Genomic DNA, 215,851 nt, shown 5'->3' on the forward strand with positions numbered 1-215,851 from the left:
AAAGGAATGTAAATTTTGATTGCTAAAATCTTGCAAATTATATTGGGTTTTGCAGAGTAGAAATTTTTTTTTCTCAAGGATCATGTCCTAACCCTAAATCACTCTGGTTCTCATGGATTGACCAGCAATAGGTCTTAGGCCAAGCCCCATGTGGTTATTACTTGGGCCTTGATTTGGCTCCAAGTAAATATAAATAGCAATTGTTTCTGTTTTGGCCAGAAACCCTGAGGGTCTTCTCCTCCTAGATTTTTTTTTTAAACTAGGTAAAAGAGGCCATTTTTTGCCTCATTTCTTGCCTAGCCTTAAACACTGAATGGGCATTTTCCTCAGTCAAACTGTGACCTGGGAAAGACCTTAATGTAAAAAGGCCAAGGTCTTCCACTGCATCCAGGTCCATTTCCAGTCATCCTGATCTATATCTTGCCACTGAACCCAGATGGCTCTGGAGAAGAGTGAGGCTGGTGACTTTGCACAGTCCTGCCTCACTTAAATCCAATTCACTTTCAAGTCATGGCATCACCTTCCTGATGTCATGGTCCTCTTCGAGAATGAAGGACAAACAACAACAACCTCAAAAATAGATCAGTTCCCTTTAAGGGCAATGGGGGTTGATAGACAATTTAGAAGTGAGAAATGCTATTTGGCATTCTAATATTAACCCCTGGAAGGATGGGAAGTTAAAAAGACCTCAAAAGACCAAGCTGCATCTATTGATAAGGACACATGTTTAAAAATCCACAATGCAAGGAAAATAAAGGTGAAAATGTTTATTTCAAAGCAAAATTATTATAAAATGTTGCATCAATTGACACACCCTGTTCTTCTAGTATTAAGATTAAAGAAACATTGAAATTCTTCCTAGTCTATTAAAGTTTCTTCTCACAGAAAAGAATTCCTTAGGGGACTAATATACATATCCTCTCTCACCTAAAAGCAACCAAAAGTTTGTGATCCTTTCTCATAATTATATAAGTTGTAAAATTCTTCAGTCTTTTAAATGAAAATATTGTGTCACTATTAGAGAGAAAGCTTATGCCAAAAGAACAGAAGGAAAGAAAAAGAAATCTGTGTAATGAGCTAGAGCACACCTGTTGGAGAAGTTTTAGTAATAAAGGCATAGATTATTTCATCATTTTTTCATTGTTCATTATATTTCATTATTTCATTACATCCACTGAAATCAGTGTCATGCTAATAATAACTGATTTGTATAGGACTTTAAGATTTGTGAAACATTTTTCTCACAAGTTTGTGAGGTAGGTAGTATAAATAGATATGGTTTTAACTTTACAATTTTTAAAAATATATTGAATTGATGTATGTTTTCATATCTCCATAGTTTTCCCCGATATCCCTCCCCTTTCTGCTCCCAGAGAGCCATATCACATAACAAACAGTATTTTTTAAAGAAAGAGAAGAGGAAAAAAAACAGCGTAACTGCTTAATACATCAACAAAGTTGGAAAATATGTTTGATGTACTTTTCTGCAAAGGGAGTAGGGGTAGAATGGAAGTATCTTCTCATATCTCTTGTCTCAAGACATGCTTTTTCTTTATCATTCTTCAACTTCTGATTTCGTGTGTGTGTGTGTGTGTGTGTGTGTGTTTCTGGAAGCAAGCAGAGCCAAGAAAATCATATACACAATGACTACAATAAGGTAATGTAAATATTATTATCCCCATTTTTTATTAGACCTCTAATTTCATTGCTATATGTGGGTAATCAGATCCCCTTTACCAATGCACATCAGCATGTGCTAAGCAACTTATAGCCCTATTTGCTGGGGGGTCACTAAGTGACTTATCTGAGCTCATACAACCAGTACTTGCCCCAGGAAGAACTTGAATCAAAATCTTCCTAACTCCAAGGCAGGCTTTCCGTCCTCCAACCTGTGTTGCCTGTCCTTATTTTACAGATGAGGAAATTGAGACCTGTAAGGGTAATAGGATTTGCCCAGGTTAGTAAATATCTGAGGCAGGACTTGAACTCAGATCCTACTTCTCCATATCCTGGGTACATTCCGCTGTGCCATTCTGCTTCTCAGGATATAGCTTGTAATTGAGAGGTAGAAATTTGGTTCAAAGAGAAGAATCTGGAAAATCATTCCTAAAATGAACTTGAGCCAACAAATGTCAATGCTTCTTTGCGATTATGGCTAGGAGAAAATGTGCTTTAAGTAAAACCTGGGTACAACTTGAGCAAGTTAGATGGAGGGATATATTGCCTTCTTATTAAATTTGCAAGTGACACAAAACTAGTCAGGATAAACTAACATATTAAATGAGAAGTGTGCCTAGCTAAGCCCCCACTTCAAGCAACACAGTCCCATCTCTCAAGGACTTTACATTCTAAGGGGAGGGGGGTTGGGGGAACAATACATAAAGCGGAGCTAGAAAGGGGTAGGGAGAAATGGGCTATGCCCTGACACACGACATGGTATGGAGATGGCTGGGAGGTGGTATAGAGGAGGTCTGATTGCTAGCAAAGTGAGTCAATCCACCTATCAGAGTTATTTGAAGAAACATTCACACAAGGCATCATCTTCTCTTTCACCTCAGACCATCTCATGAAACCCAGACTGCCTTTCCACCTTGCTCACATATAAGTACTTTCCCAATCCTTCCCTCCGTTTTTGGCTCTTTTTTATGTGTTATCTTCCTCTCCTAGAATGTAAGCTCCTTGAAGGTAGAAACTAGCTTTCTTTTTTGCTTTTATTTGTATTTCCAGCCCTTAGCACAGTGCCTAACACAAAGTAAATATCTATCTACCTACCTGTCTGTCTATCTCTTTCTCTCTCTAGGAATTCTAACAGTTATTATTTCTTAAAAATGTCAACAAGCTTAAATGATGGGCCAAATCAACTGAACAAGAACAGTTATGGCTAGACATATGGGGGAAAAAAAAACTAGAGGTATTAGTGGACTGTATGTTCAATCTGAGTCAATAGCGTGATATGGCTGGGAAAAAAGCTCCAAAACCTAATGTGAATTTAGGCTTAAGTATAGGAACAAGGAAAGTATTAGTCCGTTTCTATTCTGCCAGACCAGATCTAGAATATGGTCTCAATTATGGACATCATATTTTAGGAAAGACATTGAGAAATCTGAATACATATAGAGAAGGGTGATCCAGAGGACATGTGAAGATTAGTTGAAGGAACTGGTTTTTAGTCTGGAGAAAAGAGAAAAAAAGGTTAGGGATGTCAATATGATAGTTCTTTTCCCACACACGTAAAGAGTGGCCTTTAAGAAGAAAGATCCATTTCGTTCTGCCTGATTCCAGAGGGCAGAGTTAGGAAAAATGAATGGGAGTTATAGAGAGGGAGAGTTAAGCATGATGTAAGGAAAAAGTTTCTAACAACTAGAGTTGTCTAAAAGTGAAATAGGTGAATTCGAGACTTGGCCACGGGCTTCTCTTCATTACAATCCTTCAAATGGTGGCTGGACAATCAACTGCTAGGGGTGTCATCAGATGTCTTGTCAAAGAATACCTATTCAAGTACATATAAGATGCTGGACTAAGTGACCTATTCCATATGCCTTTTTTTTAAACTCTAAGATTTGTGGAAGTTTCAGAAAAGAAGATCGCTTTAGCAGTGAAGGAAAATTACTAGAATGAGAAGAGGGCAAGACTGACAATGTCATGGCAAAATGATAGGACCATAATAGAAGTTGAACGGGATGTTGGCGATCATTCAGTCCAATTCCCTCCTGTTACAGATGAGGAAACTGTTACAGAAGTGTCAACAGAAGTTGACACTTGTCCAGGTCTCCTGAGGAAGTCAGGGAAGGTTCTTTTCCTTCTTTTATCCTTTAAATCTGGTTACAAAGATGCTAGTGATTATAGGCATCTAAGGATAAGAAACTATAAAATGCAAACTTGGGACCCTAAATCGGGTAAAATCCTCAAGATCAAAAGTTTACAAAATTATAGATTGAGAGTTTAGAGGGATTTTAGAGATTGTCTACTTCAATCCCTTCGTTTTACACATGAAGAAACCAAGACCAAGAAAAGTAAAGCAGCTTGTCCAAGCCAAACTCTTTTTACTACACCATTCTGATGTCATCAATACGTGCAGTTCAGGACAGTCACTCTGTTTTGATCTTTTTTTTTATTTTTATATTTTTAATTTATGGGATAAAGTAAGCATTTCTATAACATAGTATAATAAAAAAAAGATTGAGCATGAAACTGAAAATCTATTATGTACAACTTGCAATTCATTTACATATATAATAAATTATATATATATATATATGTTATTTATATATAATAAATTTCTTTTTTTTCTTTTTCTTTCTTTTTCTTTTTTCCTTCTCTCCCGCCCTCCACCTTGGAGATGGCTACCATTAGACACAAATAGGTATATATATGTAAAATTATTCTATACATACTTCTATTTATCAGTTCTTTCTCTGGATGCAGATAACTTCTTTCTTCATATGTCCTTTGTAGTTAATTTGGGTATTTGTGATAGCCAAAATGACTTATTCACGTAAAGTCTTTCTTAAAAAACAATATTCTCTTGGTTCTGCTCATTTTGTTCTTCATTATTTCACGCACATCTTTCCATGTTTTTTTAAAATCATTGAGCTCATCATTTCTTATAGCATAGTAGTATTCCATCACAATCATATACCACTACTTGTTCAGCCATGATCTTTTTTGTTTGTTTGTTTTAGTCTACATGAGCTGTCAGCTATTCAACATAGAGAACTCTTGGTATGGAAACTCCTTCCACAGATCCTGATGAGGGATTCATCCACAACCTAGTTGCCTCAACGTTGAAAGGTTATGTAATTCATCCTTGGTCCTGGAGTAAGTATTTGTCAGAAGCAAGTGAATGCTGGTCTTCCTGACTCTTGGACCAACTCTCTCTATGACAACATATTTACTTGGAACTTGGTCCTCCGTATTAGTACTTTGAGTGTCTCTATAAATACTCATTGATAAAGAGAGAGACAGGCAAAGTGTTGATATAGTGAATAATTAACATCTTATCACTAGTTTAGGTGTATCTTCAGACAGCTGCTTGTGGACATTTACAAATGAGTGAAACTTTTCTGTTAGTAGTAGCCTAACTGTGTTGTCTAATGATTAAACCAGCCTGTACCCCATTCTGCAGCTGCAACCCCAGCAGTTTAATGATTAGGTCAGAAGAAAAAGTCACAGTTAAAAACCGACCAATTAGCCCCTCAACACCATCTTCCCCAAGTAATTAATGAGCAGAGAAGCAAATTGACTCTTGTTGGAGACAAAAAACAGACACATTTACCTTCTCCACAAATGCCCTTAGCAATACACCACAGGAGGAAAAAAGGTACATGAAATGTAAATGAATTTTTATGCTTCCCTTGAATACAGTAGCAGAATTCAGTCAACTCAGCAAACAGAAAAATCAGCCTCACTCCACCCACTCTGAGGACCTAGCTAAAGGTCAATAGGTAAGCACAGTCCTTCCAGAGAGCACTTGGTCATCAGTGACCCATCACCCTCTCCATCGCTATTTTCATTCTGAGAACTACCATCCACAAGAATTGGCATTTTTAAGTGGCAGCAGATTGAGAGCTGGCCTGGCAACCAGGAAGACCTGGGTTCAAATCCAGCCTCTCCCACATACTGGCTATGTGATTTGGGCAACTGCTTGGTACTCTGGCCCACTAAGACTTAAGTGGCAGAAAAGGTTTCCTTTCCTGGGAGTTTCTGGGAGTTAAACCAACGAATTGTATGTCTAGTGTTTATTTCCTAACCTACCCTTCCCAAGGAGGAGTGAAATTCAGACTTATTCAGTTTACTAGCAAGGTACATTTCCCCATAGTTGTGTCAACATGGGTTGAAGAGAAGTGGAAAATAGAAATAGTTATCTAAATGAATTTAAATACTTACCTGAAATGGGGGGGGGCTAACAAATCCACTTAACTGAAATAGCCAAGTAATCCTATAATTACTTAGAAAGTATAATATTTTTATTAAATTATCTGGATAATGTTTTTCAGATATCAGTGGATAGTACCTTTTAAAAATGGAAACAAATGAGGCAGCTAGGACACTAGCCCTAGAGTCAGGAGGACCTGAGTTAAAATCCGGCCTCAGACACATAACACTCACTAGCTATGTGACTCTGGGCAAGTCACTTAACCCCAATTGCCTCACAAAAAAAAAAAATGGAAACAAAGTCAACAAATTTTTACTAAGCACCAACTGTGCAAAGAACCCTATCCTAAGCCAAAGGGAAGCTATAAGACAAGGGAAGCTAAGACATGGTCCTTCCTACCCTCCTGAAGCTTATAGTCTGGAAGGGGGAATTCCACAATAAGTGTTATACACAACATCACAAAAGCGAATTTGGAGAGGTTTTAAAGCATGCAGCTAAAAGTCACTAACTACAGAGGGATATCTGGCTGCATGAAGGATGAGGTGTTTGGGTTGGGTGTTAAGGATGGTCAGGAATTCAGCTGGTAAAAAGGGCAAGAAGGAAATTCTAGACATAGAGGGCAGGGAAGAGGAAAAGAACTGAGTTGGGAAAGTGCACTAGTGCTTTTAGAAGAGGATAGAAAATCCAAATTGGCTGGTTCATACAGTGCATGATTGGCAATATGCAAGAGAAGGTTGCAGAAGGGAAGGAAGGGATGGCACCAGCTTGTTGAAAGTTGAGTCCAGTGCCAAGTAAAGAAGTTTTTACTTTATTCTATACATAACTGGGAGCCATAGAAGATTTCTGAGCAAAGGATTAATAAAAAGAAGAAAAATCTAGCAGCTGTGTGAATAGATTGGAGAAGAGAAGGAAGGCAGGAAGACCTGATGGAGGCTTTTGCAGTAGTCCAGAGAAGCATGTTAGAGTGGTGGAGTGGTGTCAATGAGAATAGAAAGGAAAGATGCAGAGGTGCCTACCTACATCAGACACTAGGACTTGATGACCGATAGGATGTTAAAAAGGCGAGAGTAGAATTACAGATAATGTCGTTATTAAAAATTCTCTCAGGCTCATAGGACACAAGATTTATCTCCCTTAAAAATCACTGTGCTCCATCCTTCCTCTAGAAAGGTAAGGAGGAATGTCTCAGGGAGGGTTATGTGTTTGGGAGGCTTTAGCTCTCAGCGGGTTTTTTTTTTAAGTGACTCACCTCTTACAAATGTAAATGGATGAGTCCGTGGTAGGTCTTCTCCCCCACCCCTCCTTCTCATCCTAGGACCTAGCTCCTAGATCAGACAGTGCTCATTCCTGTCCCAGTTCGATTGTCTTGACCCCTTGGGCATCCCCAGGGCGCTCAAGCTGGATCTGAAACTGTGCACCAGGTAGTTGCAAAGTCCTAGTCCTCCCATCCCCCATCCTCACCCCTATAGCAGGGCGCACCTATAGCTGAAGTACCAACACCACAAAAGGGGGGAATACTCCAGCGTGGGAACACAACTAACCCTCCTGCTTCTCCAAAGACCTCAGCTACCCGCCAGCCCGCCCCCCACCCCCCACCTCCCACCTCCCACCGTGTGCGCATGAGCAAAGGCGCCTCCCTCTGTTCCTCCCTGGGCTAAACTTTCCAATTCCCTTCTTTGGGCTCCGGGGCTGGAAGGAGCTGGGAGAAGAAGCCTTTGAGTTTGGGGTAAGAAAGTTTCTGTGCTCTTTCTTTTTACTCCCTTTTCCTCCTCCTCCTCTCTTTTTTTCCCTCCCATTTCTTGGAAGCAGCGGGTAGGGGTAGGGGGAGGAAGAGCAGCCCCTTCCCCCCCACGCTAATCATTTAATTTGTCTTCTGCTTCCCCCCACTTCTGCAGAGAGAAAGCAAGCAGATCCACAAGCGGCTTTTTTTCTTTCTGTCTTCTGCAGTTCCCTCCAGCAGAAGGGAGGAGGAGATGGGATTACTCCAGGTGCACCTTTTCGGTTTCCTAGGTAATTCTGAGTGGTAGTACCTGGTGGTGTGGTCTTGGGTTTGGAGATGGGGGAGGGAGAGAGGGAGCGGAAAGGAAGGGAGAAAAACCCTTTCGCAAGCCCTTTGCTGGAAGTCGAAATGAATCAGAGGAGGAATTTGGGTTAGAAATTAAATTTTTGTTCTAAAATGCCATTCGCTCTGTCCTGGTTAAGGGAGCTGCCGCGAGGCGGCGGGACCTGGGTGTGGAGAGGTCGTGGCTATAGCCAGAGCTCTGGTTCTCTGGTCCTCGGTGCGTGTGTCTCTTCCTTTCACCTTTAAGCTCCTCACCTCTCCTAGATTTGCTCCCTTACCCTGCAGGAGCTAAGAAAGCCCAAGCCACCGAGGTCTGGTCCCAAGGTCGATCTCTCTGTCCTCCGCCTGTAATCTATTTCCCTGGGAAACTGCTTAGAATTGAGCGAAGAAGGCTTTATCCTGGGAATAGCGTGGCGCCCCGTATGACTTTAATTAGCGATTGATGTTCGGCTCTGGATAGTACCAAAAAGGCAACAGTAGACGTTTCCTTCTTCGGATTACGTCGAAATGTTAAGCAACCAGAAAGTTGCGAAGTTCATTCCCCCATTTTTCCCACCCCTTGGAAGTCGCACCCCTCTGGGTCAAAGGGAGGGAGCCGTGCCAGTGTGCACCCCGGGACATCTCTGGGAGACACACACACACACACACACACACACACACACACACACACACACACTTCCTTGCGTTTTGCAGTAAGCAAGCCGAACTAATGAGTTGCAATTAATATCCTTTCTGGTGGGAACTGGGACTCCCCAGGATCGGGCTTTTCCCCAGGGACTGGAAGATGGGGGTCAAAAGAGTGTGTGAATGGATGTTTGGGAGGTGGTGCTCAATGCTGATCTCTTGTTTTATTTTCACTCTATTATCTGTCTCAATGCCCCATCCGTCTGTCTGTCCTCTTCTGCTGCTCCTGGACCCCACCATTCCTAACCCCCTGCTCTCTCTCACCTCTCGCTTGTGCCCTCCCTGAATGCCGCTTCCCTTTCCGTATCTTCTTCCTTTCTCCATCTCTTGTCTTACTCTCTCGTGTGCCCCTCCTCCTCTCTACATTTATCACCTCTGCCTGCTTAACCTGGGCCTGACTCCCCACTCTCAGCTATATGGGGAGTCAGAGTGCACGCCCAAGAACCCGAGTACAGTTATGGCTGTGCGGAGGGCAGCTGCTATCCAGCCACGGGAGACCTGCTGATTGGCCGCGCCCAGAAACTCTCAGTGACCTCCACGTGCGGACTGCACAAACCTGAGCCCTACTGCATCGTCAGCCACCTCCAGGTGAGGCTGGGGATCTGCCAGGTGGCTCTGGCTGGGCTGGGCATCCCATAGTCGAAGGCACTGAAAGGGCCAGATTTCCTGCCCCTGCCAGTTACCTAAATAGGAAGCTGGAGGCCAGGGAGGCCTCCAGAGAGTATGACTGGAAGCCTTTCCTTTTGCCCCATCTCAATGTGTTTGCACAGTTGTATCCGCTTAATGTTTCCTGTCCCACTGGAAAGACAGCCTAACTTCGTGTTCCGTGCCTCCCTCCTTTTCTCTGAATTGGGAAACACTGAGAAACTTGAGTAAAAAAAAATTGTGGATTCAAGTAATTTCTTCCATCCTCCTTACCTCTGACTTGGGAGGGGAGAAGGAGCATAGTGACTACACTGATAGTTTCATTGGTACCACATCTCATAGAAGCTTTTTCCTTTCTTTGGGTGTATCACCAAAGAAGATAACCCACACTAGGATTCAACTCAGCCTGTATTTAGATGGTGACAAGGTAGTGATGACATGGGCTTTTGATGCCTCATTTTTTCTTCATATTCCCTCTACCCAAGTTAAATATTTCATCTTCACACCCCAGATCTTTTGCTTTTCCTACTATACCCTGACTGAAGACAAAAGGACCCCACTCTAACAAGGAATAAAAAAATGCAGCCAGGAATCTGCTTCTAAAGGAGCTCTCAAACTTTAAATTTCAAACTTCCAAATTTCTAAGTTAAGGAAATGTTTTATCTCTCTCCCACCTCTCTCTTCATCCTCTCCCACTGGAAAAGAAAAAAATATTATTGAAACAAACATGCATAATCAAGCAAAACAAATCCCTTCATTGGTTGTGTCCAAAAAAAAAGCCTTATTCTGTACCCTGAGTCCATCTGTTTATTGAATTTTCTGTCAAGGCGATGGGAAACATGCTTCTTCATCAGTAGAGGTCACATTTTTAGGTAAAATTTTTTAAAAGTTTAAAACTTTCAAAAAGCAAAAAAAAAACCCAATGTAATTGTTTTCATCATCTTTGAAGGGAAGGGAATGGAAGGTAACAGTAAGTAAATGATGCTTGTTCCAAATGTAGAATAAATTCAATCCTGAGCTATCACTACTAATTTTAGAAATCCACTCCCTTACCTACACATTATGTTAGCTCTTCAGTAGGACGAACAGATGCAACAGCTTTGGACTGAAGTCCAACCTTTTAAAGGAAGAAAAAACCCATTCCAAAGACCTGAAAGAATGTGGTAAAGTGGACTCCATTCACTGGCTTCCAGGTTTATACAGAGATGTCTAGACCACTTCCTGATTAGAAGTGAGGCTATAATTAACCCCTCCTTTTTTTAAAGTTCTGGTAATTGTTCTCCATTACTAATTTCCTTGACTGCATGGTAATGACTGTAACTGATGTTGACTTTTTTAAAATAGTATTCAAATTTGGGGTAAAAGTAAGTTTCCATGGGAGGTATCTCTTGTTTTATTATGATAAAGTAAACTAGCCTCTCCTAGGCTGCCTGTGAAAAATTCCCATCCCATTCTAAAACAAAAAGTAACCTTCTCCCTAAAGTTCTGCCATAGTCATTAGAGTCTGTGTTAAATGAGAGTCAGACTCTACATTTGACATGGTAAACCTTGAAATTGTGTGAATTTTTTGCTATTTTTAAAACCATTTCTACCATATGATTGCTGAAAGGCAGTTACTCTCAAGGAGATTACATTTGACCAAGGACAATATACAAAACATTTCCCTAACCTCACTTCTTTGTTCATACTCTTGATACTCTTGCCTCAGCTGCCCTGGTGACTAAACATCAAGGGGACCAGTGGTGCCCCACTCTAGAACATGGAATTAATTTCAATTCCAGTTCATGTCTGGGCCTTTCCAAGAATGAACCCCTTGGTAATAGTTATCTATGGATGGTAGATCCTTTCCAAGGTTACCTTAACCATTTCATCTATCTTTGAGTTTTAATTTCCTTCCCCTAATTCCTATAACTCTTTGTAATGGAGCAGAGCATTGTTTTTCTAAAGTTCCCAGCCTTATCAAAATAGCATCACATGAATGTAGATCTAGAACTCAGAAGGACCCCAGAGGCCATCTGTTCCAAATCCTTTATTTTTCACTTTTGAGGAAACCCTGAAAGATGAACTGACTTGTCTAAGGTCACATAGGTAATAAGTTTTAGAAGCAGATCCTCTGAATTTACAGGCAATGCTTTCTCATTCTTCTACTTTGCTTCCATATGGATTTAAGCTCAAGGAACCCAGTAAATTATTCCTATTATGCGTTTTTTAATTTAGTTGCTTTAGTATTTTATGTCTACATTGTTGTTCCGTCTTGTCCAGCTCTTCATGACCCCATTTTGGGGTTTTCTTGGCAAAGATACTGGATAGGTTTGTCATTTCCTTCTCCAGCTTATTTTATAGATGAGGAAACGGAGACAAACAGGGTTAAGAGACTTGCCCAGGGTTACATAGCTAGTAAGTGTCTTAGATGAGTCTCCCTGACTCCAGGACCAGAACTCTGCTCCACCACCTAGCTGCCCCCTGTGTTTACATACATATATGTGTGTATGTATATATACATGCAAATGTATATATAATTTTTAAAAATGTTTAATTGTTTATTGATATTTGTTTTATAACATCACTTACTAACAAATGTCTAATATGTTTATAAAATCTCTTTGTGAATTGTACTGCTGAGTAAGACTTCTTAGGTTATTTATTAGGTTTAAAATTTAAGCCAAGAAATTTATTTCTAATTAAATTAATAGTTTGTGGAAATTATGTCCTGTTCTACTTTTAAACTTTTATTTGCAAGGAAAGGAGGCCTTTTCAGCTGTTATTTAGAGTAAAAAATGCAGCAGCTATGAAAACACATGACTTTAAGGTGCAAAATAATATTGAATCATTCACTTTTGTTATTGCCTTTTTTAAAAGAATATTGAATTCTACCCAACTGTTGTGCCCACTTAACTTTTTTTCAGGAGGACAAGAAATGTTTCATATGCAATTCACAGGATCCTTACCATGAGACACTCAACCCTGATAGTCATCTCATTGAAAATGTGGTTACAACATTTGCTCCAAACCGCCTTAAGATTTGGTGGCAATCTGAGAATGGTATGTGGTTGATGTGGGAACAAGTTCCATAGAGAGAAATTGGTAACCTTTGGTTTGGATGGAAGGGCTCCTGTGTGTTCATAATTATTTGTTGGTTTCTCTGTCCTGTAATTATGGCCTTTAGCAGATTTATTGCCTTGAGTACTAACATGTCTTAGTAAAATCAGATTCCTCCGCCCTGGAGCCTTCATTTTCTTCAAGAAAGCTGTCTTTCATGATAGAGTAAACAAATTCATGCTATCTGCTGCCCTCAGTCTCACACAGAGCATTGCAATTTAAAATGGATAGAGTGACTTTGGGGGGAAGAGAGAAGGGAGGGGAAGAATAGAGAGAGATTGGCTGGAAGAAAAAGTTTTTTCTCTTTTCATTTAGAATTTTTAATACTGGAAAGCACTAGATAATTTTAATGATCTGTCTTCAGTGACGTTTACCCCTTTGGGGCATTTTAAACTTTAGTTTAAAAGCTAAATTTATTTTTTAGTCATCATAACAACAATAAAAATAATTTTCATTTAGATTAACAAAAAAAAGGTTTGCCTAGTATTTTATGTCTATTATCTCATTAGAGTTCTTAACTCTTTTGTGTATCATAGATGAAATGTATGAACCCCTTCTCAGAAGTGTTTTTAAATGCATAAAACAAAATTCATAGGATGACTAAGACAAACAGTTATATTGAAATTGTTAAATTAAAAAAAAGTATACAGATTTCAGGTTAGGAAGGAACCTAAAGTGAAGTATTGACCCCACTTTACAGACAAGGAAGCTGAAGCTTTTAGTGAGAGGCTTGCTCAAGGACAAATAGCTAGCAAGCCTCTGAAGGATTAGAACTCAGATCTTTGTGGCTCCTAATACTGCATTTTATTTGCTTCATCACACTAAAGAAGTATCGTTATTATGAAGAAAATACACTTTAATTTCAAACATGATAAAATGGATAATAGCAGTAAATGAGATAATAGTGGTACCTTTTTGATTTGGGGGGAGTTGTTTCTTGAAGAAAATCACATTAAACCTTAATAAATAAAGTGTTTAAGAAAGCTAATACATGGACAAGGTTTTCTGTGATCAAAAATGCTTCTGGGCTCTTCCTGATTTAACTGAGTGCCTGTGTTACAGCCCCCACACCTCAGAAACTGTGAGATCCAAATAGCCATTTATCATTATGGGAGAGAAGCTACTCCCTAAAGAAAAGAGCCTGTAGTTGAGTGTTATGTGACCCCTGTTTGCTAGAAGTCTGAGTTCCCAGGGCAAGAAAGCAATGTAGCGTAGTCAGAGCTTTAGATGAGAAGTAAGAAGACTTGGGTTCCACTCTGTCAATAACTTATCAGTTCCATATGACTTAGTATCCCCTTGGGACCCCAGTTTCCTCCTCTTGAAAATGAAAAGTTGAACTAGATGATTTCTGGCATGCCTTCTACCTCTTACATTCTTTCTTCTGTGATTGTAATTCTATCTGGAGAAGGAGGTGCATTTCGTCATCTATTATCTGGGATTGGGTTTGGTCTGTAGAGTTAATCTGCATTCCAGACTTTGGCTGCTTTTCATGTTGTTTTCATTTACATCTTTGTCATTGGGCCTATTGTTCTCTGATTTTCTTTATCCCAGTTCTTATCCTGATTCTCTCCGTATCAATTCATTACCGCCTGCTTCCCATGTTTCTCTCAATCCCTCAGGTTCCTTGTTTCTTATGGCACAGTAGTATTCCATTGCAGTCCTATGCCCCAATTTGTTTAGCCATTCTTCATTCGGTTGAGTCACCAAGGATCTGTTAAGTGCTTACTCTGTGCCAGCACTGGGAATACAGAGAAAGGCAAAAAGCCCCTGCCCTCCAGGAGCTCACCATCTAATGGAGGAGACAAGATAGAGATAGGATACATTGGAGATAAAATGTACCAAGTTTTTACTGCCTCAAAAAAAAAAGGCTACCATAAATATTTTGGTGTATATGGAGTCTTTTCTGTTTTTGTCTTACTTGGGATATATTCCCAGTAGTACAGTGCAGTACCCTCAATGTTTGTTCGTGAAATAAACAGTGAACTAGTTTGCCATTCTCTCTAGCCCTCTCACGAGAAAGTCTTGCTTATTTGCAGCTACATGTGAGAGGCAGCCAATGTTTGACGGTTTTTGCAAGTTATTAGGGCAAAGGGAAGCCCCTATAACAGGAGTAAAGGAGTATAGAATTGGCAGGGTTGGGTCACTATCACAGGAGATTAGATAAGAAAAACAAACAGCATTTGTTATTTCTACAGAAAGGTTTATTTTTTTTTACTAGTACCTGATTTTCTTCCATATAATTTGAGAGATTACATTTAAGGATCTTTGTGAACTTTATTTTTATTTCATTTCTCTTGTCTTGAGCAAACATTTTTCTTGTTTGTGATAAACTAAAGCTATTGTGGCCAGATGCTGAAAGTAGCTTTGAGTTATCCTGTGTAGTGGGCTATTTGCAGGTCTGGAGGAAGTTTTGAGAGCTATAGAAGACCAACTTTGTCTTTATTTCTCAGATGTTTCCCTGATTAAAAAAAAAGTTCTTTAGTCTTTTCTGGGGGGGAGGTTGGGAGGGAAGGAAGGGGAGAATGGGAAGGAGAATATTATAGCTCATGTACTTTACTGGTACTGTTTTGGTATCTCATGACTTTTAGCTAATGTTGAAGGTTTGGGGAAGCTAGCCACTCCTCCAATGTTGGATGTCTTGAACAAAGTGGTCCCATAATGCTTTTAACTAACACCTTGCCCAAGAAGTGAGTGTCTGGAATAAGTTTATATTAAGACACTTTTAATAAGTTAGATAAGGCTAGTTAGAAAGGATTAGAATGCTTTTCTTTGGCATTCCAACTAACTCATATCCGTTTCAATGACCGCTTCCCCCCCCTCCTTCTTTCAATAGACTTGGCAATTTCCCAATGCAGAAAGTTTATTCCAAAAGCTCCTAGTGATTTCCTGAAAACCAACCATGCTGTGACTTGATTCATTCTGACATGTTGAGATCTTCCTGCCTTTTGAGACTCCTTAGAAGTATTGAGTAGATCTCCAGGAGCACTAGTCAGATATAGGGTCTTTTCTTCCTCCTACATCTGGGGAGGCATGATTCTGTAGTATGTTCTCAAGGGAGACTCTCTACCTCTGGAATTCAGTGACCTTTCTAATGCATTAAAGCTGGAACTCGTTGACCTTTAGGGCATAGGGTAAAGGTCAATTTGTTCAGGCTGTGGTCTGAATGGGGATACTTTAGTATTTGTTCAGGATGGTTTTATTTATTTGGGTCTCTCTGATCCTTTGTTTAATTTGACTTTGGTTTTTAATTGTGGAAATGCACCCATAGCTTTTTCCAGTTTTGTAAACTAGAAGATAACTAACATGTGTGGTAGATTTTATTTATTTTCCTTGCTCTTGTCTACTAAAAGAGGGAACTATCTGTGTTTCTTTTCCAGTTGAGGGAGAATTATTATGTCTTGGTGCTCCAGCATGCAAGCTGACCACCTACAGTGGGCAGGAAAGAATTTTTCCCCTTTGTGAATATCTTGGCACAGATGGTTGGGAAGATGTTTCGATTTTCCTCCTAAGCAAACAATGACGGTCCTGGCAATTGCTAGAGACTGGATGCCAGACTTCTGTCAAGCAGTGATCTGATTCAGTATAGCCAACTGTAGAGTCAAAAGCGGAATGATGGCCCTGAAAACCAGAAGAGACAGAAGATTAGGGTTTTGCCACCTAGCAGCACCGTGTGGTTGTTAGGTTCCTTCCGTTATTGTTGCCAAGAGCAAGAGAACAGAAAAGAGCTAAATTGCTCTCAGACATTCCTGCTTACCTTTCCTTCTTCTTCTGTAGGTGTGGAGAATGTTACTATCCAGTTGGATTTGGAAGCTGAATTCCATTTCACTCATCTCATCATGACTTTCAAGGTAAGGAATCCATAGATTTCTTCCATGTGAAGAGAGGCCGTGATTTAATCCCCCTTTCCAAACTGATGGCCGCTCTGGGCTTACGTGTTACTGTTGCCGTACCTTGAAATGTCATTATAGCTTTTAAACCAAGGAATGTAAAAAGGAGGCTTAACAAATAACTTTCTGGTAGGCAGAGCAAACTACATTTTGAAGGTAATTCAGTCAAAACCTTTTAATTAGTTATCTCTATTTGCACATGGATAGAACCAGCTTTGACTCTGCCCCAAACCACAATAAAACATCTGGAGATGAAATCCCTGTTCCTGCTCTGTTTACATTTTAATGTTGGGTTTTCTAACAGAAAAGGATCTGTTGTCTTCTTTGATTCTCAAGATTCTGGAAGGTTTTGAGGAACATTTTAAAAATTCTTTTTAAGCAGATATGTGTGTGTTTAAAAATATAAATTCTCTCTTTACTTTCAGTTTGGAAATGTAAAAGTGACTCCACAAGTAGAGAATGTCTATATACAAAGTGCCTTTGTTTCTCCTTGAGCAGCTGTCTGGTAATGACAGATTTCAGCATGGCTTAAAAGTACATTTTGATGCACATGAAACCTATAATTTAATTATATCATAGATTGAAATCACTTTTGAGTTGTTTTCCTTTGGAATTAGGAGCCTTCACTCTACCTCAGGTGTATTGATTTTCTTCATGGGCCAGTAGCCGTAGACATCAGTCGTGTTCCCATGACCTGTGCCATTGCCTGGTGGCTGAGGGAGACTAAGGCCTAGAAGTGAAAGCCGTACCAGCTAGACCAGCAGACTGTGCCAGTTTTTTTTTTTTAGTCATAAGCTGTTATCATAGGTAGCCCCTCCTCTGACCTTTCCCCTTCCCTTACTCCCACCCTAATAAACGTCTGCTGTTGCTGGCAAGTCAGGAGGGGGCTGAATCATGGCATTGCTCACCAGTGTTTGTGACAGAATAGAGAGGTGTCATGGGATAGCCTCTCAGGGAAACTCTTCCATCTCTATCCCACCCCCATGCCTGCTCCCCGTCTCCCAGAAGCACCTGATCAGTTCTCCCCATCCCCCCACTTGCAAACGCATGTCCATACTGGGTGACTAGAAGTTAAATTTAAACTTGGGTCCCTGAATATTGATCTTTATGGCAAGTGAAGCATAGAAGGTGCTTTCATTAGTTCTGTTCTACAAAGGCTAGAAATGTTTTTATTACCATGGTGACCTTTTAGTTTGGCTTTTTGAGGGGAGGGAAAGAAAGTTTCCTGATTATAAATGCATCTCAGTCTGAGCTCATTTTTATTTAAAAGTCATCTGGGTGGACACTCATCCAGTTGTTCAGGTGCTACACACCTAGGTATGAAAAGTTAGGCAAACTGAAAAAATGATTTGGGAATATTAAAGTCCATTAAGGAGAATAGTATTTGACCAGGACATCAGCAGTAATAGCCGACACACCTTAGAGTTTACAAAGCACCTTACATCGATTATTTCATCTCTGCCTCACAACACTGTGAGGGATGTACCCTATGGCTATTAACCCCATTTAACAGATGAAGAAATTGAGGCTCAGAGAGGTTGAGTACTTTGCCTATGGCTCTAAAGCTATTAAATGTCACAGGAAAGATTCAAACACGGGTTTCTCCTGGCTGAAAGTCCAACACTGTAACCTTAATACCATGAGCCAACAGTTTTCTGTTGTAAATGACCTGCATAGGGTTGGTTCCCTGACCTTGAAATCTGAGAATTGTTTTTTTTTTTCAGGTAGAATGCATAGCATGGAACTAGGCAGCGAGTCATTTATGTTTAAAACTTCACAATTGAAAGTAACACATGAGGTGTCAGATTTTTAAGAAATGCTTTGAACAGAGACAGTAAAAGAAGGGAAGGAAAGTGGACTGGATTTTTTTCCTTGAAAAAAAAAACCGTAATTTAGTAAAAATCACTTTTGAGGTGGCAGTAGCTTCTAAAGTCCCTTGGAGAATTTCTAAGTTCTCAAACTTTTTGAAGTCAAGGCAGATTGAAGAATATTTATAGCACTTGCTACTTATCCACAAAAGCTTCTTAACGTTTTCCTTTGTTTTATACTTTAGAGAAATTAGTGGTTTATTTGTTCACACTTAATTCTCATTAAATAGCTTAGGGTTGGGTGATGGTTGTTTTTTTTTTTTCTGATAAGAAATGAGATTTTAAAACATCCAAAAATTGGTTCTCAATCAATCATATGATTCTAGGTTAAATTAACATATTATGTTTATTTACAGAAACTGTGTTAATTTTTTAAAGGAATTAACTGTGTTCAACTTAAACAAGAAATGGGTTGGTGAAGTACTTTTTTGCTCTACTTTCTTGGAACATCCTCGTGGCCCATCTGGTCGTGATTATGTAATATTTGTTGTCAAAGGGGAAATCTTATGAAAACGAAGCCATTTTCGAGAAAAAAATCATCTAGGGATTTAGTCAGTTATTTAAAGCTTTCTGTTTCTTTTTTTTGTTATTCTCACTGCTTATATTTTAGCTGTTTCATTGAATAGGTCAAAGCTAATGAGTATATAATGGGATCGTCATTTTATTGTATTTCAGTTACCCAGGTCTTAATTAGCATGGGAAATAAAAAATGAAATGTCTATCATTAAACTATGTCTGTTTAATTGCCGTTGATCATTTACAATAGTTTTTGAGTTGTCTTTTTTTTTCTGTTTGCAATACCGGATATGGGGTGTACAAGGGTGTGCTGGTTATATATATCTATGTGTGTACATACATGTATATGTATATATACACACATACACATAAGCTCACAAGGAAGGGGGAACATGTTTGGAAGGAAGGTAGGTTCATTCTTTTATTCCTCTGATCCACTTGAGTCTCATTCACATCCCAAGGGATTTCAGGCAATGGTGGACAGAGGGTCCTGGAAGAGGGAGCGATGGCAGATATCCTACCAGAGCTCTTATTTCACTAGTTTAACATTTTAATAATACCAAAACTAATTATACTAGCCAAAATTTAGATCTGCCAAGTGCTTTATATGTATTTTCTCATTTGAGCCTCAAAAACATTTTGTGACATACATACTTAGGGTTATTATCCTCTTGTTATAGATGAAGAAACTGAGTCTCGGATATCTCAACTGACCCACTGTCATGCAGCTAGTAAGTGTTGGAGGCAGGATTCAAACCCAGGCCTCTTGACATTAAGGCCAGCACCATGGCATGTCATGTAACAGGAACACTAGGCCTGGACTCAGAGACTCAATTCAAATCCTATCTGTGTGACCACGGGCAAGTCACTTAGCCTGGTTAGGTCTTAGTTTCCTCTTCTGTCCAATAAAGGGATTAGATTCAAGGTCTCCAAAGTCTGTATCTAAGATTCTCTGAACTAGACAGATCAAGCTCCTTCCTGAGGAATCCAGGGTTGTCTTCAAGGCAGGGTGAGCTTTCAGAATAGGTATCAGATTTAATGGAGTTTTCAAATCTTATTGCCCAATTATTCATTGTAAATGTTTTAAGAAGGCTCCGTGTTTAAACACACCCACCCATTTTAAAGAAAATATTTGTCATTTTTCAGTCATGTCTAATTCTTTGTGACCCCATTTGGAGTTTTCTTTTGGAGTCGCCATTTCCCTTTCTAGCTCATTTTACAGATGAGGAAACTGAGGCAAACAGGGTTAAGTGACTTGCCCAGGGTCACACAGCTAGTAAGTATCTGAGGCTGGATTTGAACTGACTCTAGGCTCAGCCTTCTATCCCCTACTCCACCTAGCTGCCCTAATTAAAGAGGATAAAGCTGAGGCAAATGACTGAAAAATTTTTTTATAGTAGACACTTGGAGATGGTTCCGGTTTCCAGCACTACATTACGCAAGAAAATTGACTTCTGAGCAAAAACAAGGAAAGAAGAAACAGTTGTGTTTAGCTGCAAAACTCTGCATTCCCTTCTCCCCCAATGACAAGTAGTCTCTCCGATTCCTTCTCCAAAAGACACAATGGAGAATTTTCTTAGCTTACTGGGCAAACCAGATGCTTTCCATTCAGGGTTTTGTTTCTTTGTTTTAATTGCCTGGCTACTGCTCTTACTAGTACAACCTAATATCTCAACCAGTATCAAGCTTAATTTGATGCAAAAGCCAGTGCTTCCATGTGTGAAGTAGCTTTATGATTCCTAGAGGACTCAACAGGTGAGTTTAAAAAAAAATACTGTTTTTAAAGGGCCATTGTCTAATAAATCTAAACAGGTGTTTTTTTAAGTATGTAAAAATAGCAGATAAAGGTGAAATAGTGTGTAAGATACAAAAAAAGGCATGGAGGTGGGATAATATTCAGCCCTCTGCATTTTGCTACCAGTGACTTCTCTTGTTGAAGAAGAGAAGATTAAAGAAGATTGAAAGAACATATAAGGAAAGGAAGGAAACAATGGTTATGTTGTCCCCCTTAGATTAATTTATATCATCTTGTCAACTTTTTGCCAAGTTTGTTATAATTAAGAAGTGAATATGTTTATTCACATTTTATTTACTGCATTTGCTTTATACGTTGTGTAAGATTGGAATTAAGAACTGGCCTTGGGATTTTATTGGTCTAAGGTACTTCCGGATGAGGAACCTCCCCCTACCAATACAGTCAGCCCCTTCTCCAAAACTGAGTCCTAGGGAGTTGTCTAGAGCACCAGGAGGTTCAATGATTCCCCCAGCCTCATAAGGCCAGTAGGTGTCAGAGATGAGACTTGAACCCTGGGCTTGCTGACTTCAAGGCCAGTTCCTTGGCCGTTATGCTTTGGAGCATCAGGCCAATCCATCTATACACCAAAGTCTCTCTACCTTGTGTATGTGTATGTGGCAACTCTTTGCAAATAAAAATTTCTTTAATGGAAAAGACTGCCTGTAATCATGGCTTCTCTAAAGAGAAACAGCTGGTTTATGTGGTAGGGCTCGGAACTACATGCTTTCGCTGCCCGGAAGAGGAGAATGTTTAAATTCTTGCCAGATAGCCTTGGTAAGTCATAACCACATGTAGAATTTGGGGGGCAGGGGAGATGGAGAAGAGGGAGTTGTGAAGCATTAGACTATTGAATTTGGGGCTATTTCAATCCAATATTTGACAGAGAGACTTAATATTTCCAACTTTTGAAACGACTTTTTTTTTTTTAATTCCTTTAGACATTTCGCCCAGCGGCAATGCTGATAGAAAGATCATCTGACTTTGGCAAAACCTGGGGAGTGTATAGATACTTTGCATATGACTGTGAGAGTTCATTCCCAGGTGTTTCAACTGGACCAATGAAAAAAGTGGATGATATAATCTGTGACTCCCGCTACTCTGACATCGAGCCCTCTACTGAAGGAGAGGTTGGCCCGTTGCTTTGGTTCCTATTTGGAGTGGGGAATTGGAGGAGGGGGACAGTTGTCTATTTCAGAAATGACCTTCAGAGTTTTATTATGCTAAGTATTTGGACAATTCTTACTATTTCACTCCTCACCTTTGCTTTTTTTAGGTGATATTCCGTGCTTTAGATCCTGCTTTCAAAATTGAAGATCCTTATAGTCCAAGGATCCAGAGTAAGTTTGTCTCAAAATAAAAGGCTTAGACTGGGAACACTGGGGGTGTAGGGAAAGTAATAAAGTATTTGCTTCTTAGTCCAACCTGATCACTTCCTTCCTCCTCCTTGAGTCCATTCAAATGGCCACCATGAACAAGCCTCCCATTGGTGGGGAAGAGTTCTTGTTAATGGAATGAGAAGGCTGGGTCATTCTGTAGAACTGGAGTGACCTGCTCCAGTATTGTTAGGAAAGACTTCAGGCCATTGTGTTACTGCAGGAAGTGGAAGAACCTGTACTTGGGTAACATCCCTGGAAATCTTGACTCCCCACCAGCTGCAACGTGGGTCTTAAAACATCTGTGTTTATCCAGGGAGCTGAGTCTCCTCCAGAAGCAAAGAGCACTGATGACAGCGGAGGGTGGGGAGCAGATATCCTCATTTATATGTAGATCTTTTTAAAACCATAGGTACCCCTAAAACATTTTGGAGTATAGAAGGGGAGAAATGGGCTGAAATCTAGAAAATATAAGTACAATTTGGCCATTTCTAATCTATATAGAACTGCCTCTGATTTCCTTTCATTCTCTCATTTATTCTTTGGATGAGTGTTTATTGAACATTTTCTGTGTAGCTGGCACTGAACTACAAAGCCCCCTAACATTTTGAAGCTTCTATGATCTGACTGTAGAGGATGATTATCTCACCCCACCCTATCCCCCCTCAAAAAAGAAAAACAACAACCCAAAACAAAACAAAAAGCATGCTGTGCTGCGTATTGGGCCAAGTTAGCACCTGGTCTTTGGAATGCATCTGAAGTAACTTAGGTAAATGGGTGATCTCTTATTTTCATGACAACTATAGAGTTTTATTATCACTTGTTGATCTGTATAAAAAAGGTTATTTAGTGTTAATCACAATTTTGAATGAAAACTTTTGACTTACTTTGTAATCAGGGGCTGAGCTTAACTTTTATGTTTCTCATTCTCATTGTGCTCATTCTTAACCAGTTAACAAACCCTTATAACAAGAGTCCACGAGGGAACATAGTGGAAAGGGCACTCACTGGATACAGAGTCAGGAAAGTCTGAATTTGAATCCTGCCTCACACCCTTTCTGTCTGTTTGACTCTGGACAAGTCTCTTAACATCCCTTAGCATCAATATCCTCATCTGTAAAACAAGGATGATAATACTAGCACTTACCTCACAAGGCTGTTGTTTGAGTCAAGTGAGATAAATTTACATAGCTCCCTCTACAAATCTTAAAGGGCTATATAAATGCTAGCTATTATTAAGTGTCTAGCATATGTGCCGAATACTTGGCTAGGGACTGGAGATACAAAGATAGAAATGAAAGTCACTGCCATCACAGTCCTTGCTTTCTGTGGGCTGGAGGTTATTAGTAACTGGGGTGACCAGGAAAGCCTTCCTATAGAAGATAGAGAGGAGAACCCCTAGGTGGAGGTTTGAGGGAAGGCAGGGGTTCTAAGAGGAATAGATAAGGAAGGTGAGCACAAGAGATAAGTAGCCTGTGCGTTGACAGAGCTGCAAAATAAGGGGTCCTGCAGGAGAAACAGCAAACAGCCAAGCTGGCTGGTTCAGAGAGCATAAAGGAAAATATTGTTTAATAAGGCTGGGAAGCTGGGTTGGAGCCTGGTTATAAAGGGCTTTACATGCAAAACAGACAAGTCTGGTCTTAATCCAAAAGGTAGTAGGAAGCCGCCTCTCAGATTTCTGAGTTATTTGGTCAGACCTTGTAATTTAGGCATATCACTTTGGTAGCTTTGTGGGAGATAAATTGGTTAGGGGAGAGCCTCAAGGCAGGGAGACCAATTAGGCTATTTCGATAGTCAGGGTGAGGGGTGGTGAGGGCTTGAACTAGGTGGTGGCTTTGTGAATAGATGGAGAGGGGACCACTGGGAAACATATTATGAAGACAATTCTCTAGACTGGGCAATATTTTTTTTAAGCTTAAAAAAAGCCATCTTTCCATTAATACTAGGGTCAAATGTGAATCTGTTTTCTAAATTTCATTAAACACAGGTGGGGAAGGAGGCAAGGGAAGCTCTCTTGGTCTCCTCAAGCGTTTCCACAAGGGTTAACTCTAGGGCCCCTCAAGCACTCAGCTGCTCTTCAAGTTTTTATACCATTCATTGTCCAGCATTTCCTCAATGGAAGCTTGTGTGTGCTCAGTTTTATGCGGGACAGTGTTTCTCCAGGTTGGTTTTTAGAAATTCCATTCAGTGGAGTAGTACCAATGTTTCTTTGTTTAGTTTTTGGATTTGCATAGCCCCATTCATACAAAGAGCTTAAGTTTGTCATATGCACTTTCTCCCTGAATCAGCAGCCAACTTCTCTACCATCTACATGGCAAACCATGCGTGCCTTTAAGGCACTTTTGTGTTTGGAAAATACCTTTTGTACTCACCCAAGAGTAAAAGTGACTCTTGTGTTCAGAATTATTACTCAAGGGCTCTAGCAGCGTCCAGATTGAAGCATAGAACCAATTTGAGGCCACAAAGCTAAGGGATAATGACAGGGCAGGTGGGCTAATCAGTCCTTTGGAATCCAGCTTGAGTACCAGTGAGTTATTAATTTATGAAAACTTTGATGGAGATGATTGAAGGTAGTGGTAGTTATTTTTAAGAGTTTTTGTAACAAGCAGTTAATATCATTGTCCTAATTAGCATGAGTGTATAAGCTTTAGAATTGGGTTTGTATATTGGGCCAATGTGGAGAATTAGGATAAAAGAAGTAGGAGTAAAAGCAAGTAAGAATTTAACAAAAATAGAGAATCTGCCCCTTTATAGTAATAACTGTGCCTCTTTAGCATTATGCTACATTAAACTCCTTGTGAATGAGCAGTATGGCATAGAAGATAAGGGCAGTGGACTTATAGTCAGAAGACCTGGGTTCAAATCTTATTTCAGACACTAGCCATGTTATCTTGGGCAAGTCATCTAACCTCTTGGGCCTCAGTTTCCTCGTTTGTAAAATGGAGAGTTGGGACTCAGTGACCTCTAAAGTTCCTTTCAGTTCTGAATCAATGATCTTAAGATTTTTTTATTCTTTGTACTGGTATCTCCAGTACCTATCATAGTGTCAATGCTTAATAAATACTACCCTTTGACTGACTGATTATACTGGTAAATGTGGGAAAAGCTAATGAAAATGTTAAAATCCAGTACAGAATATTTTTAAGCTGACCGCTTTCAAAAAAATCTCAGTATGCCAGTCTGGAATAATTTCTAGATAATTTCTTCTACTGTGCTATGAATCTGTTTTAAAAATACCTGAGTACTTCCAAAGAGCTAGGATGTTATCGGTGAAAGCACTCCCTCCACTGATTGTAACTTTCCACACCTCTAGTACATGGTGTTATGAGAGGCTGTGGCCAAAAATATATCACCTGGTAGCCAGGCTTGGTAACTGGCCTCCCCGAACTTAGACCAGTTCTAGATGACGAAGTTCATTGTCAGGCCTGTGCTCAGTAAAGTCTGCAGAGCTTACATACCATGCCCTGGTGAGTTGAAGGATAAAAATTCAGCAGAAAATTTTCATAACTCCTTTCATTTGATTATGGGATGGGATAGAAAATTTGCAAATTGTAGGTATCATGGACTTTCTTTTACGAAAGTAGGTTTAGAATTGTTTATTTTTTGTACTGCTGCAATAGCAGACCTGGATATGTTTATCTTACTACATACACATTCCAGCATGAATGAAGTTTTCTCTGGTGAGAATGGATGTTGTCTGCTTTGTGATGCCTATGTAGCATTAGGGCACTGGTTTAAATCATTTGTATGCTGTTCAGTGATGTGCATGTTAGGGTGTTTAGGACCTCATGTTACATTGCTGTGTATCTCAACCTTTGCCCCTCTTCTCTTTATACTTCTTTTTTCCCCCCATATCCATACATCATAGAACAGACATTTGGATTTAGTTGATAAAATGATAATCCCTCCTTTTGCCAGCCAATGAGAATTTATGTTATGCTTTTCTCACAGTGTACATATGAATTATGGGAGAAAACTTAAAAGTCTTAATAGCAGTTTTACCTTGCTTGTCTTTCTTTCCAGGTACAGGAAATTGGTAGCCAAAAATGTGGCGCGCCCCCCCCAAAGGATTCTTATTTCTTTTTCTCTTTCTAATTTTATGTCTTAACCAAATGAATAATGTATAAGATAATTTTGTAAATTATAAAAGTCATAAATGTCAGATTAATATATCACCATCAACCAAATCTTATGTGTTTTTTGTTGACATCACAGATCTCTTAAAAATCACCAACTTAAGAATCAAGTTTGTCAAATTGCATACTTTGGGAGACAACCTGTTGGATTCCAGAATGGAAATCAGAGAAAAGTACTATTATGCAGTTTATGACATGGTAGTACGTGGAAATTGCTTCTGTTATGGACATGCTAGTGAATGTGCCCCAGTAGATGGTCACAGTGAAGAAGTTGAAGGAATGGTAAGTGCATGTCTGCCATTTTAAAAAATTCAGTTTTAAATAGAAAATGGAAATACTCTTTTGTTTAAACCTTATTACAAGATGGGTTTTATTTACATCCTTTAACTAGAATTTAGCTTAAACTTTTATAGTGTTTTCCAAGCATTTTACTTTGTAGGTTTTAAATCTTACCTTTGGTCCCCTACAGCCAGATAGGGCTAGTGGTAGATGGTGTGTGTTTTATTTTTTAGCATTAGCTTTTTATTAGTGGATAAAAGCAAATTAACTTGTTGCTTCAGCCTACAGCAAAAGTAGACATTTTTAGTCAACAAAGATTAGAAAGATAGTGAAATTACAATAGTGTCTGCATCTATGTTAGGGAGGATTAAAAACCACAGGCATTCCAGTCTCATTGCTGGAGGCCATAAACTGATCATCCTTTGAAAGGGAAAGGACATTTAACCTACATGAAAATACTACAGAACTGGTACAATGGACTTCTTTCCCTCATCTTGGTTTCATCTTCTCCTTATTTTATTTTTTCTCTCTTTCCATGATATTTTAACATTATTTTCTGAATTGGCAGTTACTGAGGTTTTCCAAATTTTGATGGATAGAAAGTGTGGTGAGGAGATCGTGCACATAAGACTGTGTTGCTATGTGGTAATGTTTGGGTTTCAATTGTTATTTTTTAAAGAGGGTTGAATGAAGGGTCAAACATATATCAACTCTTTTCTGACTTAATGCCTTTCTCTTTAGTTCTATCATAACTATTATTTCAGAAATAAAGGTATAAAATATTTTTTGGAAATTCTGAACTTAACGAACACCCAAAAAAAAAAAAGAGCATTTCTATATGCAGAATAGAACGCATAAAGAAAATTGTGTATGAAATGGAGCCTCTATTTCATACCTCTTGCATTTTTAAAAAGTATATAATAAATTCCACCTTACTTTCAAAATTGCTTTACTTGTCTACACTTCCTTGTGCATTTAAAAAAAAATATTTCATTGGCCCTCCTTTTTTTTCTTAACTTTTTTTTTCTTGGCATTACCATTGCTACCCTCCTTTCACCTCTAATCCAAAATAGAAGAAAAGAAATGAAAGACTTGTAACAAATAAGCATAGTCAAGAAAAATAAATCCGAACAGGAGCCATTTCCAAAAGTTCATGTCTCCTGTACTTTGAGTACATCACCACCTCTCTATTGGGTGGTGGGTGATGTGCTTCATCATAGGTCCTCTCGAGCTGTGGCTGGTCATTGCTTTGATCAGAGTTCTCAAGTTTTACAATATTGTCATTGCAAAGTTCTTCTGATTCTGCTCACTTTAATCTTTGTCAATTACTACTTCCCAGGATTTTATGAAATCATCTCATTTCTTATGGAAAAATAATATTCCATTACATTTATACCGCAGTTTGTTTAGCTGTTTCCCAATTGTTCTGTCCTCCTCCCTTTGTTTTCAGTTCCTCTCTCTCTCTCTGCCTTTTAACTTTTAATTCATCCTTTGGAATCAGGAAGTTTATGAACATTCCCTCCCTAGTATTATTTTCCTTTTTTACCTATCCTCGTTCCCTTAACCTATTCCCAGCTGTTTGCCTGTTGAGTTTGATGTATTTCTACACCCAGACCCTGTGTGTTCAATCCTCCTTTGTCTATTTCATGTAAGAGAGAACTTCATGTGATGTTCACTCTCCCCTACCCCTTCCTCTATGTTTGTATACACTTCTTTTCACATATTCCAAGTTATAAGAAATAACAAGTTGTACTCCTTTCTTCACTAGTGTATTCTTATTATTTTCTCTTTAACTTACCATCTTAAAACCCTCGGAATAGAACCAGTCTATCCTCAGATCCTGTTTTTTTTTATTTAACACCCTAAGTACCCTTTGAAAATTTAAAATTTCTAAAGAGACATTTGTTTTTTTCCCCCACCAGAGTGTCATCCCATATTCACATACATTAGTCCCTTGCAACTGATAGAATAATTTTACCTTTCTAGATTTTTCTGGACCATCATATTTCAACTCTGGTCCTTTTGTCAGGAATGTACAAAAATACTCTATTCCATTAAAGGCCTATTTTTCTTCCCTACAGAATTATATTTAGCTTTGCAGGATAACTTATTCTTGGTTGTAAGCCTATAGCTTTGGCCTTTTGAAATGTATTCTAGGATCTCTTGTTTTTAGTGGAAACTGCCAGGCTTTGTGTGTGATCTTGACTATGGTTCTTTGACACTTGAACTCTTTCTTCTTGCTGCTTGAAGTCTTTTTTTTCTGGATGGTGGTTATGATATTCCTGGAAGATTTTCTTTTGGGATTTCTTTTAGGAAGTGTTGGATGAATTCTTTCTATTTTTCCTTTGCCCTCTGGTTCTAATAGACTGGGCAGCTTCATTTATGATTTCTTTAAATAGAGTGTCTAGGGTGTTTTTTTTTCTTAATTATGATTTTTCAGGAAGCCTGATGGTTGGATTTGGAACTTTCTCCTTGGTTGGATTTTGAGGTGTCTCTGGATCTATTATAGTTTTTTATTAGTAAGCCATGTCTTCTTGTGTTTACTTATCAGTTCCTGAATTGGGGTGCTTTGTTCCAGGGCCAGCTAGGCCTTGCCCCCTGCTGTTTTGGATGGGGTGATTGGTTCTGCTTTTTCTTAACCTCTGATCACCTGAGTTCCTCCTCCTGAGGTCGGGTCCCCCTGGATCTTTGAAATTAAGAGCACTGGATCTTCAGAGCCATCTATGGCATCTCAGAACAGAGTGCTAGGGACTCAGAACCCCTGAGCCTAAGGTGTCTAGATCTGGAACACTGCCATATCTGGACTGGTTACAACCATTTTGATCATTTCCAAAGATCCTACTGCTGGTATCCTGCTCTCTGGGGCTTTCTCAGGGGAACCCTATGCTCTTGCTGCCTTAGGGTACAAGAACCTTGCTGGCTCAAACTATCTCTGGGCAATGCCTATGGGGAGGCTTATAGGAGATCCCTTTCCTATTGTCTGTGGGGTCATGGCTGACTTTTGTGCAGTTTTAGGATGAAAGAATCACTAACTTTAGTTTCTTATTTGATTTCTTAATCACTATTCATTCTGATGTGATTTTTAGGTTTTTGCTGGAATAGATTTGTTAGCAACTATTCAAGCAGCCATTTTGTCCAGGATTTTAAAGTTGATGTCCTAAGACTAATGAGAGTTGTGGAATCTTTCCATTGCCATGTTCTTTAAATTGATGTTAGAGCAAAGGTCCTTAACCTGGGACCCATGTACTCCTAAGTGGTCCATGGAGAAATTTCAGGGGGTCCATAACATGGATGGGGGAAAAAAAATTACGTCTTTCACCAAGTTTTGGTTTCCTTTATAACCTAAGTATTTTACTTTATGCATTTAAAACATTTTTCTGAGAAAAGGTCCATAGGCTTCACCATATAGTCAAAAGAAATCCTTGACACAGAAAAGGCTAAAAAAAACCCTAGCGTTAAATAAACTCTATGTGTGTTCCTCTGTAGCAGATCTTGAGTCTGCTTGAAATTTCTGCAGAGAACGATCCATTTTATTAGGATACATCACAGAGTTTACTAATGTGATGCTTAACATATATTAAATACCTACTATGTGCCAGGCTTTGTGCTAAGCATTAGGGATACCAGTACAACAAAAGAAAGACAGTCCCTGCCCTCAAGGAGCTTACAGTCTAGTGGAAGAAGACAGCACCCAAAAGGAAAGTGGAAAGGAGATGAGGAGAAAGGTAGTATTAGAGAGATATAGTGGGGAGCAGCCTGGTGGGAAGTGAAGAGATAGCTGGCCTGTGTACCTCCACAAATGGGGGTTCTGAGAAGACGTCTTCCCAGTGCTCTCCAGTCAGAGGGTCAGAGGGTATTATTGATGAGGTGGGAGTACCAAGCCTGACTCAATCTGACCAGATCTTGTGGTTTCTACTATCGAGATTTCTGGGGGAATGGTGGAGAGCTCCAAAGAAATACATTTGAGTGTGAAATGCAGAGACCCATGAAGATACATGAGAGCCTTCCTATAGATGCGATCTTGTAATTGCCTGCACATATTAGGTCAAGCACTCTTCTGAATAGAGTCCAAGATGAACCTGCCCCCCCATCTTGAATTCGTAGTAACTTTTAGAGGCAACCCAGGTCCTGTGCATATAATACATGCTTTGTAGGTTGCACTCATATCTGTGGTTTAAAATGTGCCTTGCTGCATCATGATACTACAGCACAAGACTTCTCTCTTCATAAACAAAGTGAACTCCTTTATACTTTCCAAATGACTCGACTTTAGAGATTTTTGGGTCTCTTCACTGTACTTAAGATGAATTTCTTTTTCAACTACATAAACATGAAAATGGCAAGTGTATAATTTTAATCACAGGGGTTTAGAGAGTTTAAAAAAATATTCTCCACGTTAAAATTTCCATGGTATTGTGTGAGGCACAGTAGTAAGTCTAGAAATGTGAGAGCTCTAAGGAGAGTTTGAGGTGCCTATTCTACGGGATATAGATATACATATACATATACATATTTGAGCCCACGCACTTGTATCTTTTGGTTTTTCAATTCATTTTTGCCTGAGTTTGCTTCCATGTGTCAGAATGGAGAATAATTTGAGAAAGTAGCTATTGCTGTCATGACTTCTCATAAACACTGCCCTCTGAGGGATTCCACTGTAATGTTTTGGTTTTTCTCTCTCATTTTATTCCAGGTACATGGACACTGTATGTGCAGGCATAATACCAAAGGTTTAAACTGTGAATTGTGCATGGACTTCTATCATGATTTACCTTGGAGGCCAGCTGAAGGTCGCAACAGTAACGCATGCAAAAGTAAGTTCTGAAAAGAAGGGAGAAAGAATAGATGAAAGTTTTTGTTTTTATTTTTGTTTGTTAAATGATCTTTATTATAAGCTTCAGAGGTTCCCAGACTTATTTGGCCTACTACTCCCTTTTCAAAAAAAAAAAAAAGACTCAGCATATCCCGTGGAAATCTACTTTCTTTAACCCTTTAATGGTTTTTTAAAATTTCTATCACCTGAGGCTCTTACCAACCACTCCACCCCAGCACCCCCCAGGGGATGGTATCGCCCACTTTGAGAACCTATGCTTTAAACCAGGCCTGCACAACATTTATCCTGCAGGTCATAAGCAGCCCGCCAAAGATTTCAGATGGCCCACAAAAAATGTAGAGGATGTAAAACAGGCCTCAAAAAAAAAAAAGTCAAAAGATCCAAATGGAAACTGATATAATAATATAATCAGGACAATGACAATATAATAGAAATTTAATAAAAAATATTTTGACTAACATAACATCCCCTTTATGTTCCCTCTTGACTTTTGTCTTTGTGAAGCTATACGCTTACTTTTCTTTACATAACAATAATTATAATAATGATAATAGCTAACATTTATATAGCATCTATTATGTGTTAGGCCCTGTACGAAGCACTTTGTAATTATTATCTCTCACAACAACCCTAGGAGGTAGGTGCTATTATTATCCCTATTCTACAGATGAGGAAACTGAGGCAAAGAGAGGTTAAGTGACTTGTTCCCAGTCACACAGCTAGAGACCATATTTGAACTCTGGACTTTCTGACTGTGGGCCCAGCACTCTATCTACTCTATCACCCAATTGATATATATACTTTTCTGTTTCTATTTACTTTGTTCTTTCATATACATCTTTCCATTTTTATAATATATTATTCCATGATATTAATATGCTAATAGAAAGATAATGTCTATAATGGCTAGAGAACTGGCTGGGAGTCTGGAAGCCTTGGACTCCAGTTCTACTTCTGATGAATAATGGCTATATAAATTTATTTGACCTCCCTGTGCTGTAGGCCGGAGGGATAATATGAGAACAATCCCTGCTGAACTAGATTAAAATGTGATTGGGAAATGTTTAATAAAAATAAATAAAAGTACTGTACATTATAGACGATGTTACTCTGTGGTTTTCTAAGTCAAAATGCAGCCCATATGGTTTAGTGGCCCCATTTCTATTTGTGTTTGACCCCCACTGCTTAAGGTTGTAAGTTGCAGAGACAGTGCCAAACTTGTATTGGGAGAGGGAATCTCTTCATCTGGGAATTCCCTATATCATTAAAATCAGAGGTCCAATCCTTATCCCTTATTGAGAATGCAAGGCACTGTGTTAGATGCTGAAGGAGAAATAGAATTCCAGCATTGTGACTCCAAAGCCACACCCCTCAATGGAGTAGGCAACCTGACACTCACATGTCCTCTTTGTATAATTCTGCAAGGTGACTTTCTGATAGCTCCCTTCTCTCTCATCCAGGGGAAAAAAATGGAGCTGACTTTGTACTTTGTGTGAGAGTCAGTATAGTATAGTAGTTGGAGTCCTGGTCTCAGAGTAAGGAAGACCTGGATTCAAGCTGCTTCTCTAATGCATCCTGGCTCAATGAACCCTTTGGGGCCCCAGACAAAGACTGCAGTACTTCCAAACCATTCTTGGTCATCCACATTGGTAGAGAAAGTGTCCGTTCCAGAGAACTCCCTACACCAGTCAAACCACAGGTCCTAAACAAAACAAAACAGATTTTATGTTTTTTAAGCTTTTCCAAAGTAGTTTGATTTTTATTGTGTTTGAAAGAGAAACAACCATGTAGGAACTCAGTTTAACCGTTAGAATTTTAATAAACTCTTAGGTGGGTGCTTTTTTTTTTTGCCTCTATCTAATCCCCTATTTCAAACACAGCCCCTCTTGGTTGACAGGTAGGGAAGAGCTTCCCTCGGAATTTGACTTAAAACACATTGCTATGGAAGTGAAATCTTATCTTCTTATTGGTCTTGTTCTGCAGAGTGTAACTGCAATGAGCACTCTGGCTCGTGTCACTTTGATATGGCCGTTTACTTGGCAACTGGCAACACCAGTGGAGGAGTATGCGATGATTGCCAACATAACACAATGGGACGGAACTGTGAACAGTGCAAGCCTTTTTACTATCAGCATCCAGAGAGAGACATCCGAGACCCTAACATCTGTGAAGGTAAGTAGGGGAGTGTCAGTTCTCTGGGTTTATCTTCCAGGTGTTCTTTCCTTTTGAATAATCTGGAAGTCAGCAGTGGATTTAGCCCAAGGGAAAAGCATATTTCTGTGAGAGCCCTAGGATGAGTTCCAAATACTGCTTTGCTCCCCTTTTTCAATTGTTTTAAACCCTAGTGGCGAAATTCACACTTCAGGAATCCCTATTTTTAGGCCAATCGTTTGGAAGATTTGAAGAGGCAAAGGGGAAGTATGTATTTATACACAATTGGTACACAGGGTTTCCTGTAATTAATCATATTATCATGTTTTGGGGTTGTTGTTTTTTTTAGCATGTACCTGTGATCCAGCTGGTTCTCAGAATGGTGGAATTTGTGATCGCTACACTGACTTCTCTGCTGGCCTTATCGCTGGTCAGTGTCGGTGTAAATTATACACAGAAGGAGAGAAGTGTGACATTTGCAAAGAAGGGTTCTATGGATTAAGTACTGATGATCCATTTGGTTGTCAACGTAAGTACATTATGCAAAGGAAACAGAAGTTTCAGATTTGGAATAAATAACATTTGCTTAAAATATTCTTGTTCTTGGGCTACTAAAGTTCTAATTCATTCGTCTTATTGGTTTTATTTTGTTTTGTAAAGCCTGTGCTTGCAATCCTTTGGGAACTATTCCTGGAGGGAATCCTTGTGACTCTGAGACAGGATATTGCTACTGTAAACGTCTTGTGACAGGACAACATTGTGACCAGTGTCTGGTAGGTTTCTGCATTTTTAGGAAAAATGTAGCAAATTGTGCAATTTATGAATTTTAATTTGGAGCGTTTTCCCCCTAAAAAATCCACTGGCATCAAATGTTATACACATATAATCATAAGATTTAGAGCCAAAAGGGACTTTAGAGATCATGTCTGTTCACCTAATCTTACAGAAGAGGAAACTGAGGTTTACTTGGCCAAACATAGCAACATAGCACTTAAAGATTTGCAAAGCACTTCACAAATATCTCATTTTATCCTCACAAAAACAATGCTAGGGCATGGGTGCTATTATTATTCAAATTTTACAGATGAGGAAATTGAGGCAGATGGCAATTAAGTGATTTATGCCCAGGGTCTCACAGCTAGTAAGTTTCTGTGTCCAGATTTAAACCCAGATCTCCCTAACTCCAAATCCTGTGCTCTATTCACTGCACCACCTCTATGTTGTAATTGGTGGAATTACTAAACCAGGAAGGTAGCAGAGTCGGAGAAGGCAAAAAGGGAAGAAGCATACAGTGTAATGATAATAGAATTAGACTGCGAATCAGAAAACTTGGTTTCTCGACTCAGCTCTGCCCCTCATCATGTGACCTGAAACAAAGCACTTAACTTCTCTTAGACTCAGTTATTAACTCCTCTGCTGATTAAGGGTTTAGACTAGAAAACCTCAGAAGTCCCTTTCATCTCTATAATTCTGTGTTATCCATGTACCAAATGTGGTTTAGTCTAGTTTAGAACTGGGCTAAACCTTTCTTTAGAATCTGGAAGAAACTAAGAAACTGTTAATGAGCCCATTTGCCCTATTCACTAGGAAGGGAATCATTTTTTCCTTCCTAGGCTCAAAATTGCCTCTTTTCGTATCTGGATTTTATTGAATGATATCCTGCTTCTAAGAGGTGATGCAACTACTCTTTGTTTTAAAGCATGCCCCTTAAGAAACACCAAAAAGAAAATTTAACTCTGAGCCTTGGAGACAGTTCCTCTGTACTTGGGATAAAATTCAAGGTCATGAACAGCCCTCTCCTCAGCTTGAAATTAGGAGAACAAAGGAGCTACCTGCTGTGGTTTAGGAAGGACAGTTCTCTTCTATCTGAATTCAGGCTCCAGATGAACCGGTAGATTGATTCTTATGTGTCCTCCCTTCCCTTACCACATGTCTGCAAGTCAGTTGAGGTCAATGAACATTAAAAAACTTAATCAGTTCATCAAATTCTTACCAGCTTTTCCTTCTCCCTAAAAGGAAAACAAGTATAAATGAATGGAATTCACATCTTTATTGCTTCTTCAGATTAATTAGTTCATATCAGTCAGAAAAACCACTCGATATAATTATACAATTAGGCATAATCTGGAATTCATTGGTTGTTTTTCCCCTTAATGTTAACAATAAGTCATTATTTTTGTTGACTTCCCACTTTCACAGTGAAAATGAACTGGGAGGACAAGCAGAGCATATCATGACCTGTCTCTTGATGAGTCACTTGTGTGATTACAGAAACCCACCTTTAAGCCATATAATCCTTTTGTTCTACAGCAAGAACACTGGGGTTTAAGCAATGATCTGGATGGCTGTCGACCTTGTGACTGTGATGTAGGGGGATCATTAAACAATAAGTAAGTAAAATTTCATTTCTATTCCTGTAACCACCCGTAGAGAATTATTGTATGTCTCTATTTTTGTGGACCTTCGCAATAACAAGGGACCCATCACCTGATAGGAAAACATTTTAAAACTTTGAATCTATTAACCAACTATTAACTCCCATTAGACTACCAATTAACTTTTTGAAATCTTAAACAATATCCAGTTTTCTATAATTCCACGGGTACAGGGTGGACAGGGCTCATCTCAGGGTGCTGACATGGGGTAGAGGAAGGGCGTGGAGAAGGAATGCATCCTCCCCAGGAAGGTATGCTTCTGTGCTTCATCCACATACCTGTGGCCCTCATGGAGTCACAGAATTTTACAGTGGAAGTGACCTTAGTAGCTAGATAGTCTTACCCCTACTAGGAAAAGAACCCCCAATAGAACATCCATGGCAAGTGTTCATTTAGGAGTTGCTTAAGACCTCAATGAGGGAAGTCTCCACTAGTTCTCTTCCCAAGGCAACCCATTCCATTTTCTGTAGCTATAATTTTAAGAAATGGGTTTTTTTTTCTGTATCTCAACCTAAATTTGCCTCCTTTTTGCAGAGTTCTGCTTCCTAAAGCCAGACCAAAAAAAAAAATCTAATCTCCCATTTAACAGGTTTTGAAACACTTGAAAATAACTCTCACCTACTCTTACTGCCCCTGTGTCTTTTCTAAGATAAACACCCCCAATTCTTTTAACCCATCTTCATATAATGTGGACCTTTGCCATCCTGTGCCTCTAGAAGCCTGGGGAATAATGGGGGCTACCCCCGCAATGGAACTGTCCTCTTCATAATTATTGGACCTCACCCTGTCTCTGTGCTATACTCAGCCACCCCCTCAACTGAGTTTGCTCCAAGTACAATTAGTTTCAGCTCCGAATATGAAACCTAACCTTAAATATTTTTCTCTTAACTCTCCTTTGACAACCATTATCCCGTTGGTGAAAATTCCGTCCGGAATAATTCACAATAGCCCTGAATATTGATAAAATTGGGTGTGAACATGCGTAAGCATGTCTCTTTTAAATTTTAAATTACCCAAGATCTATAGCTGGTGAATTTGTTAGCTTTGTAGGAGTGGTATTAACTATTTCTGGGTCAGTTATCAACAGGGATTTTATGAAACAATACTGTGTCAGGCATTGGGCTAGGTTTGAGAATATTAAGACAAAAAAATGGAATAGTCCCTTTCCTTAAGGAACTCGCATATTACTGGGAGAAAATATGTACAAATATAAGTCTATACAGACTCTGTATAAGATAAATACAAGGAAAGATTATGATGTCCACAAAAGGAGAGATTTCCTCTTGGAAAAATCAGGGAAAGTGTCACATAGAAAGGGGTACCTGAACTGAGTTTTAAAAAAAAAAAAAACAAGGGGGTCTAAGAGTAAAAGGGAGTTTCCGTCTAGTCTGTGTCTTGCTGGAAAACACAGCAGAAGCATCTGGTAAAGATAGTGTAAGTGACTGATGAGAGAATAAACAGATGTGTATTCCCTGTTGCTCTGGAATCGTCTCCCAGGAGGCTTCTCTATTCATTGAGCAGGTTTGACTTACCCACAAAATCTGACTCTCCTTTGCAAGTTTATTTTTCAGGCTCATAGCAATCCAGTGGAAAGGGACGCACTTGTTCTATCTGGCTTCTTAATTAGGGCTTGCTCTATTATGGATGTGGAGTATTCCTGAGTACAGCGTGTAGCATCTGAAAGTCCAGTGTGAACTTCTGTTCTTCGAAAACCACAGAGGGAGAGAAAGAATGGAGTAATCATGTCCAAACAAAGAAGGGAGATCACAAACTTGTTAGTCTACTCAAAGGAGCATAGCAGCGTAGATTTTGGAACTGAAAGGGATCTTGGAGGTCATCTGGTCCAGTTTTCTTATTTTACAGATGTGGAAATTGAGACCCAGAAGGCTGAGTGCACTCCTTATCCAAGGTCATTTAAGGTAGCAAACTATCAAACTGGGATTTAAACTCAGCCTCTCACTCCAAAGCCAGTGGTCTTGCCACTTCTCTTCACACTGGATGCTTTCTCTGGCTTTCTTTCCTTTGAGACTCCCAGAACACATGTTCATTAATTTAGTAATTGATTGCCCAATATGAAACGGCTTTCTCATAAAAATCTTCCTACTTAAAGCACTATATAGAGATCTTTCAGAGTCTTTCATGACAACAATTTCTGTTATCATTTTATCCCAAATAGTTATTTTTCCCCTCACTGTCTCTCCTCTCCTCTTTTCTCCCTTCTTGCTTCTCCTCTCTCCAGTCTTCCACCTCCAAGCTCCAATCCCTTCTCCTCTGCCCTTTTCACACCCCAATTCTGTATCCATCCCCTGGTCTGTTCTCTCCAATGAAGAACGACACTTGATTAACAATGAAATTTGTTAACAAAGCAAAATTGTGAAAGAAGTCTTCCTGTAAAGATCCTGTAAAGCAAGGAAGAGTTTTAACTCTCTAATATGATTAAAATGAAACCCCACCTTTTAGGCAGATAGAAGACAGTTGTTGAATCCTTTCAGATTTTTTCCCAGCTATGTGATTCTGAAGTTTATCTTTATTGATGTTATCTGTTCCAGAACACAGTACTGATTCTTTTAGAATGAGGACTTTTTACTTGGTCTAGGAGCCAGGTGCCCCAATTTAAAAGAGATTCTTCCCAGACAGTCAATTAATACTGTTTAATCTACAGAATATCCTAGTGACATATGGCTTTTTTTTTTAACCAAGATTCTTTGAGAGAAAAATGGTATTGAGGAAGGGAAACACCCAGGATGGTGGTTTGTACATCCCATATATAATATGCAGGCTCTAAATAGAATCCCAGACTGCTGCTTGATAGTTTGATTTGGAAAAAAAAATTTTTAAATAGTTTAATGTACTGAGCTCATTGTGATTTTTCTATTATAATACAGTGAAAGCTCACTAGTTGTGGAGAAATTAGTCTCAATTATGGAACATTTTTAAAGGAATACAAATTTTTTTTTTAGGCAATTAGGGTTAAGTGACTTGCCCAGGGTCACACAGCTAGTAAGTGTCAAGTGTTTGGTCTGAGGCTGGATTTGAACTCAGGTACTCCTGACTTCAGGGCCGGTGCTGTATCCACTGCGCCACCTAGCTGTCCCAGGAGTGCAATTTTTTAAAAAATCTGAATAAATACTGTGCCTGAACTAGGCTCACAAAATTTTTCCTAGTACAACTTTAATGAATAAACAAGAATTACTGGAAATTAAGCTATTGATTGTTAGCATAGAAATAATGTTTCTTAAAATGCCTGGCAACTATTTAAGTAGTATAAATACCTTCCTTCTAAACTACTGAGGTCTAGACTTAATGAGGTATTTACTGTACTTTGATACTAGAGCCAGTATCAACACGTACTGTAATCAGTTAATATTTATTGAATGCTTACTACGTGTCCTTTGATAATGCCATACACTGTAGAGCAGAAGAGAGGAGTATTAAGACATGGTCTCTTCCTCCAAGGAGTTTTCAGTCTAATTGTTGTAAAATGGGTCAAAATGCAAAGTTACAAAGCAATAGAAAACAATGGATCACTCAACTGTGTGGCACTAATTCCAGGTCTGAAAAGGGAGAGATTTATGTTAGAGAAGCTGGAAGAAACTTTGTGGGATGAAGTGGAAACTGAGATAATAAAATGAGTATAATGAGCAGTGGAACTTAAAATGGGACAAGGTTATATAAGACCTTTGCTCTAGGTAGGAAGCTTGGACTGAATGCAATAGAAAATAGGGAAACAATGTGACTAATGTGAAAATATGTTTAACATGAATGTATATATGTAGAACCTTTATCAGATTGCACTTCTTGGGGTAGGGGGAAGGGAAAGAGGGGGAGAAAATTTGGAACTCAAAATCTCATGGAAGTGAATGTTGAAAACTAAAAATAGATTAATAATTTTTTTAAAAAGGGGAAAATAGGGAAACAACGAAGATTCTTAAGCAAGGTCCTAGCTTAATGAAAGTGATGTTTTAGGATGATTATTCTAGCAGTCATCTATCAGAACGATTTGAAAATAATGGTGAGATGGAATGGGATTTGTGGATGTGTGATTGCATGGACATAGGGAACTCTCAGTGACGAAACTCCCAACCAATACCTTCTTTGTAATTGATAATCTTAGAAATTTTCCTGATGCACCAAAAGGTTAAGAGACTTGCTCAGGATTACCCAGCCAATATGTGTTGAAGACAGAACTTGCACCCAGGTCTCCCTGATTCCAAAGCTGGCTCTCTCTCTGTTCTACCAAACTGTCTCTCTAATAATAATAGTTCACATTTATATGTTACTGTATAGTTTACAGAGACCTTTCCTCAAGACAGCCCTATTTCGTAGGTAGTATAATTGTTATTATCCCCATATTGCTGGTGATGAAGGTGAGCCTCCCAGAGGTACCTCTACAGTCACATAGCTAGTCATGGTCAGAGTCAAGATTCAAACTCAGGTTATCTGACTCTTAAGACTTGTGCTTTTTCCACTTAGAAAGCTGCTGGAATAATATGGTCATAAAATGAAAACAATTATGGTAGTGATAATGGAAAGGAAAGGATGAATCCAAGAGAAGTTTTGAAGGGACAGATAGAACTTGGTGATAGAGAGGTAGAGGCAGTTAGGTGACGCAGAGGAATCAGGAAAACTCGAGTCCCAATCTTGCCTATGAGACCCTGGACAAGTCACATAACCTCTCTTGAGACTCAATTTCCTCATCTGTAAAATGAGGGGGTTTGACTTTACTGGCTCTTCCAGCTTCAAATCTACAATCCTGTGAACCATATTAAGTGTTATCAATGCCAGAAAATGGCACTGTTGAGAAGGTTCAACCCATCTGGGATAGATAGGTAAGAATAAATTCTGTGTTGGGCCATCTGAGCTTGAGGTGACAGTAGAAAATCCAAGTGAAGATACTGGAAATAAAGAACTAGAGTTTACATAAGAGATTGTGGCTAGAGATGTCAATCCAGGGGTCATCTACATAGAGATTTAGCTAAAGTCATGAAACTGAGCTTGAGTTCACTCAGAAGTCTGTATTAGTTGACTTGAAAGTATGCCCTAATGGACAATGACTTAAGACTATTGATCCTTAGGAAATGGGAGACTACTAAGACACATGCAATTGATTTATCCAGTGAAGATTCCTTGGTTCTATCCTTGACCAGCCATCCTCGTCCACATAATCAAGTTCTCATGGCTTATGCCAGCAGTCAATCATTAGGGAAAAAAACAACCAGAGAATTCTCTTCCATATTAGGTAATTAAGTGGCACAGCGGATAGAGTGCTTGACTTAAGATCAGGAGCGCCTGTGTTCAAATCCTACGTCAGAAAGAAACTCACTAGTTGTATCACCCTGGTCAAGTCACTTAACCTCTAGCCTCAATTTCCTCATCTATAAAATGGGAATAATCATAGCACCTACCTCCCAGAGTTGTTGTGAGAATAAAATTAGATAATATTTGTAAAATGTTTTGCAGATTTCAAGGGACTACATAAGTGCTAGCTAATTATTATTGTTGTGCCTTTATTCTAATAATGTCTTTCCCTCTTGGTATTGCTTATGGAGGATTTAGTTGCTCTTTTCTTCTCTTGAATCCTTCTTTCTTTTTCATTTGCACCCTCTGTACACATCTGCTGGGAAGGGAAATAAGATTCTGTCTTGTACTTATGATGTAATGTCTAATGCCTGAACTGTTAGAAATGTCTTTTGTTGGGATGCTGTGCCAAAAGAGGCCCAGGTTCTAATTGGAACAAGCCTCCCTCTCCTGAGAATTGGTTAAGGGTTGTTAAGAACTTGTATCCCTTTAGGAAAACAGCCACCTACAGTAGTGCACAGGAATATGAGCACAGCTGGAATGTGGCAATGCTGTTTTGGGTCATTTTAAGGAACCACAGTTATAAGCCACCCCATGAGCAGGAACTTGTCCTAACTGCTTAGTCTAAAACATATCTTGAGAAAGGATCTTAAGGTTTTGCTTCTAACAGTTGACCTAAATTTTTAGATGGCATTTCCAAATTACATCTTTAATGGAGTTTTAAAAAAGAGAGAGATGCTGGTCACTGTGGCCAAAAGAATTATTCACATAATGACCAACTTTTTGGGTTGGAGAACAGACACGGCCTGTTACCAGAGCCTGGTGGAACCTGCCAGATCTTGCCCTCCATTGGCATAGACTTCAAAAACTCAGGGTCTTCTCAGCTCCATGGCAAGACATCAGAGTAGAATTTTTAGGTGGTGTGGAGGGGAGGAGGTAAAGAAAATGATCCAATTTTACTTTGTTCTTGGAGTAATAGGGATAAACGAAGGAGTATATAAATGAACAAGCAGAGGCAGAAACTGATGGAGCACCACTCATCCAGGAGCCTTACAAAACAAATTCTTAGAAAAATGGAAAGTTGGTGAATAGCTGGTATTTTTAAATGTGTCTTTTCCTACTTTTACTAGCTGTGTGACCCCAGGCAAGTCACTTAACCCCAATTGCCTCACCAAAAAGCTTTAAAAAGTCTTTTCCAATCAGTTTTACACTGGGCATCTCGGTGGTTTGGCGGATAGATAGAGCCTAATTAGAATCCCAGAAACCTGAGTTTGAATCTTTCCCTGGATACTTAGTATCCATATGGCCCTCACTTGTGCCTCAGTTTCCTCATATTTAAAATGGGGACAATAATCACACCCACTTCCCAGGGTAGATATGAAGATCTAATGAGAATAATTGTAAAAGCATTTAGCACAGTGCCTGGCACACAGTAAGTACTATATAAACATGTTAGCTCTTATTATTATTAACCTTTCTCTGCTTCCATTTCGTCATCTGCAAAATGGAGATAATAGCACCTACTTCATGGTTTTATTATGGGGATAACATACATAAAATATTTTGCAAACCTTAAAGCACTATGTAAATGCTAGCTATTATTATTGTTAATAAGAAATATAGAGCCGCTTTTAATGAACATATTTCACCATCTGAAAATCTGTAGGAATTATAGCTTTCTTTTTCTCTTTCAGCTGCTCAGCCGAATCAGGCCAGTGCCTATGTAGGCCCCATATGATCGGTCGACAGTGCAGTGAAGTGGAATCTGGTTATTACTTCACAACCCTGGATCATTACATTTACGAGGCAGAGGAAGCCCATTTTGGCCCCGTAAGTAGGAAAGTGCTCAACACATGGGGGAGAAGTCCATGGAGTCTCAGAGGGACCTTAGTGACCATCGAATATAACCCAGAGGGGATAGATCTGTGATTTCTTTGGTGCAGGAAACTTTCTGTACCAATGCAGGTTGGTACCTTCTCCACAAATGGTCTGCTTAGTTGCCCAGAACACTGAGACATTGAGAGACTTGCTCTTAATATCAGGAGGCATATTGGCAAAGCTGTAAATTTCAGAGGTGAGTCTCGAACCCTGGTTTTCTTAGATTTGAGGCAGGCTCTATCCACTACCCTCTCTACTTGTGTTGCAGAGCAATTGGTAACATAGCACCCCAGATTCTGGGACAGGAGAGTTGGCAGCAAAAGAGGCATGTATAATTGTGCAAAAATTACATTTGTGTTCATGGGTTTCCCATAAGTGTCGTAAGCAGGTTGTGTTAACCAGTGGCCAATTCTTCTGGTCCAGAACTTAAATTGTCACTGGGTTGAATGGAATCACATCACCCTGTTCCCACGCTGTCCTTGGAGAATTAAAGATGCCAGTCATGAAGCAAGATATAGCCTGACTCAGCATCAGTCTGGTCCAGTTGGAAATCAGACAAATGTCCAGTGACTCATAAAGTAGTTTATAGGGTAGGAGTAGGGACGGGGACTGTGATTACATTTCAATAGCAAACTCTTGGGTAAGTCTGCTCCCTCTGCTGATGCAGAGAAACTCCCTTCTCTGAAACTGAGGGACTTAATAGAGTCACCTAAAGCAGAAGTATAAAATATAAGGCCACACATGCAGCCCATGACGCTTTTCAGTGCAACCTGAACCAGATGAAAATGTAGTTCCTGTCTAATTTTAAGGTATTGATCTGTTAAAAAGAGAAAGATAGATAGAAAGAAGTGGGTGGTTTTCTAAGTCAGTATGTATTCCACAGGGAACTGTAGGTACTGTGTAATGGCCCCCGTTTTTACTTGAGTTTAATACCGCTGGCCTAGGACCCTGAGAATTCAAGTGACTTGCCCTGGGTCATACAGCCAACAGATGTCAGAAGCAAGAGTAGCTTATATTTTTCCGAATTCTTATTAGAGGAGACACATTGACCTCTTGAGTCTTCCTGGCAGCTGAGTTCTCCTTCTGTTCTTCCTTTAATTATATTATCCTATTTATATTATGGGAGATGTTGCCAAGCACCACCAAGTCCCTTAGAACCATTGTAACTACGGATTTAAGGACAAAATTTTTTTCATTACACAAGCTGTCCCAAAAGTCTCAGTGCTGTGTAAGCTTATTAAAGCTTTAAACTGCACTAAAACTTTTGGGACAGCCTGTATATGTAAAGGGTTTTTCCCCAGCCAAAAGGAATAAAAGACAATATCTGAATGGGAGGGGAGAAGTATAGAAAAAAACGTGGTTTAGTGACTTAAAACTTTTCTGCCCTCCTTCAATGTTTCAACTGTTACAGTTTCTGATAGAAAGTTATTCTTTATTTTTTCAGGGAGTCAGCATAGTGGAGAGACAGTATATTCAAGATCGCATACCCTCCTGGACTGGAGCTGGGTTTGTCAGAGTCCCTGAGGGAGCCTATTTGGAATTTTTCATCGACAACATTCCATATTCCATGGAGTACGACATCCTTATTCGCTATGAACCACAGGTAAAAGACTGGAAGTAAAGGGGGAGATACTATTAGATCTGCGAATTGTCCTTCTGCTTATAGAGTCATGGTGTTCCATTGGAATAAATGAAACTTACCGACTCCCCTGTAGGTGTCTAAAAATGTTTATCTTTCTTGATTTGGCAAATGATTGTTCAGAGCGTCCTATAAATAGCACTGGGCTCATGTGAGTGTTAAAAATTATTCCAGTTGCCAGATCACTGGGAAAAAGCTGTCATCACCGTCCAGCGTCCTGGAAGGATTCTCACGAGTAGCCGATGTGGTAACACCATTCCTGATGACGACAACCAGGTTGTGTCGCTGTCACCAGGATCCAGGTCGGTCTGACACTGCTGCCATTTTTTTTTCCCCATAGAATTGTAACATACTGGTGCATTTTCTCCCCCTAATTCCCTTGTGGTGGAGTCTGTCTGGTTATTATTTTCATAAGTAGATTGGAAGCTTATGGGTCGTTGTTTTAAATCCTGAAAAACTAACATTTGTTTTCTTCTTGGATAGATATGTGGTCCTTCCACGTCCTGTGTGCTTTGAGAAGGGGGTGAACTACACGGTGAGGTTGGAGTTACCTCAGTACACCTCCTCTGATAGCGGGGTAGAGAGCCCATACACCCTCATTGATTCGGTAAGTGAGAGGTTGTTGTTGGTTAGTCATTTACTTGTATCTTGGCAAAGATACTGGAGCGGTTTGCCAGGTCCTTCTCCAGCTCATTTTACAGATAAGCAAACTGAGGCAAACAAGGTTAAGTGACTTTCCCAGGGTCACACAGCCAGAAAGTGTCTAAGGCTGAATTTGAATTCAGGTCCTCCTAACCTCAGGGCTGGTGCTCTACCCCTGTGCCACCTACCTGCCCTAAGTGAAAGATATTTCTGGCAAATGGAAAGGAGGCAATACAACTTGTTTACTTCAGTTACAATAGAGTCATACAACTGACAACATTCTATGGAATTGTTGTTACTTTATATTTCCCTTTGCTTCAGAAATCCATTTGATTATTCATTCTAAAAAATCTTTCTATCTTATGGAAAGAAATGGCATGCCTCTTCCCTTGTGGGCCCCACACACCATCCTTTGTAACTTTCTGGACTAAAATACCTCTCACTGGCTCCTGGGCCACACTTTCCTTAATTATGTGGCTTCCCTTATTAGAATGTAAGCTCCTTGAGGTCAGGGAGATGATATTTGTATTCCTAGAGCTTCCTTTTGAATGGGTATTCCCTTGTCTTGGCACAGTATGTGACTTATCATAAATGCTTAATAAACAATAATAATAGGTAATACACAATACTTGCTGCGTGCCAGACACCATATTAAGTACTTTACAATTATTATCTCATTTAATCCTTGCAAAAACCCTGGGAAGTAGGTGCTATTATTATCATTTTACAAATGAGGAAATTGAAGCAGAGGTTCAGTGACTTGCCCAGGGTCACACAGGTAATACGTGTCTGAGGCTGGATTTGAACTCAAGTCTTCCTGACTCCAGGCCCAGCACTCTGTCCACTGAACCAACTAGCTTTTAGTCATTCTGATGCCCTAAGCATATTATAGTTAATTTCTGTGCAAACATGGGGCCCGTGAGAAAGATATTTCATAAGTATCTGCGATGTAGGGTCAACTAGGATTTCTGTAATATGACATTACATAAACTTTGTTTGCAGTGGTCTATTGCAATTATATAATATTGCATATTATAGATCTCAGTGTTAGACTGTAATATTCTAGAGGGCAGGACTAAGTATCTCATTGAACTTAATATCTCTCCTTGTGTCTAGCATAGCATAATACTTTGCACACGGGAGCACAATAAATGTAGTATTGCATTGGTAAAAGATATTTAAAATGAAACAGGAAGATTTTGTCATTGGCTGAAGCAAGATTTCTGTTTTTCTCTGCTGGAAAAGCAAAATCTTAGAAAACACTAATATCATGAGATAAGAAAGCCCTTCAAGTATTATTTTTCCCCCCACAGCTGGTTCTCATGCCATACTGTAAATCCCTGGATATATTCACTGTTGGAGGCTCAGGAGATGGTGTGGTCACTAACAGCGCTTGGGAGACCTTTCAAAGATACCGGTGTTTGGAGAATAGCCGAAGTGTTGTGAAAACCCCCATGACAGACGTATGCAGGAACATTATCTTTAGCATTTCTGCCCTACTACACCAGACAGGACTGGGTAGGTGCAAGTTGTTTCATTTGCTGAGCTAGCAGACACATTACTATTAGCTGAAAGGAAGTAGCTGCTGACCATGCTGCTGGTGAAAAGTACACTCAGCACAGTGAGGTCCCTACCAGGGAAACTGCAGCCCTCAGTCTCACAGGCTTAATGCTGCATCTGTCACTTGTTATCAGCACAAGTCACATATCAAATGCAAAGGTGATGGATTCTCGGGGCACCAGGGTGTTTTTCTATGTGTATCTTTTTCTTTCTTTTGGTTCTTCATGTCTTTCAGTGGTTTAGTACCATTGAAGAACTTTTCAGAAGTGAATTTTAATGGTGAATTCTCAAAGATTTAACTTAAGTCTACTGGGAAATGAGAGAAAAAGACAATAAGAGTTTGGGTAGGGTCAGAAGACCAACCAAAGACATGGAATCCATTTTTTTTAAATACAGGGTCAGAGTAGCAGATCATAAGGTTTTTGGCCCAGTGATCTATGGGCTAATCAATGACGTGTGTGTGAGCTTTATGCAGGATAAGGAAGAAGCAACCAGGGACCTGGAAATGCTGCCCTTATGGGGATTTTCCCAGAATACCTTGTATCGTTCAGCCCTGTTTCTCCATCCTCTTCATCAGGGAAGAGGTGATGTCATCAAATGTAGCATTCTAACAACACCAAAAAGGCAAAAGAAAATCAGGGCAACCTAATGAAGGGGAATGGTGTAGAAAGAAAGAATTTGCAACACAGTGTGCTGATTTCCTTGGTAGCGATTCATCTGTTTTATAGAGTCTTCCCTCTCTCTGCTTTTCAGCTTGTGAGTGTGATCCTCAGGGGTCCTTAAGTTCTGTCTGTGACCCCAACGGAGGTCAGTGCCAATGCCGTCCAAATGTTGTTGGAAGAACATGTGACAGATGTGCCCCTGGCACTTTTGGATTCGGCCCCAGTGGTTGCAAACGTAGGTTACTCGGGAAAGATTTAAATTTCTTTCTTAAATTCAGTAAGATTGAATGATGCCAGATATTGTTATCAGTGTATTTCCAAAAGGCCATTTTTCACTTCCCAAACAGGCTATTTGTTTCTATTTCCATTTAAATCCATATTCACAGCTTTTGGTAGAATCATAAAATAATTGGGAGGGACCACAGAGTCTAACCTCTGCCCAAAGCATGAATCTTCTCTACAAGATACTCAGAATTGATCATTTAGTATCCACTTAAAACCGTCCAGGGCCAAGGAATTTCCTAGGCCAGCAGACAGCTTATTTCATTTTTGGATAGCTCTAATTGTTAGGAACCTTTTTCCTTATGTGAAGCACAAATCTATGTGACTATAATTTCCGGTCATGGGGCTTAGCTCTATGTCCACATTTAGTAGAACATGTCTAATGACTGCTATGTGACAACCTTTAAAATATTTTCTCTTATTCAGCCCTCTCCAACTCCCCCAAGTTGTCTGTTTTCCACAGTAAAAATACCTTTGATTACTTTGAGGCTGATAGGTGACACAGTGGATAGAGTACTGGGCCTGGAGTCGGGAAGAACAGAGTTCAAATCTGGCCTCAGACACACACTAGACTTTACCGCTGTGTGCCTCAATTTCATCAACTATAAAATGAGGATAATAATAACATTTCCCTCAGAGGGCTGTTGTGAAGATCAAATGGAGTAACATTTGTAAAAGCATTTCGCACACTACTTGGCATGTAGTAGGTGCTTAATAAGTCCTTATTCTCTTCCCTTATTTTAATGCATCCTAGTATGGCATTCTAAGGACAGTGGTGATTGATTGGTAGCTTTTCTATCTGCTTTATTCTTTCTGGATTTTTTTGATTCTTCATTTTCTCAGCTTGTGACTGTCAAGTGCAAGGTTCCATCAATGCCTTCTGTGACCCAGTTACTGGCCAGTGTCACTGTTTCCAAGGGGTCTATGCCCGGCAGTGTGACCGATGCCTCCCTGGTTACTGGGGTTTCCCCGGCTGCCAACCTTGTCAGTGTAACGGGCACGCAGATGATTGTGATCCCATTTCGGGAGAATGTTTCGGCTGTCAGGACTACACTTCGGGTCATAACTGTGAAAGGTACATGAGAATTGCCTGTTGAACCAGCTTCAGGAATGATTAAATTTTACTGACATACTGATTAAATCCAACTTTCTGCAAATGGTGCCTCCCTGCAGATCACAGAATTGATTTTCTATTTTCTGTTTTATTGATTTCTGTTCTCTGTCTTTAACAAACCTTGGGAGAAATAATCCATTTGGAAAAAAAAAATTATTTCCAAGATTTTGGGCCTAGGAAGAGATAATAATAGTGATAGCTATAGCTAGCAGTTATATAGTGCTTGAAGGATTGCAAAATAATTTACGAAGATCTTGTTGTATCTTTACAACAGCCATAGGAGATAGGTACTGTTATTATACCCATTTTACAGATGAGGAAACTGAGGCAGGCAGAGATTAAGTGACTGAAGCAGGATTTGAACTCAGTTCTTCCTGAGTCCAGGTGGAGTCCACTGTACCTAGTAGAAACAACCTAGAGCTAAGGATGACCTCCTGCCTCCACTCTCAATGGTTAGTAAACTAGGTAAAAGATGACTTGGTATGACTCCTTACCACTGTGGAGTATGCGGAGGAAAGCCTAATGTATGTGCCTTTTGGTCTGTGCTTTTGGCTTTATATAGAAAAGGCATTGCTGATATTTGGCAGGACTACTTTCTGAGTAAAAATTTTAGTAGAAAGAAGTAAGAGCTCCCTGTGACCTTGGCATCTGGAGCTATTTTATAGGGGACCTAAGAGTCATATAAACTAGGGTAACAGAGTAGTGTGGTGATGTGGAATAGAGTTGGTCTCAGAGTCAGAAGGACCTGGGTTCAAGACCTGCTGCTGGCCTACCAGCCATGTGACCCCGGGACAGTGTTTAAGCTCTCGGTGTCCCAGGCATCTCTGTAAGAGTAAGTTGCTATAAGATGTTTTCACGGAAAGAGTTTCCTTCCTGTGAATTCCTGTATAGCAGTGCAATCATACCCATTTTTCAAAGCAAGTCATACAAGGAAATGGATCTTATTGTATCTTTCTTAAAATTATGTCAGAGTTGGCTTCTGACTTTGACCCTGAATTATTTTACTCTAGGATTTTTCGTTCAACTATAAAAGCATTGTTTTGTCTTGTGATTCATCATATTGTGGTAGGTGCTTCCTTGGACATAGCAGTGAAGTTCAATTTAAGAGCCCCAAGAACTGGTTCTCCCATTTACTGGCTATTTGATCTTGACAAGTCACTTAACTCATCTAGGCCTCAATTTTCTCATCTCTAAAATGGGAACAATAATCCTTCCTATACATATAGGGCTATTGTTACGATCAAATGAAATTATTTATGTTAAAATGCTTTTTGGGGAAATAGGAACTAGGGGAGCTCTGTGTGATTTTGTTGGTATAAAGAACTCCGGAAAGAAACTACCAATTCAAGTCAACTGCTGCTTACCTAGGGTATTAAAAGGTTAGATGATTCACCCAGAGTCACCCAGTCAGTATGTGTCAGAGACAGGACTTGAACCCACATCTTCCTGACTCTGAGGCAGCTCTCTGTCCAGTGAGCCATGTTGCCTCTCCTCTGGTGGCACAGTAGATAGAGCACTAGACTTGCAGTCAGGAAGACCTGAGTTCAAATCAAGTCTCAGACATTAGCCGTATGATCCTGGGCAAGTCACTTAACCTCTGCCTGCCTCAGTTTCCTTATATGAAAAATGGTGATAATAATAGCACCTAGCTCCTAGGGTTGTTGTGAGGATAAAATGAGATATTGTAAAGTGTTTTGCAAACCTTAAAGTGCTATGTAAATGCTAGTTATTATCATCAACATCATCATTATCATCACTATTCTATTCCCTCAAAAATGTGTACAAAAGCACACGTACACCTATAGCTAATTATTTCTCCATATCCATAGAGGGCCGGATGAGGAAAACTTCTGTTTTCCATAATTTCCTACATGTGTTTCTTTCATTGTTCCTATTTTATTGAGAGATGATGAAGAGCAGAGCATGATGGGGCAGATGGGAAAGGGGAGTCATGGGATACACAGAAAGGAAAAACAGCAATAACTTTTCCAAGTCCAGTTCAGAGCCAGTCACATTGTGAGCAACATATGAAAGGATATCCTGTGAGAATATTTGCAATATTGCTATTCGTGCTTGCCATTTTGTGTTTAAATAATGAAGGGTTTTATTTTGCCTAGGGGAGAATGGGAGTGGGTGTGAGAGGAGAGAAGATCTTAGCCTAGGCCTGGATAAAATATAATTTTAATAAATGTTTGGAATTCTGAGATCTAGTTTGAGCCAATTTCTCATTATTTTTTCCCTCATCTCCAAAGTAAATCAGAGTTCAAATCCTGTGAACTTGACAGGGAAGCTCTGATCTCAAATTTCCCTGTGGGGCTGCAGGGAATCCACCTTCTATTTCTGCCAGACTATTTGAATGGATTTCACTTAGGAAATCTTAGGAAACCCTCTTTAAAGTAGTTTTGAAGAATATAAAATTACAGTATCTGTGCAGATTTTCCTACCATATAACCCTGAGTGCCAAGGAAAATACCTTTACAATAGCACAATTCATGATCTTTTGGAACAACGCTTAATTTTATAGAATGTTTTTTATTCTTTGAACCAGCCTCCCATCCTCTTCTTTTTCTTGGATAGTTTGGGTAAAATATGCCTTTCTTTCAGAAAAAAACTGTACTGAGTATTGGCTAGTTCTTAACTAGTTGTTAACTATGAGAGCATTGGATCAAAGGATCTTAAAGGCCACTTCTTTCTCTCAATTTCTGTAATTCTATGTTAATTTTCCTAACTGGTTCATGCTTGGTTTAGGTGCTTGCCTGGCTATTACGGAGACCCTATCATTGGTTCAGGAGATCACTGTCGGCCCTGCCCGTGCCCAGATGGTCCAGAAAGTGGACGACAGTTTGCTAACACCTGTTATCAAGATCCTATTACTTTGCAGCTTGTGTGTGTTTGCAATCCTGGATACCTAGGTAAATGGTGGACATGTGTTTTTGTAGTTCAGAGAAGGTAAAGAGTGGGCAAAATGTTTGAGCATTGGATTATCTGTGAAATAACTCTCCAAAAAAAGCCATTTTCATGGATGACCAGACAGTTGCATTTTCATGGTCATTAAGTAAAAGTTAAGAGCATCTGAAGTTGTTACAGTGTTCTTCCACCATTTTTACATGTGGAAATACATCCAGTTCTTGATTGTACATGGTAATAATGGATAACAGAAAACAGGAGTGAGTCCCCACATCCATCCAATATTTTGCCATGGTTACTAAACAACAGGAGGATTTTACTTTCACTTCCTTTTCTTACCTCTATCCAACCTTTGGTAAAGGTAACAAGCAATGAAATGGTCACAGATATGCAACAGGAGGCAAGAAGAGGAAGAGTGAAAGACTGGGACCATTCACACTCATATTCACCCACAGTGGGTCACATATATTGCATTTTCTCATTGTTTTGGGACCTTTGTTTTATGTGTCTTGATGGAAAGAGCACAACTTCTGGAGGCAGAGGACTTGAGTTCAAATCTCACTTGGGATACTGCCTGGGTGACCTTGGGCAAATCACTTAACATTTCTGGGCCTTGATTTCATCTCCAAAATAAGGGGATTAGACAATATGGTATCAGAAGTCTTTTCTGGCTCTATATCTACGGTCCTTTGATCTTTACCCAATTTGTCTACCTTACTTAGAATAAGACCTATGCTTAGCTCACTCAGTGTGAAAATGCATCCTTCACTCCCCTCCTTTCCCCATTTTTCATTTTTATGGCTATTTTCACCCAGCAATTTTGTGCTTACACAGCCCTTGGCAAATATTTACACTAGTAGCTTCAAGATACCTGTGGGGAAACACTCAGCATCAATGTCACTTTTCCCTGTTAACACTCCTGAAGTTTTTATGCAGAAATAAGTTTTCCCAGTTACTTGGCAAGTCCATGGATTAGAATGTTGTCACACCTGATCCTACATCTTCTAACCTTTACCTAGTCCCCGTTGCATATTTGTTGAAAGAAATGCAACGGTCCAGCGTAGACAACACTACCCATAGCAGTAGAATGGTATGGTTAGGCCATATTTTTTCCCTTAACAATAAGAATATTATTAGACTCAATTGGAGGTCTTTCCCCCTCAAAGTATGATCAATCCAGGGTATTAAATATATGATCAGATTAAAAATATTAATTGAATAAATGATTCAATTAGTTATGGGGATATAAAAACCAAGATGACACTCATCCTGCCCTCAAAGAGCTTACACTCTTTCCAAGTTACAAGGCCCTCTCTATATCTAATTTCAATCCTCAGAACAGCCCTATTTTAAGTAATAAAGTACTAGAATTCAAAAATTTTTTTAAATGTTGAGTTGTTTTATGTGTAATTGGAAAAAATATTAAATATTATTTAAAATAAAAAGTATTAGATAGTTAGATGGTACAGCGAATAGAGTGCCAGGCTTGAAATAGGAAAGTCTTAAGTTCAGGTGCAGCCTAAGGCACCTACTATCTGTGTAAGCCTGGCAAGTCACTTAACCTCTCTCTGCCACAGTTTCCCCTTAGTAAAATGGGGATAATAGTCATATCTACCTCCCAGGGTGGTTATGGTAAGAATAAAATGAGATAATATTTATAAAAGTGTTTTGCAAACCTTCAAGCACTATATATATAAATGCTAGGTGTTATCTCCATTTTGCAGATAAGGAGACTGAGGCTCTGAGAAATGATGCAAGGTAACAGATATTAACCTAGTTCTTCCAACTAAGTTTTCCCATTATGCACATTCCTGCCATTTCTTTCCTCCAGTGTCTCACTGTGGTGTGAGTGACTGAATTCTCAAAGGCCGTAAGAGTAAAATGTACAATATGGCAGGTCTGAACGTAGTTCCCACGACAGACCCATGTGTCTGTTGGTCCAAGGACCAGATTTGCCATCTAGCCAGGTTAGTCATAAACTGACAGTTTTCAGCCATAACAGCTCTCATAAATCATCTAATTTGCAGAGAGGGTGAAATCAGTGTATAATAGGGTCATAGATTTAGAGCTGGAAGAGACCTTGTAAATCAACAAGTCCATACTTCTTCCCCTCATTTGACAGATCCAAGCCCCAATCTGCTAATTGACTTGCCCAAGGTGACTAGATACTAAGTGGCAGGAGCTAGGAGTCGAACCTAGGCCCTCTGACTTCAAATCCCCTGCTCGCTAAATTCACTTAACAGTGTTCTTACACTGCCTCCTGCCTTAGTGGAAGGGAATGTTCACAGTGACAGAGTGGAAGCTCCTCGAAGCGTGGAAGGAAGTATGCCTCTCAACCTTTGTTCGTATTTCATCATTGTACAATCCTGACCCCTGAACATTCGAGAGAACCAGCTAAAATGCCCTTGATTGTTTTCTCCAACAGGAGCCAGATGTGACGAATGTGCCTCAGGCTACTTTGGGAACCCTGGAGACGTTGGTGGGGTGTGCCAGCAATGCCAGTGCCATAACAACATCGACACGACTGACCCCGAAGCCTGTGAAAAAGGGACTGGAAGGTGCCTCAAGTGTTTGTATCACACCGAGGGTGAAAGCTGCCAGCTTTGTAGATTTGGGTATTACGGAGACGCACTTCAGCAGGATTGTAGAAGTAAGAGACCAGGGGACTGTGATCATCTCTGCTTTTATTAAAACAGTCACCAATGTGGCCTCGGGGATTGGGGCTGTCCAGTACTGATGGTCCTGATTCCATTCAGGGAATGTTTGCCCACGTGTACATCAATACCCCTCGTAGCTTCTCTTTTAAATGGGAAGGATCATGGGGCTCACATCTTGCTGTTTTTTCACCTTGATTTTCTGGTCTACCTCAAAGACTCCAGAATCAATCGGCCCATTGGCTGCGCTAGACTGCTTGAAGGAAGGCATCACCTATCCAGCTATCTAATATGGTGATAACCTATTCCTACAGTGCTTTAATTTTGAGTTATACCTATGAGATAATAGCTACTGATAGAAGTTTTTGGACTATAAATGTATGAGTAATCATGGACCGGCCATGAGACAAGAATGAGAGATAATTGATGGATAACATGAGGGTTCTAGTTGGTGATATGAACAGAAGGCTGGATACTCTTACTTGCTTTATGCAAAATGTGCATCGCTATGAATCAGTGAGTGAAAAAGCATTTATTAAGTGTGTACTATGTACAAGTAAGTATCAGACTTACAGGAAGACAGATAAAGTTTAAGGGCAGCTAGTTGGTGCAGTGCATAAAGCACCGGCTCTGGAGTCAGGAGGATCTGAGTTCAAATCCAGCCTCAGACACAGTGTGACTCTGGGCAAGTCACTTAACTCCAATTGCCTCACCAAAAAAAAAAAAAAGACATAGATAAAGTTTGTACAGGCTGGGCAGGAAGGAAGGGGTTGCAAGTTCTTGAAGTAAACAGTCATATGAATGACTAATAATAATAATTCCAGATTGGTTTGAGTGTTGGAGACGCAGAGCCACTGTTGATTGTCAGTCAGTATGAAGTGTTTACTATATGCCAGGCACTGTGTTAGGCACTGGATTGGTTAGGAGTTGGACAAATTAACCAAGTGGAAGAATTTTAAGTTTTCTGACATCTCATGATTTGGAATCTTTCAATTGAAAGGGCAAACCCCGACTGCCATCCACGAAGAGGATCAGGCTCTGTACCTCTTGGATCTCTTGGAATTTACTGTTTTCCTCGTATCAAGAGATTATCCATGGTCATTTCCTGTTGCTTTTAAACTCAAGCCCCTGAGGCCCTAGCTTTTAGACAAACATCTCTGGTATGTTAAGGAACAGCAGGACTGGATTCCTTGAAGATGTGGAGCAAAGCACACTTAAAAATGAAGTAACTTGAGAGGTTTCTATCTACCTCAACACACTCTCATTTTTATTCTTCCCTTCTCTACGTACAGCCAAGAATTCACAATTAATACATGTTTCAGAAGTCATTTTGCTTGTTTTTGATTTGTATCCTCCGTTCTTTGTCTCCTCTGCCACAATGCCTGGAACGTCATAAATACTTATTGACATATTGGTGATGGTGCAAAACCAGTTTCTCAAAACTGTATGCTTTGTTTATGGAAAAAGTGCATTGCATTGATGCCAGGCATAAATCTATCATGCCAACATCTTCACCCTATTGAGCAGCATGAGGACATCAGAAGGACTATAATGTTAAGAACAGTCTCTCTAATACCCTAGTCCTTGTCTTATTTCTAGGTATCTTTTATTTATTGTCTTTACTTCCCTCCCATCTCTTGTTACAAGTTAGGGGGAGCAGGACAGGAATTGGAGTACTGAAGTTCAGTACGCTTCCCCATTGCATTGCTCTTGCTATTCTTATCTTGCAGAGTGTGTTTGTAATTATCTGGGTACGGTGCAGGAGCACTGTGATGGCTCTGACTGTCAGTGTGACAAGATAACTGGGCAGTGCCTGTGCCTTCCAAATGTGATTGGGCAGAACTGTGATCACTGTGCACCAAACACCTGGAACCTGGCCAGTGGTACAGGGTGCGAGCCCTGCAGCTGTGATGTGGCCCATTCTTTTGACCCATCCTGCAATGAGGTAAGGAGGGAGAGGGTGTTGACCATTGCAGCTCAAAGGAAGGTGCCTGTTTGAGCCATCCTTGGGGTCTAAGTCACAATACCAGGGTGACTGCTGTGTATTGAAGAGCTAGGATGAAAGCTGCTCCTCATTTTGAGTGGAATAGAGCTGCTTTTTGATCCAAGGCAGGTGAATCAAATTTCCAGCACAGCTGGAAGGAGGACAAAACATCTGTATCCATTGTTATGCCAAGTGGTGTCATGTTTCCTGGAGACACACTGAAAATAAACTCTCTAAGTCAAATACAGTCAGAGGTGACCTTGAGTTCCAGCTTTGATTTATGAGGATAAAAGCATGGCAGAGAAAAGATGTAAACACAAGTGCAGCATGCCAGAGAAAGACTGGCTTGACCATTGAGATCCCATTTGGATTCCTCAACACTTACAGGAAAATAACCTTTTTTTTCTAGGCAGCTAAGCCCTTCTTAGGAGGAGAAAAGCATTCATGCTTTTGTATTTCATCAATAAATTAACAAGTATTTATTAAGCAACCATTATGCATCTAATGGAGAAGGCAATGGCAAACCACTCCAGTATCTTTGCCAACAAAACCCCAAATGGAGTCATGAAGATTTGGACACAGCTGAATTAACAAAAATTGCTTCTAATACTGTGTTAGGCATTGGGGATACAGGGGCCAAAAAAAAAGAGAAAAAGAAATAATCCCTACTCTCTGGGAGCATAAATTCTATCTTGGGAGATAATATGTTCATATATAAATGTGTTAGTGTAAGTATAATAAGTATTTAAAATGACATAAATAGTATAAATACTTGTAGGGTAAATAGAATGAAAAGTAAATTAAATATACTTAAATTAAAAATAAATAGCAAATTTATTAAATAGATGAAATAATATTTTATTAATTGATTTAATTTGTTAAATAATAAATTAAAATGCAAGATAGGTTGGAAGCAGAGCACTAGAAGGTGGAGAGATCAGGAAATGCTTCATAGAGAAGATGATGCTTGAGTTGCATCTTAAAAGAAATGAGGGATTCTGTGAGACAGAGATGAGGAGGAGAGTACTTTTGATGCATGGAGGGGTACCTGAGCATATCCAGAGATGGGAAATGGAGTGCTACATGTGAGGAACAGAGAAAATGGCAGTTTGACCAGACTGTAGAGTGTAGGAATGAGAGTAAAATATAAGGGGCTTAAAAGATAGGTTGTGGACAGAGGAATTTACATGGTGTCCTAGAATCAATAAGTGGCCACTGGAGTGAGGAAAGAGAAGTGTTATGGTCACTTTTGTTGTAGCTGTTCAGTCATTTTTCACTTGTGTCTGACTCTTCATGAGCCCATTAGGGTTTTGGTTTTTGTTGGGTTTTTTGTTTTTGTTTTGTTTTGTTTTGTTTTTGGCAAAAATACAGGAGTGGTTTACCACTCTCCAGCTCATTTTACAGATGGGGAAACTGAAGCAAACAAGGTTAAGTGACTTGCCAGGGTTACGCAGCTAGTAAGTATTTGAGGCTGGATTTGAACTTATGTCTGCATTTAAAGGAAAATGTTTTGGCAGCTGTGTGGAGCAATGGGTAGAATTTTGTTGAGGCAAATCTAGAAAACAAAACACAAAAACTTCTTACAATTAAGCCAGCCAAAAGTGAAACAGGCCACCTAGAGAGATGGTGGGTTCCTCCTCCTTTCAGGTCTTCAAGTAGAGACTAGATGACCATTTACTGGGGAGGTTATAGTGGAGTGTCTTTGTGTGGCAGGGTTGGACCAGATTGTTAGGATACCTTCAAATTCTCAAATTCTTTGATTCTATGGAAGACAGATTGTAGTGGAAAATGCAGAAAGCCAATTAGAGGGTCAATGCAATAGTCTAGGCAAGTGGTGATGAGGATCTCTATGAGGTGGTGGCTGTGTGAGGAGAAAGAAGAGGTTGAATGTAAGAAATATGGGAGTAGAAATGGCGAGATTTGGTAACTGGTGGGATATTATGGGGTGGGGGAGAATGAAGAGTCAAGGATAATATCAGCATTACAGACCTAGGAGACTGAAAAAATGGTGGTGCCTTTGATAGATAAAAAAAGAGTTTGCTGGATGGGTGGGTTTGGGGAAAGATAATGAGTTCTCTTTTGGCTGTGGTAAGTTTGAGATGTCTTTGGGATTTCCAGTTCAAAGGTGTCCAGCAGTTGATATGTGGGACTGAAGCTCTGGAGAGAGATTGGGCTAGGGCCATTTATTCATCAGTAAATTAACAAGATTTATTAAATGTTTGTTATGAATCTGTGAGTCATCTGCATAGAGATAATTAAGCTCAGAGGAGTGGATACAGTCACCAAGAGAATATGTAGAGACACCAGGGAAGGGGTTCCAGGACTGAGCTTTGGGGTACACCTATAGTTAGTGAGTATAACATGGTTGAATTGGCGAAGGAGGCTGAGAAGGAGCATAGATAATAGGAAAGTCAGGAAAGAGGTGGCAAGGGCGGGGGGGAACCAGATAAGACAGAATAGCCAGAAAGGAAGGGTAGTCAGTAGTGTCAAATGCAGGGAGAAAGTCAAGAAGGATGAGGATTCAGAGTAAGTTACCAGATTTAGCATTGAAGAGCTCATTGATAATTTTAAAGACAGCAGTTTCAGTTAAGTGAAGAGGTCAGGATGCACTTTGCAATATGTTGAGTAAATAAGAGGAAAGGAGGTAGAGACAACGTGAACAGCTTTTCATAGGACTTTGGCTGAGAAAGATAGGAGAGTTAGGTATAGGACAATAATTTGAGGGGATAGACTTGGGTGAGTTTAAAGGCAATAGGGAAGAGACCAGGAGATAAAGAGAGACTGAAGATTGAAGAGAGAGGGAGAATGATTGAGGCCTTCTTAAGGAGAGAAGACGGGAGGAAAGGGATTGGCCTTGGCAGGAAGGGTGACCTCATCTGAGACTGAAGGAAAGGAGGAAAAAATAGAAGAAGGGGAGATCTCCAGGGGTTTTGAGATGAGGAGAAATGGAGCTTGCAATTAGGGGCTTCAGTTTTCATAGTAAATTCAGAGGAAACATGCTCAGGTGAGAGGGTTGGGGCAGGGGAAAATTTGAAGAGAAGGTTTCAGAGAGAATTTGGAATAGCTTCTGTTGGGAATGAGATAGGGCATCAAGACTAAAAGGATTGCCTTGCAGTAGTGAGGGACAGGGCAGCTGGGTGGCACAGTGGATAGGGTGCTGGGCTTGGAGACAGGAAAATTCCTCTTCCCGAGTTCAAATGTGGCCTCAAACACTTCCTAGCTGTGTGACCCTGGGCAAGTCACATAATCCTGTTTGCCTTAGTCCCTCATCTGTAAAATGAATGGAGAAGGAAATGGCAAACCACTCCAGTATTGCTGCCAAGAGAACCCCAAATGGGGTCACAAAGGTTCAGACACAACTGAAACAACTGAAGAGTAAAAAGCAAGGGGCAAGTTGAAGTTAGATAACAGATCCGTAGTGGATCCAGTTAGCACAATTTTTGTGTGTAGACAGGTTAGTCCCCCTTCTCTCCTCACATATCTAACTCACAAAACTCAAAATCTAAAACATCCTTTTACAGTGAAGTCTAAATAAATCTTGTGTCCTTTTTTTTTTTGTGATTAACAGTTCACTGGGCAGTGTCAATGCATGCCTGGGTTTGGAGGTCGAACTTGTAATGAGTGCCAAGAGCTTTTCTGGGGAGATCCTAATGTGGAGTGCCGGGGTGAGTCCTCTTTCTTTTCCTTTGTGTTTATTGTGTTAACTGCCCAGTATTTGCCGCATTTTGTTTTCAGTGTTCATTGGTCTAATAAGGACACATTAAGTTGATATAAGATATCATATTATATCTGATTATTAAGACATAAAAGAGATTAGGGCGTTCTCCTAAGTAAAATGGGGTCATACTAGCACCTACCTCTCAGGGTTATTGTGAGGAGCAAATGAGATAATATTTGTAAAGCACCTAGCACAGTGCCTGGCACACAGTAAGTTCTATATAAATGTTAGCTATTATTATTATTATTCATTCAGATTTTGACACTTTCTTGTGTTATATGTATCTTGCATTATTGCTTGTTTCACTTTGCTCTTATTATTTTAACATTTTCTAATTATGAATGTTATGTGGCTCCATCAATCCACAAAAGCAGGGATTGTCTTTCCTAATTTTTTGTGTCTCCCATGGTGCTAAACATTTATTAATCACTTAATGAACATAAACATTTGTTGGATGGATTAGTTAATGAACTTCTCATCTCTGGCATTCAGTGCTTGAGCTGGAAAGAGGAGGAAGATTGATGAGTTAGACACCATCCTGTATTTATTGTTTAAAGGTCAGACTCCCTTGGCTTAACATTTATCTCTCTCCTTTACTCTTTTATGGCCTCCTCAACTCTTTCCTTGTCACTGAATTAGAGACTTGGTTGTATTGGTTTAGAGCTGCTATTGAGAGTAGAAAAGGATATTGGTTAAGACAGGAGCAGAGTAGTAGGGGTTTGTGCTCAAACCAAGTTTCTGTTTGTTTTTTACCCCTCGGGAACTTGTGTTTCTCCTACATGGAGAGTTTTTCTCATTATCTTGTGAATGAGTGAACTTTCCTAGAAGTGCATTGCAACCATGCAGTTTCTCATCAGTTTGCTAAATAGGGTCTTCAGAGAGTAGAGATCTGCCTACATGTGTCTGTCTATACAGGGGCAGATTATGGTGTATACAAAGAATACCGGTTACTATTTCCTGCCCTTTACTGAATGGAAATTTGTAATACTAGGGGCTAGTCTTAGCTCTGCTGTCAGCTAACTCTGTGATTCGGGGCCTCAGTTTCTTCATTAATCCAACTTTCTCAATTTACAAGATAATCATCAAGGTTGTTTCTAGTTGTGACATCCTTTCATTCTTTGGTTCAGATATTGCATGCTTTCAAATAAAAGGCCTTTTTGTTTTAGCCTGTGACTTTTGGCAACTGGTGTGTAGAGTATATTGTAAATTCAAATCTCCTGACCTGAATTGACTATCTCACCATTCCTAATCCCACCAGTCTTTGCCTGCTATGAGGACTGGCTAATAATATTGGGAGTTTTAGGCATCAAGAAGAAATATATGATGGAAACACCAGGTCTGTCAAATAGGAGTACAGCCTAGGCTTTTCTTTTGAAATTTCATTTATGGCACCATAAGGGAGATGGGAAAGAGAAAAGGGTAATAAGGAGATAGAGAAGAAGAAAGCAAAGAGAGAAAAGAGAAAGGGAGAGAAGAGAGAAAGGAGGGGGATACAGAGAGAGGCAGAAAGATGAGAAAAGAGAGAGAGAAAGGATGGATATATTTCATAACCAGAATGGCACTTTCTCAGGAATTAAACTTATTAAAGCCAAATGAATCACAATGGTTGCAACAGCATAAGTATTAAGCAATTTTATTTTGTTACCAGATTAATTTTCTATGATAATAGCTTTAAGGAGAAACATTTATGTTAAAGAATTAAAGTACTTGTAGAACTTCATTCTTAAGTAAAGTGTAAGTCAAAACTAGATATAGATATTTTCTTTAGTTTCTCATACTTTTGTTGCATTTTCTTCTGTTGACCTTTATTGGGAAAATGAGCTTTTGTTTTTGTTTTTTGGTTATGAGTGAAGAAAGAAAAAACACAGACTCATACTAGCAAAACATTTGTGATCCCTTACATAATGCCAAACTGTGATTAAGATGTGATGGTTAGAAATGTGGATACTCTGTGTTCTTTTGTTTTTTTAAACCTATCTCTTCATTAACAGCAGGACCTCTTCAAACAGTGAATGAGACCAGAACTTAACATCTGATATGTTTTAAAAATTGAGGCTTAGCCAAGGGTGTTTATAGCAACATCTTAGATTAGATTAAGGCTTTTTTTTTTAAGAGTGAAATGTGTTTTCTATGTCTTTAAACAAATCCCTTTTCATGAATCTCTCTCTTGTGGAAATGCTGGTGTGTTACTAGATAGAATCTCTCAAAAACCCAGTTACTACTTCCAATGGAAGGTTGGTTACAAATGGTACTAGTTTCTCCAAGAGGAGAGGAAAAAATCCAGCTTGCAATCTAGTTTTAAATGTTTGAACCTTTCAGTGCCCCCAAGGACATGCTTTTCTCCTGGCCCTTTCTCCATCACTACTTATTTCCAGATTCTATCGGCATGTGTCATTAGCAAAATTGGGTTCACTGCCAGAGTTTTCTGACCTTTTTTGCTCCAGGTCGACTTTTGTTGGAAAGCATGAAAACCCCATTACCCCAAGTCAGATTCAATCAGAGAATTGTTCATTTATTACTCAGAATTCTTTCCCTCTTTTATCTTTGCTTTAAACTTTCTGCTATAAATTCATCAGAAGGGTGACATTGTAAAGGAACACTGCCAACTTGTTTAGGTCAAAAATTATAGACCTTCTTTTAGGAACTTTGACTTAGGGGCAGATCTATGGTACCCATGTAGGCCTCTTTCTTTTACTTCTCTCAATCATTCATTCTTTCCATTTGGGAGAAAGGTCAATCCATTATGTAGAAACTGAAAATAAGGCTAAAAAAATCTGAAATCGTAGGAGATTAAAGCCGAAAGGGAATTTTGAGATCATGTGGTTCAACTTCTTCATGCTGCAGATGTAGAAACAGATAATATTGAAGCTCACACAGTTAGTTAATAAAGGAGCAGGAACTAGAATACAGGTCTACTGAATGCCTCAGCAGAGAGATCTTTTGTTCCATAGTGGCTCTCTTCTTGATTAATAAAACAATTAATGCATAAACCAGAGAAAGAGAAAAATAACCCACCAGTCTGTGGATCCAGGGAGTGCTTTGGCTTCTGCACGTTTAAGCTGAATCATGTGTACGCAATCACTTGATCACCTAGGGTGGTTTGTGATTTTGAAAGTCCAGTCTGGTTGAATTGCAGTGGGGTGGCAAGGGAATGGCAGCAACCCAGTAAGGCAGCTCACAGGGCTACCAGCAGATGCTGAGATCATTGTATATAAAATCAGTCAGCAAGAATTTATTAAGCACCTACTATATGTCTGGCACCATGCTAGGTGCTAGGCATACAAATAAAAAAGTCAGTCTCTGCCCCCAGGGAGCTTATATTCTGTTGGAGGAGGCAATTAGACATATTTAAAGATTATTAAGTCTGGGACATAAAAATAAAACAAAAGCAGGGGTGGTGGGTGGGTGGCTAACAGCGTGGGGAATCAAGAAGGGCCTCTGAAATGAGGTGGCGCTTGAGCCCCATGTTAAAGTGAAGAAGGGAGGCAGAGCTGGAGAGGAAAGTCAGTCTGGACACGGGACAGTCTGTGCCTAGGTACAGACAGGAGATGGAAAGGCTTATGTAAGGAATGGCAGGTGAACAGGTTCAGCTGAAACATAAAGTAGGAAGAGTAATGTGTAATCAGCTGACTAGAGCTAGGTTTAAGGGCTTTAAATGCCCCAAACAGGAGTTTAGATTGGATTCTAGAGGCATTTGGGAGCCATTGAAGCTTCCTGACCAGAGGAGTGACCTGGTCAGAATGATACTTTAGGAATATCACTTTGGCAACTATGTGAAAAAAACAGGTTTGAGATGGGGAAAACACATGAATGAAGCAAGCAGACTGGTTAAGAGGCAGGCAGAGTCGAGAGATGCTGTAGGCCTGAACTAGGTTGGTTGTGGTGTGAGTGGAGAGAAGGGGATGGATCTGAAGAAATGCTGTGGAGGTGGCATAGACAAGACTTGGTGACTGATTCAATATCAAGGATGAAGGATAGTAAAGAGCGGAAGGCAACTCAGATTTGGCACCTGGATGACTAGAAGAATGATGGTGCTGTCAACAGAAATAGGAGGGGGGACGTATGGCTTTCAGGGGGAAAGATAAGTTCTGTTTGGACATGTTGAGTTTAAACTGTCTATGGGACATCCAAGTGGAAGTGACCCATAGAAAGTTGGATATCTGTGCTGGATGTATAGATTTGGGACCCATATACCTAGAGGTGATTGGTATATCTGTGAGAGTTAATGAGATCACTAGGAGAGACAATAATAGAAATAAAAGAGGGCCCAGAGTACACCCACCCAAGATAGAGACATTGGGGTACACCCACATTTAGTGGGTCAAAGGAAAGTGATAATTCAGTAAGCAAAATCACAGAAACCCAAGTTGGAAAGTGTTTCTAGAAGGTGGATATGGCCAACATTATCAAAGACTGAGAGAGATCAAGAAGCATGATGCTTAAAATGAAAGGTCTTTGGATTTGTCAATAGAGAGATCATTGGTAATCTTAGAGAAAGCAACGTCACTTAAGTTTGGGGGATAGAAGCCAGACTGGAAGAGCTTCAGGAGTGAAATAGGGTGGTAAAAAAAATGGAGGCAAGGGATGGAAGTAGCATTTGACTAGAAGTTTGACTTTGAAAGGGAGGTAAGATGCAGGATGATAGCTTGAGCATATGGTAGGGTCAAGTGAAGGGAGCTATGAGTATGTCTAACGGCATCAGAGAAGGTGTCAGTGCTTAAGGAGAAGTTGAAAATGAGGGATAAAGAAGAGATGATCTAGGGCAGCTAGGTGGCGCAGCGGATAGAGAACCGGCCCTGGAGTCAGGAGGACCTGAGTTCAAATCCAGCTTCTGACACTTGACACTTACTAGCTGTGTGACCCTGGGCAAGTCACTTAACCCCATTGCCTAGCAAGAAGAAGAAGAAGAAGAAGAAGAAGAGAAGAAGAAGAAGAAGAAGAAGAGATGATCTCTGGGAAGTTTCTAGGGAAGACAGGAGGGAATGGGGTCAGTGGTTTACATAGAGGGTATGAAAATAGGATAGGACGGGGAATTATGTCAAGATCATTTGAAATGTAGAATCACAGACGAAAGGGAGATCCTGATGGGTGGCTTCAAATTTTTCTGTTAAGTATAACATGAGGTGGTGGTGTAGATGGCTTGAAAAAAAGACTTGAAACAACCACTTGGAAGAATGATAGTCAGGGAAGAATAAAAGAACTTTCATGTAGCAGCGAGGGTCCTTTTGAGGTTAGATAACAGAAATTTGCAGGGGACCCAGCCAGCTTGGTCGCATGTTTTCCTCTAGGAGTGTTCAGCACCAGATCAGAAATGAAGGCAAACCTGCAGAACCACACTGTCTCCCTTGCACATTCCCTTCATAAGATTTGAGCTCTTTCAAGGCAGGGACTGTCTTTTACAAACGGTGCCTGGCATGCAGTAGGTAATTAACAAATGCTTATTGACTGACCTTCAAGAATGACTTTCATGTTCATTTTAGCCAATTTGGGTGTTGAAGTGGGGAATCCATACCCACTGTGATCAGCTTTGATTGTATTCACCCTTGTGTTGGTCCTGGCTACCTTAACAATAATAAGGGGAACCTGGTATTTTCTATGGATAGAAATCCTCTAGATTAGGATGAGTTTGTGACTTTTGGTATAGTTATTCATACTTCCAAGAGCTCTTTAAAACAAATGGTCAAAACCTGCATTTCTAGGTGGCTCAGGAGTTAGGAAGATCTGAGTTCAAATTTGGCTTTAGACATGTAGTAGTGTGGGGCAAATCACCTAATCTCTTTCAGGCCCACTATCCTCATTTTTAAACTGAGGATAATAATAACACCAACCTCGGAGAGTTGTGAGGATCACTGAGATAATACATGTAAAGTGCCTTTGCAAATCTTAAAAAGTGGTATATAAATGGTAGCTATTATTGTTGTTGTTATCATTATTTCTAATTACTTCAAAAATTGGAATCCAGCTGGAAGTTTTTATGTTATTATCTTTTCCTGTATCATAGGGATGCCTCATCAAAGCCCGGGGTTTTGATTCAAGTATCAGGAGATTGCCAGTCATGACTTTCCCAATGGTGGAACAATACATAGACTAACTAACTAAATACATACATAAATACGTAGAGAGCTAACTAAAGCAGAATTTTGGTTTTGGGGTTTTTTCCCAAGATACACTTGAAGATGAACAGAAGTGAATATTTATATTTTCTGACTTACTTTAATGACTAGGCAGTCAGTCTTTTTCTAGAGAGAGAGAATGAAGAGAAGAATACTTTTTTCCTCTAAGTCTATCACAGGAAACCGAAGTCTAATATTTGAAGCAAGTGAAACTCATTAGTGAATGGTGTCAGATGAAGTGAATGAGATGCAACTGTTGGCAGTGACCAGGCGTCAAGCACAAAATAGAATTGGAAGTTAATGGAACTTTTTCTTTTCTATTAGATTACAGTGAGATTTGCCTGAAGATGGTAGACATTGTTGTAAGGGGACTTAGTGAAGCTTGACACCAAATCTATAGGTCTGGCCACTTAGATCAGCTTATATTTTGTTTGCTTTAAGCATGCCTAAATGGACCAAATGTAGAAGTGGCCTGATGATATAAGAAATTTCTATTTGTATATTTCTTTTTCTGGGCCTGTGCATGTGACTTGATGTGTCAAAGGGGACCCAGAGAAGTCTTAAGATTCCACATTCCAGGAAGAAGACATATGTATATATATAACTTTGGCCTTGATGCCTTCTTAGCCCAGTACTCTTGATCTTCTTAATCCTCATCCCACTCCTAGTTCCAAGGCCCGTGAGGCACTGTGGACCTCTCCAATGATACTAGCGTAGGCTAGAGAATATTTAGAGTTTGTCTTCCACTCTGAGAACACTCCCAGACATCCTGTCCAGGTTCTAAATGGGCTATGAGTCAAGAAAATCCTCTTCCTTCATACCTTAGAATTCAAAAAGCCCTTTCTCTTCTATAAAGTATGAGAATGAGGATGTACATAACTAGATCATTTAGGAGCTTCTGTGCTATAATGCTACTACTGATAATAATAACTAGTATTTATATAGCACTTTGAGATTTCCAAAGTGCTTTACAAATATGTTCACATTTTATCCTCAAAACAACACAGAGGTAGGTGCTATTATTATTTCCATTTCACTGATGAGAAAACTGAGGCAGACAGAGATTAAGTGATTTGCCCAAGATTGCACAACTAATAAGTATCTGAGACAATATTTGAGTTCAGGTCTTCCTGATTCTAGGACCAGCATTCATTGTGCCACTGAAATGATTCAGCCACTCTTTGTGACATTCCACCCTGCCTTTTAATGTCTGAATTAATACAGTATGGTAAGGGCGGGAGAGTGAGAACTAAGTCAGTGGGTTTCATTAACGGCTACTGCAAACAAATCTTTTCCTTATGATTAGATGGAATACAAAAGGAGAAAGAATAGTCCTAACTGGTCATGAAGAAAATGCAGAAGACCAGAGTGATCATGGCTTACAAGTCTCCACTGGTAGTTGGAATGTGACAATAGGAGAAGGGGAAAAGATAAGACCCTTAAGGGAATGGAAAAAAATGTTAAAGATCACAGATTGTTTGCCTAAGGAATGATTCCTGTCATAGACAAATTAAATAACAGTTTGAGGCAAGAGGGTGAAACAGGCGAAAACATAGGAGCAACACTTGTTCTTGAATTGTTGAATTCTATGATTAATTATGAAATTAAGCTCAACAGAGCTTTTACTAACGGCTACCTGTGCCAAGGCATTCTCACATATAATCCCCTGTTCTTAAATCTCAACCCCTAGTCTTTATTTCACCTTAAGTATTTAACATTCAAAACTTAAAACTTCTGATGCCACAGAGTTAACTTTATGTTTATAGAAGAATTTAAATCAATAGTTGATTATTCTCTTTTGGGGGTGGGGAACAGAGCATAGTTATTCAAAATGCAAATACGTTAGACCTTCAACTTAAAATTGCTGAATGGTATTATTGTATAAATGGTTTAGGATTTTTGGACAGTCGTGCCAAGTCTGAACAAAACTCATCTTGTGCTACAGTAGAGAGAATTTTATCCACCCACTATTCAATGTGCTAAAGAAAGAGCTTAGCTTAAGGCCTTTTACTTTATTCTGCCTTCTTAGGAGTCAAGTGATTAGATTAAATAATCCCTCCATGTGGATGAAGAGGTAGTAGAAGGAAGGCAGAGTTTAAAGTGCACCATCTAAAAAGTCTCACCATATGAGTAAGCTGATCTCATTTCATCATCTTCCCTCTTCTCCTCAGCCTTAGGCTTCTTCCAGACTTCCCAATTTCTGTTGAAGGCACCATTACCCTTGTCATCACTCAGGTGTGCAACTTTGATGCCATCTTTGATTTCTTCCCCCTACATACCCAGTCAGTTGCTGAAACTTGTCCTTTCTGCCTCCACAATATTTCTCTCATCTATCCTCCTCTCTCTGTTTGTACAATCACCACCCTAACACAGGTCTTTATCAATTCCTACCCAGACTTTTGCTATGGTCTTCTATTTCTCTCCCTTTCTCAGTCTTCTCCCCTCTCCAATACGTCTTCCACACAACTGCCCAAGTGACTTTCCCAAACTGCGAATCTGACCATGTTACTCCCCTACTCAGTAAACTTCAGTGGATCCCTGTTGACCTTAGAATCAATTGTTATTTTATCTTTTTTAAATTCTTATTTGTGATTATATTTTATAATGGATGTTACTATTAGTACAGCAATACTTGTACAAATAAGTTAAATATACAAATATTAAGGGAACACACTCAATTTTTAAAAATTATTGATGTGGTACATAATCAAAAAAGTTTGGAGAACAGTGGTCTGTATAGTTTGTCCCTAGACATTAGTTGGTTTTTTTTTTAATGGCCAGGTTAGGAATGATTTTGGCCACAGTGACCTATAAAACAGCCAAAAATATACAACGTGTGCCTTAGTCCTATTAATATCTTCAGTGATGGTCAAATGGCAGAAAAGTGGGTACAGAGAGTACTAAGAATCACAGAGAACTTAGACTGTCTATAAGCTTCATATTACTTTTAATATATGATCTTTGTTCCAACAACTGATGTGATAATCACCCTAGAGAAACTTAATCATAGTCAAAATTAAATTATTATTATTATTATTATTATTATTATTATATATGTACTATGTGCAAGACTCTGTGCTAGAAGTGAGATACTGTTTTTGTTGTTGTTCAGTCATTTCATCTGTGTCCTACTCTTTGTGACCTCTTTGGGGGTTCTCTTGGCAAAGATAATGGAATGGTTTGCCATTTCCTTCTCTAGAGTGTCCACATTTTACGTATGAGGAACTGAGGCAAATGGGAGTTGAGTGATTTGCCCAGGGTCATGTAGCTAGCAAGTGTCTGAAGCCAGATTTAAACTCAAATCTTTGTGACTTCAGACCACTACCCTACCTAGCTGCCCCCAGAATCGAGATATACAAAAACAAAAAATAGAAGAGTCCTTGCTTTCCAAAAGCTTACATTCTATTGATATATCCCAATCATGAAATCAGAAGACACAATGAATTATGGCTAAATAGAAGATGGCTTGAAGATTTCCAGGTAAGTAAATAAAGGAGCTAGTGGAATTTGCCTCACTGAATGTCCAAAGGCAAGAAGAAACTACCTTTCAGTGCTTATGATGACAGTAAGCTAGTAGACCATCATGGAAATAATTGCAGTTTATGTTCCAATGTCTGAAGAAAAAAACAAATCAAGAAATTTTATGAGTCAGTCAATAAACATTTATTAAGTCCCTTCTTATGCCAGGCACTGTGCTAAGCGCTGGAGATAAAAATATAAAAAAGAAATAGTCCCTGCCTTCAAGGAGCTTACAATCTAATAAGGGAAGACAATACTCAAAAGGAACCTGAAAAGAGAGGTGGAGTGGGGAAGGTAACTGTGATTCAGGAGCATGATGGAGAAATCTGGAGCGCAGCTGGTGTGAAATGAAGAAATGGCTGGCCTGGGCACCCTGCTGACATGGAAGTTTTGGCAGAGCCAAACTGTGCCCTCCAGTCAGAAGGACGGAGAATACTAATAAGGTGTGAGTACCAAGGCTGAGGTGATCTTGCAGGATGATGAGGTTCTCAGGGGTATGATGGCGAAGTCAACAGTCACAATGAATTCAAAAGGATACTCTAAACTAAATCAACATATACTTTGGTACTCAATGACCTTGATGCAAAAATAAAAATGGAAGAGGGCTATTTAAACTATGTTGGAAAATATAGTTTTGAATTAAGTCAATGAAGCCCATAGCATATATACATTATTTAGAAACCTTGCTCCTGTTCATCATGAATACTTTATTCGGAAAGAAAATCCAACTGAACGTGGCAAGCACCTAATGATATAATTAAAAGTGTGATTGTCTTGACAAGAAACAGGTAAAGAGATAGCAGTTATTACATAAATCAGCTTTCAGTGTGCAGTCATACTGCATGTACTATTTAGAGCAAAAGTCAAAATAAGCCCCAAATTAATAGAAAATACAAAAGTGAAAAGAGGTGAGTGCTTTTGATTATAACAGCTGTTGAAATGAGGTGTCACTTATGGAAAATGGACACAATTAAAGATGTCAACTACGATTTTCATTACTTCTTAGGGAAACTTAACCACAGCCCAAAAGGCCCCCAAAATGAGGCAGAAAGTGCTTTTTAAAAATTCCTTGGCCTCACATACTTAATCACCTTGCCAGAAAGAGAAAGATGGCAGGTAAAACAATACTTACTTATAGTACAAGTTCATTCATAAAACATTAACAGAGGATGAGAGAAGCTGTTCTCATTAGTGGTGGGGATGCCACAATGGAATGCTGTCATCTCAGTACCCCATGTACTCTATAAAGAAGGGGCACATAAGATGATGGAGTCAGGAAGGACAACTGGAGATAACCAAATAAGTCATTATGACAAAGAAATCTGCTAAAGGGAACACAGCACAAGGATTCATTTTCAATTTAACTCAAAGAGGAAAAGGTTTGAAAAGAATGAGAAAACTCATATGGTAATTTAATCGGTAAGTGGTAGCAAAGAAGACAGCGGCAATCCGTGCATTCAAATGTTGTAGTGGATGGAGTGCTAGACTTTTAGTCAGGAAGACCCAAGTTCAAATCCTGCCTCACACACTTACTATCTCTGTGATCCTGGGCAAATCGTTTAACTGATTTCAGCCTCAATTTGCTCATCTACAAAATGGTGATAAGGGCATTTCCTTCACATATAGAACATATAAAAGCCTTTGCAAACCTTAAATATTAGCTATTGTTATTATTATAAAAATTTGTATGGTAATGGTGTGCATAGTCATGGAGGGTTTCTTTGGTGAAAACATGAAAAGCAAACAGTTTTTTATAGTTAAATTTATTTCTGTGTCAAACAGCTCTTTTTTTGGAACAGAACTGACCAAGAGGTATAAAGAATATGAAATCCTGTTGTCTTTTTTTTTTCTAAACTATTGGTCTTATTAAACAAAATGTAACCCTGAACATTGTCTTCAGACAAGATGTCTTCTCTTCATTGCTGTTCAGTTGTGACCCCATTTGGGATTTTCTTGGCAGTGATACTGGAGTGGTTTGCCATTTCTTTCAGCTCATTTTAAGATGAGGAAACTGAAGCAAACAGGGTTAGGTTACTTGCCCAGGGTCACACACCTAGTAAGTGTCTGAGGCCAGATTTGAACTCAGGTCTTTTCTTACTCCAGGCCCAGGGTGCTATCCACTGTACAGGCCAGAGAAAAGAAGGGTTCCCCTTGGTGGATGGCAAAGTTCTCTAAATGTCTCAGATGACATTATACCATTTGAATTGTGCTCTGGGAATTCAAAGCCTTTGCAGTAAGAAGTGTAGAAGAGATTAGATGGTTAAACCATCTATACTCCCAACAAAAAAAAAATTAGACTTGAAACAGAATGTAATTGATTTCAAATCTGACAATGTGCAACAGTGGTTGAAATACTCAAAGCTATTTGATTTTGCCCTAGGTAATTTTGATATATCTACTGAAAAAATATCTGAAAAAAAAAGGCTCCAAAATATCTCAGAAATGGTCAAATGTCATATATGTCACCACACTTTTTATTAGTAAATGACTAACTGAATATGAACCAAGCAGGAATAGTAGATGACGTACTTTAAACAGGAGTTACCATTGGCTCTAAAACACAAACGCATTTTTATTGCTGTCAGTGAGCATTCTTCATGCCCAGTTGTGTATAACTTGATAAGATTACAGAACTGGAGGATTCAGGAAAGGTCCAACTAGTTATTGAACTAATTTTCTTTTTTCCTAAAGTTTCCCATGCCTTCCAGAAGGTAGGGGAAAGACATGAACAAGGCAAGACAGTAATTAATGTAGTTTAAGAGAAAAAATACACTTACGTTGACAAAAAAAAAAAAAGAAAGAAATTTAAACTTTTGGGATTTTTTTTGTTACTCTGTAGATCTCCAAAATGGCAAACATGGCTTGACTTGGGTGTGAGGGCTGGCGAAAGGTGGCAAACATATTTTATAATATATTGATTGTTGATTAAACATTACTGGGTAAGCTGTTTGACTTTTTTTGGCATTCCCCACCACCACCACTGCTCTCTGGCCTTGATTTCTTTATGTATTTCTTTTTTAAAAAGGTATAATAACCTCTGCTGATCCATGTCGCAGGGGTAACTTTTTTTTTTGGTGATTATGTTTGAATACCTGGAAATAACTAATCAGAAAATTGAAACCTTTTGAAAAATTTAAGAATATTATATGACATTTATTTTATTAATGAAATTAATTTTTGTATATTATATCTGAATAATTATGTTTATTTTTGTCAGGCCAAGATTATGTATAGGAATACATAGACCTGAGATAGACTGGATACAACCTCAAATACCCTGATTGAATTTCCAGATTCTTAGGCCAATATTTCCATGTCCTTTAAATATAATGACAACAGACTGAGTCCCTATGGTTTATTCATTTTGATACTTCTACACAGCCATCTTCCCTACTTGGAAATAGATATTCTGGCTTTGTGTTCTTACATCATTACATAAATGTCTCCCAACTCTCCTCTCCAGTGTCTTGCATTAACTCATTTGGTGAAACTAATTAGCTGACTACTGATCACCCTAGATGTGTCATGTGTAGAGCAAAACCTACATCAACTCAAGACACCTGATAACATACTGCTGACAAACATTTGTTACTATAACATAATGGATTGTAAGTTCCATAAGGACAGATAACCATATCTTACCTAAACTTTGTATCTCTCTCAGTACTTAGGACAGTGCTCTGCACACAATATGTTCTAATTAAACGTTTGTTGAATTAAATTTGTTGAATAACATAAAAACATAATCCTCTAACAAAAACAAAAGGAGACATGAGAGGCAGCATTGTAAGAACACTAGATTTAACAGTCAGATGACTTAGGTTCAAAATCTTAGCTCCATCATGTGTTACCTGTGTGACCCTGGAGAAAAATCACTTAAACCAGGCGTGGGGAACACTCGGCCTTGAAACTTCACATGAAGTTTGGATTCAGTCAAAGGGCCGCACTTGAGGGCCTAGAGGGCCACATGTGACCTTCAGACCACAGGTTCTCCACCTCTGATAAACTCTGAACCTCAATGTCATCATCTAAAAATGTGGGAGTCGGACAAAGATCTTATAATGGAGGACTAGTCTCTTCCCTTCCATCACCATTGGGCCAAGGTTATATCTTATTGAGCTTCCTTCCTACATGGCTGTAATCACTAGCATCTTTGTAATCAGTTTTAAAGATGAAAAGCAGAAAGACAGCATCTGCCCTGACTCCTTTGTAAAACTGGTCAGCATCTGGCATCATGATGTCAGTTTCTTCATCTATAAAATGAAGCCTATGATCTGACTTCCCTTTCGGGTGTAAATCTTTGGTCTGGAGAGACAGTCTTCCGACATTTATTAGCTGTGTGATGAAGGGCAAGCCCAGTATCTGTCTCAGTTTCCTCAGCTGTAAAATGGGAGTCATAATAAAACCCACATCCCAGGGCTGTGGTGAGGATCAAATGAAAAGCATTTACCACAGTGGTTGGCACATAACAGATGATTAAAAAACTTCCCTATTTCCTTTCTTCTTTTCTTCTTTCCTCCCTCCACTCTTTTCTTTTTTTTCTTCCTTCCCAGAAACACTTAGAGAAGGATTCAACACAGTTCCTCCTTATCTACTCATTATCACTGTACCCATTGTTTCCTCTTTTCTTTATAATAGTTACTCTTATAGCATCAATTTAATGCTAATAAGCAAACCCAAAACCTCTTAGTACACAAGGAACAACAAAAAAGAGAATTGTATATGGAACTCATCCCCATTAGTTTCCACCTAAACGCCTGTCCATCACATCTAAGTGGCCCTTTCTCAGGCAACCCATGGGCTATGCTCATATTATAACCACATTTTCCTTTTTTCAAAGTGAACAGATTTAATAATCCTTTCCCAAATAACCCCACTCTCTTAAAGCAAGCACCCTGCTGTGTATTAACTTACATTTATCCTGCCTTTACCCCTTTTGTGAACTCCAGAAACAGAAGAACATCACTTATGTCAATTATTCTACTTATGGCAGCCCATTTACAGCATTTAGAACCATTGCAGCAATATTTTCTGTATAATTTTAGCGTCTGTGGGGTATTTGAGCGCCAGCTATAAATTGAGTGTTCCACTTTAACTGCCTGAATATGGGATTTTCATTGAAAAGATCTTTGGTGTTCATTCCTCTTACAAAGACTACTTGCCCTCCCAAGTGACCTGATTGGAAAGGCATTTCTAGAAATGGGATAAACAAAGAAACACTTCTGTGTCTGTAATAGCTTTAGCAGCACCCTTGTCCCTCATGATATTAAAGTATGATACTTTTTAGGAGAGTCATTGGGTCACCTCTCAAACTAAGCCCAAAATCAGCTGTTAACATTAGTTGAACTGTGACCCAACCATCTGCAAAATATGACTCTTGCTTTTCAAGTGTGAAGTCCCAGGGAATTCAGCTGCCTCAAGAGGCTCTTAGTTCTGGCTTTCCTTTGGAATACTTGCCTAGACATATCTTCCTCAGCAGATGCTGCAATAGATCCTTGATGCTGGCAAGTGAGAGCGAACATGTTTCTCAACGGCATTTCATGGGAGGGAACCATTCTTGGCAAGTAATCCTTGTCTTTAAGTCCCATAACGTTGAACTGGTATTCTCCCACCAGAGATAGAATTACAGCTTCTAGAGAAGTTGACGGCATGGAAATGTGAAGCGATGTAGCAAAAAGAGTTCTTCTATGGGAAAATTCAAAAATAAAATCAACACACAGACAAACCCCATAGGCTAATATACAGTAAAAGGTTGGGGACAGGGACTAGATCTGTGATTTCATTGGTGTAAGGAATGGTTCCTATACCATTCCCAGATAAGGGAACTCCCTTTACCAACAAAGCATGTCCATGCCATCTCTGCCGCTTAGAATAAGAGAGATGCCTTAAGGCCCTGAAAAGTGTCTGAGTAAGTCACATGGCCAGCATGTATCAGAAGCCCAGGCTTCCTCTCTCAACATCTGTCTATTGATATCTACTCATTTGAATTCATAGGATCATAGATTTACATCTCTTGTACCCAAAGGTGTTAATTGACTTGCCTAAGGTTCACACAGTTCTTAAATGTCTGAAGTGAGATTCAAATTCAGCCCTTTCTGACTGCAGGTCCAGGGCTCCATCCACTGTGCTACTCTGCTTCCAGAGGTTACCAAATATATTTGGCCTACCACCTCCTTTCAAAAAAAAAAATTACTTAGCACCCACCCCGTAAATCTACTTTCTTTAACCCTTTAATTTTTTTTTTAATTTGCATCATTTCAAAAAAATACTGCCCCCCAGGATTGGTCTAGCATCCCCCAGGGGGCTGTATTGCCTATTTTGGGAACTTATATAACGACAGATCGTGTAAATTGGAATTTGTGACATTGATCAGGGAGTAAGCTTCCCAGAAGCTTAACTTTGCATTATCTGGGGAAAGAAAGAAAAAGAGGCTGTTTGCTGTGTAAATTAATAGTGTAAACAATTTATAGATGGAATAAATTATTTAAATTACTTGATCAAATTTCATAACCACTTTAGAAATCTTGATTCTATCGCTACTTAGATATATGTTATAAAAACCCTTTAACTTCATCTGTAAAATTGGAGTTTGAACTCAGTAATCAATAAAATTCCTTCCAACTCTAACATTCTGTGAGATGTCCATCTATTTTACATATTTGCCATTTAAATTATAATTATAAATTCTGATACGTTCATAAAGCTGATACCCTAAACATTTATATGAAACCAGACTTTGTTAACCTAGTTTTGGTTTCTGCATATGTCTGAAAGTAATAAAACTTATTACTGTGTCAGCTAGATGGATAGAGTGCTGGGCCTGGAGTCAGAAGACCTGAGTTTATGTCTAGCCTCAGAAATTTACTAGCTATGTGACCCTGGGCAAGTCATTTAACCTCTATTTACTTTAATCCACTGGAGAAGGAAATGGCAAACCATGCCAGTATCCTTGCCAAGGAAACCCAATGGACAGTACTGATGTGCTATGATCCATGGGGTCACAAAGAGTCAGACATAAATGAACAACTTAAAAGCAACAACAGATAAAACCATATTTCTTTAATATCATGCTCTAGAGATTTTTCACTAGTCAATAATTCTGTTCCTTGAAGCTGAGTTCAAATTCAGGCTCTGACACTTACTAGCTGTGTGATTATGGACAAATCATTTAACATCTCTCAGCTTTCATTTCCGCATCTGTAAAATGGAAGAATAGAGGAGTTGATAATAATAGCACAGCATAAAATGAGATAATATTTATAAATCACTTTCTAGACCTTAAAGTGTCACATAAATGCTAGCTACCATTATTGTTACTGTCATCAGTGAGGCTTTATTGTAGGTAGAAATGAGGAAAGCAACAGGACACTGGGGATAATGTTGTAATTGGTGTTAGATCCCATCACATTAGATGTTTGTAAAGTGCTTATCACAGTGCCAGCATGTAGTAGGCATCTAATAAATACTTGTTCTCATCTCTGTCTCACTAATTATATAATCTTGGACAAAGTACTTACCCTTCCTTTCTGAACCTCACTTTTCTCATCTTTAAAATGAGGGTTATTGTGTAAAGCTCAAAGGAGATAATGACCATGGTCCATAAAGATCTAGAGCTAAAAGAGATCTTTGAGTCTAGTCCATGTACAGATAAGGAAATTGAGGCCCAGGGAGGTCAAGGGTCAAGTTCATGTCAGAGATAGGATTTGAACCCCAGTCCTTTGACTGGGCCAGTCACTTTGAGGCAGTACTCTCCACTGTACCATGCAGTCTGTTATTAATGTATGGAAAACAGTTTGCAAATTTAAAGTTCTATATAAATATGAGCTGTTGTTTCATCATCGTCATTCTTCTTATTATCAGAGATTATTTTATTCTTTATACAAAGTAAATAAAGAAATAGGCCTTGACCTCCCCATTCCTCCAGGTACCGGTATGTCATTTTCATTATTCAGGTGTTTTTAATCAAACGCCAAGACCTTTGCACATTTCATTGCCTTTTCAATTCTCATATTTTAAAAAATCCTATCTAAGTACTGTCACACTTGAGAGGATGATTTCTTTCAAACTGCCAGGGTGATGTATTGAGTCATTCTCTCAAAGATGGGTTTCCTTTGGCAAGGGGGCTCCAGCATCCTAGATTCCTGCTTAATCACCAAAAGACTATCTATACCATGACTGAATTCTGTCATCCTCCTCCCCCAGTGAAGTATGACTAGGGGTCTCCTCATCTTCTCAACTGATTAAAAGTATCTTCCACTCATTCGCTTGACTTGTCCAAAAGAAAAAGGCCGTGTTTGCTGTGGACTGTGTAATCAGGTTTGAAATCTGTTCTTTAATCCACATTGGGAATGTCCATTCCCCAACACACACACACACACACACACACACACACACACACACACACGTGTTGCTTTTTGTTTTGTAGAGGGAAATATGTGACCTGAGAAAGCTGACAGGGAAAATTAACCTTAAAGAACCAGAAAAGTGAGAGGAGAAGAGCTTTTTAGTTAAAATCTGTCAGCTTAAGAAAAGTGATTTTCAAACCTTGAGGTTAGCTGACGTTATCCACCAAGATAGAGGTCTCATCATGTGCTTTACTCTTGGCAGAAGACTGGACTTTCCCAGGTTGCACATGTGTTTGTATTCATAGGTGCTTGCTAGGAATACAGAAGGATAAGCAAGGAAACATGGTGGCCTTGTTTCCTATATAGTAAGGCAAAAAAGCCCCTTTTCACTAACGTTGAAACTGACCTTTGACACAGATACTGGTCTTGATAAGGCAAGCATGTTAAAATGAGAAGTACTGATAAAAATATTTTGGTCACCTAAAACCTGGCTGCTTGGTATAGAGAGGGTGTTCTGTAGTTTAACGACTGATAATATCGTCTGCAGTATGTGTACACAGACCTTTGACTCACCCTGAATAATTTGATTCTTCAGAAGACAGCAACAATACTTGTCAAATGAGCAGATTAGATTAGATGGTCCCTAATGTCTCTTCTACCTCTTAAGTCTGTAGCTGTTCAGTGTCAAGGTTGGCTGCAAATTTAGACACAAATGGGGAAATGTAACCTTATCATGAACCAGTAAATCTAACACTTAAAAACCCTGTTACTTCATTTGTCTCCTTTTTTCCTATTAAATCAATCAGTAATTGCTTGTCTGGGGTCATAGGATAATAGGTATAGAGCTGGGGGTGGAACTTAGAGGTCACATAATCCAATCCCTGCATTTTACAGATAAGGAAACAGAACCAGAGAAGTCTTGACCAAGATCATGCTGTGATTATGAATCGGCAGGGCTGAAATGCATACTGTAGCCCTTCATCTCCTGCCCTATTTCTGTTATACCCTTTACAGCCGTACATATAGGATGGACACAAGGAGGGCTTTTTTAACCAAAATAAGGGTTAGGGCCTAAGAAAGGAGAGTCGGTGAACATTTTGTGGAATATGATTGAATTGCTCTGGGACCCTTTTGATCCAAATTCTCTGTGTGTGGTATCCTCTGCTACTGGCCAGGATTTTAATAGAGCCTTCTCAGTTTACTCATCTTCTCTGGAGGAAAAGGTGGGTTTAACCTGGCTGTCTGGCTCTCTAGAGTTTTCCTTCTACTTAGCTCTCCTAGAGCTGTTTGGGTATCTTTCTGTTAGGCTTAACATTTCCCAACAGCAAAGTATGCTGGGGGAAATCCATCTAGATTATCAGGTTGGCACTTCTAGTTGCCTTTTAATGCCCTAGGCAGCCCTTCAACCAGATATTCTATAGTCAGGTAAAGTAACATAGCTTTTCAGTGTTAATTTGTTAACATATATATAGAACTTCGTGTGTGCCAGGTACTGTGCAGCCCTTTATGATTTTTATCTCATTTGAACCTCACAACAATCCTGAGAGGCAGAGACTGTCATTCCCATTTTACAGGAGAGGAAATTGAGACAAAGAGAAGTTAAGTGACTTGCCCAGAGTCACATAGCTAGTAAGAAGAGTCTGAGGGCAGATTTGAACCCAGGTTTCCCTGATGCCAGGTTGGGTACTCTATACCCTGTGCCACCTAGCTGCCCTAACTGAAGTACTTTAATTTTGTTTTTTTACCTCAATCCTGTTGTTTAAAAAAAGCAAAACTCAAATCACTTTGCAAATATGAGTGTCCATCAATTTGAAGGCCACTTAAATTGGCAGTACAGGTGTTCACCTCTCAGTTGGTAATTAAAGGATGAGCAATATGGGTGAGAAGTTATATTGAGCATTGAAGAAGATATGGCTTCAGACTTCCCTGATTATGTTTTAGTTTGAGGGCATCAAGGGGAAGAGAGGTATGTCTCTTGACATGTCTGTCTAGGCAGGATTCATTTCCCCAAATCAGTTTGACCCATTTCTTCTTATGGCCCTACTCCTAGACCATCCCTCAAAAGAAAAGTAAAAGTAAAATCAGACCTCCTTACAGAGGAGGACTCAGAGGCTTCCTTGGTGGAAATTTACAAATGATTTGCCTAAGGAAAATTTATGAATAATCGACAGATTTGATGAGCAGAAAGCTTTCATCTGGGCAACAGCCATCTGGTTAAATAATCTTTAAAGGAAATGCTTGCTAGGCTGGGTCACCTGCCTTTTATTCTTAATGACCATCCTCTTAACTAAATGATTTCCCTTTAGACTTTTGTCTCTGCCTTCCCTTTTTCTTCTTAAAGAATGACTTGTGTGGGGGAATAGAAGGATCATTTTCCTGAGGTTGGTTTGTTCTTTTGAATAAGAGAGATCAATTGGAAAATAATAAAAGAGATGTATTGAAAAAAATCAGAAGCAAAAAAGGAAGGGGAGGGGGGCATTTTCCTCTTTTGCAAAAGGCTATCAGAGCTATCTGAAGACATTTTACTAACCAGTGGACTGCTTAGGAGAATTTGAAAGAAACTTGACTCCACCAGAAATCAGAGTAGTGCTCTCAGGATAGACTCTTTTTGTTGTTCAGTCTTTTTTCAACTGTGTCCAACTCTTCTTGACCCCATTTGGGGTTTACTTGGCAAAGATACTGGGAGTGGGTTGCCATTTCCTTCTCCAGTTCATTAAGTGTCTGGGGTAAGATTTGAACTGAGGAAGATGAATCTTCCTGACACGAGGCTTGGCACTCTATCCCTTCTGAGCCACCAGCTCATTTTACAAATGAGGAAACTGAGGCAAACAGGGTTAAATGACTTGCCCAGCATTATACAGCTAATAAATGTCTGAGGCCATATTTGAACTCAGGTCTTCCTGACTCCAGGCCCAGCGGTCAATCCACCGAGCTGCCCTATATAGCTCTTTATACCCACCCTAAGCCATTTCTTGACTTAGAAATACAAGTTGTTTTGTTTCTGTTTTAAGATTTTTGCAAAGCACTTTATGAATATCTCATTTTATCCTCATAACAACCCTAGAAAGTAAGTGCTATTAATATCCCCATTTTCCAGATCAGGATACTGAAGGGCAATATGCAAAATGAAGCCAAAAGGGAAGAGGAGGCAGGTGGGAAGATATTCAACACAGGCGTGATGAAGAAGGCCCAGAGTAGGGCAGCCAGATGAGAAATGAGGTGTTTGAGCTGAACTCCCCCTTAAATGGAGGTTTTGGAGCACCCTCCAATCACACAGGCAAAAGTAGTGGACCAAGGCTGATGGGATCCAGCTTTTCTCAATAGTGAACATGGTGGAGAAGTCCCAGTAACTGAAGTTCTGGTTACGAGGGGTAAGGATGGGAGAAATTCAGATACTTGCTGACTGGTTGGATCTAACTATCCTATGCATTTCTTGAGCAGAAGGCAAATGGTTTTACATAATGTTCTTTTAATATTGCAGTCAAGGAGAAAGGCAAGTCTTTGCAGTTTTTAATGTTCAAATAGTTTCCTTCATTCCAATACTAATATTATCCTCATATTCATAGTTCTGCAAGCATGCTACAGTAGAAGGAAGACCAGATTTGAAGTCAGAAGATTGGGCTTCAGATCTTGGCTCTCCCCTACTCCCAATGTGGCCTTGAGCAAGTAACTTAATCTCTTTGGGTCTCAGTTTCTTCATCTGTAAAATAAGTAGGTTGGACTCAGTGGCCTTCTTAGATCTTAGGTCCCTCGCAACTCTAAATCTTTATGATTCTCTGATCATAGAAGAATGCACTTAAAATGTTAAAAAAAAAACAAAACAAAGTACCCAAGTCCCCAGGGAAAGGATTTAACTTTCTCTCATGTCTCCTAATTAACTTCTAGTTTTTAAATTATTCCAGGAATCCTTTGTTGTTCATTATTCTTTATCTGGTCCTGCATCCAGCCGTTCCCTGTAAAGACTCTTCTTTCCTGTGGGGTTTCATGTGGTATGGAATTTCACTGTCGTACAGACCTAAATTTTGATACCTTTCTTTCCCTTTGTAGCTTGTGACTGTGACCCCAGAGGGATCGAGACAAGTCAGTGTGACCAATCCACAGGCCAGTGTGTTTGCATTGAGGGTGTGGAGGGGGCACGCTGCGACAAGTGCACCCGTGGGTATTCGGGCGTCTTCCCTGATTGCACTCCCTGCCACCAGTGCTTTGCATTGTGGGATGTCATCATCTCTGAGCTGACCAACAGGACCCACAAATTCCTGGAGAAAGCAAAGGCTTTGAAGATCAGTGGTGTGATTGGGCCTTACCGAGAGACAGTTGATTCTGTGGAAAGGAAAGTCAATGAAATAAAGAGTATACTTGCCCAAAGCCCAGCTGCAGAGCCCCTGAAGAACATTGGAAACCTCTTTGAGGAGGCAGAGTGAGTAGTTTATGAGTGGTGGGAACAGTTCATACCATTACTTCAATCTTAAAGACCAAAAATTTGCCAGGGTATTCCTTACCTTTTTTCTTTTTTTAAAGAATCACAGTTTTAATAGATGCCATTCTGTTAAATACATATTGTCTCCAAAGTACAGGAGTAAAAAGTTTTTAAAAATGGACTGACCTAGTAGAAGAGAACCAAATCATGTGGGAATGGGATAAAGTACATATTATCTCCATCATCCTGTCTGCTAACCCAAGATATTTTCAGATGAGATGACAACCTAAGATTTTTATTTAAATATTTAGATATTTATTTAAGCATCTACCATTTTTCCACCTGCTCAAAAGTCCACTGACCATTAAGTATAAAGGAAGAGGATGAGTGCTGTATCCTAGGGCCATTTCTATCTGTACTCCTAAACAACCATAAAGATTGAAATAATTCATCAATCAGTGAACAAGCATTTATTAAGTATTCATATGCCAGGTAATGGACAGTTCGTATTTATACAGAGCTTTTAAAATTTTTTTAATGTTTTTTGCGGATCTCATTTGAGCCTTACAATAACCTCATTTCCTTATCTATAAATTAAGTATATTGGACTCAGTGGCCTTCTTAGGTCCCTCCTATCTCTAAATCTTTATGATTCTCTGATCATAGAAGAATGCATTTATGAATTTTAAAAACCAAATACCCAAGTCCCTGGGGTAAGGATTCAACTTTATCTCATGTCTCTAAAAAGTTGTGCCAATTAACTTTTGGTGTTTAAATTATTACAGGCTGGATGCTATCATTATCTCCATTTTATATGTGAGGAAACTGAAGCTCACAGAGATTATGACTGCCCAAGATCACTTAGTTAAGGTAGTCTTCCCGACTTCAGGTGCTATACTCCATCCATCACACCAATCTGTCTCTTAGGTGATTAGCCTATGTGTACCGGCCAAGAAGTACAGAGATAGTTAAATGAAAATGACATCTTTTATTACTCATATGGCCACAGGCTTTACTCTGGATCCATAGGCAAAATACAGTTGATAGAACTGTGTAAAGCTGGAGCCTCATTATAAAATTCATCTCACCAAGAAAGTAAAACTGATTTATTAAAACCAAGTCTTTTTTATCCTGTTACAACTAAATCCCTAATTCTTCCCTGTAGTAATGTTAAGGCCCAAATATTTGTGTAACTGGTTTATTATCATTTCACTTCACATTCTTTCTTGGGTTCTTTGTGACCAGGCCATTTTCATGACCCAGTGAATGAGTGTCCCAAAGGAATAGTGCTATGTTAATTTGGTTACAACAAATACTGTACAAAAAAAATTCACGTGCAACACATGCTTTCTCCAGCCTCTGCCTGGGTATTTGTCTCTCTGATCATAGTGAATATATTCATAGGAACAAAGTGGAGAGAAAAGTTAAACTGAGTTATGTTGAGTATTGGCAGTGATGTTTTTCTTGCCATTAATTAAAAATTTTCACTTCTCCATAAACATCTCAACCACTGTCCCACGGAGATTTCTCCTAAAATCTTCTATAATTAACTATAAAAACACTTTAAAAAGCAAAGAAAACAAACAGAAAGTCCTTGAGCAAAGAGAAAATTGGGGGAAGATAAGGTAGATGTATGATACATCCTTCCCTTTCCATTTGGAGTTAAAGCATCTTATTTTCCTTGGCTAATTCACTACCAAGAGGTCAGTCTTCAGAACCATTCCATATCTGGATCATTATGACAAAATAATATCTCAGTAAAACCAAGTTGGATTTATGGGGAGTATATTATAATGGGATCTTACAATACCAGGGTCTCCAAGAAACTAGATGGGGATTTGTGCTTCCCGTCTGAGTCAGACAAAATTATCTCCAAGGCTCATTCCAACTCTGCTGTGCTTTGATTCTGTAACCTTTCATTCATCTTCATACAATGTCTATAAAGGAAAAAGGGAGTAAATTAAATATCTGTTTAATAAGAGAAGAAACTGAGGCACAAAGTGAACAAATGACATGTTAAAATATCATATGACATGCCAGAGACCCAGGAATAGAGCAGTGATCTCCCAGTTAATTGCCAGTTTAGAATTCTGTCCAAGGGGCCAATCAAGGGAATCATCAGATATTCTGTGTGTATTCTTAATGCATTTAACAGAGAAATTTACTTGAATGTGGCTCCTAAAGTGGGTTTTACCCTTTGGAACATAATAGTGAGAAGTTTTTCGAAAAGCAGCATTCCCATTGCCAGCCCATGAACTCAAAGATTCTTCAGTGATTTCTAATTTTCCTTTGGGAAAGAACAAAATCTGTTGTTCTTTGAGAGGATGCCAGGAGGTCTGTTACCAGACTACATTTTTCTAACAGCTATAATTCTACATGCTGTATTTGCCTAATTACTTATGGTCTGATCTTCTCAAGGAAAAAAAAAATTGCAGTGATGTGCTTCAATGCTAGACTGCCAAAGATGTATCTTTTGGGCACTAAGGCTAATTTTTCATTTAAAAATAATTAGTTCTCACAAAAACATGCTGCAAAGACTCATGAGGCCCCAAAAGGAATATATAAGCAGGCTTTTGGTAAAGGTAGCTTTCTGAATATATGTGCATACATACACACAGATAGATACATAGCTACCCTAGGCCTGGCCATTCCATTTCAAATTAAAATAACACATTGGGTTGTTGTTGTTTTGTTTTGTTTTTTTTTTAAGGAAGGATCTTGGTATTGTAATCTTTTCATCATCCTTTTTGCCATCCATATCTCAATATCTGAGAACACTACATTCTTTTCTATGTAAAGTCTCAGCATTCTTCTCTAAAAGGGCTATTTGTTTGGGGAGGAACAAAAGAAGTTATATGGGGCCCTGTTTGAAGGGAGGGAAAAAAAGGCCAGTCTTACTGGCACTTGCTGGTCTTCCTGGAGGTGGGATGTGTGGCTTCCTCCCCACATGCTCCATCTTGAAAGCACTGTTGGCAGAAAGGAGATCTCAGGGAGCTCTGAGAAGAATTTTTTTGGGGTGGGGGTAAGAGTCAACAATGGAGCCTATTATGTCCCTTGAGTTTGCAGCAATAAAAAAAAAATGCATTTGTAATTATGTGGGATGTGAAACAAATTATGTATGGTATTGGGTATTCCACACTCTGCCCTATGCTGTTGCTATGGTTTGAGAGTATGACAGTAGTATTTTGGAATTTGTCTTAAATAGTTAATCTTCCAGAAGGCAGCTGGGTGGATCTTTTTGTTTTGCTTTGTTTTTTCTTCAAAGAAATGGCATTTTTTTCTTGGAAGAAAATAAAACCATTGAAAGATTAAAACATAATCCTATATGATACCAAGGCAGGGTGGTATAGGGAGAGAGCCAGCCTCAGAATCTGGGATTGTTGGACAATATTTAGGGCTAGAAGGGAACGTGGACACCATGAAGTCCAACTCTCTCATTTTACAGATGAAGAAACTGAGGCACAGAGCGGTTAAGTGACTTACCTAAGGTCTTACCAATAGTAAGCATCAGATGTAGGATTTTAACTGAATTCTAACTCCCAAGTCTAGCACTCATCCAACTGTGCTATCTAGCTTCCTGACTTTTAAGTCCTGTTTCTGACCCACACTGGTTGTATGACTCAAAGCAAGTCCCTTAACCTATTAGTGTCCCCAGGCAATTCTCTAAAATGGTAAATATCACGGGGCAGCTTGGTGGCACAGTAGATAGAGTACTGGACCCGGACTCAGGAGGACCTGAGTTCAAATCCGACCTTAGACACAAAACACTCTCTAGCTGTGTGACCCTGGGCAAGTCACTTAACCCCATTGCCTAGCAATAAAACACACACACACACACACATACACACACACAAATAAAATTATAAATAGCAGAATAAGTTTGATCTTTGCATGTAAAGGAAGCTAGTCCTCACCAGAATTCCTTAGAGCAGAGGTGACAAAGACACCATCTACAACACTCACAAAAGAGGCCCAAACCAGATTAAGATGTAATTGGAAAATATTTAACAAAATAAATAAAGATACTATAAAATATAGATATAATTAATATGTGGTTTTCTAAGTCAGTATGTGGCCTGTAGAATACCTATGTATGGTTTAGTGGTCCTTGCTTCTATATGATTTTGACATCACTGCCTTAGATAAATGAAATTATAGACCTAGTCCAGAAACTAGAGAGAGAGAATATAAAACTGCTATTTACAGGAAGGAGACATTGTTTGCTGAGTTGGTTTTAATCCCTATCAAGTTGAAAGAGCGTCATCCCTAGGAAATACTAAAATGGTCATCAGAATTTTGGCAGGGCCATGATTACTCATCAGTGTGTATACCCTCTCTCCCAATGCAGACCACAGCCCCTGCTCATCCTGCATGACTCTTGGCCATGTTTTCTAAAAAAAAAAAAAAGCCTCCACTAAGAGAATCTACCACAAAAAAAATCAAATTACATCTATTTTGCTTGAGCAGACTTACCCTTCTGTCCACAGGAAGCTAACCAAAGATGTTACAGAAAAAATGTCGGAGGTTGAAGTGAAGTTATCTGACACGGCCTCACAAAGTAACAACACAGTTGGAGAGCTGGATTCCCTGCAGATGGATGCACAGAGCTTGGACAAAACAGTGAAAGAACTTGCTGAACAACTGGAGTTTATCAAAAACTCAGATATTCGGGGTAAGCATATGGTTTGTGGGGTATCAGGAAATTGTTATAAAGAATAATCCAGCTCAGAGAATTTGTTTAAATACCAAACTAATCTTTCTTTTCAGTGACTCACCTCCCCACCCCCCACCATAAAGAGCTTTCTGTTTTCTTAGCTCTTCTCATCAAGTTTATGGTTTAGATGAGGATGACAAATTCCATACGCCAAATGTGGGAACTGGGGCCCAGCAAGTCCAAATGATTTCTGAGGTCTCACAATGACTAAGTAGTGGCATAACTTCTGCAGTAAAACTTGCGTTTCCTGTTTTTCTGGTGAGTGGTTTTAGCTCACCCCTTAGCCCCCTCCCCCAGCTTCTCTTGGGTAGGTATCCTCTTGGATAGCTTTGGAATTAAGTTGATACTTCTACAAGTCACTTTAAATTTAAGATGTTGCTTAGTCAGGAATTTTTTTTTCCCCCAAATCCTTACCTTATTGACTTTTCAGGCCAGTTAAAGGAGCCAAAAACAGCAAAAGAAATCCCAGACTATGTTATATCACATTACCCATCACTGTTGAGTACACAATCAGCCTCTACAAATGTTAACTTTGGCCCTGTCTACCCTACGGCAGAACATCTGGATGAAAAGTGAAACGTTAAGTCAACCACCCGGATGTTTTATCTACATAATGCCAGTTCTCCAGATGCTTCCAAATGTTCAGTGTCTGGCATCATATAATAAAACTATTCCAGATAACTGACTTAATTTTTCACTTTTTATTCAGATGTTCATCATCATGTGAACCCAGCTTGAGAATTGTTTGGGGCAGGGATAGAATGGGATGAAAAAATAAATTATATTTGGGAAAGGGAAATTACATGGTCCTGTTTGCTCCTTGGGATTTTTTTTCTCTTCCTTTTTTTTTTTTGTGAGGCAATTGGGGTTAATTGACTTACCCGAGGTCACACAGCTACTAAGTGTTATGTGTCAGAGGTCAAATTTTAACTCGGGTCCTCCTAATTCCAGGACTGGTGCACTGTGCCGCCTAGCTGCCCTTTCTCTTCTTTTTTCAAATAGAATTTCATTTCTTTATAAGAAGTGTAGAGCAGGATAGTAAAAAAAATTATCTATTTGTTAGTAGAAGGGGAGTGGAAATCAGCATTAACTTTGAGTGTTTTCATCTAATATTGTAGGAGCCTTGGACAGTATTACCAAATACTTTCAGATGTCTCTTGAGGCAGAGGAAAGAGTGAATGCCTCCACCATTGATACCAATAGCACCGTAGAACAGTCAGCCCTTACTCGAAACAAAGTTGAAGACTTAATGATGGAAAGAGAGGCCCAGTTCAAGGAAAAACAGGAGGAACAATCCCGCCTTCTAGATGAGCTTGCGGGCAGATTACAGGGTTTGGATCTTTCTGCTGTAGCTGAACAGGTAAGCTTTGGCGGTTTGGATTTCATGGCTGTGGTGCTTAAGAAGAGGAATTCACATCAAGTCCACAGACAAGCGCCTCCTTGTGCCATGTTGTACTAGGTACTAGGGATAAGAAGATACAAAGAAGCTATATTCAATATGGCACCTTTCATGAATGAATGAGAGGCCTTGAATAAATTAGCTCCTAAATCGTTATAGCAACCACAAGGTAAACAGAGTAAAATCCCCTTCCTCACCTCCCTCCCCCACCCCACAGCATGAGGTGCTTAAGTGCCTTGGCCAGGGTCCCCTATGTCCATAACAAAGGGAGATGAAGGAACCAGGATTCTTACTTTCAGCCTCCTTTTTCTTCTAAACTAACCGCAATCACCCTCATGCTTCTTCTCTGAGGTATAATTCTCATTCCCTTGTTCTTATCGACTAATGACTGACTTTGGATTTAGATTCGATCCATTTTATTCATCAGCTTTTTCCATAGATATTGTTCACCAAGTAGTACAAGCCATCCAAAGGGAGGAAGTCTTTTCATTGCCAAAGGTGGTTCCCAAGAGAATTATAAAGGGATAGTTTTTCCTTCAGTGGTTCATTAACATGTTCTTTTCCAGGCAGTAATTTTACCTGGGTGACTATCTCATTTTAAATCTAAGAGCAGCCTGGAAAATTATCATATTCTCAGAACCTAAACAATATTATGTGCTTGAGGGCAGCTATGGAATGAGACTCTTGAAAATCGGGTAGCAGGCCTAAGAGCTCATACAAACCTTACTTCAGCATAACAGCACAAGCCACTGGAAGGTAAATGGACCCAAGTAAAAAAAAAATAATGGTTTTGCCTAGGGATAGACATATAAGTACAGATGAGATAGAAGATGAAATCCTCAAAAGATATATCCCTTTATCAAGTGCCTGTTTTGTGACAGCTGAGATAAAGATAAAAATGAAATAAGCAGTTTACATTGTTGGAAGAAGCAAACATGCATATACATGTGTATAAAAAAACTGTCGAATTTTGATGAGGAAAACATTAGCATCTGGGGACTCAGAAGAGGCTCCCTGTGGAAGGTGGTGTTGGAGCCAAGTTCTGAAGGAAGCTGGGGATTTTTAATAGATGGAGGTGAGGAAGGAATTCGTGTGAGAAATAGCAAGAATGGCTGTTGGGCCAGGTCATGGAGTATATAAAAGAGGGTAATGTGTGATCAGCCTGGAAAGGTCAGCTGGAGGCAGAAAGATTGTAAAGACTCTTAAAGCGGAGGAGTTTGCATTGCATCCTGGAGGTCATTAGTAGGGAGCCATTAAAGTCTATTGATCAGGGTCAGACCAGTGCTTTAGGAAGATTACTTTGGTAGCTGTGTGGAGGAGGAATGGGAGTGCTTAGAGACTTGAAGTGTGGAGACCAAATAGAGGGCTATTGCAGTAATCTAGGCAAGAAGTGATGAGAACTTCAACTACAGTAATTTGTTAGGAATAGACAGAACAGTACCAGTGTGAAAGAGAACGGCAGCAGAATCGACAAGATCTGGCAAGTGATTGGAAAAATGGGGTTAGGGGTAACATGTATGGTGGATAGCCTGCTAGATTTGGAGTCAGAAAGACTTGGGTTCAAATTCCAACACATTCACTCACTACCTTAGTGACCTCGAGGTCCTATCTGGACCTCAATTTGCTTATCTACAAAATGAGTCTGGACTGGCTGGCCTCTGAGATCCCTTCCAACCCTAGCCCTATGATCTTATGAGGTTCCTACCAGCTTTTAATCTATGATTTTGTGATCCAGAAGAGAGTAAACTGTCAAGGGTGACTCCTATGCTGAGAACATGGATGAGTGGAATGATGATAATGCCCTTGACAGAGATAGAGACATTAATAAGAAGGATGAGTTTGGGAAGAAAGGTAATGAGTTCTTTGGGGCATGTTGGGATACAGTACATCTAGTATGTGTAGAGCACTGTGCTAGGCACTGAGGATGCAAAGATGAAAATGAAAGCTCTCGTTCTGGTTTTTCCCCCCTGAGGATGTCCCCAAGCTCTACAAACATTAGTGCAACATCCAAGCGAAATAGACATCCTCGTTTCATAGACAGGAAAATTAAGACCTAGAGTATTTCTGTGAAAATTGCTGAACCCAATAGACTGGTTATGTTGTTCTATACTGCAACTGAATATCAGCTCCCTGTTTCCAGCATCTTTGTTGACATTTCAGTATTCAGGAAGAAGCTCCCTACGTCACTAGAATATGTTAAGGATAGGGACTGGACCTGTAACTTCACCTGTACAGGGAATTACTAGGTGGAAACTCCAAGCAACATAGATCCTTTGCATCACAGAGCTTCAGAGAGCTGACTAGAGTATTGAGAGAGGAAAACAATGTGCACAGGTTTACAGTAGATCTGTGTCAGAGGCAAAGTCTGACTTTGAGGCTGGCTCTCTACTGACTGTGCCATAACATGTTTAAAAGGAAAAAAGTCTGCTGATTAAAGTCATGAAGAGCTACAAAACATTTGGGGAATTTTTATTTTGACATGTATCATACAAGGTCTCTGGCTCTAGACTATATGTTATTTTCTGCTGCCTTTCCAATCTAGAAAGTGACGATGGAAACACCAGTGAGTGTTATCTCTACTTTAAAACTCCTTATGGGGTGTGACATTCCCCACTTAGAAATCTGGATTCCTAGGGCCTCTCATGGAACTCGGGAATATGTGTTCCTCTTGGTTTTCCAGGTACACCCTGTCCTTTATCTCTGCATATATTTAGCTAGAGCAGAGCCGTTCTGTTACTTTTTCTCCCCCTTACCCTTGTCTCACAGGGTCTCTTGAAACAAAACAGACCTCCTGGGTGAGCTCTTCAGCTGTCAGGCTGTTTTCCAATAAAGGATCCTGGTGCCCCTTTGCTCCTCCTGAATAAAGCTAATGTTTTGTGTAGTGTCCGGAATTGTACTACTCAAGCATTTCATGTGAAAAAAACCAAATGTATTTTAAGGCCATTTGTTCAGCTTGAATACAGGAAATAAAATATGCTTAGAAATTTCTCAAATTTAATTGATTGGAATGAAGAAAGAATAGTTCAATGGAGAAAGAAGAGTTCTGCATGCTTTTTTTTTGACGGAAATAGAATCTTCTATTACCTGTTTTCTATCATCTTCTTTTCAGTGTTTCCCATCTATCATCACTTTCTCTTTTCCTACTACTTATCCCCTCTACTCCTAATCCCCAAAAGAGTGAGCCCATATTATCTTTCAGAATCACACTTATATTAATAAAGTGGCTTAAGAAAGGTGATAGCACTAGAATAGTGCTTTCTCAATACATTCATTGCTGAATAGGAGTGGCAGTCAAGGTGAGCCTCATGGTCACTGCCCTTGATGGTGGCTGATATAGATGGGGGTAGGAATAAAAGCAGTCCTTTGAAAATAACATATTTGACTATATAGTGCTGTGGAAAGAGGACTGGCTTAGAATCCCAATTCTGTCACTATTTCTGTGACAATGGGCAATTTGTCTGGGTCTTAGTTTCCTCATCTGCAAAATGAGAGGGGTTGGACTAGATGACCTCTCTGTTCTCTTCCAGCTCTGAATCTATGACTACATTACCTATGAGCCATTGCTAATGTTATTTGCCACAACCTTCCCAACCCTACCCTGCCCCTTGCAGACAGTTGTGCCCACACCCTGGAATGACCTTCACCTAATCAAGTCCTACCTAGGCTCATAGTAAAATCTCACTTCTTCTGTGTAATCTCCCCCAAACTACAACAGTCTAAGTCAGGGGTGTTCTGTGAAGTTTGGATTCAGTCAAAGGGCTGCACTTGAGGACCCAGAGGGCCACATGTGGCCTCGAACCCCTGAAGTGTTCTCTCATTTCTCCAATCTCCATTGCATTTAAAAGTACCAAACGATGACATTGTCTACTCAATGGCTGGTTGAATGATTTATAGGGGTCCAGTTCTTTTTTCACTTAGCCATCATAGTGGGGAACCCTCAGTCACAGAATACAGATTGTTTGCTTCTGAGGTAAACACTTGTTTGGGTTCTAAAGTAATTTCTTTCCCTCCTCCCTCAGATTTTCTGAAAGTGCCTTTCTCATATCAGCAGTATACCTACTTGTTTATTAATTATATACCCCTACCAGATTGTAAGTTCCTTGAAGGGAGGGGCTGTCCTTTTTCATTTTTGTATTCCCAAGCTAATGTTTAAGTGGTAGGCATCTAGTCACTGTATATTGAATTCAATTGAATTTGTTTAGGGTGGTGTAAGATGGAATATGAATTGACAACAGGGCTAGAATGTGGGCCAGAGGAATTTCATTATCCTTCATTGGTGGATTTTAGGTTTACTTCTAGAATGTTTGAATATATCCTTTCCTTCTCCATCCTGTTAGCTATGTTTTTCTGTACACTATTGGATATAACCAGTGCTCTGAGGGAGCCACCCACGATTTACACAGCTGCTCTGCAGCAAAATCAGTATCTGAAGTATTCTACCTGACCTTGACTCACTGCAGACTTGTGGAACTCCTCCGGGGGCCTTGTGTGCCGAAACGCCATGTGGGGGGCCAAACTGCAGGACAGATGATGGGGCAAAGAAGTGTGGTGGACCTGGTTGTGATGGCTTAGTCACCGTGGCCCACAACGCCTGGCAGAAAGCCATGGACTTCGACAGAGACGTCCTCAGTGCGCTGGCTGAGGTGGAACAACTCTCACAGACGGTAATTTAGCATGAGCAGTTTCTTGCCATTGTTGTTGGAAACATGGGAAAAGATGGAGGCAAGGGAGAAATACTGTTTAAATGATGACTGATTAAAATAGGCATTTTTCAGCCATGTGCCAGGCTCAAAATGAGAGAGTGAATGTGGGACCTTTACTCAGACAGCTGAAGAAGCTTGTGTTTCTGGGCTCAAATGTTATTCTTAAGTGAACAGTGTTGATACCAGAACAGGCCAAATCTCAATTCTAATAATTTGAGGCAACCCATGTGATTTAGCATGGGCCCAGCATCCACCAAGATATTTAGCTAGGCCAAAAAGAAACTCAGTTTTTGCCCAGCTAATCCTTTTTATAAAGGAGATCATAGCTATACGTTAAACCAGACAATGTGGTACAGTGGAAATACACAGAGCAAGGAACTCAGGTCATAGGAGCCATAGCACACAAAAGTGAAATCTCTGTTCTACTACTACCTTCATGACATTGGGCTTAAACTTTCTGAGTCTCAGTTTCTTTATCTGAAAAATTAGGGAGTTGAACTCCCTCTAACATGTCTTCCATGTTCCTACGATGAAAGGCATCTAAGGAATGCCTTCTAGCTCTAAATGAACCAATGACTAGGTCACCTTTGATCTACTAATAATAATAATTCCTGTCACTTGAAGTACCATCTCCACAGAATTGGTATTTATCTGCAAGTTAGGCACCAATGTCTTCTGTTGCTAACTTAAAAGTTTTGTTGTTTTTTAGTAACTGAAAAAAACAGGTATTGAAGAGGGGCATAGAGTAGCTCCTTGATCATACAAAAACCTTTTAGAGAGTCAGGGAATATCTGTTTTAAATGGCCTGAGATTCTAGAAGCTGATATTGTAAGCATTATGTTTTGACCTTCCTTTCCAAACCCCACTGTAAATCACAAGGAGCAGCAATTCCAGAAAATATTTGTTGAATGACTGAATGAAAGGAACAATGAAGGAGTGATTTTTTTTAATTTTATGTCCCATATTTAGGTCTCTGAAGCTAAACTGAGGGCAGATGAAGCAAAACAAAGCGCCCAGGCAGTTCTGTTGAAAACTAATGCCACCAAAGAAAAAGTGGACAAGAGCAATGAGGATCTGAGGAATCTGATCAAGCAAATTCGAAACTTTCTGACTCGTAAGAAAAATGTTTTATTATTCCCTTGTTTCCATTTTGATGTTGAATAGGAAATGAGTGAGCCAATCCTAAAACAATAAATCAAAGAAATAGGACCTCATGATTGAGATGGAAGATAAACCTAAACCTGCATTTTTTTTTAGAAGAAATAGATTTCTGACAAGAGACTTTTTAGTTACAGAATAGTTTTTTTTCCCCTTTCTCTAAAATGTGTGATAAGATTCAGAAAGTTACTTAGCATTGATATACAGATGTGAGGCCTCATGATGTTAGGGAACCAACCTCAAGAGCAAAGGAGACCCATGTAACTGCAAGTCTTACCTCTGACTGGCTACGTGGGGTTAAGCCACTTAATGCCTCAGTGCCCTAGCTAATTCTCTTAAGTCTCCACAAGTTGCAGAAATGGTGGCAGTTGTGCATTAATAAAGGAAGCATTTTCATGGGGTTTCCTGTGCCAATGAAATACAGTCCAGCCCAAAGAAACATGCAAATATACAAAGGCAAACTTACTAATTGGGATAGTAAGCAAACTTTCTGTTCTGAAATATGCCTTTGTATATTGTCCTAGAAAAGGAAAGTGTGTACTAGACGAAAAACTAGAAGTCAAAATAAGGTTCTACAGATCACTCACTGTTAGAACTCTTCTCTCAGGGTTTTTACGGGGTCATTACAGCCTATCTGACAGAAAAGAGGTTTGATATGTAAGAATAGCTCCATCACTTAGCATAGTGCTCTGAGTAAACAGCATTTGTCCTGAAGGAAGCCTCAGGATATAGTGGGAAGAGCAGTGGAGTCACATGGTCTGGGTTTGAATCCGGCTGTTACTTGCTGCTTTCTCTGGGCCCTCAGTTTCCTCCTCTATAACATGAGGAATTGGACTAAATTATTTCCAAGGGCCTTTCCTAGATTCAAATTCTTGTCATTTTCCCTTCCCTTTGCCCTTAGGAAAAATATCTTTAGATCTTGTCTTTTATGTCACAATCTTCATTGGGTAAAAATTTTAATGCCAGACGGCCATTTCTAATGGAAATTAGATCACTCTTGGCTACTGATTCAATCCAAAGGCACTTACTTATACAGTACTATGTGCAAGACACTGATAGTGTTAGAGAAATCAAGAAAAATTGAAAAAATTCCTGCCTTTAAGGAGGTTACATTTTATTGACTATTAGTAGTTCCCAGGTTCTCCTCATTTCTTGCTAACTGAATTATTCAGGGTCCATTTTCTTAGATTCTTTGTTCTTAAATTTTAAGAACTAGAACCTGGGCCTCTTTTAACTCCCAGGTTAATGTTCTGTCCTTGTTCTTCAAGGCCCTCCACTATTTGGTCTCATCCTGGTCTTCCATTATCCTTCAGGGTGGGGAGGAGATGGCTAGAGAGAGAGATAGACACACTTTAGCTATGACAGTTACCCCAGACAACTCTTTGAAGTCTATCATTTGCAGAGTACTTGCTTATCAATATGGGTACAGGGAGTTCAGGGAAATCAGGTTTGGGGATATATGTAAGATGTTCACTCCAAGTCTAATGCTGTATCTACTGTATAGTAAAATTAAACAGGATCATAAAGTTAGAGGTGGAAGGGCACCTTAAAGTTTTAGTACTATCACATCACTTTATAGATGAGAAAACTGAGGCCCAAAGCAATAAAAATAACCAAAGCTACTTGCCTAGTCACTGGGCAGTGTGAAGCAGGATTTGAAACTTAATTTCATGGCCAGTTTTCTATCCACTATGCAACTAGTTGTCTTCTTGTAAGGCAGGAGTTCTTAATCTAGAGTCCACAGATCCCAGAGTTCCACGGTTAGACTTCAGGGGGTCCGTGAACTTGGACAGAAAAAATTATAATCACTTTCACAGACCTCTAACTGAAATCTAACATTTCTTTCAGTTATTTAAAAACATTCTGAGAAGAGGGTCTTATCACAAAAAAAGGTTAACTTCTCTACAACCCACATATTTAGAGAGTTGGCATTGGGCATTGAGGGGTTAAATAACCAGTTTGTGTCAGAGGTTGGATTTGAACCCTTGATTTCCTGACTTTGAAGCTATACCTCTCTTTATACTAGGCCACATGACCTTTCTAATTGCCATACAGTGCCATATAGTAGTACATATAGACTCACACACACATATACTCTATAAATACCGAATGAATGAACCTCATAGTCACATCTATTCCTGGTCCATCTTTCCTTTTCACAGAGGACAGTGCTGATCTGGATAGCATTGAGGCTGTTGCTAATGAAGTACTGAAGATGGAGATGCCAAGCACTCCCCAACAGTTGCAGAACCTAACCGAAGATATTCGGGAACGAGTAGAAAGTCTTTCCCAAGTAGAAGTTATTCTTCAGCAAAGTGCTAGTGACATTGCCAGAGCAGAAATGCTCTTAGATGAAGCAAAGAGAGCCAGGTAACTAGGGCTATTATGGCATCCAGTGGAGTGTTTGAATTTCTGGTATGACTACCATGGTGTAGCATAGTCTATAACCCATGGCATTTCTAATAACTTCTGGATTTCCCCTCCCCCACAAATGTATTTTCAAGCTATTGTTGAATATTTTCCATTTGTCCTGAGAAAAAAATACATATAAAGATCTGATATATTGACTTTTTGTTGTTTCAGCAAAAGTGCAACAGATGTTAAAGTCACTGCAGATATGGTAAAGGAAGCCCTGGAAGAAGCTGAAAAGGCTCAGATTGCAGCAGAAAGGGCAATTAAACAAGCAGATGAAGACATTCAAGGAACTCAAAACCTACTGACTTCAGTAAGAGAATGAATGCAATTGTCAGGGGTTTTATTTGGAGGGGGGAAAGCATTCATTCCATGAAGCAAGGGTTTTAGGTAGTGGGCAGGTCATTTTTTAATGCCTAAAATAGAAATAATACCATTTAACTGGGAGGCTGTCTGTGCCAACAGTGAACAAGTAAAACACTGTTAATATAACAGGTCTTTGGTGACAGTGGCATTGCTCTAACTTTTCAAGATACCAGAGCAGAGAATGTTTAGGTTGGCCCAGCCCCTTTTCTCTCAGGAAATTTTTTTTGAGATTAAGTTCAGGAATAGGAAATACCATACTTTCTTAAGAGCTAATTTCATAAAAGTAGGCTATGCAATGGCAGTGATAGGCCAAGGCACTAAAAATGCAACCCACAGGTTAAAAAAACATCCTCAGGTCACTTGTGAATGATTGATAAAGACCAAAATATCTCTCCACCAGTTTCTTAGGTCCCATCTTTGATGGACAAAATGTCTAGCCAGTAAGGTGCTTTTGTAAACAAGGATATAGCATCTGTTCCATTCATAAAACAGAAAATAAATGGATATTTCTTTAAGCATGAATTTTTAAAATAAAAAATATACTTTGATAGATAACTATGCTAGTGGGTATTAAAATTCCATAATAAAGCAGTTTTCACACAAGCTTAGCCTCTCAATCAGTTTTACAAAGTACATTCCAGAAGTGATGAATACCAGCATGAATCTACTTAATTGGGCTGTTACTTTATGAAGCAGTTCTGTAGAACCTTTTTTTCCTTCCAAGAGGGTGTTAAAAGCATGAATTGACAAAGTCCAACACCTAGTGGCCCTCATCTATGGAGGATGAGCCTCCTCAAATTCAAGTCTTCTGATGGTAGAACTTACTAATGTATGATACTCTGAAAGAATAATCTTTGAGAACCTAGCCTTAGGGTCCTTTCCATGATGTATTAAGCTGTCTAGAGGAACCAGAGTGGAGGACATAGAAACTGGCTGTCCCTCCACACCCCCAAGTGTTCACCTTCAAATCAACTAACGGCTCATAGGCTGCAAGGCACTACCAATCATCTCTGCCAGACATCTTTCCACCTATTTCATGAAAAGTCTCCAGAGATTTATGTATATTAATTTATATATTTATTGGATTTTCATAACTTATCCCATGATTTAGCAATCATAAGAATCTTCCTTCTGCCCTCAGTGGAAATGAGTAGGTCTCATTATCAACCATATTGTATTCTTCACATGCTTGTTTCTGTCCCAAGTTTCTGCCAACAGAGAATTGTCTTTACTTGTTTTGGTCACAGCAGGGCAATTAAAAAAATGTTTGGAAAAGCAAATTCTTGTTAATTGAATCAGATGGAAATGGATGGAATCTGTTGGGAGGAAGGGATTGTTCTAATATATGTGTATATATATTCTAATGTATGTGTGTGTGTGTATTTCTATAGTTCTACAAAGGGCCAGGATAGTTTTATAATAATGCTGTAGACTGAGAATCTGAAAACCTGAGTTCAGCACAGTTAAAACTTCTCTGAACCTTGGATTTCTTATTTTAATTTCATATGGTTACCAGGTACAATATGATTTGTAAATGGTAAAGCACTACAAGAATATTATCTATAGTAATGATACTGAGTGTCTAGCAGAAAGGAAGCAGTAGAGTCCAGAAGAAATCTGCCTTATATATGTTAAGAAATGAGCCAAAGAGAAAACCTGGTTTCACAATGATTTATTAAAATTTTGCTAAATTTTACATGTTTAATCACTTTAATGTGTATATCAGTGGATAGAGAGCTAGCCTCAAAAGTAAAAAAGTCCTGGTTTCAAATCCTTTCTCTAACATATTGGCCTCTAACCCCTCGGGTGGCCTCCCAGATGCTGATCTGCAGTAGAGGGAATGAAGGAGCCTCTCTGGGAGCTCTCCAATATCAATGAAAGCATAGGTCCAATTTTTTTTAAAAAATAGCATGTCTATAGGAAGCTTTGCGGCTATGATAACAACAGAATTTTGCCATTGAAAGAGAACATGCTGTGTATGTATGTGTGTGTGCTACTCAGTTTGTAAAAATGAAATATATTAGCAGTAACTAGCCAGAATACTTCAAGTTTTTATATCATATCCATACTGGCGAAATAACTAAGGATTTCAGTGCATATAATACTGGGACAGTATTTACTCTTTAGTTTTAATTGATTAGAAATCTCTAAGGAGTAGCCATCTAAAAAAAACTCTCACCCCCTTCCCCCCACTAAAATGAACAATGCAACAAACTTATCATTTAAATGATAATCCCAAGTTTGTAGGTGTTCTCAGTGTGGTTCTACCATACTGGGAATTTCAGACTCAACCATCAGAAGTCCCAAATAAATTAAAGCCATCCTTTAAAGATAAATAGAAAAGCACATTGAGAACTTTTTTGAATATGGAATTTAGTTTTAGTGGATAACTTTTACCCAACAAAGACCACATACTAATATCTGAAATCTACAAAATGGATTATTGGTGTCACTGACACTTAGAATTGGATAAACTCAGAAACCATTTAGTCTAACTGAAGTGCTAGGAAATTAAATGACTTGCCCAAGGTCACACTGTTAGCAAGGTGCAGAGCCTGGGATGTCAGCCTAGATCTTATTCCAAATCTAGCACTCTGTGTGTGTTAAGTTTAAAAATTATGTAAGAGATCGTGTTTATACTCCCTACCACTTATGTTGATGAATGATGAGTCTTAAACTATTATGTTTTCATTATTAGATTGAATCCGAAACTGCAGCATCTGAAGAAACCTTATACAATGCCTCTCAGCGCATAAATGAGCTAGAAAGGAATGTGGAAGAACTTAAGAGGAAGGCTGCCCAGAACACTGAGGAGGCAGGCTACATAGGGCAGGTAGTGGATATCGTAAAACAAAGTGCAGATGACGTTAAGAAGGTAAGTGAAGTTTTACATCTGCATAGCTTTGGTGACAATGAAGTAGCTATCACCCAGCAAGCCTTAATAAATAGAATCTAAAACTCAAGGCTATTTACTTAGCAGAACTCAACTTAATCCCTTTCCTACTTTAGCTATGTTTTTGCAACAACATGGTCAATGAAAGATTCTAACAATAAGGTTTAGATGCTGCCTTAGTTTTATGTTCAGCAAAGATAAGTAACTTTTTTCTAATATTTGAGGACATGTTTATCACCAGTAAGTCCTTAATTAAGGAAGGAAATTAGGTAATTACAAGAATCATAAGCACAATGTCATGCTGGAAAACAAATGTCTTTTCTAGTTGCTTTGTCTTAGGTTGTTTTTATTAGCAGTGTCACTGACATATAGAGGCTTCACATTTTGGGCTATCCCTAGACCTTTTGGAAAAACTAACACTATGGAAAAAAGCATAATCTGAAAGTTATCTTCTCCATTGTACTTAGTTTCCTGCCAGGTGCTGCTATGTTAAACATAACAGTCTGCTCAGACAGTATTTACGTAAGATGGTGAAGAACAAAGCCCCTTAAAATTAAATTTCCATATACCTAGCTATCGCTTGAATTATATTTCTCATAGGAGTAATTTGTAATTAAGTCATGTGTCCTTCTGACTCTTCAAATGTTGTGTTTCAGTCTTATCTGTGCCTTTCTATAAGTTTAGCATTAATGTGATGTTTGAATTAAAGAACCACTAACATGGAATTTGAGAAGCACCCATTGGTAAAGAGGCCCAATGACATAATGAGGATGATGTCTTGGCTTTCCTGTAAATTGGATTTAAGTCAGACAGAGCTGCCCAAAGTCATCAGCCTGACTCTCTTCTCCAGAGTAATCAAAGTCCAGTGGCAAGACAGAAGTTAAGATGACTAGCAATGGCCCAGGATGCGATAACCTTGCCCTTTTGAATAAAGGCTGGCTTATCTAATGTCTAAATCTAGAGAAGTCTGAAAATTGATGGCTTTCATGTTGGCTCTGACTCCCAAATTCACTACTTAAAATCATATGTAACATATATAGAGTTGGACTAGATCCAAACATCTTTGGTTTATAATACAGGATTTGGCCCCGACTTACTTTTACAGCTGAAAAAATTCAGGGCCAGAGAGGTTGAGTCAAAGGAGGCCATGAGCCCAGTTTTTCTAACTTCCAGTCCAATTCAATTTCCATATAATTACAAGTAATTCAAAATCATCAATTATTTTAATGTTCATTTCATAGTAATGTCACCTTTACACAGCATTTACATACATTAAGCCATTTGATTCACTAATGTCAGGGTGGCCAGCTAACTACTCATTTTATAGATGAGGAAATAGGTTCAAAAAGAGTAGAACCTCAGTTTTACCCTGATTCCTCCTACCCAAGAGAAATTTCAGTGTAAGCTGAATCCCCTTCTCTGCTCCTATCTGGGGCTTGTGTTTGTTGCATGACTTTGCAACTAACTACCATCTTGTGTCTAAACTTGGTACTGCAGGTCCTCGACAGTGAACTTAGTGGAAAGTATAAAAAAGTAGAAAACCTAATTGCCAAGAAAACTGAAGAGTCAGCTGATGCCAGAAAGAAAGCAGAAATGCTACAAAATGAAGCTAAAATGCTGCTTGCCCAAGCAAACAGTAAGCTCCAACTGCTAAAAGGTAAGTCTTGTTTCTAGAAAAATGGCTGTTTGGGACTATGGGAAGTATAATTATTTTTCCCTTTTGCTTAAAAATAATTAAATTAATATTCTGCTTTAGATATTAACAAATTAATACTCCATTTAAATACAAAATACTGTATTATTAAATTCAACATTTAGGGAAAATACCATTTTTTCTTTCATTTCTGCAGATTTAGAGCAAAAATATGAAGACAATCAAAAATATCTAGAAGATAAAGCTCAAGAACTAGCAAAACTAGAAGAAGAAGTCCGTTCACTTCTACAGGATATAAGCCAAAAAGTTGCTGTTTATAGCACTTGTTTGTAACAAAGCCAGAAGGGACAGCAATGGATGAGACCAAAGTATTAAATCAATTGCATTTTTTAAAATGTAGTTAATGCATAGATGTTAAAATGAAACAATGTCCACTTTTGCTTATTTAATTTTTTTTAATTACCAAATGTTTTTTAATGAAGTTACAAATAAAGTACAAATGCACTTTTTGTATAGAGGTGCATCTAGTTAGATCTGTTATTTGTTTTATAAAATTTACTACAACAATGAATGCTTCAATGATGGGAGCTTGGTTCCTTAATTCTTTTTCATTTTGTTATCTCCAGTTTCAAAGGAAAATAGCACTAAGAATTTCTGTGCTACAAAAAGGAAAGTCACACTGATCTTTCTTTCCACTCTATAAGGGGAGCAAAGGGAAAAGCAGATAAAGTATTAAAAAAAAAAACTACTGACTAACATCCAGGCTACATCAATGGATCTTGAGGATCAAAACTACCTTCTCGTACCAGAGACACCTCAAATAAGGCAGTGGCATTGAGGTATGAAGGTCCTGTCAGAAAAGGGAAGTCTTCCTATCCATTGCAACTGAATAAAACCACGACAAGAAAACAAAAATGTGCTAGATGTGGAGTCAAAGAACCTGGGTTCAAATCCAGACTCTTCAGTTTATCTGAATGGCCTTGGCCCCTATCAGTGATGTCAAACTCAAATAGATGTTAACCACAAATTGACATAGAAAACCACAAGTTAACATTATCTAGGTTATATTTTTGTTTTGTTAAACATTTGCCAATATCATTTTAATCCAGTTTGGGCCCAAGTTTGACACCTCTGATTTCCTTTTTCATGCCAACTCTCTTCCAAGTAACTAACTCCTTTTTCCCCATGGGTGTATCAATTTGGGGTTCAGATTTGATTTGGTGATGTTACAGTAATAGACAATAATTAAATCTGAAATTAAGTCCAATACTCTTTACGTGGCTGAAAGTTTAGTAACCCTTGGTATATTGCTAAAAGGACAAGGAGTAAATCCTTAATAATTATGACATCTTACCTCTTCATGTCACCAAATAAAATCAAGAATTCCAGAGGCACCAACTCTGCTGAACAACTAAATGAGCTAAGCCACAAAAATTTAAGAGTTAAACCCACCCTGAGTACTTATATTTGAGTGATGGCATATGCAAATAATCTAGTATCTTAAACATTTTTATATTTCTTTTAAAAATAATGTGTATGTATATTCATTCTGACTGCATTTAGTAAGAATTTCTGAGCCTCCACTACAAATTTTTTCCCCTTTAGGAATTTAATTAGCTTTCTTAACCGAATATACCCCAAAGTTAATAAATGCCTACTGAACCATCCCATAGTAATTTATCTCCTTTAGTACTCAATATATAACAATGCATAATTTTAAGAGTAACCATTACAAGAGGAAAATGGTCATTCTATTTTCATTAACAAATATAATTTTATAGCATTTTTAGAAACAATTCACATATTATTAGAAAAACACTTTATCTGCCTATTTCCTGGATACACTGGAGAATGAATGAAATAACTAAATAAGAGAACAGGCAAGTTCAGAGTTTCGCTAATGTCGTGGCTTTCTCCAATGCATTGTCTACTTTCAGATCTGTTCACAGAACATATATCCATGTATCTAAAACGGCTTGCCATTTTCCCAAAACATAGAAAATACTGAAGATACGACCCATTTTGATTTGAAAATTGTTCTTTTTCAAGACTGAACTGGAAAATCTTAGACCTTATAAAAATTACATTCCAGAGATAGTCATACCCCATTTTAGTGAATAGCAAAGTCCCAAATGCACGATATTAGATTGTAGCAGTGTCACCTGAATGTACTTAATACCTCTCACTCATTTACAATGCTATGACCTTAGAAATTCCATCACCCCCCCCAAAAACATTTCTATCTCTGGATTGTAAAAACTCAATGGTTAAGTAAAAATTAAATGATTAACATTTATTTCCTATATTTACACTATTCTATTATACACTTCTGAACTTTTTATTCATTTTAATTACTTGTTTCCAATATGAAAACCAAGTATAAATCACTAGATCCACCTATCTTCAAATGTAACTCACTTCATATGCTGTAGTCCAGGTACACCAATGTAAGTACATTCAACTTGACTGAATCAGGGAAAGAAATAAGTGTTTTGGGGTAGAAACTAGTAAAGTATAACAGTTGAGCAGTTCTTATAATGCTACAGAATCTAGCTTATGTAATTCTTACCAAATCTGTAGATTCGTAGTTACCTGCTATCCTTTAAGTTTTACTTCTGCAGTACTCAATGCACAGAAAATGAATGATTGTTAAATTTATTTAATATATAGCTGCTGGATCATTCGGCTTCATCCAAACTTGTTTATTAAATATTTGCTGTCTGAACAAAAACATTACTTAATTCAGTCTTAGAGTCTCAGAGCTGTGAGCCTTTCACATTAGAAGCCCTCCACAAAAATCTCTCAGATATTTCAGAAGAAAAGTATATAATATTATTTCATTTTAAAAGTTGATTGCTTTGCCAAAAGATGCAGCCAGGTTGGCTTCCCTGAAAGCTTCTGATACAGTCTGTAAGGAGACAAAAAATATCCAAGTAAGACACATTGGTAGCAGAAAAAAAGTTCTAGAAATACATTCTATGTCGAAAATAGTTACCGGATGGGCATGACAAACTCTTGCAACATCTTCACAGGATGCTCCATACTCCAAGGCAAGGGCAGCTTCATTTACCATTTCTCCAGCACCCTTTAAAGTAATAAGCCATCCTGTAATTCTATTTCTATGGCAGTAATACATATGCAAACACGTGTGTGTGTGTGTGTGTATATATATATATATATTCTAATTTTTTTGTTTCCTATTAAATCCACTGGTAACTTATTTTATTTGATCTTTTTACCAATATCCTCTGAGCTCACAGAGAATTATCAGTCTTAGGAGCCTTGGTACCTATCTATCCACTAGCTGGATTTTAAGCATCTTGAGGGCAGGGCAGAGACCATATTTTAAACAAGCCTATGTCCCTAAAAGTGATTACAGCACATAGTAGGTGTTTAATATGTTCACAGAATCACACATTTAGAGCTCATTAAGTACAACCCCCCTTTTCATAGATGAGGAAACTGAAGCACTGAGCAGCTGACTTGCCTAAAGCCATACAGGAATGAAACAAGAATTCAGACTCAGGTCCTTTGATCTCAAATTATGCTGTTAAATAATGAATCCTGTTACAAATAAGATAACATCCTATAATCAGTGTTTATAAAGTCTGTATTTTTATATTCAGTTTAGAAAAAAAAATTTATACCTGAAGGGTATAAAATAAGAAATACAGAAACATAAGAAAGAGCAATCTTCCCAATTATGGTAAGCTGTACATCTGTCAACTTACTTTATGTATGCTATAAAAACTATTACCTGCTAAAACTTTTGAAGAAAAAGTTCAATGTCAATATTGTTTTCTTAAACCAAAACACTGAGTTACATTATTTCAACTGAACCATCTTTCCTAAAACCGATTCCCTTTGAATTATAGAATTTGAGAGGTCAAGGGAACCTCAGCAGCCATCTAGTCTAACACACACAGACAGAACTCTTGTATTCCTTTAGGGTTTATACAGCAATAAAGGTGAGAAAAAAAGAAAATATTACGATGCAACAGTTGCTTAGTGAATGTATTCACTAAAAGCGCTGGATCTGAATTCGACCTGCAGGACTTTGGGCACATCTCTGAGCTTCAGTTTCCATATCTGTAAAATGAACCAAGTTGAACCAGAGGACCTCTGAGGTTTCCAGATTTGAAGCTATGACCCTCTGCAATACATTCTGGCATTTAGTTTCTGCAAGGAGGGAATAAGAAAAGGGGAGTGCAAAAGCAATGGAAATCAAGGCCCATTGTTTGCAGGCTTAGTTCAACCTCTGCTCACTTTCACTAGTAGTTTACAACAATTCTGGTTAGTTTTTCAAAGCCACAGAACAATTTCTCCATCTAAAAGTGTATATATTGTCTCTGACTTTTTACTAACTCATAAAAACTGAACTGCAAAAAAATAACTTCAAAATCTTGGGTTTTAAGTTAGCTCTGCTAGGCAAATGTCAAATAAAGTAAATAGGACAGAGAATGTTTCTATGGTCCCTATAATACCTTATCTTTCCCCCAAACCCTTTGCTCTTAGGAATTTCCCTATTGCTACTGGGGGGTACCATAATATTCCCAGTCATCCAGGCTTATAACTTGGTGTCATCCTCAACTTACTCAAGCTTACAACTTTCTCATGCTCACCCTTCCATGAAGCCAATCTACTGCCAAGTCTTACTGTTTTTACCTTCATAACAACTCACATACATCTTGTCTCCTCTGACACTGCCACCAGCCTCACCACTTCACACCTGGACTATTGCACATCACTCTTTTCACGTACTCTATGGCTGAATCCAACTGGACTTCTGGTTCCTGTATATAACATTCCCTCTTCCACCTCTATACCTTTGCACAGGCTGACCTCTATGCCTGAAATATTCATCTTCTTCACTGCTCTCTGGAACCTCTACTCCACTCCCTTCAATAGTTAATCCAAATGCTAACTTCTTCGAGGTCTTTCCCAATTTCCACTATTAGTTCAACTTGCAGGGAATGTCTCAGTTTTTAACTTTTTATTTATAACATCTAGTCAAATGCCTGGTACATGGTAGACACTTTAAAATGTTTCCAAATTGACTGAAAAATTAAACTGCAATGAGGCTATGCTTTGCAAACAACTGGAATTTCTCTGGTTTCACAATACTCACGGCTCCTAGAATATGTGCTCCCAGTATTCTGTCTGTCGATTTCTGACCAAGGATCTTCACCATGCCATCTGTGTCAGCATTAGTCTTAGCTCTGCTATTGGCAGCAAAAGGAAACTTTCCAACTTTGTACTCAATGCCCTGTGAAAAACAGATAGTGAGTAATGCATATATAAGCATTATAAAACCTCAATCCATTTGGTGGAACATCTACTAGTTGGTTCAATATATTGCTCGCAGAGAATATTTATTCACAAATGACTTTTTAAAAAGAAACAAACTATCAGTAGAAAAAGTGAGTGTGACTATAAACATAATCACAGAACAATAGATCTGGAATCAATCTTAATAAACATCTATCTAAACTAACATTTTACAGAATGGAAAACTCAGGTCCAAGTGACCGCACCATGGTCACACAGCAAGTAAAGCGCCAGAACCAGAACTTCCTTCCCATCTAGCACCTCTCCCTCCCTTTCCCTGCCCCTCCCTCATCCACTGGGCCAGTGCTTCTTCCACTATTGCTCTGTATTGTGTTCTACACTCTGACGCTCACTAGGTAAACACAAGTATAAATGACATTTGGATAATTTAGTGTTTTATACTATGTGAAGTAAATTAAAAACCTACTGGTAATAATTTTTAAAATGCTGAAAAAACAATTACAGACCAAACTTTAACAATTTTAATAAAATTACTCAAAGGTGACACCCATAAATAAGGTAGATAACCATAGCTGCTGCTTCTAAACAACAGCTATCTAACCCAAGTATTGTGATTTTAGTTTAGTTTATACATGTGGCCCAGAGGACCTAAGTTAAATTCTCATTACCTCCTCTTTCAATTGCTCCTCTGATTTACCAACCCATGCAACTTCAGGATGTGTATAGATCACTGAAGGCACACAATTGTAGTCGATATGTACAGCGCCCCCGGCCATCCCTTCAACACAGATAATACCTTCATCTTCTGCTTTGTGAGCTAACATGGGGCCAGCAATTACATCTCCAATAGCAAAGATACTGTATCACAAAATAACAAGAAAAACAGTGCTCAGTGAAATCTTAGGCACTAAATACCCAAACAATAAAAGCAAATCATACCAATTTTTAAAAATCTACAGGTTAAGTCTCTAACTCCCAAATCTCACAAAATCGATAAACCCACATCCCAGAACTTTAAAGTTTCATATATTCACCCACAGTTGACTCCCCCCATAACCCATTACAATTTTCTGTATATTATAAATCTCACTTTCAAAATAGGAATATCTGAAATAAAATCTAAAAAGTTTATTTAAAATGTTTACAATTATCTGACTTACTTTGGAATTTTGGTTTGGAATCTGGAATTGACTGGGATTCTACCTTTGGGATCCAGCTCAATTCCAAGTTCTTCCAGTCCCAAATTTTTGGTGAAGGGTCGTCGGCCAACACAAACCAAGAGTACATCACAAGTGAGAACTTCAGCTTTTCCACCAGAAGCAGCTTCCACTCTAAGCAAAAGACAATACAAAGTCTTGGTAAATATGAGCCAAAATATACTTGAAAGTAAAGACATTAACTAAAACGTTACTAATGCCCAGAGATTAGTTTTTTTTTAAGTTCTGTGACAACAAAGACATTTCCAAGAATAAGAAAATTAAGTAGTATTGAAATGCTTTCACAAGTTTAGAATACAGTTCACAATCTGCTCATAACTCAATCACAGAAAGCTGACTGAAAGGGGCAGGCAGGTGGCACAGTGCATAGAGCTCCAGCCTTGGAGTCAGGAGGACCTGAGTTCAAATCTGCCCTCAGACACTTGACACTTAACTAGCTGTGTGACCCTGGTCAAAGTCACTTAACCCCAGATGCCTCACCAAAAAGCAAAAAAAAAAAAAAAAGCTGACTGAGGCTCACAAAGGTTGAGTAAGAGCAAAACTTGAATGCAGGTCTTCTTCCTAATTTCAAATTCAGCATTTTATCCATTATGCTAGACTGTTTTTCTCTTCACATATCAGAGCAGTTAATGTGAGATGATCAAAAATGAAATTCTTGCTCAAAGTTATCTACTACAGATCTACCACTAAGAATTCCTGGGCACACACACACAAAAATTGGTTTATTTTCCCTCACACCTCATTTAGACATTTTGAGGGTTTTTGTTGTTGGGTTTTTTGTTTTGCTTTTTGGTGAGGCAACTGGGGTTAAGTGACTTGCCCAGGGTCACAGAGCTAGTAAGTGCCAAGTGTCTGAGTCTGGATTTGAACTCAGGTCCTTCTGACTCTAAGACTGGAGCTCTATCCACAGCACCACCTAGCTGCCCCTCATTTTGAGGTTTTAACTTTCTAAAACAGAATGGTTCAAAGTAAATTATTTTCTATAGTTCAATATAAGTTACAAATTTATTAGTTTCTAGTGAATTTTACAAATACTTCAACTATTTAACTATCTCCTAATTTCATTTAGTTTCTCTTTTTAAAAATCTAACGCCTTAATTGCATATCAAAATCTACAAATACAAAACAAATTTTGTCTTGTTATTAAAACACTAAAGTACAAAGTTCTTTTAGGAGATAAAATAATCTTTAGTTGGAGTTCAAATCAACACTTACTAAAATGCCTTTAAAATCTCAATGTCTGACGTATACACAAAAATCTTCGTAAAAGGATAATACACATAAAAATAAATGCACCACACTTACGCAACATCAATTTTTCCATCTGGTTTCTTGGTAGCCCCAGTAACTTTGGTATTTAGTTTAAACTTAAATCCCTGTTTCTGAAGGATTCGCTGAAAATTTTTAGAAATCTCCATGTCAATTCCCATACCACCAACATGACCTAAGAATTCGATTGCTGTAACATCTGCACCAAGTCGTTGCCATACTGAACCCTGCAAGTAACACATCATGAACACAACTATGAAACTAAAAAAATCTACATATTTCAAAGGTAAAATAAATTATAAAATAATGCACTGTGCTGTTTAAGAAGCCCAAGCAGTCTTAATTTAGCATCTTATTTTTTGATCCTATGCAGCATTTCTAGTTGATAGTACACTACCAAAGTGAAATTATACCTGACAAAGTAGCCTATGATACAGCATGTTTATTTCCTCAATGAAGACTGTTCTAGAAAATATACATCTTCCACTCAAAATCAGTTCCCAAAGCTAACTGTTTATGTTCAATTTAACTTAGGAATACAGTACAATTTTTTAAATTATGCTCATCTTTTTTTTTTAAAAGAAAGATTCCCCCCACACACTTTTAATAAGGAATAGTTATAATGGATAGAAATTATATTTTAAAACAATTTCACCCAGAAATGTGAACAAATGTGTAAGAAATTATACATAAGAAATAAGAGGAACATAATTCCTTATAGCATAAGTAAACAATTAGAATAACAGGAACAAATATTTTGAATTCATTATTATCCTCTAACAATCCAAAAATAAACTGCAAGATAAATAAGTTTTATTTTTCAATTAAATTAAAGAAAAATATTTGTTTAAGTGTGTCAATTTATGGAAGTATTTATAAATGTTACAGAATGTGATCAAAGATTTTACTAATGGAATAGTAATAAGAAAATATCAGCTTCGTACAGATTTCATTACTAGTGGTAGAGACTTCAGGTCTTAGAAGACTCTTTTTACCCTCTTCCATAGTGAAAACACCCAATTCAGCTTATATGAACCAACAGATCTTCCTATCTTCATGACTAGCATTTTCTTTTATTTCAAATTGACAAATATTGTTGACCATTATATGTTAATAGTTAAGGTTCATATGAATTCACATATCAAATTATTAAACTCTAATTCCTAAGAATACTGATATACACATACACACACACAAAAAAACTTCAACATTCATAAAAAATTTCCCTAAGAAAAATACTATGAATGATACTTTCGCAAACTCATATTATAAAACTGACCTAGCATCAAGCAGTCAAAAAGGATTTCAATAATCTATTTTTTTTTGGAAGTCTCATTCTGCTAAAGACAGAATCATTTGAAAAATTGTCATGCCCTATTTTAACAACTCCATTACTCAGAAGGTAACTGAAACAAGGGAGCCAATCATTCCCTCAGTCAGACTTAGTTCTCACCACCACCACCAACAAAAAAGAACTGGCTGGGGATGTGAAAGCGACAGGAAACTTGAGATAAGTGGCCATATCATATTAGAATTCAAAAGAGCTGAGTGGAACACTAAGCTTAGTCAAATATGTATCTAAATTATAATTAAGACAGTATGTATTTTACATAAACATTCTATCACCTGCTAAAAGAAATAGATTTATATATCTTCATAAATCAAACTATATTTCTCAATAATACAACTATACATATAAATGTGAGCATGAATATTTCTAGTCATAAATAACACTGCAGTAATTACACACATCAAGCCCCAGAAAACTACAGTATCTATACTGATATCTACCCTAACTATGCATACCTGAATGAAAAACAAAATGCATGAAAAAAATCATTAATGCCCAGTTATAAAATGCAGCTCAATTGGTAGAGACCCTGAGGGGTGTGTGGATGTGGGTATATTGAAATATGCACAGGTGCACTCAGGCCCTTAAGACGAGAAAACTAAACAGTACTTTTCAAAGATCTCAAACTTCTCAATGTCACCAAAGATCAAATCTTTAACAGTGACCAAATATTCTTCTTGAGACATTACACAGCTATCAATCAGAAATACGACAATCTACGAAAACTCAAAATCAGAGGTGATCTAAATGGAAAATTTAAATTTAAATATGTAAAATGTAAATATGATGTAGGATACTGACAATAATGTCTTGCGTATATAATCACATATACACATAAATATATGATTAATGTTTACATATAAGAAGAGTTGGAAGAAATAACAACGGTCATCCAGTTTAACTCCCAAGCAAGATCAAGAATCTTCTTTACAATACAATATAGATGTGTCGTGTGTACTTGCACGCTTGCATGCAGACACCCCCTTTCCCCCACTTACCAATTCCACACCTATTACTCCTGCACCAATGACAACCATCTTTTCTGGAACTTTTTTTAAGCATAAAGCACCTGTAGATGATACAATTGATTCTTCATCAATCTATAAAATCAAGCAAAAAAAGATACTGAATTAAAAACAACCTGTGAAAAATTAGTGGGGTTCTATAAACTGTAGCTACCACTTAACACCATCACTAAAATGTCTTTTTTTCTGAAACCTTACCTACACTGTCAAATTTTACTGAAATATATTAGAAAAAGCTCATTTGAAAATTTGTATCAGCTATCATGTTTGGAAACAAAATGATAAGTTTAATCTTAAGATGAAGCTAAAACATTTTATGGATCAAATTTGTTGAAAATAAAAGAGAATAATTTATGAAAACATTTCTAATAAAAGTAACCAGTAATAGTTATAAATTATACCGTGATTCCAGGGAAGGGAGTAACTTCTGAACCTGTGGCTATGAGAATGTTCTTTGTATTGATAACCTGAGAGCTGCCATCAGATTTTGCTGCTGTGACCTGATTTTTGCCTGTTATCTTTCCATATCCTTCCACACGGGTGACCTTTGGAAAAGGATAACATTTACAGAAGAGTAAACAAACTTAACATGAAGATACACTCAGTAGAAAATAATAATGAAATAACATAATGCTAGCTGAGACTTATTATACATAGTGATTTAAGATTTGTAAAGTACTTTACAAAATTATCTCATTTTATCCTCATAACAAACCTAGGACACAGGTAATTTATGATCTCCAGTTTACAGATGAGGAAACGATAGCTTGGAGAAGGTAAGTGACCTGCCTAGGGTCACACAGCAGTCTGTGGTGGTATCTGGATGCTGGTCTTCCTCACGCCAAGCCCAGCACTCTAACTACTGTATGACACTATATACTTATCAAGTATGAAATTCTGAAACAGTGTTTTTTTCATTAAACCAGCTTTACTAACTTTGCAAAGATTTCAGAGGAATCACTTTGAAGCTAGATTAAATATTCCCTAAAATGGAAAATTATGCTCTCATATATCCTATGTTCCAAATAAACTGTACTACTCTTTATTCCCAATATGGAAACTAGGCTTTCTCACCCCTGTGCCTGGAACACCTACTCCTTGACTTGACATCTAGGAATCTTTCAAGATCCAGCTCAAATGACACCTCTTCTAATAAAGCTTCCCCTAATTCCCCTCATCTGGAAGTGTTTTCTCCCGTCATATGATAACAACACTTTTACTTATCCATGTTTAGGTCTATCACTCCTACTAGACTGTAAAGACCTTAGGAACAGAGACTATGATTTATAGTATCTGTCCTAATGCCTAACACATAGTAGACTACATACACTAGATACTTGAAAATTTTTGAATCCGTGAGTTAAAATTCCAACATACTATTTGATGCCATGTTTTATGAAAAACTAAACTACTGTCAGAAAAAATATTTTACATGAAATTTAAAAAAACTTGCATATAAAACAAACCTTATTTTGCTTAAATAAGTGAGCAATTCCACCAGTTAAAGACTTTACCGCAGAATTCTTTTGCTCCATCATCTTCTCTAAATTCAAGTGGATTTCTGAAACTGTAAGTTGTTAAATGGATACTTAGATGAGTCTTTTAGTCATATTTAAAGACAAATGTTAAAATAATAATTCCTTTTCCTAAAACCATGTTTCCACTTATCAGACTTCTAGAATAAGTCAGATCACAGAACACTATTTTTCAGCTATGCACCATATTACAACTACCTAGAGAACACTACGCATCCAGAAGTCAGCCTATTAATGACTTTCTCGAAAGCTATGTCCCTCTGGTAATCTCCTAATTTCTCTTCCCACTTGATGGGGAATGAACAAAATAAAGATTTGAAATCCTAAAAAAAATTAGCTCACTGAGGTAAAAAACATTTTAAAAAGGCAAAACTGAAAAGCTCCAAAATATAGTAAAGATTTATATAAGTGTGATCAATTATGTTTTAATCACCACTCACATGAGACTCTGGGACCCATATATGAAAAAGGCAAAAAAGAGAATTGCTTAAACCTAGAGGAATTTTTAGCTGTATGGTATATAACGAGGAAAGAGCACTGGATTTGGAGTCTGAAGACTCTTGTTTGAATATGGACTCTCTCATTTACAAGCCGTATGACTTTAAGCAACTTAGTTCACCTCCCGGCTCTCACTGCAACTATAAAATGAGAGGGACAGGCTTAGTCTCTTAAGTTTCCTTCAGTTCTAAATTCCTAGTATCCTAAGGTACTTGCCCCAGGTCACATGCTGAGGCATCGATGTAGAGCTGGATAAAGCACTGAACTTCAAAGTCAGAAAGACCTAGGTCAGCATCCTGCCTCAGACATTTTGTAGCTGTGTTACAAATCATTTAACTTTAGCTGCTGCTGTTTAGTCATTTCAGCATGTCTGACTCTTTGTGACCCCATTGGGAGTTTTCTTGGCAAAAATACTGGAGTGGTTTGCCATTTCCTTCTCCAGCTCGTTTGACAGATAAGGAGACTGAGGCAAACTGAGTTAAGTTACTTACTCAGAGTCACACAGCTAGTGATAGAGGCTACACATGAACTCAGGCCTTCCTGACTCCAGGTCCAGCACTCAATCCACTGTAGCACCTAGTTGCCCAATCACTTAACCTACTGGCCATCAAATCTCTTATCTTTAAAATAAGAGTTGGACTCAATGACCTAAAGACCCTTCCAGCTCTAAAACTTCTATGTTACTATGCTACTTATTCGCTATATAATCACAAGCAAGTCACTGAAGCCCTGAGTCGTTTCTTCTATTAAATGGAGATAATATTCATACTATCTGTTTCACGTGGTTTACTCAAGAAACCTTATGGTATCGTATAAATGTTAAATTATATTTACTATATTCATACTTGAGAGTCACGACCTAACCTAAGGTCTCCTAACTCCATGCTAAATGCTCTTTCTGCTACAGTATGTTCACGTTTAATCATGTTGTAGGTGAAATTTGCCTCCATCCTTACAATTCTCCACCACCATGGTTTGCCTAGATTGTAGCCTTTTCTTCTGGAAGACTACTGTGATTAACAGACAAATGGAAGCAAGACAGTAGGGGGCTAGTTGGTTTTTCCCTCTGGGAGACACACTCCTCCTATGTAACAGTCTTGTCAACAACACTAGCTAGAGAGAAAGAATGGTGAAGACAAAGATGAAGAGAGAAAACTTGATGAAAACGTCATTCCTCCGTATAGGAAAACCACTCCCTGCTCCTCTTCACGGTCGATGCATTACCTGAGGTTCCTTGTTTGTCTACATTTTACTTTCGAGTCCTCAAGGCCTAATCTACTCTGGTTGCTGCTACAAGAGAAGCAGCACAGCCTATACCAGAGGTCTCTACTCAGATGTCAGAACCTGGCCTAGTAGACTCCACACTGTTTGTCTTTCTACAATACTATCTCTCTAATACGTGTCTGAATTCCCAGGCATCAGTGCTCCCTCCCCATGCTGCTTGGTGACTTTATTGTTAACATCCATTCGCCTCTCTAGAGCTTAAGATTTTAGGAAATGAAAACCAGTTTCTCCTCAAAAAAAAGCTGTGGAACCCTGGACTAAGTTTCTAAATTTCTCCATCTACCCTTTCCTAATTCAATGCTCCCTTTCACAAAGATCCTATTATCATCTAGACAGTCTCTCACCATTTGCCTAGTGCTATGGAGATAGTGCAGGAAAAGACAATGGCAAAGGAAAGAAGGACTCCTGAAGGCCACTGTTCTTTCCAAGCCAAAATTTCCCCATATTTTCTTTAATTCTTAACTTTCTCTATTATAGAAACATGTTTTTTTAGAAAAGTTTGTCAAACTGTGTCAACTTTTAACTATGAATTGTATACTTACTTTCAATTCCTCTAGAGGCAAAATCTTTATGAGCCAAATGATAAAAATGTGAGTTATTCAATAAAGCCTGAAAAGAAAAAAAGAAAAAGAAAAAAGAACAACTCAAAAATCACAGCACTTATAAACAAAGGTGAGGATAGAAAGCAATTATGGATGTCTTTATCCATAACTGTGCTCAACGCACTTATCTTATTTTATCTTATGTTATTTTAATAACAGCTTTCTGAATAGACTTATTACTTGGTCATAGGAAACAGAGTGTAAAAAGAGAAAAGACTCAGAAAGGGAAGTTGGATTCAATTACTCAGTCAATTCAAATTCATTTAGTACATTATTATAGATACTTTGGAGAACACAAAGTGAATAAAAACACTGTCCACGGCTTCAAGGAGCTTACCAAAAACTAATTGTTGGAGGAGATATGGGAAGACAGAACTGACAGGGTTGTGCTGATTAACTCATTCTGCATAAATTTGGAATTATAACAAGGAAAGTTATTAAAATTTAAATATCCAATGACTTGAAATTTCATTACTAGGACTGTATTTTCTAAGGAGGCTGAAAGCAAGAGAAGTCCCATCTATCTATCTATCCATAAATTAGATAGATAGATAGATAGATAGATAGATAGATAGATAGATAGATAGACAGCAGCACTATTTGTGGTTTAAAAAAAATACTTCAAAATGAAGTATGTACCCAACAACTGGAAAATGGTTGCAGAAACTGTGGCATTTGAATACAACATAATATTACTGCATATTAAGAAATGAGAACTATAAAAGAATTCAGAGGTAGATTTGCAGTTAGTGATAAAAAGTGAAAAAAGCAGAGCCAAAAGAATACACAATGATAACGACAACGTGAATCAATTCAATGCCATACTGGTAAAAATCTACTTTTTTTAAAAAGTCAGACTCTTCAGTTTTCCCAGCAATTTCTGTCAAATAGTGTTTCCTAAACCCGAGACTGCCATTTATGTTTTTCTATGTGCTGGTTATCTAGACCATTCCACTGATTTCCTTTTCAGTTTTTACCTAGTACCACATGGTCTAAACAACTCCTCCTCTGTAATACCATTTGTAAACTGGTTATGGTAAGTCCTTCCCTCTTCCTTACTTCTTTTCATATATACCTTAATATTCCTAATCCTTATGAAGTTAAGAAAGCTATAAATTGCCTCAATGAAATTTTTGATACTGATTCCACAGGACAGTTCACTCACCCAATTAGTAAAAAAATTTTAAGCATGCACTGTCAATATGTACACGTATTTATAAACTATGTGAATGTACTACTATACCAATATTCATGTGCATAAGAACATATAAAAACAAATTTTAAAGGATGAGACAGATTAAAGACATTTTAAATTTAAATTTTTTGCTTTATTAAAAGAGCTTTGTTATTATTATTAATATTTTTAGCAAGAACAACATAATTGAATATGTTTTTTTCTAAATCTTGGGTTTTAACACTTTGTGCTACACTGATTCATAGGTCTTTTTATTTTCCCCAATAAGTGGTCTTAATGGCTTTCACAGCTGGAAAAATATCTCACAACTAATCACAGTTCCAAGTGGAAGAAGTATATCTCTAGCAGTACATACTAAATCACGGTCTTTTTTCATCCCATCTGACGATTATGCAAAGGTTTTTCGCTGAAATTCAGCAAATTACTATTCCCTTCTTTCTCGCTATTAATTGGTTTTAAAAATCACAATGAAAGACTTTGAACAGGTTAGAAAATCGAAGTTTCCTCATCTGTAAAATGAAATGGACAAGATCAATTCTAAGGTTCTTTCTAGCTCTAACACGTTTATATTATGATTATGGGTGAAAAGTAAGTCAAAAAGATAACTAAAGAATGCCTTCGAAATGGACTTAAGTTTCTGCCTCTTGGTAACTGGACTAACTTAGTCAAGTTTTTGAAGTAAGGATTCAATGAAAACTAAACAATGGGGATCAAAGTGAAAGAATAATACTCCAGAGCAGATTGGTGAATTTGGCAGGTGGAATAAAACACAAAAGTGGATTCAAGGGGGGTTAGTCGACACTTCAAAAGTAGATTACCACTTCTGATAATTAAAGTTATTAATGGAAGCAAACAATATGAACTATTTAAATATAGTTTCAATGCCTAAAACTCAGCCACAGGCATCTATATGTATCATTCTTCTTGATTAGGTACCCACAACTTACTTGTCACGTAGCCCTAAATGCCTATTCTTCCCAAGGTTCTGAGTTGTTACCCCAAACCGCAGGCAGTGCCAATTTCCCTTTTCTTCCAGAAAATATCTCACCACCTCAAAGAGCAAGGGGCATTTGAGTTAAGTGAACATCCTGGCCCCTATTCTGATCAATCTGATTCAACCTGTTTCTTTAGTAGTGGCTTTACTTAATTTGTGGCTTAGGCTGTATCTTCTGAAAGCAGAGCTTTAAAAGCACAATCATCATATTAAGATTTAAGTTCAATACATTTGGGGGAAGAGAAAAATAATAAACCCTTTAGCTTAAAACAATATTTTCATTTCCTGCCAGCAATTAGAAATTTTAATGTGAAGTTCATACAATAATTTTTTTAAAAATTAGCTCAATTATTCTGTCTCAGTACACTATTCCAGAGATTAAGGAATTTACTGTATTGTACATAATTTATACTCACCTTAGAAGGAATACAGCCAACATTTAAACAGGTTCCACCAAGTGTTTCATTTTTTTCAACACAGACTGTCTACAAAGAAAGAAAACAAACCATTCATGATTACAATTATAATATACAATTCATATTACTAAAATACTAACTACATAAACTACTCTGGAAAATCAGATTTTCATTCTGTATATCACATATAGTGAAACATAATCCTTATCTTGAATATGTAAGTTTTTTTACATAAAGAACTAAAACTGATCATTAAATTTTAAATTATCATCTAACAACTCAGTACTTCTCAAACAAATTAATTTGAGAGAATAAAGAGGACCTGTGACTTCATCACATGGAGATGGTAAACTCCCACTGTGAAAATTTCCTCTGCAAACACAGAGTGGCTACTCATCTATAACTTTTATTCTTAAAAGAGCTGACTTGGGCAATGAGAAGTAAAATGACTTGTCCATGGTGACAGAACTAGCAAGAGTCAAAGGCAGGACCTGAAAGAACCTAGGTCTTCTCAACTTCAAAGCTATTTATTTATCAACTATGACGTGGTCTGAAACTGTTTCAACAAATTAGCCCTTGCCCTTTTTTAGTTAACTATTCCGTGAACTCTATACCCTTGTGATCTAATCTACGTACAAATTTTAAGTTTCATATTACCCTTCAACATCATAGTCATAAGCCTACACGAAAAATGTTCTGTCAAGTCTATGAAACATTTATGATATTAACTTGGAAAGGGCAGAAAAGAGAATGTCTTTACTTTATCATTTCCCTAGCATATAAACTTTATTTTTAGGAGCATCACCTCAAAACCTCCAATTTACTTCATAAGAATAAAGATGTTATTTATCACAATGTCAATTTCAAAGCTTTTTATCACACTAACAATTATTACTAAAGCTGAATTGGCACTTGACATGAACCTGAGCCTTACTTACCTTAAAGCCCAGCTGAGCAGCTTTAATAGCAGCAACATATCCTCCAGGACCAGAACCTACGACTGTTACATCAGCATCAACTACAATAAGACCAAATGGATATAAAAAATTGAGGATTGTGTTTTCTTTATTTAACACCATAAGTAAACATTCACCTAACTCTTTTTTAACCAGACAAAGTACTTTCATGGGGGTAAGAAGCTCCTGCTGAGGAAATTTCTAACAATGCAGGTTAGCATCTGCTCAGCAACTTCCATCCTTCTGAGAGTTGCTTGAGGCACCCTGGGTTCATAGGCTGAAAAGGCAGGACCTTCTGCTTATCTAGGATTACTATTGACAGCTGGTCTTCATAATGCCATTAAAGCTCTATAAAAACTCAAACTGCTTTAGAGAAATTTTATATTCACCATATATATGTATTATATTCTGATTCTCTGAAAACTGGTAATTTATGTCTGGCATAAAAATTTCAATAGACCAAAACACTCAAATAACAAGAATATTCTATTCAATTCAATAGCCATTTATTAAACACCTACTTGCCTCAGACACTTACTAGCTATGTGACCCTGAGCAAGTCGCACAACTTGTTTGCCTCAGTTTCCTCATCTGTAAAATGAGCTGGAGAAGGAAATGGCAAACCACTGTAGTATCTTTGCTAAGAAGACCCAAAGGGGGTGGAAAAGAGTCCAACACAACTAAAAAGGACTGAACAACAAATGTGCCAAGCATTCTAGATTAAGAGGGATTTGTTATGTGAAGTTTTATATAGACCACAAATTAGAAACTGTTTATTTTTAAGATTCATGGTAATCAATTAATTAAAAGCTATTTGGTTAAGCTCCTTCAGTAGTCCTCCCTTACCTGCAGTCTTACTTTTCCAGGTTTCAGTTAACCACCCTCAACTGCAAATGGTTAAGAGGGAGGCACGAAGAGGGCCACATGTATGTGGAAGGAGGGGAATGGCACACAGTTTAAAGGCATGTAGAGGCCAGGGACAGAAATTCAGGACCCAAGCATCACTGGAAGGAAAGAGACACCCAGGAGCTGGATAGGCAGGTGGACAGAGCAAGGCAAAAGTGTCCTCTCTCAGTACCAGAGGTTTTGAGCCAACCCCCCCCCCACCCCCCATCTGGAGCAGATCTGTTCTTCTGCTTTCATTTGAAGGGTTTAAGTTTTTTTTAGGTTGGGGGTTTTTGGGGGGTTTTTTGGTGGGAGGTGTGGTAGGCCATGGATCGCCACACTGAGGAGCAGGAACAGAGATGGAGAACACAGTACTATACAGTCAAGTTGACCTAAGTGTTAAAAGTTAAAGGTAAAGGTATTACTTGAGGTTTCGGGTATCCAATGGAGATCTTAGAACATATCCACCTCAGATATAGGGAAATTATTGTATTATGTACCAGGTACTGGAGATATAAATACAAAAAAAAAATCAAACAATTCTTACCCAAGGAGCACATATCAATGCAAAATATTCCCATTCTCTTCCTCCAAAATGGACAAAAATACAATCTCTGAAGCTGGAGAGAAGATGACTCAGTACTTCACCTCACAAGTCTCTTTATAATTCTTTTTAGGGGGGAAAGAGTCATTCTGTTAACCCTGTGCAAGTCTCTAAAATAGGGGCTCTTAGTCTTTTTTGGGTCACAGACCCTCCCTTGGCAGTATGGTGAAGCCTATGGACTCATTCTCAGCATAATGTTTTTAAGTATATAAAATAAACTACTTAGGATTAACCAAGAAAACTATAATGAAAGAATTATATTGAAGTAGCTATTAAAATATAAAAGAAAAAAATCCATGCACTCCAGATTAAGAATCCTTAGTGGATTTCCTCTACATATTAAATGCTGCCTGACTGCTGACCTACAGATGATCATTTAATTTGCCAGAAATGCTAATAAAGCATTTCACTCAAGTGAAAATAGTTCTATATTCCAAAAACTTATGTAGTAAATGAAAGCAACTAATTTCTCCCATTATACACAACACCATAAAAAAAAACCCAACAACTAGAAATCACATCATGGTATCATAGAAAGTTTGGCTAAAAGAGATGCTAGAGATCATCTAGTCCCATCTTTTTATTTTAAAGATGAGAAAAATAAGGCCTTGATATGATACTTATCCAAAATCAGTTCCAGGAATCAAACCAATGGTCTTCTGACTCCAAGCTCAATGCTTCTTCTACCATACCAAACTGCCTCCCCCCTTCCATGAATATAAGAAAAATGAAATAAACAATATACCCTGGGGATGAAGAGAGAGTTAGGGAATCCTAGACCTGTGATTTCATCCTTACACAGAACTCCCAGAGTTAACCACAGCTTCTACAATTACATTTTTGGTCTGTACAACAACCTGTGAGGTTGTTCAGTTAGGTATTATTCTCACATTAAAAATGAGAAAATTGAGGGTTGGAAAGGTTAAGTAATTTGCTGAGGCTTACAGAGTCACATGTTGAAGACATGTGACTAGGATCTATGTTGATTCCCTATCAGTCTTCAATCTTTTCACTGAAATGGGTACATATAGTTTCATTTGCAATCAAATAACTGAAAGCTCTGAAAAATATCTTCCTATTGAGAGAAAACATGTCCTAGTGTATAAAGTACTTGACTAGCAACAGACTCATAGGTTTATAAAACTAGTTAGAAGAGACCTAAGAGAACATTTAATTCAACCTCTCTCATTTTGTAGATAAGGAAATTGAGGCCTGGGAAGAATATAATTTACCCAAGGTCACACAAAACTAGATAGCAGCAGAACCAAGAATAGAACTCATAACCTCTCCTGATTCCTATCCAGGGCTCTTTGAACTCTTCAATACTGGTATACCAGGTCACCATAGCTGTATGACTTACTAGTTGATTTTGGATATACTATTTGAATTTTCTGAACTTTATAAATTCTTTTTTAAATAAAGTTCCCACTGTCATTGGGAAACACATGACATACCATCCACTGCCACACTGATATTCCAGAAAGCATAAAGACAGAAACTGAAGACAAAAAAGGAATCTTTAGATAACTGACTTGTCAACTACAAAGGACACAAGAGAACATGATTCCTCTGCCCAGTATCAGTCCTTCTTGAAAGATGTGTCTAGCCTATTCCTATCTACAGCCTGATATAAGATCTCAAATCCCCTATCCTTCCCTAGTAATTTTTAACATTTTCCCAATTAAAACTCAACGATATTGAAAAGGAAGAGATTAGAATGAAATTCATTTTATTTTAGCAATGTGTGAGGAACTCATCACCCAAGTTTAATACTATCCTCAACTTTTCAGACTAGATCTACGATAAAGGAAAAAAATACACAAAATATTGATAGCATGAGAAAAATAATGTTCAAGGTAGCAAACATTACAGGATTAAATGAGGTAATGCACACTTTGTGCCTTGAACTTAGATATCATGAACGATTTATTATTTCACCTGTATAAGCAGATAATCCTTTCATCAATAAAAACCATGAGCCTGCCACAAGTGCTCATAAGACTCTTAAGCTGTACCATAAATCCTCCATAGGATGTACCTAACATTCCAAAGGCCTTTTTCTTGTTCTTTTGGTAACCTAAGGACACAGTGTTATCACCTGAGTTGTCCATCTATCCATTTTCTCTCATCCTCAATACATGACCATGTCTTGTATGCACGTCTCTTTGGTAACACACTGTACCCTGATTCCACCCACCAGGAATCTTTTCACTGTCCTTTGAGTTGTATGTCTTGTTAATTACATCAGAAGAACACTCATCTTAAATACTGCAGCATCAAGCAGTTTGAGAGCACTTCACATTTTCCCAAATGAAATCTAACCCAATTAATTCAACAGGTTATCTGGCCAGCTCTTTATCACAATCTATGAAGTGCATGTTTTTCATCTACTTTGTTTTCCCAGGCTAGATAAAAATCATCTCTTTTCCATCAATATGAACTAAACAGATTTTGGAATGTTCAATTCAAATTAATATAATGTTATCTATGACTAAGAGCATTTAGGGAAACCCAAGTCCTACAATATAACTATGTAAATTTAAACTTTAAGTTTCAGATGGCAATGAGCCAACAGAAGAAGCTACTGAAATAAAATATGCAAGCAAAAAAAAAAGGTGGGGTAGGAGGGGGAGGAATATTTTAAAGCCCTGGGGATAAAACTGAGAATGATCCCCTCAAATGTGGCAACTAAAGCCACGAAAATAAATAGAATCCATGAGAGGAAGCAAATAAGAGTTAAAGAAAGTATACACATTGTTCTCAGTAACTGTGCCATTGAAAAAGTTTGTTCACTAACATTACATTGAAACAGACAGCTTAGCAAAAAGTAAACCAATAGATCCAGATGACAGCCAACATTATACAGGTATCCTTCAATGACAATTTTCTGGCATTTAAAGAATCTCAAAGGGACAGGAAGCTATTCTAGCAACTAAATCAAAATCTATTTACTGAACATCTAGGAAATAAAAATTCAAAAAAGGAAAGAAACATACAGTCTTAAGAGATGGTACCTGACTTAAAGGAATTTACAATCTGACTAAGGGGAAACAGAAAATACATGAAAAGTTAAGTAGCAAATCATGTATCCATACTTTTCTAAGTTGATTTACTTCCTCTGCTGATACAAATCACAACTAAACAATGAACCTCTCCAAAATTAGGAGATACTTGGACAACAGACATAGTCCATTATCAAGCCAGTACAATACAAAATGTAAATAACACTGCAAAACAGCAATAGATGTCAGAAAGGTATATGTGACTTCTGACAAATAAACAGGACAGTAAGTGCTACTGGAATCTGGACAAAGAAGTTTCCCAATTCCAAAGGCAAATCAAGAAAAACAAAACAGTAAGGTTTAACACAGGGACAAATAAATTTAAATCTGGCATGTATTTCCATTCATATCTTAGAAAAAGTAACCTAGTACACTCAATTTGTACCAAACCCAGCGCATTCAGTTTGATATAACCTATGAATGGTTACGTACATAGATGATCTCTAAGCTATATGACCAACTCTAACATTCTAATCTATAAAATTCAGTAAAAGAGCAATTTTTCATTGCTCAACTCACAAAACTGCTTTACATTACATTGAAATTAAATGAGATCCAAGGCTATAAAGCTAAAGACAGAGTTGTTAATCTGTAACAGTTGAAGGAGTCCATATACCTAGATTTCCCTATGAAATCATATGTCTGGTCCTATACACATACGCAAAATCCCTTTATTTAAAATAATGCATTCATCTCACTTTTTATATTTAAGCTCTAATTTATCACTCACCTAAATAGGTCTATAATGTGCTCCTAACCCTTGTGCTTGTAACTTTTCTCCCTAATATGTCATCCATATATAATCCGCAAATATCTGCACATATATACACACGTCTATAGATATACACACACACACACACATATTTATCAGTTTATTAACCTTAATATACTAGGTAAATATCAGTTATTACTATTATCATATATTTCCATTATATATTATGCAAGGTACATTGAGAAAGAATCAATAATATCCCACCTTAAAGTCAAACAAACCAATCACCCTCTAAAAACCCGGCCCCAAAATTATTCTGATGTATATACAACTATGCTCTATCTTTCTTATAATATCCATTTCTGTATCACCTGCTTAAAGTTCAGTATGTGTTTAATAATTTAATTTCGATATCCTGAAAACTATGAAATAGCCAACTCTATACCACAGAATGATTCCTTTGTTAATAATCATATATCATTTCTTGTTTTTTATTTTTAGAACACACGGACACTATCAATTAATCTGACATGAAATGAATTTACCAGAAAAAGCACTTACTTGGTTGATCTGCATAAGTCCTCAAAGGAACTGCAGAAATACCCTGTAGACCATGAGGCATTCGACTGAAATGGCCTCTCTTGTAGACAAAAAAAAAAAGCAAAAATGAATTTCACAATATGTAAATAGTTATCTCGAACACAGTTCAAAGTTGGTAAGATTACTTACACGATAAACTTATCAATCACTAGTTGCTAATATATTTCCAACTACATTGTAATATAATTTCCATTGTAATGTAAAAGAAAAACAGGGCTCTCAAAATTTTTAAAAGGAAAAAATGCTCATTGAAGTATTTCTTTTAAATGTTCAGAAAAGAATAGCTGAGAAGTTCAGTAGGAAACATAGACAAGCCAAATAGCTTTGAAAAACACTATATATAATGCATAGTCACATACCAAAAAAGGTGAGAACATATTTAGTGATATATTCTAGATTTGAAGTATTGTTCCATTTTAAACAGTAAACCATTTATAAACTGTAAAAATAATACATTTTCCTTCCTGTCACCTTTTTCAGCTTCCAAGTTAAATTAAAATTAAACTTTAAATTTCTCCAAAAAAAAAAAGACTATCACACCAACAGTTTATTTGCATTAACATCTGGCTTCAAAGTTTCTGAAAGTCTGTCATCCTGTTTCTCATTTTTATTATGAAGGGCTGACACAGACTCCACATAATGCTATCAAAGAAATACATGGTTTCTCAAATGAGAGTTTTAATTAGTTTGTATTTACTCTGTATAGATCTATATCTGTGCATGTTGTCTTCCTCAATAGAATATAATCCTTAAATGTAAGAATATGTTTACCTTTGTATTCCCAGTACCTAGCACAGTTCCTTGGCACATAGTAGGTACTTACTTGCTTAGTGACTGGCAAAATTTCAGAAAATACAACTAAAGGTCCTTTTAATGCAATTATTTAAAATAATGCATTTATTTAATTTTTAATATTTTAAGCTCTAATTTATCACTTACCTCAATAATTCAATAACATGACCCTAACCCTTTTGTATTTGTGACTTTTCTCCCTAAATGTTATTGATATACAATCTGCAAATATTTGCTAAGAATATAACACGAAGATATGTCTTGGTTGACTGGCTTGAAACAAACATTAAGTTCAAATTTTGTGCAAAGCACTATACTAAACCCCAGGGGAAATTTCAATAAAATATGGTTCCTACCTTCATGGAGCTTTCAGTCTAGTTTAGGTTAAGACACACAACTATAATACCATGTTACTTTTAACAGGCCATTAAAGAGTGGCAAAACAAAGAGGTATGTGAATTAGGAGGAGAATCTATAGTAGAGGAGAAAGGATTCAGGATCTATCTATCAGTCAATCAATTAAGTACTCAGCAGTGTCTAGTATGTCAAGTACAGTATTGGGTGTTAGGGATATAAATACAACACATTAAACAATCCCTGCTTCAGAGGGCTAATGGAGAAGGACTGGTAATAAATTTAACCTATAAAGAGAAAGGACATTTCAAATATAAGGAATGTAGTTAAACATGTAAAAGGAGTATGAAAATAGTGTAAGATGAAGAAAAAGAAGCGTGAAGTGGAAGGGGGAGGGTTGTAATACAGTTTGGAGGAAGCATAAAAAATGTGGAGGACAGTAATGAAATAAGGTTGTATTTATCTGAAATAACCTAAGAAAAAATAAGTTAAATAGTTAAATTTTACATTTCTAGGACAATTCTTCAGAAGAGTACAGCATTGACAAACTGTATTATAACTTTCAAAACATTCTGTCAAAATGTGTTAGCTAGTATTTTATGAATGCGGACACTGAGGCACAAGAACATCAAGCTAGTGAGAGTTAGAAGCAAAACAAAAATTTTAACAATAACCTCTCTACCCAAAAGATTACTTATGATAAGGGAAAGCAACTAGTGAAAAGAGTAATAATGACTTTCCCAGGAATCTGAGAAAAAACACAACCTCTCCGGACCTCACTTTCTTTACCTGGAAGATAGAGTGTAAAGAAATTTAAGTCCCTCAAGCAAGGGTAAGAGGATGTCTATTTGTTGAGATTGTCGTGGAGTGGATTTCAGTCGGGCTAGATATCTGAGATGCCAACCAATAGTGAGACTCTGGGATCTCTAAAGTTACCTCCAGTTCTAAAACTATACCTAAGATTAATATGATCCAGTTTAATAATTCTACCAGTTCAATTCAATAAACGTTTATTAAGCGCCTACTATGTGCCAGGCACTGTACAAAGCGCTGAGGATACAAAAAGAGCAACGGCGTCCCTAGCCTCAAGGAGCTTACAAACTAGCATGCAACTTGTGTATACCCGGGGACGGGGCATGAGTCTTGAGAATGATGGGCAAAGGAAGCAAACTGAGGCTGGTTCTGGTTCCTGAGGTACAGGTAGCAGGTAGAGAAACATAAATGTAAGAACTCGACTTGGAGTGGAGCAAATCCTATCCGGCTGCAAATCCTCTAATTTCAATTCCCTAAGCCGCCTCAGTTTCCACATGTGTAAAATCGGCATAATGGTGCCTCTTCTGCCGTGAAGAGTGTTTTGTCGATAGTTTAAGGGAGCTGTGGTGAAGAGGGTTTCCCAAGTCTTCCAAAGGAGCCTCTTCCAGCCTAAGAAAGGCTGCTCCGGGCCACCTGTCCCGGCTCGCCAAGCCCAAAGCAGGAGGCGAGCAGCAGGATCCGTTCCGGGTTCCTCCGACACGCGTGACATTTAAGAGAGGAGGAGAGAGGTGGTGACCCGCGTGGTGGGGGTCCCAGGCGCAAGGACTGAGGATCTTGGCGGCGCGTGGGAGGGAGAGTGATGGTGACTCTGAGTAAGCTGGGAGCCGGGCCCAGGACAACTAGGCCGAAGACAAGCTTTCTTCCCCCCCAGACTAGGCTAAGCAGGGCCGGGTGAGAGACCAGCCAGGCCGCGGTCCTGCCCCTTCGGGCTTGGGGCCTAGTCCCGTTAGCTGGCTGGCCTCTCCCCCCGCCCTCACCTCCTTCCTGACAACCCCCCACCCCGAACGCCCGGGCTGCCCCTCACCTTGGCCAGGGCGCAGGACACCCTGCTCCAGCTCTGCATTTTTTTCTTGGATGACCCCGCTGCCGGGAGCTTTCACCTCCACCGAAAGCTTCCCCCACAGCACCAAGGACTCGGGGCGCTGCGCCTGCGCAGCCGGCACCTATTCCCCACGGCCCGCTGCGAGCTCTCGGATTGGCTGAGACGCCCGGGGCCTCGCAGGCGTGAGGGGGTGGGGCTAAGAGTCCTTAAATGAGCCACTCACTCTTCCCGACTAGGCTGGGCTCTTAAAGGGGCACCTCAGCGCTTACTCCTTAACTTCTTCTCTATCCAGCTAATTCCCTTTCTAAGGGAGGGATAGAGTGCCGCACCTGGAGTCAGGAAGACATCACCTTGAGTTCCAGTCTGGCCTCACACCCTTACTAGCTGTGTGATCCTGGGCGAGTCACTTAACCCTGCTTGCCTCAGTTTCCTCATCTGTAAGAAAAGCCCAAATGGGGTCACAAAGAATGGGACACGACTGAAAAACGATTAAAAACAACCGAAACAAAGAAGGGATTAGTACGAAATGGGAAGCGTGAATCTCTTGTTTGGGAACATTGATTTTTTTTTACATACTGTTTAATTCAGGGAAGTAATAAATGGCTTTAAACTCCCTGAAATTACAGTTTTTTAAGACAGCGGTTCCCAAAGAGTTGTAGACCTTTTACAATCCTTTGACCCAGGAGATCCAAACAATAGTGAAAATAATATGATGTTTTAATTTCTAATACTGTAAATATCACTAGTCATAACCCACATAATCAAATAAAGTACAGGGCCTAGCACATAGTATGCACTATATAAATGTTTATTCCCTACACTCTCTTCCCTAAACAAAAGCTCTTTTGGGTTCTCAATAATTACAAATTTGACAACAGGAGAAAAGAAAGGAAAAATCAGATCTCTGCTTTACAGATTTCACTGCCTTCTCATTCACTTGATATGCAGGGACTGTAATGGATAGAGAGCTCATCCCCAGCCAGTAAGACCTGAGTTCACAGTCCTATATCAGACGAGTACTGGATGTGTGACCCTGGGCAAGTCACTAATCTCAGGCCCCCAAGAAAACTCTGAGACCTATAAGTTGCAGAGAAGATGATGACCTGCACTGGTAGAGGGAGATTCTACCTAAGAAATTTTAAAACAATTATAAGTTCAGTCCAAAAAAAATTAATTCACCTTTTCACCTTACCACACATCCTTCTCCAACCCTATGGCACACTCTTCTCAATTCCCAGTTCGGAATCTCTAGTTTCTTTCTAGGCTCACTTCTAATGAGGATAGATAGATAGATAGATAGATAGATAGATAGATAGATAGATAGATAGATAGATAGATAGATAGATAGACAGACAGATATACAGACATATATACAAAACAATGGAACATTTATTAAGCAACAGTTCCTTAAGATATGTCTGACATATCACATGCACACACATATACACACATATACACACTCTCTCAATAAACTGCCATGACTCCTATTACCTCCAGGATCAGAAAGAAAATCCTCTGTTGGGCTTTTAAAACCCATCCCCATTGAAGTATGGTGAACTCCTTTTTAGGTGTACTAAATAGAAGAAACAAATTGTAATTGTGAAAATAAACCCTTGCAAATGACACGTTTCCTTAGCTGGATGAGAGTGTGATTTGGAAGTAAGATGACATGATGTTCTTTAGTTATGTGGGAAGCTAATTGGCAGAGAGCCATAAATGTCAATATTAGGTCCTTTCCTGTGATTCGGACACAACTCAGACAGTATGCAGAGGTATGAAGGATTGCAACTGATCAAAAATTCAATTGACATTAATTAGGTACCAGGAAATTTCTATTTATTGGTCCATTAATTCTCCTAAGTGAAAGAAAGGGCAGTGAAGTCTCTGCAAATCAAGAGGTCTGATCTCCTTTCCTTTCTCCAACATTGTTTATTCTCTTTAAAAGAAATTGGGGTGAGGTGTTTTGTTTTATTTTAATTAAGGTCCTATCGATACAAATCTGAACAGAACAAGTCAGTTAGATTAAGTCCATACCCCCAAGATAGCCTAGCACATTTATTCCTAGCTTGATCCCAATATCATGGATTCAAAACGTGGCTCGAGTACTCACTAGTTGTGTGATGGCAGGCCAGTCTATAGCAGGCATAAATTACAATGGTAGGAAGACTCCTAAGAGCATTAGTTTCCTCACCTGTAAAACGGAACTAATAATACTTGTGCTAATTATCCCAAGGTTGTTATGAGAAAAACACTCTATAACTCTGAGCCACTCTTATTAAAAAAACATTGCTTGGGACTGCCAGGCTTAATGGAGCCTTCCCAGACTCTTTTGACTCTGCTATTCATCATCTAGATAAGCTTTAGGGCTAAGGGGGCCATGTTAATTATTTCCTCTGCAACCCTTCTTGATGTCAAGTGTCTAACTACAATAAATATCAAATGGCTGGTAAATAGAAAAGCCTTTGGCCTCTTTTTTATATCATCACAAACCATATTTCCTCTTTAATTTTCATCATCTTGCCCTGTGCTTACTTTAGAATTAAAGTACTGAGTGTCAAAGGATAGACTGGCTTAATTTGAAGAGTCTTGCTAAGTTCTTCATGGAATTTCTCCATCTCCTCATCCCCTGCAACAAAATGAACAAATGAATGGGAAAAATGGGAAATGGGAATGGGAAAATGAGAAATGGAAAAAGGGAAGGGAAAAAAATGAGAAAATGAGAAATGGGAAAATGGGAATGGGGAAAATGGGAAAATGGGGAAAATGGGAATGGGAAAAATGGGAGGGGGGGAGAATCTGTTAAGCAACTTTCTATGCAGAGGGCTGTGCTGAACACTGGAAATACAAATAGAAAATGCTACCTGGTTCCTGCTCTAAAGGAACTCACTCTCACTACAGTAGATATAAAACATCAAAGAAAGATCAGCTGCCAGGTCAATTGCAAGGCTGTACACCTGATGAGTAGCAAGGCCCAGGACTCCTTAGGTTATATCAGAGGGTCAGATAACAGTGCCCGAGTAGAAGAAGAGCCAGGGCAGATAGAGAGCTCTAGAGGAACTTAGAAAGCAGAATCAAGGCAGATGGTCCTCCATTTCAGCAGAAGGAATAGAGTTGATGATTCCCATCTCATCCATGTTTATCCACATGCAAGCATCTTAGATGGGTTCTGGGTGGCCCTGACCAAGGGTGGATCTTGGTCCACCACAAGAAAAGGCAAGAGGTAGGTTTCTCCCAGCTCCCACAGTGAAGAGTCTTCCTGCTGCCTGGCCTTCCTAAATGCATTGTGGGACAAGACTGGGTTAGGTTAGGAAAGGGAGCAAGGGGGTTAGGCAAAAGGGGGAAGGTCAGTCCCTGGGACAGTGAAATGAAAATAGATGAGGAGGTGCCAAATATAAATGTCACCTAGATTTCAATTTTTGCCTAGGGTCAGCTCTGGCTTTACACGTACATAAGATGAATAGTACCTGATATAAAGATATCTCAGCTATTCTGCCCCAGTTTACAGGGGCTAGCATCTTCCATCTTTGAATGAATTAATTAAAAAACATTTTTTTAATTTTATATATTTATTTTTTAAAGGCCAACACATATTTAGACAACTTAAATACAGTTCCAACAGAAACACTCCGACAAAAGCAGCAATGGTCTCACAATGTGTTCTCACATTCAGACGCTCGCTGGGATCATCCGAGTTCTTTGATTTGAAAAAAAAAACCTTTAATGGTACACGTCTTTCTTATCTGCAATGTAATCTACAATCTCTTGTGGACACATTAACTTTTCAGCATCTATGTCAGGAATTTCAAACCCGAATTCATCTTCCATGGCCATCATAATTTCTACTTGGTCTAAACTATCCAAGCCCAGATCTTTCATGAAGTGGGAAGATACTGAAAGCTTTTCTGGATCAATCTTATCATATAGTTTCAAGACATAGAGGACACGGTCCTTAATGCTCTCCAGTGTCAGAGGGGGCAAGTCACTACATTGGCGGCTCAGCTGTAGGAATATCCCTGAAACCTGCATGTGCGCAGCGGCTTGAAGCGCCGCTGCCGCCCCGCCACTCTCCTTCTCAGCCCCGCCACCAGCGCAGGGACCGAGCCGAAGCGGCTAGAGCAGGGCGAGTGAGCGAAGGGGGGGAGGGGGCGCGCGGGGGCGGGGGGGCGGGGGGCCGGGGCCTGGACGGCAGCGCCAAGGCCGCGGGCGGGCGGACAGAAAAAACATTTATTAAGGTCTGCGCTAGACACTGAGGATAAAAATACAGCTCCCAAAAAGGCTTTTACTTTATTTTCATTTCTTATTTTTGCATGAGAATTTCTTGGGAAAATTAGATAACCGTATCTAGATAAGTGGTTATTGATTTCAATTTCCTCCACCAAGGTATATCACAACCAGTGTATATACTGGTTAGTAACAGCGTGCTGTGCTGGCCATAGGACCCTGTCACTAAAGATAAGCCAATTATTCCTGACCAAAGTGGCCTCCAACCTGTCCCCAAATGGCAAAATTGAAATCAGGGTAAGACTTTTGCCCCTACTGCTGAGCAGCTGCATCTTTATGAATATGACTGCCCACATCAGGTGTCCAGCTCCCAGAAGCTATAGTTGTGACAAATCAATGCTACGCTGGAAAGGAGAAGAATTCTCTTGTCCAGTGGTTTCTCGGATCCAGTTTTCAGGAATACATCCGATAAGAATGAACCATTTTTGGAAATAGTTCTAGCTGATCCTCTCCTAACTTCAAAGGCCTTGCCCCTTCAGACTGCTCCATATACCCTAGAAAAGTAGCTCAGGTCTCCATCAATTGGCAGACTTCCTTTTCTTTGGGATAGTTTAGGAAGTTCTTCCCAGAAAATGGTACTATTGGCGTGTCTTGCTTTCTACAAGCATGAGGGAAATGAAATTGTTGCTATATCATTGTGGTGGATGTATACTTACCGGGAAAAAAGGGGATCCCTTTGTTGACTTGGTGGTAATTCTGACTCACAGGATGAGCTTGAGAGTCCTTATTCAGCTTCCATGGAAGAAAAGGGCAGCACCTCCAAGAAAGCCTCTAAGACACGCAAAGATCTGTATCATTCCCCTGATGTAGATTGCATCCATGTATCAAGCCCATTCAAAATTTCTTAGAAGATATAAACAAAACAGATAATCTTATTCAGTGAGCCTCTGATAATAAACAACAGTCAAAGAACATATCAGGTAGATGTTACATTTTCCAAAGGTATTTGCTACTGTGATTGAAGAGTGCAGAATCCAGGTGAGAAAGAGATTTACTGAATTTCAACATACATTTAAATGAACACCCTAAAGTACAATTGTGTGTGTGTGTGTGTGTGTGTGTGTGTGTATAATACCTAGGACAGAGTTGTTGTTGGCCTTTTCAAGCTAAGGTCTTTCCCAGGTCTCAGTTTGTCTCAGGTAATGCCCATTCAGTGACTAAGGCTAGGTAAGAAATGAGGCAAAAAATGGTCCCTTTTATCTAATTTTAAAAAATCAGCCTGGCAGGGGAAGACCCTCAAGGTTTCTGGTCAAAACAGAAACAATTACTTTTTACATTACTCTGAGCCAAGGGGGTGGGGGTGGGGAAGCCAAAACAATGACCACTAAGTGGTGCTTGGGCTGAGACCCATTGTTGGCCAATTAATGAGAACCTAAGCGAATTGGGTTTAAAAGTATGGTGCTTAAGAAAGAAATCTAGATCATAAACCCCAAAATATCTTGGGAGGTTTCAGAGATCAAAATTTATATTCCTTTAGGCAGAGCACCTGCAGGTAAGAGGAGAGGAGCTGTGTTGCTCTCTGGAACTTGTCAGTTGGGTCCCCAGTGGTACAGCTTGTACTACTCACAGGTACTCACAAATTGTTGTTTGTCCTTCATTCTTGAAGACATCAGGAATGACTTACAAATGGCTGTGCAAAGTTACCAGCCTCACTTTCTCCTCTGGAGCCATCTGGCTCCAGTGGCAAGACATAGATCAGGAAAACTGGATGTAGTGGGAGACCTTGGCATTTTATCAGCCCAGAGCTGAGCAGGAGAAGGAAAGTGAGTTGGATTACTTTCAGGAATTGCAAAGCTCATTTACTGATCCCAGGCTTCCCATAAAAACAAAGGCTCTTCCCTCCCCCTTCTTCTCCCCCCCCACAACTACTAACATTTTACTAGTGCTAATATATGGTAGTGAGACATGAAACACTACTCCCTATCAAAAACTAAAAATGAGTACCACACAGAGGGCAATGAAAAGACACAAGGTGGATGTGAACAGGCTACTACATGTAACCAATGAGAAATTCCAAAAAGCAGAAATAAAGAAAGGAGTTGCTTGCCAGCAAGAAGATGGGCTGGTCATATGACAAGAGGGAGGGAATGACAGGTGGACAACCAGAACGCTCACTTGGTACCTTACAATGTCAGAAGAAAGGGAGGAAAGCTATCAACATGTTGGGCAGACCTCCTGTGGTGATCTTTTGGGAGGAGAAGAGTCACACAGGATAGGGCAAGAATGAATGAATTATAGACTGCATTGCTGACTTCTTAATTAATAAGATCAGAGATTCATTTGATTATCTGAGTTTTAAGGCTTACAAAGTGCTCTATACATATTGTCTAATTTGAACCCAAACATGAAGACAATCCCGTGACATATACATATTATTATTATCATTTAATAGATGAAGAAACTGAAATACAAAAATATAAAGTGATTTGCCCATGGTACGTAGGTAAGAGGGAAGGAGGAGAAGAGAGAAGGAGAAGAGAGAAGGAGGAAAGGAGATATGGAAGAGAGGGAGTAAATGAGGGAAGGAAGAGAGAGAGGAGGGAAAGAAGAAAAGAAAGAAGTGAAGGAAAGGAAAGAGGGAGGAGAAAAGGAGGAAAGGGAAAGAAGGAAGGGAGGGAGGAAGGGAAGAAGGAAAGGAAGAGAGAAGGAAGAGAAGAAAGTAGGGAAGGGAGGAAGGAAACAAAGGAGGGAAGAAGGGAGGGAAGGGAAAAAGGGGGAAGAAGAGAGAAAGGAAAGAAAGGAGGGAAAGAGGGAGAGAGGAAAAGATGGAGGGAAGAAGGGAAATAGGGAGAGAGGGAAAAAGGAGGAATGGAAAGAGGGAGAGATCAAAAGAGGGAAGAAGGAAAAGAGGGAGACACAGAATCAGGGAGGGAGAAAGGAGAAGGGAAAAAGGGAGGAGGGAAAAAATAAGCATTTATTAAGCACCTACTATGTGCCAAGCCTTGTGCTAAGCACTTTACAAATATCTAATTTACAAATTTAATTTAATTTATAAATACAAATATTCATTTGGTCCTTAGAAGAGCCCTCGGTAGTAGGCACTGTTATCATCCCCATTTTACAGATAAAGGGGGACTATTTGCTTGATGTGATGCAGCATAACAATTCAGCTAAGGTCCCAAACCACAAATTGCTTCACTTAAAATCAGATGAAAACAAGTGTGTTTGGCAAACCTCACAGTGCAAATACCTGGCACAGAACTGTATCTGTTGCTTCAGAGGTTTGAAGTAGAACCAGGAATACCTTGAATTATTCTGAGTCCACATCTATCAAGGAATTTTTCCTTAGAATGCTCCTGTAAAATCAATGTGGATTGGATTTAGGATCATAGACCTAGATGTGGAAGAGATCTTTTTTTTTTTAGGCAATTGGGGTTAAGTGACTTGCCCAGGGTCACACAACTAGTAAGTATCAAGCATTTGGTCTGAGACCAGATTTGAACTCAGGTCCTCCTGACTTCAGGGCCGGTGTTCTATCCATTGCACCACCTAGCTGCCCCCAGAAGAGATTTCAAAGGCCATCTAGTTCACATGTAATAGGGGGCAGGGGGACTGGACAATGAGAACCCAGTCTTTTGAGCATGCCCAAACTGCTCTGCTCAGAACCAAACCATGGGGATGCTTGGGAACTTGTTTCTGGTAACCCACTTTTTCAGAGAAGAGAACAAGCAGCTGCGGTCCTTAGAATCTGTGAAGAGAGTCCAGGAAATGGATGCACAGACCATCGCAGACTTAGAGCAAGCTTTGTTTGAAGTGTCTGGCACAGGGGAAAATGAGAAAGGTAAAGACAATAGAGGGGCAAGAGGGTCTAAGAAATAATGTGCATGTCTGATCATGTGAAGTGGAGGGGGCTTCTCCCTGATTCAGAATTTGTATCCTTTAACTCTTCTGTCCACTTAATGTGAGGTGAAGAAAAGGGCTTAATTGGTTGCTGAGCCAGACCTGAGTATGCGTACAAAGGGTTTCAACAGGTGAACTCAATCTTTCTCTTTTCCCTATTAATGAGTAGGAAGAATTGCTGCAAGCCTGCAGGTGGGGAGAAGAGATGCACTATCTGTTGACACGGGGACCATGAATTTGTGCTAGGACCGTCTCTTCCGTCTCTGTTATGTTTATTATTTCCTCATCTTAAATGAAGAAGTAATGGAGATAGTATTACCTCATGAGCTTTGTGTGAGGCAATCATGGGTGAAGTGCTGAGAAGGAATACAAGGGCCCACAGGATCACAAGTCTAGAATTGTATTAACTATACCCATACAAGTATGCATCTCCCTAGATCAGGAGTGGGGGATCCTTTGGCCTCAAGGCCACATGTGGCCCTCTAGGTCCTCAAGGGCAGCCCTTTCACTGAATCCAAACTTCACAGAACAAATCCCCTTAATAAAAGGATTTGTTCTGCAAAACTTGGACTTAGTCAAAAGGCCTCACCCGAGACCTAGAAGGTCCTGCCCTAGACCTTTGCTTCCACAGGCAAGCACAAAGTCATAGTTGTATGGTGGGATACATGCCCCAATTGAGAGCCTAGAACACTGGGTCTTCGTACTTACGTCTAATTGTCATTGTTGGGCAGATTCACAAAGAATAATAATAATAACAGTTGCATTTACATAGCACCTTCTATGTGCCAGGCACCGTGCTGAGCACTTTACAGTTATTATCTCAATTGTCCCTTACAACAACCCTGGGAGGTAAGTACTCTTATTATGCCCATTTTAAAGATGAGGAAACTGAGCCAGATAGATATTAAGTAATTTTCCCAAGCTAGTAAATGTCTGAGTTTGAACTCAGGTCTTCCTAACACCAGGCTTAGAATTCTATCCACAGTATTACCTTGCTGCTCAATTGGGAATGGGAAAGGGACCTTGGGGGTTGGGGGGGGTGTTAATCAGTGGGTAGTCCAGACTGCAACCTATTGGGTTACCTATTGATCTTCCTACCTATTGATCATGAGGGTATTATGATTAGGAAGGTTTATTAACCTTGCATACCTGGCTTAACAAGGTTTGCTAAACAAATTATGATAAGGAAAGCCTTTCATTTCTTGCCTAAACGAAACTTACTAAACCAATTATTGGGTCCACAGGAACTTCCCAGTGCTTAGATGCCTGCCTGTGTCAGAAGCACAGAACAATTAACAGGGCCTGAGATGAAATACCCTTCAGGGGAAAAAGGCCTGGGTTCAATCATCGTCTGTGTGAAGATGACTCTCAGAACTACACATTCAGTCCCAATCCCACTCCCGAGCTTCAATCCTACATCATCAGCTGTAGATTGAACATCTCAAACTGAATGTCTCACAGGCATCTCAAACTCAACCTGTTCAACAACTCATTAACTTTCCCCTAAAAGCATCCTTCTGCCAAATTTCTCAAATACTTTCCCTGCCTGACCTCTTTTAGAAACCCAGGCTTCCTTCGAGGGTCAGCTCAAGGCCATCCTCAGAAGAAGGCCTTTTTCAGTATTCCAGCTACTAGGGACTTCCCCTCCGAGACTACCTTACATCTATTCTGTGTGTCTTGTTCATATTATCTTATATGCACACTTTCTCGTTGGAGTGTAAGCTTCTCAAGAGCAAGGCCTACTTTTGCCTTTCTTTGTATCCCCAGCACTTATCACAGTGCCTGGCATATAGTAAGTACTTCATAAATACATGTTGATTAGTTGATTGATGTGAGTAGAGAGAGTAAAACCACTATGACAGGTAAAGCCAGAATTTGCCTGACTACCAAATTCAAAAAGCAAGATGGAAGGTAGAAATAGACTTTAAAGTAGCCGTAGTCTAAAGTGGAAGACAGAAATCAACCAACAAGCATTTATTAAGCACCTACTATGTGGCAGACACTGCACAAAGGGATACAAAGAAAAGCAACAGCAGGGAGACCATCCTATGAAGATGAGTAGGAGGTGCCAGGGAATTGATGGTTTTTCTCATGCAACTTGTTCAAGTTGAAGATTTTTGTTTTTTTGCAGTAGCATCCTAGCTACATCCCTTCCTCACTCTGCTTATGCCAGGTTGCTGGGTCATTGTCAGTTGTCTTGACACAGGACTCTAGTGACTCTGAAGGAGAAAGTGAGGCTGATGACCTTGCACAGCTCTGCCTCACTTAAAACTGATTCGCTTTCAAGTTAAGACATCAGGATCATGCTGTCATTGGTCCTCTTCAAGAACAAAAGACTTGGGGTAGCTCTGTGGCACAGTGAATAGAGCGCCTGTCCTAGAGTCAGGAGGACCTGAATTCAAATGTGACCTCAGACATTTAACACCTACTAGCTGTGTGACCTGGGCAAGTCACTTAACCTGTTGCCTAGAAGAAGAAGAAGAAGAAGAAGAAGAAGAAGAAGAAGAAGAAGAAGAAGAAGAAGAAGAAGAAGAAGAAGAAGAAAAGACATATAACAACAACACATCAGGACTGCTGTGGTCCCAAACATTATCCTTTCCTTCTTGGTCACCTCCTGAACAAGGGTAGATGTCACTACACTAAAGAAGCCAGATTGGTTGAGCTGTAGAACAGGCATACAGCAAATGTGGGCAGTTGCTCTGAGGATTGTATCAGCTTCTCCTCCAGTTGGAGGCTGCCTTCAAATAGAAGATAATAGGAGCCACAAATGTAACTTTGAACTGGTATTTGTCGAGGGGCTCATTCTATTGCTATAACCCACATGTTTTTCTTGGCGGGAGGGAAAAAAAAATCCCAGCTTTGGAAGTCTCTTGTCCCTTAGTGGTTTTCCCTGAGTCTTTCTTTCTTCCTCTGTGCTGTGTTCGACCTGGGAGAAGACTTTGTGTACTGGGCCATGCTATGAACTGCCTGAGGCCTTGGACATAGAGAACCAAAAGTGTTTGGGGCAGCATTGACTCTGTCATAATACCAGCTCCTTCCATTATGTAATCTGACCCTTTCTGTATTCTTTTTGTGTGCCAGTATCACAGGACTGGGGATAGAATTAGGAAGACCTGAGTTCAAATATGACCTCAGTATACTTATTAACTGTGTGAACTTGGGCATGTCACCTAACGTCTGTCTGCCTCACTTTCCTCATCTGTAAAATAGAAATAATAATAGTACCTGCCTCCCAGGGCTATTTTAAGAATCAAATAAGATAATTGTAAAGCACTTAGCATGGTGCCTGGTATATAGTAAGCACCATATAAATTTTAGCTATTTTTTAGAAAATTATTATTATCATTAGCAGTCACTAGCTTTGGCAGGTGATGTGACCTGACATGTGCTAACCTTATTTAGAGTCTTTTCAATATCAGAATCAATTATATGCCACCAGACATAACTTATACTCAATGTTTTCATCCATCAAAGATATAACAAATGCCTTCTATAATAACAATGCAATTTTTCTATAAAAAGCATAATATAACTAATGCTGATGGATTATGAATGATTTGAAATCATTACATAGTTTGCCCACTGCAGGGGTCTTTAATCTTTTTTGGTGTCATGATTAGTAGGTTAGTGAAATCTATGGAATAGTAGAATAATCAGAATACAAACGCATAAAACAAAATACCTAGGATTACAAAGGAAACTAATTATACTGAAACATAGTTTAAAACATTTTTAAACAAGTTCAAAGATCCCAGAGCAAAAACCACTGGTACTGGGCATTCTCTCCACATCTAGTTCAAGACGAGGGTCATTCTGGGATTCCGAAATGAGATAGTGTACGTCAAGTGCTTTGTGAACATTAGAACACTATATAAATATTGCCTATTGCTACTATGAGTAATAGTATCAACTATTTAATTTGATCAACTTAAAAAAGATGTCAGGGAAGTTCTTTTAATGAAGTATTGTAAACAAAATTAAAAATCAATGAAAATGATTATTCTTGCTTTGCAACTATTTCCATATAATTAAACAAATTTCAATGCATAAAATACCATAACAACTTGTCAATCACTCTCTTTAAGGCTCCATCATGTTCTTTGCTCATTCATTTCTATTTATCTTTCCTAGTTTAAAATTAAATTTTATTGTTTCAATTGTCAAGGATTTATTTTTTTCTCCCTTCCTCTCACTGGAAAAAGGAAAACAATAACAAAAACCAAAAACAAAACCTTTGCAGTAAATAAACACAGTTAAACAAAACAAATTCCCACATTGGCCATGTCCAAAAATGTCTGTCTTATTCTAAGGAAACATTTATTTCTTATCTCCCTATTAAAATGTAAGCAATTCATCCTCATCAATTCCCTTTCAATTATATAAATGCATACCTTCCTATGTTTCTCTTGGTATTTGCTTTTTCATTTCCAGATTTTTATTCAGTTATTGTATTTTCATCATGAATGCTTGAAAATTCTCTATTCCATTAAAGATTAATTTTTTCTACTTTAGGATTATACTTAATTTCACCAGATAGGTAATCCTTGGCTGTAAACTTTTATCTCTTGTCTTTCAGGATATCATATTCCAAGCAATATTTTTTTTAAATTGTGGTAGTTACTAAGCATTAAGTAATATTTACTGGGGCTCCTTAATTTTTTGAACTCTTTCTTTTTTGCTTCTTGTAGTATTTTTTCTTTGACCAGGAAGCTCTGGAGTTTAGCTATGATGTTATTGAGAGTTTTAATTTGGGAGTTTTCTTAGATTCTTTTCTTTTCTTTTTTCAGAGGCAATTGGGGTTAAGTGACTTGCCCAGGGTCACACTGCTAGTAAGTGTCAAGCGTCTGAGGCCAGATTTGAACTCAGGTCCTCCTGACACTAGGGCCAGTGCTCTATCCACTAAGCCACCTAGCTCCCCCAATTTGGGGATTTTTCAGAAGATGATTGTTAGATTCTTTCTATGTTCATAGTGCCTTCTGGTTCAAAGAAGTTTGGGCAATTTTCATTTATAATTTCCTGACATATAGTATCCAGACTTTTTTTCTGATCATAATTTTCAGATAATCTGATAATTCTTAAATTGTTTCTCCTTGACCTGTTTTCCAGGTCAGTTTTTGGTTTTTGATTTTATATTTTCTTCTATTTTTTTCAACTTGGGGATTTTGTTTTGATATTTCTTTTTATTTTGTTGTGTTATTGTTTTCTGTCTAGACCACTCTAATTTTCAGGACATTCAGTCTCCTCCCTCCCCATTCCATTCTATATCTACTTTCCTACCTCTAGGTACTCTTGCAGTCCCACTGGCCAAAACATTTTTTTTTCCTCTGAAGCTTTATCTGGATTTGTTATTACCTTTGTGAGGTCACTATCCCTTTCTGGGGGTCTATCCCTTGGATAAATCAAATCACAATCTCTCCTCAGTCACATAAGTTTTCCTTGGTTTGTTCAATTGGCTAACATTAGGTCCCTGGCATTGTTTGTGCCCTGATTGATTTTTTTTTTTTTTGGACTAAGTTAAGGAGGCCATTCTTTGCCTCATTTTTTTTACCCATTCTTAATCACTAAATGGGCTTTGCGTCAGTCAAACTGAGACCTGCTAAAGACCTTAGCTTTAAAAGGCCAAGCTCCTGGGGTAGCTAGATGGTGAAGTGGATAAAGCACCAGCCCTGGAGTCAGGGGGACCTGAGTTCAAATCCGTTCTCAGACCGAAACTTGACACATACTAGCTGTGTGACCCAGGGCAAATCACTTAACCCTATTGCCTAGCCTCCCCCTCCCCCCCAAAAAAAGGCCAAAGTCTTCTACCACATCTGGGGTCATCTCCTAAACACTGAACCCAGATGACTCTGGAGGAGAAAGTAAGGCTGGTGATTTTGCTCAGCACTCCCTCACTTAAATCCAATTCACTTGCATGTCATGGCATTACTTCCATGATGTCATGGTATTCCTCTAGAGTGAAGTTCAAATAACAAATGGAGTAGGGATTGAGCTTTAGTTAAGCTCTGCAACTGAACTGCCTAGTGCTGAGTAGAGTAGACCTGACTGGGGCCCTCCTTTAAGAGACTCTGAGGCTGAGAGGTCCCTCTGTTTCACAGAGCTGCATATCTTTTTTTCTTCCTGTTGTAGGTTCCACCTATGGTCTCTCCCTCCTGCTGCTGGGCTCCTACAGGTTTCAAGAACTGCTAGGGATGGATTTTGTCTAGGGTCATTCTCTTGGGCCCACTGGTGCCTTTCTGGATCTTTCCCAGAAAGCAAAAAGGCTGCTCTTTGATGGGTTTTGAGAAATGCTGATACTAAGTTAGCACCAGGGTATGTTTCACAGAATGTTTCGGTAAACTTACCTGTATGTGGGATGATCCCAGAATGCCTTAAAGTCACTCTCAACAGCCACAGGCCTTAGAGACTGAGCTCAGGCACTACTGAGCTCAGGGAAGGAGGGCTGGAATTATCCTCTGAAGCTCCAAGGACCTTCTTGAGCTCAGTGCTTCAGACCTTCACCTGACCTGGCCTGTCTATACCAACATCTCTGTAGAATTGAACTCTGGAGTTCCCTCTATGGATTCCTTTATTGAGTGGGGTGCAGAGAGAGGGTGATTCTTTTTATTGCTTAACAGGGTGGCGCATCTGTGGGCCTGATGCCATGTTTGTGAGGCATCTAATATTTTCTGTATCCCAGAGTGAAGACATCTTCCCATCTCATTCTGCATATCAGTTCATCACTTCTCTCTCTAAGGGTGGGTAGCCTTCTTCATCTTTGGTCCTCTGATTTGGTCCTGTGGTCCATGGTCGATCATTGGGCTGATCATAACTCTTAGCCTTTCAAAACTATTCATTTTTACAAAGTTGATGTTGTAGTATAAACTGTTCTCCCATTTCTGCTCGCTTCATTGTGCATAAGTTTATACCAGTTACTTTTACTTTCATATGTTCAGTTAATATGTATAATAATAATAATAATATATATAATAATAATAATAATAATAATATGTATAATAATAATAATAGCTAACCTTTGTATAGCACTCACCATGTGCCAGCCACTGTGCTAAGCATTTTATAATCATTATCTCATTTGATCTGTTATGATTTTGTTTTTTATTATCCTTTGCATTGTTCTATAAAGGTCTCCGAGATTTTTTTCTCATATTTATCAATCTTAAATCTATGGACTTAATTTATTCTGTTATTTTCTGCTTCCACTGATATTATTAGTTTTGAAATTTTACTTTTTGGAATGTTAATTTGGCAGCGGGAAGAAGGACTAGAGATAGAATATATTGGAAATAATAAGGAGGCTATTATACAGTTGAATTTTTCCTTGCTATTACTTCCATCCTGTCCATTGATATTTGAACTTACATTTCTAGAGAAATTTTATTCTTTGGGTCATTCATGTTTCCTTATTGTGTCCCAATATTCATCTTCCTTCAGCATGAGAATGATAGAAGAGGCAGATGTTTCATGAGCTGGTGATGCTGTGGGGCTGAAATAGATAGATAAGCAGGTGTATGCGAGACTAAGGGGGAGAAAGTAATACTTGCTAATCAGCAGGCCTGTTTAAAAACAAATAAGGAACCCCAAAACTATTTTTTGGTCATTGTAACCAATCAACAACATTTATTAAGTGCCTGCTATGTGCCAGGGACCGTGTTGGGTGCGAGGGACACAAATACAAAAAAATCAAATCAAATCCCTACTCTCAAGGAACTGATATCCTATCAAGGAAGACAACACATACATATATAAGCACATACAGTATAAATAGCGAATAAATAAATACAAAGTAGGTCAGGAGGGAGGGCACTAGAAGTTGGAGAGATCTAGAAGAGTTTTGTGTAAAAGGTAACATCTGAGCTGCATCTTGCAAGAAGAGAGGGATTCTATGAGGTGGAGGGGAGGAGCGAGTGCACTCCAGGCATGGGAGGGGCCTTTAGAAAATGTCCTGGGAGAGTAAGAAGCCAAGAGGTAACTTGCTATGATAGAGTTCTGATTGGAATGAGAGAATGTAGAAAGATACTTGGCTTAAGGGAACGTAGAGAGACACTTGGGTTAAGGGGAATGTAGAGTGAAGGTTGACTGAGAAAAGTTGGCATGAGTAAGAGTACATTGGTTGCTTAACAAGTTTGAGAGCAATGTGGAGTGGGGGCTCATGGGAAATTGAAGATGCATATTTATACTTAGAATCTTGAAAGCTTCATACAACAGGGGTTGTATTGGGGTGAGTAATTGAGTCAGTAAGCCTGGGAGAGCCAGAGCAAGTGAGGAACCCAAGCAGGAGAGCCTTCAGGTGCAGAGCGAGCCTGAGTTTAAGAGCAGTCAATACTAGGGGACAGAGCAGATCTGAGTTCTGATAACTCTCCTCCCTCCAGTTAGTATAAATACTGGTGTAACCAGCAGGTGTTGTTGCGAAAGGGAATATCTTTTTGCTTTTGGCTGCTTATGCCAGCAAAATGTGATCTGTTACAAAAGGCTGCCAGATGATACAACCAATCTGAATTATAGCTCTCTGAGCTCTTACTAGGTCTATTTCTGTAAAAGGCTGGTGGGGAGGGGGTGGGACAGGGTGATCCAGGGTGCTCAGAATTAAAAGAAGGAGGATACCGAGATGGTTCAGACCATCAGCCTGCAAGACTGCTCTCCAGGCTTACGGACAAGTCACAAGTACATAATGACTTAAATTAAAGATGTAGCCTTCTCCTTCTACAGCCAGATTGTAAAGACACGAGAATATAGGTGGCTGTGGAGATTCCTGATATCTGTGAGAGCAGCAAGGGCTTCTTCATTATTGTGTATGGTTCTGTCCTGTACATGGTTCTGTTCTTGCATGGTAAGTGGCTGGTGCCTCTCTCTACCATCTATCATTTCTGACTTCTAGCTCTAACTATACCACATTGTGTCCCCCCAGAATGACTGAGATAATCTCTAGGTTCCCTTCTAATCCTTGGTCCTCTGGTTCTTAGTGACTATTTACTCAGAGTCACACAGGTAAGTAAGGAGGAGAGTCATTGTATCAGATGTACATATAGCACTAAGGCTATCTAGCTGCATTTTCAAGAAACCCAACTAGGCAACCACTTCATTTTACAGATGAGGAATTTAAAGCCCAGAGAAATCATGACTTGTTCAAGATTACAACAGGAAGTAAGGGGCAGAGCTGTGAATTGAACCCAGGTCCTTTGATACCAAAGTCTATGTCCTTTCCACTGTGCCATGCTGTTTCCCTGGTGTGCTTTTTGAGACATCATATGCTCAGAGATCTAGAATGGGAAAGGACTTCAAAAACCATCCCATATAGCCTTCTCATTTTATAGAAGAAGAAACTGAGGCCTGGGGAAGTTAAAGCCATACAGGTAGTGATGGAGGCAGCTAGGTGGCTCAGTGAATAGAATGTGGGCCTAGAGTCAGGAAGACCTGAGTTCAAATTTGGCCTCAGACTAGCTGTGTGATCCTGGGGAAGTCACTTACCCTTGTTTGCCTCAGTTTCCTCACCTGTAAAATGAGCAGGAGAAAGAAATGGCAAACCACTCCAGTATCTTTGCCAAGAAAACTCCATGGACAGTATGGTTCATGAGGTCACAAAGAAATGGCTAAGACTGAACAACAGCACAGATAGTAAGCAGAGGAAGGATTTGAACCCTTTTCTTCTGATTCCAGAATCAGTACTCTTTCCATTGGACCATGCTCTCTACCTGGCATGCTCTTTGAATAATTTTTGTTGGATTCATTTGCACTAAGCTATTCAGATTTCTTTTTCTTCCTCTCCTCTCTAATTTATCAAAGATAGCTAGGTGGCTCAGTGGTTGGAGGGCTGGACCTGGAGTCAGGAAGACCTGAGTTAGAATCTTGCATTAGACAGTTACTAGCTATGTGGCTCTGGGCAAGTCAATGAACTGCTGTCTGAATCAGTGTTCTTATCTGTAAAATAAGGATAATAGTAACATCTACCTCCCAGAGTTGATGTAAGGGTAAAATAAGATGATATTTTAAAGCATTTTGCAAATCTAAAGCACTCTATAAATGCTATCTATCTATCTACCTATCATCATCATCATCATCATTATTAATTGCAACATATAAGAAGGCAATAAATAGGCCAGGATCTGCTATCACATGGTGCTAAAAAATAAAAAGAGGCAATAATTGAAGTTTTGATCTTTGTTTGGATGGTTAGCTTGGCATAGAGAAACTGTTCCATAGTTATAAATCAGACTGCTACCCCTAGGAAGGCAGAAAAATGACACCATTTCAGCTATTTTATATAAAGGTTAATTCCTGGTTTATTTGCATATTCTTCTTTATAAATTGTAATCAAATTTTACATGACCTCTTTGTATAACAAACTAAGTATATTCAAGCAGATTAGTTACAAATAATTTCTAAGAAACAATATAGTCACTTGGTTGGTGTTACAGTGAGTATCCTAGTGAGTCATCCTTTCCAGGTAATTATTTGAGTGATTATGAAATAAAGTTCTCTAAAGCAGTGATGTCAAACTCAGACAAAAACTGAGGCCACTAATCCACATCTAAGGATCCTTGCAAGCCATGTATTGACTTAGTTTTAAAATGAACTGTTATCTATGGTTATTTTATTTTTATTTATTCTGTTAAGTATTTCCCATTTACATTTTAATCTGGTTTGGAGAGCACTGGAGAGCAGCCACTAGCAGCAAATATGACACCTCTGGTCTAAAAGATAGGCAGATATGATTTATTACTAGTGGATTTGTACCATAAACTTAATACAGTGGAAAAAACTCTGGTTTGGGTGAAGGACTTGGGCTCAAATTCCATTTCGGACATGGGTTTGACCTTGGGCCAAGTCACTTAAACTTGCAGAGACTCAATTTCCTGATCAAACAGAGAGAGAGAGAGAGAAAGGAATGAGGTCGAATCAGATGGCCTTATCTATGATGCTACAATTCTAATACATCATTTCAATGGTATGCAGTTACTAGCATAATTGGGGAGGTTTTTTTTCAACCTAATGCTAGGCTGACCATGTTAATATCATCACTCAATTCTGAAATCTCCAGTAAGATATTTCTACAGTTTATCATAAAGCTTTCCTCCTCTGAATCTCTGAACACAAAATTAAAATTTCATCACGAAAACATGATGGTTAAGATTTTAAGTATGTGGGAGGCAGAGGGAAACAGACCTTTCCAGATTTCATTTAATAGTCATCAAGCTGAAGGAATTCATCCTACCCACTTTGAATTAGAAAGACAAAAGATAAAAATGTTCCAACCACATCTAGAACATGGATATATACCATTTTCACTCTTTTGTTTACTGATTATTCTTTTATGTGTTCTGGTTTGGGGTGGAAGTATGCTACCTGTTTTAAAGGGTAATGAAGAGGAGGCAGCAAAGTGCCACAGAGGAAAGAGGGCTGAACTTGGAGTCATGAAACTCTGAGTCCAAATCCTGCCTCAGATACTTCTGGTTATATGAATGTGGACAAGTCATTTAACTTCTCTGAATCTCAGTTTCCTCCTCTGTAAAATAGGTTGGACTTGCTGACTTCCAAGATCCCTTCTGTTTCTAAACCTACACTCCTATGATAATATGAGACAAAGAAATGGAGTCAAATGACTAGCTTTGGGCAGAGCTAACAGCAAAGGATAGTAAGCAGGTTTCTAAATGAGCCAAGGACTAAAAGAAGGAAGAGATTCAGAGGAAGAGAATGGTTATGGTTTGGGAAGACCACAGCAAGATAATAAAAATGTTCATTAGCATTAAGCAGAGCTTAATGTAAGCAAAAGCATAATCACAGGCTTTAGAGTGCACCGAAAAGAAAAGAGGCCCTAGAGTCATCATCCTGGGTTCCAATCCAGCCTATTCAAATCCTGTATATCCACCCTATTTGTATGCCTTTAGTCAAATCATTGAATCTCCCTGGCTTTCAGTTTCTTCACCTGTAAAATGAAAGGGTTGGTCTCTATGATCTCTTCCAGCCCCATACCCCATGATCCTATGAACTATGGTCTTTTGAACATAGATGAATAATTTCTTTGTTCTTTTTCCTAGGTGGCTAATGGAAATATATAAAGAGATAATCTGTGCCTTCTTTCTTCCCCTGAACTCTTTCAGGTTTATGCTGATATTATTATAGATCATAGGATTTTAGTTCTAGAGTTATAAGGTACTTTAGAGGCAAATTAGTCTAATCCCTTCATTTTACTGATGAGGAAACAGAGTCCCAGTGAAGTGACTTGCCTAGGATCACAAAGCTCATAAATGTCTGAAGAAAGATTTGAACCCAGGTCTTCCTGATTGCAGGCAGCTTGGAATCCCAGCTTCAGACACTTCCTAGCTGTGTGACCCTGGGCCTGGGCAAGTCACTTAACCCTGTTTGCCTCAGTCTTGTCATCTGCAAAATGAGCTGGAGAAGGAAATGGCAAACCACTCCAGTATCTTTACCAAGAAAATCCCAAATGGGGTCACAAGGAGTCAGACACAAGTGAAATGACTCAACAACTCCCTGATCTCAAGTCCTGTGCCCTGTCTATTGTACCATCTATATGCTCCCAAGCTATTGTTTGATTATTAGAATAACTCTTTGCTTGTTTATCTAAAACTTGTGCCCTTCTAAGTCTTCTATGGGAATATCAATCAATCGATAAACATTTATTAAGCACCTACTATGCACCAGAACTGGAGATACAAAAAAAAAAGGCAGAAGACAATCTCTGCCCTCAAGGAGCTCACAATCTAATGGAGACAACATGCAAACAAATATATACAAAGCAAACTACATACAGCATTAAGATTAAGAGGGGTTGGGAAAGGATACTGGTAAAAGACAGGATTTTACTTGGGACTTAAAGGACGTTATATCAATTGATTAACAAACTTAATTGATTATTAAGTGCCTACAATGTGTCATATACTGTGCTAAAAAAAAAAATGAAACAGACCCTGCTCTTAAGGAATTTACATTACATCTGGGAAATCAACACATATCAACATGTATACATATAAGCAATATAAAACGTGGATAGTACAAACTAAATAGAAGTTAGTTACCAGGGAGGGGTAGCAGCAGAAAGGAACAAGAAAGTACTCATGTTGGAGGAGACACTTGAGCAGAGGTTTGATGGAAAGTAGGAATTGTAAGGCAAAGGTAGGGAGGGAGTCCATTCCAGTCAGTCATGGAGAGCGGGGTCGGGGGGCACAGCCTGGGCAAGGGCACAGAGGTAGGAGATGAAATGTTCAGTATGAAGAACCACAGATTGAATAGTTTGACTAGAACATAAAGTGTATAAAGAGGAGCAATATGTTATGAGCCTAGAAGGTAGGGGGGAAGCCAAATTGTGAAGGACTTTCAAACCCAAACCTGTAATTTTATTTTATCCTAGAAGTAACAGAGTGTCACCAGAGCTTTTTGAGGAGGGGAATGATATGGTCACATCTCTGTTTCAGGGATGTCACATTGACAGCTAAAAATGGACTGCAGAAGGGACACGAGGCAGAACAATTAAATTATTGCAATAATTTAGATGACGAGGCCCTGAACTAGGGTGGTGGTCATGTAGATGGGGAGAAAGAGACAGATTTATATGCTCCTGTACAGAAAAATATTGACAAGATATGACAACTGATTGGATTTGTTAATGCAATCTTTTTTTTTTTTTTTGGCTAGGCAATGGGGTTAAGTGACTTGCCCAGGGTCACACAGCTAGTAAGTGTTATGTGTCTAGGGCCGGATTTGAACTCAGGTTCTCCTGAATCCAGGGCCCATGCTCTATCCGCTGTGCCACCTAGCTGCCCGTTGTTAATACAATCTTAAAAAGAATTTGTGTATGTATGTATGTTTCCTATGGAAATGCTATTATGCATATTGCATGTCCTGTGACAACAATCAATTAGAAGGTATATGTCCCATATAAAGGCAGCTAGTCTAGTAGATAGAATGCTCCATCTGGAGTCAGGGAAGACTTGAATTTAAATACCACATCTCACACTTACTAGCTGCATGACTGTGGACATGTCAACTAAAAAAAAAACTAAGCCTTTTATTTGTTAAAGCAGGAGTTTTTAACATTTTGTTTCATGGACACTTGGCAATCTGGTGAAGCCTATGGACCCTTTTTAGAATAACATTTTTAAATAACTGAAGGAAATACTAAATTTCTATTAGAATTCAGCGAAAATAAAGACGCAATTTTTTTCCCATCCAAAATTACAGACCTTTTGAAATCTATCCCTGTATCCCTTTGGGGAACATATACCCCTCTTAAAGTTATAGACTAAGGTTGGTATAGATTTAGGTGGAGTGAATTCCAGTACCAGGAATTCTCCAGATAAACAAAATTATTTGTCTTTTTCTTTTTTTAATATTGTTTTTTGTTATATTTTAAGTTTTAAAGTGTCTCCCTCTCTCCCCACCCCACACTAAAGAAGGCCACCATTTGACACAGATACAGATATATGTTAAAAACCATACTACATATACTTCTATTTATCAGTTCTTTCTCTGGAGGTAGATGGCATCTTCCCTCATAGGTCCTTTATTGTTGATCTGAATATTTATAATACTCAGAACAGCTTGGTCATTTACAGTTGTGTTTTTCAAACAATATTGCTGTTACTGTATAAAATATTCCCTTAGTTCTTCTCATTTCACTCTTTGTTATTTCATGCAAGTCTTTCCATGTTTTTCTAAAATCAACTTACTCATTATTTCTCATAACATAGTAGTATTCCACCACAATCATATACCACAACTTATTCAGCCATTCCCTGATTGACGGGCATCCCCTCAATTTCTAATTCTTTACTACCACAAAAAGAGTTGCTATAAACTTTTTAGAACATATAGGTTCTTTTCCTTTTTCCCTGGGCACCTTGGGAAATGGTGGTATTGCTGGGTCAAAGGGTATACATAGTTTTATAACTCTTTGCGTATAATTCCAGATTGCTCTGCAAAATGGTTGGATCAGTTCACAGCTCCACTAATAATATATTAGAATCCCAAGTTTTCCACATCCCTTCCAACATTTGTCATTTCCCCCTTCTATCATTTTAGCCAATCTGACAGGTGTGAGATATCTCAAAGTTGTTTTCATTTGCATTTCCCTAATTAATAATGATTTAGAGAATTTTTTCACATAACTACACATAGCTTTTATTCCTCAACACAAAATTTCCCATTCATGTCTTCTGACCATTTATCCATTGGAGAATGATTCATATTCTTACAAATTTGATATGAGACCTTTATTTGAGAAACTCTCTATAAAAAAATTCTTCCCCTATTTTCTACTTTCCTTCTACTCTTGGCTACATTGGTTTTCTTTTTACAAGACCTTTTTAATTTAATGTAACAAATGAACAAAATTAAAGACCCTTTAGGTATTTACATAGCTGCTCAGCACTATGCTGGACAGTATGGAATATAAGGAAGTGTAAGATAAAGTCCTTACCACATGAAATCATTAGAGAATAATTTGGGATAACCTACATGATATTGAATTTAAATTCAGGGAAGGGAGAGATCAATGTAGGTTTCATTTCAAGAATCCACAAGACAGATTTTTTTTTTCAACTGCAGAGGGAAAAGATCTCCATTGTGACTGACAAAAGGGTCTCATGATGTCACTCCCTCCCTCAAGAATCTTCAGTGGCTTCTTATCATCTCAGATAAATATAAATTCCTAAACTTGACGCTTAAGGACCTTTATAATCTGGCTCTAACCTACCTCTCTAGACTTATTTCGCATTATGCCCTTTTGTGCACTCTATTTAAGATTTCCTGAACTATCTATTCCATCTCCTTCCAACTTTGTACGTGATGTCCCTCACACCTTGAACATACTCTCTCTTCACCTATGCTGATACTTTCTGCTATGGGAAATCTTTTATGATCCTCCTAGTTGTAAATTCACTTTCCTCAGATTATCTTCTATTTACCTATTTGTGTACATGATGTATCCTGTCTGCCTAGGAGACCATAAATTCTTTGAGGATTCAGAATTTGTCTTGGAATTCTAAGTACTTTATATGTATGCTTGTTGCATTTTATTGGATCCCAAAGAACACTCCCAGGAAAAATACCATGCCTTACTAAACCTTCATTTTCTTATCTGTCGAAGTAGAGGGTTGTACAGAATGATCACCAAGTTTTCTTCCAGCTCTAGAACTATAATCCATCTTAGCTCTGAGAAATTAAAACCTATTTTTCTGCGATATATAATGTGACCACTAGGTGACAGCAATATGCCAACAATACCAAGTAATGAAACATTGTATACATACCAAGCACGTTGGAATTCATACTTATGATTCAAGACATTAGTGGACCCTTGATCTCATTGACTTCCAACTCTCTCTAGTGGTACAGATCCCAACCTATCATTGTCTTTCCAGCTGTATCACAAATTGTCTGGACTACCGCAATACATTCCTAATTGGACGACTTCATGTTTCTGTCCATTCCAAATTATCCTTCACACAGATACTAAAGTGATTTTTCCTAAAACACAAGCCTGATCATGTCACTGCTCCCCTCAATAAACTCTAACGATTCCCTGTTACCTCTAGGATCCAATATAACATCCACCCCCACACACACACACACACCTTGGAGACATTAATAGTTCTTTGCAACTTGGCCCCTTCCTATCTTTCCAGTCTTCTGGAAAACTTCTATAGCCCAGGTATGAACAATAGGTGGTGCTGTGGATACCTTTCCAAGCCTAGAGTCAGGAAGACCCGAGTTCAAATCCAGCCTCAGACACTTACTGGTTGTGTGACCCTAATCAAATCACTTAACCCTGTTTGCCTCAGTTTCCTCATCTGTTCAATGAGCTGGAAAAGGAAACGGCAAACCACCCCAGTATCTTTACCAAGAAAACCCCAGTTGTTCAGTCAGATACTACTGAACAACAACATAGTCCAGTCATACTGGACTTGCTGCTCCTCACATAAGACACTTTATCTCCTATCTCTGTGGCTTGACAATAGCTATTCCCCATTTCTCGAACTCTCTCCTCTTCATTTCTGTCTCTTAGAATCTCTGACTTCCTTCAAAACCCAACTCAAAAGCTACAGAAGTAGAAAACCTTTCCCAGTCCTCCTAACTGCTGTAGCTTTCTCCTCCAAAGTTACTGCATATCTACTCTGTATGTAACTCATTTATGCTATTTATGTCATGTTGTCTGCCCATTAGAATGTAAGCTGCTTGGGGGCATGGACTGTTTCCTTTTTCTTTGCCTCTTTAGTGCTTAGCAAAATGCTTGGTACATAGTCAATATTTAATAAATACTTGTTGATTGATTTATGTCCTTCCATGAATCGTCTGTTAAGGATCTATCCAATCCAATAGAGTCCTTCTTCCAGAGCTCTTGACATCCCGTGAATGTATAGCACTCTGACTAATCATTCCCACACCTGCTAATTGACTAGCTTACAACCTATTCCAACCACACATCTTCCAGATGGTATTTTCTGTTTATACCCACCATGTAATTCTTCACGACCCTTTATGTCAATCTCAATTTTAACTCTTTAGAAATTAGAGGGTTCCATGATTCATAGTCATATAGTGTCTCTAAAAAAAATAAGAGATAAGGACTGGACCTGTGATTGCACTGATAAAGGGAACTAACTCCCAGGTGAGGAAGCTTCCTGTACAGAAGCTTCAGTACCTGCTCAGTAACTTATAATCTTAGAGAGTTATGTGGGGCTCTGAGGGGTCAAACAACTTGCCCAAAGTCACACAGTCAGTATGAGTCACAGACAGGACTTCAACCCAAGTATTCCTGGCTCTGTGACCACTTCTCTATCTATTAGACCACACTGCCTCTGGACTAAAAGAATCTGGGTGATTAAAAAAAAAAAAAGGTGGGATGTCAGGGAGAAGCTCAAACTCAATAATTTCCCAAATGTAAAAGGACCTCTTGCTCTAGCTGAGTTCTAACCCAGTTCTTTGTTCATTTTCAAGGCCTGCTCTAGATACATGTCCTGATGGACTAACCCAGTGGACAATAGTCATCCTTTTTCCTGTATAGATTGTAAGACTAACCTTAAGTACAAGTTGTTGTGGATACCTTTTAAGAAGCTCTAGAGCAAGAGTTCTTAACCTAGGGTCCATGGACCCCATGGACAGATTTCAAGGAGTCTATGAACTTGGATGGGGGAAAAAAATTACATCTTTATTTTCACTTATCTCTAACATCTATTTTCACTTACCTCTTATCTTATTTCTGATTTATTTTTTATTTTCTTTGATTATAAATGTAAACAACAAATATTCTCAGAAAGCGCCTATGGACTTCACCAAACTGTTAGAGGTCCCTGATACCTGATTTCCTCTAGAGCATTTAGGGCAGGGGTGGGGAATCTGTAGCCTTAAAGGCCCTCAAGTGTGGCCCTTTGATTGAATCCAAGCTTCACAGAACAAATCCCCTTAATAAAAAGATTTGTTCTATAAAACTTGGACTCAGTTAAAAGGCCTCACCCAAAGACACATGTGGCCACACGTGGCCTCGAGACTGCAGGTTCCCCACCCCTGATTTAGGGCCTCTGTGTGATCAGCATAATATTATCTGCTTACAGGAGCACCTGGAGGAACCTACATCTATACAGAAATCCTGTTCTGATTGAACTCTATACAGACAACGGCACGCACCACTGGCTAATACTCCCTTATTATGCCTTGTTTGAGGCTGATATTTAGAGGATCTTTGAACCACATTATTTTTGTGTTTGCAACTAGGAAGGAATTTTCATAGGAGTGAGGATTCAGAACTGCAGGGGGTTTCAGAGGTCACCTAGTTCAACCTCCTCATTTTACAAATGATTAAACTGAGGCCCAGAAAGCTTCAGGAGCTTCCCAGGGTCTGACAGTGGTAGAGCTGGGATCCTAACTCAGGTCCTTTGACTTCAGATCTAGTACTTTTTCTACTGCACCACTAAGAGCATCACATACAGAGACAGAAAGAGACTCCAGAGGTCATTAATAAGAGTTAGGCTCTGGTCTCATAACATAGGTGTGGGAGACACCTTGTTGGAGGAAATATTCAAGGTTGCATTTTACCCTTTGAGCCAAATTTTCTTTTAAAATCTATCATCATGGTGGAATACTACTATGCTGTAGGAAATGATGAGCTGATAGATTTTAGATAAACACGGAAAGACACATGAAATGATGAAAAGTAAAATAAGCAGAACAAAGAGAGCATTATATACAATAAGTGCAATATTATTCAAAGAACAACTGTGAATGATTAAGTTATTCTATTCCAAATACTCAAGTCAATTACAAAGGACACTTGAAGGAAGATGCTATCCACCTCCACAGAAAGAACTGAGAAATACAAGTATGCATGGTATGGTTTTACATATGTGTGTGTGTGTGTGTGTGTGTGTGTGTGTGTGTGTGTGTGTGTGTGAGTGAAATGGCGGCCTTCTCTAGCATGGCTGGGGAAAACAGTTTGGAACTTAAAATGTAACCAAAAGATAAATAAAAAATTTTTTTTAAAAATAATACAGAAAAAATAAAATCAAATCATCAATAAACTATAAACGCAGTAGAAGTTAGTTGTTAGTTGTGTGAGGGCAACAATTAGGTCTTCTATAGAATGCAAAAGTCTGTTCCCTTCTCATATTTCCACCAAGGATCTCATCAGTATGCATGTTGATGATTCTCAAGAAGATTTTGAAGAGATGAAAAAACACACATATAGATAAATAATTATTGCTGTCCTTGCTCATCTTTTGGGGGTTATATCTTCTGTGATTTTCTCCAATTGCTTATTTAGTATCTTGCTCTCTTTCATATACCTTAAAAATTAACACTTTCTATAACGGGTCATCTTTCTTCTGGATGTAACTCTTGTGTTGAGAGTTACCTTCCTGACACGAGGAACGAAAATATACTTTAAAGACTTCTCGGTTATCTGGCTCACTGTCTTCACCCATTTGGAAGTCAGGAACTTCAGTATATGACATTACCACAAATCAGCTCCCCTTCTAAGTAATCAAATGGTGTTGTTTTTGTTCAGTCATTTCAGTTGTGTCTAACTCTTTGAAACCCTATTCAGGGTTTTCTTGGCAAAGATAGTGGAGTGGTCAGCCATTTCCTTCTCCAGCTCATTTTATAGATGAGGAACTGAGGCAAATAGGGTTATTAAGTGTCTTGCCCAGAGTCACACAGCTAGTAAGTGTCCGAGGCCAGATTTGAACACACAAAGATAAGTCTTCTGACTTCAGGCCTGCCGTCTATCTACCATGCCACCTACCTGCCCAAGTAATCAGGCTTACAAGGGTTTTAAAATATAGAATGGCTTCATTTATAAAGTAAGGATCAAGAAAGGAAATGGCTTTCCCATTGAAAGTCAAGAGATCTCTCTCCCTCTTCTAGTGGGCCACCCTCCTCTAGAGTTCTGTAGAGTCCCTAAAACATACAATATTGCCCTACATAGGGCCCCTGCAAGAAGAAGACCTATATTGCTCATGTACTACAAGCTTCCCTCCAAGGCTCTGGGTAGATTCTATACCCCATTAACATTCCATTGTTTCTTATTCCTCTCCTATCAGCTCCCCTCCAGTGCCTTTCATTGCATCACTCTCCTCATCTCTGGATCATCTGCCAGGAACAGTTAGGCCAGGCTGTTCTTTTACCACCTTGTTGCTTCTCAGAAGATTCCCCAAAATGGGAAGTGAAGGTCAGAGCTATCTCCTGCACAAACAGGACCAGTACTGAAGGAGAAAGGCCTGCACCGTGAGGCATTTTTGTAGTCTCTGAGTCTATTTGGATAAATCAGCGGCTCTTCTTGTCTTTGTCTTTATAGTTGCCTTCCACATTCATGCCTTTTAGCACATGAGGCACTGAGCTTTTTGAGCTCAAGTGTGATGGCTCTACCATCATCAATGATTGTTTTTGCAATGACATAGGTTAGTTGGGTCTCATACCAAGCAGACTCATTTTCCCCTCCACAGTTCTTCACTGTTTAGTGATGTGATACTGCTCATAATCTACCATCCTTATTTGTAACATTTTGTGGATAAGTTTATATTCAAAACTAGTGCTATCCTGAGCTGATAATCCTCATTACTTGTCAAAGAACTCAAAGATTTGCTGTCTGAGGCAATTTCTGAGGGATTTTAGCTCGCTCCTTATGGCAACTGCTTCACATTGGCTAAACCTTGTGCAGGAAATGGGCAACTTCTGTGTCAGTATCTTTTCCTTTACCCATTTTCCTCTTTTTGATGTTCATTTGATGTTCATAAGTCAGGTTGGAGCTATTATGATTGTATGAAAGGTCTTCTCATTTTTATCCTTTCTTTGAATTTGCTATTGATTCTGACATTTCTTCTAATGAATTGATAGTCTGGCTGCTTACAGAGAATTCATTTTGAAATTACCCCCCTGTTAGTAGTCATGTTTCCTGTCTGTTAATATATAATCAGTTTCGATTTTTGTGATGTTGTTCAACACTTGCTATGTTCAGTGCCTTTTGAGTCTTCTTTAAGAAAGTATTTATGATAAGCATGGAGTTTATGAGTGGTCTACAAACCTCTTTCTTTTCTCATTCTTTAACCATATTTTCCAACATATGTTTTTTCATCCTTCCCGGTACACAATGAAATCACTGAGTACCACTGAGCATGTTGTTTCGGATTGTGGGGTCTCATCAACTTCTTCATAGAATTTCTTTCCTTCTTCATCCTCTGCAACAGATGTCGGTAATTTGTTCACAGAAGAGTGAAAAATGCAAATACTGATTGTATAACTGGGTTTCTAAGGGAGATTGAAAGAAAACCAGAACACTTTAATCATATAAATTAACCATAATTAAAAAGCCATATGTTGAATTAAACTCCTTTCATTGAAATTAAATAAAAATTCAAATAACAAAGGAAGCAACTTGGTACTTCTATTTAAATAGGTCCCATTTCCATTATATCAAATGAAAAAAATAAAAGTTTATTAAAGCTGTATGCTGACTTCATCACTTTCTCCTCTTCTTTCTCATTTATTAATCTATCAGCCATAAACATTTATTAAGGGCTCACTGTGTAGAAAGAAATACTGTATGAGGGACAATGAGAACAGTGGTAAGAAATGCAAAATGGATTCCCTATCCTCAGGACTTTATAATTTCATTAGGAGTCAAACCTGAAGTAACTTTTTTTTGTCGTTCATTTTTCAGTCATGTCCAACTCTTTATGACCCCATTTGGGGTTTTCTTAGCAAATATACTGGAGTGCTTTGCCATTTCCTTCTCCAGCTCATTTTTATAGATAAGGAAACTGAAGCAAATAGGGTTAAAAGATTTGCCCAGGTTCACATAGCTAGTAAGGGTCTGAGGTCACATTTGAACTCAAGAAGATGAGCCTTCTTGACTCCAAGCACACTCTATCCAGTACACTACACAGCTACCCCTTTAAATAACTTTAGAGCAATTAATTATAGGCTTATGGTAACCAAATCTCCAATAGATTAAGTGACTTGCCTCAGGTCACACAGCCAGCTAAATAGCAGAAGTGGGATTCAAACCCAGGTTTTCTGACTCCAAAACCAGTGTTCTGTCCATGACACCATAACACTTCTCAGTCTATCAACTAATATTTATGAAGAGACTATGTCTTTACACTGTGCTAGTAATAAGGGATAGAAAAGTAATCTGATATGTTGAAGAGACATCATAACATAGTCAAAGGGAACCAAGTAATGAACATTCATGTATTCATTCAGAGAGACAGAATCATATAGGAATGGAAAGAGTGCTGGAAAATCCTCATTCAGTTACTTCCTAACCCTGTGACCTTAAGTATGTCACTTAAAACTCTGAGCCTCAATTTTCTCACTGGTAAAATGGGAGAATAACATATGCTCTGCCTACCTCACAAGGATTGTTTGAGGATCAAATGAGATAATGTATGGGAAGACATTTTTAAAATTATGAAGTAGTATGCAAAAATAAGATTTTATTTATAATTAGCAAACATTTATTGAGCATTTACTACATGCTGGAGAGGAGGGAAACAAGGAAGAGGGGAAGAAAGGGACACCAAGATGAATCAGATTCAACTCTTGCCCTTCAAAAAAAAAATTGTAGAGTGATAGTACTCAGACAAGGATCTGGAAGGTACAGTGGAAAGAACATTGAATTTGGCATTAAAGGTCCTGAGTTCAACTTCTGACTCTGCCTATAGACTGCATGACCTTGGATAAGTCATTTCCCTTCCCTGGGTCTCCCTCAGTCTCCTTTATCTATAAAATGAGAGGGTTAGATTAAATGACTTCTTAAGGCCTTTGACCTCTGAATCTATGATTGTATGATCTAATGCTGAGCGCTTCTTGCCTCTGTGGCAGGGAATAAAATGGAAGACGGAATAGTTATTGTTGGTTAGGAAAAAAGTGGTATCATTAAAAGGAATCAAGTCTTTTATTAAGACAAGGAGGCAGAACTCCCTTCTTTTCCTATCTCTTCACCTAAAAGTATCTTTGCCTTTTTACCCATTCTTTCATCCTTCCCTCCCTTCTTTCTAAGATTAATGCTATGGTCTGGATGAAATCCCTTCCATGTTCCTCTAACATGTTTATTTCTCAACTATCACCTCTTTTCCCAAGATCCTCAATCTCTTTCTCTTTGCTAATTCATTTCTTTCTGTAATCAAATACATACAGGTTTCCTTTTTCTTGAAAAATATTTCATTTGGCTCTATTTCCCCCCCAAATTGCCATTCAATTCTTCTCTTTCCTTTCACCATCAAATTTCTTATGAATGACTTATGCCCACTATATCTATTTCAGAATATAATCTATCTATACCTTGTCCTCTGGAAAAATGGCTAGTGACATGACCTGTTGGGAGCTGTAGTGATTTATAGGTAAAACAACATAAGAGGGATGGAGATCTTCAAGTATCAATGGCTCCCTTTCAGCATAGTTGCTGCAGGAGTCATAATGGGTGCCATCTTCCAGAAACTGTGAAGAACTGCAGTGGATGCCATGCATTGAGGACAAGAGGCAGTGTGGCCTGCTGGGCGCCCTGACTACTGCACGACTGTAAGTGGCTACAGGTAGATGGGTCTCTGAGGAAGGGCTTCTCGTCATGTATTGCTATTTTTTCCATGAGTTCTGATAAGAGCTCAATTTGTTTCCTTTGACCTGTAAATATTTTTTTCTTTTCTTCTCTTTTCTTTCTTTTTTTTTTTTTTAGCATTGTAATCTGTGTGCATCTAAGCACCATAGGTTTTGTCATCCTGTCATAATTGGGTGGTGTTGTAGAGTAAAGTTTCCAGATTTTCTGTATGGGAACAAGTCAGAAATGTAAGAAATCACCCTAAGAATACCTGGGAACCTTTGACATAAAGGTTATTTACCTTTATAATAATGGCAACTAAAATTGGTCTTGGGACCCATTCCTGGGTGGTTCCTGTTGTTGACAAAGAGAAGTGCCACTATAACCCTACCTTTAATTTGTTTGGTTTTTTAATCTTTATTATGAACTTTATCACCAATAGGCATTTTAATATACTAAGGATAGCAACAACAACAAAAAACATTGCATATGAAACTATAAACTTCTTTTATAGAGTCTTTTTTTAAAAATATAGATCAAATTTAACAAAGTACTAATAAGATTGCCCTGTTTGTGTCTCTTTCTGAACTTTTGCTTTCTTCTGTGAATTTTAAAAATATTTTGTTGATGCTATTTTTTCTTTTTTCTTTTTCTTTTGCATCTAAGTCACTCTTTGTCTAATAGAAGTCTTCCTTTGCAACAAATAAGGTTTTTGTTTGTTTGGTTTTTTGCTTTTTGGTGAGGCAGTTGGGGTTAAAGGACTAGCCCATGGTTATACAGCTAGGGTCAAATGTCTGAAGCTGGATTTGAACTCAGGTCCTCCAGACTCCAAGGCTGGAACTCTATCCACTGTGCCACCTAGCTGCCCCAACAAATAAGTTTTTTAAAAAATCAACTTTGGCCATGTCTAAAAGTGTGTGTCTCCTATCATTAATTTTCTTTCTTTAAAAAAAAATATTTATTAAGAAGGTATTGTTACAGCAGTCATATCCCACTCTCTGTGACACCATTTGGGGTCTATCATTAATTATCTATCTCTAAGTCCAGGGAAATATCCCAATCTTGTGTTAATTTTTTATTTTGACAAAAATTAGGTGTTTAAGAACCATGTATGATATCCAAGTGAGAAATTTGATTTTACTTCTGAATTACCCCCTGCCTCTCTCCCCACATTCTGGAGTACTTAACTTTCACTGCAATGGTTAATTACTCTTCTAGCATTTTCTTTATTTTTGATATGATTGCTTTGAGATTTCTGGTTAATGAGACTTCTAGAAAACGGTCTGGTTCACAGTCTAGTGGTACAGAAGGATCCAAACTATGAAAAAGCTGTGAAGAAATGAGTGCTTCATATACATTGTATAAGTTTAAGTCTTTTGAACGATTCTGAGCTGCTTGAAGTAGCTGATACTGCGATTCTCCCTGACTTCTAGTGGGTGTTAAAGCAAGCCCAAATGTGTATTTTTTGTTACAGAGCTGTGCTTTATAACTTTGTAATAAAGTTTAAATATGATTGAAAATAATATATATATATTTATAAAATATAAATAAATATATATATATATATATATATATATATATATATATATATATATATATACACAGAGAGAGAGAGAGAGAGAGAGAGAGGAGAGAGAGAGAGAGAGAGAGAGAGAGAGGGAGGGAGGGAGGGAGACAGTGAGTGAGTTTGGTTAAAGTACTATAATGATGGGGCTGAAGTTAAGTGTTTGATTTCCCATTCAAGTTAGCTAGTTATGCTGGTTTTTGCTCATGACTATTGACAGAGACCCAGTCCTGCTCACTGGTCTCACAAGTACTAGTCAGTAGTTTCAAGGGGAACTGAGAAAATAATTCAAAGCACATGCCTTAATAATAGTGATAAGTATACTCTCTGATAAAACATTTCTCCTTTTCCTCAGTAACTCAAGCGCTTATGACTCCTTCCCCCACCAAAAAAAAAAAAACAAAACAGGTTCTTTGGCATAAAAACTATTTGATGCCTTTTGGAAAGTGTCAATCAAGTATACCTAGTTCTTCCTTATACATATATCTATTTGCTTCTTTAAAGAACTCCAATGGCCAAGAAGACTAACTAACATAGCTTCTCTTTATAAAAACCATGTTGTCCACCCCTGAGTAGATTACATTTATGTATGTGTTCCGTACATAATTTTACCATTTTGTTGCAGATTCTGCATTGTCCACAGAATATATACTGCTGCCTTTAATCAATCCCTGATTCCTTTTTCTCCAAGTATATTACATGCTGGCTGCCAGCTCAGTCCAGGAACCCAAGCTATCAACCTTATTGAATAAGAAGATTTTCTTCCCTTTATTGTTCTGCTAGGTATACTACTGCATTCTAAATACTCAAATGATCTGTGAATCCATTGATATGGCTTTTTTAGTGAATGGCTGAACAAATCATAGTATATGAATGTAGTGGAATACCATTGTGCTATAAGAAATGAAAAGATGGTTTCAGAGAGACCTAGGAAGACTTGTATGAACTGATTCAGAGTGAAGTGAGTAGAATCAGGACAATACTTTATAAAACTGTACATCAGTGTTATGAAAATGAATAATTCTGAAAGATTTAAGAACTCAGATCAATGAAATAATCAACCATGATTCCAGAGGACTAATAAAAAGAACATTGGCTACCTCATAATAGACAGACAATAGACTAATATGGAGAACGAGAAATGCGGGGGGGTTTTGGATGTGGCCAACACAGGGACTTGTTTTATGTGACTATGCTCATTTGATTCAAGGGTTCTATATTTCTTTCTTCCTTTTTCAGTGGGTGGGGGGAGGTGGGAGAGAAGAAAATAAATGTTTGATAACTGAAAAAATTAACATTTAAAAAAAAGTTGACCAAAGGCCCCAAGCACAATGAATGGACCCCCTTCCTTACTTTCTCTTGACATCAGGGGGATATGGAAAAGCACATAAGCTGTCCGTTGTTTACCGCATCCCCTCACCATGTGAATTTTTTTGATCGTCTATTTCTTTGATGATATTCTTTATTCTGGTTCTTCTTTATAGTTCCTTACTTGTTATACTGTTGCATAATACCTGCTATGCACCTCCCATAGTCACTTTTAATTCTTTGTAGATTATAGTGTTTCATGACTCATAGATACACAACAGTAGTAGAATTATAGGTATTAAAAAGATAAGTCCTTGTCTCTGAGATATATTGAAGGTCATTAAAGGAACTTTGTGATTTTTCCAAAGGCAATCCAATCTGTTCTCCTTTCTGATTCTGGGTCTAACTTACCCATTTGCAGTGTTTATCTAAAATCTGTCTGTCATGCATGAGTATCATAGGTTGTCCACTTAACTCCATGTCATAATTTTGAAAATGGGTATTCTTCATCCGTCTGGTTTTTCTTAATATGGATGGTTAAGCTAAACTCTTGAGTAATTATGGTTCTCATCTGTGAGTCTTTGTGTTGGTATGGTGCTTGATGAAAACAGCAGAATTTCAGCAGCCATGAGCAAGCAGAAGTTTCCAGAGGACCTTACCAGCTATTAGAAATTCTTCTTAAATTTGGACTGTGCTCTGAATTTGCTCCATCTTAGTTACCATCAATTTTGGCAAACATGCATCTTTCTGTTCTAATGCCTCATTTAATATTAAAATTCCAAGAATCATTGAGCAAGATTACTTTTATTAAGGAATCTTGAATAATTTTAATATTTGCATGAGTGACACCTTGTTGGAAGAGAGCCTTTAAGGTAACCTTTGGCTTTATTAAATCAAAAGCTTATTTATGCTCAATAAACAATAAGCACGGGGGACTTTGTATTCTAAATATCTTGTAGCCAATTCCGTAACAGTAAATATATGTTCTGCTATGGGCTATAACTTATGAGAGCCTGTCTATTCTTAACTAACATTCTCATCAAAGATGCCCTTGATTAGTATGTATATTACTTTATAAAACTTTTATATAGACTGAAAAACACACAAATTGGTTGGTAGTAATTGATGCATCTTAAGAAGAATACAAAATTTGAGGTTTTCCATAACCTGGCTTCAGTTCACCTTTATAGTTTTGTGTCATGTTACCTTTTCTCATGTGGTCCACATCATAGTGGAACCCAAGTCCAACGACAGCCAAACTCACAATTTCTCAAATTCACCTTTTCTCACATCTATTCCTTTGTTCATGCTGTCCTCTATCCCTGGAATGTCCCCTTTAAACTTGTTGAAGTCTACCCTAGCCTTTAAGCCTCAGTGCCACGAAGTTTTCACTGATTCCCTATCCTAATCCAGGAATAATCTCTCTCTCATCAGCTCTCTTAAGACTAAAGAAGACTAAAGACTAAAAAGCATCATTTGAGCACCTGTCTTATCTCCCATACCAAATTCTACATTCCTTAAGTTGGGGGCCATATCTTATTCATCTGTGCCTCTACACCTCCCCTCCACCCCCCCCATGCAAATGGTAGGTATTTAATATTTATTAAACTTTAATCTGTCAAAATAGTAAATCCCAAATTTCAGAAATGAGAAAAGCTATTTAATTTAGTTTTCATTAACTGTCTAGTTCATCTTGTTTTTCCTTAATAGGGTCTATTCTACCTGCTGAACTGCTGTGTGTATTCTGGAGTTTTCTCAACCTTTATCCTTCATTAAAGTCCTTCCCCAAAGGCTCACTGAAGAGAACTGAGATGTTTAAAGGCCATGACGATAGAGCAGAAGCTTTGGCACCTGTAGGAAATCTATCATCTCTAAAAAGCAGCTCATTTGCACTTTCAGACTATTCAATTATGAGGAAGTTTTTTCCAACATCAGGCCTAAATTTCTTTCTTTGCAATTTCCACCTGTTGCTTCTGGTTCTAACCTCTGGGAACAAACTGAACAAGCCGTGTCCCCCTTCCATATGACAGCCCTTCAAATGACTGAAGGCAGATATCACTTCCCCTCTTCTATAAAGTCTTCTTCTCTATGCTAAATATGCCTACTTTCTTCAATATGGCCCATATGGCATAGTCCTTCAAGAGTTGCTGCTATAGTATCGTCTTAAGGCCCTGCATCATTCTGGTTGCCTTCTTCTGCATGTTTTCCAGATTATCAATTCCCTTTCTAAAACTGGAGTACCACAGAGCAAGGGAATGAGGTCTGATGAGGGCAGTGTACAACTGGACCTTCCTGTTCCTATAAGCTGTGGCCCTCTTAATTCAGCCCAGGATCACACTGCCTTTTCTTTTTTTTTGGCTGCTATATCACACTACTAACTCAGATTGATTTTTGTAGTCCACTAAGATCCCTAGATCTTTTTCAGAGTAAATGCCATCTCTCTATCTATGCTTCCCCCATTTTATACTTGTGGAGTTGATTTTTTTTTTTTGTATTCAAGTGTACGATTTTACATTTATCCCCACTGCATTTCATGTTCTTAGATTCAGCTTGGTGCTCTAGTATGTCAAGATCCTGAGGATACCTCCTAAATCTTTATCTAAGACATCGATGAACATGGTAAATAGCATAGAGCCAAGCACTGATCCCTGGAGCACTCCACTGAAAATCTGCCATAGCGAACTATTGAATCATTAGACTATTACCAATAACTCTTTGAACCCAGCCATCCACCCAGTTCTGAATCCACCTGATTGTATTGTTGTCTAATTCATATCTTCCATCTTTTTCTTTCTTTCTTTCTTTCTTTTTTTTTAGGCAATTGGGGTTAAGTGACTTGCCCACGGTCACATGGCTAGTAAGTGTCAAGTGTTTGGTCTGAGGCCAGATTTGAACTCAGGTCCTCCTGACTTCAGGGCTGGTGCTCTATCCACTGTGCCACCTAGCTGCCCCATATCTTCTATCTTTTTCACGAGAATAGTATGGCAGCTAAGTGGTAAACTGGATAGAGTGCTGGGCCTGGAGTCAGTTCAAATCCAGCCTCAGATATTTACTGGCTGTGTGACCCTGGGCAAGTCACTTCACCCTGTTTACCTCAGTTTCCTCATCTGTAAAATGATCTAGAGAAGGAAATGGCAAACCATTCCAGTATATTTGCCAAGAAAACTCCAAATGTGGTCATGAAGAGTTGGATGTGACTGAAACAATGAGAACCAACAAGAATGTGACACTTTAGATAAAGTTATACTTTATGTAATTCATCAGAATTGCTACATTATTCATTCAGCTGTAGCTAGTGCCATCATTTAAAATTCAAAGCACCCTAACAAAAGTTTCAGAAAGGATCTGTGATATCAGTACTATAGGGAAACACCTAGAATAGGAACTCCTCGGCAGATCTCAACTCATCTGTGACTTAGTAGGTTAAGTCTAAGGAATCACTTAAGGAAATTAAGCAACTTACCTAGGATCACACAGACGACTCAGAGGCAAGATTTGAGCCTAGGTTATCCTGACTCTAAACCCAGTACACTATCCTCTACATCATGCTGCTTCTAGAAAGATGTACTCTACCATTTAAAAGTTAGTAAATAAAAAGATCTTGAGGAAAGGAACTTGCTCCTTTCAGGAAATATGGGCAAGTTAGGGATTACATCGGCAGGATTGAAACCTATAATACATATAGGTACACTGAAAGTATTTATTGTTGTTCAGGTGTTGAAGTTGCATCTGACTCTTTGTAACCCCATTTGGGGTTTTCTTGGCAGAGACACTAGAGTGTTTTGCCATTTCTTCTCCTGCTCATTTTACAGATGAGTAACTGAGTCAAACAGGGTTAAGTGACTTGCCCAGGGTCACACAGTTAGGAAATGTCTGAGGCCAGATTTGAACTCAGGGAAAAATGGGTCTCCCCAACTGCAGGCTCAGTGCTCTATACTGCACGACATAGCTGCCCTACACTGAAAGCATGTACCCCAGTAAACAAAATTCAATAGCTCTGTTGTGTTGTTACTTGTTTTTGCCATATATACACATATTCCTGGCCCTGATTATAGTAGTAATGATAATGATAATAGTAATGATGGCTAATATTTATATAATTTGTATTTGCAAAATTCTTTATGTATGCTTTTTTTATTTACTCCTCACAACAAACCTACAAAATAGGTACTATTAATCCCATTTTATGGAAGAGAAAACTACGCCTGAGAGAGGTTAAGTGATTTGCCCAAGGTTACACAGCTAGTAAGTGTTCAAGGCAGTATTGTAACTCAGGTCTTCCTAGCTCCAAAATTCAGGTTCTCTATCCATTGTGCTGTTGCCAAACCATGCAAAGTAGAAGAGCAGGGGAGAAATGCCATGCCAGACTGGTGTGAGAGCTAAAGGCTTAGCAGGATGTAGGCCTGGATTTCCTAACAGCAAATTACTTTTTGCTCAAAGCGAATTAAAGCTCTTAAATCTTCTTCCCTCCCAATACTTTATCAAATGACCATTTCAAACTCTTAACTCACTTCTTTTAAATTGTTCAAAGGTATTTGTGATTTGCAGATGTATTTTATACATCTTTGCATATGTATCACTAAGTGACTTATCTAAGAACCCAACCCTTTCCGGTACTTTCCAAAAGTTTCCTCTTAAGCTTTCTAGGTTCTGGAATCTAACATTTGTCCCCATGTCCATACATTGGCAAGTCAAAGTCCTAGAAATGGGAACCAGCATCTTCTTTTAAATTATTATTTAATAGTATTTATTCTTTTCCAATTACACTTAAAGACAATTTTCAACGTTCATTATTTGAAAGATTTTGAGTTCCAAATTTTTCTCCTTCCTCCCTGCCCCTCCCCAAGACAGCAAGCAATCTGATATAGGTTATGCATATGCAATCATGTAAAATATAATTTCATATTAGGCATGTTGTAAAAAAAGAAACAGACAAGTTCTTTTTTCTTATAACAAAGATATTTGTTTCCAGATTTATCCCTATTCTTTACTGAAGGAACTGAATCCAAGGAGAACAACAAATACTCTCAGGATCTGTAATCATTCACAGCTCCATAATGTTGCATCTTTTATTTTGTCTCCAATTTGCTTCTCTGTCCTTTTTCCCTGGAAATTTTTTTAAAATGAGATTAGTCCATAATGATTTAAGAAAGGAGAAAGAAGGCCTAGGTACATTAGTAAGCCCCTTGTATGTGTGATTCTACTGAATTTGCTTATGGAGGTGAGGGGCAAAAGGGGGTGGAGCCTTTTAGTTTATGCTGAAAGAGCAAAAATCAAGTCACCAAAGGGCCAAAGATTATGTTATAGAAAGAGCAGCACTAAGTAGTCACGTGTTAACCTCAGGGCTGACCTTCTGTATAATTTTATTTTACTTAAAATAGGATCAATAAACATGCAAAAAAAATTCATTTGTTATTGTACTACACACCTACATACGCCCTGAAAAGTCACAAAAGTTTATTATTGTTCACATATTAACAAAGTTAAAATAAAGCAGGAATCTTAGGGAGGTTGTTTTTTTTTTCTTTATGAATCTATCTTAGTCAAAGTTGAAGATAAGCATTACCCATTTTTTTTTTGATCAGCCGATCGGAGTCAAGCAACTCTCCCAGGGTCACACAGCTAATAAGTGTCATGTGTCTGAGGCCAGATCTGAACTCAGGTCCCCCCCCCCACCTCCAAGGCCGGTGCTCCACCCACTGAGCCACCCAGCTGCCCCCTAGCATTACCCATTCTTGATCTATGGAAGGCTTGATGTTTAGGGAGTAGGTAGGATCATCCCGGTACCAGGACCTTAAGTCCTTCAGTCTTAGAGGAATGCTAAATTGCCTTCTTTTTGAGAAGTTAGAAAATGTTACAATCCTTATTGCTTAACAGGAGAGAAAGAAACTAGCATAAGCACCCAGGGACAGAGTCTAAACTCCATTGTTTAGCCTAAAAAAAAAAATCAGGCTGTAGACAAGTCAAAAATCCTTTGCAAAACGGAAAAATGCAGTTGATAGCAGGTATCATATTTGTCAAGGTTAAAGCAGTTCATTGTCATCAAAGGCATCATTCGTAAGACTTTAGTAAATGTAGAATAAATTAAAACAAATGAAATCCCAGGTCCAGTCCCTTTCCCTATGACTGGGAATATGGTACCATCCACAGAAATAGAGAAGTTGACAGAGGAGAGACTCATTGGAGGGAGGGGGAGGGAGGAAGAGAGTAAAGGATGATGAAAAGAAAATGTTCAAATTAAAATATATTGACAAATCAAAACCCTAGAAATGAGGACTAAGTTCTTTTTTTTTCTTATGACAAAGATATTTGTTTCCGAAGGAACTGATTCCAAAGAAAACAAACTCATATAAATTTCAGGAATCCTAATCATTTATGTCTCCAAAATGTTGTGTCCATTTTATTTTGTCTTCTGGAACAACATAAATTCACAGAGCAGGACTTAGAAGTGTATAGGGGGCTGGACAAACAATGTCAATGAATGTAAGAATTTACGCCTCTGGGACAAATTTGATTGAGCTGGAATAGGAGAGAATGAAGATGTAATCTGAAGAATGGATGTGCCATTCCTATACAGAGTTGAAGTAGAGTGAAGACAGGTGTCATTGGAATTGAGAAGGCTGAGGAACTATAAGCCAGGATGCTATTGGGGGTGGGGGTGGGGGGGAAGAGTTAGAATGGAGAAGACCGTGAGCTAGGTACTGAACTTGGTAAGGAGGGAGATTCACTTGGAGATCTATAGATAACACCAACAAGGACCAATTGATCATTAAGTATTATGCACCTACTATATAGCAGGCACCATGCTAGACTCTGGGGACACAACTACAAAGAATGAAATGACTGATACTCACAAGGAACTTGCATTCTAATGGGAGGGACCAGTAAATAACTAAGATTATACAGAATATATATAAAGAGAATACACATCAGTAAATACAAGGTAGTTGGGAATGGAAGACGCTAGAGGTTAGGGAGAGCGGGAAAGACTTTCAAAGATCTGGACAGGGGTGGGGGGAGAGGCAAGTAGGTGGCAAGTAGGTGGCAACTAGGTGGCGTAGTAGATAGAACACTGGCCCTAGAGTTAGGAGGACCTGAGTTCAAATCTGACCTCAGACACATAACACTTACTAGCTGTGTGACTCTGGGCAAGTAACCCCACTTGCCTCACCAAAAAAAAGACAAAACCAAAAACAAAGATCTGGACAGGCTGTAGTGAGCTTTAAGGGAGAGGTAATTTCTGAGTGATGAATCTGGAAGTGACAATGGAGAGCAGAGAGTATGCCAACTCCTCTTGGCAGAGCTGGAACATGCAAAGGGCTGTATCCCATATGTCAATACCGAGATTCCTCTGTGCAATTCCCTACCCTTCTCCCCTCCACCCCTTCATGATTCAACAACTGGTACAATGGATCTGGAGAAGGAAATGGCACACCTCTCCAATATCTCTGCCAAGAAAACCCCAAAGGGGGTCACATAGAGACAGGCACTGAACAGATCAAACAATAACAACAATGGATCCCTCAGAACCCAAATGTTCAAACAATCAATCCATTTAATAAAAACATATTCAAATACCCTTAGGTAAAAGCAGTTCCCAAGCCAGTTAAGACACTTCACAGGAAGTTCAAAGCTGCTGGCAAGGAGATTAAAATCCATAAACAAGGAAGTTCACTGATGTCTTAAGAACTCACAACTAGAGTCTCTCAGCTGACTTTATATTGTCCTTGCCAGAAAGACCCACAGCAAGATTCTGTATCAATCCACCTAGGCGAAAAGCTATCAAAAACCGTCCCAAGTCGTCTCCATAATTTCTTTGTCTACTTTAGCCTTGGCTGGTGCTGTGGAAATGTTCTGTTAGTACCCTGGCCCACAACATGACCCTCACTCCACCCCCTTCCGGCATTAGCCACCTAACAATCCTCCTTCCCTTGCCCATGAGGTTGCTATTTTACCCACGGTGGGCATGATATTGCCACAGGATTAGCTACTGTGATTACCAGCTAGGGGAGTTCCTGGTTTGCCAAACCTGCTGCTACCTTCCTCTCTCCCCCATAGAAAACACAGTTCTACCCCTCCCCTAGTCACCATCTTCCTGTATCCTCCCTTTCTACTGTACCCTCCTCAACAGTGGAAAGCCTGTTGAAGTTAGAGTCAGAGATCCCAAGTTGGGGTGTTGGCTCCATCATGTTCAGCAATTCATTCCACCTCTTTGGGCTTCCACTTCCTCATGTATAAAGTGGGGAGTGGGAGTGGGGCAGGCTAACTGGGTGAATTTCAAGTTTTCTTCCAGTTCTAAATTTGAGATCCTATGATCATTATCTCTTCCTCCATCTCCTGGTACTCATTGAACCTTAACTTTCTCTCAAATCTTCATCACATTTCTTGTCATGTACTGGGAGTTGTGCTGCTCCTTTTCTAACAGTCCTGGACACCCAGGGCCAGGAGAAGGAGTTGGCATATTCCTTGTTCTCCATGGCCACTTTCAGACCCTTCACTCAGTGACTACTTCTCTTCCTTTAACGTTCATTACACTCTGTTTGGATCCATGTTGCTATTATCCATGGCCCTCCAGAGCCCTCTTTCTGTTCACCAATAAGTTTGGTACCTAGATCACAGTCTTCTCTACCCACCTCAAACAACCTGGCCTTCTGGGTCCTCACTCAGCCTCTTCAACTCCTGTGACTTTGGTCTCCAGTCTACTTCAACCAAGCACAGGAATGGCCATGCTTTAGACTCTCTTCTCATTTCCCCTAAACTAGTTCAACTGATGGAAGGGAGGGAGGGAGGGAAGGAGGGAGGAAGAGAAAGAAGGAAGGAAAGGAAGGAAGGAAGGAAGGAAGGAAGGAAGGAAGGAAGGAAGGAAGGAAGGAAGGCAGGAAGGAAGGAACGAAGGAAGGGAGGGAGGGAAAGAAAGAAAGAAAGTAAAAGAGAGAAAGGGAGAAAGAAAGAACTGATAGGCTATTCAGTTTCCTACATTTGTTTCCAGGACCTGTGTTAGTACAAATCTAGGAGAAAAGTTGCTTTTTGACACAAAGCTTGACATTGTCTGACGTACCAAAAGTGGAGATTGATTTGCTCTGTGTAGACAGATAACCTGGATAATTCAGGCCACAAGATCCATGATTCAGGGCATAAATTATCCAGATTTAATGTTGACACCATCAAATTTTAACTTAAATTTCCAAGTCTTTGATGACTTTATGTTGCATGCACAACAAGTACCCAAAGTCATAATATATCAGTCCCCCAAATTAATCAATCAATAAAAATTTATTAAGCACTTATGGTGCTACAATGAAAGGATGTTGATTTGGTTTCCAAAATAAAGGTCACAGAAAGGAATCTATCACGATGAGATCCCTCTGGTGAAGTTCACTGGATTGTCATATGTCTGATTTTTTTTTTTAGTTTAGAGATGAATAACAATATGATAAGCAGTTAGAAATATAGTATCCTCTAGATTGCAGGGCAATAAATAATTATTTTTTAAATTCCATTCTTCATATTTTGCTGTGACTTTAATTTCCCCTTCTTATATCTTTCATACATTTTATATCTTATATCTTTCTGGTATCTCTCTGAACTTGGCTAAGGCCTCTCCCAATACAAACCATATATGCTCTATCATGGAGTTCTATGGTCTATTAACATTTCCAATCCTTCAGTCCTATCATTTTGATCCCTAAAGAAGGCCACCATTTTTTTTCCAGCCCATACCACTCTTTCTCAGTAAATAAAATTCTCAGTTCAGAGGATAAAAAGGAGTCTCTTTTATGGAGTGTTCTGTTCCTGGGACTGTTCAAAAGATTTGAGGGCTTTGTTTTGTTTAAAAACAAGTAATGACCCTTTTCCAAGCACATATCCCTAGGCTTTCAAGAGAAATTTGGCAAGAAGTCAGGCCTGTGAAACAAAATGGATGGATTATGTTAGGTCAACTCTGTAATTTTGTTTTCCAATTTTCTTCCTTGTTTTGTATTTTTGAGATTTCTTTTTGCCACGAGCCTCTTGGTTTAACAACAAGGCTGCAGTCAGAAGTTACAAAAGTCTAGAGGCAGAGATAGTTCGGAACAATCTTTTAAAGGTAGCAAGTCTTCATTTATACTCATTCATTGGTGAGCCAGAGTGAGAGGAAGGAGTGGTGACCACTCTTCAAGCTAAGAGGCCGCCGTAGTAAAGCTTGGTTAAAGCCTATTGGGATGTATGGTGGCAGAATCAGGGCTGAGGAGGCCCAGAGGAATATCTCCCAGAGTCTGGACAGTGACAGTGAAGAAAAAGGAAGGGGATGGGAGTGGTGCAGCTGAGAGCCTCAGGTCTGCTTACTTTTCCATCCTTTGCTCATCACAGTATTTTAGAATTCAAAGAGGCCTCAGGAACTATCTCCAACCTATAGAAAGGGAATGGCCACTCCAAGATACCTGAAAAGGAGTGATCCAGACTCTTTGGGAAGACCTCCAAGGAGGTAGAATCCACCACCTGCCCAGGCTGCCCAATCTACTTTAAGATGACTCGAATAGTTAGAAAGTTTTTCGTGGCTCAATTAAGTCTAAATTTTCCTCTTTGCACCTTTCACCCATTGGTCCTGATTCTGACCTCTGGAACCAAAGAGAACAGAACTTAATTCCCTCCTTCACATGGTAGCCCTTCAAATACCTGAAGACAGTGATCATGCCCACCCTGTCCTCCCTTTCCCCCAAGCCTTCTCTTGGGGAATATGCCTACTTCCTCCAACTGATCCTCCCAAGTCATGGACTGAAGGCCCTGTACCATTCTGGTTGCTGTCTTTGCACACCCTCCAACTTATCAATATCCTTTTTAAGTTATAATGCCAGGGGAAGCTAGGTGGCTCAGTGGATAGAGCACTGGCCCTAGAGTCAGGAAGACCTGAGTTCACATATGGCTTTAGACACTTACTAACTGTGGGCAAGTCATTTAAACCCAATGCCTCAAAAACAAAAACAAAAACAAAAACCAATGATGTCCAGAACTGAACACAATTCTCCAGATGAGATCTAATAAAGGCAGAGTAAGGTTGGGATATTGCCTCCCTATTCCTGGAGGCTACACCCCAAATTCCCAAATTGCAACTTTTTTTTCATTCAAAAGCTACATTTTTTAGAATAATTTATTCAGGAAAGCTGCAACTGCACATAGGAAGAGACTGCATTCATAGTGTTGAAACCTAGAAAGGTACGTTCCTACAGAATTGGAAATAACAGAAATGCTCAATTCGTGGCATAAGTTCACAAGTTGTTATTTAAAATTGCACCTGCATTCAACGTGAAACGTATATTTTGTTAAGAATTACATTAAGGTATCATTATATTCTGGTCTTAATATATAATGAGTAGTTTTTTGGTTGATTAGAGTCTTAGACTAGCTGATGACTAACAATTTTATATATCATTTTACTTTGAGATTCACCATTTTATAATGGATGTTAACAATAAATGCCATAATCATACTGCTAAGAAGACAAAAATATATTCAACATACTCTGCCCTGGGATCCCTGCTCCTTCCTAGACTCCCAGGCCCCAGTTTATACTAGCTTCTTCTCCCCACATCAGCCAGCCTTGTAGTCCACTAACTTTCCTAGATATTTTTCAGAGAGATAATCATTTTTACCCCTGTGAAAGCCACAACCTACCTCTCTCTCATTTGGCCTAGTGAATTTCTGTTAATCAATTGCATTTATTAATCAAAAGCATTTATTAAGCACCCACTGTATGTCAGGTCCTATGCTAGGTGCTTAGGCTAAGAAGAAAAGAATTGAACAGTTTCTACAATCTTGCATACGATGAGTATCTAAAGCCAAACTTAGCCAACTAGATAAAAAAGGATGACCCTTATCCAGTAAATATCCACCCATCCCGGGCAGTTCTATCATTATAGCTTCATTCTTCTGGATCTTAGTTTTTCCAGCCTTTAAAAGTTCACTTTTAAAAAGCAAACACCCTTGGGAAAGATCAGACTTTAAATTTACCAGTTAATTATTAATTTAATTAAATTTTTAAAAGTGTATTAAGTTCTACTATGGGCAAAACACTAGGTTAAGCTCTGGGGACACAGAGCCTAAACCAGGGGTGGAGAACCTGAAACCTTGAGGCTACATGTGGCCTTCTGGGTCCTCCTGTGGCCTTCAGTCAAAGTGCCTCAAGGCTGAAGGTTCCCCACTCCTGGAAACAGTCACTCCCTTCATTCTAATGAGGGAATACAACATGTAGACCAGTCATCAAAATATGATAATTTTAAGTGGAGGAGAGCACTAGCAAACACTTTGTACAGAAAGTTACGATTAGATAAATCTTGACGGAAGCTAAGGATTCAAAGAGGTGGTGATGAAAAGAGAGTATATTCTAGACATGGGAGTAAGCTTGGAGGAAGACAAAGTTGGAGCTGCCAATAACAGACCAACTGTGATCAAACCGGGAGAAGGAGAATGAGGAAAAAGCAATGTCACAGAACCCAAGGAAGGAGAATGTATTCAGGAAAAGGATATGATTGCCAAAGTAAAAAACTGCAGAGAAGTAGAAGGAGGACTGAGATAGAAAATAGGTTGTTGCAATGAGGAGATCCTTGGAGACCCTTAAAGAGAAGAGTTTCATTTGGATCTTGGGATCAAAATCCAGATTGCAAGAGACTGAGTGGTAGGAATTAGAGACTGCAAGTACAATAACTTTCTCTTAGAGACTGGCTATGAAGGGAGAAGGGATAGAGGATCAGGGCTTGAAGGGACAGCAGTGTCAAGAGGTTTTTAAGGATGGGTAAACACGCATGTAAATATGTCTGTAGGACACGACAAAAAAGCCAGTAGATAGGAAATTACAAAAATGTTTCTAGTTAATACCTCATTGGGGATTACTATCTTCTTAGCTCCTGCTCTATAACATACCTGGGGTATTGAGAGGTTGAGGCTTACCCAGGGTTATGTAGCCAGTGTGTTTAAAAGAAGGGACTTGAACCCAGGTCTTCTTAAGACCAGCTCCCTATGCATCATACTATCTGCCTCTCACACGTATCCTGAACTCACTTATGTTCTAATATGGTTATCTTCCTCGCAGATGAGCTGGATGAGGGCAGGGACAATTCTTTGCTTTGTTCCCTCTGCTTCCTTCGTTCTTTAACACCTAGCACAGTGCCTTGCACACAACAGCCAATAAGTGTTTGTCAGATTGGATTGAAACGATACGCTAGATTGATGCTTAGCGGCAGGGAGTTTAGGGCAACAGATTTCACAAGCGGTCATGCCACGCAGGGGAAGCTAGGTGGCGCAGTGGATAGAATGCCAGGCCTGGAGTCAGAAGGCTCATCTTCCTAAGTTCAACTCCAGCCCCAGACACTTATTAGCTATGTGACCCTGGGCAAGTCACTTAACCCTGTTTGCCTCAGTTTCCTCATCTGTAATATGAGCTGGGGAAGGAAACTGCAAACTATTCCAGTATCTTTGCCAAGAAAAAACCCCAAATGAGGTTACAAAGAGTCAGACAGGACCGAAACAACTGAATAACAACAACAACAACGACATGCAACATCATCCCTGGAGCCATCCTTGCCATGGATACATAGTCTGCCAACTTCTGATGCAAAAGCTGGTTAGCCTCTGACCTTTGAGCTTGAATTACTCGCACTCTATGGTAAAAATATGTTAAAATACTAATAGCTATACCCTTATCAGAAAAATAGCTCCTTCCCATCTTGGCAGATGTTAACTCAACTTTAGCTTCTGTAGAGTTTTGTTTTATTGTTTTTCTTCCTTTTTCCAATTATTACTTCCCTGAATTTATGCCATAGTTTATACACTAATTTTGACTTTCTCAGACTGATGGAGATCACAGAGAGATGTTTTGAGTTCCAAAGCTGTAAAGTGTCCTTACAGGATAAAACAAGAGACAGTGTAGTCCAGTGGAAAGAGCGCTAGAAATCTGTGAACTCCAGTCTCAGTTTTGCCACTACCTGACGATATGACCTTGGGCAAGTCTCTACCTGTCTAGGCCCAAATCCCTCATCTGCAAAATGGCAGCACAGATGATCCCTGACTTCCCTTTTAGTTTGAGGTTCTATAATTTGATGTCTGTCCTTCAGTTAAGAGAAATAAAATACACTACACAGTTACCTTTTTTTTTTTTAAACATCCACCCAAGGCTATTTACTGGCAATTCTGGCGCTTGAGGTAGATTTGTTGTTGCTGTGCCTGAATTGTTTTAGTCGTGGCCAAGTCTTTGTGACCCATTTTGGGGTTTTCTTGGCAAAGATACTGGATAGGTTTGCCATTTCCTTCTCCAGATTATTTTACAGATGAGGAAACTGAGGCAAACAGGGTTAAGTGATATATGCCCAGGATCACACACCCAGTAAGTGTCTGAGGCCAGATTTGAACTCCGGTCCTCCTGACTCCAGGCCTGTCATTCTATCCATTGCACCACCTATCTGCCTGGGGTAGACACCCTCCAAAAAGCTATGGGTCAAGGAGCAAGAAAGGCACCCACAAAACAACTGACAGCTACCAAATCATCATTTCCCGTTTCAGCTAATTATTCTAACTAAACAGGTTTCAGGTTCAGGTTTGGTTGGTTGTCGTTTTTGAATCTATAGAAGGGTACCCTTTAAATATCAAAATGCTAAGATAAATTTCAGATTCTCTTCACCCCTAGTTAAAGCGTTGGACCCGAGTTAGATTCTTAGCTATGCAGCCATCTTTTCTGAACAGGTTCTTTCTTCAGCTCTAGAGAAATCAGGCTCTTTACCTGTCTAATACATAACCACCCACCTGCCACAGGTTCAAGGCGGTGGTGGGGCAGCAGTATAGCTATTTCTCACAATACTTGCTAGGGAAGAAGGCTACTTGCTAGCAGGGGATAACTGTAGTTTCTCAGGCATTGAGTAAATACTGAGCTGGACATTGCCAATATTTATTAGGGGTGTTAATGCTTCAGTGAATGCTATGAGATTAGGATTACCACCTCCATACTCTCCTGGGAGTTCTCCAGAGTTCTAGATCTCTACTCTGGACTTTAATTCATGCACCTATCTCTGCAACCCAAGCCTGAAAAGGAAGCACTTTGCAGATACCCAGAGGCAAGAGGTACCAATTGGCTGTTACAGCTGTATGTATCACTGGCAATGGCAGGTATGTAGGCACGGCTCTTTGTTGACCCTGGACACCATTTCTCCATCTCTCTCTTTTAAACTCCTTGGGCAATGATATTAAGGCTTCTTAAATCATGTCTACGAATCAGTCCAATCCAAGTTAGGGAAGGGAATAAGCACTTAATCAGGGGTGGGGAACTTTTGGCCTCGAGGCCACATGTGGCTTTAAAAGGATTTGTTCTGTGGAGTTTGGATTCAGTCAAAGGGCCACATTTGAGGACCTAGAGGGCCACGTGTGGCCTCGAGGCTGCAGGTTCCCCATCCCTGATTTAAATAATTCCCCACTAAGTGACAGAGAGCAAGACCAATTGAAAATTATCTTAGTCTTACCCCTACGGAAACACTTTTCCCAAGAGACAATCTTTCCTATCCTTAAATAGAATTACCTAAGTTTATTTCTTATATTTATCATAATCATTGGATTATTCCCCAATCCTCAATTGATGTGTTACACCAGTCAACTAATAAACAGTTATTAAGTACCAACTACATACTGAGGGGCAGCTAGGTAGAGCAGTGGATAGAGAGCTGGGCCTGAAGTCAAGAAAACTCATCTTCCTGCCAGACACTTACTAGCTGTGTGACCCTGGGCAATTCACTTAACCCCACTGCCTCAGTTTCCTTATCTGTAAAATGAGTTGGAAAAGCAAATGGAAAAGCAAATGGCAAACCACTCCAGGATCTCTGCCAAGAAAACTCCAAATGAGGTCACAAAGAGTCAGACACAACTGAAAACCAATGAACAAAAACAAAACTATGTGCCAGGCACTGTACTAAGCACTAGATATATTCATATTATAACAGTTTAAAATTTACAAATCAGTTTCCTTATAAGAAGTCTGAAACAGGGAAGGCAAATATTATTAGCTTCATTTTATAATTGAAGAAACTGAAGCTCAGAGAGGTTAAGACACTTAACATAGATCACATAAGCAGAAGGCATCAAAGACAGCTTTTCTGACTTCAAGATGGGTGATCTATCCACCACACCTTGCAAAGAGCATCCTGTGAGATAGCATTCATTCTTTTATTCAACAAATATTCATGAAGTACCTACTAGTCCCAGGAGATACAATGAAAACTGTAATCCATCCTCTGCTCTTAAGGTACTTAGAAATTTTTCAAAGCCAGCTAGGCAAATATGGCTAAATTGGAGACCAATTAATTAGAACAGTCATGGTTATATAATCAATGATCAGAGTCTGGTGGAGAAAGTTGCTCCTCCTTTGGGCTTCTTGACAGTAGAGACTATTTCATTCTTTTTATTTGTGACTCCGGTGCCTAGCATACAATAGGCACTTAATAAATGCATGTGGATTGATTGTTGATTCCACATTCCTTTTGATTAAGTCTCTCTCTCTCTCTCTCTCTCTCTCTCTCTCTCTCTCTCTCTCTCTCTCTCTCTCTCACTGTCTCTCTATGTCTTTTTCATTCTCTCTCTCTCTCTCTCTGTCTTTCTGTCTCTGTCTGTCTGTATGTCTTCCTCTCTCTCCCCTCTGGTAGTTGTGTCCATACTCTTTTAACATTTCAGATCTCAAGATCATAGGTTCATAGATCTTCAGCTAAAAAGGGATCTCAGAAGCCATATAGACCAACCCCCTCATTTGACAGATGAGGAAACTGAGGCTCAGAGGGGCTAAGCAATTTGCCCATGTGCCAGTAGACAGACTAGGGGCCTCTTTGCTAAAGACCTCCAAAAAACTGTAATGTAATCTGAGTCCCAGGTACCCTGGCTTCTCAGGGCTTCCATGACAGATTGGCTGGTTGTACCATTCTGCCTACAATCCTGGCTCAGATGTTGCCATGGCTCTAATGATCACTTTGGGCACTTGAGATTGAGAACAAACAATACAGGCCAGAAACAAAAGTCCCCAGACCCATTCCTTGGAGCCAGGGTCAAAGAGAGGGAGCAGCAGAAAGATGCTTCTCCCCCTCTCACTGGTTTAGTTTATGGTGGCCACACTGGGTGCACCAGAAAAGATTTGCAAAAAGAATACAGCTGAAAAAAATGATGGAAAAGAGTGAACAGCTAAGCCTCACCAGTTTTAAAGATTCAGGCAGCCAATCAAAGGAGGCTACCCCTACTCATGTGGTAGGGAATGCAGTGAGTTTGATGTTAGGCAACTGAAGATGCTCAAAAAAGTCCAGGTTACAGTATATTTCTATTACTGGGACTTGAGAGGAAAACATATTCAGCTAGGTGAATAGAGTGTTGGACTTGAAATTAGGAAGATCTGAGTTTAAATTCAATCTCAGAAGTGACTTAATTTCTCTCAGGCTCATTTTCCTCATCTATAAAATGAGACTAACACCAACCTCACAGGGTTGGCTTGAGGGTCAAATGAGGCGACTTACATAAAGCCTTGCTAAGGCACGCCAAGCACATTGCTGAATACAAAAAAGGCCAAAACAATCCCTGCCTTCAGGAATTCCCATTTTAATGAGGGAAACAACATGCAAACAACCATGTACATATGTACAGGGTAAACTAGAGGTTGGCTCAGATGCAAGGCCCTAGCATTGAGAAAGACCTGCAAACCTTAAAATGCTATCATCATCATGATTACTTATTTGGATTCTTCTTACAAACAGATTCTACATGGAGTCATTACTCAAACTCCAGGCTTTGCCTAGATATGTTTAAATCTTTGGTTAAGTTTTTCTTTAGTTCCTTCCTAGTCAACTCCAATGCCACCTAACAATTACTCTAAGCCAGTAACACAACGTCCCTGGAAGGCCTCAGATAGATTCAAATGAACCCTTGTCAGTCTTTCCACAGGGTCCTACTTGCCTAGCGAGCTGGAGAGGATGGGGTTTTGAAGGAGAACTGTAATTTGAAAAGGTACAGAATGAGGCAAATCACATAATCTTCTATGAAGTATTTAAGGAGTCCAAGAAAGAAATGAACATAATAGCAAATTACCCTACTATGACACACACAGAAGTAGCTCCTGTGTAGCAAAAACAGGAAGTCTTCTGAATTAGTCTTTATTTCCAGTTATTGCCACAAAATACCTTTGATTCTACTGTGCCTACAACTCAATGAGTAGTTATGGGTCTGTCATCTGTGAGTTCTGTACCCACTAGGGACACACAATACATACCTAAGGGATGTTGGAGCACTGACAGATTTTTAGTCTCAAATAATTCCACATCTCTTAGAACCATATGCCTGTGGCCGCTAGGTGGCGCAGTGGATGGAGCACCAGCCCTGAAATCAGGACGACCTGAGTTCAAATTGGGCCTCTGACCAAACACTTGATGCTTACTAGCTGTGTGACCCTGGGCAAGTCACTTAACCCCAATTGCCTAAAAAAAAAAAGAAAAGAAAGAAAGAAAGAAAGAAAAGAAAGAAAGAAAGAAAGAAAGAAAGAAAGAAAAGAAAGAAAGAAAGAAAGAAAGAAAGAAGAAAGAAAGAAAGAAAGAAAGAAAGAAAAGAAAGAAAGAAAGAAAGAAAGAAAGAAAGAAAGAAAGAAAGAAAGAAAGAAAGAAAGAGAAAGAAAGAAAGAAAGAAAGAAAAATATATGCCTGTGAAATACCATCTATTAACTTTTGAGTGGATTGTCTTGGACAATTTGGCACGGAGAATCATGATGCTATTAAAATCTTGTTAGGTTAGTCTATTAGAGCACTGTAATTATTTTACTCTACTGATAAAGCCAATAGGATCATAGATTCTTTGCTCTCTCCTATGGCCAAACGTATTCTCTTTAACCAATTGCATCCATCCTGTTGATCACAACTGGGAATGGGTGAAAGTAGAGGGAGATAAGTAGAATAATGATGATGATGAGGATGATGATGATGATGATGATGATGATGATGATAGCTGGAATTTATATAGCACTTATTTAAAAAGCACTTAACAAATATCTCATTTTATTCTCACAACAACCCTTGGAGGTAGGTGCTATCATTATCCCCATTTTACAGATGAGGAAACCGAGTCAGGGGTTAAATGACTTGCCCAGGGTCACACGGCTAGTAAGTGTCTGAGGCACATTTGAACCAAGGATATGCCTTGATGCAGCCACCTCTATGTACTGTGTCACCTAGCTATCACTGAAAAAGCAATTGAAGGGGCACTTAGGTGACACAGTAGATAGAGTACTAGCCCTGGAGTCAGGAGGACCTGAGTTCAAATGTAGCCTCAGATACTTACTAGTGGTGTGACCCTGGGAAAGTCCCTTAACCTTGTGTGTCCCAGTTTCCTCATCTGTAAAATGAGCTGGAGAAAGACATAGCAAACTACTCTTGTACCTTTGTCAAAAAACAAACCAAATGGGCTCATGAAGAGTCAGACATGACTAAAAAGGACTGAACAGCTTCCTTACTCCAGGTCCAAAGTTCTATCCAGTGGCCAGTGCTGCTTCAGAGGGACTTGGTGGTGTCAAGGATAGAGGGGAAAAAACTCCCTAAAGGGAGTTTTCCTGATTAGGAGTTTCCTATATCATTGAAACCAGGTCTGGTCCAATATTTATCCACTTATCCCCCTCACATACAACCTTCATTTATCGTTATTAATGAATAGTAGTGATTCTATAAGAGCCTAAAGTTGACAAAGTGCTCTCTTCACAGTACCCTGTGAATTGAGTAGAGCCAGGTTTATTATTCCTCATTTTTCAGAAGAGGAAACTGAGACTCAGAGAGGTTATAAGTGGTCTTCTGAGCCAGGACTTAAAACCAGAGCTTCCAACTACAAGTTCTGTGGATCTTTTTGGTGCCTGGAAAAGGATGTGTGTTGGAGGGGAACAAAGTATGTGTCTCAGGGGGAAGCTGATGTTTCTTTTAGGCCTATTAAATACAGTGATCGACCATCATTCTAATAATAGCTCGTATTTATATAGCACACAAAGGCATGCAAGATATTTGTATTGGGCCTAAAAGGAAGAGATGTGACCCCACCTGTAGCAAGTGGCGAAGAATGCACACACATCACACACGTAGCAAGGTTATAGAGTGCTGGCTTCGACCACACTCACTTGTAAGTCTTCCAGTTTCAGCTTGCCATTTCACTTGGTACTCTATAATTAATTTTTACCATCCCAAGTTCCATATCAAATCTAGGAATATGTTTGGATGATTATTTTTTTCTCATTAGCAGACTTGTAATCTCTTTCTCATTTAGGTGATTCACCAGTTTGAACCCCCAATACAGCCTAGGGAAAACCTTTCTCAATAGTACTCTTATTTTTTATATTTAAATAAATATTAAAGAGACTGAATGTATATGTAATTCATTAACAAATAAAATAGATAATAAACATAGACATGTATACATACACACAAAAATCTGAAACTATTTACAATTCTTTTTGAGGCACTCAGAATTAAGTGACTTGCTCAGGGTCACAGAGCTAGTAAGTATCTGAGGTCACATTTGAACTCAGGTCCTTCTGACTCAAGGCCTGGCACTCTATCTACTGTACCACCTAGCTGCCCAACTATTTACAATTCTTTAGCCATGTCCAGTGTCACAGCTCAAGTCACCTGGAAAATCTGAAATCATTCAGCTCACTCCAGATAATGATTAAAGAATCTTAAAGCATCTTCTTTGTGTTTTCTTCTCAGCATTAATCCTTTCCTTCTTTGTAGTCTCTTTGGGCATCATAGGAAGCAATGTTTCATATTCTCTCAAAATCTTCATAGAATTCTCACTATAAACTTTGCTTTGTAGGATTTCCTCATAAACTAACACTTAAGCCAGTTCTCCTAAGAAAGAAATTTATCATCACCTTCTTTTTCTCTGTCATGTAAATTTTTATTTTTAGCTTTTACTTAGTATTTTACTTTTCCCCAGTTACACATAAAAAAAAATTAACATTCATTTTTAAAATTTTGGGTTCCAAATTCTCTCCCTTCCTCCCTCTCCCCCCCCCCCGCCCATTGAGAAGGCAAGCAATTCACTATAGGTTATACATGTGTCACATAGATTCTTCATAAATCCACAAATGAAGCACACACGTAGCTTGTCCTTGACTTCATAAGAAGGGGGATTTCACATTAAGCCACTTTCTCATCTGAATGCATAAGACATTTGACAACTAATTTTTTAAAATGTCAGCACAAAACTACTTTTTTCCCCAACAGCCTATCTTAGCTCTCTTCTTAGACTATATAGTAACGGTAACTGCAACATCTTTGAGATAGACATTAGAAACAAGGGTTATGCATATGTTATCTAATTTGAGCCTCAAAATAATCCTGTGAGGTAGGTACTGTTATTAGTTTTATTAGTTTAATATTAAAAATGAAGAAAGCAAGTCTTGGAGACATTAAGTGAATTGCCCAAGATCACACATTAAATAAAGTGTCTGTTGTAGAATTAAAAACCCAGGTCTTCCTGACTCCTACTTCAGCCCTCTGTGGAGTTATATCATGCTGCTTGGAATGTTTATGTAAATGCATGTCCACACAGCACAAAATTCAAGCTGAGGTCAGAATATTAGCCGAATAATTTGGCCAAAATGGGCGATTAGACCCAGAATATATTTTAAGACCTCAGAAACATCAAACCAGAGAAATCTGAGTCGTGTTACTGAGGGAAATGACCGAATGCCAAAATACCCGTCTAAAGGCTATCCTCAGTCTAGGGGAAACCAGAAAGACCAGGTAAATTCAAAGGCTGTCTAAAATCCACTGTCTCCTGAACAGAGAATGAAAATGTATATACAGACTCTATAGGCTGATAATTCCATATTTCCAAGGTGATCCTGTTTAGTACAGGACCTTGGATATAACAACAACAACGATGGTAATAACTCAAGTTTATATAGTGCAAGTTTACAAAGCATTTAAAAAAATTTTTTTGGAGGCGATCAGAGTTAAGTGACTTACCCAGGATCACATAGCTAGGAAGTGACTGTGGCTAGATTTGAACTCAAGTACTCCTGACTCCAGGGCTAGTCTGCTATCTACTGCATCACCTAGCTGCCTCTTGAAGTTTACAAAGCACAAATATTATCTAACTTTATTCTCACAACAGCCCTGGGAGATAAGTGCTTATTGTTATCCTCATTTTATCTTTGAGGAAACTGAGGCAAAAAGAGATCAGAGGACCAAGGCTGGGCTTTGCCCAGCATGACTAAGGCTAGATTGGAATTCAGTTCTTTCCAACTCCAGGTCCAGTGCTTTATCCACTGCAACACTTAGCTGACTCCAGAACTGACCCAGACCGTGGCATCACTCAAAATGGGGATGACCCTTGGCCAAACTGTATTCAAGGGCCCATATAAGCCAGGGCAAAAATAGGCTTTCTGGAGCCATTTGCCACCCAAGTTATTTGCTTCCTGGTATTCATCACTGTGACGGTTGATATTCCAATACTTCAGTTGAAGCTATGATCTCATTGGAGCAGGTATGGCCTCCTCCAGTACTGCTTATAACCAAACCACACTCTTTTCATACACTGAAATTCTCATTCAAGTCTTTCCATAAATCTTCCACTGAGGAGCTACCCAATGTGTTGGAGGACTATACCTTGTAAACAGTTGATGGGTACAAATGCAGCCCCATCTCCTTTTCTGGCTAAATGTTCTTTTCATTTTTTTAAAAAATCTTATTTTTATTTATACTTTTTTGTTTTTATATGATCTTCATTTCCAAAAACATCTTTCCCCTCCCTATTAATTTATCCCTTATAACAAAGATTTTAAAGAGCAGTTCAGAAAAACCAACCAACACATCAACAGTGTCCAATAGTATGTTAAACTATTTCATATCCACAGCACAGAAAAGGGAGAGAATTGTAAGTTACTGCATAGCATTTTTACACAAACTGCTAAGAAAATGGGTAAAGTCCCCATGCGCAGTATTGCGTTGCATGCCAAGGGTACAGGAATCAAAGGAAAGCCCACACAATGCAACCTCCCTCCTCAAATCTTCCTGTTTTTCTATGTTACTGCACTTGTTAACATATACTACATTTATGTAACTCCAGTTCCAAAGCCCAAGGATATGATGCTCTCCCTTTACTGGTGGAGATCAGTGCTCCAGAGTTACTCATATTTAGGATGTCTAGGAAGGACTCAGGGGAGCTAGGTGGCATTGTGGATACAGAGCTGGGCCTGGAGACAGGGAAGACTCATGTTCCTGAGTTCAGATCTGGCCTCAGTCACTAGCAGTGTGACCCTGGACAAGTCATTTAACCCTGTTTACCTCAGTTCCTCATGTGTAAAAAGAACTAGAGAAGAAAATGGCAAAGCACTCCAGTACCTTTGCCAAGAAAAACCCAAAGGCGGTCACAAAGAGTCCAACACAACTGAAAACGATTAAGCAACACCAAGAAAAAGGGAGAATTCAGATTTGAAGATAAATCACCCTCTCTGGTCTTCATTTCTCTTGCTTATAATCTAGGACTGCTTTATTTATTTATTTTTGGGTTAGGCAATGGGCTTAAGTGACTTGCCCAGGGTCACACAGCTAGTAAGTGTTATGTGTCTGAGGCTGGATTTGAACTCAGGTCCTCCTGAATCCAGAGCCAGTGCTCTATCCACTGTGCCACCTAGCTGTCCCCTAGGACTGATTTAGGAGGCTGTTTTAGCCAGCCCTAAGGGTTTGGTGAGTTCCCAGGGGGAGCTGGTTATCTGATCTCCTGCCCTAGACCAATTCCCACACTGAGCCAAATGGATGCTCTATTAAATTTATTCCAGTCCAGCTCAACCTCCGTCATTCTAGTCCTCGCCAAATAATCACATGACCAAGGCTAGCTCTCAAAAAAAGTTTTATGTATGAGGGAGAACAAATCAGAACAGAAAGAAGAAAGCAAACAACACTCAGTGCAAAGGGAAGTTGATCAATGCAGTGAAATTGTGACATCCAGAGACTTTCTGCTTCAGGGAGTAGGAAGAGCTTCTTACTTAGATACCAGTTCATCAACGTCTTCCCCTCCACTCGGAGCTTCACAGAAATGGAAATGTCTGATGGAATTATCCTATCCAAACTTGCTTCAGTCTACAGCACAAGGACCCTCCTTCCCACTGCTGGCCCTTTGCTATCAGGGTTCTAATAGTCCTGGATGCATGCATTGAGGATAGAACAAGTACATGTATGGGGAGGTAGGAGTGGAGAGATATATATGGTACCAAGGTGGTCTCACATGTTTTTTTTTTCCCCTGCAGATTGAGAATATGCGTAGTCTTCCCAAATTTGATGCCTCTTTTATCTTCTGCCTGTTTCCCTGAATTTCAGGAAATTATACACATGGCCTCAGAGACATTAACTTCAAAACATTAGTACTATGCATTCTGAGATTGCTATGCCTCTAAAGGAAGGACTCCAAAAAGAAAAATAAATTCTTAATTCATTCTTAATAACCCCAGGTCTACCCAGTTATTATGAAAGAAAGATGAACCTCCTTCCACAACTATGACATATTTAGTTCCTGAATGTGATTAATATGGCCACAAGAACATAGCCATTTGCGGTAGAATTTTGTAGATAAATTTGACTAATATTATACTCAGAAAATACTAAGCTTCATGGGTAAATTTAGTATTTACTGGGGGCAATGGGAAAACTGAATTAGCTGTGACTAATTTGATACCAACTGAAGCAGTAGTTTGATTGTCTGTACAATTAGTCAAGTTTACAAACTTTTATTAAGCCCCTCCTACTTGCTAGGTACTGTACTAAGCCCCAAGGTCACAGAGAAGAGCAAAACATAGTCCCAGCTCCCAAGGAATTCAGTTTAGTGGAGGAGATGACTTGCAAACAACTGTGTACAAACAAAATATACTGGGTGGGTGGGGAGAGGAGGGAGCCAAGATGGTGGAGAAAACGCAGCAAGCTGCTTGAGCTCTCCCCAAAACCCCTCTGAACACTTTTAAATAATGCCATAAAACAATTCCTGGAGTATCAGAACCCACAAAAGGATGAGGTGAAATAATTTTCCAGCCAGACAACTTAGAAGGTCAGTAGGAAAGGTCTGTCACATCTGGGTGAGAATGGAGCACAGTCCATCACAGGCCGTACCAGCACAGACCAGGAACAGTCCTTGGAAGCTACTGAATCAGCAGTGGCAGCAGCCGCTTCCAGAGTGCTCAGCCCACAGATGGTAGGAGGTTGAACAACTGGTCAGAAGGAGATTATAGGGGTCTCTTTGCTAGCACTGATGCAGGATTCTGTTGCTTTGCCCATACTCCGATCCAGGTCACAGTCCTGGGTGGCAGTCCCAGGGTGAGGAGAAGCACTAACACACCAGAGTTTGTAGGCCAGAGTGGAGCAGGGACTCTGATCACAGTTCTAGAGTTGAAAAGAGTGCCTGTGGTTGCTTATAGACCAGAGCACAAGCCAGGAGTAGCAAACATACCTCTTCTTAGATCATACCACCTTGGAAGAAGTATCTCTGAAAACAGCTGCACAAAACCCCTGAAGCTAGGGACGGTGCACCCTCCACCCTGGAAGAAAAGCCCTACTTTAACAAAGAGTTAAAAGTCAAGAAATAGGCTGGGAAAATGAGCAAACAACAGAAAAAAAATTCTGACCATAGAAAGTTATTAAGGTGACAAGGAAGATCAAAACACACACTCAGAAGAAGATAACGCAGTCAAAGCTCCTATATCCAAAGCCTCCAAGAAAAATGTGCATTGGTCTCAGGCTGTGGAAGAGCTCAAAAAGGATTTTGAAAAATCAAGTAAGAGACATAGAAGAAAAATTGGGAAGAGAAAAGAGAATGATGCAAGAAAATCTTTAAAAAAAAGAATTCAAGAGCTTGGTAAAGGAGACACACAAAAAATACTGAAGATGAGAGAAGGGGAGGGGGGTGATAGAAGGGAAGGCAGATTTGGGGAGGAGGTAGTCAGAAGCAAAACACTTTTGAGGAGGAGTAGGGTGAAAGTAGAGAGAATAGAATAAATGGGGAAGGGAGAAATAGAATGGAGGAAAATACCGTTAGCAATAGTAACTGTGGAAAAAAAATTTGAAGCAAGTTTCTCTGATAAAGGCCTCATTTCTCAAACATATAAAGAACTGAGTTAAACTTATAAAAGTAAGAGCCATTCCCCAATTGATAAATCATCATAGGATAAGAACAGTTTTCAGATGAAGTAATTAAAGCTATCTATAGCCATATAAAAATGCTCTAACTCATTACTGAGTGGAGAAATGCAAATTAAAACAATTTTGAGGTACTACCTCATACCTATTAGATTGGCTAATAAGACAGAAAAGGGAAATGACAAGTGTTGGAGGGGATGTGGGAAAAATGCATTGTTGGTGGAGTTGTGAACTGATTCAACCATTCTGTAGAGAAACTTGGAACTATGCCCCAAGAGCTATAAAACCATACCCTTTGACCTAGCAATACCACTACTAGGTCTGTATCCCAAAAGAAATAGAAAGGGAGCTATATGTACAAAAATATTCATAGCAATTCTTTTCTTGTGGCAAAGAATTGGAAATTGAGGGGATGCCCATCTATTGGGGAATGGCTGAATAAATTGTGGTGTGTGGTTATGATGAATACTATTGTGCAATAAGAAATGATGAGCAGGATGCTGTTATAAAAACCTGGAAAGACTTACATGAGCTGATGCAAAGTGAAATGTACTGTGTACAAAGTAAAAGCAATAATAAAAGATGATAAGCTGTGAATGACTCAGCTATTCTCAGCAATACAATGATCCAAGACAACTCTGATGGTAAAAAATGCTATCCATCCCCAGACAAAGACTGATGGTGTCTGAATACAGATTGAAGCATCCTTTTTTCACTTCTTTCATTTTGTTTTGTTTTGTTGGTCTGTGTTTTCTTTCACAACATGGCTAATATGGAAATATTTTGCATGACTACACATGTATAACCTATATCAAATTGCTTGCCTTCTCAATAGGGGGAGGAAGTGGGGAGGCAAGAAGGGAGAGAATTTGGAATTCAAAGTTTAAAAAAAGTTAAAAAATTGTTTTTACATGTAACTGGGGACAAATAAATACTAAATAAAAAAATTTTAAAGATATACACAGGACAAATTGGAGATAATCTCAGCTGGAAGGCCCTTCTTTCAAAGGGAACCAGGAGAGGCTTATTGGAGAAGCTGGGATTTTAGCTGAGACTTAGAGGAAGCCAGAGAAGCCAGGAGACAGAAACAAGGAAAGAGTACATGCCAGGCAAGGGGGAGAGCCAATCAAAATGCACAAAGTAGGCAAATGGTTTGTCAGGTGTGAGGAGTAGCAAGGAAGCCAGTGCCATTGAATTCTAGAGTACATGGAGAGGAATGAGGTATAAGAATCCCAAAAAGGTAGGAAGAAGCCAGTTTGTGAAGCACTTTAAAAAGCAAACAAAGGAGCTTATATTTGATTCTGGAAGTAATAGGGAGCCACTGGAGATTACTGAATGAGACAAGGAGGGGTTGACACGATTAGACAACTAGCTGGATTACCTTTTCAGCAACTTGATTCAAACCTAGGGCTACAACAGGAGAAATAACTGTAGTGTGATGGACAGCTCAGCATAATTACAGTTAGGGGACCCAGGTTTGAATCCTGACTGCTGACCTTGGGCAAGTCATTTTACTTTTGTGGGCCTCAGTTTCCTCATCTGTAGAATTAGATGGCCTCCAAGATCCCTTCCAACTTTAAATTTATGCTCTGTAGTCTATGTTTATGGTTGATAGATATATATCTATACACACATATATACATGTTATATAACACATATATACAAATATAAATATATATATATATATACACACACACACACAAAAGGATATAAATATATGCACACATACATGGTAAAACGGTGTGGGTGATGTCTTTTGATTCGTGTGTAAATTGGATTTAAGTGAGGTAGAGCTGCACAAAGTCATCAGCCTCACTCTCACTTCCAGAGTCATCACAATCCAGTGGCAAGACAGAATCAAGATGACTGGTGATGGCCCAAGATGCAGTAGATGACCTTGGCATCTTCCATGTCTAATCAAGCTCTAAGCGCCCCACAGTGCCTGCTTCAGCTGACTTCATGGCTGTTGGGACAAGTAGTTCTCATCTGCCCATTCCACTAGGGAAAGTTTTCAGGTGTTTGGGGTACATACCCCCCTAACTCACCAATGGGTTGGAGACCCCTCGATTACCCTCAACCTCAAGTTTATCAGGGTATGGCCACTGTGCATACTACAGCTTCTTGGAGTCATAGATGAGAGTTAGGTGGCTCACGTGGACACCAAACGTGGAAAGCAGCCCTAAAAGGGCTGGGCAGCCCTTATACCAGAGGATTAGTCTTCCCTGAATGCACACACACAACACACACACATATATACATATATTGCCAACACAAATTATGCAAAAGGATACACTATGAAGAAACTGCCTTCTCTGCTATAAAAGGACTTCTAAGGTTAAGTCCTTGGGGTTTGGGTGGAACTGAGATACCTGTTGTACACCAGAACATAATGGTGATTTGGTTATGTTTACAGTACTATTGCTTGGTGTAATTTTTCAACACTAAAATCATATACCATTCAAAATATGGGAGTATTGCATCTGAAAGATAAAGTAGGCAAAACCTTCCTAGAGCTGGTGACTGATTAATAAGTTAAATTCTCTTCCTAATAAAAGAAGCAATTAGGACAAGCAATAACTCTACTTAAAGCAGAGCTTGGGAGTCATATATTGATTCCTTCTCTGGTTATTACAGTCAGAAGTCTAACGTCTAGGCTTATATATTAACTAAAAGGTGGTTTTTCCTCCATCAAAGGCTGTATTTATACAGGCCACCAAATTTATTGGTTCAGTTTTCTTTGGCTATATTAAGTCAATTTTCATATAATAACAAGATTTATATAGAACTTTGAGTTTTAGAAACCAATATACATATATTATCTTATTGATCCTCTGAACAACCCTGTGAGGTAGCTGCTATTATTAAACACACTTTACTGATGAGGAACCAGGTGCCAAGAGAGGCTAAATGTCCTATTCAGGATAACTCAGCTAGCAAGTATCCAAGAGTCAGGATTCAAACTCAGGTCTTCCTGACTTCAAGTCCAGCATTCTACTACCCATCTGCCTCTGCCACATAATTCATTAGATTAACAACACAGTTTTAATTTCAGTCTGCTAAAAGCACAGCGTCAACCAGATCAACAGCCTGTGGTTTTTTTTCTATAGCTGAGCAGAGTGAGTTTCTTGATTGACTATTGTGATAATATAGAGTATGGTAATAACCTGGTGAGTCAGGAGACTTGGGTTCTAGTCCCAGCTTTGTGACTTATTAACTGCTTGGCCTTGGGCAAATCACTTCTTTTGGCTTCAATAATTTAATCTGTTAAAGGACTATAGTAATATTTGCGCCAACTTCTTCACAGAGTTGTAATGAGTCAAGTCCTCTATGTAACTAGATCTTGGAACGGGGGAACAAAATTCAGCTTTCCCTATTCATTCCTGTAAAACTTGACTCACATGTAACTAGAAGACAAGTAATTTTAGATTTGTCCTTTCTCCTGAAGGAGCAAAGGATCAAAAGGGAGAAAGTAGAAGAAGCCAGCAAGAGAGAATGTGAGAGGATTGGCAATTAGTGGACAAGAATAGTGAGTCGGAAGTCAAATTAAGAGGAAAGGGAGGGGTTTGTAAAAAATGAGGCTGGTCCCACCTCCAGCATAAGGCAAGAAGTCAGCAGAACTTCAGCCTGCTGGACAACCCCAGAGTGGGATTCTTATGGGAATGGCATTGGTGTTGGGTGTTGGAAATAGAGGGAAACAAGGAAGTCCCTGCATCCCTGGTCTAGACAAAGGATTTCTAGTAGCATTCCCTCCTAGCAGTGAGGTAAAGCTATACCAGAGTGAATGCAGTACAGTTTTTTTTTTGGTTTTGGTTTTGTTTTGTGTTTTGGCAAACAGCAATGGGAGAATACAATGGGAATCCTAGCAGGGGTACTGAGACCCATTTCCAAAATCAATTATGAACAAGGAGATGATGATACTGGCCGCCATCTGCTGGGAACTGACAAAAGTTGCAGGCCAAGAGAGAAGATGAACCCATATAGTTATTATCATATGTCAATACATTAAGGATCTGTAATTTCATCAATGGGGGAATTCTTTCCTCCAACCTAGGTTGCCATTGGTTCTAATTTAATAATAAATTAGAGCTGCCTGAGGCTCAAGGAAGTTAAATGATTTCACTATGGTCACACAGTAAGTATTAATGTCAGGATTTAAACATCTTTTTGACTTCAGAAGTCCAGCATCCACAATGCCATGATGCCTCTGTGATTATTCTTGTAGTGACCACAAAACTAACACATCATAATCAAAGCTATGTTGCTCTGCTTAAGAAAAGCTGAACAATGGGGCAGCTAGGTGGCGCAGTGGATAGAGCACCAGCCCTGGATTCAGGAGGACCTGAGTTCGAATATGACCTCAGACAACATAACACTTACTAGCTGTGTGACCCTGGGCAAGTCACTTAACCCCATTGCCTAGCTAAAAAAATTAAAAAGCTGAACCATCAAAATCTCCAGTTATAAAACAGATACCTCAGGGTATAATTACTCAATTATTCACATTTAAAATAAGTATTATTTTACTTCAATAACATCTCACATTTATATATTACATTGTCATTTACATTACCCATGTATCAGGGGATCCTAAGCATACTTTGTGAAACTTCTCACTTCCCAGTCTTCTTTCACCACCCAGACAACCTGTGAAGTTCAATATTTGAGACGATCATTTCTACCTCTCTAGAGCTATAGTAACCAAATCCCCTTACAAAAATGCAGAATCAGGGGCAGCTAGGTGGTGCTGTAAATAGAGCTCTGGCCTTGGAGTCAGGAGGACCTGAGTTCAAATCCAGCCTCAGACATTTAACACTTAACTAGCTATGTGACCCTGGACAAGTCACTTGATGCCACCCCCAAAAAAAAGAAAGAAAGAAAAAAGAATGCAGAATCATACACTTAAAACATGAAAAGGTTTATTTAAAAGTTGAGAAACTCTAATAGAACTCATATTATACACTGTAGAAAATAACAATACCTGCCAATTAGGATACCTTTCCCAAAGATCTACTCAGTCAGTTAGACTGAGTCTGACTCCAACTTTAAATCCATTTGGAGTTTTTCCACTGGAATGTAGTTTACTTGTTCCTAGTGATTTGAACTCCTCATGGCAGCCAAATATTCTCTTAGGTTCTTGCTACATATCTGCAGAAGTAACTGCTTTTTGCCATTTTTGTTCTGCTCTTTCTAGGCCAAAGATCATTCTCCTTGGTAAGGAAAACTAAGGCAAAATGAGAGGTAGACAACAATTCTTTCTCTCTGTCACTTGCTCTCATTACTCTACCCCACCCCCATCATCAGTCCTATGCCTTGTATTTCCCTTCATCCCCTATCTCCATGTAGCTAATTTAAAAACTCTTTTTGTTGTCCTAATTTTTGTTCAACTCATTCTGAGCTTTAGCCTTCTCAACACTATTCTTACACGACCTTAATACACTTTTGTAGTAATCTTTTTTTTTTTTTGGTGAGGCAGTTGGGGTTAAGTGACTTGCCCAGGGTCACACAGCTCGTAAGTGTCTGAGGCTGTATTTGAACTCAGGTCTTCCTGACTCCAGGGCCAGCGCTGTATCCACTGCGCCACCTCGCTGCCCCGCTTTCGTAGTAATCTTTTATTGCCTTTCCTGGTTTCCATCTTCCTTACATGTTTCTTTAAAATATGAGCTCATCAACGAGACCCCTAGATATTCTTTAAACATTCCCCCTTTCCCTGCTCAGGATTATGTCCTTATGTCTTCAGCAATTCATTCTTAAGGGCTCTCAATCGCCCCATGGCTGACTTCCCCTATAGGATTTTGGTCCATGGCATTCTACTCATCCTTTCTCTGAACCTTCTGAAATATGCTTTCCCAAGTTTTAGGGTGCATATCAAACTCTGCCCAGTTTTCTTCTCCTCTATCACAGATTTTAAGATGGAACGGTTATTGCCCCTCAAGGTTCCCATTATTTGATTTCAAAAAGCATTTCCTTTTCTGTGTCATCAGATCCAGAAGAAAAATTTCTCTTATTGTTTCCTATATCTTTCAAAGGATAAAATTACTGTTGACATGTCAATAGTAGGTGCTTTGCTTTAGGCAAAGAGAGTACTTCAGCAAATATTCAGGTAATACCACTACTATCTATTGCTTCCATGGCAGGCTTTCCCAAATTCTTTCTACATAGCCTATAGCAAAATCCAATGATATTGTTTCTTTTTCTGCCTTCATTTGTCTTCAACCTATTAGAGTTGCTCTCACCTGGGATCTATACCTTTCAATGAGATTCTTGAGCTAAAGAAATGACATTCAGAGAACAGAATTTTAAGCATCATCAAGGAAATGAAGAGGCATTTGGAGAATTGCGCAATTTGGGTTAGACTGGTTCAGTTCTCTCAGAGAAAGACAAGGCAGGTAAATAGACAACTAATACAGCTGATAACTATCTATGAGTGTAGACCCTGGTGCCAAGAGAATTCTACCAATCTCTGTGTTTAGCTTCATTTCACCTACTGATGATCAGTGGACTAATGGTACCGGAGGTCTATGTACTTCATGTTGATGCACTGGAGTGAAGCTCCAGCTCCTTTTGTCTACATCAGTATGAAACCACATATTCCCTAACCACTACAGACCTTTCATAACCAGTCTTTTAACCCTAACCTTAGCTAGTTATATGTGTGCAGAGTTGTAACCATGGTGGAGCGACTTAAAAATCCTTAAAAGGATTTCCCCAAACACCAAAAATTGAGAGGGCACAAAAACTTTAAATAATGATTTTTAAAGACTATGCAATTTTTAGATTTGTTACACTTACTTTTAACATCACGTTCTCTCCTTCAGAGGCAAAGAAATGAAGTCTGAAGAATAAGTGGTTGAACTAGAAAGCTACCAGATATTACACTTTCTCCCTCTCTAATCTAACATCCAAAGGCCACAAGCCACATGAGCTCGTCCCCAGGTGGTGGCCTTCCCTGTAGCAGCCTCAAAGGTATCGCAGAATCTCTGTCTCTTCTCCCCTCACAGTTGATTTGACAGCATGTGTTTCTTGCCCTGGGCGCCAAAATTGCTAGTTACAGTTTTGCATATATTAATTTCCTCGAGCCAAGTCAAAGCTTGTCTTGCATCCTCAAGTGGCTGAGTATGTCCACTAAATTGGCTGGCATATTATGGCATATGTCAAACCAAGTTGGTTTGCATATTATCAATAAACTCCATAATTAGATAAACGGAGAGTTTCTCTTCCTTGAAATCCTTGACTTGACTAGTATAGTTCTGAGTTCATAGGATAATATATTAGGTCTAGAAGGGAACTTAGAGGTCCCTTATTTTTACAGTTAAGGAGCTGAGCAAAGAAGTTAAGTGATTTGCTCAATTTTTCACACATGGTAAATAACAGAATTGGGACTGGAACCTAGGATCACTGATTTCTTCTTACTCCAAATACAATGCTGCCTCCTTCTCCAAAATCATACCAATAACTAGTCTCCTACAGCAACTACAAATAAGACCAGTCCTAGGCTTTGTCAACAAAAGCCTTCATGACCTATACAATTAATTTGTGTTATGTGGCTAATCATAGACCGAACCTCACAGAGGTCTTAAAAGGATAAAATAAAATCACATAAATGAAAATGCTTTCCATTTCCAGGAGAGGTGCTATAAATATCCAATTATTTTTCATCATTCTCCCTCTTAGTTCTAATAATAACCCTCTTGAAGCTCCCAAGGGGAGAAAATTCCCCTGTAATATTCCTTAGAAATTCTTAGTTCACATCAGGTACTCACTATAGTAACATTCTGGATCCAAGACTACCCTTCCAAACATATGACTCCCCTTTAAGTATTACAGTCAATCAAACTGGCATTTGGTCACCTGTCTCTGTACTTTTGCCCAGGCTGCCTCCCATACCAGGAATGCCTTCCCTTCTCATTTCTACCTCCCCTAAATGTCCTTCAAAGCTCTGCTCAAGTACCACTTTCTACGTTCTTCAGGTGTGACCCCACATCACACACACACACATACATTAACACACACACACTATCCTATATTTATGTACTTTGTATGTATTTTACATTTTATATTTATTTCTCTGCATATATTTTGTTTCCCCCATAAGAGATAAGCTTCATGAGGGCAAGGACTTTTGCATTTTTGTCTTTTTGTCTTCAGTACCTAATATAGCATCTAGAACATAGGAGTCAATGAATGAATGAAAAAAAGCATTGATTAAGTACTTATTATGTGTATTAAATGCTGGATATAAAAGTAGAAACACGTCTTAATTAAATGATCGAATGGTGGCTTCAGCTGCCCCAAATTAATACCCACTTCTAAGTGGCCTTGAAGATGCTTTGGGAATTTGTTTGAATTCTCTCCTCCATGGGCAGAATTTGCGTTGCAGTTTAGTTTCTGTCTTGCCCTTCATGAGAAGACATTGTTCCTGACCTCTCTGACTCCCCATGTTTACTTGTCCTATGTGTCATACCTCAGGGCTTGTCTCTTCTTAAAGCTGCTAATCTGTTAAATTAATCTGAGAGAATGTGTCAGTGAGTGCTAATGGTTTTAGGTGCTGGCTTTCCTGGGTCATAGTTTGCTTATTCACACGAGTTTTCTGGACACAGTGTCTTAACCTAAATGACAGTATGAATTTCAAACAGTCAGTAGGGGAACTGTTTTTGACAGGGAGACTTTTGGTGCCTCTCGAATAAATTTACATTCCTACATATGCTAGTAAAGCCAAATGTACAGTCTGGCAATAGAAAAATGCCCTGGAGAATACTGTATATGTTTCCCACTGGCTCATACCCACCTTCAACCATACTCCCAAATGCCATGGCCTGGAACGCGTGCACCTCTATTTTATTATGTTATATTAACATTACATGGGAACACAAAAGAAATTTTCCCCTTAAAGTGAATCCTGAGAAACTTCTCTCCACAGACTGATAAATACTCAGTCTCTATCCTATAGGTCAGAAAATCAAGTATATCATTATTATCGTTACAGACGCAAAGATAACTAGAATTGACCTTACAACTCTGTATAACATTGACCTCTGTGCCGTGTCAACCTTTCTCTTTCCCTTCAATATTTTCTTCTCCTTTCTCCTATGTTTATAGCTCAACTTTCAATGATAGATTAAGGACCTGTGATTTCACTGGTGTGGGAACTCCCACCATAGACAATTGGTTGGTCTCAGAGAGGTTAAGTGACTTGCTTGTGATCGCATGGCTAGTAAGCATTAAAAGTGGGGTCATATATTTGGAGAATAAAATTAAGGGGTGAGAGAGGATTATGCTGGGAGAAGGTGAAAGGGAGAAGTAGAATGGGGTAAATTACCTCACATAAAACAGACAAGAAAAGGCTTTTACAGTGGAGGGGAAACGGGGGAAGGTGAGAGGGAATAAGTGAATGTTATTCTCATCGGATTTGTCTTAAGGAGGGAATAACATACACTCAGTTGGGTATGGAAATCTATCTTACCCTACAGGAAAATGGAGGGGGGGAGGAACAAGAAAGCAGGGAGATGATAGAGGGGAGGACATATTTGGGAGGGGGTAATCAGAATCAAACACTTCTAAGGAGGGACAGGGTCAAAAGAGAGAATAGAATAAATGGGGGGTGGGATAGGAGTAAGGGAAATATAGTTAGCTTTTCACAACATAACCACTATGGAAGTGTTTTGCATGACTACACATGTATAACCTGTATTGAGTTGTTTGCCTTCTCAGTGAGGGTGGGTGGGGAGGGAGGAAAGGAGAAAATTTGGAACCCAAAGTTTCAAAAACAAATGTTTAAAAAAATTGAAAAAAAAGTGGGGTCACAAATATATACTCAATAACTTAATCATTGATTCGGAAGGTACCCAAAGAAGCTCTTTTCAAGATACAAAATGAGTAGAAGTAGAATGAAGTGTGTTTATCTATATTTCTGTATGATGTTTTGACTTTTAAAAAATGCATCTCATTTTTTTTTTCATTTGTATGATTCCTTTTACTAACAGACAGTTTTGGGTTATGTAATATAATATGAAAATTTAGATCTCATGTTAAAACAAAAAAGTAGGGTCACAGATTTAGAGGTGGAAGGAACCTCAGAAACCATGTAGTCCAACCTTTTCATTTTAAATGGAACAGGGGACTGGCCAATGAGGAAAATGCAGTCATGGAAGCAGGCGACCCACAAGGATGGTTGGTAACCCTCCTTCTGGAAGTATGTGGTGATGCAGAATGGAGAAGCCTGGCTCTCCTCCTCAGAGCTTGTGTGGGTACCCTGTGACTGTTTCCTGCATGCTAACTGCACAAAAGGCACTAACCAACCAAATCTCCTCTTTCTCCCTGGCAGTCTGAGTGAAGACGAAGACACGTTGTGAGCCTCTGGGGTGCCCTTCTCCCACCCAGTCATCATGTAGCCTCACAACCACACAGCACCTCTGTTGATTCTGCCCCGGTCATGTTTACTCTTTCTTGCTCCTAGATGAAGGAGCACTGGAGGCAGACTGACCTTGTGAGATGGAAAAGTTAAGAGAAGACTCTGCAGGTCCAGCGCCGGGAGTCTATGCCAGAGACCTCTGCTGCCACACCCTTAATACAAGGATCTGTTGTGTAAAACTTGGACTCAGTCGAAAAGCTACACCCAAGGACCTAGAAGGCCACGAGTAGCCTCTCAGGGAGTATGCCTATAATTCTGAGGGGGGATATGTAGCTGCCCTTGAAGGATTCAATGGTAGAAGTGGGAGTCACATGCTCTAAAAGGGTCTCTCAGTTCTTTGTCATCATGCACTGCTAAAAACAGGCTCAACAAATATCCACAGGGGCTCCTCTGTGCACACCCCCAGGACTAGGCCCTCAACCAGGCCAGTTACATTACAGATGCAAAAACTGAGGCCCAGAGAGGTTAAGGAACTTGCCCAAGGTCACACAGGTGGTGATAACACAGGAGAAATTCGAACACAGGTCCCTTGACTATATCAGACCACCTCTTTCAGCTCAATCTTTCCTAACTCTTAAGTATGCCAAGGTGCCCCTTAGGCCTCATCCCAGATGCCAATGGATCTATTTGGCTGTGGTATGGGTGGTGTGGGCATTTTGTTAGGAACGATACAAATTACTTTCATGTGTGTTATATATTGACATCAAATAGCACTTTTACAATTACAAATCCGTTAACATAAATTATCTAATTTGATGATAAGCAGCCAAGTTTTATTCTACAGATAAGGAAGCTGAGGAGGGAAGAGGTTAAGAAATTCTAATAAGTTCAATAAAGCTAGTAAATGGCAGGTCTGGGACTATAACTAGCTTCTTATAGTTAGTTCCAAGGTTCCATTTGTTACATTCTTGGCCAGTTCTATTAGCACCTTGGAGGGAGTATACTTGACATAGATTCAGGTATTTCACTTTTCTCTCATAACTTCACTAAACAGGTAAGAACAAATTTCACCTAGGTTAATTAATAGATGGATTGATAAGTGAACAAATGAATAAACAAGCACATAAAACTGCTCTGTTAGTAGTTTGCATAAAAAGGGGAAAATTCTTTTTTGTGTCTAAAATCAATTTCTGTTACAGTATCAAAAGGTTTGTCCTTTGGTGAGATTTTTAAAATCTGTCTCTAAGTAAATAATGATTTTAGATGTTTCAAAAAGTAAATGTGGAAGATATTCCTTGAAAATATCTATTAGACAACAAATCCCAGATTAGGATAAAATATCATATTAGGGAAAAGAATGAATTTCTATAGTGTTATTGTTCTTTGATATTGTGATTTAATTTAAAATATCAGTTTGGTGTAGTTTCAAAAGTGCTGTTAATCACTGGTCCATGAATCTCTCTATATTTTTAAAAATTCCACATTTAAGGAGATTTACATTTTATATGGGGAATCTAGGTGACAAAGTGAACCAGGCCAGGAGTCAGGAAGACTTATCTTTCTGAGTTCAAATCCAGCCTCAGACACTTACCAGCTGTGGGACCCTGGGCAACTCACTCAACCCTTTTTGCCTCAGTGTCTTCATCTGTAAAATGAGGTAGAGAAGGAAATGGCAAATCACTACAATATCTTTACAAGAAAACCCCAAATGCGGTCATGAAGGATCCGACATGACTGAAAAATTACACAACCACAACGACAATATATTTTATACAGTAAAACTGAGTGCTACAAGACCTTACCCTCTTGAAACCCTGTCCACAGATGTCTGTCTTTAGTGTTCTCCCTCTGTGGTCTGGCATTGTGAAGGCAGTCAATCAAGCAAGCAGCAATGAAGCACTTACTATATACCAGGCAAGAGGTAGTGTGCGGGAGTAGATTGAGAACGGATGAGCAGGAAGACCCAGGTTCAAACCTTGCCTCTGACACATACTAGTTGTGCATCCTGGACAAGTGGCTTAAGCTTTCAGTGTCTCCAAGCAAATCTCTAATAAAACTACAAGTTGCATAGAAGTTGCTGACAGTTTTTTGGTACAGGAAATTCCTCTCCTATGGGTTCCTACACCTTTGAAATCATAGGTCTAGCCCCTATCTCTACCTTATTTGTCAAGCATTAGGGATAAAAAGAAAAAGCAAAAATAGCTCCTGCCCTCAAGGAGCTTGCATTCTAATGGAGGAGACCACAAAACATAAATAATTACATTCAAGATACCTACAGAATAAGTGGAAGGTAATCTTAGGAACTAGTGATCAAGGATAATAATAACAATGCATATTTACAAAGTATTTTAAAATTTGCAAAGCACTGTCTTCACAATAACCAGTGAAAGCAGGCAATTCAAGATCCTTATTTCTCCTTCTACAAATGAAGATACTGAGACACAAAGAAGTGATTGGCCTCTGGTCACCCAGTTATTGAAGTGTTAAAGTGGAGACTAGAATTCAGGCCTTTGGATGCCAAGACCAAAAATCTTTCCATCAAACTCTGAAGGATGGATAAGGTGGCTTATTTGGCCTGGATTTATGTACTGAGAATGACCTGTTGGTAGAAATCTACCATTCTCCACTTGTAGAAAGAGCACTTATGGTTCAGGTTCTCTGGCCATTAAACTAGAAAGTTCCTGCCACGTAGGTAACCTTTTCCCTAAAAAAGCAATTAAACCACCCTAGAGACTTAATTTATCTAGGAAACTGAGGCTCAAACTACTGAGAAAGCTTCCTCATAGCCTAATGTATAACACTCTAATGCCCAGAGTGTTATGCATTACATAACCTCAGGCTTGCTCTCACTGTCATTTTCAGTCAACAAACCCTTCTGATATGGTATTGTTGCTGTTCAGTCACTCCAACCCTTCATGACCCCATTTGGGGTTTTCTTGGCAAAGATACTGGAGTGGTCTGCCATTTCCTTCCCCAGCTCATTTTACAGATGAGGAAACTGAGGCAAACAGGGTGAAGTGACTGGTCCAGGGTTATACAGCTAGTGAGCACCCGAGGCCAGACTTGAACTCAGGAAGATGAGTACTCCTGATTCCAGGCCTGGGACTCTAGCCACTGGACCATCCCGCTGCTCAAAGCAGATAGGATATGCACTACACCAACGATGAAAAACTGAGGGATATCGGATAGAGGTGGTGATTTTCCCAGGCTCACACCTTAGGGGGCTTGGACCCAGGTCCTCCAACTTAAAATCCAGAATGCCTCTGCAACCTTCCCTGCACTTCCCCTCCCCTCCCCCCACCATAAGATCTATGGCAAGATTCCTTACACCTCTTAGCCAACTCAACCTTTCACAAAGAAGGTGACTAGATCAGATATTCAGTAATAATGTTTATTGAGTAGTTCAAAGCTGGCTAATTTGTGACCAGGAAAGAGATAAAAGGACTATTTTAGTATAGGGTAAAACACTTAGAAAGATATTCATATCCTTATCAAGTTAACATGACTTGAGGCATTAATGCATCTATGATTAAGCTCATTCTCTCCCAAACACTGCAGAAAGTGTTTCCTAGCTCCAAAGAAGAAAAGACTTCTTCTGGAGCAGAAATTCTTAATTTGTGTTCATTGACCCCTTCAGCAGTCCAGTGAAGCCTGTGGACCCCTTCTCAGAATAACGTTTTTAAATATATAAAATAAAATACATAGGACCAAAAAGGAAACCAATTATATTGAAATATAATTTTCAAAATATCCTCCTCTACCCTCCCACCAAAAAAAAGACAACCTCATGGTCTCTGGGTTAAGAAACTCTGTTCTAGATTCTCTCCTTTCAGTATTTACTCCCAAAACTCAGCTGTATAGTTCAAATGACTCTCAACCCGTGAAACTGGCGACTACCAAAGTTTTCTACCAGTAGTACAAAGAAAGCAACCCAAGATAATGTTGGAAGGGAGAGCTGGGAACTCAGAAGGGTACAAGGGTATAAAGAGCTGAACAGTCTAGTGGACTAGGATGTATAAGGCTGCCCTGCTCTGAGGGTGAGGGAAAAAAATTCTCCCAACCCCTGTGTGACAAGCCCAAGGTCATCTTTCCTCCAGGGATTTATGAGCCCATGGTCCAACCTCTGAACTTTTAATAATTAATTGAGTTGAATTACTTTGGGGATAGGGGCTGAACATGTGATTTCATTGATGTAAAGAACTACCAGGTGAGGGAACTCCTACCAACGCAAGTTGGCATCATCTTAGCAACATACAGTCATAGAGGGTTACCTAGAATAGTAGGGTCAAAGTCAAATAGAAACAAGGCCACCAATCTTAACATAAGAGTCCTACAGATCCCATAGTGACTTAGTTTTAAAATATTATATATATAAATATATAATATAAAATATAATAATTAACTATGTTTTATTGCATTTTGTTAAATATTTCCTAATTACAATTTAATCTAGTTTAAGGAGCACAGGGCCTCATTGACACCTCTGGCCCTAGGGTACTAGGAAACAAAGTGACTCAGCCAGGATAACACAAACCAGTATGTGTCTAAGGCCAGACTTGAACCTAGGTCTTCCTGGTTCTGGGACCAGATCTCTATGCATTGTATCCTCACTGCTTCTCATAAAATTATGAAGGCTAATAATTTTTAAAAATAATATGTATCTAGCTGAGAAGGAATCTTATATGTATACATCAATCAGTCAGTCAAAAAAGCCCTTTTTAAGTGCCTGTTATGTGCCAGGCCCTGAGAAAACAGACATAACTGACATAGCTTTTGCCTGTACAGTCCTTTCATTTCAGAACCTAACTTTTCCGCTTCCCCTACAATCACAGCACAAAAACACAACCTCCTTAGGGATGCAAAGTTTTGCCAGAGTCCTGTGTAACATATCAAAGCCAAGAGGTTTTGTTAGTATTAAATTAAACTTCTGATCTCTCCTGGATTTCTCTTGGGATGTTGTTTTAATCAACACCCCTCCTCAGATTCCCAATCTAAGTGCCAAAAGGCACTGATCTTTTGAAACTATTTCAAAGTTAACCATTAAATCATTAGGCCGTTCAGAGCCACTCCTAGGATTGTTTTGGAGAAAAGAAGCAGACTACATACACACAATCTTCTTTCAAAATGGTGCTCCATATCAGGGCCCCAAGGAATGATAAGATGACATTATTTAGGCAGAGTAACCAGGAGGTTTACATGCTGTTGGTGGCATCATCCGATCAATGTACCCCTCCCCAGGCACATGTTATATAGGGCTCTGATCCAGCCTATTAAAGATAAAGTAAATCCATCAACAACAAGCTGTTATTAAGCACCTACTAGTACTGTGCCAGGCAAGAGGACTGCAAAGACAAAACTAAAACAATCCCCACCTTCAAGGAGTTTAATGAAGATTTCTTTTCTCCTTTTATTTTTTTCTTCCCTCCTCTATCTCTCCCTCTTTTCTTTTGATTTGCCCCCTTTTCTCCTTTCCTCTCGCCTTTATCCTTCTCCTCTGGCCCATGCCTTAGGTCCTCAGTAACAGGCAGGAACACTGCTTTGTTGTTATTCAGTCATGTCAGACTCTTCATGACCCCATTTAAGATTTTCTTGGTAAAGATACTGCAGTGGTTCACCATTTCCTTCTCTAGCTCATTTTATAGATGAGAAAACAGAAACAAACAGGGTTCAGTGACTTGCCCAAAGTCACACAGCTAGTAAGTATCTAAGGAAGGATTTGAACTCAGGTCTTCCTGACTCTAGGCCTAGCCTTCTATCCACTTCACCACTTAGCTGCCCCTGCAGCACTGAGGGATAAAGAAGCAATTGACTCCTGTTCTGATACAGGAGGTACATCAGTTTAACTACGACCCTGGACTCCAACATGAGAGACATACTTTCTCCTCAGCTGAAGCAGCCCCTGTACCTTACCTAACAATGCTTCACTGGCCTCTGCTACTTTGTTAGTGTGATTGCACTCAAGGCTACCACCCTGATTCCAAATGCCATGGCACCCCTTTCTTCTTCCCTTGCCATCTTCCCCAACCGGTTCCTCTGAGATTTTGAATCCCTCTGTCCTCTGAACCACTGCCACAACTCCATCACTAAATTTGCCCCAAGTACCAGGATTCCTAGTTATGGTTCTCATCTCAGGTAGGAAATCTGACCAGAAGTCTTTTAGTAACTACAAAGAAGGGAAGGACTAACCTCAGGCAGCATCTAAATCTCTGTGAAACAAACCAGTGTAAACACAGTTATAACAAGGTTGACGTTGTTGTTGTTTAGTTGTGTCCAACTCTCCATGATCTCATAGACCATTACACGCCATCCTGTCCATGGGTTTTTCTTGGCAAGGATACTGGAGTGGTCTACTATTTCCTTTTCTAGTGGATCAAGGCAAAAAGAAGTTAAGTGACTGCTAGTAAGTGTCTGTGGCCATATCTGAATTTTGGTCTTTCTGACTCCAGGCCTAGCACTCCATCCACTGAGCCAGCTAGTTGCCTATAACAAAGTAACTCTTCTCTACTTCTAGATGATGCAGTAGATTGAGTATTGGAATTGGAGACAGGAGGACCTGGGTTCAAATCCTTCCTTAGATACCTCATCTACTTTCTATGTGACCCTAGACAAGTCTTATAACCTGTATCCATTTGTTTCCCCATCCGTAAAACTTTGCCTTCCAGGTTGTTAAATGAGATAGCATATGTAGAATGCTTCACAAACCTCAAAGTAAATGCTATCACTCTTATCATTTTTATTCTCAATTGCTATACTATAGCTTGCTTGAGTGAATAACCAATTCAAGTAAGTTATTAACCAGGCTGGAATAATGAATGGGATGTCATAGAATTTTGATTTTTCTCAGATTGGATCTCATAATTTGGCAACTGATACGCTAGCCAAACTTTCCTCCATCTTGGCCCTGTCCTCATTCAAAACCCTAAACAGTAAGCGGGTAGCAACAAAGGTGGGCAGCTAGGTGGTACAGTGGATAGAGCGCCAGGCCCACAGTCAGGAAGACCCGAGTTCAAATGTGGGCTCAGACACTTACTAGCTGTAGGACTCTAGGTAAGTCATTTAACCCTCATTGCCTCAATTTCTTCATCTGTAAAATGAGCTGGAGAAGGAAATGGCAAACCACTCCAGTATCTTGGCCAAGAAAACCTCAAATGGGGTCACAGGCCTCAACAACAACAACCACAAAGCAACAAAGGTGTAGCAATGTTCCCGAGCAGCCTTTATTTGGTATGGAAACCCAGAGGCTGAAGGACACTCCAAGAGACAGGTCCAGTTATCTGGAGCCTCTTCAACAAACAAAATGAACAGAATGTTATCAGTGATGCCTAAAGCTCCATAAAACACTGGGTTTACATAAAATACTCATTTCAGCTAAGCCTTCTAAAAGTATGGGAATTACTCAATGATTAAAAGTCAAAGGCTCAGCATTTTGAAGGTCGATGATTCATGTAGTTGTGGTCTGCATGGAGAAAGTGCCAAAACACCTGAAGAACAAGACAGAGTCATATCAAGGAGAATAGTATCTGCCAGCTACCTTGTTTTTCTCCAAAGGAAACCTGAGGCAAGTAACCACTGCATTTCAGCTGAAGAGCTATGTATTCTGCTATTCACAAAGGGTAATGGGAAATTTCTGAAACTTTTGCTTTAGGGTCCAAGACGCCAAACTATAAGAATGAATAGCTCCATTATTAAATGTCCATTTTACTATTTTAACAATCTTCCTAGCTGGAAGAAATTACACACAGATATCTCACATCAGAACTAAATTACCCATGGAGAATCCAATTCAATTCAATTCAACAATCATTTATAATTTGCTATAGGAGCAAGGCACCCTTCCAGGCCCTGGGGAGATAAGGTAGAAAAATGATACAACCTTTACCCTTGAGGAATTTACAGTCTACTAGGGAGGCTGTAACATGTATTCCCAAAGAGCAAAAGAGAGATATAACCAAAGTGCTCCAGAAAAAATTGGAGAAAGATTATTCTTACCTTATCGCCTCTATTCGAATGTATGCTCCTTGAGGCCAGGGACCAGATTTTTTCCTTTCTTTATTTCCAGCACTTGGCAATGTACCTGGTACATAGTAAGTACCTAATAAATGCTTGTTGACTGACTGACCTGGGGAATAGAGAAGGACTGACTCACAGAGGCAGTGACACCTGAACTGGGCTTTGAAGAAAAAGAACAATTCCAATAGGTATGGATAAGAACATAGTGTGTTCTATGTATAGGGGACAGGCTGGATGAATGCACAAAGGTAGGACAATGCAGGGGAAAGAACAAGGAAAAATCAGTTCAGTTTGGCTCTATACACAAAGGGAAATATGGAAATCACAACGAAATAAGTCTGGAAAGTTAGCTTAGAACTACATTTTGGAGGATTTTAAACGGCAAACAAAAGTATTGGTGCCTTACCCAAAAGGCAGTAAGCAATTCCTGAAGGCTTTTCAGTAGGGAGACTAACATAATCTGCCTTGTACATTAGATTATTTTGGCTTAAAGGATATACCAGAAAGGCAAAAGTAATAAGTATCTAAACTAGGATCATGGTGGTATAAGTGGAGAGGAAGGAATGGATTCAAGAAACATTATAGAATAGAAAGGACAGGACCTCAAGGACTGGATATGGAGTGAGTGAAAGGAAAGTTAGATACAGCTCTAAGGTTCTGAGCCTGGGGTACTGGAAAACTGTGGTACTGTCCCCTCAAAATCAGTGAGTCTGGGAGAAAGATGGGTTTGGAGGTGGAAAGATACCAAATTCAGTCTTGGACATTCTAAGTACACAGTGCCAGGAGACATTAGATGCAAATATCTCATAGGCAAAGGGACTAAATGTCAAAAGAAAGATGAAGGCTAGATACAAAGAGTCAGGAGGCCTCTGCCCAGAGGCAGTAACTTAAGCCATGGTAACAATGAGATCACCAAGAAAAAGGGCATAGATGAAAAAGAAAAGAAGGGCTAGGACAGAGCCTTGGAGAACATGGACATTGAGAATGGAAGGAAGATGATGAGCCACACACACATTATGCCTATGTGAGAGGCTCCAAGATTAAGTGAATAGAGAGCCAACCACAGAATCAGGAAGATGTGGATTTAAGTCCCCTACAACCGAGTCCCTTGTGTCCCTGGGCAAATTATTTAACCCCTCAGTGCCCTGGGCAACCTTCTAAGACTACGAGGTGCAGAACTGTTGGGTATATGCTTTGATAGGAGCTTTCTTACCAGAAGGTCCCTACACCAGGAAAATCATAGGTCTCAACCAAAAAATTTTTTTTTAAAAGTCTAGCACAGTGCTAGGTACTGGGGTTGCAAAGATGAAAAATGAAACAATTCTTGACCTCAAGAAACTTACATTCTATTGGAGGAAATAAAATGGGTGCATATAAGTAAATATAATATATAATGCAATGGGGGGGTGTCAATCAGAAAGGTCCTCCCCTCCAAAAAAAATGTGCTCTAGCTAGAACACAACCCATGGAACATGTGTGGCGCTAAGCCGGGCTCTCTTGATCACTTCCAAGTTCATACACTCGGCAATGAAGGACTTTGGGATGATTCAGCAATCCCTTAATCCTACAACGATAGTGGGGGTCCAAGAAAAGATAATATGTCAAAGAGAATCAGCCACTGAGCCAGGAACATGCAGCCTACTCAATAGACTTTAAAGCATTGACCCAACCAGCTAGACTCTAGAGCTTTTACTCTCTCTCTCTCTACTGTGAGGGAAGGAAGTGCCCCAGAAACTATAGGTGACCCAATAGCAGACTGAGAAGGATACTTCCAGCCTTGGATGTAATCTTGTGAGTTTGAGAGGTGATAAACTCCCGGGTCCTTCTGTCACTGTCGGCTGCATCCTGGGAGAGGTTCCCTGCAGGTACTGCAATGCTTCACTGAAGAGATTATTACTACTAGGACCTGGTCCTTAAGGAAATTGATCAGAAAGTATGGAATCCAGTTAGCAGGGGAAATGGCTATTCAGCAGACCCACAAAATACCTCATGAGTTAGTATTTGAAGAATCAACCTCTTGGGAAAGTAAATTATAAGTTATCTGTTATTGTTTTCTGTTTTTAAGTCTTTGTCAATGAATGTTTATGAGTCCTTTGTATTTTAGACATTTCCTTTGTGTATAGGAAATACATAGTACTCTCTCATATCTGACATACATTGCACACTGAGTACATTTCAACTCACTTTTGGGAAGACTTTAGACATGAGCCAACCTAAGCTTTAAGTGATTTTCTCTGGGACTCTGGGGTATAAGCATAAAAAACCATAGACGCCCCCCCCCCAAAAAAAAGATAAAAAAAAAGAACCTGACCCTTCATGGGACAGCCAGCAGGATATGTTGTTACATATAAAGTAATTTGGGGGAGGGGAGGGTAAAGAGTTCTAACATCAAGGATGATGCTTGAGCTGAGTTTTAAGGGGAGCTAGAGGGTCAAAGGCAAGGGTAAGGGAGAGTACTCTAGACATAAAGCACAGCTTATGAAAAGGCAAATTAGAGGCAGCATACAGAATGCAGTCTGGACAACAATAAGTGGTGCAGTTTGACTGGAACTAAAAGTGAATGAGAAGTCATGAGAATAATCTGGAAAGATAGGTTGAAGCCAGATTGTGAAGAGCTTTAAATGATAGAGATGTTTAATCTTATTCTAGGAACAATGGGGAGTCTTTGAAGTTTCTTGAGCAGAGGAATGATATGGTTAGACTTGTGCTTTTGAAATATCAGGTTAGCTGCTGTATGGATTAGAGAGGGGAGAGATAGGAGGTAAGGACATTAATTAGTAAACTATTACAATAGTTCAGGTGAGAAGTGATAACATACTAACTAGGATGATGGCCCTGTGAGTGAAAAGAAGGGGATGGATGCAAGATATGTTGTGGTCATAGAAATGACAAGACTTGGCAAATGAGTGAATTTGTACAGAAAGAAAGAGTGAAGAGTAGAGGATAACTCCAAAGTGTCTAGAGTGACTGGAAAGACGGTGCCCTGGACAGAGATTAGCAAGGTAAGAATCAGCTCGGTTTCAGGGGAAAGATGAGTTCCAAAATGGGTACCAAGGTTCTAATTAGGACTAATTAGAATGTGTGTGCCAGAATAAGAAAAATATAGGTACCCCAAAAGCAGACTGGAAGTGAAATGTTATAGTATTAGAAAACAGATACTACCACTGTATTCAATTTAGTCACCATTTAATTAAATATATGGTCAGGCAGCTAGATGGATAGTGAATCCCCATGGACCCCAGGACCTGAGTTCAAATCCAGCCTCAAACACTCAAACTGGGTGACCCTGGGCAAGTCACCTAAACTCTAGCTGCCTCATTTTTCTCATCATAAAATGGGAATAATAAAACCTAAATTCCAAGATTGTGGCAAAAATAAAATAATATTTCAGAAGTGCTTAAAGTACTATATAAATGCTAGGTTTCATCATTATGAAGTACTGTGTTGGGCACTAGGAGAGATATTAAGTTTATGCAAGGCAGAATCTCTACCTTCACGAAGTTTGTAGTCTAGTAGGAGACATACATAAATCTCTCTAATATCTATAGTGGCTTTATTTTTATTTCATTTTATTTTCAGTAGCTAAATAATTGGAAACATGGAATATTCTGCTGCATAAATTGGTTAGTTTATTATCTCACATGATGGCCAGGGAAGAACCAATTCAAGAGATTATGGAGGTCTTGCAGAGTTACAGCTAGGGTAGGACATTTTAAAGGAAACTGACAGGACATATACTCCTTTTGTATGAGGCACACACGAGTACAGCACCTTAAATAAATAAAATAAATAAAATTGGAAGTTATTTGATCTTGGAAGTTTCCCATCCCACACCTGATGGAAGTTTCCCAAATGAGTCCTTTCCTACCAGTCTCTTACCACCACTAATCTAGTGCTGACCTGGGCTCTTTATTCCTACCTCACATGTTTTTGTTCTCCACTCAACAGGATAGCGTCCCATATTAGATAAGTCACTGAATTTGGAGTCAGAAAGAACTATGCTCAAATTCTGCCTCAGACACTTACTAGCTGGAAAACCCTGGGCAAGTCATTTAACCTTTACCAGTCTCAGTTTTCTCCTCTATAAAATAAGGGGGTTGGACTTGGTGACCTTGGAGAGCTCTTGTAGCTCTAAATTTACAATTTTGTGTTTCTGTGATCCTGAGGTGTGAGATTTCTCCTTGAAATCTCTTCACTTCTTGGAGTAGGTGAGAAAAAGGTTGGAAAGGAAGGGTGGTGACAGATGTGTGTGTGTGTGTGTGTGTGTGTGTGTGTGTGTGTGTGTGTGTGTGTGTGTGTGTGTGTGTTGGAGGGGAGGGGTCAATGTGTCCAAATGAAGTTTGAACTTTACTCAGTGGAAAAACAGAATCTTTAAAAGATTGTGAGCAGAGGACAGAAATGGCCAGACCTGTGCATAAGGAAGAACAATTTGGGGCAGTGATTTTAAAGATGGCTCGGAGGTAGGAGAGTGGAAGGGGGAAAGAACTATTAGAAAGCTATAGTAAAAGTCCAGGCAAATGATAATGAGGACACTTATCTGTACTAGAATGGTGGCAAGAGATATGCAGAAGTAGAATTGACAGAAGTTGGTAACTGGATATGAGAAGTGAAGGGAAGGAATATTCAAAGATAATACCAAGATTTCCAACATGGGAGACTGTGTATGAAGGAAGGCATAACTAGCACAAATCAAAATCAGAAGGAAGAGCAGGGCTTGAGGGAAAGAGAATAAACTCTCAGCTCAGTTGAGAACATGTGGAGTTTGGGGTGCGTGTAGGTGGAGAAATGCTTGCTATATGCAGTTGGTGATGTGTTTCTGGGAAATTCATAGAAAATAGAGAAAGTCTGGGCTGCATCTGGAGACAACAGACCCAAGCTCACATCACAGCTCTACCACAAGCTGAATGACTTTAAATAGGCTATTTACCTTCTCAAGAACTCAGTTACCTTGCCTGTAAAATGAGGCAGATGATATTTAAAGTTCAGCTTTAGCAGGCCAAATGTCTATGAAATGATCATTGAGGCCAAGAAATGAGGTGAGATTGACAAAGGAAAAAGGAAAAAAAAGAAGAAAGTCAAGTTCAGAACCTAGAGGGATGCAAAAATTTATGGTATTAGAAAGAAGAGTAGCTAGTAAGGGAAAGAGTAAAGGAATTAGCAAAGAGGTAAAAAGGAGAACTAGAATAAGATGGTGTCTCAGAAGGAAAGGAGAAAATATCCCATTGGCTCTGGAGGCAGAAAACCTGGGTACCCATACTGCCTCTGATACTTATTGTCTGTGGAACCTTGAGTAAGTCTCTTAGCCCATGCGGGCCTCAGTTTCCTCATTTTTAAAATAAGGAGGTTAGACTAGATGGCCTCTTTGGAGTCTTCATTTATAATTTGTAGCTCTACATTTATAATTTGTAAGGAATAAAGAGAAATAGGATGGTAGTTGGATGGGGTAGATGAGTCAAGAGAAGGTTTTTTCTTCTTTTTAAGGACTGATCATATTTGTAGGTAGATAGAAAAGATATTGAAGATTTATGAGACAGAGGGAATGATTGTTGCAGTAAAATACTAGAGGAGGAGGAAGGGGATGGGACAAAGACTCTAGTAAAGGGGTTTGCCTCTTTACTAGAGACAGGAGAGAATGGATGAAGATGCTGAGGAGTTTTAAAGATCAGAGTTGAGTATGCTGCTCTTTTGTGGTATCAGACTTCTCAGTGAAGTAGAAAGCTAAGTGATCTGTTGTAAATATGGAGTCTGTAAACTGTGGAATTGAAGAGGGAACATGGCAAGGTTTAAAACAGACATTGTGGGAATGAGATAAAGAGTCAATAAGAATGGGCTTTTAAGGGGATTATTAACCTTTAAAGTCAATGATACCAGATACCACTGTTAGCACATAGATTTGTAAGTTTTAAACAGTAGGGAGACAAATCTCAGAATAATATCTTTGAGAACACTGACAAATGTACTGTGCCCAGAAGTTTTGTTGTTGTTGCTGTTGTTTGTTTGTTTGTTTGTTTTTCAAATTACCACTTCATGAAGCTTGTAGTCTAGTAGGAGACATACACAAATCACTCTAAGACCTGTAGTGGCTTTATGGAATTTCAGTAGCTAAGTAATTGGAAATATATGAAATAATCTGCTGTACAAATTGGTTAGTTTACTATCACAAGTGATACCTAGGAAAGAAACAGTTCAAGAAATCATCCTCAAGTCGACTCCAGTCTTGAAACTAGTGATTTAACAGAAAAATAAGATAGTCAATTTTATAATAACTTAGGGTTGGTGTTTTTCTTATTGTAGCTGAGGCTGGAATAAGTTTACAGGAGCCAATCCAGGAAACATGTCCCATGAAACCCAAAGTTCCCAGGGACTCTCTAGTGCATGATCCCTAGGAAAGCCCCATAGGCCCATTCCTGCATATATTCTTGCCCCCAGTACAGTATTATTTTCTTCCTACTCCCAAATTAACATGAGTCTCTCAACAGAAAAAAAAAATGAAGTTGCTATTTAGCCAGACAGTTCCCTGCTACACGATGCCTAGAATTCAAAGTCATGAAAACCATTTACTGTACTATTCTCATTAGATGACAGAAAGACAACAGTCTTCTGATAGTGCAAACTCCTTTCAAAAGCCTTCACAGTCAAGCTATTTCACGAAGATTAAAATAGGAGTAGACAAGGAGCGTTCTTGTTAAATGTACTTTCTTCATATTAATGAGATAGGTCTCATGCTCATTCCACAAATGTCCTACTTGGATGTTTCACTGTAGTATGTATATATCCTTAGGTCCTTGAAGTCCATGCCCGTGGAACATAAGCTCTGCCAGCTTCGCTCATGCTAGAAAAAGCTTCAAGCATGGTCCCAGCAACAGACTGTGCCCCCTATCTGAAAACCAGACCAGCTCAATAACTAGAGGCTCATCAGCCAGTTGACCACTAGTTGCTGAATTCTTTGACCATGACAATCTAGGACACAAAGACAAAACTTACATGGCCCTCAGTTCAATGTGTGTCCTTTGCTTTTGTAGTAAATGCGGCAGAAAAAAATCAGAAGGTGCTACGAGTCACGTAACTTTTCGACCACCCCTAAGCATCAAATTGGCCTGCTAAATCAATGAGACCTTTGTCCAACAACTGAGTTGATACAGAAGAGGAACTAGGCCACTTCAATATGACATTATTACTATATATTGAACAAGCAATCATATAGAAGTTGCAGCTAAATGGTTGGACAGCTTTCATTAGAGAAGTAGATAAAACAGTTGACAAAGCTCATTTCATCATGTGCCCAAAGGCAACAAGAAGTATGTGGAATACTTGTTTATCAATCTTGATTGGCATCTCACTCATGATGAGCTTGAGCCATCAAGATAATGGTAACTAATGCACCAAATCTGGAAGTAGAAAAATTCTATGGAAAATTTTACAACAATCCTACTTAAAAAACAAGCCAGCATTACACATTGACAGTTGGAGACTTTGATGCAGACATAGTCACAAAAAAAGGATGGAGAAAAATCTGTTGGAAACCACAATTTAGGATTATGAAATGGAAAAAAGCCAAAGGCACATAAACTATTCAAAGCCTCATTTTTATGTAGGATGAATCCTTTCTCCAAAAAGACAGTTGGAAGGTGCTGGATGGAAGTGATGAGCACCAAATATCATCATAAAAAATGGAATTTAACAACAGAAAATTACTAATGTGGGAGTCAACTGAGAATCACATTCTATGCACATTCAATCCATCTAGTAGTCACAGCAAAAGTCAAGATGAGTCCCAAGTCTGGGAAAATTATAAAAGTAAGATGATATTGTGTATAATTACAACAGGGCCATCCCAACCTTCTTAAACAAGCTATTGAACCTAACGAATTGAGATCATAAGATCATTGGTTTACAGCTAGAAGGGATCTCAGTCCAACTGAGGACCATCTAGTCCAGCTACTCATTTTACAGATAAGAGAACATCTGTAGGGGAAGCAAAACTATACCCAAGGTAACAAATCTAATAAGTGGTGGCGCTGACATTTTAATATAGATCTTTACATTCCAAATCCAGTGTTCTTTGTAATAAATATTAACCAACTTACTTCCAAAAAAAAAGACAAAAACACAGACTATCCCTATTTCTCAAAGCAATTTATCTTCCTCTAT

General features: G+C 38.9%; 3 protein-coding genes and 1 long non-coding RNA gene across 4 annotated transcripts; 1 reads left to right on the forward strand and 3 right to left on the reverse strand.

Moving 5' to 3' along the window:
* The first annotated feature begins 7,495 nt into the window (after positions 1–7,495).
* Positions 7,496–102,201, forward strand: LAMB1 (laminin subunit beta 1). Its single transcript, XM_020984595.2, has 34 exons — positions 7,496–7,601; positions 7,771–7,885; positions 9,034–9,209; positions 12,173–12,308; positions 16,140–16,213; positions 21,370–21,558; positions 21,705–21,768; positions 26,020–26,222; positions 30,913–31,033; positions 33,037–33,225; positions 33,554–33,733; positions 33,865–33,977; positions 35,515–35,594; positions 42,632–42,767; positions 44,260–44,418; positions 44,629–44,756; positions 44,938–45,061; positions 46,410–46,614; positions 47,410–47,553; positions 48,444–48,675; positions 51,463–51,626; positions 54,047–54,271; positions 56,006–56,220; positions 59,828–59,924; positions 82,002–82,371; positions 86,859–87,043; positions 88,204–88,445; positions 92,945–93,148; positions 94,157–94,301; positions 96,508–96,715; positions 96,929–97,070; positions 99,822–99,998; positions 101,514–101,673; positions 101,867–102,201. Exons 2-34 carry the CDS (start codon positions 7,849–7,851, stop codon positions 102,001–102,003), a joined length of 5,361 nt encoding a protein of 1,786 aa, XP_020840254.1. The 5' UTR covers positions 7,496–7,601; positions 7,771–7,848; the 3' UTR covers positions 102,004–102,201.
* LOC110207018 (uncharacterized) lies at positions 69,730–86,934 on the reverse strand. Its single transcript, XR_002324053.2, has 4 exons — positions 86,845–86,934; positions 84,177–84,308; positions 76,752–76,806; positions 69,730–75,294 (listed from the first exon to the last, which is right to left on the reverse strand). It is a non-coding gene; the product is annotated as an uncharacterized LOC110207018 (long non-coding RNA).
* Positions 102,202–104,309: 2,108 nt separating the features above from the next.
* DLD (dihydrolipoamide dehydrogenase) lies at positions 104,310–128,275 on the reverse strand. Its single transcript, XM_020984597.1, has 14 exons — positions 128,148–128,275; positions 125,126–125,204; positions 119,284–119,363; positions 118,346–118,414; positions 115,681–115,747; positions 113,288–113,388; positions 112,223–112,366; positions 111,795–111,896; positions 109,482–109,672; positions 108,120–108,290; positions 107,628–107,817; positions 106,799–106,936; positions 104,666–104,755; positions 104,310–104,578 (listed from the first exon to the last, which is right to left on the reverse strand). The coding sequence occupies exons 1-14, from the start codon at positions 128,184–128,186 to the stop codon at positions 104,513–104,515; spliced, it is 1,527 nt and encodes a 508-aa protein (XP_020840256.1). The 5' UTR covers positions 128,187–128,275; the 3' UTR covers positions 104,310–104,512.
* Positions 128,276–131,718: 3,443 nt separating this feature from the next.
* LOC110206930 (acyl carrier protein, mitochondrial-like) lies at positions 131,719–132,197 on the reverse strand. Its single transcript, XM_078148054.1, has one exon. It carries the CDS (start codon positions 132,189–132,191, stop codon positions 131,883–131,885), a length of 309 nt encoding a protein of 102 aa, XP_078004180.1. The 5' UTR covers positions 132,192–132,197; the 3' UTR covers positions 131,719–131,882.
* Positions 132,198–215,851: the final 83,654 nt, after the last annotated feature.

This window comes from Phascolarctos cinereus, unplaced genomic scaffold, assembly GCF_003287225.1.
Source record: "Phascolarctos cinereus isolate Bilbo 61053 unplaced genomic scaffold, phaCin_HiC Scaffold_1;HRSCAF=81, whole genome shotgun sequence".
NCBI lineage: Eukaryota > Metazoa > Chordata > Mammalia > Diprotodontia > Phascolarctidae > Phascolarctos > Phascolarctos cinereus.

Bases quoted from the DNA above. Each gene is read 5' to 3' on its own strand.
- LAMB1 (XM_020984595.2), top strand. From the start codon at position 7,849: ATGGGATTACTCCAGGTGCACCTTTTCGGTTTCCTAG. The intron at 93,149-94,156 runs GTAATTTAGCAT...TCCCATATTTAG, and splicing joins TGGAACAACTCTCACAGACG to GTCTCTGAAGCTAAACTGAG. The intron at 99,999-101,513 runs GTAAGTGAAGTT...TTGGTACTGCAG, and splicing joins GTGCAGATGACGTTAAGAAG to GTCCTCGACAGTGAACTTAG.
- LOC110206930 (XM_078148054.1), bottom strand. From the start codon at position 132,191: ATGCAGGTTTCAGGGATATTCCTACAGCTGAGCCGCCAATGTAGTGAC.
- DLD (XM_020984597.1), bottom strand. From the start codon at position 128,186: ATGCAGAGCTGGAGCAGGGTGTCCTGCGCCCTGGCCAAG. The intron at 118,415-119,283 runs GTAAGTAAGGCT...CTTTCTTTGTAG, and splicing joins CTGCTCAGCTGGGCTTTAAG to ACAGTCTGTGTTGAAAAAAA. The intron at 115,748-118,345 runs GTGAGTATAAAT...TTTTCTTTTCAG, and splicing joins TTGGCTGTATTCCTTCTAAG to GCTTTATTGAATAACTCACA.